General features: G+C 41.3%; 2 protein-coding genes and 1 pseudogene across 11 annotated transcripts in view; 2 read left to right on the forward strand and 1 right to left on the reverse strand.

Moving 5' to 3' along the window:
* Window positions 1-3,693: 3,693 nt before the first annotated feature.
* Window positions 3,694-108,549, forward strand: fnip1 (folliculin interacting protein 1). 4 transcript variants are annotated; one of them, XM_080201416.1, is made up of 18 exons: window positions 3,694-3,834; window positions 51,105-51,225; window positions 58,123-58,263; window positions 60,303-60,403; window positions 62,205-62,279; window positions 66,145-66,233; window positions 69,236-69,325; window positions 74,357-74,428; window positions 75,407-75,542; window positions 76,821-77,022; window positions 79,496-79,578; window positions 82,358-82,504; window positions 88,965-89,134; window positions 92,433-93,765; window positions 100,553-100,721; window positions 101,261-101,461; window positions 103,883-103,998; window positions 105,911-108,549. In XM_080201416.1, the coding sequence occupies exons 1-18, from the start codon at window positions 3,749-3,751 to the stop codon at window positions 105,987-105,989; spliced, it is 3,411 nt and encodes a 1,136-aa protein (XP_080057542.1). In that variant the 5' UTR covers window positions 3,694-3,748; the 3' UTR covers window positions 105,990-108,549. The 4 variants fall into 4 exon arrangements, with proteins under 4 accessions (XP_080057542.1, XP_080057545.1, XP_080057543.1 ...); XM_080201417.1 differs by lacking the exon at window positions 3,694-3,834 and adding an exon at window positions 22,913-22,980; XM_080201418.1 differs by lacking the exon at window positions 3,694-3,834 and adding an exon at window positions 32,601-32,984.
* Window positions 108,550-132,403: 23,854 nt separating this feature from the next.
* LOC145351783 (rap guanine nucleotide exchange factor 6-like) overlaps window positions 132,404-288,358 on the forward strand; it is a 360,268-nt gene continuing 204,313 nt past the window's right edge. For all 7 annotated transcript variants that reach the window (XM_080201415.1, XM_080201409.1, XM_080201411.1 and 4 more), the window contains exons 1-5: window positions 132,404-132,860; window positions 224,270-224,340; window positions 227,955-228,011; window positions 229,970-230,053; window positions 274,811-274,886. In XM_080201415.1, the coding sequence (XP_080057541.1) occupies window positions 132,792-132,860; window positions 224,270-224,340; window positions 227,955-228,011; window positions 229,970-230,053; window positions 274,811-274,886 (357 nt within the window). In that variant the 5' untranslated portion in view covers window positions 132,404-132,791. The remainder of the gene's footprint in view (window positions 132,861-224,269; window positions 224,341-227,954; window positions 228,012-229,969; window positions 230,054-274,810; window positions 274,887-288,358) is intronic.
* Window positions 198,234-198,374, reverse strand: LOC145352057 (U2 spliceosomal RNA; annotated as a pseudogene).

A 288,358-nucleotide genomic window follows, 5' to 3' on the forward strand; every position in this document is an offset into this window, starting at 1 on the left:
GGCAATGCCCAGGGGGCACCCCCCCCTTTACCCTGACCTTCTGGGGGGCCTCGATGACCTCCCTTCACTCCAGTGCGGGTAAGGCTGCCAGCTCCCCGCAAGTGGGGAGCTTTTGTAAACCCTGCTGGAATGAAACACTCCCGGCAGTGTGGGGGTGGGTGGCAGGGTGGGCCCAGAGATTTCAGACTTGGTTCCACTAATTAGATTTAAATCTTCATCTGCATAATTTATACAGCTCCGTGCTGATTTCTGGCGTGGAGCTGATGGCACTGAAAACTCGGGGACCCCAGTGGGAAGCCCGCTAAACGGCCTCCACTTGAGTGTCCTAGCCCGCTGGGCTGCTAGGAGAATCACCTCCTGATCTTTCTTTGATGTGGTTGGCACATTGGGTGGGGACAAAATTGAATTTGGCTGTTGGAAAGGGTAGTGAAAGCTTGTGGCTGATACTGGTCTGCTTCTCAACATAAGTACTTGTTTCAGCGCTGGCCAAAAAGCATTTCCTCAATAAGGCAGAGTTGGGGAATTGCTACAAGCTCAGGAAAAGGAACAACCTTGAAGGAAATTGTCATTTTGTAACATGATGAAACGTTGAGATGAATTGTGTGCTATACATCAGGAAACACTGAAGAAATAATAGCAACAGTTCAACTTGAAAGGTGTTATCTCCAGCATACATGCAACCTGATAAGTTAGGAACTCTAAGCTAAAGAATGAGACATTTCTAACTAACATTTTTGACGTATACATTAAAAAATACAGTCCTTCCGTGCTACCTTTACCCCTACAGATTTATAACTAAAAAGTTTGCAAAATCTACCTGTTAGCTTTCTGGCCAACTACAGTGCTTTAGTTACTGGAGCAGTGAGCCAGAGACCTGGACTAATGGTCCATCAGTCCAAATGCCACCATGGTAACTCATTTTTAATGGTAACAGGATTTTTAAAAAATTAAATCAACAAATCTGGAATTAAAAACTATTACTAATGCTCACCATGAAATTATTGGACAGTTCAAAAATCCATCTGGTTCACCAAATTCCTTTGGGTAAGGATAGCTGATTTCCTAATCTGGTTTATATGTGACTCCAAACCCACAGCAATGTTGTTGACAGTCCTTTGGCCTCCCCAACCCCAACCTGACCAAAGATAAAGGCAAAGTACTGCGGATGCTGGAAGAATAGAGCTAATATTTCTGAACCTGGATGACTCTTCATCAGAGCCTGACCTGGCCATCCTCCCTGACTTGCATCTTAAGGGAAGTCCCCACACCCGCTGACGGTGATGGCCCATCTTCCGCATATGGAAATTCCCTTTGTTGCTCACCAAGTATATTGTAAATCTGACCATATGTCAGCAGGAATCTTGTCAATTTCTATAGATGAGGCCGTGCCATTAAGATTGGCAAAGTTTCATTGTCCCTGATTTATCCAGGTTGTGTCACTTGCTACTGGGCGTACATGGACCTTTCTTTCCCATCCTGGATTTGAGGCTGTGGCCTGCATTTGCTTCTTTCCTGCTTAAAATTAATGTTTGATTTGTATGTTTAGATACTTTTATTATTAACTTCCTTTTTGTTCAAAAAGATCATAAACCTTGGACCTTGCAGATTTTATCTCAATTGCTCTGACTTTGAGTTTTGATATTAAAGTTTTAAAGTTTGTTTATTAGTGTCACAAGCAGGTTTACATTAACATTGCAATGAAGCTACCGTGAAAATCCCCCAGTCGCCACACTCTGGTGCCTGTTTGGGTACGCTGAGGGAGAATTTAACATGGCAAATGCACCTAACCAGGATTGCAGTTGGGAAATTATTTCCTCCAAAGGGCTTAGATACATCAGTTTCATCGCCCCAACTCATTCTGAGGGGATTTTACTGTTATCAGAGTTCCCTAATGTATAGGTTAATTTCAAACCAGGGAAACATATGATGTTCCCAATAGTCAGTTTCACTTTCTCACCAATTTTAATTCTGCAGCATTTGAGAGAGGGGATTAAGGGTTATGGGGAGAGGGCGGGAAAGTGGAACTGAGCCACGACAGATCAGCCATGATCTTATTGAATGGCGGGGCAGGCTCGAAGGGCCAGATGGCCTACTCCTGCTCCTATTTCTTATGTTCTTATGATATAGATTACATTGGAGAGAAACATGACAGATTTAGATACATAAATCATTACAGGTGGGAGCAAAATCTGTAAAACTAAAAATAGGAATAGGTTTTTAATTTGTTGTTGTGGTGTGAAACTGCTATTGTGTGTTGGCCATTCATTGTATTTTCATTTTTACTGGAAGTAAAAATTATCTGATTTCTGACACAGTTGTCTTGATTTGTAACACAGATTTTTAAAAAAAATTTTATTATTGTCACAAGTAGGCTTACATTAACAATGCAATGAACTTGCTATGAAAATAGGGCCTCAGTTTAAAATCTAACCCATCAGATGCTAGGCTTGATAGAGGGATTTTTTGCATAAATGGGGAGGCATAGTGAGACAGTGCCTCATGGCTGAGTACTGCTGCCTCACAGCACCAGGGGTCCAGCTTCAACTCTGGCCTTGATGCTGTCTGTTTGGAGCTTGCACATTCTCACTGTGTCTGCGTAGGTTTTCTCCAGGTGCTCCAGTTTCCTCCCCAGCCCAAAGATGTGCACATTAGGTGGATTGACTGTGCTAAATTCTCCCTCAGTATCCCAAAATGTGTAGGTTAGGGGTAAATACGTATGGTTCGGTGGATAAGGTGGGGGAGAGGGCCTGGGTTAGAGACTGTCAGAGAGTTGGTACAGACCTGATGGGCCAAATGACCTCCTTCTGCACTATGAGTTTCTATAAAAAGCAAGAGGTAAAGCCAAGCTGATAAGAATTAAACGTTTTCTCATTAGTCAATACAGTAGTAACTAGAGAAGGTAAATTTTAAGATAATCAAAAGAATGAAGAGAATTGGTCGGACCTGAAACAGTGGGGAATGAGCTCAAATGGTAGAGAGCTCGCTTTGCATGTGAGAGGAAGTGGGATTGATGCCTGTGTTCTCCACTTTGATTTTTGGGATTACGGGGATAGGGCCTGGATGGGACTGTGGTCGGTGCCGACTTGATGGGCCGAATGGCCGCCTTCTGCACTCTAGGCATTTTATTCTATAATCTATGAAAACAGTAGTGAACACCCGAATCCAAATTAGCTTTCAAAAGGTCGTGAGTTAAGTGTTTAATTTTTAAAAAACGATCTGGAAAGGTAGTGAAAATAACTGTCAGATCTGGGTGCTATCCTGTATTGTAAAATCCTAGAAGTTGAAATATTTCCCCTGGTTAAATGTTAAAATCGCTGCTGCAACGTTTTTTTCCGATCGTCGTCTCGTTAAGTGAGAAATGAATGTATTTAAAAATTGCATTGTACTCTTTTTGCATGGGTTTTGCAAACGGCAGATTGGAGAAATTGCTGTTTCCTCGTGCACAATAATACACAAGCGAAGAAGTTGAAAAGTATTCACTGCGAGGACAAGGAACAGCAGCTCCCCTTACACACATCGTACACTCCCCTAAACAAAACCAAAACATTGAAAAAAATTCACCAAGCATGTGGTTAGACGAGGAGAAGCAGCCAATAAGTACATTCGGTACAGAGCAGGTCTGTGGACAGAGGGCCAATGAAAGAAACCCTTTGGAGTTTCCCCTGAAGCAGTCTCAGTCATATGACAGCGAAGCTAGATGGGTTGGTGAGTTACAGTCCAATTCTCACACCCAAAGGGAAATTAAAAAATGCCACCAACTTTATTTCAGAAACTCTTCAATAAGCCGAATGGCTTCCTTTCCCCCAAAGGTTCGAAGGTGGACAGTGTTTTCAGGTAGGAATTGCATTTCCCCTGTTATTGAACCCTTTCTCCTCCTCTTGACAGAAGAATTGACACTAAAAGAGTGTCGCTGTCTGAACTGATACAGTGAGTGAGTGTAGCGCGGAGCTAGCTGGATACAATGTACCCAAAATACGGAAGTGTATTTCACGGCTGAATTGATGCAGTCTTTGCATTTCTTGTATTTTTTTTTATTTTTGGAGTTTCGCCCGTGTACAAGCTGTAATGTGTTAATTTAAAGAACTGCTTCACCGCGCCTCTTGTTGTTCCTCGCCTTATTTTCGGGGGGCGGTGGGGGGGGGTGGGGAAAGAAAATGTCTTTTGTACGCGTCGCCCTCAGTGGATCGGTGGACCGACACGTGCTTTTTTTTCATCTTGTGACAATTATTGAGATAAAGACTTGGCTGAAAATCAAAAGTGGAAAAGAAATAAAAAGAAATGTTTTGAATCCCGGGTGGAAACAAAATGAGAGAAAAGACTGGCGTTGGTTTGAGATCAGCCTCTTTTACATTCACAGTGCTGATCATGGTGGGTCCCGTGTGGTTTCGGGGGTGTGATCTGTTGCAGGATTGCTCCTTCTAAAAAATGCACAACTTCCAAACCTTTTACTGTATTGTTTTTCCTGATGATGCCCCGATTCCACGTTAAGGTATATTGTGGCATGTTACTGTCAATTTACTAAACCCCCTGAAAGCAGCATCACATTGCAAGTAGGAGATTAAATGGAGTCGCATGGGCTGCACCACAGTATAAACAATCTTATGGGAGCTCATGTGAATATGGGCAACTGCAATGGATAGCAAACCTGATGTTGCAGTGAAGTGGAAAATTAGCCTTTATTTACGGTGGGAATTTAACAGAAATGTGTATTTAAATGCAGTAGTGGTTCAGATGTAAAATCCAGCAGCGTTTTGTACCTTGTCTTCACTCAGAAGGACCCAGTCATGTGGGGTGGCACAGTGGCCAATACTGCTGCCTCACAGCATCAGGGACCCAAGTTTGATTCCTGGCTTGGGTCTGTGCAGAGTGTGCACGTTCTCCCCGTGTCTGTGTGGGTTTCCTCCCACACTCCAAAGATGTACAGGTTAGATTGATTGGCTGTGGTGAATTGCTCCTTAGTGTCAGGGGGATTAGCAAGGTAAATATGTGGGGTTATGACGATAGGCCTTGGGTAGGGTTGCTATCAGTGCTGCCTCGATGAGCTTAGTGACTGCCTTCTGCACTGGAGGGATTCTATGAAAAGCGAATGTTCACAAAATGAACTGTTAAGTGAGTAAATAGGGCTGGGAATTAATGTAAATGCCATATGCATTTTATTCTCATGATACTATTATGCAGACAAAAAGGGGCTTAGATTAAATCTTCTACCTGTACTGATTTAATAGGTCTCAGTTAATGTGCTGGTTGAAACATTACAATTGGCTTCATTCTCAGTATTTTGTGAGTGATGTTGCCACTCATGAAGACTACCTTGTGACTCCCTGCGTGTATATTCATGTCAGTTTCAAAAAAGTTAATGTTTCATCCCAAATGTACATTGCACTTTGAACATATAATTCTGTTTTCTTTAAATTGTTGAACAATGTGAGAAAAAAATAAGGTTTCTTTTCCTCCCAAGTTTTCCCAAACATTTGTGTTCCTATGTGTTTAACAAATGATGAATGGTGGCAGTTTTGTTCTGATGGAATGTTACCCAAAGATCTGTGTGATTTGTTTCTCATGCAAATGAGTTTTGCCTTTACTGATTCTGTGGTTTTATAAAAGTTATTTGGGATATTCGTCACTTTAAGATATTTTTTCAATCTGTGTACTGATCTCTAGTGTATATGGGAGTTATTAATGCATGGAAATTAGAACGTCTTCCTGTGATTGGGAACCGTGATATTGGAGATTCCAGCGTTGGACTGGGGTAGGCACAGTAAGACGTCTCACAACACCAATTAAAGTACAACGGGTTTATTTGGTAGCACTCACCTGTTGAAGGAGCAGCGCTGCTAAAGCTTGTGCTACCAAATAACCTGCTGGACTTTGACCTGGTGTTGTGAGACTTCTTACTGTGGGAATACAGAGGACATCAGTTTGGAACATAGTCAAACATCAGTTGTATTTTGATTATAATTGTTCTGTCTGAATTTTTCTAACAACCTGTTCCTGTCTCTGCTATCATGAATTGGTTGGAAGGTATGTGAGTAATCCATTTGATTCCTTCCTTCTCATGTGGCAGAAATTTATAAGCCAGTTTGGAAAGACCTCGTGGTGTACCTTTTATGACATAATCAAAGGAAGCAAAAAGCTTCACTAGATTGTGGATCAGTGCTTGTAATTATTTTGCTGTAAATTAACTTTTTTTTCGTTTTTATGAAAAGGCCAGGATCTTTTGTCTAGTCCAAAGGGACTATTAATGTTTTAATACACAAAAGCAAAGTAGCTTGGATGCTTAAAAGTCTGCTTTGTAGGTCGGGCGGCATCTGTGGAGAGAAAAACTGATTTACTGTTAAAGTTGATGACCTTTTATCTGTTCTGAGAAGTCATTGACCAGAAACCTTAACTCAGTAGTATCTGTTGAGAGAGAGATAGAAAAACAGAATTTGGGTCAATTACTTTTTATCAGAACAGAGAAATGGTTATTGACCTGAAACAATAATTTGCTTTCTTCCTCCACAGATGCTGCCTGCCCCACTCAGTATTTTCTGTTTTTACGCTGATACTTGAGAATGTCCATTTTTTAAATTTTATCTTTATCGCTCATTCCTTTTATTTTAATTCTTCTCCACTTCTTCAGCCCCAAAAGCCAAGGCTAAATACAGGCCAGATGATAAAGTTGTACTGAAATCCTTTCCTCTGGAATCTTGCATTGGTGTTGTTGGAGTGGGAGAACAGACCATTGCAGTGTTTTGAATGTTTATATTGAAAAGTATGGGACATGATAGGAAAAACGTATGTTAGAACCATTGTCCTTAACTGCTGTAAGTGGGGCTGGTGTGAACCACACTGTGGCGTTGTTTTGCTGTGAGTTTCTAAATATAGAAATACATTTAATTTTCTCAACGCAGACTGTAAAAGTGTTAAACCTACAATATTGTGATTTGTATTCACTTTTTTTTTGTTGTGTTGATTTATCAGCATGTATGTAGATTCTTATAATTGCAACTCTTTTGGCTAACATTACTGTTTTTCACTATCTGAACATGAGAATTCTTCTTGAATGAGCTGTTTTAATATATAAACAGATTGTATGTCTGTGTATGCTATAAAATTAAAGGTTAGTCTGTTGGTGACAACTAAGTCATTGTCACAAAACCCACCTAGTTCACCAATGTCCTTTAGAGAAAAATTTGCTGTCCTTATCAGGTCTGGCCTACACATGACTCCAGGGTCACAGTAACATGATTGGTTCTTAAAAGTCCTAACCAATTATTCAGTTCTCCTTACGAAGTCTGAAAGGAAACCTCAAGTACTCAAACATTGATGTAGGTACCAGAAACTACAATGAAGCACTGTCAAACCTGCAAAGTCCTCCTTTACCAACATTTTGGCTTGTGCCTAAATTGGAAGAGCTGTCCCAGAAACTAGTAAAGCAACAGCCTTACGTAGTCATACTCACAAAATTATAGCTTGCTGATGGTGAGCCAGATACTACCATGATTATTCTGTCCCACCAGAGGTGGCGCCACAGTAGCATACAGTCAGGAGGTGTTGCCCTGGCAGCTCTCATCATTGACTCTGGACTGCATGAAATCTCATGGCATCAGGTGGAACATGGGTAAGGAAACCTCCTGTTTGTTACCACCTACTTTCAGCTAACAAATCAGTACTCCTCCACATTGAACACCGTTTGCAGGAAGCACTGAGAGTGGAAAGGGTACAGAATGTACGTTGAGCAGGGGATTTCAATGTCCATCACCAAGAGTGACTCAATAGTACCACAGCTAGTCAAGTGCTAGATGTAGGCCAGACCTGCTAGTACACTGGGTCAGCGGAAAGTAGGAAGGGAAATAAAAGGAAGAAACCCACTTGACCTCATCCTCACCACCTACCTGGTGCAGATGCATCTGTCAGTGACAATATCAGAAGGAGCGACCATCACACAGTTCTTGTATGTTCACTCTCATTGAGGATACCCTCCATGTTGTGTGGCACTACCACCATGCTAATTGGTGTGGTACAGTCGCTAACACTGCTGCCTCAGTGTCAGGGACTCCAGTTCAATTCCAGCCTTAAGTGACTGTCTGTGTGTGGATTTGCATGTTCTCCCATGTCAGTGTAGGTTTCCTTCATGTGCTCTAGTTTCTTCCCACATGCCAAAGATGTGTAGGTTACATGGATTTGTAAAAACTGCCCTTTAGTGTCCTAAGCTGTGTAGGTTAGATGGTAAATGCGTGAGATTACAAGGATGGACTGGCGGGGGCACGGATGGATATACTGTCAGATAGTCAGTGCAGACTTGATGGGCTGAGTAGCTGCCTTCTGCACTGTAGGGATTCTATGATGTCAAACTGATTAGTAACTCAAAACTAGGCATCCTTGAGGGCTATCAGCAACAACAAAATTGTACAGCTACATTTGGTAACCTCCTGACTCATATCCTCCACCCTACCATTACCATCGAGACAGAGGAATCGAACCTGGTTCAATGGAGAGTGCAGGAGGACATGTTAGGAACAACACCAGGTGTCAACCTGATGAAGTTACAACACAGGACTACTTTCATGCTGAACAGTGGAAGCAGCATTCAACAGACAGGGTTAAATGATCCCACAGCCAACAGGTAAGACCCACGTTGTTTAGCCCTGCCACATTCAGTCATGAATGGTGGTAGACAATAAGTGGAGGAGGAGGTTACACAAATATTTCTGTCCTCAATGATAGGGGAGCCCATTCCATCAGTTCTAAAGCTAGGGCATTTACAACCACCTTCAGCCAGAGATTGATCCGTTTTGGCCTCCTCAGGAGCGCGGCATCACAGATTTCAGTCTTTAGCCAATACGATTCACTCCACTCAATATCACCGCACACTTAGCTAAGCTGTGAATACAAGTATAACGCTGGTGTCTACCTGGCAATGCAGAAAATAAGTTCTGCCTGCAAAAAAAAGGGAATAGAGATAGCCCAGGAAATTATCGACTGGTGCGTCTAACCTCAGTGGTTGGTAAGTTGATGGAAAAGATCCTGAGAGACAGGATTTATGAACATTTAGAGAAGTATAGTATGATCAAAAGTAGTCAGCACAGCTTTGTCAAAGGCAGATCGTGCCTTACGAGCCTGGTTGAGTTTTTTGAAAATGTGACCAAACACATTGATGAAGGAAGAGCAGTGGATGTGGTTTATATGGACTTCAGCAAGGCGTTCGATAAGGTCCCCCATGCAAGGCTTATTAAGAAAGTGAGGGGGCGTGGGATCCAAGGGGACGTTGTTTTGTGGATCCAGAACTGGCATGCCCACAGAAGGCAGAGTGGTTGTAGATGGTTCTTTTTCTGCGTGGAGGTTGGTCACCAGTGGAGTGCCCCAGGGATCTGTTCTGGGACCCTTGCTGTTTGTGATTTTTTATAAATGACCTGGATGAGGAAGTGCAGGGATGGGTTGGTAAGTTTGCCAATGACACAAAGGTTGGAGGTGTTGTGGATAGTTTGGAGGATGTCAGAAGTTGCAGCCTGACATAGATAGGATCAAGACTGGGCGGAGAAGTGGTAGGTGGACTTCAACCCGGATAAATGTGTAGTGGTACATGTTAGCAGGTTCAACGGGATGAAGGAATATAATATTAAGGGTAAGACTCTTAGCAGTGTGGAAGATCAGAAGGATCTTGGGGTCCAGGTTCATAGGAACTCTCAAATCGGATTCGCAGGTAGAGGATGTGGATAAGAAAACATATAGTATACTGGCCTTCATCAATCAAGGAATTGAGTCAGGAGGTAATGCTGCAGCTGTATAAGACCCTAGTCAGACCCCACTTGGAGTACTGTGCTCAATTCTGGTTGCCCCATTACAGGAAGGATGTGGAAGACATAGAAAGAGTGCAGAGGAGATTTACAAGGATGTTGCCTGGATTGGGTGGCATGCCTTTATGAGGATAGGTTGAGAGATCGGTCTTTTCTCTTTGGAGGGACGAAGGATCAGAGAGGACCTGATAGAGGAGTATAAGATGCTGAGAGGTATTGATCGGGTGGACTCTCAGAGGCTTTTTCCCAGGGCTGAAATAGCTGCCACAAGACGACACAGGTTTAAGGTGCTGGGGAGTAGGTACAGAGGAGATGTCGGGTAAGTTTTTCACTCAGAGGGTGATGGGTGAGTGGAATCGGCTGCCGTTGGTGGTAGTGAAGTCTTTTAAGAGACTTCTGGATGAGTATGTAGGACCTAATAGGATTGACGGTTATAGGTAAGCCCAGTAGGTAGAGATATGATGGGTGCAACTTGTGGGCTGAAGGGCCTGTTTGTGCTGTAGTTTTTCTATGATTCTAATAGGGACAAATCCAACATCTCAAATTATCACTCCATCAGTCTTCTCTCGATCATCAGAAAAGTGCTGGAGAGTGTCACTGACAGTGCTATTGTGTCACTTACTCAGCAATAACCTGATCAACAATGCTCTGTTTAGTTTCCACCAAGACCACTCAGCTCCTGATCTCATTACAGCCTTGATCCAAACGTGGACAAAAGAGCTGAATTCAAGCTGAAGTGAGAGTGACTGCCTTGATATCATGTGGTTATTTGACCAAATGTGGCACTAAGTAACCTTCCCAAGTACTCCACTGCTTGGAGTCATACCTAGCGCAAAGAATCATGATTATTGTTATTGGAGGTCAGTCATCTCAGTTCCAGGACATCGCTGCAGGACCTCCTCATGGTGGTGTTCTAGGCCCAACCATTTTCAGCTGATTCACCAATTACCTTCTCCATCATAAGCTCTGAAATTAGGAGGCACAGTAACTGAAGTAGCCCATTTTCATGTGCTGCAAGACCTGGGCGATATTCAGGCTTGGGCTGACAATTAACAAGTAGCACTTCTGCCACACAAGTGCCAAGTAGTGGCCATCTCCAACAAGAGAGAACCTAACCACCTGCCCTTAAGATTCAAAGGCATTACCATCACTGAATTCCCCCACTATTAGGTAAAAAGCTAAAGTTGCCATAGTCCCAGTCTCCTCAAAGGGGAGAGCTGACTGGTGATTTTACCCTGAGGATCACCATGCTTCAGGTGAGGGGTAAGTTTCAGAAGGCAGGGACTTCATGAAAAGCCTCCGCCAATGCAGGAATTGAACCCACGCTGTTGGCATCGAAAATATAAAAGTAGGGAGGTCTTGCTGCAGCTGTATAGGGCATTGGTGAGGCCGCAGCTGGAGTACTGTGTGCAGTTTTGGGCGCCGCACCTGCGCAAGGATATTTTGGCCCTGGAGGGAGTGCAGAGGAGGTTTACTGGGCTGATACCGGAGTTGAGGGGATTGAGCTATGAGGAGAGGCTGAATAAACTAGGCTTGTACTCGTTAGAGTTTAGAAGAATGAGGGGAGATCTCATTGAGACGTATAAGATGATGAATGGGATGGATAGGATAGAGGTGGAGAGACTCTTCCCGCTCAAAAAAGACAGTAGGACTAGGGGGCACAGCCTCAAGATAAAGGGGAGGCGGTTTAGAACGGAGTTGAGGAGGAACTTCTTCACTCAAAGGGTGGTGAATCTCTGGAATTCTCTGCCCGTTGAAGTGGTGGAGGCTGCCTCGCTAAATATTTTTAAGAAGCGGGTTGATGGGTTCTTGATAAGAGAGGGGATTAAGGGTTATGGGGAGAGGGCGGGAAAGTGGAACTGAGCCACAACAGATCAGCCATGATCTTATTGAATGGCGGGGCAGGCTCAAAGGGCTAGATGGCCTACTCCTGCTCCTATTTCTTATGACAGATCAGCCATGATCTTATTGAATGGCGGGGCAGGCTCGAAGGGCTAGATGGCCTACTCCTGCTCCTATTTCTTATGTTCTTTATGTTCTTATGCATCACAAACCAGCCATCCAGCCAACTAAGCTAATCAGCCTCTCACTCTCATCATCTTGGGGGTGTCACCATTAACCAGAAACTGAACTGGATCAGATATATAAATATTGTGGCCACAGGACAGATCAGAGGCTGGGAATTCTGCAGAGAATAACTCCCTGACACCAAAGCCTGTCCACCATCAAAAAGGCAAGTCAGGAGTGTGATGGAATACTTTCCCATTGCCTGTATGAGTGCAGCTCCAACAACACTCAAAAAGCTCAATACTATCTCAGGCAAAGCAGCCTGCTTGATTGCCACCCCATCCACCATATTCAAAATGCCCTTCCTTTAACACAGACACACAGGGCTGACAATGTACCATCTACAAGATGTACTGCGTCAACTCGCTAAGGCACCTTTCAAAAGCTGCAACTTCTACCACAGACGAAAGCAGTCAATGCTTGGAAATGTCGCTACATGCAAGTTCCTCTCCAAATCATGAACCATCCTTACTTGGAACTGTTTTGCTGTTCTTTTTTCACCATTACTGGTCCACAATATGGGAACTCCATTCCGAACAGCACAATGGGTATTCCTACAACATGTGAACTGCAGCAGTTTGAGAAGGCAGCAAACAACTCCTTATTGTCGTGCACGACTCATGAAAGAAGAATTTAAAATTGCCAAGTAATTGCTCCGTTATATTTTCCTAAAAGATTATATGGCCAATTTCTGTAGTGAATGCACAATGCTTTTTAGCTTCGATTATATATATTTTTAATCTCAGGACTCAAATCTAGAAACTGCCTGTGCTTTACTCTTATTGCTTATGATATCACTTGCACCCTGGGGGAAAATTACAGTTTGATTAATTATTCCCAAATGGCCATGATTGTACATTTTTAGATGGTGATCTAATAAAAGCACGTTAACCATCAGGAATGTTACAGACTTTTTGTTGTTACTTGACTTCCATCTTCAATGACAGTGTGGCTTGGAGTTTCCAGCCCCCTCTTTTCTGGCATGTTTTTCCCCAGATATTGGTGGGACTGGCACATAAAAATCACAGTATTTTAAGCATAAGTTGAATTCTTCACAAATCACGTTTCAGCAATCTATTGTGCCAGTTTAAAAACATTATTCTAGAAACAGGTCTCTCTTCATGAATCTGGCCTTGCCCCCAGAGTGAATTAATGCCAACTGGTAGCTTCAACTAATTGCGCTCATTCAGGGGCCTTTGTGAAGGCTCTGTAGCTGGAACGTTTGTACATGAGAACTACAATGGCTATATTGGTTCATGGCAGATTGTGTTTTGATACTCAGTAAGTGAGTCTGGATGATGGGACAGAGAGTACTGTTAAAAATGGAGATCATAATTTTTAGTGCATATGCTGTTACTACAACATAAATCTAATTGTGACATAAGTAACTCCAGTCATTATTTGTACTCCTTCACAATTTCTGCCCTGCTTTGCCTTGAACTCTTTAAAACAAAAGGGTTTTTTTAGCGCTCTTCATAGTTTATTCCCATTTAAATCACTGGCATCACAAACGACATTGTTGTCTGAGAGGCTGTTACTGGTGATGTTTTTGGAATGGTGGGAGGAGTCGTGTGAAACTTGAGTAAGGATAATCAGTCCCATCGTCAAAGTACCAATTATTAAAGGCTATTTATTAAATTAAATGTCAAATACACATGAACAGGACTATAATGCTCTTAAGACAATTAAGTATATGAATCAGACAATAGTTAATATAAAAAGTGCCCCTTGTTCCAAAATATATCCATGATCCCTAAACTCCTTTGGACTTCCATCTTTCCCAAACAACATCCAAATTGAATGAGTCTGTGTGTCAAATCCAGCTTCTAGCTATCACACAATACATCTGAGGATCAAGGCTGGGAAACATCTGTTCCTGGTCCAGTGAAGATGTTTAAACTGTCTTTACAAAGGTCTCTACTCTGCCTTGGCTGTAAGATTTAGATGTGGGCCTAGTCTCCCGGCTGTTAGTTGTGGACTGGCGCCTCGGTGGCTCGAGTTTAAATTGGCCTGCTTGCTTCTGAGGTTGCTGGCAATTATACCATTTTCCTCTTTGTTTATTATGTGTATTGGGCTGTCTGTATCTCTCAATTTCCTTGATTCTAAAAATTGGCATGTGTATGCCTTCACTGATCTCATTAGTCTCAGTAAGCTGTTTTACACCTGGTTTTGTCAAGATGCCTGCTGATCTTGTTACTTGGAAAAATGACATCTTTTGAATGCTGGCTGCTGCTGTTGCTAGGCAGATTTCTACCTGTTGCTGAGCCGATTGCATCTTATCATGCCTTGTGGAATTCTGCTGTTACTGGGCAGATCCATGACAATAGTGATGTCCAACTTGCTGGATTATGCTGTCAGACCTGCTGAGTTTTTCCAGCATTATCTGTTTTTGGCACTGTTATTAATGCTGTTTTCATCACTGCTACCACTTGTGGCAGTGTGATTTGTGCTGAAAGATGAGGAATGCAAAATTTCATTCAAGCTGGGAAAGGTGCTGGTTTAAGTTAGTTTCAAGCTTACTGGCAATTGTGTGGGGGGAAAAAATGCAAATTGAGACATATAGCTTAACTGGCTAACTAAAGATGATTGATTCCTTTGCAAATATGAAGTCCTTTGTTAACTTTTAAGACAACTTAGTAATTCTAGTATAATGATTTAGTCATCCTGTTTAGCTTAGGATTTGAAATGATTGGAGGTAACTGCTTGGTTCCTCACTGGACTCATGCAGATTCTCGATCATTCAACCCACATTTTTGAATGTTTAATTAGGAAAAACACCCCAAATATTTCAATTAGTACAGTGTGTTTTAATAGCTAGAGATTGCTGCACCTTTTAACCCTTGATGTTACATTGGGCATGCCATTTCTGAACTGCCAGTGTTCTTGCTGTGCTGTGTTCACATGAATTCTTCAACACAGACCACTAGAGGATCAGGACATACAATGATCCAACTTAATGGCATTTGCGACCAAATGCGCTATTCCAGCAAATTCCATGTCATGATCTCTCATCAGCTGTTAGTTTGACTGGTATTATTGCTGTGACCTTAACAGTGTGACCATTTGGCCCCTTAGGTCTGTTTGGCCATTCAGTGCAACAATGGCTGATCTTCTGTCTCAACTCCACTTCCCCACCTGCGCCCCACATCTACTGATTCCCTGAGTGATTAAAACTCTATCTCAACCTTAAATATATTTAATGATGCAGGACACAAACTTCTGCTGTGTCTCCTGGTTGTATTGGCAGAAAAGGGCAACTTGCCATCTTGAGAAACCAAGTATGGATTTTTCTTCACGTGGTAATTGAGGTTCTCATTTTTGTCATGCAACTAGAATTATTTTCCCCTTTCTGCTGCTGACTCATGCTGGGATATGTAGTGTAATGTAGCCAGGGTTTGCTGATGATACAGAGGAGGGAAAGTAAGATGTGGGAGGATGATTAAGAACAGAGAGGCAGAATGTTATGTAGACAAGTGCAAGTTGTTCACTTTAGTAGGAAAAGTAGAATATTTATAAATTGTCAGAGACCCGAAAAATGTTTGTAGTCAGATCTGTGTTCTTGTACACGTCCAGAAAATTAACGTGCAGGGTCAGCAAGCAGTTATGAAAGCAAATGGTACATCAGCCTTACTTTGAGTAAATAAGTCTCACTGCAATTATGAGACCACACATAGTACCAATTGCAGTTTCGGGCTCCTTATCTATGGTTATATTTGCCAATGGGAAGTGCAATGAAAAGTTAACTGGGCTAGTTCCTGAGATGTGGGGATTGTGCAGAACCTCTCTCCAGTATACCCTAGAGTTTGACAGGCAGGATATTTCTGCTTCCTGAAAGTTTTTCAAATTTGAGGTCTCAGTGCCAGAATAAGAGATCAGTTATTGAGAACTGAGATGAAACATTTCGTCTTTTAGTGGATTGTGAATCTTTGCATTTTTCTATCCAGAGGTGCTCAGACTTTGGGTATATTCACGATAGAGAGTGGTGGATTTTTGGTTACTAGGGGAATCTGGTTGAGGTGGATAATTTATAAGCAAAGGAGCAGAAATAGCCTACTCCTGCCCCTGTTCCTTATGCACATTTTGCAAATATGGAAGAGATAATAGTGTAGGATGTTTTCTCCAGCTCCAGTGCTAGTACAATGTGATTTATTTTTATATATGCCCACAGTTCTCTACATCTGAATTCCCCACCTCAATGATGTTGTTAGTTGGAACCCAACAGTCTGTCAATCTTTGATGCAAAAAGTAACCCTCAAATTACAATAACTTACTAACTACATCACGACTTAGAGACCTTTGATCACTTGCCCAAACAGGTGCATGGAGCAGACCAATCTCAGGAGTGAAAAATAGATTTTATTTCTCCAACAAGGAAAATGCAATCAGCATTGCATCCAGTTGGCATTTCTTGCCTAATATAACTGACCTTGTTATAACAACCCTTCCTTCTCTCTGAAAAAGAGAACGTTGCTGTAGAGGAATAGCCTGACCTTTACGGGACATAGTCTCCAGAATTATATTTGGATAGAAACAAGAAGGAATTAATACATCCAACAGACTTGCTCTGTAAACCAGTAACCATGAATTTTCAGTTGTGCTGTTCCAAATTCGGTTTCTGTAGCAGTAAGTGCTCTATATTCATAGACCAAAAAAGCACAATGTGTTCAAACTGAGAACAGGATAACCTTGTCTTGCGATGACTGGACCATTGTTCTGCATCATGAATTTTTAGTAGCAAAGCATTGGTCACGCTAACATCTTTCGGCATTTGTTACAGCGTATTGTCACTACAGGGAACCAGGTTTGTGGTGTGACCAGTGTTTCCATTATTACATTGAATGTGCTTCACAGACACCGGCCACTCAGCCCAACTATTCTGTTGAAGCTTATGAGTCTGCTCCCATTCAGAGAAGTATTTATGTGACAAATGGTGATGCTGTTTAAATCATTCTGAAAAGGAAATCTGGAGAAGAGAACACGCTCTGAAACCGGAAAATCCCACCCGACGTCAACTGACCTTTCCATACCCCACCCCTCACCACCTCCGATACCCATGGTGAGCAGGCTGGTAAAATTTACCCCTGTGTTTCCTAAATCTTTGTACCCTGTTGAACAATTCATTTTCAAGACAAATTATTGGATCACTTTGCATTCCACGATCTCTTTCAATTATTGTAAAATGTGAAGTTTTAAATGTGCTTTTTAAAACTTTTTGAAGTTTAATCGTCACTAATGAAATGGGGGAGAAAGGTAACGATTATTAAGTTTACTGCGGTTACCGATGAGAGAGTTGGAGACAAATGGAAGCTGATTAAACTAATCAAATGCTTGCTAAAATACCTGGTGCTCGTGATGATATCGCTTCTGAATAATTCACCACCTATCAGTGATCAAGAATCACAAATAAGAGAATGAAGAGATCTGCAATTAATGATTTTGTGATGTTCCATTAGCTTGGAAGCACTTTGCACTGCCTCTTTTGTTCTACAAGTAATTCAATGAAGGTACACTTGACTAATCCCTGAAATAGCAGGATTACATTATGTAGAAAGATTGAGGAAATTGGACCTCCATTCTTTAAAGTTTCAAAGAATGAGAAGTGATTTCATTGAAACCTGGAAAGGCCCTGACAGCATACATGCAGACAGGATGTTTCCCTTCTGCTTGGTGACTCTAGAACTGAGGACACAGCCTTAATAATAAGGGATAGGATATTTAAAACTGAGATGAGGAGGAATCTCTTCACTCAAAGTGGTGAGTCTTTGGAATTTCCTACTGCAGAGGGCTGTGGCAACGCAATCATTTTGCATTTACAAGATTGAAATCAGTAGATTTCTGGATGCTAATGATATCAAGGGACATGGAAATATCATAGGGAAGATGGTATTGAAGTAGGTAATCAGTCATGATCTAATTAAATGATGGAACATGCTCAATGAGCCTACTCCTATCCCTTTATTCCCTTGCATTCTCTCCCCTCCACCTCCCGACATACTTCAAATCTGTTGTCAAACTGCCAACTATAAATTTCCACACTGACTCTCAAAGAGAAATGTGCATCTTCCATACTACATGCCAATTTCCTCAACTGATCCTACAGCCAGTACCTGAGGTGCTCGGTACTGTTTCTACTAAAAAAAAGACAATAAACCACACGTTATTCCAAATAATCATTATCTTTTATACCATTTAATACTTTTGACCCTCCTTAAATACTGAAGGCAAAACCAGCAGTGTTGGTGTGCTTCAGATCAGCGATACTCAAGTGACTGGAATTAGAAGGGTTTGGATATGAGGGTTGAAGGGCTGGAGGGGATTACAGAGATAACAAGGGTCTGTCCATGGTAACATTTGAAAACACATTTCAGAATTTATTGAGGCATTGCTTCACTGGGAACCACTACATCAGGGAGCACAGGAGTTAAAGAAAGAGTTGCTCTTAAATAAATTTAATTGTAGCAAGATATCCTGAAGTGCTTTACAGCCAAGCGAAGTATTGTTGAAGTGCAGTAGCTGGTGTAATGTAGGAAATACAGTGAACGCCTACAAACAACAATCTGAAATGAGCAGATAATCTGTGTTAATGATTGAGGGATAAATATTGACCAGTATGCTTGGGATAACGCCTCTGCCTCCTTTAAAATGGTGTCGTGAGATTTTCTGTGTTCAGTTGAGAGCAGACAAGACTTTGGTTTAATGTTTTATTTGAAAGAATTAAACTATGGCACTCAGCCTGACACTTCAGTGCAGTGCTATATTTTGTGAGATGTGAACCCACAAATTTCTGACTCAAAGGCAAGAGTGATAGCAATTGAGCCATAGCTGATGGGGTGAATGAGGCTTGGTATGAGTAAGAATGAGGACGGCAGCGTTTTGAATCATCTAGAATATCCCGAGGTTAAAACCTTGGACGTTGCCCAATCAGTTGATTAGAATTGCCAAGTCTGGAATGACAAAGACGTGGATGAGGATTTCAGCAGCCGATGAGTTGAAGCAGGGTTAGAATCAGCTGATGTTACCATGTGGAAATAGGCAGCGTTAGTGCAGGCCAGAATCTCACCTCGGAATTAACTATGGCACCAAGGTTACAAACGGTCTCCTTCAAATTCAGACAGTTTCCGGGGAAAAGGGAGCAAATTTGTCTTTCCGATATATAGGTGGAGGAAATTTCTGAAATTGGGAAATCGAAGTGCGGACTTTGTTACAGCAGCTCACGTGAGTCTAATGGTATCAACGTTTTCCACGTGCTTGTCAGCCAATCTGGGGCAGACAGACATGCTAACTAACGTCTGCCGGCCAGCCAAAAGGTAGCTTTAGAATTATTTTAATTTTCCCTTATCTTGAACATCAATCTTTTATTTCCATTCAAATGTGTTAGACTGTCGTGCAAACTGCAATAAGGGTAGCTGTTGCCTTTTTTTTGAATGGAACTAACGCATTTTATGATTGTTTTTCTACTGTAAGGTTTCATATCTCATTATCTTCAGGATTATGCTTGTGTCAAATTACTTCTAAAATTTGAAACTTTGTGTTCAATTTCATCCTTTTTTAAATCCATACTAAATTTTGTTATATTTATAAATATATTCATTAGAGTGGAAGACGGTTGTTGACATTTAGCAGTCCCTTCCAAATTAATTGAATTCTGTTGTTAAGTGTTAATGTTTGCAGTTATACTAAACATTCTTTTCTCTTGTTAATTCTGGCATGCTAAAAGGTAGCAATTAGTTGCTTGCAGTGCTGCAGCAGCTTTACAGAAAAGCTGAAGAAGTGATGAAGCAACTTGCCTTTTCCTCTTAATATCACGAGAATAAGTTTCTTTCCTGCTTTAATTACCAAATCAAACATTGCTGTAAGTGCTGGGTTAACTGTCTTCCTGTCAGAGTCACATGCATTGTCACAAGTTTTAAGCAGCATGACTAAGGCAGAGTTGAGGCACTCCCCTTAGCCTTCTGCAAATGAGAAAGCAGGCACCAGTAGTTGTTAGTGCGTAGTTTATAGGGAAGCACTTTAAAACTTGGGAGTTACCTCTTACTTTTGCTCCTTTGTCTCTTTTCCCAAAAATGTGACTCATGGTCTGCAGCTCTGACCGCTGGCAACTCTCTGGTGCATTCCTGAAGAAAATATTTTTCATGCGTAAGCTTGGTCTGTGGCTGACTATTGGTGACATTACAGTCATAGTTGTAATTCAGTTTGCTCTAATAAACCACCAGCTGTGTGTAAGCTTGAACAGTGGTGTATTACAGCTTGGGGTCAATTAGTCTTTCCCTGTCCTTCATTATATAAGCTAAGAAAATCTGTTTATGCCAGTGGAGATTATCTTTATGCTGCTCAGGAACAAAACTGCCGCACTTGACAACATTTGCCCCTGCTTCTAGTTACTTACAACTGGAGGTCTCTGTAGATAGATGTCGGGGGGATGCAATGTCCCATCATCACTGAAATACCTGGTCTAATCTTGACAGTAAAACTCAAGCGAACCTATCCACATGCAACTACTAACAACAAAAGTGCTCAATAGTAATCGGGAGTATAAAGCCAGAAACATGTTTCTCTTTCCTAGCTGTGGGCATGCTAAGACTGTTTGTGACATTGGTCCCATTTTTATGGCTGGGTCTGGGTAGCTTAGCTCAGCACAACACATGCTGGCACCATCCTGACCTACATCACTCAGTGTTGTGTCACATGTTTCACGGACCCATTGAACCACTGGGTTGTTGGCTCTTTCTAAATATACTATATATGCTTCAGCATGTCATTGTCTTACAAGAGCCAGTGGGGGCTCGGGACAAAGCAACAATTTTAAAGCCTACCTTCTGTGAAATAGATGAGTGCAGTGAACGTTTCTTTTTTTAAAAGACATGATTTGATGTATCAGAAGGAAGTCACCAGTAAAAGGTGTATCCAAAACTCATCCCTGAACTTTATCTAAATCCAGCAGTAGTAGTAGTAGGCAATTCGAGCCTGCTCCACCATTCATTATGATCACAGCTGATCATCCAACACAGTAACCTGTTCCAGCTTTTCCCCCCATATCTTTTGATCCCCTCAGACCCAAGAGCTATATCTAACTCTTTCTTGAAAAATACAATGTTTTAGTCTCAGCTGCTTTCTTTGGTAGAGAATTCCACAGCCTCACCACTCTCTGGATAAGGAAGTTTTCCCTCATCTCAGTCCTTAATGGTTGAGAATGAAGCCTGGATCTGGGCACCCCAACATCAGAAATATAATCCTTCTTGCATCTATTTAGACTAGTCCTTTGGAATTTTATATGTTTCTGTGAGCTCCATAGCAAGAAGTTTTCTATCCATCTCAGCACACTACCTACAATCCCCATGTACTTCAATTTTACACACTAATCTCCTGTGGGACCTTGCTGAAAATCCAAATATAACACATCCACTGGCTCCCCCTAGTCAACTTCACCAGTTACACCCTTGAAGAGTTCCAGTAGATTTGTCAAGTGTGATTTCGCTTTTGTAAATCCATGCTGACTTGTTCCGATCCACTGTTCTCTAAGTGCTCTGCTTTTAAATCTTGGACTTGAATGTTTTCTCCACTGCTGGCATCAGGCTGACTGGACTATCGTTCCCTTTTTCTCACTCTACCTCCCTTTTTAAATAGTGGGGTTACATTAGCTACCTTCCAATCTATAGGAACTGTTCCAGAATCTATAGAAACTGAGAAGATGAACACCAATATATCCACTTTTTCTAGGGCCACTTCCATAAATACTCTTTGGTGTACATTATCAGGTCCTGGGAATTTATCAGCCTTCAATCCCAATTTCCCCAACACCATTTCTCTACTAATACAGGTCAGGTTGATTGGCCATGCTAAATTGCCACTTAGTGTCAAGGGGACTAGCAAGGTAAATACGTGGGGCTATAGGGATAGGGGCTGGGCAAGATTATTGTTGGTGCAGACTTGATGCACCAATTGGCCTCCTGCACTGTAGGGATTCTACAGATTTCCTTCAGTTTCTCCCTCTCTCTCAATTCTGTGTTCCGCAACATTTCTGATATGTTATTTGCGACCTCCTTTGTGAAGACAGAGCCAAAGTATGTATTTAGTTGGTCAGACGTTTCTTTGTCCCTCGTTATAAATTCCCCTGTAAGGGACCTACATTTGTCTTCAATCTTTTTCTCTTCGCAAACCTATAGGACATTTTACAGTCAGTTTTACATTCTGCACAAGCTTACTTTCGTACTCTGTTTTTCCCCTTAATCAGTCCCTTTGTCCTGTGCAACCTTGTGTGATTGATCTGTCTTAGAGGGAAAACAATTCCTAAACATTTTGTATCCCTCTACAGGATAACTAAATTTGCTTACTGACTAAAAATATACAGACTTTTATTACCCTGCTGAGCGTTCGGTGAAGAAACTGGGATATTCTCAGTGGGGAGAGAAGAAAATCAGGACAGGGCTGGGAGGATGGGGGTGAGAGTCATAATTCGATAATTGGGAGGCATAAGGTATGGCGGCTTGATGTCAGACCACATGTTCAACTCTTGGACGTAAAGGTGTCAGGTGAAGGGACCATGCTGCTGAGAAAACCTAGGCATTATCCTGGTTTCGCAGGAAAGAGCTGCTGAAACATTTTGGACATGTAGTTTCAATGCTAATCATTTTCGAGAGCAAGCATTGCAGTTGATTAGATCTTGAAGGTATATGGCATTTCAAAATTCAGTAAAGGGGAAGGAAATGGGTTGTGTTTCCATACCTCATTTCTGTGCACCCATTCCACAAACCACTTGCACTAGATTTGATGTTTGACTGGGCAGTGCCGTTAGTCTCCGCATACCTAGACTTGGGGAAGAAGCCACTGTTCCCACTTTGTTTCTCTCCCGTCAACTCTTCTTTTACTCTTTCATCAGATGTGAGCATCGTTGGCATATCTTTGTGCGGGTGGTATTGATCTACCTGTTTGAACTGCTGTGGTTCTTCTGATGTAGGTGCACCCACAGGCTTGTCAGGGAAGGGAGTTCTAAGTTGTTGGCCTGGTGACTCTGAAGGAATGGCGATTATCGCTTCAAGTCAGGCTGGTGTGTGATCCTGCAAGTGGTGGCGTTCTGCATCTGCTGCCCTTGTCCTTCTAGGTACAGGTTGTGAAAGATGCTGCCACAGGATGCTTGGTAAGTTTTTGCAATGCATCTTTTAGATAATGTGCATTGATGCCACTTTGTGCTGGTTGTAGTGGTGGTGAATGTCCACGGTAAGTAGGGTACCAGTCAAGTGGGCTGCTTTCTCTGGATGCTGTCACGTTTCTCGAGATGAAGCTGTACTGATTCCATCACACTCCAAATTGTGCCTCCTAGATGGTGGACAGGCTTTGGGGAGTCGAGGTGAGTTACTCTCTGCAGAATTCCCTGTGTCTGACCTACTCTTGTAGCCATAGTATTTATATGCTTGGCCCAGTTACAGTTCTGGTCAGTAGTAACTCATGATGTGGAGATGCTGGCGTTGGACTGGGTAAGCATAGTAAGAAGTCTCTCAGCACCAGGTTAAAGTCCAACAGATTTATTTAGTTGCAAAAGCCACTCGCTTTCAGAGCGCTGGTCCTTTGTCAGGTAAGTGGGAGTTCTGTTTACAAACAGGGCATATAAAAACACAAAAACTCAATTTACAAAATAATGGTTGGAATGCGAGCCTTTACAGGTAATCAAGTCTTAAAGGTACAGACAATGTGATTGGAGAGAGGGTTAAGCACAGGTGCTTAAGTACTTGCATTCCAACCATTATTTTGTAAATTGAGTTTGTCTTTATATGCCCTGTTTGTGAACAGAACTCCCACTTAACTGACAAAGGAATAGCACTCTGAAAGCTAGTGGCTTTTGCTACCAAATAAACCTGTTGGACTTTAGCCTGGTGCTGTGAGACTTCTTACAGTAGTAACTACCAGGAAATTGATGCAGCCAATGACTTGTGCATTACAGGTTTGTGGCACTAACCCGATTGAAACACTTGTTTACTTGCTGTTGTCCTTGGGTCGTAATATCAATTGACTTTTTTTTTAAATTCTGTGCATCTGTTTTGAGTTATAGGCAACTATTTTCAGCAGTTGTGCATCCAGTCGTATCAAAAAGTTAGTTAAACAAGATCTTCATTTTTTGTGCCTCTGAAATTGAGATCCAGTGAAAAGTTGGGTCTCTCTCTCTTTCTCTCTTTCTTTCTTTCTCTCTCTCTCATCTCTCTCCACTCTACCTCTCTCTCTCTCTTTCTCTTTCTGTCTCTCTCTTTCCCCCGTCTCAGTTTGAAGAAAGTCAAAATTCAAATTAATTGCAAATTTTCCAATGTTTAAGAATAAGTACCCATTAATTGACCTCAAAATTTGTGGTGATGGGTTTTAGATTTATGTAACTGAAACATTTGTGACATTCAAGATTGCCAAAATGTGAAATTAACTAAACTTCTGAGTATTGATGAAAAAAATAGATTTTGTCAAAGTTTTCCTCCTTGCACTCTTCAGTACAAAACAGAAAGCTTTGATTAAATTTCAGCAATACTCGCATTATCAAATGAGCTTTGATTTGATTATTATTGTCACATGTATTAACATAGTGAAAAGTATTGTTTCCTGCACGCTATACAGACAAAGCATACCGTTCATAGAGAAGGAAACGAGAGACTGCAGAATGTAATGTGACAGTCATAGCTAGGGTGTGGAGAAAGATCAGCTTAATGCAAAGTAAGCCCATTCAGCTATATCCCATTGTATCCCTTTATCTGAATGGAAATGTTATCAGAGGGATGACCAGGCACTAATACAAAAGGGAAATAGACAGGATCTCTTGGGTATTCATTTTCATTTCTAGCCGATCCTGAATGTTTGTTACACCATAGGATACCAGGAGTGATAACTGTTACCATGGTTTTGCTAGTCTTGTATCTTGCCAGTTCTTTGTGACACATCCATATCTTTTTTGGGATTATTGATGACACACACTGATCACATTAGTTTGTTTGTTTCAAATGCCTTCCAATGAATTATCTTAATTGCACTGAAGCAAGTTTTTCAACATTACATCTTGGGGTCCATCTTTGGTGAAAACTGGAGTAATTAAATCATACACAGAGAATGTCTACGCTGAAGCAACAATGTTATATCAATCTTGTATATTTCGTCCAATGACATCAGTTCTAATATCCTTCACTCCAACTTTGACATCAGGTAACCACCAAGTCTCTCCCATATTGGGGAAATGTAAATATTAAGCTCATACTTGATATTTCTTTGTGGACGCAATTACTGCATTCCTGCCAGTGCCTATGTTCCCTTTAAAGATAAAAGAAAAGAATATTATTTGTTCTCTTGCATCAGTTCTACTTCACAGAGTAATCTGAACAGCCACTATAATTAGAATTAATTGGAAATGTGGAATGTACTATAGTGCCATGAACATTTGGGCTACAGGGTGGCACAGTGGTTAGCACTGCTGCCTCACAGTGCCAAAGAACTGGGTTTGATTCCTGGCTTGGGTTACTGTTTATCTGGAGTTTGCACATTCTCCCCATGTCTGCATGGGTTTCCTTCAGGTGCTCTGGTTTCCTCCCACAGTCAAAAGATGTGCGGGTTGTGTGGATTGGCCATGCTAATATTGCCCCTTTTCTGTCAAGGGGACTGGCAAGGGTAGATGCACGGGGTTGTGGGGATAGGGCCTGGGTGGGATTGTGGTCAATGCAGGCTCGATAGGCCAAATGGCCTCCTTCTGCACTGTAGGAATTCAATAACTCTATTTTTCATTGCTGCAGAAGTTCTCAGCACACCACAATATTCTGTTTTATTGTGATTATTATCTCAATGTTGCCTTTTTTCTGTTGACATTGGAATTATGGATTCCTGGGCTGAATTTCCTTGAGGATTTCACGTGGTACCATAAAACACAAGAGTGAAACTAGCCTGTGTTCCCACCATAAAGTCAAGATTAGATTAGAGCTGTGATGTTGATCCGGAACATTGTAATGTTTACAGTTCCGATTTTATGCCATTATATTTGTGCTATGTGATCACAGTCATGCAATTGAATTAACAATGTATTGTCAATACTATACCACAAAAAATTCCATGGTGCAAGTTACCAGTAGTTTACTAACACTGAGGTGTGCCTTTTTTCTTCGTATTTAATTTCTAGTGTATTATTTGTTGAAATCAAAAATTAAAAACAAATAATTCAAACAAATAATTTAGGACAGGTCTCTTAACTCCTTCATGGGCTTAAAGATGCACTGTCTTAGATGTTTTTCTATCATTCCTTGGGACCTGGGTGTTGCTGGCAAATTTGACATTCGTTTCATAGCTCCAGTTTCTGCAGAAGCTGCAGTTTATGTGGTAAAGGTACTGTTTGGTAAGGAGTTTCAGGATATTGGCAGAGTGACAATATCTTCCTTGAATGAGACTCTGGATGTAACTCTGAATTTCCAGTAGTGCAAATTCTACCTTCTATTTCATTCACATCAAACTCAAGCATTTATTAATTATTTAACATTGGTTACATATCGCCAATCTTTCAACGAAACTGCTCTTGTTTAGGTTTTGTGAAAATGGCTGCCTTCATGTGAAATACCTTCTATCCATTATTTTTACAGCCTTAACTTACCTCAGCTAAAAAGACTTTGTGTCTCTTTCAAAATAGCAAATAAAAATGTCCCTGTACATTGGTGTTCATTCTTAGCATTATGTGCATCATTTGCCCAGTGTAACTTCAAGGCCTCCATAGGTAATCTAATACAGGGTATGCTGGTATGAATCTTGGATTTTGCACCAGTATAATAAGTCTCTTCTGAAAGTGTCTCCAAGCTGGCAGGTCATGGAGCTAATGGAGACTTCTTAAACCCATGCTGTTACTTTTTTTTTAAAGCAATTGAATAGACAAGGTGATATTTAATGGAGGGAACGTGGCGGAGAGCCGATGACAGCCCGGGTTGCCTCGTTCAGAAAAGCCTGCCAAAGTGCCAATCAGGCGTATACTGGGCAGTGGCATTCCTTCCCAAGGATAAAGGACCCTGCAAGTGAAGTCTTGTCTCCCTAGAGCTGCCTGCCAGTTAGAGACTGGCAGCTCTTCGTTGCTTGGCAATGCCACTGGGGAGGTGGTGAGTACTGCTGATATTACACTGCCTGATGAGCCCAGGCACAGGTGCATGTTAGTGGTTGGAGGGTGATTGGCAGTAAGGGTAGGGGGTTTGTTCTCAGTGGTCCTCCCCCTTCCCAATGCGAGGTTAGGACTGAGGGACCCTATCCAGGAGTGCAGCTTTACGGACTTCCAGCATGGTGTTACCTGCCATGTGACCCTTCAGTGGGCATTAGTTCGATTTAATTGGGGCAGGAGCAGGAAGGTGGCAAGGACCTCTCCCATCTGATTAAATGCCTCACCACCACTGAATTTGCCAGTGAAAGGCATTAAATTCCACCCACAAGTGTCTCAAGTCAGTCTGGTGTGAATAAAAATAATTTTGCTGCGGTACTAATGTGTACTCGCTCACATTGTTGGTGTGGGTGAAGAGACTCATTATATTGGAGCAAAATCCAAATCATTGCTGTCTGCTTCTCAATGGGAATATTTAGTGATTCGTATCCACAAAGCTGTAGCATCAAGCGATTTGAGCCAACACTTAAATGGAGTTGAAGAAAACGGTGTGCCGCAATACTTGTGGGGTTGTTATTTTGCTCAACCACTTCCTCGCTTCCATGTTAGATGTGGGGGAGTTGCCACTCGAACTGTACTACGTTTCTGGCAGCTCGTGATCCAGTTGTTCAAATCCAGTTTGATTACGTCAAAAATGAGATTTTGTCATTTGGATTATTTAAATTGATCAGTAGGTTTTGTTTAACTGATCCACAACCCTGTAATGACAGTGAAACTGTAGGTAGCCTCTGCACGTCCATCTGCACTGGCCATGTATTTTTGTGGCCTGTTGGCACCATGTGGCTGATTACGGAGTTGTTTGGGCCTTTTTGTAAGGGGAAAGAAAATGGAATATAGGGGAAAAAAAGCTCAAAAATAATTCGTATTGCATAAGAACATAAGAAGTAGGAGCAGGAGTAGGCCATCTAGCCCTTCGAGCCTGCCCCGCCATTCAATAAGATCATGGCTGATCTGTCGTGGCTCAGTTCCACATTCCCGCCCTCTCCCCATAACCCTTAATCCCCTCTCTTATCAAAAACCCATCAACCCGCGTCTTAAAAATATTTAGCGAGGCAGCCTCCACCACCTCAACGGGCAGAGAATTCCAGAGATTCACCACCCTTTGAGTGAAGAAGTTCCTCCTCAACTCTGTTCTAAACCGCCCCCCCTTTATCTTGAGGCTGTGCCCCCTAGTCCTACTGTCCATTCAGAGCGGGAAGAGTCTCTCTACCTCTATCCTATCCACCCCATTCATCATCTTATATGTCTCAATGAGATCTCCCCTCATTCTTCTAAACTCTAACGAGTACAAGCCTAGTTTATTCAGCCTCTCCTCATAGCTCAACCCCCTCAACTCCGGCATCAGCCTAGTAAATCTCCTCTGCACTCCCTCCAAGGCCAAAATATCCTTGCGTAAGTACGGTGACCAAAACTGCACACAGTACTCCAGCTGCGGCCTCACCAATGCCCTATACAGCCACAGCAAGACCTCCCTACTTTTATATTCAATCCCCCTCGCTATGAAGGCCAGCATCCCATTAGCCTTCCTGACCACCTGCTGCACCTGCAGGATGGGTTTTTGCCACTCATGCACAAGGACCCTGAGGTCCCTCTGCACCGTCGCCTGCTGCAGTTTTTTGCCACATAAGTAATAGTCCTTCCTACCATTATTCCTACCAAAGTGGACCACCTCGCACTTGCCAACATTAAATTCCATTTGCCAGTTCCTGGCCCATTCGCCCAGCCTATCTAGATCCTTCTGCAGACTCTCCACACCCTCCGCGCAATTTGCTGTTCCACCAATCTTGGCGTCATCAGCAAATTTCGACACCCTACACTCGGTTCCCTCCTCCAGATCGTCTATATAAATGGTAAATAGCTGAGGCCCCAGCACCGACCCCTGGGGCACTCCACTAGTCACCAACCGCCAATCCGAATAGCACCCATTAACCCCCACTCTCTGCCTCCTATTTGACAACCAATCCTCTATCCACGCTAACACCCTACCCCCAACTCTATGCCCCCTTACCTTCTGCAATAAATTGCGTTGCATGTTAGGTTTTACACAACCCGTGCTTGTACTTTAGTGATTCCGTGTCTAACTTTTATGGTGGAGGTAATAAGAAGAAAAATTACAACACGGGAGTTAATAAATAAAACCAATAGTTATGCAGGCAGTATGGATTAAAATCAAATGACTTTGAGATGCAAAAGACGTGTGAATCTTTGAACGAAAAGGAGACTGTTGCCATTATGGAAAAAATGTTATTTCACAGAAGCCACTTTTCAACAACTAAATTCAAGTGTTTTAAAATAAAAATGTATTTGTTTTTAAATACATCCTCTTTCGTGGTTGCTGCTTTGCAAGTTTCAATGGCAGCCCCGTATCTCTTTGAATATGAGATCTCAAAGGTGCGCAACTCTGTTCGTGGCTAATGTTTCAATAAGGTATTTTTACCTTGAGGCAGAGTACAGGCATAGCACAGCAAGGGTAGGAAACTGTTCAAAGCATTACTGCTAACACCATGAGTACAGTGTGTGGGTGTGTGTACTTTATTTCTATAATATGTAGTACTCGGTGGCAGTTTGTCCACCTGCCAACCAGATCAATGCCTTTGCAACATCCACAGGTGAACACTCCCAATGTTAAGTACTTCCCACTTCCCACTCCCTCACCACTGGCTTCTTCACTCCTCTATTATCTTTTAAATAGGAGGTGGTCAGAGTAAAGTGAATAAATAGATGGTGTGCTGTGCCATAAAATAATTTGTATACATTAGTTCTTGACGTCCATTCAACTTCCCAAGGTGATAATTCATTACTTTTTGAGTTAAAGAATGAATATGTACCTTAGCAGAGAATATTTAAAACGTTTTGCAAAGATATTCTATTTGACTGATTTTTAACCCTTGTGGTGTTGTATCATGTTGAAAGGCAGTCCACAGAAAATGAAAGAAGACCTCACCCGGGCTGTAAACATGTACACCTTTATCTTGGTCAAAAGTTCAGGACTTGTATCCTTGTTTTTTACCCACAGCTGGTTTCTATCTTGTGACATTGAGTCACATCACATGAGTTGAGTCACATGAGGTGGATAGACACAACACACCTTAATTACAATGCTGTTTGGAATGCACTTTGCAAAAAGCTTTCTTTGCAGCAGGCATCTCACTGCAACCTAACATAAATTTCAGCAAATGCAAATTAATTAAAACGTATTGCAAAACTTTCCAAGTAGATTTCAGTTTTTTTAAATATTTGTTAAATCAGCGTATGCATTAGCCAATCATTTTGTGCACTTTTATAACCAAAAATAACAAGTGTGTAGTACTTTAAAAACAAATATCTGGTCTGATGGCTTTGATAAATTACTTCATTCACTGTCCATCTGTAAATTGAGATCTAGACCCTCGCACAAAAATGCTTTCAGCATTTTGATTCTTTCAACAGGAAAACAATTCAGAAATCTTAGGTTGAAATGAATTGTCTTATCTTGAGAGGACAGGAGAAAGGCTGACGTTGGTGTTTGCAAAAGAGTAGAGGTTTTCTGTAGTCAGTGTTGCTTTTTCATTCTCTGCTTGAGCAATGACTAATGGAACTGGCCAGACGTGATGGTAAATGTGGGGATATTTTATCAGTGGTAAAATAGAGTGCAGGCTGTTGCATAGCACCACAAAATAGCGAGTTCCATTTCTCCAACTCCACTCAATGGCAATAGCAGAATTCTAACAGCATCTCCAGAAGTTATAAAGTGTGGGCTCTTCATTGGAGACAAATTCACATATATTTGTGTGAAATATTGAAGCAATGAGCAAACTGCTGGGTTAAGAGGTTGAAGCCCATATTTCCCAATGTAGTAGTAACTTGTTTGACTCAATGCAATGTCTTCTTTCTGGATGGGAAGCCAGAGTTGAAATGGATGATGTGCACCAGATTGTTGAACTTTCTTCTTAGTGGCCACTCAAAAGCAACATAAGTTACAGGCTGCCTATAATCCTTGTATAGGAGATGTGGGGCCTGGCACAACAACTGACACTTACCTCAGTAGGAAAGAAGGGAGAAGCCACAGTAATTATAATTTTTGGGCTAGGTAGATGACTCATTGTTTTAAACCTCCAATGAAGGTCACATGCTTTTATATTACTTACCTGTAATCTACACACTACACAGAGAAAGGAGGCACTTTAGAAGTCTGCTAATGCAGTTTTTAGAGTGAAGATAGAGAAATTGTCATCTAATTTTTTTGGTGCTGCGCAACAACTTCTCCTTGTTTCACTGCAGAACAATTTTTAAGGTTAGAAGCAAAAATATAGCAATTAACTCACCCTTAAAGACCACATTAAACAGTTGTATAATTTGGGTTTACTTAATCCCTTGGTGGACTTCTCCTCCTTTAAGACAATCTATTAAAGCTACCTCCTTTGACAGATTTTTTTTTTAGTCATTTGTCTTAATATCGTGTAAATGGCTGTCGACCTTTTCCTAATGCTCCCATGAAACATGTTAGGATGCTTTACAACAGTAATTGCAAGGGTTTGCTGTTAAGAGAGCAAATGCATCATAAACCATCCTAATGTAAATGATTAAAGCACCTTCAGGTTGTCTGTGCACTTGAAAGAGAAGTGCTGAAGTGACTGAGGGATCCGGCATGAAGTCGTACGACACCACTCTAGTTGTAAGTCAACAGGAAACAGTATACACACACTGACACTGACTCCATGTCAGCACTCCTGTGCCATCAATTGTGTTGTGACCATTGTGGCTACACTTCATTTGCTCGAATGTCATTGGAGATCAGGCACTCCAACATCTGAACCTGCTTGTGCAGCATGACTTCTTTAACCTAGATTACGTAATTAAAGAATTCTGCTGCAAAAATCATGATGACCTAATTTGTTCTGTTATGGACTATGGAGTGCATTTTTCCCTGTGTCTTTTTAAACGTGCTGTGCATTTTAACTGCGAGTATATTTTGTGTCAGTCTCCTCATTTTTTAATCATGCTGCCAGTTTGGAGAGGACAACTTGGGCCATTTAGTGGAGTTGTCTGTAGGAAGGAGGAGAACTTTAACCAGCGAAAGAAAACTTCTGTTTTTTTACTCACTCAAATAAATATTAAGCAAATTATGTGCTGAAAAGCTTGCCACTAAAATCATACAAATGTCTGCTTAATAATTAATTTGACAAAACAGGAAAGTATTATCTTGAAATATTAGTTTAAATTGATGTTTATTTTGTTTTTATATTTGTTGTGAAAGGAGAAAAAACTCAGTACCAGCCAGTATGGCATAGGATTGTTTGGTAATCTGCTTCTTATTTATTGTATTGTGTTAGACAAAGGACATTGAACAAGTGCCGTTGTGTTCAGCTGGGTGAATGTACAAGGTTTTTGTTACTGAGTGAAATGATGGAAAGTGGAGGGTTTGATTGGAAGAGTACAGGCTCTGGGGAGTTTGCTAATGCAGAGATTGGTTGGCAGGCTTCTGTGTAGACCCAGGTGGTACACTGAGTCGAGTCACATGATTGCTTTTCGTGCCCGTTTTCTTTCAGTCAATAGAAGCTGCCTATCACTGCTGTAGATTGAAGGCATCCTGATGCATCAAGGAATGTGCTGGGGAGAGAAGGAAAAGAGGAGAGAGGTGGGGGAGGTGCTCTTTACTGCTGCTAATAACTCGGCACTGCCTGACCGTTTGGGAACTAGAGTCCACTGCCGTAAGCTACATTTATGAGGAGTTCTATTCAGCAAACGAGCAATGCTTTTGAATTAAAGGGATTTGAACTAAATGACATCTGCTGTAACCAGTCTCCGAGAATGTGAACAGTTATAAGCTCCTGTGCAGTTAGTGTTTGAACATGGAATTACCTTTGACAGGGTGCTGTTCATATCTGTGTCTGTGTCACCTGACAGCCTTGTGCTTCAGGATGAGCCTAATACAGAGCTATTATTAGGAAGGGTTAGCTAGCAAAGAAACCTTTCTGTGGATTCGCCGGGGTTACCAACAGGACGATGTCACCCAGGTAATTTATGTTTTCAAATAAAATAATTAATTCAGAACTTCTGTGTCAAATATTTTCTCCTTGGTTTGCTAGAGCTTCTCGAGTAATTTGTTTTTAAAAAAAAATTTTCTTGTTGGAGCCAAAATTGTTGATGAAAGCTTCAGTTGTGCTGAGTCTACACTTTTGAAAATATCTCTTTGAAATCCTCCCTTCTTGGAAAGGGAAATCAGATTGACACTTTAAGCTGAATAAACAGCAGTAAAAGATATTGCTGTATACACTCCATTTACTGAAATTGTGTTTTAACCTGTATGAGCTGTAAGTAAATGGGAAATGCTTCTAGTTCTCAGGAGATTTGTTGTCAGGTTTGCATAATGTAGATTTTGAGGGGGTTGGCGGGGAGGGGAAGAGTTTGCATCTAAGGCAAAATAGGTATATCTCGTGCCAGGTTGATGAGAAGCTATCAACTCTTTTGGAAAAGGGTCCTAAGAGGATTAATGGTTCAGGGAGTTGTGCATAGCAAACACTGCCTTTCTGCTTTCACCATGAGCTAATTCTCACAAGATATATTTTAAATTTTCTAAACTGGCTTGTAGATTTGATGCCATTTATTTGAAGTTTCTGTACAAAATGGTGGTTGTGATAGTATTTGGTTTGCTGGATCTCATCTGGTGCTACTGGAATGGAAATATTTCACATGTATCTTTAGACTTATCAAAATGAAGGATATCAATACTGAGAAATAGATTTTGTTTCCACCTTTGGATCCAGCATGAGCCACTTTTATGGAATGCTGGCCAGACCAGCACTCATTGCCCATCCCCTGTTGCCCTTGAAAAGGTGGTGATGAGCTGCTGCCTTGAACCACTGCAGTCCCTGAGGTGTAGGTATGCCCACAGTACTGTTAGGGAGGAAATTCCCATATTTTGATCCAGCGACAGTGAAGGATGGTGAGTGACTTGGAGGGAAACTGCCAAATGATGGACTTCCCAGACATGTGCTGCTCATCCTTCCAGGTGGTGATGGTCATGAAGATGCTATCTAGGGACAGCAGTTCCCGTAGTGCATCTTGTAGATCATACACATGGCTGCCATTGTTTGGTGGTGGAGGGACTGAATATTACTAGACGGAGTAGCAATCAAGCAGATTATTTTCTCCAGGATAGTGTCAAGCTGCTTGAGTGTTGTTGGAGCTGCACTCATCCAGGCAAATGGAGATTATTCCATTATACTCCTGACATTTGCCTTTGCTGATGGTGGGCAGGTTTTGTGGGGACTGGAGGTGAGTGATTCTCTGCAAGCTTTCCTAGCCTTTGACCTGTTCTGGTAGCCACAGTATTTATATTGCTGGTCCAGTTCAGTTTTGGGTCAATGGTAACCCCCTGAATGTTGATAGCGAGGGATTCAGCAATGGTAATGTCAAGGGGTGATGGTTAGATCTACCCTAGTTCAAGATGGTTGTTGCCTGGGACTTGGGTGGTGTGAATGTTACTTGCCAGCTCAAGTCTGAATATTGTCCAGATCTTGCTGCACGTGGACAGGAGCTGCGTCAGCATCTGAGGGCTCATAAACCATGCTGAACATTGTGTGGTCATCTGCAAACATCTCCACTTCTGACCTTATGATGGAAGGAAGGGTATTGATGAAGCAGATGAAGCAGTTGGGATTGAGGAGCACCTGCAGTGATGTCCTGGAGCTGAGACAATTGTCCTCCAATCACCATAACCAGCTTCCTTTGTGCCGGGTATGATTCCTGCCAGTGGAGAGCTCTCCCCTTGATTCCTATTGACTGAGTTTTGCTAGGGCACCTTGACGTCACGTCTATCATACCATCCATCATGTAGTCAAAGAACGGCAAATTATGTCTTGTTTTGTTGCAGTATACCCTAAAGTTGTTACCAAACTGAATTTGGTGCCACTATAGGCAGAGTAGCACAAATAAAGTGAGATATTTTACCTCTCTAACATGCCCAGTGTGGCATGCTAGTTGAGAGAGAATTTTTAACCTACTGATAGCTGAAGTGTGCCATGTATGAGCTGGTGATTCCTGCCTATGTTGAAACTACTCATAATCCAAAATTGGTATTGTAAGACTATGTCAGGACGCAGTGCTGTAATGTGAAAGCAGTTAAAAATACCTCCGTTCTACCCCAGTCTAAAAAGAGAGTCTCTTTCAGTGTGATGTCTTCCTCCTTCCTGTACCAGCCATCTTAATGGCGCCTTTTGGCCAACCGTTTTGTTTTGCATTATATCAGTGTATTCAGATGAACAGCACAATCTATTGCATTGTCCAAACTCATTGGAGACTTGCAGCAGGATGATGGGGAAAGCGTCTTCCAATTGCTCTTAGATTTATATCAGCATCGGCTCTAGAATAGTGGGAGATGAGAAACAAGCTGTCTGAATCCTCCCTACCACACAGTCCCCAATTTTAATCTTTAAGAAGCAGTAGGATGTTGCAGTTGGTTCTGAATGGAAAAATGCAAGCAACTTTTGTAAGGGATGAAGTATATGAGTGGGCAGGAAAGGCTATAAATGCTAACGATAAAAGTAGTGTTCTGTGCTGCATGAATCTTGAGCTTTGTGCAATGCCAGCATCGACTGAATTCATTTAATACAATATGCTTGCTTATTCCCTTCAGCTTTCCTGAACATGTAACCCCCTGCATCTGTTTCAATCCGTAGTTGATAAGTATATTCCTAAAAAGATTTGCTTGGTTCTGCTAGAAATACACATTTTAATAAACACTTTTATCACATCTCTGCAATGTTTTAAAATGCTCCACACAATTGTATATTCTCTCTATTTTTTTCATGAGATGTGGGTGTCATGAGCAAGATCAGCATTTGCTACCCATCCACGATTGTCAGTTAAGAGTGCATTGCACTAGCATCACATGTAGGCCAGGTCGGGTAAGGATGGCAGATCTCCTTCCTTAAAGAGGTGGCACAGTGGTTAGCACCGTTGCCTCGCCAGGGACCCGGGAATAGGGCCGAGGTGGGATTGTGGTCAGTGTAGACTTGATGGGCCGAATGGCGTCCCTCCACATTGTAGGGATTCTATGATTAAAGGGCTGTAGTGAACCAGGTGGGTTTTTACAACAATGGATGATAGCCATCACTGACTCTAGCTATATATTCCAGATTTATTAATTGAATTTAAAATCCACCAGTTGCCACGGTGAGATTTGAACTCGTATCCCCAGAGCACGTTTCCTGAGCCTTTGGATTACTACTCCAGTGATATTGTCACTATGCCACCATCTCTCCCTAATTATGGTTGCACTCAGTAATTGTGGAACAAGCTTGTTCAGGGCGCTACACCCCAAATTCACTCTTTTGAAATGTTGTTTTCTCCTTTTGCCTTCCTGGGCCTATACTAACTGTTACTGCAGTTCCTCAATGGTTCGTACATAGCACAGAGATTATCACTGAAATGCTAGTGTAGTCAAAATGGTGAACTAGAAATATGCAAGTGTCTTGCAACACTTTTTAATGAATGCAACGTAACAGTGATTGTCATGAAAGGCTTCTGAAATATTCTAGGAGTTTGTTTCCAAAACGCTTGCTGTATCTTGGTGCCTATTTGGAAAGGAAATATATTTTCCTCCTCTGTGTTAGTGCAGTACTATTACTGAGGATAAAGTGATTTTTAAAAAGTTGTTATCATGATGGTGATCTTCCTAACCCACTCTTTCCCCTTTTGTCTCAACACTTCGAGTATGAGCAGGCTTTCGGAGATATAGGTCTTCTCTCTGTTTGGCAATGAGAGATCTCTCACATGGCCTATTAAAGTGATCTCATAACTGGTCATGTGAAGGGCGAAAGTACAAAGTGGCTTAGTTTTACTTTTACCTCCAAATCAGATACCGTACCATGTCAAGGAGCCAGAATTTAGAGTATTACTATCTCAAAATGATCCTCCTCAGCACAAGCTGGTATTCTCCTTCAGAACCCTTTTCATTTCCATATACTATGTTTTTGACCGTGAAAGCAGTATGATGATGTGTTAAGCAAATTTGGGAATAAAGCCTAAACTACTATATAATGAATGAGGAGCAGGAGAAAAGTAGAGGCAGATCCACCTGCAGCCAAATGTAGGAGGGCCAAATACTTACTGTACTCCATAAATTCTGCACCTATTGAGGAATATAGATGATGGCCTGGCTAAATGGATACGCTGTTGCATCGGCTTTTTTTTATTTCCCACTTACAATTCTTCCAGGCATTAGTTCAGGGGCCATCCAGCACAAATAGTCCATATCTTCCTGCCCTTCCCCTTAGATCCAACTCTGTGGTTGCTGGACACGTATTTCAAAATCCGCATATGTATTGTTTGCAAAAAGTTGCATTATTGTGCTATGGCCAAATGCTTAAAAATTGTGAATAAAATATCTTTTGTGTTGTATGCCAGTTGGAATGGTGTGCAGCCACCAGTTATAACGAGGGAAATGCCTCATCTGAGTTGGACTGATCATCTGCAAGGATGTTCCAGTGCCCTTGAACGTATGTTTACCAAGGCAGTTAACTCAATATATCAGGGTAGTGATGCACGATGTACAGCGTCAACAGTGTCTAAAACTTAAGCTGTAAATAAATGAAGTGCAACAAGTGAAAATCTCCATGTTCAACTTGATAGAATATTTAATAGGAAATATCTAAATCCATGCAGTTTATATATCAGCTGATTTTAAAAATTCCACAACATACTTTTTACTTTAATTGTATTGTCTCTTGCTTCCACTAGCCTAATAATCTCTTTAAAGCACAACCAACGTGAGTTTATACTACCTGAACCAGTAGGGCTCCCCAAGCCTCCAGTGGTGCAGTTGTGATTCAGTTTCTAATTGCCAAAGAGCGGCACTCCTCAATTTATTGATGATTTTTCCTTTTTCTGTCCTCCTTCTCAGCCTATCACATTGTGAACGATTGGTTTTTACATGTACATAGGTGACACCCAACTCCACCTCACCCACACCTCTCATGACGACTTGGCTGTTGCTAAATCATCAGTCTGCTCTTTTAAGGTAATTTATTACTGTCACAAGTAGACTTTGCAATGGAGTTACTGTAAAAATCCCCTAGATGCCATGCATTCACGGTTCAGGTACACTGGCCATGCTAAACTCTCCCTCGATGCACCTAACCAGCACATCTTTCAGACTGTGGGAGGAAACCAGAGCACCCTGAGAATTGAACCCGAGTCCCTGATGCTCTGAGGCAGCAGTGGTAACCACTGTGCCGCCGTGATGCCCACAGTACTGATATTCAGTACTGGATGAGCAGAAATTTCCTCTGATTAATTATTGGGATGAATGAAATCATTGGGCAGGATTCTGGGGCTGTTCATGCAGGTGGGATTCTCTGCTGCTGCTTTAATGAATAGAGATTTGGTTGAGTGCCAGATTCCCAGTCCTCGCTGGCAGTGGCTGCAGGGCATGAATGGCCGGAGAATTCTATCCATTGTTTACAGTCCAATCTTCAAACTCTCATCCCTGTCTGAATCTGAACTAAACTGTTTGCAACCTTGGAATCATATTTGATCCTACAATAATCTTCCAAACTATAGCTAGGACAGTCTGTTTCTATCTCTATAACATCACATGACTTCATCCTTGCCTCAGCTCATCTGTTGCTGAAACCCTCATGCCTTTGTCACCTCCAGACTTAATTTCCGTTGCCCTGTAGCCTACTCGCTGTGAACTTGAAGTCATCCAAGACTCCGCTGTCTCTGTCCTCACATTTCCCAACATTGCCCTATTTTAACATTAAAGCGACTCCAGATGCTAACAAAAAAATGAGACAGTAGTAAGGCAGCATAATGACTTTCAATAAACAATTATTAAAGTTTTTACAGACCCAGGTATAATATATAACCATGAAAATCAGTGATGTGGCTCTTGATTTTCTACCATTTTTGTCTTAAATAATATTGACATGTATGCAGACGTTGCCAATTACTGGAATACAATTTTACAGATTGTAGAAATCTGAGGGGATTAGATGCTGCTAGGTTAGTTTCTCTCTTAGTTGATGAGCTATTAATACTAATGATGTAAATTCTCACATGAACCACCAGTTGAGCAAAATATCAGAGACAGTGGCAATCCACACATGTCTGCATACAAGTCAACATTTTTTTTAAATCAAGAACTGTGAAAGTCAGGAATGCTGACTTCTGTGGTAGAATCTAAACTGATCTGTTAGGATGCAGAAAGTGACCAGTTGGCTTGCTGTGTCTGCACTGGGTCTCCAAATGAGCATTATGACTTGATGTTATTTTCCTGCCTTTCTCCATACCCCTGAACATTGTTTCTACTCAAATAATCATCCAGTGACTTCTTGAATGCCTCAGTTGAACTCCCTCCACCACATTTCCAGGCAGTGCATTCCAGAATTAACCACTCGCTGTGTGAAAAAGTTTTTTTTTAAGATCACATTTTCTTTTGTTAATCAGTTTAAATCTGTACCCTCTCATTCTCTATTCATTTACAGGAGAATGTCTAATCTGTCCACCACCACCTCCCCACCCCCGCATGATTTTAAACATATCTATCAAATCTCCTGTTAGCCACCTTCTCTCCCAACCTCTGTAATCTATCCTCATGACTGAAGTTTCACATCCCTGGAACCAATCCTGTAAACCTCTTCTGCATTCTCTCTGATGTATTCACGTTCTTCCTGTGGTGTAGCACCCAAAACTCTACACAGTACACCAGCTAAGGTCTAATTAATGTCTCATATGAATTCAGCATAACCTCTTGGTTCTTGTATTCTGTGCTGCTATTAATAAAGCCCAGGATACTGTATGCTTTATTAACTGCTCTCTCCACCTGCCTATCTTCAATGATGTATCACATATATACCCCGGTCCCTCTGCTTCTGAACACCCTTAACAATAGGCATTCAATATAGTGCCACACAATAAACGTGCAAAAAAAAGCTTGTAACTCATGACGTAAAAGAGACAGTTGCAACATGGATACAAAATTGGTGGAATAATAGGACACAGTATTGGTCAATAGATTTTTTTGGGCTGGAGGAAGGTTTATAGTGGAGTGGTTCTTCCAACCAAAATGCATCAGGTCACACTCATTGAAATTCGTCTGCCACCATTCCAGCGACCTTTCCATGTCCTTTTTAAAGTTCTACAATGTCTTCTTTGCTGTTTACGATATTTCCAAGTTTCACATCATCTGAAAGTTTTGAAATTGTCCCCTGCACACCATGATCTAGATCATGAATATATATCAGGAAAGGTAAGGGTCCCAGTACCAACTCCTGGGGAACTGTTCTATAAACCTTCCTCCGGCCCAAAAAATACCTGTTGACCATTACTCTGTGTCCTATTATTCAGCCAATTTTGTTTCCATGTTGCTACTGTCTCTTTTATGTCACGAATTACAAGTTTTCTTAAAAAGTCTGTCGTGTGGCACTGTATTGAATGCCTTTTGAAAGTCCATGTACACCACATCAACAGCACGAGCCTGATTGACCTTTCCTGTCATCTCTTCAAAATGCTGCAGCAAATTAGTTAAATGTGATTTTCCCCTCTGTAAACCCACACTGGCTCTTTCTAATTCTTTCCATGTGACAGCTAACTCTATCTCGAATAATTGTTTCTGCACCACTGAAGTTAAATTGACCAGCTCAGGCAAAAGCCTTCCCTTCTCTGCTGTAAACTTCTGAAGCTATTTTTAGATTGCATGGAAAATAGAGAGATTGATAGAAATAGGCTTTTGGGTTCCTTATGTAAAAGTACCTCATTCAAAATAAGTGTGCAGCTAATTTCCCTGTGAAGCTTTCAGCAGCCAAAAGTCATGGGACATGGTGCAAGGGAACAGCCAATCAGAGCACTGAAAAATAGTCACATTGTTGAACTGTTGGGTGAAATGAATTCACTGTCGGAACAATGGCGGTACGGTGGCACAGTGGTTAGCACTGCTGCTTCACAGCTCCAGGGATCAATTCCTAGTTTGGTCTCTGTGCAAAGTTTGCACGTTCTCCCCATGTCTGCGTGTGTTTCATCCGGGTGCTCCAGTTTTCCTGCCACGTTCCAAAGATGTGTAGGTTAGGTTGATTGGCCATGTTAAACTGCCCCTTAGTGGCCCTGGATGTGTAGGTTTGAGGGATTAGCAGGGTAAATATGTGGGGTGATGCAGGTAGGGCTGGGTGGGGTTGTTGTCGTTGCAGACTTTGGGCTGAATGGCCTCCTTCTGCACTGTCAGGTTTCTGGTTTCTATGAACACATTTGGAGCTACCATCTTATTTATCCCATTTTACCCATCGTTCCTGTGTTCACCGATCTACACTGGTGCCCTGTAAAGCAGTGCCTCTTCAATTCTGATCCTTGATTTCATGGCTTCAAGCTTCCAATCTCTCTGATCTCTTCTCGCCCCATAAACCCTGAGGTCAGAATTCTGGCTTTTTAAGGATGCCTGATTATAATTGCTCCACCATTGGCTGTTCCTTCGATTGTCTGGATCCTGGATCCTATTGCCTGGATCTCGAATTCCCAACTTAAACCCCCTGACTTTCTTCTTTTCCTCCTTTTTAAAAGCTAACTGAAAGCCTTCCCCTTTCATCAAACTTTTGGTCAAATATCTCCTTGTGTGACTTGATGCCTAATTGTGCCTTTATAAGCTTCCTGTGATGCTTTGAGGTGTTTTATTTGGTTTAAAGTGCTATATCAAGGCACGTTGCTATGGCTGTTTTTAAAAATCTATTTAGAAGGAATGTCTGTAGCACGTGGACCGAATGTGTTTCCTTTTCTTTAAGAAAGCAGTTTCTAATACACGGAGTGACAAAGTGTGGGAGCGGCAAAGTTGTGTGTGCCTTGCATCAATCCAATTTGCAAAATTATCAGTGTTTTATTGAAAAATATTTTGCCTTATCGTTGTGGGGGAATGGGAATGTACAGTCACTTGGACTCTGGGCATAGGTCATTGTTTTGTGGTAGAGATAATTGTACATGTAACCAAGTTAAAACTTTTGATTTGGCAATTCCTGTGAATGATTTCTTGGCAAAAGGACAAAATGCTTCCCTAATGAACAGGGGACAGAAGCAGTTCACCAGAATTAATGAATCAGTCTGATTTTTTTCCCCACACTGCACTTTCATTTTCTATTGGAAAATGTTGACAAAGAGGATGTGATGTAAATCATATGTTTCTTTCCTCTCGCTGAAAAAGCAAGAAAATTGAAGGAATTACTCATCTGTGTCACAGTAATGATTATGAAAATGTATTGATAAAATCATAAGAACAGGTGAAGAAACTTCCCTCTTGGGAATCATACACTGCAGGCTGAAGGAAGCAAGTTATTGAAAGTAGCTTGTTGCTGAGATTCAGTGGGTGCCACTCTTGCTTCGGAGTCTGAAAGTTGAGAGATCAAATCCCAGTCCAGGACTTGAGCACAAAAGTCAAGGCTCCAGTGCACTATTCTGGGAGTGAGGCACCTCCAGAGGTGCTGATGGGCTGTTAAACCAAAGCCCCTTTCTGCCCTTTTATGTAAATGTAAAACAACGCATAGCACTGTTTTGAAAAAAAATTAAGGGCGTTGCCCCCAGTGTGCCAGGCAATATTTCCTCAATCAATCTCACACACAAAGAAACAGATCATTTGGTTGTTATCACATTGCTCTTTGTGGAGCTTGTTCTGTGCAAATTGGCTACCACATTTCAGGACTGCCTGCTCTTCCAAAGTTTTTCATTGGCTGTAAAATGCTTTCAGAAGTCCAGTGGTCATAATTTCCAAGAAAGCACTAAAATAACAGATTTACAGTTGACTCTTTCCAAAAGTAGTACTTGCTAGGAAGGATTTTTTTTTTAATTTTTATTTTGTGGCAAGTTGTGTTTGGTCAAAGCTGTGAGAAACACAGCTCCCAGTTAAACAATTTAGTCAAGTCAAGTTCTGAAGGAGCAAGATTTTATTTGTCGTTCTTGCAAGACCGGGTGTCTAGTCAAAATAGGCACACCTTACATAGATTTGCAGCACATTTTATACTGTTTTTCAAACATTGTGATGGCTTGTATTGTGTTATTCCCCCTTATTTGGCTGTTAACCTTGTTAACTTTAAACACTGTAAATGGCTTGTATTGTGTCATTCCTTCAATTAACACTCTCTCAACTCCCATTTTGCGCTTAATCTCATCACTGCGGTTATCTGTTTCGTGTAACCTAGTTAACTGTCATGTGCCTCCCCCTTTCTGTATGCTGCTGAACTCGTCCATCACTGCTGATTGTACTGTTAGCTCTTGCAGCCTTAAAAATTACACTACTTCTCACAATCCCCCCTTTTCTTTTTACTGTCTGTAATTTTTCACTAGCATCCCTTTTTCCAGGTTTAGTCCAGATATGCGCGAGTAGGTTGTTCCAGTTTGGCTAACATACTATTCACTTGCTCGTCCCAATCTTATATAATTTATCCAATCTACGTTCTTATTTATTGTTACCCACCAAAACAAGGATTCAAACCCAGCTGTAATCTGATTTCGAGCTTTAAATTCATCTGGAACTCCCCGAGGCACTCCTATGGGATCTAGATATATCTTTTCATCAAAAGAAATTCCTATCACTGATCTCTTGTTTTTCCTGATCCTTTTGATTTTTCAAATGCCAGGGTAAATGGTATAGCCAATTGGACAATTGCACATGTACCTTTCCACTGAGGGGGTAGAGTTGGCCTCAGTACCCTTCCTCCACAATACCACCATATATCTGCTCTGGGGATTTTCAGTGATGAATAGTTCCCTCCCATTCCGTTCTCTGTAATGCTCCTGACCTCTGAGCGTGATTCTAACTCCCCCATATTATGAGTTAACTCTGCCCTTTGTCGGTTCACACATGAAGTGTGATTCACAACGGCAGTGAGAAACTGAGGGGGAGTTTTTAAGTTCTTTGCTTCCACAGGAGGGAACATCAGGGATAGGAATGTGCAGTTCGGGTTGCCCCATGCTTCCTTTTCTTGATACAGGGCTAACATGCACTCCATACCTCTTCTGTCGCGTTTCCATCCCAGAGGGAAGGGTACTATTTGGGCCACTGGCTTCCCAGACGCACAGGCATAGCAATTGCTTTTATTTAAGCTTTTTACAGTGTATTTGACCCATTCTACCCAGGCATTAGTCTCCTCATACCCAGTCTCTATTTCAAGGATTTGTTTTAGGTTGTTTACTTCGACCACTCTTACTGCCCTTGGGTCGTTTTGGGGAACCTTATCATTCTAGTCAGGTGTTTTCAAATTTTTATCTACATAGATTCGGAAACAACATTTCAATTTGCTATCTTTTCCTCCCTCCTTTACCCTAATTCCAAATACTGCCTGGTGCAATTGTTGGTCCCTGGTCCAGTTACCTGTAAAGAAGGGCCCACCAGCTATGGAGTACCGGGAGAGGTTCTTAGGATCTAAGACTGGACCGCTTATTATTTTTTTTTTCAGTCCATTTGGTCCCTATAAGATTGTATTCCTTATCTAGGCATTCTGATCTTGGCTGCATATGTTTCTGATGAAGGGATATTATGGAAGGGAGTTTACCCCAAGGATACTTTCCGTCGGCATAAAATTGTAAGGATTCTACCGAATATTTTCGCTGGCTCACCAGATCCCCACATATTACCAAAGAACACAGGTCTGTCTCTACTACCTGTGTTGTAGTGAGATCCAGAACCGTAACTGAGCTCATAGTGTTTCCCTTGTCCTCTTCTAACTTATCTGAATTATATCCCATACTTGTAAGTACTCTCTTGGACAAGAGGAAGGAAAGCATTATCCAGGTTACCCCTTCCATTCTATCCCTTTCTCGTTACCTTTTAGGAGAGAACTTAATTCAAAACAGTTCCTTTCCCGCGCTCACGACGCAACTAAAAATTGATTATTTAGAGTCTTTTAAATTTCAGCTTCAAAGGTTCTTCAGTCGGTTTGACCATCCACGTGTTGGAATTATCTGGAGGTTTTACCAGTCCCTTGATTATAGTATGATGTGTCCACCCCTTTTCAGCAGTCCTGATTACTGTCTCAGTTGTTAGGAGTGCTTGATATGGTTCCTCCCATTCCGGTTGCAGCTTAGTTTCTTTCCATGACTTTACCAGGACCCGATCTCCTGGTTGAATTGTATGTACCGTGAAGTCGAGGGCTGGAGTCTGCGACAATAATCCTTGTTTCCTAAGGGAAGATATTGAGGAGGACAGGCCCAGTATATATTTCTTTACAAATTGATCATTCATTTCAGGAACCGGTAACTCCCCGACTGCCCCCATATAAGGTAGTCCAAATAGCATTTCATAGGGGGATAAACCCAAATCCTTTCGAGGAGCTGTACAAATACGCAAAAGTGCTTTTGGTAAGCACTTAGTCCAAGGGAGTTTCGTTTCTATTATCAGCTTAGATCCTCTGTCCACTTTAAAACATTAGGTTCTTCTTCTAAAAGTTTCAAATATAGTTGTTTAGTTTTCTGTGCGTACCCTTTGATCCACAATCTACAGTATCCTACTAATCCCAAGAACCTCCTAAGTTCCTTTTTAGTCCATAGTATATTTAGATCTAGGATTCCTTGTATTCTTTCTGGATCTATTCTTCTCCTTCCCTCACTGATTAGGTGTCCAAGGTATTTAACTTCCTTCTCTACGTACTGCAGCTTTTTCTTTGGCACCCTGAATCCCTGTTGTCCCAGATAATTCAATAAGCTATTTGTGGCTTCTATTACCTTTTCCTTTCCTCCTCCTGTTACTAGTAGGTCATCTACATATTGTAGTAACGTGATTTCATCAGGCTTTTTAAATCTTTCTAACACCTGCTCTAAGACTTGACCGAAAAGATTTGGGGACTCTGTGAACCCCTGTGGGAGCACTGTCCACCTAAACTGCTGTTTCCGTCCTGTGATAGGATTTTCCCACTCAAAAGCAAATAAGTCTCGACTTTCTTCCACCAGTGGGCATGTCCAAAATGCATCTTTTAGGTCCACTACACTGAACCATCCGTGATCAGGAGGAATCTTGCTTAATAGAATATAAGGATTAGGGACAATGGGGTGTCGCATCGTCACTATCTGGTTCAGGGCCCTTAGGTCCTGTACCAGGCGGTACGTTCCCTCAGGCTTCTTTACAGGCAATATAGGGGTATTATAAGGGGACATGCAGGGTTCTAACAGTCCATCTCTAACCAATCCTTCAATTACTGGCTGTAATCCTTTTTTTCCTTGCAAAGGTATAGGGTATTGCTTAACACACACCGTCTCTCCTTTTTTTTTTAAATTTATTTGCAGAGGAGGAGCGTCTAATCCCCCTCGGTTTCCTTCCCCTGCCCAGACTATCGGGTCTATTTGCTGTTCCTGTCCATCTGTTAATACTGCCATGGTTACTGTTAATTGGTTCTTTTCCACTCCAATTGCCAAACCCAATTTAATTATTAAGTCTCTGCCTAATAAATTACTGCCAACTTCTGGTATGTATAAGAGTTGACCCTCTATCCGCTCAGTCTGGTATTTAAGCATAATCGGTTCAAACATGGGGACTGTAAAACCTTCCCCTTTTACCCCGATACCATTAATTTCTTATCGATTAACTTTATTCCTCTCGGTATAAAATTCAGAGAGGATCTAGTGGCCCCCGTATCCACCAGAAACACCGCATCTTCTTGTTGGGGACCCACCTGCAGATTTATCAAGGATTCCCGGTGGATCCCCGGGGGTAGGAACCCCTGACCTCCCTAGTCTTCATCCATACTCATGAGAGGGACTACCCTCTCTTTTTGTAATTCAGGGCACAGTCTTCTAAAATGTCCAACCATTCCACAGTGATAACACCCCTTTTGTTGGGTTCCTTATGTTACCCCACCTTTTAGTGCCCCACCTTTTCTACTTCCTCGTCCCTTCCTTTCAACATACTGATACCCTCGTGTCTTTCCCTCAGTTATTGGTTCCACCCTCTTCCTCACAATCTCATCTACGGCCGCTACCATTATCTTTGCCTTCTGTTTCTCTGTCTCATCTCAGTCAGCTCCTCTTTTTTTTTCCTTTTCTATAAAGATTGGATTCAATCCACGGGGCATTAGGGAAATAAGGGCCTGCATCCTAATTGGTTGTGGGTTTAGGGTTGCTTCTTTTGCTATTTCATTGGCTAGCCTGTCCACGGGCATCTCCTTGATCCTTTGGAATATTAAATGTCCCAAATATAACACCTGTGCTTATCGTCTACTATAAAGAAAAACTTATCCTGTGAGTTCAAGTTCAAAGCTATATCTAATACTATAAATACTTCCTGGGACAATGATAATACCAAAATTTGGCCTTTGAACTCCAGGACTGGAGTTTTCCCAGTGACACTAGGATCTGATGTCTTTCCCTGGTGTGAAGTATTTAAATTGGTCAATGGATTATTCACTGTTCCTCTCCTCGTTACCGGAGCAAGGTTAAAGACCTTCTCCTCAGTATTAAAGTCACCCCCAGGCGCTGTGAGTTTCATGGTCATACTGCCGGGGTAGGGAGGTGATGTCCCCCTGCAGTAGTCTTCTAACACTTGGTTTTGTTTCTCCAGTTCCCTTACTCTGAATTCTAATTCCTTAATCTTTTTTATCCCCACTCCACTTCTTAGTGGAAGTGACTACTTGTTCAATTAGTCCAGCTAACTGATGTATTAACAATACTGCTATTTTCTTTGTTTGGTTTCTCTTTTCTAACTCTCTAATCTGTGATTCTGACGTTTTAATTTTCTCCTTGTCGTCAGCCCAATATTTTTTTACCCAAGACTGAGATGTGTTCAATTAATCTGGTTTAAACCTGTTCAATTAATTCGAACTAAGAGAATTCCAATTTTCTTAGTTCTGTCCTTTTTTTTCAATCATTTCCATTGTTGATCTAGTGGGTGAAATGGATCCCACCCCTAGGTCGCTCTTATCACAGTCCGGTGATACCTATCAGGGGTGATCAGTCCCCTCCGTACCACCGCTTACACTCGTGAGCTTACACCTTTAAGCTCACACTATTAAGCCGGCTTTCTTTCTTACTCACGTCTGAACATCACACCCCAGGCATCCTTCTCTAGCCTTTACACCCACTTCAAACTCCTGAGCTTTGCGTAGGGGGCTACCCCTCTTAACAACTGGTCTAGGGCTAGGTGTAAAGACAGATGCCTCCTTGTCTGTACGTGCTCAGCTCAGACCTCTCACACACACTCACACTTTTTCATCACAGATGAGCACCTACTGTACTTTGATTCACTCCCTTAAATTTGGTAATCTGTTCCGGAGCTCCAGTTGTGGCCATTCAACCGGACCCGTAAACAGATCCCAGGTTTCAGCACCAATCCTTGTAGGTAAAGATACCTCTGAGACTAATTGTGAGTCAAAGTACAGCAGTTTTATTAACTAAAGCCTGATTCAGAAAATCCAAAATAAGATTTATTTTTATCACCATTAAATATCCTCACTAAATCAAGACCCTTGCACCTTCTTACAATTCTGGTACAATAAAACAAAACATCACTTGGAGCACAGATGCACGAAGAAATACTGAAAGCATTCTAATGTGCAATCTATATGTTTAATTATTTCTACAGCTCTGCCTTTGTAACCAACACAGGCAAGTACAAAATCAAATCTACTATGTGCCTGAATGGTTATCTCTCCTCACAACTTTAAAATGCAATATAATGCCACCTTTCCCACTTGGCAGAATTCAAATCTCTGTCCGATCCCTACATAATTTAGTAAACTTAAAAACTTAAAGCAATTCACTTTGGCTATATCTATTACATCACATGAGGGTCTCAATTACACAGTTACACCCTCTCTCTCTCTCTCTCTGTACCATACAGAGTCAGCCTGCTTGTCTCTTTTTAACCCTTTACTGATGGGAGCTCACTGGCCTCTAATAAATTTGACCATGTTTGATTCGGGTGCCTCATGTCGTGACAAATCCCTTTCTCTCTCAAACAGTCATATAGTCATGCACAATTCCAAATACATAACCACTATTAGCGTTCTCCCCGCACCTCAGTAAAAGCCCATGTCAGGGTTCCCAGTTCCACTGACATACTTCTCTCTACCTCTTTCTGCTCAGACCAATTGTAGGTCCGTCCCATTCATGCTGATCCATCTATATACTTCGTGACCCATCCACAAACTCCAGTGCCCCTAGGGGCACCTCCCTTATTCGACTTTCCTCTGCTCCCTCATCACATAACCTCCCCCGCAGCCCCTAAATTAACATTATCCAGCAACTTGCATGATCAATTCCTTCCTGGGACGCCGGCTGCTTCTGTCTCACATATTTATTAAGAATCTGACAAACCCAATCCTCAACCGAACCGTACTTTGGCCAGAAGACGGACGGACTCCTGATTGGTTCCTTCACCCAAACAAAACACAATATTTCATCATTGTCGTCTTGTTTTTATCCCTAGTACTAGTGCCCAAACCTTCCAACATCCTTCCCAACGGACTTTCTGGAGGGATGTTCCCTGGGGCCCCACCCTTCTTCCAACATCCGTCCCAAAGGACTTTCTGGAGGGATGTTCCCTGGGGCCCCACCCTTTCTCCGCGGATTCCCAGCACCTTTCCCGGGGGACTTTGTCCTACTACCCCCACTTCCCATGGTTTACCTACCACGACCCGGTCGCCAAGGCAATACTTAAAAGTCACTTTTCTTACCTTGGTCCGCAGCGTTGCCCGACCACATGACGGTGCCTATCGTTTCCCACTTACTCGTTCAGAACAACTTTCCTAGGATTCTCAACAGTCAGTGGCAGAGAAGTCCACCGATGAACACCTGGGACCATTCAATTTGGAATGGGACGCGTCTTCCCAGTTGTCACCGGCAACCTCCCTACCAGGGATGTTAGGATCCCGGACGAGCCCCCAATTGTGAGAAACACAGCTCCCAGTTAAACAATTTAGTCAAGTCAAGTTCTGAAGGAGCAAGATTTTATTTGTCGTTCTTGCAAGACCGGGTGTCTAGTCAAAATAGGCACACCTTACATAGATTTGCAGCACATTTTATACTGTTTTTCAAACATTGTGATGGCTTGTATTGTGTTATTCCCCCTTATTTGGCTGTTAACCTTGTTAACTTTAAACACTGTAAATGGCTTGTATTGTGTCATTCCTTCAATTAACACTCTCTCAACTCCCATTTTGCGCTTAATCTCATCACTGCGGTTATCTGTTTCGTGTAACCTAGTTAACTGTCATGTGCCTCCCCCTTTCTGTATGCTGCTGAACTCGTCCATCACTGCTGATTGTACTGTTAGCTCTTGCAGCCTTAAAAATTACACTACTTCTCACAAAGCCAACATGCAGTCCAGTGGAAGTTAATTTGCAGTTTATGGAAAGACCGGTTTACTCCTTTTTGTTTGTATTTAATGAATTAAAGTTTGGAGGAGAGACCAGGTCTTTTCTATATACATAAGTGAAAATACGTATATTGCTGAATATTCAGATTTGAAATTCATTTTGCATGTTTATATGTAACATAATATTTATTTGTAAAGCACATGAAAGTTTGACACTTTAGTAGCTTCAGCTTAGCTGAAAACTGATCACTGATGATGATTTTAAAAAATGGAAATTTGCTATATGTAACTGTAAGGTTTTATGAAAATTTTTGATTTTTTTAAAAGTATTTCTCAATGAATTTTGAGGAATATAAAAGAGAGAAAAAACCCCTTTTAGTACAAACTCCCTTTCATATTTTTGAGGGCAATGTTCCCTGTATGTTGGGAATTCTGGTGTACCCCTCATGTACCAAAAAATACACCAGTTGTCGGTGTGCTGCAAAGTGGCAGACAGGGCTAGAGGAAGAAAGTGCTTGGGTAGGAAAGCTAGTCATTTGATTGTGTGGAATAAATATTGCAAACTTCTTAAATGAATTTCTATGCCGTATATAATGAAAGACAATCTAATTAGTATCTGTGAAGGCTTGTGTCAGAACGTTTCTGATTATCATCTCTTCTCAAACATCGCCCCCTCATCGTAGTTTGATTTTTAGTGGGGAGTCTTGAGATACGCTCGTAGAGTACAGAAAAACTGGATGCAAATTAAGGCAAAGAGCTCAGTGACTGCACGGGGAAGTTATGAATGGGTTGTGAATGCAACTTGTTGCTTTTACCTAGAATAATTGTGCACTCTTGTCACCATTTTTCTTTCAAGCTGGCCAGCTCCAGAGTTCAATCCCAGCCAGATAAGACTTATTGTCTATCAAGATTGTGAGCGACGAGGAAGAAATGTTCTGTTTGACTCTAATGCAGCAAAGAAAAATGAAGAAGCTTCAGTAAGTCATAAATTATTTTTTTCTTTCCCAAATCCATTTCTTTAAGTCTGACCTGTGCCAGTTTGAAAAATTAACTCTACGTTATTTCAATTTGGTTTAAAAGATAGGAGAGGGAGAAGAGAGTGATATGTGGTCCTGCATTTTTGAAAATTATGTCTGAATTCTTCTGGGCAACAGAAACTAAACTTGATACAATGTCAAATGTTGTATGGGCCATATCCCAGCAACGGCTGACACTTAACTCTGCTCTGTAGTTGTGTGTTTTTAATAGAACACTTGAACTCGAAAGACGCTTAGAAAAGAATGAAATCTCTGTTGCATCACAGTGCCATGCAATGAAACCACACATGGGCTGGAGTTGCCTGATCCAACCGGCAGCGCAGCTCTGCCTGTGGGTTCCCCACTGGTGTGGGGTGACGTCCATGGGAATTCCCATTGACGGTGATGGGACTTCAGAATTTCGCCACTAGCAAACAACGCGCCACCTCCCGCCAGAAGGAAGCATGCAGCTGGGAGCTGGAGAATCTCACTCATGACTTTTATTAATGGCTATGTGGTGTCCAGGCGTTCTGTTGCACCAAAGGAGTCCAAAACATTCATAAAGTCCTTGCCTTATGCATTGTTAATGCTTACTTCTGATCACACTTGGAAGAGAATTTGACATCGTTGTGGAGAAGACTATTGGCTCAGGAATCTATATTCCTTTTGGGGTAAGTTGCTGACATTGAGGTTGGAGTGAAAACTGAGAAGAAACATAATTTATGAATTGATATCACTTAGGAAGATAATCCTGATGTGTAGGCTCTTGCAGAAGCTTCCAATTTGTGCACCTATTAGATTCATCCTTACCTCCACCATCGGAGTCCAGTGCCCTGAATCAGGATCCATTTTGTGGCCGTATGCAACCCTCCTCCTCAAATCAACTCTTTAAAATAAAAATTTTACTACGTTTCTTAGCAAACAGTGGATCAATACACAAGCAGTTCTATAGATGTTGAAAGTCAGAAATAAAAGCAGAAAATGCTGGACCATACACCACAGGTCTGCCAGAATCTGCGTAGAGAGAAATAAGGGTCAACGTTTAAGGTTGATGAGCCAATAGGTGTTTTGGGGAGTCCTAAGCACGAGAGGAATTTATATAAAGAGTAATTTCAGATATATCTGGAAATTCTCATCTCCAATGTTGTACAGATTCATAATTAAAAGTTTTTATAGAGTTGATTCACTGCATTAAATAAAGTGAAGATGTCACACTTTTCATTAATCAGATCGGAATCTTGTGTGTTGATCCATTGTTTACTAAGGCAAGCAGTAAAATTGGAATTTTTGGAAGTGTTGATGTGGGGAGGGGAAATTGCAAAGGTTCAACAGTTTGGTAATGTCTCAAACCTGTTTATCTGGAAGCTTAGTTCCACATTTTTTATTTCTCTGCGTTTGTGCTTGTGTGGTTTCATCACATGACACTGCACTGCAAGAGCGATTCCGTTCTGATCTGTGTCTTTCTAATTCACGAGTTCTTAAGTCACATGACTATCATTAAACTACATTTACTCGTATTTGGAAGCGTAGTCATGAAAATGATCTGGAAACTTGCAACATAAGTATGGATATAGTTGCATGTTTGTTGGAAAGTATGGTTTCATTGCATGCTGGAGTTTGCCTTGGTGCAGACAAGTGTTTTGTCTTGAGTTGCCATCTCCCTTATCCCGTCGTCTCTTCTTAAAGGGAATCATTTAGGGTGTGGCAAGTAGTTAGTATTACTATATATAAATGTGCGTAATGTGTATAGAAATTGAAAAATAAGACCTTACATTCCAAAGTCAAAAGACCTCTGTTATGCAGTAAATTTATAAATTAAAAAGGTACTGTTGAATTTCCCAGGTTTCATATGGAGAGCTGAGATTTAATATTTGGGTCAAACAGGTTAGAAGGCAAAAGGATAGCTAGATTTTTAAAAATTATTTCCTGGGACATGGGCGTCGCTGGTTGGCCAGCATTTATTGCCCATCCCTAGTTGCCCTTTAACTGAGTGACTTGCTAGTGCCCTCATTTCAGAGGGCAGTTGAGAGTGAACCACATGGTTCTGGAGTCATATATAGGCCAGACCAGGCAAGGACAGCAGATTTCCTTCCCTAGAGGGCATTAGTGAACTAGATGCATTTTTCCAACAATTGAAAATGGCTTCATGGTCATCAGTAGATTCTTTGTATTGATATTTTTTATTGAATTCAAATTTTGCCACAGTGGGATTCGAACCTGGGTCCTCAGAATATTAGCTGAATTTCTGGATTAATAGCCTAGCGACAATGACACTAGGCCACCGCTGAGGGATATAACCTTAAAAGCAAGATTTCGGTGAAGAAAAATTAGGAAGCACTTATGCAATTTGTGGAACTCTTTCCCAAAATGAATAGGATGCCAGTTCGATTAATTTAAAATATTAAGTTTGATGGCCAAGAATGTCAAGGAATATGGCACCCAGGCAGGCAAATGGCTTTATAATGCACTTGGGGTGAGGTGTAAGCTCTGGAGTTATGATTTTATGTATGGTATATTATCTTAATTTATGCTGAGCCAGTGGGAGTTCCAATCTCTACTCAATGCAGAGGGGCAACAGATCTTGCATTGTTGTAGGTGCCTGTCCCAATATGTTCTCAGCTATGTGAAGAGCAGTTAACCAGATATGTGATGCAGTCTGTGATGAGTATAGTGGGGTTTCTTTCTTACCATGAATGCAAGCAGTAGTTCTCAAGTCTGTTGGTTAGATCCCTTTCTGCTCAAGTGTTCAGGATGTGCTGAATTCTTTGAGGCAGTGAATGGTAACACTTCAGGGCCAGTAATAGCTCAATATTTGGCTTTACTTTTGATCTTGCCTTTTCATCATGGGTTGCTAGTAATTTACATGCCGCTAAACCTTTTTGGCATGTTAGTTTTAGTATGTTTGCCAACCAAAGTTCTACAAGTGCTTTCAGCATCTTGGTAAACACAGGCATTTTAATTACCAATTTTGATGCGTCTTGTGACTTTTTTTGCCGTGGCTACTTCCTCAGACACCATAAATAGGATTTTTAGATTGGAATGCACTTTAGACATTACTGGAGCTGCTGTTCTGAGGCTATTGTGTAAAACTGAATGTTGACGAGAGGGTCTAACTGCAAGTGGGACGGGTATGGGGACCCGGAAGGTATCAATGGAGGAACCTCTCAGCTTTTCCACTTGTCCAACAGATCCGAGGTTCTTGTGCGAAGGGGAGCAGTGACTGCAGGGTGGATGAGCATGCCACACTGGTGCAGGGCATCCTGAACACTTTTTAAGTTCATGTGAAGGGAGATTTGGAAAGTTAAAGAGAAAGGTAATAGTTCAGGGTAGTAAAATGGCTAATGGTAACCAGGGTCTGACAGGAAGAGTACACCAGCAAATATGGCCCATGTAGGGAAAAATGAGGTGGATGGTTCAGGTAGATTTAGAAATCCAAAGATGTCAGTTGGGGCAATAGAGTTTGTATATTGACATGGGTAAAGTCAAGCTGAGTGAGCCAGGAAAGATTGAGCATTTAATAGAGCATCAAAGAATAAGGCCTATGTGGAGTGGATTATAATTCCTGCACTTTTTTGGAGTTATTCTGGATTGGGCATACTCCTCGGATGATCACTCTTATTTAAGGTTGAGAAAGCAGTCTGAAGAATAGATGTAACTCTCCCTGGAGAAAAGGAACAAGCAGAGAATATTACTACCCTCCAGGTAGCTTTTTTACAAGTATAAGCCAGGTTATAATAACCTGGATTAGAGTCCAGGAATGTCTTTCCCATCGTATACCTCTCTGCCGAGGAATGTACATGAGATGAATTCTTGAGTTTGAAAATGAAAGACCATATGAGACAATAAAGAACTGAACATGCAATTCCCTTTTGATGACAAATCAATTACAACACTGATAGTTCAAGGAAACTTCTATTAGATAAGATATTAAATAACGTTAGATATTTGAGATGTCCATCCATATATAAAAGATTATTCACCTTAAATCCCAGAATAGACAGCTAAAGAGTCTAGCGAGATATCCCGATCCCAATTAGGGGGAAAACAATTGTTGTTACACGACAATAGCTAATATATTTACCTTGAGAGATGCTGGAGTGAACCCAACAAATCTGTTGTGACATTCCGATATTTACATCATAAAAGAGCTGAACCAGCAGGAGGCATATTGAACACATGCTGGGCATCATCCTCTGAGCAAACACAATTTTTAAGAGATGCTGATGATGGTAACTTCCTTACTACACAAGTTTCTCCAAAGATTAGAACTAATTTTTCCATATTTAGTTGACAGTTGATTTAGTGGCATCCTGAAAATGTAAAGATATCTAATATTAGGTTGCCATTTATCTATGACGAATTGAGGTGATGTGTCTTTATCAGTGGCTTATAATGTATGACAAATCATGGATACATCATTCGCATTTGTTTGGAACTGTCTTTCTTAAAGGATATTCTGTATCCTATGCCACAGGATGTTTGTGTCCTTGACTGTATAGTTATGCCAAGGCATGTTTATTAACTTTAAATTTAACATAAAAATTGACGATTTTTATTCCCTGTTTTATATGATCATTCACTTGATCCATAAAAATCAATCTTTTTAATCTTTATAACTCCCTATTACAGCTATCATGGGAATGAGGAAATGGCAGAGATCTATTTTTTCTGTCTTTACAGTAAAAAAACACATGTTTTGCACTAGAAACGGAGGGTTGCCTTGGGGCTAAAGAGAGAATATCAGCTGAGAAAAAGTACTGGAGAAATTTGAGGGACTAAATTCTGACAAATATCGAGGACCCGATGGCCTACGTCCAAGGGTTCTAAAAGAGATGGCTACAGAAATAGTGTATGTGTTGGCAATGATTTTCCAAAATTCTACGGATGCTGGGATGATTGCAGTAGATTGGAAGTTAGCAGATGTAAAAGAATGAGGGGAGAGCAAAGTGAGAATTATTGCTCGATTCACCTGATACTAGTCATTGGAAACGCTAGCACCTATCATTAAGGAAATCGTAACAATATATTTAGAAAAATATAGCATAGTTAGAACAAGTTAACATGGGTTTTCAAAAGGGCAGTTGTGTTTGATAAATTTCATTTTTTGACTAGTAGGGTAGACAAAGGGGAACCAGTAGATGTGGCATACTTGAATTTCTGAAAAGCATTCAGTAAGGTGCCATGCAACAGGTCAATACACAAGATAAGGGCTCATGGAGTTGGTAGTAACATGAGTAGAGAATTGGTCAATGGACATAAAGGAGGCAATGGGGATAAATGACCAACTTTCAAGTCGGCAGACTGCACTTCACTCATCACAACATGGATCAATGCTGGGACCTCAGCTATTTACAATCTACAGCAATGAGTTGGACAATGAGGCAATATTGTATCTTAAGTCCACTGATGCAAAACTAGGTGGTTATGCAAGCTGTGAGGAGGACACCAACTGTAAAGAAATATAGGTTAGGTCTTAATTCGTTTCTAGGATCTGGGCATCACTGGGGTAGGCCGACATTTATTGTCCATCCATAGTTGCCCTTGAGAAGGTGATGGTGAGTGGCCTTGGTCAGTGGACCACAAGGTAGCAGATGGAATATAGTATGGAAAATGTGTTGTTTATTTGTTGGTGGAATAGAAATGCAGAATATATTTTAAAATATTTTCAACTTTCACACCTTTTATTGATGTTCAGAGGAACCTAGGTGTACTTGTATGTGCAGCAAGCAGTTAGTAAACAGCCTTTAACGTGAAGTGATTGGAATGCCAGAAAAATCTCGGTTCGGTTGTTCCAGGCTTCAGTGAGACCACCATATTTTAGAAGAAGTTTAGAAGAATGAGAGGTGATCTAATTGAAACATTTAAGATTATGAAGGGACTTGACCAGGTGTATACTGGGACATCGTTTTTCTCTGGTTGTGGATTTAGAACAAGGGGTCACAGTTTCAAGAGAAGAAGCTGATCGTTTAGGACTGAGATGACAATAAATTTCTTCATTCAAATGATTGTGAATCTTTGGAATTTTTTACCCCAGTTCTGTATGTGTCATCATTGAATACATTTATGGCTGTGATCAGCAGATTTTTGATGTTTCAGAAGGGTGGAAAATGTGGAATTGAAGCCCAAGACCAGACTTGATCATCGTGAATGGTGGGGCAGTATCACTGGGGTCCATAGAATCCCTACAGTGCAGAAAGAGGCTATTCAGCCCGTTGAGCCTACACCGACAATAATCCCACCTAGGCCCTATCCCCAGTGCCCCACATATTTACCCTGCTAGTCGCCCTGACACAAAAGGACAATTTAGCATGGCCAATCCACCTAACCTGCACATCTTTGGACTTTGGGAAGAAACCAGTGTACCTGGAGGAAACCCACGCAGACACTGGAAGAATATGCAAATGCCATACAGTCACCCAATGCCAGAATTGAACCTGGGGCCCTGGTTCTGTGAGGCAGCATTGCCAACCACTGTGCTGCCCTGGGGTGTATGGTCTACTCATATCTATATTTATCTAATGTTATTTTATAATACCGCTTATAGGCATTTGTACCATTGACATTCTGAATCTTCTTTGAATTATGGAGCAGAGAAGTGTATTGTTTAGCCCATTGTGTATGCTGTTTTCAAACAGCAATCCAGCAGGTCCCTCTTTCCTACTCTTTTCATATATTCCTGTGGTGTTTTCTCCCAAGTTGTTTTGTAAAACCGTTCCTCATGTGACCTCTGGTTCTTTTACCAATCACCCTTTAATCTGTGCCCACATGGCTTGATATTTTCCTTTCCTTTTCCCCATTGGCTGTTTTTAAATGATTTAGCAGAACAGCGCTGACTCTTAAAAATTTTCCTACTTGCAGAAGGTTTGCAACGATAGCCAAATGAAGAGTCTTGAGAAATACTGTCATGTAAAGTGCAGTACGTGCACCAGCTCTTCAGACAGTCTCTCTTCCTCATCATCTTCAGCTCCTAATACTAAAGATCAATCGTCTAAATGCCAGGTAAGGCCTGAATATGTGAACTTTAACCCCCCACATTTGAAGTTTCTTAAATTCTTTGAAAACTGCAAACACAAAAATTCTGTTGGGAGATAATTTCGTTCATTCAATTCATTCTTTTAGACCTGTTTTTAGGAAGGAGGCTAAGAAGTGTTTTCATAATGAGGCTTATACTGCAGTTGAAGGGGTAGAGATGATATATGATGGCCAGGTCATCTAACCATCATATTGGAAATAAAGCTGTTCAATTGTGTCTTTTATGAACTGTTTCTAAAAAAAAACCTTAATACAGCTTTACCCCATCATGCATGTCTGGAGCGAAGGTATTTTAGGCTGTATGATTCGAGAGTATGAGTAAATAATTTTGAGCCTTTTCCTAGCACTATGGGCAAACAACATTATCAATTGTGGTTTACTGACCAGCCACCAACATTGAATAAAAAGAATACTTGCTGATACCCTTCCAGCCCTTAACAATGTCATTTTAATGTACTAACTTGCTAAAGTTTTCTTTAGCTCTGACATCCAGACTTAAAACTTGAGTGCTGTTCTGTCTCTGCCAATGCTGTCAGAGCTTCTAAGATTTTCCAACATTTTCTGCGTCTGCAGTATTTTGTTTTTAATCTTAGTTTTCTTTTTTTTTGTTTCAAACCAGCAGAAACTTGCATGAATGAGACATTTCAGTGAGATATCTGATTAATATTTCAAATTAGTATAACAACTAGCTGCTTTAATCTGTTTTAACGTAAAACCAGATAAAATGGGATTCGGTGTTTACAGAATTATATATTTTAAAAAATACAGGTTAGACAATATGCAGATAAAACAAGTAAATAGTTGTATTGACCTTAGTTTGGAGTTGAGGCATATCATTAGAGCTGTATTGTATGATCATGTTCAATGTCAAAAATGCCACATCAAAACTAACACCCTGCATCCCAGTTGGAACAATAAAGTGCACAATGTTTGAAGCCTGTCTTTGTGCTCCTTTGTATTAAATTGAAGTGTGTTCAATATGCACAATGGAAATCTAACTTTTTACATTTGACAAATCCTTCCATGCTCTGCTGCCATAATAGAAAGACAGGCCTCTACATTAAACCTCCCATAACATGAACTTGAAATTTAAAAACTATGAACAAGTTCCTTAGAAAAACATGTACACACCTGCTGTAGTCTGTGCATATCAAGATCAGCTCAGCTGATTGCTCAGATCAAGCTACTTCCAACCACAGTAAATAAAGATTGCTTTGCTAATTAAAAATACCTACACACGCTGAATAGTGTGAAAACACAAGGTGGTAGTGGCTGTTGTAATACAGTGCTCAATGTTGCAGAGTTTCATGAGACAAGTATATAAATGCATCCTTTTTTAAATCTGTTTCATAAGGAAATGGAAAGATTTGGGCAGGAAAAGAAATTATGAATATCTTCCCTTGGCATTCTGGTTAAGCACCAAGATTATTGACCTGTCAATATTTATTGAATTATGTACTGTAATCCCTACAAGTAAGACTAATCCCTCTGATCCACATTGTGACTTGTATCCATTTATTTCCACTGGGTGAGCTTTTCTCCATCAGCGGCAATCTACACAAGTTAATGTGTCTTACCTTTGATTGCAAAAAATATTAACTCGATTTGAATGAAAGGTTAGGTTTTACAATAATGTATGAGCCAACAGTCTGCCAAAATGTAATATTTAGGCAATATTACAATGGACGTGGTGCTCAGTAATTCAACTTTGAGTTAATGGTTGAATAATTATTACAGATTTCTCCCCTTGCTCTGGTATTGTGCTGTACGTAGTTTTTTTTTAAAAAGCAGGAACAGGCAAAAAAGCGAGTCACAAGTTATACTATCCTATTAAAATGTACTTTACAGTTTCTCAGAATGAGACTCCGGTGGTGCATTGTTCTGATTTTTAGAACACTTGTGTATTTTATAATATACACACACCTAAAATAATCTCAAACTAATGGTCTGCTTTTAAGACATATTTAGATGTCATTGTGTTCATTTTTGATAACTTGCCTTTCTAGAATTCACGACCGTCCTCAGATGCCAACATGCTTGGCGAAATGATGTTTGGCTCTGTGGCAATGAGCTACAAAGGTTCCACATTAAAGATCCACCAGATACGGTGAGAGGACTTTGCGTTCTAACAAATTGTTAAATGTTTGTTACATAACCAGTACACACTGTCAGTTTCCAAAGCTCTTTAAAGTTGGAAGCAAAAATTGAAAATCCTGGCTGGATTTACTAGGTAAAATTAGCCCAGCCAAAATTTAAAGTTTTTGTTTGATGTTCACAGCTAACTCCAATTTATGACATTGTTTCCAGCTTATTTAGCTGGCTCCATAAAGGAGTTCTATCTTGCACCGCATTGACCTTTAGTTCGTAAATGCTACAAAAGATGATTTGTGTATTCTAGCCAGTGTGTCTCAATCAATCCTTGTTACTGAGCCTCAGATTGGCTGATTAGAAATTGTATACTGATTGATTTTCCTCCACCCCTGTGTCACCATGAGTGGCAACAGTGAAAACTGGCCCACAGCATTGTATCTATTATTTCACGTGATATATGGAATGTCCCCATGCCCTTTTAAGGATAGGAAAGCTGGTGAAAACGCCAGAACCTTGAATTCCTGTTGGCAGCTCAAGTGCAGCAAAGCTCCTGTCAAAATTCCTGTTGGGGCAGCATGGTGGCACAATGGTTAGCAAATGCTGTCTTGCAGGGACCCGGTTCAATTCCAACCTCAGCTGACTGTCTCTGTGGAGGTTGCGCATTCTCCTCAGGTCTGCGTGGAAACCTCCCACAGTCCGAAGATGTGCAGTTTAGGTTGATTGCTAAATTGCCCCTTAGCGTCAGGGGGATTAGCAGCACAAATACATGGGATTAAGGCGACAGAGCCTGGGTGGGATTGTTGTCAGTGCAGGTTCAATGGGCTGAATGGCCTCCTTCTGCACTGCAGGGATTCTATGATTCTGTATCTGTGTGCAAAGGCCTAGAACGCATCCAAAATTGGAAGGACTTGGTTAGTGCTTAGCTAAGTTGAGCACGTTGTACCTGCAAGAATGCTTAAATGGAACTTGCACCAAGAGGTCAATTGGAATGTCAGAGTGATGCCATTCACTCTGACGGTGAGAAGAGGAGACCTGGAAAGGACCCAATAAGAAATGTTGCCTTTGTCATATTCTCTCAATTGAACAAGGTGGCTGTGGGGAAAAGGTGTTCTTTGGGAAAAAGACCTTTCTTCCCTGACACAGATTTGGAATAGTTTAAGATTTTCAACTGACTTGAGGGCAAATGCATGGGTGGAATTATTGCCTGAGAGCTCACCCAGACACATCCCCTATGTCAAGAACAGGGATTATGGGAGTGAAATTCTATCCACTAGAATTTTGAGGGGGTTATAAACTGAATAGAAACCTAGTAGATTTAATCAAAAATGTTTGACCGTCCTCTTTTCACCCCCCCCTTCCACCCCACTGTGGATGAGGGGAAGCAGGAGGGGGTGGAAACGACACTTTACTTGCCCACCTGAAAGCCAAAAATATTGAGGTCTCCCGGGTTTTGCTTTCCATCTATTAGAGTTAGGATTTGAGGTCCTTAAGTAGAATTAACCTTCCATGTAAACGCGTGACTCTTCTCAGAATTGTGCATAGTAGTGCACATTGCTTTCTAACATTTCAATCTCAGTGTAAAACTAAACCCTGTTAAGGTCTTGTATATACAGTAGCCTCCACTCTCCATTTAGTGGTCCAAGGAAATAAACTGTCTGAGGTCTTCATGGGGACCAAGTCTGCTGTCTGTGTATGTGATATAAAATGTACTGCCTTCCACATTTTAAGGAATTTTTCACCTTCTGTTTAGTTGAAAATTATTTTTGATTTTTCAGTGAGTTATTTTTCCAAATAATCTCACTGATTTTTCTCTTCAGGTCTCCTCCACAACTAATGCTTAGCAAGGTTTTCACAGCTCGTACTGGAGGTAGTGTCACTGGAAGTCTCAATACGTGGGTATCATTTCTATTGGATAATCTCTTTTTTTTCAATAAATTTTATCAGTCCAGTGTCAAGATTTAAACTTTTTTTTAAAAAAATCCATTGAAAAATGTGAAGGAAAAATCAAGACTAGAAATTTGTAATAACTGCAAGTGGTGGTAATACATTGTGCGTCTTTCAGATCTTAATGTAAAGTCAGTTAATATTTTGAATGAGTATTGGCGAAAGATTTCACCAGCAACATTACCAAGACTCATTTTCAGACACTGACTGATCTGCTAAGCATTTCTAGCAATTGACTTTTGTCCAAGGAAGAAATGAACTTTAAAACGAAGACTTGAATGTCAGACCTTCAGCATTATTGTGAGCTATCCGTTTGGTGACATAACATATGTTTTAAAAGTTGCTCTACGGATTTTTTTCTCTCTTTACCTCCCACCTACTTTTTTTCATGAGCGCAAGTACAATACTTATCGTACAAAAGTTATGCTTGCTAGCGCGTAACAATGACATGCAAAAATATCAGGTATGAGAAATTGAACCTGCATCCTACTATTTGATGTAACGTTTTACGATGATCATCATTCCCTCTAGAAATGACTGAACTGTAACTTGCTGCTTAAAGACCTTTGGATCTGCTTTACTTTGGGCATGCACAAATGCTATTAATATGCTCTGCATCCTGAAATATCCCAACCTTGCAGAAGTTCTGCAAAAGATAAATGATCTGATTTATTTTTAACTTATGATTTAATAACCGTCACACTATAATAGCTGGAATCAAAGTACAATTGCTACCTGTTCAAGTTAATTTTGTTTTTCAGTAGTGCAGATTAATCATTGCAAACTATTTAAAGCTTACTAAAGTGTGAGCAGCAGTCTATACACAAACAGCCAGGATGCTGACTAAACTATGCTGGTGCCTCATTGCTCTATCCTAATGTTATTTGAATGTTATTGTGTTGTGCTATTGCGTTACTCAACATTGCACCTGTTTTAAATGGTATTTATACATAGTTTCTCCATTATTTGCAACCCACATGTAGTGTTCTCAACCTGAAATCGATCTCCAGTCCTGACATTTTTATCCATTTATTTTTGATTGTAGAAACAATGATTGGAATTTTCTCCACATAAACCAGATCTTGACTTCATCCTGTTCAGTGGTACACCTTCAGGTCTGATCTTCCCAGAGATGATTGATTTTAAGGAGGCACTTCTGGAAGCCTATCCAATTGGGGGTGGGAGGCAGCAACTGATATAGGAAGGTCAGTCAGGGGAGCCAAGAAGAAGAGCAGCTGGCAGCCCCACTAAGAATAGCATGTGCTGCTCAGATGAGGGAGAGGGTTCTGCAAGAAAGAGGCACATTATGTTGCACCTGATAGACAGGCACAGTCCGAACACCCAGAACCATCAGTTGGATCCATCTGCAGGGAAACATTGCCAATTGGAAACATTTGTCTGTGGAGGTGTTGAAGGAAATCTGCGCTTGCCTTTAATGATCAAGCTATGCAAGCACTCCATAGCGCTCTGACATCCCACCGTTCTTTCACCTCCCCGAGGAGACGAGGTGCAGAGTGGGGGTCCGAGTGAGAAACTGCCAGGTGCCACGCACACGTGCTCGTTCGCGTTCTTGTTTCCTCCCCCACCCCTCATCCCCATCCTCCGCACATCCCACCTTAACTGCCGGGTGGGTTGCCATCGAGGCAGCAGCATGCTCCTGGGACAAGTAGCCCGGGTTGGGAAAACATTAGGAAGCCAGCCCAATACACGTGATCGTGATTTTCCCAGTCGCACCATCCTTTAAATCTGTCTCAAAGAGACTGGTGAAATTCCCTCTCAGTATAATGCAATTTTGCTCAGAGGATTCATCTGACTTTTTGCAAGACATGGTGTCATGTCATGGTTGATATTACTTTTTTCGATACAAATTACACAAAAAAAACTCAATTATTTTCATTGTGACAATTTGATCTGAAATGATTAACTTCAGTGACAACATTCCAACATTATTCCCACTTCAATAAGCCTGCAAGCCAGTGCTCTTAATGTATCAAATCAGCTGAAAGGATGGTAGAGGCAGGAAACTCAACACTTAAGATGCCATAACATTATAAAGCTACAGACCAAGTGTAAGAAAATGGAATTAGAATAGATAGGTGTTTGATGGCTGGTGCAGACACAATGGGCCAGAGGGCCTCTTTCTGTAATGTAAAACTCTGACATGAATTTTGATTAGATACTTCCAGTTGGTTTCTCCTTCACCTCCCTCTCCAGAGAGGAGCCTCAATCTAAAGCCTTTTACTTGTTGAATGAATAAATCTCACTATTCTTGTTTTGTTTTATTGTTTAGTTTTACCCAATGAGATTGGCTGCAAGTTAGCATGTTCAAGCAGCTAGTGAATTCCACTGGACATAAACTAGTCAAAATCTAGGCAATCTCTTTTTAAATGATACATTGTCCCCTTAGTTAACTTCTGCAAATAGAGTTCTTCCACCATTTTAAATAGCTACTTGATTTGTATTTTGATTTTTGCACATTGTTTAACGTTTCTGTTCATTCAGCCTATAACATTAGCATAATAAAATTATTTAATGTTTCATTGAGACAAATGCACATATTATTGTAGTACAGCAAGGTAGCACCATGTTGATGCCAGTAATGAAACGCAGTCAACATCTGAAAAGGAAAAACAGACTAATTAATGAACAAGAAAATCTGAGCAACCAGTACTCTTGTCTTAAATGTAGATCATTAACATTCTCTTTATGACTTATCCGTTATTCATATTGCACGTTTAATGTGAAGACTTGAGTCATTTCAGCAAATGCGTAGATTCCCTTTTTGAACTTGCCCTTTTCATGCAGATTCTTACATAAAGAGGAGAGGGGAGTAATTCAGGCAGTAAAAAGGGCTGCAGTTTCTATACTGGATTTTGGAGTAGATTCCAGATAACACCCCTAAGTATGATATTACCACGCTTAATGTGTTTCTTGTAATAGTGAGTCTAAATTCTTACCTCCGAGGGTGAGATTTTTATCGACTGAATGGTCCACAACCAGATCAGCTATGATCTTATCAAATGGCTGAACAGGCTCCAGGGGTAGAGTGGCCTACTCCTAACTTGTATTTGTTCATAGGGTGGCATGGTGGAACAGTGGTTAGCACTCCAGTCTCTCAGCGCCAGGTTCAATTCTGCCCTAAGATGATTGTCTATGTGGAGTTTGCACTTTTTTTCCCCGTGTTTATGTGGGTTTCCTCCGGGGGCTCCGGTTTCCTCCGGGGGCTCCAGTTTCCTCCCACATTCCAAAGATGTGCGGGTTATGTTAATTGGCCATTCTAAATTGACCCTAGTGTCAGGGGATTAGCAGGATAAATATATTGGGTTACGGGAATAGTTCCTGGGTGGGATTGTGGTTGGTGCAGACTCAATGGGCCAAATGGCCACCTTCTGCACTGTAGGGATTCTGTGTTTCATGCTTGTTGCGACATTGATGAACAAAGACCATGATTTATAAGTTTACGACATACTCTAACGTCTCGTGTTCCTTGTTAGAAGCAGTAATGTTGTGTAGGAATTTTCCTTTATTTCATAGATGGCACATTATGATAAAGTTAAAGGGAAAGATGCAACCATACTGCTTCCTCCCATATCGACTGTAGGCAACAACTTCAAAGCAAAATTTAAGAAAAATTGAAACGTTATAGTGCCATTTCCCTTTAGCCTTTAAGTGAGGAACAATTCAGAAGGATGTTACTTTTTCAACTGAGCAGTATGGAACAATACATGAACATCATTTTGTGCTTAATTTCAGGTAACTTTGTTGATGTCCTTTGGTGAAAATTCATGTGTGCACTTTTAATTTTTTTTTAAGGTTGCAAGACAGCCTGGAATTTATTAATCAGGACCCTACTGCATCAAAACCTTACTCAGATCAAAATGTTTTGATGAACAGTCTTATAGGTATGTTCCATTATGACTTGGTTTTGACGTATGTAAATTTTGACATTCAGAACTTTTCACTTGAGGGTGTCAAGATTACAGTTGTAACTAATAATGCTCTTTAATTGGGGACCTCAACTAGGCAGTTGGCAACCAGTAAGCTTGTACAATACTACTATATGAGGCGGCATGATGGCACAGTGATTAGCACTGCTGCCTCATGGTGCCAGGGACTCGGGTTCGATTCCTGGCTTGGGTCGCTGTCTGTGTAGAGTTTGCACATTCTCCCCATGTCTGTGTGGGTTTCCTCTGGGTGCTCTGGTTTCCTCCCACAGCCTGAAAGATGTGCTGGTTAGGTGCATTGACTGGAATTGGCACTGGAGTGTGGTGACTAGGGCATTTTCATAGTAACTTAATTGCGGTGTAAATGTAAGCCTTACTTGTGACCAATAAATAAACTTGCTTTTAATTTTGGGGCCGGAGAATCACGGGGAGAGGGTAGAAACCCTAGTGTGTTTAGTCGAATGGGGGAGTGGGGAGGTATGAGGTGGTCCGGAGATCAGATGCTCCTTTAAAAATGGTGCCCGGGTCTCCAAGGAGCTTGCCTTACTGAAAGCTTTATGCCCGTATTTCAAAAATACTGAAATATGGGACCGAGAATCTCCTAAGGCTCTAAAAATGTTTGTAAGTGCGTGTGAAATGCACCAGCCCTCCGAGTGGGAATCTCACAAGTCTTCCCACTGGGAGAAACACTTGGAAATTCTTTAGGAGAATTCCATTATATTGGCACGTTTTGATGGCACACATAGCTGTTGAGAGCATTCTGAAGCTTGCTGTTGAAGGCTGCTATTGGGTGATATGACCTGGATGATAGAAGTCTGTGCCAATGATCTATTTAAGGACAGAATGACCATCAGCTATTCCAAATTCTGCTTCTTTAACTGATGGAATTACTGTTTAGTCAGTCATATATGAAGCACTTTGAGATTCTGCTTGTTAATCTGCTCCAAAATAGTTCTTGATGGCTATTATCTGCTTTGCAGGTGCTGAATCCCATTCTTTTCTATTTAATGACTGGTATCCATTACAGCCTCCTGGGAGTGTGCAAGTGGATGGGCTCATTTGCTCTAAAATGACTTGCATTATAATAGTAGAATAGAATCAGTTCAATCTAATACCTGAACCAGACAGGTCCTTAATGTTCCTGGGGACTGTTGACTGACCAGACAATTTACTATTAGAATTTGGTGAGGTGGATCTGTCACTGGATGTAAACCTTCCCCCTCAGATAAGGTTAGAGGTCAGTGCCCTACTGGTACAAACTTTATTACTTGTGTTGTAAGTTAATCCTAGCTTGGCTATGGCTTTATTCTGGTAAACTGTATAGTTTTAGTTTGTTAACCTCTTAACAACATCTCTATACAAAAAGAGAGTGAGGACAGAGATGTCCGTAGACCTTAGCTGCTGCCAACCCACACTTAAATTTAGTGGCTCACTATGATGAAGTCTTTAGTTTTCCTGTGAGGGTTTGCTTAGCCCTCTGCTTCTTTTAGAGATGAGGTTTGTCAATCTGAGATATTGCACATTTATTTGTAACTGACTGTTGTGTGAGTAGTGTACGTGTTACAAATAGCCAGTACAGACAAGGTGAACTGCATAGGAAGTTGTGTGCGGAAAGTTTCTGAGATTCAATGTCAGGCTGCCTGTGTATCTGATTTTTCAAAAGAGAACCTTTTTTTTGCCCCTCCATCAGCGTTATGGTTAGCATGATAGATAAATTACATTCTCCAGGCCTTTGTGTCACTCTGAACCTGCCACGGGTACTTGAGAGAAAATAGCCCAAGGATGAATGCCCCTTTGATTTCCTATTTCTCCATATCCATGTTGGAGTGAGCAGGGTTAAGAAGACAAGTGTGCAAGCTTTCAGATTAACTGATGTCAGTGTCATGCATTTGTCCTTCAGGGTGTTGTGACACCTTGACGTTGAAATTTAATATGAAATGAGAACAGGTACTAATTTAATTTTTAAAAATTGAAGGGCAGAGTACAAACTAGGATCTAGATAAATGCAATCAATGGTGTGTGTATTTTCTCATGTTGTAGCTGGAGGTATTGAAGATGTGAAAATGCATTATTCCACATGGATTCAATTATACTTGGAGCAGTAACTTGAATATTGCTTTTGTTTTTGTCACCGTGTTTTAAACTTTTCATTCCAAATTTCTGGTTGATGACAGTACTCCATTATTATTAGAAATACCATGAAAAGACTGGAAAACTTTTGAGTTACGAGTAATACAGGTTATTATGAAAAACAGCTTTGGTTTTATATGCCAGCTTTTAGTCAGGTGCATAGATTTCTAGCTTGATCTGCCTGAACTTTTGTGATTTGCATTTTTCCCAAGCTGATGTGTGGCGGGGAGAACAATGTAGCTTCCAGTCAGAACTAAATGACATGACTTCCAACCTTGTGGGCAGAGATGGGGAGGGGCTATTCTTGTACTTCATATTTTTGTTTGCAATTTTATATTCAATGGAAACAATCCTTCCTAATTCCCAAGCCATAATGAAATACATTTTTCCTTGTAACCATTGATTCTGTTTTCAGCATAAAATTATGATGCATCTCTTTCTCATAATATTTGTCTTTAGTCCATGTTTTTAAAGGAACCTCAAAATCTGTACATTTTTATTCGAACCTGGTGAATTTTAATTCTCCAATATTAATTTTTCTGACGCGGATGGGTATTCTGTTTAGATACGAATGAAAGTTCATTCGTTTTAGGCCTATTTCCTTTTCAAACCAGTAATTTGAAAGGCACAGGGAAGTGAGGGGAGGAAGTGAGTGAGTGCGAAAGTAAATTTTGACGCAGGTACAATTCTATTCTGATGTCCTTTTAACTCTTTGTTTGATTTTTTTGTTTTAAATCCGTGTGGTCTTCTAACTTCTTATGTTTGATGGCTTTACTAATCTCATGTTTGTTGTTTTTTGTTTCTATTTTTGTTACAATTTTGCTCCATAGGTTTGTCGCAGCTTTGCAGCCCTAGGCGGGCACCTGGTGTTTCTGAGCCAGCACCGCTCCGTCTGATCCGGAGCGCTTCTTTCTTTGCAGGTTTGCATAGTGTCTCTAGGTTCGGGACTCTGTCAGGATGCATTAGCTGAGCATGCACGCTACCTTCAGCTGTGGAAATGAGGTTCCTACTTTTTGCAAGTTGACAAAACAAAAATGTTTGGCAGGTTCCAAAAAAAAGGGCAGTTCATCATCCATTGATTATTCCCAAAAGGTGATGGTAGGAGTCAGGATGCTAAGAGCTTATTAATTGCCCTGGAGTTGTATTGATTCTGTGGAATAAAAATATCTATTTGACTGCATCTCCCTCCTCTTCCTACCACACTGGGCCTCCTGAGTCTCCCCCTCCCCTTCCATCTCTGTATCCCAGCCCACGTTGTTTCACGCTAAGTCCCCCAGCCACCAGCACACTCCATTTCTGCACGGAACCATTATTCTGTCCACATTTAGCTATCAACCCATTCATGATTATAAACACCTTTTTCCAGTCTCCTGTACAGAGTTTTTCCTCAAGAAAACCCTCCGACCTGATCTAATTATCCGGAAAGCTATAAGTCAGTATTCTCTGATCTTATTTGACCTGCCGCCAAAACTTCACCCACTGCAGTGGGACTAGAGGGGTCCAGCCATAATCTCTGTTCTAGTACTGTTGTCTTTACTTTGAGCTTTCTCCATGATTCTGTCTGCAGTATGGAGACCAGAACTATGTCTGACCTGACTTGGGTCCTGCATAAACTTAACACATCTTCACTGTTTTAAGTTCTATGTCCTGAGAAGTAAATGCCAATGCTGATTTATTGTTTTTAGTTACTTTGACCTGCGATGCTACTTTCAATGAGTTGTTCACCTCGATTCTTTGCTGTTCTACCCCATTCAATTTATCAAAGGTATAAATGATACATCCTGGTAGGAGACACAGAAATAAAATCTCATATTTATTTGTTAATTTTGTAAACTGTTCAGCCTGCAAGTTTTCCAATGTCCTCTTGTATTATGCTGCATTCTTCCTCAGTGTTGGTTATACACCCAGTTTGGTGTCATCTAATTGATACAACCTGAATTTTAATAGGCTGGCGGCTAATTCCATAATTCTTGTCCCTTTATCTTTCCTTTGACACAGCTCAGTACTCCTTGTACAATCCTCGTTGTGAAGCAGCTTAAGACCTGGCAAAGCACTAATGCTGATTGACATGAGACTGAGATTCCCAGCTGGTGATAATCTTGGTGTTTGGAGGTCTAACGTGGCACCATATGAGACTGCAGACATCCTCCTAACTGCCTTGTGATTTGATGGGTTTTGTGCAAACCTCATTTCCACATGCATGAAATGGGTCGTAGAAATAATTGTAAGATGCCTGCAGGAAATATTTGCATGTGCTGGTTATTCTTTCTCATTCAAATCCAATGTTTGGAAACAAATACAGACTTGATTGTAAATATTATTCAAGTGTTTATCTATTTGTAAAGTCTTTCATTCACCAGATCTCAAATGTCAGGAAAGTTGACATTTCTTCAGGGTGATTGCTAGAATTTTCAGAATATTTCAAATAATTATCTGGTGGTTTTATAGACACACTACTCTTCTTGAGGCTGTGCTTTTCCTGACACTGAGTAATGGCAGGCTGCTTCATGGCATCTTGAACAGCAAGCCTTGGCCCAACTCATTCTGACTTCAAGGTTTTTTTAGGGCAAGTTATTGTGCAAGAGGGTGTGTTGTACTGATCAGTTCATGCCATCAGCAATGAGCAGGTTGCTAATCTTTTGTTTGAACGAGAAAAGAGCACAATGAGCGACCATGGAGACTGGAATTTAATTATGTCTTAGCCTTGTGGCAGTTGACCATTGTCATCCAAGATATGTTTCGCGTTCAAAGTTGTGACTTTGAGACTAACTCATTATCTTTGGGGGTAATATCTCATAATTTCTGCTTTTGAAATAAAAAAAGCCATGTAGGTGGCTAATGAGATTAAGTTAAATTTGGCTAGTTATCTTTAAAGGCTGAACAGTCTTCTGCCACAAACTGCCTTGAGTTTGCACATGAAGCCACTTGGACGAAACTCCCATGGAACTATGCACCCATTAAGAATCTGTACCTTAAAGGCAAGAAAGTTGGAAGAAAAATTGGTAGTGATAGAAAAAATACAGGGCAGGAGACTGATCGGTGTTGCTGCACTCCTTTTTCAAGCACAAATGCATAGTTCTCTTAACTTACTGGGAAAGGAAGAACCAAGGGCAGGCTGCTGCAATTGGAAAATTCAAAGTGCGATTGATAAAAATTTGATGTGGAGATGCCAGCGTTGGACTGGGGTGGGCACAGTAAGAAGTCTTACAACATCAGGTTAAAGTCCGACAGCTTTATTTGGTGATATGAGCTTTCAGAGCGCTGCTTCTTCATCAAGTGAGTTCTCAGCACTCCCAAAACTCGTGATACCAAATAAACCTGTTGGACTTTAACCTAGTATTAAGAGGCTGCTTATGAATAAAAATTGCGCCTCTGTTTAGAACCTAGTAGAATTGTTTACTGTTCTTGATTACCATGGATATCAGCATTGCAGTGCACAGTGCTCTTTATGGCAATAAAACTGCTTTGATCCTGCCAGAGTAATAGATTTTGCAGCGAGATTAGATATTTAGCAGAAGTTGGGGATAAACTTTCCCATGGTGTTTTAAGTAGCGATGTCAGAAGCCTTGGGTACTCGCTTTGTCGTAATAATATTAGGCTCAAAAGAGGAGAGAAATATTTTAAACACAAGATATTTAAGCTGGAAAAATGACAATTCAATTTCATATTCATAATCCAAGTATTTGAATATGTAATTACAAAATATAGTTAGATGGAAATAATTATTCAACTTGACCTTTTGGATGTCACACATTTGTTGCTGACGTCCTAATCTGTTCACATGATTTGCCCAGTGCTCTTTGGGGTTACCTTTTAGCATGTTCAGAGTAACTCGCTGTTTGAAATCAAACTTCCTGTTCCTCCCCAACCTCGGTGGTGAACATTTTTTTTCTCTGACCACCATCTTCCTTTAGTGACGTATCTGAAATCTCACATATAGCACATTACTATTGACCCAAGGAAAAACAGTATTCATTTGATACTGCAGTGCAAGCAAATCATTTGTTTTTCTTTAATTGTCACATATATTTAGTTTGGATGTAGAAAGCACATTTGAAAGACTTCTGCCTAATTACAAATTAGGTTTAAATCTTTGATCCTGTGGTTCATTTTCAAAAGAAAATGCAGTTGCTGTGTTTATGTATATTACACAATGCAGTGAAGGATTTTTTTTTTGAAGATCCTGCCACCAGTTATCAGATTGTGTCTGTGTGTGTTGGATGTATATAGGTCAATGGAATCTTTCTATCTATGTATTGTGATGGATGGGGAGCAAATCCATTAAGGATGGGCTAGCTTCAGATGATGCGGTTTTACTGATGGCTGAAGAGACCAAGCTGTGGGACAGGTTCTCCCAGAAGTGCACATGTGAAGCAGTTATCAAATTGTTCTCTTCGATGTTGATGCCTGTTGCTGGCACATGCCAGCCCACACTCCTGTCATAATTTTCCTCCGTTATCAACTAGTGTATCCCAGGTACAAAAATCCATATTTAGAACTTTCATCTCACTTTGGCCAACATCCTTGAAGCAATATTTTGGGCGTTCTACGTGCCATCTGGCTCTAACTACCTCAGAAAATGCATCATTATGCAACCATCTTCCATCCTGCAAAAGTGCTTGAACCAGCGAAGTCCCCTGTGCTTGATGAGTGTGAACGTTTTTGGGAGATTTGCCTTTTGTGCAGCATTTGTGATTTTTCTCCTTCCAGAATGCATTACAAACTGCGATGATGGAAGTTATTGAGCTTCCTTTTTACACATCTGTAAATTGTCCATTTTTCATAACCATACAGCAAGGTACTGAGAACAGGCCTCATAAACCCACAGTTTGGTCCTCGGAGTGCGCCTAATGTTATTTTATGCATGCTTCGTGAGTCGGCCAAAGGCTGCTTTTCCGAGGTGTGTTTTTTTTTCTTCTTGCATGGGATGTGGATATCACTGGCAAAGCAACCATTTGTTGCCCATCCTTAATTGCCTTTGATCTAAGTGGCTTGTTTGGTCATTTAAGAGGGCATTCAAGAGCCAACCACATTACTGTTGCATGTAGGCCAGACCAAGAAAGAATGCTAGTGAACCAGATGGGTTTCTATATTAATCAACAATGGTTGGCATGTTCACTGTTCCTGGGATTATATTCCAGATTTATGAATTGACTTAAACTAACCTATGCCCCTTAGGACATTAGCATTTCTAGTCCAGTACATTAAGATTGTCACCATTTATTCCCGTATTTTAGCCATAAGCAAGCTAGCTAACTTGTCTTTGGGTAGAATAGGGGAAGCAAAAATGTTTCTTGCCTTCAATTAATGAGTAGAAAACACAAGTTAATTTGTTGCAATTATTTGGCAGAAGGCTAGGTATTCGGAGTTGTTTTCTGCTGTGGGAGATTTTGGGCTGAATTTTACACGTCCGCCGGGGTTCGAATGATCCGGCCCCAAGGCCAACGGAGAATGCAGTTCTCCAAGCCTCAGCTGCCCTGAATCAGGCAGGCGTGCCAATAAAATTTGGGCCTTTAATTGTTAATTAATGTGGGGAATCCAGCAGAGAAGATCGTACTTCAACCTTGGAATTAGCACAATTCATCATTGAATTTTCTTTTATGCTTTACAAATTGCTTGCAACCAAAAGCATAATTGGTCTGTTAATTTGCAAAATGACATTATATCAACTCTATCATCGCAAATCATCAAAAAAACTGATCTTGATTCAGTGCAACTCTTGTTTTGATTCTGGTGGTGGTATGTTAGTAATATAAATTCTGTTGTTGGCTAATAAATTGCATGTTCACGCACATGTTCCTTTGTAATGAAACCAGCATGTATGCTGCTTTGCACCATGTGATTGTCTGATAGTTAGTGGCTTATCCTGTTCCACAAGTTGATTTTACTTGCATCATGATGTGGCTAACCTGTTTAGAGAGCAAATTCTCACACATTCCTCATATTTATAGTTCACAGCACCCCAATGGACATGCCCAGTCGAGGAATCAATGAAGACAGAGACAGCGGAATAACACGATCTGGTGAGAATTGAATGCATTGCTTCAACTTGCGCTTGTTAACCTGAAGCAAGGGTGTATGGTTTTTGTAATTGCTTTCACATAACTCCTCGTTACATTGAAATCTCTCAAAGCACTTGTCACAATTTAATTTTTGTAAGGAAAATATAAATTCTAGTAAATATACTTTGAGCAACTGTTACTAAAAACGTCCCATGAGTACGATGCATTCTGTTGAACACATGAGTTCCAGACATCATCATCCTTACTTCCCGACATGGGAAATCTGTGGTCCTAATTTATCCTAACTATAATCTAGCAGAAATTAGCTTTAATGGTTCCCTATAAAATGCAGAAAGCTTTTTGAGTCTCCATGTATTTGGCTCAAATGTTATCTTTTTAAAAATTCTACACAATTTTTAATTCCTTTGATATAGTATCAAGGCTGCAAATGTATGCCTATCCCATATAGAGTCCGTTAAAATATAATTTGATGTTTCCAAGCCTTTAATATTAAACTGTGTAACTAGGTCATTTCCTTGGGCAAATAACCCATCTTCAACCAAACAAAACTAATCACCAGTGTCTGCCAATGCTGCAGTGAATGGGCTATCAGAGGATAAGTGTGCCTTGTGTTATCCGGAATCTGCTCACAAATGCCCTAATAAACTGTCAAAATCCTTGTGCAAAAATAAAGCTCAGCATTTCAGACTGTGTAGGACAATGTGACTGTTCTAAATCTGCTGGGATTTTTTTGTAATAAGATCAATTGTAAGTAAATTTGTAATTTTGAAGCAAGCATCATTACTGCATTGGTTACGTTTTTGAATTCTTGTCTCTAAGATGGCAATGGAACGTTCTTTTTGGAGTAACTGTAAACGTGAATAGTGATTAGTTTTGCAGGCAGTATCACAATGAACTAGAAAGGACCAGAGCTGCCTTTTTAATTAAGTTACATTAGCAATTGTCAGATAAATCACAAATCTCTTCTGATGTCTACAGCCTCCTTGAGCAGCCTGCTTATCACTCCATTCCCTTCACCAAGCTCCTCACTTCCAAATAGTTGTGCAAGCAGTTATCATCGACGTTGGCGCCGCAGTCAGAATACTAGTCTTGAAAATGGAGTTTTCCCCAGATGGTAAGTCTAAAAAAAAAGTCTTCTTGCATTTTATGTATGCCGGTACTGAGTGACATTTTCACACAATTCTACGTCTTGCCCTGTCCACCATCCAATACGCTGAAACTTATAAACCATCACCATATCATATTGGCCATGATAAATTGCCCCTTAGTGGCAGGGGGATTAGCAGGGTAAATGCGTGGGATTGTGGGGATGGGGCCTCGGTGGGATTGTTGTCAGTACAGGCTTGATGGGCCAAATGGTGGCCTCCTGCACCGTAGGGATTCTATGATATCACACTGATTTATCTCTAATGGAAACAATATATTTTCACCCCATGCTACAGCATAGGTTCTTTGAGAGTTTCTCCTCTCGTTCTCTGCCTGATGAATACTTTGTTTCAACTTTAGTCACTTCATTGGAGGCTGTGGGGGGAAGAGAAATTGGGAAGTACAGCTGACAGGTGTGGTTCAACCAGTTTGAATCTCGCCACACACAGATTGTAAAGTGATCATTTAATGACTCTCGAGGTGATAGCCTGACATGTAAAGAATCTGCTGTTGCAGCTGTCTGAGGACAAGTAAATTAAAAATTGGAGACCTCAAGTCCTTTCCCCTGCTCTAATAGGTGCCTTTTGATTTTTTTTTTCTTTTAAATTTTAAATTGAATTTTGAATATTCAGATGTGGGTCAGGGTTTTGTATTTCTCAGCTTGTGATCTTTCTCCCGATCAGTAAACGCATCAAAGCTGAAAACTCCGGGTCGTTGTGTTTACAAATTAAAACACTGTGTAGGATTGTACTACTGATCAGTCTGCAGGTCACAGAGCTTCATTCTGTGACACTTGGTGGGGAGTGGGAGGTTATTTAGAGAAATCTCCCTCACCCTATGGTTTCTGCTTTTCCCTTTTCCCTACTCTGTCACATTCTGTACACCACCCCTGATCAAAGCAACTGACCATCGACAGAATTGCTGATTTTTTTGTTTTGTTTTTGGGGGCCAGATGTTATGGACTCTGCTTGCATATCTTCTGCATTTTCCTGTGCTTCTCTGCACATCGGCTAACGTGTGATTCCGTGAAGCAGAAAAGCTAAGATTTTAACTAGAATAGCACTAAGACAGTGCCAGCTGCTATCCTAAAGCAGTTTTGCTGCCTTTTGCCACAAAAGATTTTGCAAAATTAAGTTATTTTACGTAGCCGTGTTTCACCTTGAGCTGTTGATGTTCAGTGAAGCTTTTCTGCACATGTTACTTCAAATGTTTGTTCGAATGCTCACTGAGCTCTCTGGATTTTCAGGTCCGTTGAGGAGAGCTTTAATATGTCCGATGAAAGCTGCAGTTCAAACCCCTCCATCGTTCGAAAAAAGAAGATTGCTATTGGCATCATATTTTCGCTGTCACAAGATGAGGAAGAGAATACCAAGTTTCACGAGTTCTTCTTTGCTCATTTTCCTCTCTTTGAGAGTCATGTGAACAGGCTGAAATTCGCTATCGAGCAGGTACTCGCGCTTCCTCCTTCTGCTAATCGGGAAGTGATGCTGTATGGTTTCGTCTGAGTCATTTGCTGACTGCCCCTGGCTGGTTCTGTTTGCCTCCGTAATGGATAATGTGCTGGGAATTTTTTTTAAGCATGTATCTCCTGTGAAAAAGAGAACCTTTGTTGTTATTAGGAAAAAAAATCTCCAGTATAAAATGTGTAGCATGGTACTGAAGCTGTGTTCTAGTGAAAGTAATTTCTTTCCATAGTTCTATCAAGTGTTAAGTCCCTAGTGAAATAAAGATGGTGTGGGTAGGGAGAGTAGGTTATAAATCACCGTTTGCACTGTTCCCCACTTCTAGATCTGCCTTTATAGTGTATTACACCCCAATTGAGAACAATCAGACAATATGTTCCTAATGCCTTAGCTGTTCTCGCTCTGAAATGGCTGCTTTACAGTTTATTTATTGGTGTCACAAGTAAGCTTAATGAAATTACTGTGAAAATCCCCTTGTCGCTAAGCTCTGCCACCTGGCCTGTTCAGGTACGCTAAGGGAGAATTTTAGCACGGCCAATCTATCTAACCAGCACATCTTTCGCACTGTGGGAGAAAACTACAGCGCCCGGAGGAAACCCATCCAGGCACTGGGTGAACATGCAGATTCTGCAAGACAGTGATCCAAGCCAGGAATCGAACCCAGGTCCCTGGCGTTGTGAAATAACTCTGCTAACCACTGTAACACTGTGCCACCCTATGCCAGAACAGGTGAGCAGTCTGATTGGAACAAGAAGTATGAATATCTCTGCCAGAAGCAGCTGAATTCAACTCACTGTGTAAAGAATCTTGGACATGTACTTGCCTACTCCATTCCAACATGAGCTTTACTGATTTTATTACACCCTTAGTCAGCCAGCTGTTACCACATACAGAGACTTATCACCATTGTCAGCTACTAATAAATCTACAATGGTCAAGTTTCTGTTTTGCACACATACTCCCAGTCGAGGCACCCTTTTTTTTTACCCATGTCTGTACATCTTAGGCCTGGGTTGGCAGAACTGAAATCTTAAGGATTCCCAAGTGTGTACAGGGATAGTGCAGAATTTTAATCAGCTAAAATTATACTTGCCATTCTAACATAGAACTGAAAAGCTTCCTGCCAGACAAGACAACTGCCTATTTGGGGTAATGTGAGTGTGACCCTAATCTTCAGTAAGAGGTTTACTTCACCTGGTTCCCATTTACCAGACTGACTCATCATATCAAGCATGCCTTGGTGGACAATTAATTTGCTGGTTCAAAATGGAATTACAATTTTGTAGCCAGTTTCTAATTACCATTAGCAGACGTATCACCTCTGAGCCAATGTAACTCAAAGACACAAATTTTATGCCCCACTTTCCTCCCAGAGGATTGCCGCTGATTACTCATTAGAAAACTCACTCTTTGGGTTTGAAACCTTGCTGAAGGAGCAGCAAAAATTCAAGCTCTTCCAGAACAACATGGAGAAACGTGGCACAAACACACTGTCACTTTACTCCTGGACCTGGCTTGAGCCCAGTAACCCCATCCTGTTGAATTTTTTTTACACCATATGGAGTTGTGTAACTCCAGTGGCAGCTGACTGTATACCTCTGAGACTGTCGTTGTATTTATTAAGCCCAGAGTACTCTCTTACCTGCCTTCGAGCAGCTACCTAGGTACAAATGTCTTTGGCAAAGAGCTACACTTGCCATGCCCCTCTCCATGGTACTTGAAAGGCCAGAGGCCTTTGCTTCTCAACTGCTTTCATGTCTTTGTCCTGGATCTTTTTGTACAAGGCAGAGAGAGCTCTTGCATTTCACACCAAAGAATTCTGAACACTAGGGACGGACTGTTTGGACTTGTCTCTTGCATCAAAAATTTGCCTTGCATTAGAGAAGGGCACACAGATCAAGATGTCCTTTGTCACTTCTCAATATGTTCCTGGAGTATACAGGCTGAAGTGGTGAACTCACACTTTAAATCCACCATCAATAAAATATTATCTACCAAAGTTAGCGCCACAAGTTTCACGGAAATGGCTGGAACATATTCCCCAGTCATCTTAATAATGCATTCCAACATGTTGCTGAAAGCTTTGAACAAGCGATTGTTGAGTGTTGCTCCACTTCAAGGAAGAACAGTTCCATAGTGCTTTACCATGTCTCAAACATCCTAAGAAGCTTCGCCAGTAATGAACTAAGTGTAGTCACTTTTGTTACTTAACACCTTATTCTTTCATACACCTTAGATCTGGTTAAAATACAAAACTTGGGGATGTATTCCTTTGCCCTTTAGCTTCTCAGGAGTTGTGGAAATCCCTACGTAGAAAATCAATAAAGACCATGTAAAGTAAGATTTGCTCATCCCTAATAATCACAATTAAGGCTATAACCTTCCCTATGTATTTTGAACAGGAATTTTAGCATGTTTGGGTACACCTACTGAACACACTTTGTATTCTTCCTTTTAGGCAATGAAAATGAAAACTAGAATTTCTGAGACAAATCGTGTTCTGGGCAACAGTAGAATCATAGAGGCTTTAAATGAATTCAGGTGAATATTTTGATACTTTTATATACAGTGGAAATATGTCTTTTAAGTCACTTTGTTTAAGAAAGCTTTGCAGATTTTTGGGATCACGTTGTAATTGGCTGTAAAATGACTGGTAATGCTAAAAATTTTTGATTCTTGATTGCCCTCTTCTTTGACCTCTTGACTTCTTATTTTTTGTAAATTGCATGTCTGCTTACTTTAGTCATCTAATGGCAATATACCAGTATGACACACCATGATAATTCATCAAATCAATGTTTTATTTTAGCATGTAGCCAAAACAATCACAGCAGTGCTGAAATATTCCACGTAAGAATGCTTACATTGAAGGTGTAATAGTTCACACCTAGCATGCATAGCAACCCTACATGCAGAAGGAGGCCATTTGGCCCATCGAGTCTGCACCGAACACAATCCCTCCCAGGCCCTATTCTCATAATCCCATATATTTACCCTGCTAATCGCCTTGACACTAGGGTTAATTTAGCATGGCCAATCAACTTAACTTGCACATCTTTGGACTGTGGGAGGAAACCGGAGCACCTGGAGGAAACTCATGCAGACATGGGGAGAATGTGCAAATTCCACACAAACAGTGAGCTGAGGCCAGAACTGAACCCGGATCCCTGGCACTGAGGCAGCAGTGCTAACCACTGTGCCACCACTGTGTTTATCTGCTAAAACAAAAACTGTTATATAGATAAAATGCACACTGTAAATTGTGAAAGACATGATGACGAATTCTGATGTTTTGCCTCGTGGATGCTGGTAAACTGAATCCAATAACGAAATTGCTCAAGCATAATGTTGCTTTTCCCGTGAAGAATTTCTGGGCTATAAAACAGTCGTGTTTTGTTTATTTAAAGTTAATGTCCCCTCTTACACTTTGCATTCTGTACCCCTTTAACAATTTCTTGGATTGCATCTGATTTGCCATCCAGGTCAGCTACTGCCAGGTTTTGTAACTGTCATTTTGTAGTTGCTGATTACATGTCAGGGACCCAGGTTCAATTCCAGCTTCTGGTCACTGTCAGTATGGAGTTTGCACATTCTCTGCATGGGTTTCCTCCCACACTCCAAAGGTTAGCCGTGCTAAATTGCCCCTTAGTGTCAGGAGGATTAGCAGGATAAATATATGGGGTTATGGGGATAAGGCCTGGCTGGGATTGTTGTCAGTGCAGACTGGGTGGGCTGAATAGCCTTCTTCTGCACTGTAGGGATTCTATGATAGAAGCTAAATCAAGTTGGATTTAATGGCTACAGACCAACTATGAACGCAGTCCTTGGGATTTAAAAAAAACATCTTCAGGAAAAATGATCATGACATAGCCATTAGCAGCTTCTGAAGAATTCCTCAGAGGATTCATCATGCATGGACCTTCAATGGAATGTCCTTAAACAGCATTGAATGAGGTACTTAAAAATAAAGTTTATTTATTTGTCACAAGTAAGGCTTATGTTAATACTGCAATGAAGGTACTGTGAAATCCAAGTAGTTGCCACACTCTGGTGCCTGTTCAGGTCAATGCACTTCTTTCAGACTGTGGAAGGAAACCGGAATACCCAGAGGAGACCCATGCAGACACGGGGAGAATGTGCAGACTCTGCACTGACAGTGGCCAGGGCTAGGAATTGAACCCAGGTCTCTGGTGCTGTGAGGCAGCAGTGCTAACCACTGTGATTGAGGGTTCTCAGGGTTTTGTCCTTCAGTCAGAGGTTACCTTACCACTGTCACAGCCTACTGAGGTCCCACATGTCTGTTATTACCTTGACTATAAATAGCATGACCAGGAATGAATTGCTGCAATTCTTTACAAGTGCCCACAAGCTTTTTTAACTGGAAAGATTTCTTGTGAGACCTGCATGAGCTGCATTTAGAAGAAAAAAATAATATCTGGGTCTTTTGTTCAGAGGCAGTACCTTGTCATTGGGACAGGCTACTGTAGCAAAAGAGATTTACAGTTAAGTGGCAGATCCTTTCACTTCCTTTAATGCTGTTATGTTATTATGTTTGTCAACGGGAGAAATTTATTATGTGTTTTTCATTTTGAAACAGCTTAAGAGAATTGCAGCAGCTGTGCTGACTTTTTTTTTTCCAGAATATTGTTTTTTGGATAAAAGACTTAAAATGCTTGAGAACCATGTTTCCATTCTACCCGTCACATGTCTGCTGGCCCAGGGCCAGTGGAATTTGATAACTGTCAGGGGAACATATATCAGTTGCAGCTTATATCAGGGACTGTTTTAAGAATAGCAGGTTGTACGCTGCTTGCTATGAAATATGATCAGCTTTCTAAGCACAACAGATACTTCTAATATATTGTATACTTGGGTAATATTAGAAGATATGGTGCAGTAACAGCTCATGTTAACTGACTCCAGGGGTGTTCCACCCTGGAACAAGCTGCCAAAGGAAACAATCAGAGGGCCATCAATAATCACCAAGGCCTATCTTTAGATCATTTTTCATTTTAAAAAAAATTCTGTAATTGGCACGACCATCTCGTGCCTGGTATAGCCAATCATTTAAATGTTGATGGGATGTGATTATTGGTTTGTGATGCCGATTAAAGCAAACGGGTGTGAAGAAGCCTATTTTCCTTTTTATCTTTGTTTTCAGACCGATGGCTAATACGAGGAAACGTAACACGTATTGTTTCATTGACACGCAATTTCTGTATTTTTCAAAGAAAAATTGTTGTGCTTGGTTTCCAAAAAAACTTGACTTTTTTCCCTTTTCCTTCCTTCCTTTCCCCCCCCCCCCCCTTCTCGAAATTAGGACTGTGATATATAATCTTTACACGATGCCAAGGATTGCAGAGCCAGTCTGGTTAACCATGATGTCTGGAACACCTGAGAAAAACCTGCTTTGCCAGCAGTTCATGAAGGAATTTGCTTTACTGATGGACCAAACATCAAAGAACCAGTTGAGTACTTGAGACTGTTCACAAGCTGGGAAGGAGATGAGTAAAACATGTCCTGGTGAAGCCCTATCAGTTTGAAACATTTCTCCACAGATAGATGCCAGTTGATCCGCTGCGTATTTCCAAAAGTTTTATTTAGAGTTATTTTATGTAATGTTTGCAAAAAAAAAGCAATTGACATCATTAATCCATCAGCTGCTTCAATATTTTTGATGTGGGTATGCCAGCGTTGGACTGGCGTAAACACAGTAAAAAGTCTGACAACACCAGGTTTTAGTCCAACCGATTTATTTGATAATAGACTCACAAGCTTTCGGGTTAGTCCCTTCGTCAGGTGAATGGAGAGTTCTGGCCTCAGACAGAGCATATAAAGCACAGACAGTTTAGAGATTACTGATTAGAATGCGAATCCTTACACCTAACCTGCTGTTCAAGACCTGAAGTGGCTGACAATGTGAGTGGAAGGAGCACTGATCACAGGTTACAGAGATGTGTATTGTCTCCAGACAGTACAGTAAGTGAGGTTTTGCAAACCCAGGCAAGTCACGGGCTTTATAGATAGTGCGACATGAACCCAAGATCCCTGTTGAGACCGTCCTCATGTGTGCGGAACTTGGCTATCAGTCTCTGTTCAGCGACTCTGCGCTGTCATGTGTCGTGAAGGCCGCCCTGTTCCCTTCCTGTTGGCGAACACTTCAGTGGTCACGAGCATTCAGCCTCTGACCTTCGGGTAAGCATTCTCCAAGGCGGCCTTCACGACACACGACAGCGCAGAGTCGCTGAACAGAGACTGATAGCCAAGTTCCGCACACATGAGGACGGTCTCAACAGGGATCTTGGGTTCATGTCGCACTATCTGTAACCCCCGTGACTTGCCTGGATTTGCAAAACCTCACTTACTGTACTGTCTGGAGACAATATACATCTCTGTAACCTGTGATCAGTGCTCCTTCCACTCACATTATCAGCCACTTCAGGTCTTGAACAGCAGGTTCGGCGTAAGGATTCGCATTCTAATCAGTAAACTCTAAACAGTCTGTGCTTTATATGCTCTGTCTGAGGCCAGAACTCTCCATTCACCTGACGAAGGGACTAACCCGAAAGCTTGTGAGTCTATTATCAAATAAATCGGTTGGACTAAAACCTGGTGTTGTCAATATTTTTGGTCAGATTTTATTTCTCTCTCCTGACTTTTGCTTTGCCTCATTATTTATTTGCTTGGAGGAACCTTCAATTTTGCTTTTAAAGCAACCAATGCTTTATCAGTATGCACAAAACAATAGTGGGCAGAAACCCTACTGCACTTCATTATAAAATGGTGCAGTCATGGAGGAAGCACAAAGTGGGGGCCAGATAATTCTCAGCAGGCAAAGAGGCTGCAGTCCAATGCCCCTTGTGCACCATCCAGTGGTGAAGTGTAGAATTGCACTTACAAAGGCCCAAGAGTTAATCACTTGCCTATTTCCCCTTTTCGACCAAAGGATAAAGCAGGAAAATTCATGAGAGAGAAAGTAAAAATCTTAACTGTTCTCTCTTTAGCTCAAAAGAGAAGATTCTTGTTTTGTTGCCAACACAACCCCCATGGGTATTTTGCCTTTTATATACCTGACGAGAGTTAGAAGCATCCTTGCGCTTGTCTCCTTTTCTGGCTGCAAGGAGGCAAAAGAGAAGAAAAACAAACATTTTAATTTTCACTTGCTCACCCCTTGCTATGAAAGTGCCCTGGATTCCTCAGAGCCAGCTAGGTTTGCAGACTCATCACAGGGTTCACAAGAATAATTCCAGGGGTGAGGAACTTCAGTTCTGAAGATAGACTTAAAAATTGGGACTGTTACACTTGGACAAAAGAAAGCTGAGAGGAGACTTGATAGAGGTACTCATGAGAAGGAGCGGGCAAGATTTCAAATAATAGATAAAAGAAGCGAAAGTGACGCGAGGGATAGCTTCTTCACATGGCAAGTGGTTAAGGTCTAGAATGCAATGCCTGGGATTGTGGTAGAGGCAGATTCAACTGAAGCATTCTGAAGGAAATCGAACCATTTTCTGGAAAGGTGGAATGTGCAAGGTTGCAGGGAGAAGAGGGAAAATGGCACTGAGTGAATAGCTTGTTTGGAGAATCAGCGCAGATATGATGCAGAATGGACTCCTGTGCTAACAATTCTGAGATATGTAAGGATTAATTTGAATCTTCTGGTGTTTATTATCGATGCCCAGAAGTACAGTTCTGTAATAAACATGAATGATTATTCTCTTTGCTTCATTGTGTTATGTATCAACTGATTTTTGCTAACTTGATGATGACCGCAATTCCCCTCTCCTCTCTCGTCTACCCACCCTGTCCCCCTTGCCATCTTTTGGGTTAAAAGAGAGGAAGAACTTGATTTCCAGCACCTGGAAAGGTGACCTCTTTTCAAGATAGAGGCTTCCAACAACCCAGAAAGAAGTCTTCCTTCTTGTTGGTGAGCACACGGACTTCTTCATGTGGGAGTGACTCCTTGGAGAGTTGGTTTTCAAACTAGAGTGCGTGACAGGATCCCAGGTGGTCCATAAAGTCTTCAGATTGATGTTTGTCTGGGTGAACATTACATGCTGATAATTCAAATATTTTGTTTCTGTAATTGGTGATTTAGTGTCACTATGCAAGAATTAAAATTTCTTCCTTGATCTGTCAATTTAATTTGCACAGCTGACCCTGTTTTTGCAGATATTTGAGCAGAAAGTTGACTTCATTTGTGTGACGTGGGTGTTGCTGTCAAGGCCACTGTTTTCTATCCATCCCTAATTGCCCTTGAGAAGGTGGTAATGAGTGCCCTTCTTCAACTGCTGCTGTTTATGTAGTGAAGGTGCTCTCATATTTCTGTTTAGGAAGGTAGTTCCAGGATTTTGACCCATAACTCAGGTACAGGAATACATTTCCAATTCATAATGGTCTGCCAGAATCACCAGGGAGGTGATTCAGTGCACTTGGTCCTTGCTAGAGGTCACATGTGGAAGTTGCTATTAAAGAAGCCTTGGAGTGTTGCTGCATTGCATCTTGAAGATAGTAAACACAGCAGCCAAACTGTTGTTGGTAGCATGTGGATCAGTCAGACAGATAGCTTTGTCCTGAATGTTAAGCTTCTTGTATAAGTGCAGCTTTGAAAACAGGCAGGTGAAGAGCATTCCATCACACTCCTGACTTGTACATTGCAAATGGTGGAAAGGCTTTCGGAGTCAGGAGATGTGTCTCTCGTGACCCATTAGCTGCAGAATTTTATGTGGCTGGCACAGTTATGTTTCTGATCCACAGTGACTAAGAATGATGTGGGATTCTACAAATGCTGTTGCATATTGAGGGATGATTGTTAAACTCTTTGTTCTTTGCGATGGTCATTGACAGACCTTGTGTGGCATAAATCTTTGTGATTTTTGAGCCCATGCCCAGGTGTTGTTCAGATCTTGCTGGTCACAGACTGTTTCAATCCCTCAGAAGTTGATTAGCAGGAACACTACAATCACCACCAAATGTTCCCATGCCTGGCCTTATGTTGAAGGAAAGATCGTTGACAAAGCAGCTGAAGATGGTTGTGCCTCGGACACTACCTTGAGGAACTTGTGCAAGTAACAATGTCTAGGGCTTGAGATGATTAGACTCGAACAACCAGAACTATTTCCTGTTGCGCTAGATATGAATTCAGCTAATGGAGAGCTTTCTCCCAATTCTCACTGATTTCAATTTTGCTATGATGCCTTGATGCCCCACTTGATGCTCCCTGATGTCGCAGGCAGTTGCTTTCACCACACCCCTGAAATTAAATGATCTTGTCTACGTTTGGACCAAGACTGTAATTGAATCAGGAGCCAAGTGGTCCATTGGAACCAAAACCTGAGCATTGGTGAGTTCAGTGTTGCTTGATAATACTGTTGGCAGTCCTTTCCATCACTCTGTCGGTGATAAGTTTTTAAAGTTTATTTATTAGTGTCACAAGTAGGTTGACATTAACACCGCAATGAAATGACTGTGCAAATCCCCTAGTTGCCACTCTAGCACCTGTTTAGATACACTGAAGGAGAATTTCGCATGGCCAGTGCACCTAACCAGCACGTCTTTCAAATTATGGGAGGAAACCCACGCAGGCACGGAGAACGTACAGGCGCCACACAGACAGTGACTCGACCTGGGTCCATCCAGAAAGTTTACTCGACTAATTCCTGGAATTAAAGGCACATCATACGAAGAAAGAGGGAACAGATTGGGCCTACCTCCATTGGAGTTTAGGAGAATGAAAAGTGGTCTTACTGAAACATACAAAATCCTGAGGGGGCTTGATAGGGTAGATAACTGGAGGATCTTTCCACTAGGCGGGGAGACTAGAACTAAGCTACACAACTTAAGAATAAGAAGTCTCCCTTTTAAGGCAGAGATGAGGGTAAATTCTTTCTCTGAGGATCGTTAGTTCCTTCCCAGGAAGCACTGGGAGCTGAATTAATTTGAGGCTATTTTGGATAGATTTTTGATAGACAAGGAAGTTGAAAGTTGTGGGGAATAGTCAGGAAAGTCGAGTTGAGATCCACAGCTGGATCAGCCATGATTTTATTGAATGGCAAGCAAGTTCAAAGGGCCAAATGACTTCCTTTTACTCCGAAGTCCAATGTTCTTTCAATCCTATGTACTGATGGAATAACGATTAGTTAGATTGAATTTCTTCTGCTTTTTGTGTACAGGACATACCTTGTCAATTTGCCACTTTGCCAGGAAGATTCCAGTGTTGTAATTGTGCCTGAACAGCTTGGCCTGAGGCACAACCAGCTCTGAAACGTACTTTCAACACTGACATTGGGATGTTGTCGGGACCAATATCCTTTAATGTAACTATGTGCCTTTGGCCATTTCTTGATATCACCTGAAGTGAAGCAAATTGCCTGGATTTAAGTCAAAAGGCCTCCTCTGTGCTTTAAATGAGTCAATGTAAATTGCTCTGACTGGTATCTGTGATGCTGGGGGCCTTGGGTTCGCCAAGGTGGGCCACCATTTGACAGTGGCTGAAGATGCTTTGTCTTTTCATTCATGTACTCTGGATTCTTCTACCATTTGAGGATGGGGGTGTTAATGGAGATAATGACTCCTGTTGTTTGTTTCAGTTATCCCATCACTATTCATGATTAGGTGTGACATGACTGCAGATCTTTGATTTGATCTGCTAGTTGTGGGTTGCTTAGCTCTGTCTAGAGGCATGCTGCTTCTGCTGTTTACATGCATGTCCTGTATTGTGTCTTCATTAGGTTGGCAGCTCATGTTTAAATATGCTTGCTGCTGCTTCTAGCATACTTGTCTATGGTCCTCATTGAACAAGGCGATGATCCCCTGGCTTGCTGGTGATGAAAGAATGAAGGGCGTTCCAGACCATGTGGTGACAGATTATGGTTGAATACAATTCTGCTGATGCCATCTCATGGATGCCCAGTTTTGATTTGCTCAGTGTGTTCTGCGTTTATCTCAGCACAACGGAATACGTTGTCACAAAGCGCAATGGAAGGTATCCTGAATGTGAATACGGGACCTTATCTCCATAAGGACCCTGCTGAGGTCATTCCTAACAATGCTGTCATGGACAGATGCAGCTGTGGCTGAGGCCAAGGAGGTACTTCCCTCTTGATGTTCTCACTGTCACAGGCCAAGTCTGGCAGATGCATCCTTTGAGTCAAGCAACTAAGTCAATAATGGTGCACTAGGCCACCCCTCTCCTCGCCCAGAACACTGTGATTTTGTCACCTTCAGTGCTTCCTCCAAGTGGTATTCAACATGAAGGAGCATTGATTTTATTTGCTGTGAGATTGCAATAGGTGTTAATTATTAGGGTATCTCCTTGCAAATTTTGCGTGATGCCATGAGACTTCATGAGGCCTGGAGTCAGTGGTAAGGAATATCAGAGCCACTCGCTCCAGACTGCATAACATTGTGCCACTGCCACTTCTAGTGAATCTTACCAGTGAAACAGGACATACGCAGGGATGTTCTGAAAGTGTCCATGGTGTTGATTGAAAGGTGTGATTCTGAAAGTGTGGCTGTCAGACTGATTAATCTATTGGGCAGCTTTCCTAATGCTGGCACAGATCTGTGGATGACATTGATGAAGCTGGGTGTGGCCTTGTCTTGTCTGAATCCGTTGCCTTGGTTGAGACAGGTGGTCCACCTTTTTTTATTATAGTTTTCTTGTAGTAGTTTGACCTGAGTGGCTTGCTCAACAGCGTGCAAGTAATTATAGGTGATCTTGAGACCGTAGTGCCCTTGAGTAAAATGGGGAACTTGGTGAATTGGGGTTTGAACTTCCTGTCTCCTGCTGATGTAATGCCATCATTTGTTCCTCAGGTGTGCCATACCTCCTTGCTCCAAGACAAAAAATGTACTGACCCCACTTTGAAGTAGAATTGATGAATGTGATTTGTCCGAATTGCTCAAATGTTTATCTTGTCTTTAACCAGGTTTCTGCCAGCCCTCATTACTGCTGTCCTCACGAATCATCTTGCCTGGGTCCCAACAGTAATGCCCAATGGTCAGCCACCTATTAAGATTTTCTTGGAAAAACATTCCTCTCGAAGTGTGGATATGCTATCAAAATCAAACCCATATAACCCGCTTTGGGCCCAGTTAGGTAAGTCCTGCTCCATAAAGTATATCTGCAAATGTAGTGTAATTGGGGGATGTGAGTAAATTGGGCTTGAGTTTGCATTTCCACTAGTTAATTCAACATTATAAATACTTAGTTTAATGTAGTGCCTATCACAACTGCAGGATGTTTCAAAGTGCATATACAGTCAATTAAATACTTCTTAAGATGTATTGACTTGACAGTGTAGCTAAGGGGTTGTAATGTGGCAAACAAATGTTGTAACACAATGCAGCCTGGGTGACGTTACTGAGCCAGCGCTAAAGATCAGGGGATTTATGCACAAGTTAAGACCATTTTGTGCTCAGGATCTCTGCAATATTTTCTGTTGGTTCAAGATATTGGCTTCTGCAAAGCTCAGCGCTCAGTCCTCACTAATTACAGTTTAAATCAATAACAAACGTAACAAATCCAACTTTGGTGACAATACAAATTTAGGTTGGACAGTAAGCTGTGAGGAGCACACAGTCTGCAAAGAGACATAGGCAGGTGAAGTGATTGGGCAAGCAAGTGGCGAATGATGTATGATGTGGGGAATTATGAAGTTATCCATTTGATAGGTAGAATGGAAAAGCAAAATTTTTTTTAAAAACGTTTAGTAGGAGGCAATAAATATTGTTACACAGGCATTTAGGTGTCCTAGTACACACATCACAGAAATATAAACATGCAAGTACAGGAAACAATTCTGAAGGTAAATGCAATGTTAGTTAGGCTTTAATGGAGAGGGGTTGGAATATGACCATAAAGAATTCTTAACATTTATCTTGGATTTGGTGAGACCCTCTGACAATACTGTTTTGATCTCCTTACCTAAAGAATGATATACTTGCCTTGGAGGTGGTTCAGCAAAGCTTCACTATGATTCTTGAGGGGGGGTTGTTGTTGTTTGAGGATAGAGCAAGTAGAATGGATTTATGTTCTCTGGAATTTAGAAGGATGTGAGCTAATCTCTTTAAATTCTTAGAAGGCTTGACTGGAAGGAGCTTCTTGGGTGCAGAGAAGCTCTTCCCTGTGGCTGGAGACTCTTGTAATCATGGGGTAAGAGGTTTAGGAGAGAGGACATTCTCTCCAAGCTACACAGCAATGCAGTAGCCTGTGAGTTCCCACATAAACTACGAACAAGTCATCCCCTTGTAAGTTAAAACTCAAAATTATTTAAACTACCCATGCGCTTAAACAAATTGGTCATAGGCTAAAAATATTAGAGGTTAGACATGAAATAAAAACAGAAAATGCTACTTAAACCTGAGGCTTGGCAGCATCTGTGGACAGCAAAACAGTTAAAGTTTGAATCCATATGACCCTTCTACAGAACAGAGTTGGACATAATTATCCATATAAGACTAGGATGGGAAATGCCTTTGCTGAGGATTGTGAGTCATTGGAATTCTCTACCCCAGAGGTCTCTGCTCAGTTTTTTAGTAGATTCAAGAATTAAATTGTTAAGATTGATGGTGTGAAGGAAAATGTGGAAATGAAAATAGGATGGGGAAGAGAAGTTGAGCTCAAAGATCAGCCAAGATCTTGCTGAACTGAGTTGTGAAGCAAACACGAAGGGTCCTACATCCTCTACCATCTCCTATTTCTAACAATATTAACGTAATTCACCCAAATCAGGCCTTGTTTATAAAACTGCAACAACTCCAGCTGAAATTGTGAGATTCTGTGAATTACGTTGACTCAAAGTTTCTTCAAATTGACTCCATTTTCTGAGATATGTTGACAGTAAAGAGCACATTTTAAAAGCTTTTCCAAATAAATAGCATATTTAATGTACTAAGAAACTGATTATATAATGAAACAATTAAATGGTTCAATAATTAAATTGTTTTCAGTGATTTTTTTTAATCAGCTTGCTCACTGGTGGAGGACTGGACACACTATTAACAATGTTTATTTTTGAGTGAGATTATTTCCAGTTATATTAATAAAACTGCACCAGTTTACTGCCTTATTATTTTAATTGAAAGACAAGGGTTTTGTTCTATTGCACAGGTCTGTGCAAAGTTTGATGGTTATGATTATGAAAATGTATTTTCACAAGAAGTTGAAATGTGCTGTCTAACCAGTGCAGTTCTGGGCAGATTTTGGCTGCCGTTTTCTGATTTACAATAAAAGTGGAAACTCTAAACCATTATCTTTTTTAAAGAATGAATAGTCAAATATAAAATTGGAAACATGAGTTGTTAATACCCCAATGTGGCTACTTCTCCATTTCTATGATCTGTGTGGCTGCTTCACTTTTTTCTTCACACCTCATGATGAAAGGATTTTCAATTTTATTGAATAGTTCTCATCATCCAGCCATTATCAAGGATGTCATGGAACATAAAATGCCTTTACTTAATTTAACAATACTGAAATTAGATTATGAGCTAGTAAATAATATTTAATGTGCATCTTTAATTGCTAAAATTTATTGATGTAATGCCTCTGACTTAATTGTGAAGCCCTTGCCATCGAAAGAAGATTCTGGTTGTATCTCATTGCATGTTAACTACTTAATTAGCCCATTATTTATATAATTCTAGTTTTGATCATTGACCATAAAATTAAGTTGTATACATATGGATAATATTTTGCAATTGGTCTCAGTCCTGGTTTGAATTAATTGTTGTATATGCGTTATGTTATACACGAGAGTTGCCCTCAGTAGAAACTAACTGGAGTTTTGTTTTTTTTTAAAGCCTTTTTTTCCTTTGATGTACCAGTGTTTCTTTGAATTGTGACCTAAATACACAAATGAACCTTACAAAGATATTTTAACAGTATTGAAGAGGGAATAATTGCTACGAGCATAAACTTCCATCCACTCCTGGGACTTGGATGCAAATAGGTCAGGTTGGGATGAAATTTCTGCTCGTGGTAAACCCCTGTCAAATAGGATTGATAAATCTTGTGCTTCATAACCTTGCATTCATAGAGCAAAAGTGTCCATAATTTGGCACTTAATTATTCAATCTGTTGGAGTTCTACTTGACTGGAGACTATAAGGAGAAAAGGAAAATTCATAGTGGTGTAATGGGGATATTTGAATACAGGTTGGAAGAGGAAAATTGGATTATTGAAAAGCAAAGCAAATTTTACCTCGCATCTGGCTCACAGTAAACCTAAGGGCCCTGTGCTTGAAGTGGAAAAATAAAGCTTAGTTTTCAGACATTGAAATTTATTTATCCCAAATAAAACATCTGCTCCATTACTTGTCTCCCCCGCCCACTCTTCCAAAATAACTTCTTGTCAAAAATGTCCTTCTGATTTTAATTATTTATTTTTCTGATAGTTGATCTACATGGTGCTATAGGATCTCCAGTAAGATTAGCCCGGACAGTGGTAATTGGTAAACGACAGGAATTGGTTCAGCGACTCCTTCATTTCCTCACGTACTTCATCCGGTGCTCTGAGCTGCAGGAAACCCAGCTGGTGGTGGAAGGCGATGGTGAAGCTGAAGTGAATGAATCAGTAATGACCACATCCCTGGAGAAAGGAGAGGTGGAAGAGTCGGAATATGTTGTGGTTACGCTGCACAGGAATAAAAGTTCATTCTTTCCAACCATATTGCAAAATCAGAACTCCTTCTCGCGGGACAGTGCTGCAAGTGTCTGTCGGAGTGAGAAGTGTCCACTTCACCCAGCTAAAGACCAGAATGATGTCACCAGGCAAGAAGAATTCATGCGATGTCACAGGAAGTTTTGGAAAACCAACAGCAGTCTGAGTAGTTATAGCACAAACCTTGCAGCTCTCAGCGGAGAAGATACCATCAGGCAGTACAAGGAAAGCACAAGCTGCCTTCAGAAAGCTAAGACTGAAACAGTGCTGTCTGTCAAATCTGCTATTGTAGAGCCGGTGATCGAGAAACTGCCTCCTGATAAACAGCTGTCTGCTTCTGTACCCTGTAGTGCAAATCATCTCCATAACAACAGTCTGAATGCAATGCAAAAAGTCACTTTTCAGATTGGCTTCTCACTGTCGCCTGACTCTGATACAGAAGCCAAGAGAAATGAGGTCCAGGAGGCACTACAGAAAGGTATTGAGGAGCTGAAAAGAACACAAACAGACGAGGCTCTGCCTATAACTCTGGACCAAAGCAAAACTAATAGGATAGAGGATCCATTATCCAATACACACAGTTATAAATGGAAGTCTACACATGAAGGAAGCATGAGCCTTTTTGATGAGTATTTTACTGAGGATAATTTAATAGAAACAAAGACTATCGATGATCTTCCTAAAGAAGATCAGCAAAACGTTGGGCAACCAGTTATTTCAAAAATAGGACCTAGCGTTCAGGATAATGAACAGCAACGTGACTTGAGTGTGAACAATTGCATGTGCACTTGTAAGGTGTATGGAATGGATTTAGATTCACATATACTCAGTTCTGCTGAGCAGGACTGTAGAGACAAGGTCTCTATTGATGACCCCTGTGGGGAAGTAGACCGTCTTCAGAAAAAAGCACCTTTTGGAGTTGAATGGGACATCCCCCGAAACGAGAGCTCAGACAGTGCTTTGGGTGACAGTGAGAACGAAGATGCAACTCACGAGTTGTCCAGACATAGTTACTACAGCACAGAGCAGGATGACTGGCCGGAACAGATGGAGCTACCTTTCCCAGGGTAAGGACACAATATTTCTGTTACGTTTAGTAAGAAAATCTTGCAGTAAATTTAGGGATACATGTTTTGTGGCATGTGGGCAATATAGAGCCGTGTAGACAAATCAGATTTGTCGATCTTTAACTTCAGCTTGGTTTGCCTCGAAGAGAATTTGGAATCAGCAAAGATGCTGGAGGGGATAATTAGCCAGGGATCCTGCTCCTGACTGCCGTTCAGTAACTCCCCTGCTGGAATGTGCACATCTTCTCCACTTTTCAGCATAAAAATGATGGCAGGTGCCAGTGAATGAATCGTGGTATAAATTGCACTGTCTGTGGCTTTTGTTTCATCAGATGTCAGAAACAGGTGAGGTGCAGTCATAGAACAGCTGTGGATGAGTTGAAATACAGAAAAGGATCACTTATTATCAGTGTTAAGCAACATTAAAAACTGAAATGCTACAGCTGCTGGAAAGCTAAGATAAAAACAGAAATGGTGGAAATATGCAGCAGGTCTAGCAGTATCTGTGGAGAGAGAAACATTAATGTTTCAGGTATGTGACCTTTTGGAACTGCTGCCAGTTCAAATGGAAGATCACAGACCTGTAACTTTGTTTCTCCCCACAAATACTGCCGTGTGTGCTAAGTAACACAGTATTGTAGAACGACATCAGCTTATACTTCAATTTTTTTTTGCCTTGAAGTAGAGGCAAATGTACAAACATCCTGTACAGATTTCAAGAGTTGAACACAAGTAATTTTGGTACTTCGAACTATATTCTGCACAACGGGCAGCACGGAGGTTAGCAATGCCGCTTCACAGTGCCAGGGACCCAGGTTCAATTCTGGCCTTTGGTCACTGTCTGTGTAGAGTCTGCACATTCTCCCCGTGTCTGGGTGGGTTCTTCCCTGGTGTTTCCTCCCACAGTCCAAAGACGTGCAGGTTAGGTTGATTGGCTATGCTAAAAATTGCCCCTTAGTGTTGGGACTAGCAGGATAACTACATGGAGTTATGGAGATATGACTGGTGGGATTGTTGTCAATACAGATTCGATGGGCGAATACCCTCCTTGCGCAGTAGGGATTCTAATACAGAAATTTGACATATTCTGTTTGTAGTTTTCCCTTTCCATTTCCAAGTGCTAGTTCCCACCACCAACTCAGATCTTTGCAATTTTATTGAAGTCATGTAATTTGGACAAATGATTCTGGGATTTATTTTGCTGCACTTTAATGGTGAAAAACTTATTCTCTGTGATTCTGAAGTATGAGACATGTAGTGTGCTCTAATTATAGGAAACTCTTAAGTACAGAACTTGGTTTACTTTCTGAAAACAAATGTTTATTGGATATCTCATTGCTCAAAATTCCAGGTGTATCATTTAATATTGGCACAGTGTTCCCCACTACGCTAACTAATTTAGGGACAGAGGAAATGGGAGCAGGAGGAAGCCATTTGACCCCTTGAGCCTGCTCGTAACATTCAGCTAGATCATGGCTAATCCTCTAGCTCAATGCCGTTTTCCCTGTGGTGCAAATCATCTGGATATTAAACACATCAAGAGATACGGAATAGTGTGCCATTTTTCCCACACTATTCTGTCCATATCCCTTGATGTGTTTAATATCCAGAAATGTATCAACCTCGACCTTGAACATTCACAATGACTGAGCTTCCACAGCCCTCTGGAGTAAAGAATTCTAAAAATTCACTACCCTACAGTTGAAGAAATTTCTCCTCAGTTCAGTCTAAGATGGCCTAACCTTTTAGAGTGAGACTGTGTCCTCTGGTCCTAGACTCTTCCCTGGCCAGGGGATACAACCCACTGCTCCTACCCTGTCAAACCCTGTAAGAATTTTGTTTGTTTCGGTGAGATTCCTTCTCATTCTTTAAAACTCTAGAGAGTATAGACCAAACGCTGGAAAATCTCAGCAGGTCTGGCAGCATCTGTAAGGAGAGAAAAGAGCTGACGTTTCGAGTCCAGATGATCCTTTGTCAAAGCTTAAGATTTTCCAGCGTTTTTCTCTTTTTGGTTTCAGATTCCAGCATCCACAGTAATTTGCTTTTATCTTGAGATTATAGGCCCAGTCTGCTCAATTTCCTCATAAGATAATTCCACTGTCCCAGGATCAGCCTGGTGAGTCTTCGTTGCATTGCCTCTAAGACCAAAATTGTATACAATGCTCCAAGGCTCTATACAATTACAACAAGACTTATTTATCCCTGTACTTAAATCCTCTTGAAACTGATCACAAGAGGCAGAGTCGTTCCATATCTTTATTTTTCCTCCTTCACCATTTTGCCCATTTGCTACCCAATTGTTCCCTCCTTTGTTGCTGTGTCCTCTTCCTTACCTTCCTGCCCAGTGTCTGGATTACCCCCTGGCACTGCCTTGCCTGCTTTCCAGAGCCGCCCACTCAGTCTCTGGATTCACTACCGTGATTTTCCTCCTTCCTCTGGCGCCTCCTCCCAGTTTCTTCCTCACCTTGGCTCTAGGGCCAGCTGCACTCCTGAGCACTGGGGGTTGGGATGGTGACGGTGGTCCTGGCCCTTCAGGTGCTGCCAGTTGATTCTGAAGGAGCCTGAGACACCAGTACCCACCGCCTGGTTCACCTGCAAGTTGATCCATAGCACGTTGTAGTTGGCAGCTGACAGTGCCATCTTGATACTGGTCAGCGAGAGGCCACTGCCCCCACAATGTGGCATGGCATGATGGGTACTCCCACTGCCTGCTGCACCTTAAGTGGCAGCAGCAGGTTCCTTCGTGTTCCTGCCACCAGAGGGGTCTTCAAACAGATTGCCCCAGGGACATTTGCGGCAGCACCTTTCCCTCATCTCCCCTCCACCACCGCCGCCTGTGCTTCTTGCCGCAGGGGCCTATTGCATATTTTTACAGCAGAAGTAGATAGATTTCTGCCTAACAAAGAAGTCAAAAGTTTTAGGGATAAGGATGTGGTGTTGAGGCATAATCAGATCAGCCCTGATCTTATTGAATGGTGGAGCAGGCTTGAGGGACCGAATGGTCTATACTTTCTAATTCATTTGTTCATACTAAGGTCAGCAAACCATTTGCCTTCACAATTGCTTTCTGTATATACAGATTAGCTTTCAATGACTCATGAACAGGGACACCGGGTCCCTTTGGACATCAATACTTCCCACCGTCCCATCATTTAAGAAACACAATGTATTTTCGTTTTCTCTTCTAAAATGGATAATTTACTTTTTTCCATATTATTTTCCACCTGCAACATTCTTGCCCACTCCCATTGTGTGCCTAAATGCCCTGGAAGCCTTTGCATGCTCCTCGTAACTCCCATTCCCGTGTTGTCTTAATGTCATCAGCCAAGTTAGAAATATTACATTCGATCCTCAAATTAAATCATTGATATTGATTATGTACTGCTGGAGTCCAAGCAATGATCCTTAGCCCACTAGTGACAACCTGACAATGGCTTTTATTTCCACTCTGTTTTCTGTTTATTAACCAAATGTCAATCTATGCTAGTACATTACCCCCAATCTCATGTGCTTTACTTTTGGATCTTTTCAAAAGCCTTCTGAAAATCCAAGTACACCTACCCACTGGGATTCCCCCTTACCTATTCTGATTGTTACAGTCTCAGAAAATTCCCAACAGGTTTGTCAAGCACGATTTCCCTCTCATTGATCCACGTTTATGAAAATATGGCTGCATGGTGACACAGTGGTTAGCACTGCTGACTCTCAGTGCCAGGGTCCCGGGTTTGAATCCTGGCTTGGGTCACTGTCTGTATGGAGTCTGAACATTCTCCCTGTGTCTGCATGGGTTTCCTCCGGATGCTCTGGTTTCCCCCCACAGTCCAAAGATGTGCAGGTTAGGTGGAGTAGTTATGCTAAATTGCCCCTTAGTGTCAGGGGGGCTAGCTGGGGTAAACATTTGGCATTATGGGGTTAGGGGCTGGGTTGATTGTAGTCGGTGCAGACTCAGTTGGCTGAATAGCCTCCTTCTGCACTGTAGGATTCTATGATTGACTCTACTATTATTTTCAATGAGCCTAGTTATCACATCCTTCATAGTAGATCATTGCATTTCCCTACTACTGATGTCAGGCTAACATGACTGGAGCTCCCTCTTAAAAGTGGTGTTATGTTTGCTGCCTTCCAATCTCTAGAGCCATTCCAGAACCTTTGGAACTTCGTGAGATGGCCACCAATTTATCTGCTATCCCTACAGCCACCTGTTTCAACACTCTGAAATGTGATTCATGAGGCCCAGGAATTTATTAATTTTTAGTCCCATTAATTGCCCCATTCATTTCTCCAGTACTATTTTACTAATACTGATTTCTTTCAGGTTATCATTCTCATTAGTCCCTTGGTTCTCTTGTATTTTGGGGATTTTTTTTGTGTCTTCCTCAGTGAAGACGGACACAAAGTATTTGTTCCATTCCTCTATCATTTCCTTGTTACCCATTTCTAAGTCTCCTGTCTCTGCCTGTAATAGTCAATATTTGTCTTCCGAATCTTTTCCTTTTTACTTAATTATAGAATTTTTACAGTTTTGTTTTATGTTCTCACTATTTTACTTTCATTTCTGTTTTCCCTTGATCAGTTTCATGATCTTCCTTTGCTGAGTTCTAAAATAATCCCAAACTTCTTGCTACTTTTTTGGGCAACTTCATAAGATTCTTCCTTCGATCTAATCTAATACTAGCCATAATTTGATCTCTTTTCCTGTTGGATATTTGTGCCTCAAAGGATATTTGTTGTAAACTGTGTATTGATTGTTAAATGCTATCATTGTCTGTCTACTGTCATACCTTTTAATGTTGTTTCCTAATCCATCACAGCCAATTTACCCCCTGTATCTTCATAGTATCTTTTTTAGATTTAAGACTTGGTTTTGGATTGATCAACATCAGTGTAAAGTTCTGTCATGTTATGGTCACCGTTCCATAAAAGCTCATTTACAACTTGATTATTGTATGATATTAAATGTAAAATAGTTATTCTGAGCAAGGAAATGCACAATGAATGGTAGATGCCAGGAAGTAAAGAGGACCAAAGGGACCTTGGGATGCGTGTTCATAAATCCCTGAAGGCAACAGGACAGATAGATATAGTGGTTAAAAAAAGGCATATGGGATACTTGCCTTTATTAGCCGAGGCACAGAATATAAGAAAAGGAATGGAGTTCTATAAAACGCTTGTTAGACCACTGCTAGAGGACTGTGTGCAGTTCAGGATGCCATGCTATGGGAAGGATGTGATTGCACTGGAGGGGATGCAAAGGAAATTCAGCAGGATGTTGCCAGGGTTGGTGCATTTCAGCTATGAAGAGAGAATGGCTAGGCTGGCATTGTTCTCCGTAGAGCAGCGAAGGCTGAGGGGGACCTGATTGAGGTGTATAAAATTATGAAGGATATAAGTAGGGTAGATAGGAGGAAACATTCCCCCTTTGGTAGAGGTGGAACTCACTGCCTGAAAGGGTGGTAGAGGTGGGTATCCTTGCAATATTAAAAAGCATTTAGATGAGCACTATCACATAAAAGACTGATCCAGTGCTGGAAAATGGGATTAGAATAGATAGGAACATGATGGCTGCCCAGACACAATGGGCCAAAGGACCTCTTTCTTTGCTGTATGACTGAATTCCAAAACCTGGAGTTCAGGTTTCCACAGCTGATGACATGTCCTGCACATATCGTCATCCAGGCCACAGAAAGCATCCACAACCTTTCACGTGATACAAGGTGTGCATTCCACACAGCTCAGCTGTCCTGCCATGCCTTAGCCTTAGACTATTTATTATAAGTTGGAGACTAAAAAGTAGAATTGCTCATCGCTAGCTACTCATAAATCAGCTCCTTCCCATGCCAATGTCACTTTTTATTGCTGATATCATTTTTCAAACTCTGCATGTGCTCCACTGCCACAGGCCACTTTTCATGACTCCCCCAACTTTCCCTCCACCACTCTCCAAATGAGGTCTCTCTCTGCTGCTTTTTATGCCTCACCTAGCTCTTGCTCCATCCTGCTGCCCTCCAAGGTGCAATAAGTAGAAAATATCACCAGTCATTCACCTACCTGCTCCCTTCTCATGTCACGTTTTTATTTTAGTGCATGGATTCTGAGTGGTTCCAGGTTGCTTTCGTTGTTTCTTGAAGTATGTTTAAAATTCTAATAGGTGGTGACAGTGCGTTATGCTGCCAATGTTTTACACACAGTTTCTCTGAATTAGATTGTGTGCCAAACAGAAGATTACACAAAAAGAGGAACTTAATTTGGGGGAGACAAATGTCAGTTCATTAACTGTGGAATTATCCCCTTAACTGTGAAGCGGTTGTCTGACTTTATCTTGTTTCAAAGTTATCTTGCATCAATTATGGGGAGACTGTAGAAATTTCCTTAAAAAACTGGATAAAACTTAATTTGTGATACGTGACACAGTCCGAATCTCTGTGTAAGGATAAGTACATATTAAGTATACCAGAATGTCCAAGTAGAGTGTACAGATACTTGCTGGGGCTGAAAACAAACTATCTTGCTCAGATGGATTGGGCTTTTCCAATTACTTGATTATTAATTGCCAGAGAAGATGGCCAATGTGAGTTGACCTGGTTGCAAATTTTATATATCCCAGAGTTGAAATTTTTACCGCTTTTCCTTGCTCAACTGGAAAAGTGGCGCTTCCCGCCAATGACAATGTGATTCTTTCACATTTGGTCTTAACTGGTCAAAAAGAATCAGACAAGTAAAAGCTTTGGAAAGCTGCAAAATGTTCTAATGTAGTTAAATATAATGTCATTTTCTTTCTCTCTCATAGGTCAAATGTAGTTGAAATAAGCTGCAATAAACCCAGTATGGCAAATTTTGGGAGATCCCTTTTTGGTGGTTATTGCCCTCATTACGTGTCTGACTTTGTTCTGCATGGAACGGGCAGTGACGAGAAGTTGAAGCAGTGCTTGGCATCAGACTTAACGCACGCTGTACAAGTAGGTCACTCATTTTATAATTTGACTCAGTTCATTTCATGAAGTTCATTGCAATTCAGCTACTATGCAAAAGTTAGGCCACTAAGTCAACTGCAGCACACTGTACAATAATAAACTCTCGTGACCATTGACAATTTCTTGGGGGTTGTTTTGGGATTATTTTGAACCTCAGCTTCTATGTTCTCAGTAACTGGAATCAAATCCCATTTTACTCAGGTATTAAGGATATCTCTTGTCCATTATATTTGTCAAACACCTTGACGTTGGCAGTTTATTGATGAAAAAGCTTGATGGAAGAAGTTGTTATTTATTAGAAGAACATTGGAAAATAAAAATATTAGTTTATTTAGGATTTTTTTTAACCTTTTCACACCACCTGCTCTATATGGCTGAGAGCAGGTAATATGTTCCCTAGCCTAGGCCATTGCAGGTCTGCAAGACCGGATTATGGTATTTATTTTAAAAATACAAGACGTTTGATATTTAATACTCCAAATTAGAAGATATATTAACTAACTTGTCACATTCTTTCTGTTCAGCATTCAGTGTTGGATGAACCAATAGCAGAAGCTGTCTGCATTATCGCGGACTTGGATAAGTGGACAGTGCAAGTTGCAAGTAGCCAGAGGCGTGCTACAGACAACAACAAACTTGGCAAAGAAGTACTTGTGTCCAGCCTAGTATCTAACTTGCTTCATTCCACTCAGCAGCTCTACAAGCTAAACCTCTCACCAAACTTTGTGAGTATAATATTGATATGATATGGGGTGGGGCCACTAACTGGAATTCTTCAGACAAACTGTTGCTGATGATTCCTGAAAATAAAACCAATGTGATTGTAAAAAGCTCTGCCTAGTTCCACTTTCCATTGTACATAAGTATTTTGGAAATGTTTAGTTTTAACATTTTGGTTCCTATAATCTGTTCAAGAATATTAAAATGTTGAATTTTCACCTATATCTTAAAGTCCAGTTTATTCCACTTACAACTGTTCGAGATTGCCACTGCTGGACTAACATCAATGCTGCTATTGATCTGGTTTATATCTACAACGGCCCACAAAATCTGGATGGCCATTTATTTCCATGATGAACATTTCAAAAACCAGTTGGTGATCTGTAAATTAAAGAGCACTGACATAAAAGCCTGCCTGGCAGTCTACCACTAAAAACTGATGTGAGCATCTAGTGGTACTCTTTCTTGGCAATTATGTCTTCCTGTTGCTGCAGGATGACACAAGTGAACTGAAGCAACCTCATACTCCTCTTCTGCATCCTCTATCCTTGCCTTTTGATATTAAATGTGCGAGTTAGAAAGCGTAGCAGTTTCCAAGTGGGAGAGCACGGTTGTAGGGTCACATGAGAGAGGGAGCATGAGGGGCTGCTTATGTGAGGGAGGGGGTGCAGGGTTGTGTGTTGCGAGAAGCAGAAATAATTCAGTGAAGAAAGGTGGGAGGTTATGGATGCTGGAAGGAGAAATAAGGAAGAGGAGCATCTATTCAAAGATACTAAAGCATGTAGAGGAACCAAGATCCAACATGCAAATATACAAGATATTTTAGATTTTGTAAATAGGACTGCAATGCACAAAAACAAGAAGCTACAGTGGAAATTTGTTCGGAAGAATTTCTAAGCCACAGCTAGAGTATTTTGATCAGTTTTGTCTGTCACTTTATTGAGAATACAGTGTAAATTCATCAGAATTGTAGCAGATGGAGCTGTAGGGGAAATTTGATTTATTGGGATTATTTCCCCTGACTGAGAATGCTGAAACTACATGTGTTCAATAAATGCGCAAGTTATGACTAAAAGTCTATTTCCTCTGATTCAGGAGTCAATGAGGAGTCACAAGTTTAAGATTGATGTTGCAAGTACAGGAGGAGATTGAGAAATGTCCTTGTATAGAGGAGTGTGGAATGCTTATAATGGGGTTCAGGTGAAGCCATTGCATTTTTTTTAGGTGAATTATAGATAAGCATTTAAAGCTGAGTAAGTTACACTATTACAGAGAGTTAAGGTGTTGAGATTGAATTGCTTCAACGAAGAGTTGAGCCAAATGCCTCCCTCTACCTAAAAGACCCCCCTCCCCCTGCCACCAAATGCCTCCCTCTAGTGTTGTAAATTTCAATTTGAAAAATAGCCCCACTAATGATCTGGCCAAAGTGTGAAAACTTTCTGCGGTGAAGACAGGGATGATTGTGTGCAGAGAAAATTTGCTGAAAAAGGTTGCAGAACAGTTCCAGTGAAGGATAAAATAGCCAAGGATGAGTAAGTGTCACAAGATAAAAGAAGAAAGGACTTTTATTGAAGTAAATGTGGAGGTGTAGAAAGGAGGTGGTAAGCAATGCAGCTCTTAAAAGGAACAATTTTGAAGTGAATGAATTGTTTTTAAAAAATGGAAAAGATCCTGGAAAGTGTAGGAATTGACCTAGACAGGACCAGTGGGTGAGTGTCACACCCCAACAGGATTATGTGCAAATATAGTGTAACAAGTAGTCAGCATCTATGGTGAATATAAAATAGTTGCCGTGTGAGATCCAGCTCGAGTTAAAATTCATTAATGTTGTGTTCTAGATGTGGAGGGGTTCTACTTGCAGGAAAGCAAGCATTTTGCAAGATAATACTGAGTTGGAGAAACAGAACAACATGTAAAGACTCAGTACAGAGGAGCTTTGAGAAATTGATTCTAGAGTTCCCTTTACACTATCCTTTTTTTTTACAACTAATCGTACCAGTAACCCTTTTGCCTTAAGAACATAAGAAATAGGAGCAGGAGTAGGCCAACTAGCCCTTCGAGCCTGCCCCGCCATTCAATAAGATCATGGCTGATCTGTCGTGGCTCAGTTCACTGTCATCCCCAAGTAAGATGAACTTTAAATACTGTGTTGCAACACTAGGAACGGAATTGAAAATGTTGCTCATTTTACATTGCATGTAGTCTCAATTGATGGAAAATTATTTTGTTCCATTACATTTGCTTTGAATTGGAATCTAGATAGAAAGAGAGGCTCACCCCTCAGTTACCGTGTATTTCCGTATGGCAGAAGATGGAATACCAATTTACCTTTACAGTTAATGGTGCAGATGATGACATTACCTTGGATAGTTTCTGATACACAATATACTGAACTGATTTTCCTCTTTAAAATTTCTCTCATTTAGTGTATAATGCACCTTGAAGACCGACTCCAGGAGCTGTATTTCAAAAGCAAGATGTTGTCAGAATATCTTAAGGGCCAAATGAGAGTACATGTCAAGGAACTGGGCATGGTATTGGGGTAAGGAGTTCTAATCTGAGTACTGTCAGAATCAATCCTCGAAGATAATAAATAGCTTGATTGTAACATTGTGGTATGCACTTGGTTGAAGTGCTGTTACAGAATTTTGAAATATGGTTTCACACCTACAAAGAGGTACCCAGTTCCTAATTCCAGATATGCTGTCATTGGTTAGTGAGTAATGGTGGTATCATCACTTCAGCTCACTTTTATACTTGCCTCATGATGAGAGCAAAGGCCAAAGAGCAAGTCATCTACCTGACAGACCAATCAATGAGTGTTGGTGCATCTTTTAGTGACACGAGAAAATGAGAAATAAATCAAACCCAATGAAAAGAGTCTATAAATGAATCTAACTCCAAATGATTCAAACTTAGCAACAAAACACAAAGTGAATTTGTTAATGTGTGTTGAATTTGGTTACATAGCTGAGCCATATAAGCCCCCAGGATTGGTCCCTGACCTCTGCTCATTTAGCAGTCTTGGTTTGAAGGATGTCAAAGGTGTTACAAGTGGCATCATTGCCCTTGATTAGGAAGGGACAACCTGGGCTAACCTGCCCTGTGTATTCAAGATGTCAGCAGAGTAAAGGAATCTGCCTCCTTGTGGTGTTTCCTCCAAATAATGTACCAACATCGCTATTGAGGATCATGAGTAATTGGAACTTTGAGATTCAGGGAGTGGTTGTGGCGACCAACACCTGTTCAGTTGTACCACAACAAGATCACAACAATGTGTAGATAGAGAGATTGGGATGGATGAAGTTGCACATATGCTTCATTTATATATCCCATTCGGTTTATTGAGGAACATCTTTTTCCCTTTTGTTTTTGAAGGCTTCAATTCATGCTGGGGTCTGACAATACGGTGCCATAATCTTCCTGGTACCTTAATTCAAGTCAACCTATCCCATCACACTCAAACCTGATTCTTAACTGTACTTTTGTATTCATAGATGCACTTTCCAGCAGGCAATGTTAGGTAAAGATTTCACCTCTGCTGCTACCTGGCAAAGACTGAATTGGAGGAAAGAGCAACAGTGTTTTAAATGACATTATTCCACCTTCTGTGCATTTTTTTTGTGATCTAGTCAGCTCTTTGGGATGTTCTTTTATCTGCTTAAAACTATCAAGTTTATTTTGCAAACTACTTGGAAACTTTTGTTTCTCTTGTATTTTCTCTGCTTCCATCAATGAAAGTGTGCAATTCTATGGCACTGACTGTCCAACAGTATCTTGCTAAAATTATGACTATTTGTATTTGAATCTTGAGCTGGTACTTCAAGTCCATTCAGCTGTAGATAGCTATTATCTCAATGGATGTGTGACTATATATTGTCCAACCTTAATTGCTGAGCATACTAAGTCTATCGTGTGGTGTGTTGAACTGGTCAGTGGTGGCAGATTTACATTCTCATACGATATCAGTGAGTGTTAGTTTATGTTATGACCCAGAAGCTTTTACAGTAATTTTCTGGTGTTAACTGATAAATTCGGCAGATTTATTGACAACTTACAGAAGTTAAGGCTGACTTTTTTTAACCCTCCCTAATCCACGCTGAGGTTCATTTTAGATATCCCTTTGACTGGGCTGAGATAAGCCCGACTCACTGCAGATTGGAAATTGAACATGACACCATTCTGTGTTCAGCAAATAGACTTCCAAAGCAGGTCATCTCTCAAAAACTGATTTCTATAAAATATTAGACCCAACATTATTATGAATGCAAACATGTTCAGTAAGGAAAAACTTTCCAGCTGCCACTTGTTATAGCTTTTCTTTTTGAACCAAAATGTGCCTGTCAGTAAAAGTTTAACTAGACAATAGATAAGTAGAGGTGTGCTGATGCCATGTCTGCTTTGCTTTATGGAACTCTAATTTGAAACCACTACTTCTGTTTCTCCTACCTTAGGATTGAATCCAGTGATCTGCCCTTGCTGGCAGCTGTAGCAAGCACTCATTCACCGTATGTGGCCCAGATACTGCTTTGAATTGCTCAATTGCCAAGTCATGTTAAACAGTTGCAAGGGAAATGACTGCACAAACTGGAAGACAGCACCAAATTCTCTACATTCTCCAAGTTTTGTAATTCTTGTCTTAAGCGACAAAGCGTCTGTGTTTTAGCTGCATGGAAATGCTACACACAAAATCACAATGGTGGGGTAGGGGCGGGGAGAAGAGACTCTGTTTAGGAGTCGCCTTTCTCAACACTTGTACTGTCCGCAGTCAAACCAACAATAGAGAATTTTGGATCAGGAGACCAAAAGGGAATATGAAACGTTCTTTTTCAGAGTACGAGTGTTTGAACAACCGCAATTTGAAACCAAGAGCATGAAATTGCTGTTTTGTCTTCTGATTGATCTAGAACCATGACCTTGTACATTTGGAAACTTTTTGACTTCAGGGAAGTCAGACTAACCTCTCCTGTTCTTATTGAACCTGAACATATATTTACGTGTTTTTATTTTTTTGTACTCTTACGGATAGAGTATTTGGAAAGAAATGTTTTGTACTTTTACTTTTGCAAAAACCCTATTAAGAATAAACTTCAAAAATGTCTGTTTTAATGTTTTAGGAAATACATTGATATAACTGACAGTTAAACAATGCTAATCATTGCCTTTTGATTGGTAAAATAATTATCTATGATTGCTGTTGCTACCATTTAAGCATTGAAGCAATGGATATATGGGGGGGTATAGCCAATTAAAATCATATAGGAAAGCATCAGTTGCGATGCCATGCATTCATTTGTTTCATCAGTAAAAATTCTTCTGTCAACAGATCTGACCCCCAACCTAACATTCAAAAAAGTTTTTATTGGGGATGGGAAATCAATTCAAAAACTGTACTACCTCAGTTAATACTGTACCAAGGGCTTAATTCTGCTCTCAGTTCTGTTTCTTAAATTCCAACTTGGCTTAATTTTGTTCTTTGGTCTTTGTTTCTCTGATTTTCTGCGTAGTATTCAGCTGAAGGTGCTAAGCTAATTGCATTCTCGGACATTGGAGCCACAATGAGTGGGACTAATGATGGAGAAAACATTTAGGGGTGGTTGGGGTGGGAATTCTGCTTACATGGTGAGAATAGGGCATTGATCTTGTAACATGTGATTCAGGGTGTGGATTGTTGAATATGTGCCTGGCTTAGGATATTGTGATGAGACAATCTAATAACTTTTATTCTGATGCCCACATTTAGTACATAATCAATATCAAAGACACAAAATAGTTTAAAATAGTTTTTACTTTTTCATGTCCCCAGTTTTGATAGCACTGGTTTCACAACCTAATGCTTACCTAGTTGAGGCCGGGATGGGGAGTTGGGATATAATTTGGTAGGCTGCAACGGCTATTTTGAAGTTCTGTTGTCCGCCAATGCTACAAGTAAAATCTTTCAGGATCAAAGGGGGAAAGGTTGGAGTCAGGGGATAAAATTTGGACAATGAACCAAAGTAAATGTAATCTAGAAAAATTAATCCTCCATCTCTGAAAATTAAAATCATTGACAGATTTATGAATACTTTTTGATAAAGAATTTCAGTTATGTTTTTGTTGGTGTGCACACTCTGTCCTGGCCTGGCAGGGAATGAATTAGTTTTGTTTTCCCTCCATCTCCCTGCAATATGCACGGTAACCTGCGTATCCCAGTTGTAAGCATTTTGAGAGGAGAGAAAGCGTAATGTTTTTTGCGGCGTTGTCAGAAGCATGGTTTTCAATCACCATCTTGCTGTCTCAGTTAGGGAATAATATGTAGAATGGTGGGAGAAGGTGTTGGGGGGTGGAGGATGGCAGGGAGAGAAGAAAGTAAAGATGAATTAAAAATGAGTGGCTTGGTTTCACTGTTGCTGAAGTACAGTAGTAATTATCTTTAATCTACTGCTTGCAGTTTATTCTGACGTGTATTCGAGCCAGCTACAGTATGAATTGATTTTGTGCTCATTACTTCAATCACAGGCTTAATTATGGGGAATATAAGATAAGAGGCACCAGCTATCATTAAAAACCTGATTTGAATTTATTTTGGTTGAGGTAATGATGTACAAGTTGCAAGGTACAGTTTTTTTTAAGAAAACCTTGAAACTGAGTGTTTACTTTAATAAGGGATATTTGGATTTTTTTAGGAGTGATGTTAATGTTCTCTTTTACTGTAATCCAAGACAGTACTCTTGTATAAACACAAAACTTCTCTTGCACTTTTTCATTTCATGCATCATGGTTTTAAAGTCTTAAGGGAGATTTTGTGTAACTTTTCAAAGTAACTTTATTTACAATTTAATTTCTAAATAATTGCAACAATGAATCCTGAGCTTAAGAGCATTGTACACCGGAATATATCATTGTATTTAATATGTTGTCAATTGTAATGTCTTTTACAGTATTTTTTAATTTATTTGACTCAAATGGAAGTTACTGGCTGAATAGTACAAGACTTCCAGACATTCTGTAAATACTTTCCCTAAGTGTGCACTATATAATATTTCCCATTTGTTACTTTTTTGAGAATTCTTTTCTGCAATAAATGTGTAAAGAAAATAAACTGTCTCATCGTTTGGCCTAATGTCAGTTAAACAATTTATTGTATTATCTCAAATACAATATTACAAAAATTATTATTCATGGGAGGCTCAGATGAATATTGAACTTTTTTCAGAGGTGAGTAACTTAACTGTTGAAAAGAATATTCCATTCTCTCCAGTGGCAGTGTTGAGCACTCCAATTTAAGAATAACATTTTCAGAGATCAGCTTTTTTCCCCAGTTCCTTTGAAGTTCACTGAAATGCAGGAACTTGATTTGAATAAGGCATAGTTTTTCATAACTTTTAAGAACCAGCTATACAAATTATCAGGGCTCCATAGGGTTTGTAGCACTTTGCAGGAAAAATGCATGCCATTCCTTGTGGACGAAGGTGACATTTCACTCACTGCACCACCGATCAACAGTGGCAGCAGTTTACCGTCTACGAGACGCATTGCGGGAGCTCACCAAGACTCCTTAGACAGCACCTTCCAAACCCACGACTGCAACCATCTAGAAGGACATGGGCAGATTATGCATGGAATGCCACCACCTAAAGTTCCTCCTCCCAACTCGCTCAACATCCTGACTTGCAAACATATTGCCATTCGATCCCTGCCACTGGGTCTAAATCCTGGAACTCCCTCCAGAGACTGCAGCAGTTCAAGAAGGCAGCTCATCACCACTTTCTCAAGGGCAACAAACAAAGCCAGCGATGCCTGCATCCTGCAAATGAATTTTATAAAACTCTTATTTCTCACTCCACCCATGCAAACTTGTCAACGTTAAGGTAATGTTCATCTTGTTATATTTCTGATACTGATTAATACTTACCTAAATATATGGAGCATTTTGTTCTTTATAAAGCAACATCAAAATAGATCACACTTTATAACAAAACTGAAATAATAATGAATTAGGTTTGCAAACCTGCCTATTTTTACTCATTGGGAAAATGAAATTAATCATTTGAGTGCAGAATTTTGGTCAACCCTTGTCCTCTGAATTTGCACTTACTACAAATTAAGTTGAAAACTAACTTTGGAGTTTTTTTAGCTGACAATCTGGGCCAGATTTAAACTTCATGTAAGCATTAAGTGTACTGTACATCCTCTTTCGAAGTAGCTGATTAAAACAGTTGATTCTACCTTGGACATTCTCTTTGGCACAATGCTATCAGTTAGTCCTGTAAACTGAGTGAGCAGCTTAAATTCAGGAGTATGCCAAAGTGCCTAATATCTAATGATCCAATTTGGTAACCCACAATGTAACAATTAAAACCTGCTCTTTTATGCTTCTATAGTCTTACAAAGACTTAGTAAGATGTGAACAGATACAAGCCATTTGTTTATCTTACAAACGGCAAGTGATTTCTTTTTGGTGCAGCAATTGTAAAGAAAGGTCTCCTGATTCAATTACTTACAAAATTCTGAAATTAAGGAGATTAATAAATAGTCCACACTGTCCCTATCCATTGGCATAACTTGATGCTGCTTAATCTTCTAACCTTAGCATTGAGCTTCATAATTGAGTTTGCCCGTGCTAGGCTATGCTTCTTTCTCAGACCAGATTCATTGGCAGAATGCCTCAGCTAATGAAAAGATCCTTCTGAACATTCCTCAAATCAATAGTCTTGCTAGTAAAAGTTTCTATAATGTATTTCCCCTGCTGCCCCCTAAAAAGGGAATTTGAGTTTAAATAAAGCACCAGCCATTCGAAGTGAATAGAGGTTTTCCTGGGATGAGCTGATTAAATTTCATTGCTTCAGTTTGCAATCATTTGTGAGCTGTGAGCTGTGACCTGGTACAAACTGGCTCATGTCATTGACCACCTGATAAAGACTGCATTACTTTTAAAATCTGTCCAAATTCATTTTTGCTGTAAAACACATTTAAACCCGACTCCTTCCCAAATCCTTTCCACAAAAGACAAAGATCAAATACAACTTCATTTAAAACTGTTCTTCTCCAGGTGCCATGTTTTACAACACAAGTGACTATGGTTCACTACGTTTCAGTCATTGATAACAGCCCATCTTGATGGTGTTCTCAAATATTATACCTGTCCTGCTCCTTAAATTGAGAATGTATTTCCTCATTTATCAGTCACTGCCAGGAGTTATGGTTTCTCTCTCCTAAGTATGTGTACAAAGAATTGTAGTTGTTTCTTGGTGATCATCTCCAGACGTTCTTGTGTGCCTGCTTACCTGAAAACTTCCTCCTTAGTTGTATGTGTTTTCGAAGTAACTCTTGTGCTTTGTGCTTTGTCTCAGAAACCACATCCCTGATGCCTTTTATTTATCTTGTATAGTCTTGCTTGTATTCCAATTTTAGCTTCCAGATAATAACATGACCAGGCTTAATAAAGAACAAAGAATAGTACAGTACAGGAACAGGCCCTTTGGCCCACCAAGTCTGCACTGACACATATGTCTCTCTCATCTAACATTTTCTTGCCTCTACGTGATCCAAATCCCTCTATTCCTGTCCTTTTATGTATCTATCCAAATGCTTCATGAACGTTGTTTTAGAATCTGTTTCCACCACCTCCTTCAGCAGTGTGTTCCAGGCATTCACCACTCTGTGAAAAACTTGACTCTTACATCTCTTTTAAACATTTCCCCCTCTCACTTTCAACCTACGCCCCCAAGTAATTCACCCTTTGATCCTGGGAATCCAGAATCTGACTCTCCACTCTATCCGAGCCTTTTATAATCTTGTAAACCTCTCCCCTCATTCTCTGACGCTCCATTGAAAACAATCCAAGTTTATTCAACCTTTCTTCATAATCTATATCCTCCAAACCAGGCAACATACTGGTAAATTTCTTCTGCACCCTTTCCAATGCATCAACATCTTCCTGGTAGTATGGCGACCGGAATTGTACACACTACTCCAAATGCGGCCTAACCAAAGTCTTATATACCTGCAACATGAATTTCCAATTCCTTTACTCAATGCTCTGACTGATGAAGGCCAGCATACCATACACCTTCTTGTCCACCTGAACTGATACCTTCAGGGAACTATGGATCTGCATACTAAGATCCCTCTGCATGGCTAATATTCCTAAGGGCTCTACCATTTACTGTACACTTTCCTTCTGCATGAGACCTTCCAAATCACATCACCTCACATTGCCTGGGTTAAATTCCATCTGCCATCTTTGAGCCCAGGTCTCCAGCTGATCTGTATCCTCTGACCATTCTCCTCACTATCTGCTACTCCCCCAATTTTAATAATCTGAGCTGTTTTTATTTCTAAAAGATCTGAAATTTTCTGAAGGCTTACTTTGAAAGTGTTATAGGCTTCTTGATATCTTGATCATTTTTCCCCTTCATCTAGTAATAGGGTACCCAGATACTTGTTTAATTTCTTTCAATTCCACTTACTTTGGATTTAGGTGTGAGCCTTTTATTTGATACTATGCATTCTCTCTCACTGCAATTTTAATGATCAATATTTGATACTATTTGTTACAACTGTGTCTAGGAGTCTTAACTTTTCCTCCATTTAAGTACGTGGTTCATAGGTAATTTGAAGTCTGGAAAATTTTAACTAGAAAGTAGGATAAATGCAACCAAAACAGCTTGTAGACTATTATACTTAAAAGGTTGGATCCACGTTGACTTGACAGCTAAAAAGGTAAGATCCTAAAACAACAGGTGGGCTGACTTTGCTGCAGTATTGGAGACAAGGGCCTCCATTTTCCCATTTTGTTTTCCAAGTGCGGTGTCCAGCAGTTCCAGTGCTGCTGCTGCTGCTGCTGGTCGGATTGGCATGAAGTCCAGAAGTAAAAGGCTACCTTCCTGATGAATAAGGCTGCACCGTGCTTCAGCCATTGAATACTCGATGCTTTGATCTGTGGAGTCCAGATGTAGAGGTAAGTCCTGTACCTGCATGGTGGCTCCAAGAAGCACCCCGATGTTTTGGTATGTGGATTATTCCTTGTTCCAGTCCTATCCCAGCACCCCGCCACAACTTTTTAATTTCAATGCCACTTCATGCTCTTGTCAGGAACTGAAAAAATTGTAACAACTTTCACTTCCAATTTTCACTCCTCTGTTACCTTCACGTGGTCCACCTCTGACACTTACCTTTCCTTCCTTTACCTTTCTGCCTTTTCTGGTGGTAGACTGTCCACTAGTATCTATCACAAGCCCACCGACTCCCACAGGTACCTCGACTACAGCTGTTCACATCCCATGTCCTGTAAGAATCCATAGCATTCTCTATCAGTGGCAGACCCCAGCGAGAGCCTCATGGTGGATTGATCTGTATTTTTTTTTGTTCTTCCACCTTTGTCATATCTGTTCTGATGATACCTCTATCCAAACTAGCACTGCTGATATATCTTGCTTTATTGTAGTTTTCCACCCACTGTTGTTGACAGGGCTTTCAATTGTATCTGACCCATCTGTACCACTGCTCTCACTGCTTCACCCCTCTCTGAGAACCAGGATAGGGTCCCGTTTGTCCTCACTTTTCACCCACCAGTCTCCACACTCAAAAGATTATTCTTTGGCATTTCCACCAACTCCACCACCACCACCAAATATATCCTCTCCTCAATGCCCCATCAGCATTCTGCAGGGACCGTTCCCTCCAGGATACATTAGCCCACTCCTCTTCCATATCCAACACCTTGCCCCCTTCCCATTGCATCTTCCCATCAACCACAGGAGGTGCAACACCTGCCCCTTTACCTCCTCGCTGCTCACCATCCAAGTGCCACTCATTTACCTGGAGCCTCACGATTTACAGATAGAAGTGTTACCTGTTATTCTCCAATCTCCACCACTAATATGGGATCCTGTCATTTTGGTGACAACACCCTGCCCCAAGCTCATCACTTATGTACATGCCCACATGGACCTTTAGCCCTCCAATCTGGAGGCTGTGCACACTGTTACGTACAAAGCCCAGGAGCATATGCAGCCTGCACACCAATTTTTTATTTTCCTGGGCAGCGCACAGCCCTCCCTGCAGCTGGGATACACCATTCTCCCAATTATTGGGGTGGCACAGTGATTATCACTGCTGCCTCATAGTGCCAGAGATCCAGATTTGATTCCTGGTTTGGGTCGCTGTCTATGCGGAGTCTGCACATTCTTTCTGTGTCTGCCTGGGTTTCCTTCGGGTGATGTGGAGATGCTGGCATTGGACTGAGGTAAACACAGTAAGAAGTCTCACAACACCAGGTTAAAGTCCAGCAGGTTTATTTGGTAGCAAATGGATCAGAACTCCCCACTCACCTGACAAAGGGGCAGAGCCCTGAAAGCTAGTACCAAATAAACCTGTTGGACTTTAACCTGGTGTTGTAAGACTACTTATTGTATTTTCTCCGGGTGTTCAGATTTTCTCCCACATTCCAATAAATATGCTGGTTAGGCACAATGGCCATGCTAAATTCTCGCTCAGTGTACCTGAACAGGCAGCAGAGTGTGGTCACTAGGGGATTTTCATAGCAACTTCATTGCATAAGTAAGCCTACTTGTAACAGTAATAAACTTTAAGATTTCTCTTGCTGCATGCCCACTACTCTTCCACACCATCGCCCATCTCTGGCTTCAGACTGAGGTCCACATTTCCCTAGACTGCCTATCATCTGTGACTCATTTCCATTTCACATGAGGAATGTTTGCATATTCTGACTCCGTTCTGCCAACTCCTGAACTAAAATGGGAACCTTGACATAGTCCTCTTTGGAAACAGGAACTTCGGACAACAGTAACCCTCGCAAACCACAACCGGCCCAACTTCTGAGTGTTGGTTTGAATCATCCCTATCAAGCCTCCACCCCATATTTTGGCATTTGTATTCATACCCTTCCATGACCCCCTTGTTATCAGTGTTTCACATTGGGATCCAGCTCCCAGACCTCTCATTTCTCTTTGCCTTTCATTGCTCGTCATCTTTATCCACTTCCTTGCCCTTCTGCCATCATATGTTCTCATCTGGCACTCTCTTCTCCACACCATCACCACCACCACCGCCGCCCCCCCCCCCTCACTGTTGAACGTTGAAGTGGAAGCTGCATAGGTCCAATAGCACATTGCAGCGTATGGCACCAGGAACGGAAGAGTCCCGCACTCCCCAATCCTGAGCATGGTACTGATCTGTGTCAGTGAAATCGGAGGTGCTTCCATCAAGACCAGCTCAACGTGGAGCTGGAGGCCAGGAACCAGTCAACACTGTGGCAAGTCGACTGCATATGTTGTACAACGGAGGTCTGCCTTGGAAACTATTTGTGACTCTTTCGGGCGGGTTTGAGGCTGACATGATTTCCTGCTGAAAAGATTGGAAGGTGTGGGGAGATTCCAGTGAGCAGCTGTTCTAATGAGCATTCATGATATGCAAATTAATGCAAATAGAATTCACACCACCAGGTAGCAGGAAAACTGACTCACCATTAACCTGCTACTGTGAGAATTTCAAATCGCTTTTATGCTGGCAGGTTTCAGACCTTTTGGCTCCAACTAGATTTTCTGCTCCCACCCATCACAGGCAGGATGGGAGAATTCCACCCAAGGTGGGTGCATTGCTTTTAAAGAAATGCAACCTAAGAGTATTGTTTTTGGAAGACAAAGCTACAATTAAAAGCATTTAGTAAGCCCTGGGAAGGTTTTGCAATCCTAGTTATAACTGGATGGGAAGATTCCAGAATGGAACGCTGACTCAGAAGACCATAACTTCGGAAAAATGTGCACACTAGAGGGAGCTGGAGAAGCTCATTGCTGTCTGCTGTGTGTTGCTCTGTTCACCCCTAATGTAAATCCATCTCTATCCACTAATTATATCACCCAAAATACCGACCAAGCTTTGAGATAGATACGTAATGAGCCAAAGTATGAGACAGAAGGGAGATGAATCAAAAATGCTTCGTGACACATGCCCAAAGTAGTGGAGTTGAGGCCATGATCCTGCCTTTAGATGCTGAAAAGACATTTGACTGAGTATTATGAGTGTACCTATTTCAGAATGTAGACCACCTGGGGTTTGGACAGATCACTTATTCAAATCCATGGGCTTAGGTTAGTGTGAATGATTATATTTCTGAAACCTTTGGGCTAGAGAGGGGGTAAGACAGGTTTAAAGTTTATTTATTAGTGTCACAAATAGGCTTAACATTGCAATGAAGTTACTGTGAAAATCCCCCAGAATTGCCCTCTGTACCACTGCCTCCCCGCCCCCCCCCCCCCCCCCCCCACCCCACTTTCCGTTTGCTATATATATATATATATATATATATCTATATAGAAGCCTTAATACTGGTGAGATACAAAATGGACAGAAGGCTGTGGAAACCAGATCATTAAGTATATTTAAGACCGGGATAAATAGGTTCTTGATTGGTAAAGGGATCAAAGGTTACAGGGGAAAAAACAGGAGAATGGGGTCGAGAAATCCATCAGCCATGATTGAATTACAATACTTTGTTAGTAAGTTGATTTGGTGCAATAAATCATTGTGATTGATTAAATTTGTGTTTTGGTGTTGTTACTTGTCCACACGCTTACCAGTGATGTCATGCTTCTGACACAGGTCAACAAAGGGTATAGAGTTAGATAGGAAATTAAAGGTCACAATCAGATCAGCCATGACCTTATTGCAGGCTCAAGTGTCTAAGCGGCTGGAGTCACATGTAGGTCAAACCAGGTAAGGATGGCAGATTTCTTTCCCTAAAGAACATTAGTGAACCAGACAGATTTTTCTGACAAACTACACTAGTTCATGGTCGTCATTGGATGCTTAATTCCAGATATTTTTTATTGAAATCAAATTCAACCATCTGCCATGGCAGGGATCCCCAGAACACTAGCTGTTTGTGGATTAACAGTCTAGTGACAATACCACTAGGCCATCGCTTCACCGGAGTAATACATGGCCTGGTGAGAAAAGGTAAATAAAAGCAAACTGTTTTCTGACATGTTTGACTGAGCAGTGAAACACTATTAATTTTCCACCAGCACACTACACTACACTATTCATTTTGATGAACCAGCATCAGTGGATGTTATATTATAAACGTAATTGTAAGAATATTGGATCCACAGATCTAGCCTAAAGCTATAGGAAGGTCTAACAGCGTTTGTTCCAATAACTAGTTTTGCAATATCTCTAAAATCGGTCAAACGTCTTTTATCCAAAACCCTCGGGACCAATTGCATTTCAGTATTCAGATATTTTCAGTTTTTAGATGTGACATAGGCTAACGTAATGCAAATAAGCCTGGTGGCTAAGTCTAGACTAGCTATAATGTAAAGACAATAGGTTGTTTCTACATTCACCAACTTTCTCACACCCAGCTTCTTACCTGTTACACTTATTGTGTATTAACCAACAAATTAACTCCAAACTCACTCCTTGAGCCATTTGCAACACCTGATGTAAACAAACATCTTGCCCAGTGGGAACCAATCAGCATGCCACCAGAACTAAGTGGCCAGTCAGACAACTATGGGTCGCTACTATGTGTTTTATGGCAATAAGTAAGGTAGAGCCAAATGATGACTGCATTAATTAAATCTGGCTAAATGCGCTAAAACTCAAGGTAAGGTAAGAACACGTGACTGTAAACAGTACAAACGACTAGATTTCCCATGCCAAATGTTGGGTCTGGTCAGTGAGGTTCATGTCAACTTGGGTCAAGACTTTCAAGACAAAAAGATGGTGAGGTTTAGGTTGGTTCACAGTTGGGTCCATTTAAAAAAGTTATGTTTTTGGACGTGTTTGGGTTCAAGGTAAAGATAACAATACTAAATAAAGGTTCATTAACCTAAATATGAATTCTGTTATGTATGCATATTGATGTTAGGCAGCTGTACTAAGCTCTGCATTAATATATTTATGTATTCACCGGAAGTGACATTGTAGGTCATTAGCACAGGAAACTGCAGAGTTCCAAGCAGCCATGTAATGAACACCACCCTGTAAATAAAGTTCTGTTATTTTTAACCCTCTGTGCTTCCTAGCATCAATTCTCCAATGGGGAGGGGGAGGGGAATAATAATTGATGTTGAGGAAGTCAGGAACATTCAACCTCAAGTGCTACTGTAAATAGCTTTTCCTCTGATATTTCCAGAACGTTGAAGGTTGAATCATTGCTAAAGGCCATTATAATCTTTGCCTCTGAATCAGTACAATAAGGAAAATATATGATTTCTTTGAAATGTTTGTGGAATTTGTAAGGTTTTAAAGAATCTATGACACAAAAGTTTGCATCAGTTGTACTGGGAACATTTGTACTTTTCTTGGAATAATAAGAAATACTGGCCTAGCAACCCTTGACCTGCAACCAGTAGCTACAGGAAAGATGTTAAGGTATGGATGCTATGTGGCCAGACGTAAAAGAGAGTTGCAAGCAGAGGATGCTCACAGATTTGGCCCTCCAACACCTCCTCAGTCAGATACAAGACTGAATGTGGCTATGACAAGTTGGCCATGGTACAGAATCAACTGCACAACCCAACAGTTACCATTAGAGTCCCTACAGTGCAGAAGGAAGCCATTCAGCCCAACAAGTCTGCACCGACTCATCAAAACAGCATTTTACCCTCACTCTATTCCCACCCATATGCTATGGCTAATCCATCTAACATGCACATCTTTAGAATGTGGGAGGAAACTGGAGCACTTGGGAGCGGTGGGATATGTGATTGTGGACACCGTCAGAAACTATGTACACAACTATGTCACACCCTACAGATATTGGAACCAGCTCTGACCAGTAACAGTCATCCGGCCTATGGTGCAGGCCCACTATACCAGAGGCCCATGGAGCAAACCCTGTACCCACAGAACACATTGATGGAGTACCCCAGGTCTTCCTCATCGAGGACACCAGCCAGTGAAAGACTGTCACATCACCAATTAGCAGAACTACACGTACAGGGCACCTGAGAAAACTGAACCAAGTTCCAGGACTATATAACTATGTAGCCTAGAATTGGCTTTTGAATTTCATCTTTCTACAACAAACAAGGGAAGGAGAAAAGGAGACACAATGAGCACCAGCTGCAGTTATTTAACCCATGCCTCACTATATATGCATATATGTTGGTTTAGCTCAGCTGAATGAAAAGCTGGTTAGTGATTAGAAGCAGTGGAAACAGCACAGGTTTAATTCCCATATCAGCTGAAGTTACCCATTAAGGCCCACCTTCTCAACCTTACTGTTGGCTGAGATGTTGTGATCCTCAGGTAAAATCTTCACCAGCCAACTTCCCCTCCCCTCAAAGGGGAAAGTGGCTTATGGTCATCTAGGACTACGGTGACTTTATCTTTAAATAGTTGTGTATTGTTAGCCTGTTTAACTTGTATGTTGTGATATGGTACGTACATAGTTTCCGATTGCACACACTGCTATATCCCATGCCAGTGGGTGTTCCAACTAAATGGGGAAAATGTTGACTAAGTGGTCACATGATGACACGGCTATCAAAGAGGTCACCTGTCGGGAGCGTGGGAGATATCCCTGGGAGCGCAGGCAGAGTACAAGCATGAAATAGCTGCTAAGCTAGTGAATAAACTACTTTTCATTATAAGTCCTTGTTGTCAGAGATTCAGAAACCCAACACACTTACAATTATGAAGTCTAAATTGGTCCTTAACTAATGTCCATACATGTATTCTTTCCAACATTGGTCATTGCTGAGCAATGGATGAGTTTCTCTTTTTAATCTTTCCAACATGTTTGCTGTATGAATTGCTAAAGTTCAATATATTGTTTATAGACTGTTATTAAGTTGAATTTGAGCTGGGTTACACCCACCAGCTGACAAATCAGAAAACCAGATGTATATGAAACATTTTAAAACTATTTGCTCTTGATGAGACCACATCTGGAGTATGGATTGCAATTTTTGGCCTCCTGATTTCAGAAAGGATATTCAATTATTGGAAGGGGTACAGGAACAGGCTATATGGATTTATACTAGAATATATTAGGGTGGCATGATGGCACAGTGGTTAGCACTGCTGCCTCACAGCTCCAGGGACCTGTGTTCGATTCCTGGCTTGGGTCAGTGTGTCTGTGGAGTTTGCACATTCTCCCCATGTTAGTGAGAGGTTTCCTCTGGGTGCTCTGGTTTCCTCCCATGTCCAAAGGTGTGCGGGTTAGGTTGATTGGCCATGCTAAATTGCCCCTTAGTGCCCCGGGATGTGTAGGTTAGATGGGTTAGTGAGTTAAATATGTGGGGTTATGGGGATGATGCCTGGGTGGATTTGTTGTTGGTGCAAACTTGATGGGTCGAATGGCCTCCTTCTGCACTGTAGTGATTCTATAAGGAAATACCTAAAAGGATAGATTGATTATCCTGAGTCTATGAGTAAACCAGAAAGGTAAGTATTTAAAATCATTAACGATTTGGATAAATTAGACCCAGATAAGCTATCCTGCTGTGTACAATGGGCCATATTTAGAGATAATGAACAGCATAAGAAAATGGGAAATTGAGCAGGAGCATCTTTTACTAAAAGTGTAGTAAGCATATGGAATAGATTACTGATACAGGTGGTAGGATAAGAAATTTCTGAGTGTCAGAAAGGAATGAGATACTAGATGAAAATGCATTTGAAGCCCAGGATCAGCCATGATCATATTGAATCGTGTGTCATGGTTCTGCCTGGCAACATCAGGAGCCAGAATTCAAAGGGAACAATGAAATGTGGCCTTTTCCAATAATGAGATTAGCAGACAGAATCAGGTGTAAATAGCTATCATCAGGAAATGCCTTACCTATGACTAAGAGATCAATTGGGGTATACAGATGCTAATTTCAAGAGTCATCGAATGTGAGACACTGGCAGCCCAAGTACACAAAGGGACAATGACAGAGGAACCAGGGTATAATTGCCAGCACCTGCCGAAGCAGGCAGGCTTGTTTAACATCTCACAGCCAGTATTCAGTTTAGCATCTCACAGCCAGGTTTTTGATCCTGCGCTTGATTGAAGTCAATGAGGTTACACTGAGGTTTCATTTGAAGCATTTTTTTAAAAATGGCATCTCTGTCTTTGGCTAAGATGCAAATGAGATCAAGCATGGGAGGGGGTGCAGTTTGGATCATGTAGATCGAGCCCAGGACAGGAAATGGGGAGCCGTTCCTGTCAGCTTGGATCTGTAATGTCTCTCTGGTAGAGACTTTGGATTTTGATTGGATACAACTTTTTAAAAAATCTAACAGCCAGGAAGGCATTAACATCTAAGAACTGGAAAGACCAGCTTTACAGCTTAGAGTCTGACAGGTCATTGTAACATCTGTGAAGTCTTCCAACTAAGGCACTGCATCAACCTTTGCAAAGGCAGTTTCAATATCTTCGCTGGACCAGTTTCCCAGACTTGATTGTCCACCTTGTATTGTGTGGTAACTATAAGCTGGATTTGATTTATAGATTTGTTGAATTTGGATGTTGTTTGGAAATGGGAAGGTATTAAGGATTTGATTTGATTTGATTTATTACTGTCACATGTATTAGCATACAGTGAAAAGCATTGTTGCTTGCGCTGTAGAGACAAAGCATACCATTCATAGAGAAGGAAATGAGAGAGTACAGAATGTCGTGTTACAGTCATAGCTAGAAAAAGATCAGCTTAATGAAAGATAAGTCCATTCAAAAGTCTGATGGCAGCAGGGAAGAAGCTGTCCTTGTGTTGGGTGGTACATGACTTCAAACTTTTATATCTTTCTCCTGTCAGAAGAAAGTGGAAGAGAAAATGTCTGGGCTGCGTGGGGTCCTTAATTATGCTGGCTGCTTTGCCGAGACAGCAGGCAGGGGAATTAAGGGTTATGGGGAGAAAGCGGGAAAGTGGAGCTGATTCACTTCAGATCAGCCATGATCTTATTGAATTGTGGGGCAGGCTCGAAGGGCGAGATGGCCTACTCCTGCTCCTATTTCTTATGTTCTATCTTCTTATGTAAGTGTAGACAGAGACAATGGATGAGAGGCTGGTTTGCATGATGGACTGGGCTACATTCATGACCTTTTGTAGTTTCTTGCGGTCTTGGGCACAGCAGGAGCCACACCAAGCTATGATACAACCAGAAAGAATGTTTTTCTATGGACATCTGTAAAAGTTGGTGAGAGTTGTAGCTGACATGCCAAATTTTCTTAGTCTTCTGAGAAAGTAGAGGCGTTAGTGGGCTTTCTTAACTATAGTGTCAGCATGGGGAGACCAGGTCAGGTTGTTGGTGATCTGGACATCTAAAAACTTGAAGCTCACGACCCTTTCTACTTTGTCCTCGTTGGTACAGACAGGAGCACGTTCTCCTTTTTCTGAAGATGACAATCTCCTTCATTTTGTTCAGGGATTTTAGATATATTGCTCTTTAAACTGTTGGTTTAGTATTTCATTCAATGAATTGTCTTAGAGTGTCATAGTCCTAGTCATGTGTGGTTGTCTTTTTTTAGTTTAATAAACAGTCTTTGGTAACTATTACCCGATGACTGGGCTGGTTTATTCTCACTGGGGGTTTCACAACCATTCCAAAAAAAAACTATACACCACCACGATCCAGTGTCTCAGGTTGGAGCGCCCTCGCAGATAATATCCACATAGTTCGTGACAGGTGGAGCAGACTTGATGGGCTGTGTTGTCTACTCCAGATCCTGTTTCTTATGATGTATCAAGGTAGCATTTGACTGGATATGGCATCAAGGAGCCCCAGTAAAATTGAAGCAGGGAGAAGACTGCCTGCTGGCTAGAGTTTTAATTAGCACAAAGGAAGATGATTCTGCTTCTAGGAGGCCTGCCATCTCAGTCCAGGATGTCATTGCTGGAGTTCATCAGGCCAATATCCTACATCCATTATCTTCAGCTGCTTCACTGTTGACCTACGTACACCATAAAATCTGAATTAAAAATGTTGATGATAATTGCACAGTCCCATTCATACTCCTTAGAAACTGAAGCAGTCAGTGCCTAGCTACAGCAAGACTTGGACAATATTCAGGCTTAGACTAATAAGTGGTAACTTAATATTAATTCTACGCATGTGTCAGGCCATGACTATCTCCAGCAAGAACAAATCTAACCATCACCCCTTGACTTTCAATGGCATTACCATTATTGAATTTCCAATGACCATGGGGGTTACATTGATCAGAAATTTAACTGCTCCAACCATTGAAAATCTACATCTACGGAGCAGGTCAGTGACTGGCAATGCTGCAATGAGTAACTCACCTGTTACTCCCCAAAATGTACCCACCATCTACATGACACAGGTGAGTAATTACACTTGCTTGGATTAGTGCGGCTCCAACAACACTCAAGAAGCTCAACACAATCCAGGACAAAGCAATCTGTTTGATTGACACATAAGAACACAAGAACATAAGAAATAGGAGCAGGAATAGGCCATCTAGCCCTTCAAGCCTGCCCGCCATTCAATAAGATCATGGCTGATCTGAAGTGGCTCAGTTCCACTTTCCCGCTTTCTTCCCATAACCCTTAATCCCCTTGCCTACCAAAAACCTATCTAACTGCGTCTTAAATATATTTAGCGAGGTAGCCTCCACCACTTCAACGGGCAGAGAATTCCAGAGATTCACCACCCTTGGAGTGAAGAAGTTCCTCCTCAACTCTGTTCTAAACTGCCCCCCCCCCCCCCTTATCTTGAGGCTATGCCCTCTAGTCCTGCTGTCCTTTCTGAGCGGGAAGAACCTCTCCACCTCTACCCTATCCATCCCTTTCATCATCTTATACATCTCAATAAGATGCCCCCCTCATCCTTCTAAACCCATCCACCAACTTGACCAATGGTACATAGTGGCTGCACAGTGTATAACAGTTACAAGATGCACTGCAGTAACATGCCAAGGCTCTTTCAACACCACCTTCTAAACCTATGATCTCTGCCACCTAGAAAATAAAGGACAGCAGGAATCTGGGAATACCACCACTCACAAGTTTCCCTCCAAGTCACATAGTATGTCTTTCTTCATTGTCACTGGGTCTAAATTCCGGACAGATGTCAGATTGATATAATAAAGGAGAAACCGAAGCCAAAAATAGAAAATTCAGAGGTAAAATGAAAAAAGTAAGAGAATCAAAGATAGATTGTGAGAAGAGACTGACAGCCAACTTAAAAAAGGAATAAAAATCTCTTCTATTGGCACATAAAAGGGCAAGAAAAGGAGGGGTGGGTTGTTTAGGGATCAAAATAGCAATTTATGTGTGGGTGCAAATGGCATGGCTGAGGTATCAAATGAATATTTTGCATTTGTCTTTACCAAGGATGAAGATGCTGCCAACATCATTATGAAATGCTTACTGTTGACACACTGGATGGGTTAAAAATTGATAAAGAGGAGGTATTAGAAAAGCTGTCAGTATGTAAATTTGTTAAATCACCAAGACTGGATCAGACGCATCTAAGAATGCCAGGGAAAATAAGGATGGAAATTGTGGAAACACTGGCAATAATCTTCCAATCCTCCCCTGATACAGGGGTGGTCACAGTAAAAAGTCTGACAACACCAGGTTTAAGTCCAACTGATTTATTTGATAGTACGCTCACTAGCTTTTGGGTTAGCCCCTTCATCAGGTGACGAAGGGGCTGACAAAGGTTATTCACCTGACGAAGGGGCTAACCGGAAAGCTAGTGAGTGTACTATCAAGTAAATTGGTTGGACTTAAAGCTGGTGTTTTCAGACTTTTTACTGTGTTTACCCCAGGCCAACGCCGGCACATCCACATCATGACTACCATCGACAGGGGTGGTGCCAGAGGACTAGAAATTCGCAAATGTTACATACACTTTTGTTCAAAAGAAGGTTAAATCTGCCAATTAAAGGCCAGTTAGTTTCATCTCAGTGGTGGGAAAGCTTGTTGAAACAATAATCCAAGACAAAGTTAAGAATCACTTGGCAAATTTAGACTCAAAGTAAAACGAGCATGGACTTGTTAAAGGTAAGTCATGTATAGCTAACTTGATTGAGTTTTGTAGTGAGTTTATAGTTGGGTTAATGTGAGAGATGTGGTTGATGTGGTGTATATGGTCTTAAAGTTTATTTATTAGTTACCAAGTAGGCTTACATTAGCACTGCAATGAAGTTATTGTGAAAATCCCTAGTCACTACATTCCAGTGTCTGTTTGGGTACACTCAAGGAGAATTTAGTATGGTCAGTTCACCTGACCTGTACATCTTTGGACTGTGGGAAGTAACAGGAGCACCCAGAGGAAACCCACACAGACACGGGGAGAATGTGCAAACTCCACACAGACAGTGACCCAAGCCGGGAATCGAACCCAAATCCTTGGCGCTGTGAGGCAGCAGTGCTAACCACTGTGTTACCACGCCGCCCTTTAGAAGGTTTTTGATGAATTGCCACATCACAGACTTCTCAACAAAGTTGAAGCCCGTGGAATAGAAAGGACCCTGGTGGCATAAATTCAAAGTTGATTAAATGGCAGGAAACAGCATGATTGGTTATTCATCGGACTGGGCTTGTATACCAAGGTCAATATTGTTCCTGCTGCTTTTCTTGATCAACACTGATCTGGGTATTCAGAACAAATCTCAAAATTTGCAGATGGCATAGAACTTGGAAAGATTGTAAACTTTGACCAATCAGAGTCAAGTTGTCTGGTTTAAATTTGAAACACTACTTGGCAATTCATTGTCAGTCATCACCAACTGAGGCATTTTCCCATGGCAACACCTCTACCAATCTGACTCACCTTGCCAACCAATCAGCATCATCTTCTCATATAGCATAAAGTTGTTGTTTCCCCTGACATTGGTATTCTTGCGATTGTCCAGATGATTGCAAGACAAAATGCTTTGATAAAATGTCTTTTTTTCAGCAAAACCTGTCTTTGTTTCCTCCTATTCTCTACAGAACTCATTCTGGTGCCTCTTTCTGAATGGCCACCTCGTGTATAAATCTACACTTAACAAAATCATTGGAGCCTGTGACCAGCGGTGTTCTTCAGGGATCAGTGTTGGGTCCACTGTTATTTATTATTTATATTAATGATTTGGATGAGAATTTAGGAGTCATGGTTAGTAAGTTTGCAGATGACACCAAGATTTGTGGCATAGTGGACAGTGAAGAAGGTTATCTAGGCTTGCAATGGGATCTTGATCAATTGAGCCAGTGGTCCGACGAATGGCAGATGGAGTTTAATTTGGAGGTGATGCATTTTGATTGATCAAATTGGAGCAGGACCTACTCAGTTAATGGTAGGGCATTGGAGAGAGTTATAGAACAATGAGATTTAGGAGTACAGATTCATAGTTCCTTGAAAGTGGAGTCACAGGTGGGCAGGGTGGTGAAAAAGGCATTCAGCATGCTTGGTTTCATTGGTCAGAACATTGGATATAGGAATTGGGATGTCTTGTTGAAATTGTACAAGTCATTAGTAAGGCCACACTTGGAATACTGTGTACAGTTCTAGTTGCCCCGTAATAGAAAGGATATTATTAAACTAGAAAGAGCACAGATAAGATTTACTAGGACGCTACCAAACTTGATGGTTTGAGTTATAAAACAGAGACTGGATAGACTGGGACATTTTTCTCTGGAGCATAGGAGGCTTAGGGGTGGATGGACAAGTTGGGCCAAAGGGCCTGTTTCCATGCTGTAAATTAAATCACTATTCATGGGATGTGTGTCACTGGCATGATCAGTCAGTGTTTGCTACCCAGTGTTTGCCTAATTGGTCTTGAGAAAGTTCTGGTACAAATGTTGGTTGATTGTTCATCTTTATGGACATTGCAGTCAATCTACATCCCTTCCTTACCTGACTCTATAGGTATATACATTCCAAAGATGGTACCGAATTGTGACCACAATTGTGAAGCTTGGCCATCATTTTCCACTTCCTAGTCCTTATATATGATCCCTTAAACTGAGGTTAGCTAACATATGATGAATCTGGGTCTTTCTGATTTTTGTGGCAGATTTACCTAACAAATCAATTGAAAGGAACTACAAATATCCTGTTTTGACAAAACAAGAAATGTACATTGCCTTTTCATCTCAGGCACCAATGTTCAATAAATATACAATAAATGGCAGAACCATCAGGAGTATAAACACACAGGGATCTAGGTGTGCAAGTCCACAGATCCTTAAAGGTGGCAACACAAGTGGAAAAGATGGTGAAGAAGGCATATGGTATGCTTGCCTTTATTGGACAGGGCATAGAGTATAAAAGTTGGCATAGCATGTTGCAGTTGTATAGAACATTGGTTAGGCCACATTTAGAATACTGCAGCCAATTCTGGTTGCTACACTACCAGAAGGATGTGGAGGCTTTGGAAAGAGTGCAGAAAAGGTTTACCAGGATGTTGCCTGGTTTGGAGGGTCTTAGCTATGAAGTGAGATTGAGTAAACTAAGGTTGTTCTCCCTGGAAAGACAAAGGTTGAGGGGCGACCTACTAGAAGTTTATAAAATTACGAAGGGCATAGATAGGGTGAACAGTTGGAAGCTTTTTACCAGGTCGGAAATGACAAACACAAGGGGTCATAAGTTCAAGGTAAGGGGCGCAAGGTTCAATACAGGTATGCGGGGGACATATTTTATATAGAGGGGCCTGGAATGCACTACGAAGCCAGATTTTTGAGGCAGACACGCCAGGATCATTTTGGACTTATCTAGATAGCCACATGAACAGACTGGGAACAGAGGGATACAAACAGATGGTCTAGTAGGAACTCATGATCGGTGCAGGCTTGGAGGGCGAAGGGCCTGTTCCTGTGATGTATTGTTCTTTGTTCAAATTTAGCCAAGATAGTTGATGCAAAAATCCATTTTGCTTGATTTCCAGCACCCACAGTACTTCTGCTTTTGAAGCAATATTTAGAAAGTTTACGCCTTTTAAAATAGTCTGCTTTTCTATTTTTATTCCCAAACTGAATAATCTCACATTTTATCACGTTATATTCCATCTTCTACCTTTTTTTACCCATTACCTAACCTGTCTGTATCTCCATTGAGCCTTTGTGCCTTCTTCACAGCACGTAGCTTTACATTGTCAACAAACTTGGATACATTACGCATGTAGTTTACAGAGTGAAACATTACAGGTATACATCTCCTAATTCTACTATGCTCCAATATAGGTGTCTGTTTATATTTACTCAAGGAACCATCCAATCAATCCACCTGTACATACTTATACAACAATTTAGGTGTCTGTGGTCTATCGTTCACAGGATTATTTTTGTAAATGTATAGCCAAACACTTCCTGGGGTTGATGCTTCAACTAATCGTTGGTTCCTGCCTATTAATCAATCCTCCATCCATTCTAATATACTGCCCCCAACTTCATGAGCTCATATTCTGTGCATTATCTTGTTGTGTGGTACCTTATTGAAGGAAGTATCTACATCTATTGGCTTATCATTATCAACCCTACGAGATACTTCCTCAAAGAAAAACTGTCAAACATGATTTCCCTTTCCTAAAACTAGGTTGACTTTGTCTGTATTAGTTTTCTAAGTACATGGTTACAAATCCTTTAAAATAGATTACAACATTTTCCTGATGATCGATGCCAGGTGAAATGGTTCATATTCCCCTAATTTCTCTTGTCCTGTTTTGAAAATCGGTGTTCCATTACATTTTCAGTGACAAACCACTGAAAATCTGGAAAAGTGACATTCATACTATTTTCCACGGATCCCAGAGCTCTTCTGGTGAAGTTACAATAAACAATTGGGGTCATGCACGTGGAAATTCACCCTAAATATAGACAGAACAATTCTGGGAGAAACCTATTCTCTCCTTCATATAGATCATGAGATAGATTGTCATAAATTAGCTCTTTGCATAATCAGTAGGTGCATTCCAGTCTGCTCTGCCCTCATTGACCATTGCTCACTCTTCCTCACAGTAATGTTAATAACAAAACAACAGAAAAAGGAAGTTCAAATGAAATACATTCATAGGATAAAGTGAATATTTCACTTTGAAACATTTTCTCATGGCTTGAGGCTCCAGCAATAAGTTGCAACTCAGTCATAATTCCTAATTCCTGTAAGAATTACAGAAAACTGCACTATGTAAATTAAGTCAATGGATGATGGTTTACAGTAAATATACTGGAGGCTGACAGTGACCATAAAGAGTTGCAACACGAGTTAACTTAAATCATTGTTGGAAACATCTATTTATACAATAGATGTGTACTATTTTAAATAATGGTTGCAGAATTGTCAGTTAGTACATAATTATACTTGGTCTGCCACTGAGGTGTACGTGCTACTTATGCTTTAAAGACTCATCTTCTGAAGGCTGCAGTTAAATATTTAAATTGGCATATCCTAGTTAAAATTCAACTTTGAGTTGCAAAATTGAAAATAATGCCACTACATTACACACCTTGCTCAGATTTACTTTCTAACCTTATCTAAAACAATATTTATGTTTAAAAATCTTTAAAATGGATACAGCAGAGTCAGCATCATCAAAATAAATGCTTGTAGCTTTTTTTTAAAGGGTAACCTCTCATTCTAAGTTCTCAGAAGTCTAAAACAATCTTTATTTTTAAAAAGCTTTAAGAGGAATACAGCAGTGTCAGTATCAATGAAATAAAAGCTTGTAACTTTTTTAAAGGGTATTCTCATTCTGAGTACTCAGAAATTGTTCTGCACCCCCTCCCTGGAATTATTTCCTCTTTTGCCATAAATTGACTTACTTGGTACTAAATCTTTCATATGAATCTGAGGGGTCCTTCAGATACACTGCGCTGTATTATAGTCCTGAAGGCCAGTTTGTGAAGGAAGAAACCATCTAGTATTTACTTGAAGTAGGTTTATTTGCAGAGTGAAACATTACAGGTATACATCTCCTAATTCCACTATGCTCCAATGTAGGTGTCTGTTTATATTTACTCAAGGAACCATCCAATCAATCCACCTGTACACACTTATACAACAATGTAGGTGTCCGTGGTCTATAATTCACGGGACTATTTTTGTAAATGTATAGCCAAACACTTTCTGGGGTCGATGCTTCAACTTGCTGCATCACCGCACTGGTAACCACACAGAAAACACAAACGCTCAAAAGAGATTTTATTTCTAGTGACACTTTTCAAATTAACTCAAGATAAGCGGGGGGGACAGTTTAGATCAGAGTTGAGGAGGAACTTCTTCACCCAAAGAGTGGTGAATCTCTGGAATTCTCTGCCCGTTGAAGTGGTGGAGGCTACTTTGCTAAATATATTTAAGTCACGGGTAGATAGGTTTTTGATGGACAGGGGTATTAAGGGTTATGGGAGAAAGTGGGAAAGTGGAGCTGATCCACTTCAGATCAGCCATGATCTTATTGAATGGCGGGGCAGGCTCGAAGGGCTAGATGGCCTACTCCTGCTCCTATTTCTTATGTTCTTAAAAAAAGTTGCATCTGAACACTTAAATTCAAAGAGCCCTTCTGAAACAAGTTGCTGGTTAGATTTGGCATAGGAGCAATGTGCTGCCAGAAGATGAGGTTTGAATGTATGGCATGACTTGGGTTTCACCCATATTGTAGAACATTCATTCATTTAAATACCTTTCCCAGAGTTAAGTTAATGTGCAGGGTGGACAGGGCAAGCCCTTAATTCATCTCCTCGCCTGCTCCAAAAACCAAATTCAAATTGAAGGTAATTCACGGTTCTCATAAAAGACAGTAAGAAGTCTCACAACACCAGATTAAAGTCCAACAGGTTTATTTGGTAGCAAAAGCCACTAGCTTTCAGGCCTCTGACTCTTCATCAGGTGAGTGGAGAGTTCCGATCACAAGCCAGTGGCTTTTGCTATCAAATAAACCCGTTGGACTTCAACCTGGTGTTGTGAGACTTCTTACTGTGTTTACCCCAATCCAATGCCAGCATCTCCACATCATGACTTCCATCTCATAAAAGAGGCATTACTAGATCTATGCTGACAAGAAAAACAGACATTTTACTCCATTCTTAAAAGTTACAAAGCCAATGCTCAGTGTGGGCTAGGCAGGCCTGGAATCCATCCTTGCTTGTTGTTAGAGCTGCATTCAAGGTCTCCTCAAAAAAGACAAACAAGATCCAAGCTGACCAGATAAGGCATTACATCACAACTTGGGCTCGATTGAGCCAACATTACACCTAATCTAAGGCAAGATACTGCAGATGCTGGAACCTAAACCAAAAATAGAAAATGCTGAGGAAACTCAGCAGGTTTGGCAGCATTTGTGGAGAGAGAATAGATCCAATGTTGAGTCCAGATGACCCTTTGTCACATCTCATCTCATGCTTGATCTAAGCCAAAAACTTGAATTAAAAAGTGGGGCTAGGTGGTTAGCACTGCTGCCTCACAACACCTGGGATCTGGGTTCAGTTCTGGCCTTAGGCAACTGTCTGTGTGGAATTTGCATGTTTTCCCCATGTCTGCATAGGGTTTCCTCCCACAGTCTAAAGATGTACAGATAAAAGCAAAATACTGCAGATGCTGGAATCTGAAACAAAATTGGAAAATCTCAGCAGGTCTGGACAGCATGAGACCATAAGACATTGGACCAGAATTAGGCCATTTAGCCCAGTGAGTCTGTTCCCCAATTCAATCTTGGCTGATGTTTTTCTCATCCCCGTTCTCCTGTCTTTGCCCCATAACCCCGACCCTCTTATTAATCAAGAACCTATCTATCTCTATCTTAAAGACACTCAATGACCTGGCCTTCACAGCCTATTGCGACAAAGAGTTACACAGATTCACCATTCTCTGGCTGAGGAAATTCCTCAGGAAGTTTCTATAAAATCCCCGCATCCTTCTGAACTCCAACAAGCGTCTGTGGAAAGAGAATAGAGCCAACTTTTCAAGTCTGGATGACCTTTTGTCAAAGCCTGCGTTAGGTTGACTGGCAATGCTAAATTGCCCCTTAGTATCAGGGGGACTAACAGGGTAAACATGTGGAGTTACAGCCTAGGTTGGATTGTTGTCAGTGCAGGCTCGATGGGCCAAATGGCCACTTGCGCCACTGTAGGGATTTTATAATTCTATTCTATGAAAGCATGTCTATGGAATTTGAGCACTTCCAGTGCAGTAGCAGGACTAATGAGTGGGCAGCCCAATGGTTTAGCACTGCGGCCTCACAGCTCAAGCCCTGGTCTGGGGTCGCTGCCTGCGCGGAGTTTGCACATTCTCCCCATGTTTCTGTCTGCAGTCTGAAAAACGCATTGGCTATGCTAAATTCTCCCTCAGTGTACCCGAACTGGCGCCGGAGTGCGGCAACTAGGAGATTTTCACAGTGGGTTTTCCTCCTTAGTATGGTGGTGGGGGGGGGGGGGTGGGTGGAACTAGCAGGATAAATACGTGAGGGTTACTGCCTGGGTGGGGATTGCTGTCCAAATGCGGGCCCGATGGGCCTCTCCTTGCACCGTAGGGGTTCTATTCTATTCTGTTTTTCATTGCAACGTTAAGGCGAGCCGACTTGTGACACTCACAATTAGACTATCTGTGCTTTCAAACAGCTCTCGCGAGAGGCGTTTGCCCTTTCTAGGTTGCTGGCGCTGCACTAAAAGTCAGAGCGCCGTGGGGCATATTGCACTGAAGGGGAAGACAGAGAGAGAGAGAGACGCAGCTGGAAACTTTCAACCATGCTTGCAAACAGGCAGCCGGGGGGAGAGTTAAGTGTCTGGGTGAAGTTGCTGCTGCTACCGCCTCTTGCAGTTTGATTGACGGTCGGCCCCCGGAGCGCGCGCGGCTCCCATTGCCTGAGCCTGTGTGTGTGTGAAGTTGGCAGTTGGCGTTTGAGAGACAAACTCATGGAGGAAGAGTCATGAAAACAAACTCCCCCCTTTTTAACCCCCTTACTGTTCCTCCCTCCCTCCTTTCTCAACTCGGATCGGGCAGATATTTTTGAACATGTAAAAGGTGTGTTTTTTTAAAAAAAGTAACAAAGTGGAGAGGGGGGGGCTAGGAGGAGGAGTTTAAACTTTGAGCCAAAAGAAATCGTTTTATTTTGAGATCCCATGAGGGGGAATTTTTCGAAGGGGAAAAGAGGTGATTTTTTTTTACATTTTGTTAGTTTTTGGAGGTGGAAAGATGGGCTGGATGGGGTTTGCAGCTTTTTCCCCCCTTTCTTCCCTCGACACAAAGTGTTTGATTTTCGAGTGACTTCTCACTTGGTAGGAGACCTGGAGGATATTTAATAACGATTTTACCTTCGAAGCGGCTCTAGGCGTGCGGCCGGATTTCTGGATTTTTCTTTTTATAAAAAAAAACTGGGATATTTGTTGCTTTTGCTGAGGGGGGAAAGAGTCTCTACAACTCACCCACCCACCCCGCGCCCGAGGACAAATAATGACTTCCTACGTGGACCAGCTTTTCAAACAAGTCTTGATGAAAAACCCTTCGGAAAGAAGCCAGCAGGTAATTTCTGTTTATTGTTTGTGGGTGTAAGTTTACTTTTCTTTCGGGTTGAAACATCCTTTAGCTGCTAGACCGAGAGCTTCAGGCAGCACACGCTGCCCGTTTAAAGGCAGTGTCACTCCGCCTTTTAGTTCAATGTGCCGACGAAAAATCCCTTTTCCTTCTCCGATTTGGGCAGAGTGGAGATTTCGCCCTCGAAGCTTGTTCTCCACACACGCACCCTGTTCACAACCCCCCCCCCCCCTTTCATTGTGAATCGACCATTGAGTGCGTTCACTTGCTTTTGTTGAGGAAAATGCTACAGTGCCACTGTCTGCAAAATATAAAGTTCATTTATTAGTATCACAGGTAGGCTTACATTAATTAACACTGCAGTGAAGTCACTGTGAAAATCTCCTTGTCGCCACACTCTGGCGTCTGTTCAGATACACCGAGAGAGAATATAGCCCCAGCCAGCACGTCTCCCAGACTGTGGGAGGAAACCGGAGCACCCAGAGAAAAACCCATGCAGTCGTGGGGAGAACGTGCGGACTCCGCACGAACAGTGACTCAAGCTGGGAATCGAATCCAGGTCCCTCGCGCAGTGCTAACCACTGTGTCACTGTAATAGTCACTATGTCCAAACAAAAAAGTTAGTCAAACTCTGGAAGTTTTAAGAAGTATGTATTTTCGTTTCCTTGCGCAGTGTGCTGAATTCAGGAGCTCCACTGTGAAAACCAAAAAGTTACACGTTAGACATTGGGCATATGTAAGGGGTGGGGTGGTTGGTGGTGTTGGGAGTTTATTTTGTTAAACACAGTAGAAATTTTCGGGATAATGCTTTCATCCATAATACCCATTATGTTTTATCTGAATTACTTGCAAGAACATACATTGTCTTGTGCTGATGTAGGTGGGGAAGATGGTTACTTCTGTGTTGATTGTACAGAGGTTCTTTTAAAATATTGATTTGTCGCTCTGCTAAGTACGTGTGTGTTATGCTGATAGTCCAGTGTTCCTGTGTGAAATTAATATTTCAAGGGCTAAATCTTTGGTGAGCAATTAGTATAATATTGGTGATAAATACACACTACAGCAGGTTTTTTTTGTGGGACGTGGGCACCACTGGGTGACCAGCATTTATTGCCATCCCTAGTTGTCCTTGGACTGTGTGTCTTGCGCAGCCATTTCAGAGGGCAGTTGAGAATCAACTCTATTGCTGTGGGTCTGGAGCCACATGTAGGCCAGACTCTAAGAATGGCAGATTTTCTTCCCTTAACTAATTAGTGAACCAGATGGATTTTTCTGACAATCGATAATGATTTCATGGTCATTAGTAAATTCTTAATCCACACTTTTTTATTGAATTCAAATTCCACCATCTGCCATGGCGGGTATCCCCAGAACATTAGCCGAGTTTCTGGATTAATAGTCTGATAATATCATGAGGCCATCACCTCCCCTGATGCTTTGATGAATATGGTTAACTTCTCTGTAATTATTTTAAGATTCAATCCTAGAATTGAATCATAATGACTCAAGATTGTGGTACAGAATAGGCAGAAACTGCACCACAAATTGATCACATTGCAATTCATAATGCTATAAATGTCTTGTGTGCATTTTGGTTTCCTTATTTAAGGAAGAATGTAAATGGAGGTGGTTCAGAGGAGATTTACTAAATTGATATCTGAAATAAGTAGGCTGCTTTTTGAGGACGGGTTGGAGAGGCTGGGCTTGTTTCCAGAAGAATTTAGAAGAGTGTGTGGTGAGTTGTTTGAAGTATAAATCCTGAACATTATTGACAAGGTGTTAAAAGCATGTTAACTCTTGTGGGTGAGTCCGGAACTAGAGGGCACTTTTAAAATTATAAAACTCACTTGATAAAGGAGCAGCACTCAAAGTTTGTGATTTCAAATAAACCTGTTGGACTTTAACCTGGTGTCGTCTGACCCCTTGTAAAATTATAGGATAGAAATGAGGAGGAATCTTTTCGCTTGAGGATTGTGCAATTTTGGAACCTTGCTTCAGAAGGCGGTAGAAGCAGGTTCACTGAATGTAAGGTGGAGGTAGATATCTAGACTTTTGTTAGGCAAGGGAATCAAAGGTTATTGGAGATAGATGGAGAATGTGGAACTCAACACAGACAGATCAGCCATGATCTGTTTGAATGATATAGCAAACTCAAGGGGCGGGGGTGGTCCTACTTCATGTGTTTGTACGTATGTAAGTGTTGGCACAATAGGCTGAGTGGCTTCCTTCCCTGTATCATTCTAAGATGTTATCCTCTGTTGCAACATCCTCATACATGGTACAAAGGCTTCTGAGAGTAAAGCTGCTCTGCATTATCAAAATGATAATGCTGTTATCACTAACATTTGTGTGAAATTTTAAAATATTATGCCCACCTAATCACAATACCTAGCAATAAAAATTACATCATTTGCTCCTCTAACAGGCTATGTCTGGTGGGAGCATTTTGAACTATAAAGCAAGAGGGTGAAATACTGGTGCTGGGAGTAACTTGGAGGTTTTGATTTAAAAGTAAGCATGTTCAACAAATTCAAAGCAATTGTGCCTTGCAGACTTTTTTTGGTTTCTAACACATTGGCATCATGAGCCTAAGTGACCATTGCAGTATGGGCTAATTTCTAACAAACTGCTGAGCAGGCGTAAGTGAGATCAGGCTGAATGCAACATGAACAATCTAATGCTATGGAATTGAATTGGAAAGGATCCTGGTACCAATCTTGTGTGTTTTCACTTTGGTAATAAATGCTGACTAGTGTCTTGTAACTCACCCATCAATGTGTTAGAAACTTTTATTTGACAATAAGTAAAGTGCTAAAACAATAACATTGCACAACTCTTGTGGGAAGTTAACTAATTGATTTGACAGATGAGTTGCTAGAAGACACCATGTGGGTTGGTTTGTTTCTTTTTCTCCCTTCATCCTCTTTCCTGGTTTCTTTCTCATCTTTATAACTTTGAGGTGTGCTGATTCTAACCAGGCACCACCTCATCAAGCAGGAATAAATCAGACTGGTCCTTGTGTTGAGATCAAGACGTAGCTGTATTTTGCAGGCTAAAGAATACTATGGTTTTGTGTGTGTGGCTTGAAAATATAAGATCGGGTGAAATAATTGGTAATATTATGTTAACAAGATTTATAGAATGTTTGAATTTCATGTATGTTAATACTGAATCCTCAGAAATTATTAAATATTTTCTCATTTAACTCTAATAACAATTACGGCTTTTATTTCAGGGAGAAAAAAATTTCTTCCTTTGCTTCTTCTCCTGAAGGTAGTAACTTGTGCTGGGTTGTTTTTCAACATGTGTAGGCTATTCACTCATGTAGGCATCACATTTGAGCTGTTCCTGTGTCTCCTTTGACATGCATGTCTCCTTTAAGTTTTTTTTAACAGACGTAATGATAAAATATGAGTTGATGCCAGTTAAGCAAAATAACATTGCCAGGATTTGCATTGAGCCTCCAGTTTGTTCAGGTTACATGTTATAATTGAAGAAGATGGATGTGTTGCAGGTTCCATTTTCCTGTTGTCATCCAAATGCTTTGCATGTCATTCCATAATATAAATTTCCATGGAGCAACATTGCCTGAATACTCTTGGTATCCTTTCTTCTGGTAAGCAGTCAAAACTATATTTGTGCAAATGAACACGATTAGAGTGGATGTCAGCTTTTGCTCACTCGTAGTAACACCCCTTTCTTTGAATCTGAACGTTATGGGTTTGCCCTATAGAGCTGAAACACCAGTAAAATGCTGAAGGGTATTGCACAGAGATATTTTGGAATTTAGACAGAGATTCTGTCTGTCTCCTTGGGTGGTCATAAAAGATCTGTGGGATGATTTTTTAGAAGTGTTGGGGTTCTCCTGGTGCCTCACAGGATTGACTCCTCAATGAAATTGCTAAAAAAATGATTCTGTTGCTGTGAGCAAATTGGTTGCCAAGTTTCCCACATTACATCAGTGGCTATACTTCAAAAAGTGCATAATTGTGTATAAAGTGCTTTGAAAGGTACTAGAAGTCAACAGATAAGTCTATAAACATCAATGCAAGTTTGTTTGTTTTATTTAATCTGATTCTGTTTTCAAATAAATTCCATAACATTTGCTGCTGGTCTTTCTTTAGAATTGCACACCAAGGAATGTTTAGGCATGGTGCAGATGCAAAATTGACCACTAGTGTATTGATGTCAGTACAAAAAGGCATTTTTGTGAGATAATTTGACATCAGGAAGAGGCTCATGCTGAATATTTAAGAACATTGTGATGCTGCCAATGCAGTATTTGCACCAACCTTTTGCAACTGCAGATGAGACCAAGGGATCAATGGATAACTGGCTAAAACGATGACAACCCATGAATGCTGGAAACTCGCGTTACACACAACCATTGTGGAAATTCTGATTACTATATGAAATTAGATGCTGATCTTTTGGGTGCCATTGTGGCAAACGCTGTAATAGAGTGACCAGTCTTCATTTTTAATAGTTATGTGGTGACTGCTGCGAACTGTTTTAAACAATTTTAATTGAGTAGAAGTGCCACTGGCAATCTAATTCCTCCCCCTGCAGAATACATTAGCATATTGATGGGCCAGATTTGCTGCTGGTCAAAGCTGTGATAAAAGGCAGCAGTATCCAAGTTTAAGTTTATTTATTAGTGTCATAAGTAGATATACATTAACACTGCAATGAATTTACGATGAAAATCCCTTAGTTGCCACACTCGGACGCCTGTTCAGGTACGCTGAGGGAGAATTTAGTATGGCCAATGCATCTAACTGCCACTTCTTTTGGATTGTGGGAGGAAACTGGAGCATCTGGCGAAAATCCATTGAGACACGGGGAGAATGCACAGACTCTGCACGGACAGTGACCCAAGCTGGAATCGAATCTGAACACTGTGCCATTGTGCTGGCACAACCTGTTGGACTTTAACCTGGTGTTGTGAGACTTCTTACTGTGTTTACCCCAGTCCAACGCCGGCATCTCCAGACCATCATGCTGTCCCATACATCAGTGCAAACTGTATATTGTTGAAGAGAACTTGTTTTGTTGAACAATATTTTTCACGATTATTTGATATGAATCGGCCAGGCTTGTCATTATGCCATTAGCAAAACAGTTTTAAGTAAATATCTATAAGCAGGCTTTAAATCTGACTGATTAGGAAGCAGCTGTTCTAACTATTGTAAAATGGATGTGCTAATGTGTTTTTAAAAATATTTGTGTAAATATTATGAAATGATCTATGTCACTGGCAGTACATTCACAGAATATTACACATATCATTCATGCTACTGTGCAACCATTTTTCAATGTATTGTTGGACTTATGTTGCCTCGGTGACCTTTTTTAAACTTATAAAAATCAGTATATTTATTTGTGCTCTCTTTGGCATTTATGCATACTTATTGCTGACTAAACTGGATTAACTTCCTTTGTCCGTGTGCATTTACTGGGTATCCTCAGAGGTTGTAATATGCACATTTTTAGATTAGATTAATTAATGTATTTTGGAGACAGAAAGAAAAACCATCCTAGTACTATGATAGCAAGCACAGAATTGGTGTTGGTTCCTCTGGTTTATTAAATGAGTAATTTGCCAGTACTTAAATGAGAGACTGAGACCAGAATCAGTGGCAGTTTGGTCTTATGATAGTTGCAGAATCATCCTTGTGAATGCTTTTTCTTGAAGTATTTGTCAAACTCCAAGGACATGTTTGTCTTTTTAAAGTAAATAGAACACTTTGGATCACTAATTTTAGTGAGAAGTTAATTGTGCTGAGTCTCCTATAACATCTACTATATTATCAAATATTGTTTCATAAAAAAACATGGAAAATATTGTACCCCAGTTTTATCTGTTCTGTTCCGTCCTCCTGTGAAGGCAGTGAATTGTGCTTAGCAGATGGTTCTGTGGGTGCGTGACCTCGCCCAAACAATTATTTATTCTCTGTATAAGCTGAGATAAAAGAAAATTCACATTGCTGAATCATTCTGCATCATTGCTTTCCTTCATTATTGTAAAGTTAAACCGCTGATTTATTTCTTTTGCATTCGGTGGAAGTCCAGCTAGGCTTTCTGGCATCAATAATCTAGGGGAGGGCGATGTTTTTTTTTTCTCATCGCAACCTGCAAATTTTCTGGCGAGTTAGGTTGAACATAACATAAGAACATAAGAAATAGGAGCAGGAGTAGGCTATCTAGCCCTTCGAGCCTGCCCCGCCATTCAACCAGATCATGGCTGATCTGTCATGGCTCAGTTCCACATTCCTGCCCTCTCCCCATAACCCTTAATCCCCTCTCTTATCAAAAACCCATCAACCCGCGTCTTAAAAATATTTAGCGAGGTAGCCTCCACCACTTCAACGGGCAGAGAATTCCAGAGATTCACCACCCTTTGAGTGAAGAAGTTCCTCCTCAACTCTGTTCTAAACCGCCCCCCCTTTATCTTGAGGCTGTGCCCCCTAGTCCTACTATCCTTTCTGAGCGGGAAGAGTCTCTCCACCTCTATCCTATCCATCCCATTCATCATCTTATATGTCTCAATGAGATCTCCCCTCATTCTTCTAAACTCTAACGAGTACAAGCCTAGTTTATTCAGCCTCTCCTCATAGCTCAACCCCCTCAACTCCGGCATCAGCCTAGTAAACCTCCTCTGCACTCCCTCCAAGGCCAAAATATCCTTGAGAGATGCACATATCAGCCATTTCGCAGGTTCCCCGTGAATGTTTATGACCCATGCGGATCTCCCAACTGGAAAAAAATGGCACCACTAGGACTGCGCCAAAAACCAGTGTGTTGCTGATTTGGATTATTTTCCATACCATAGCATACCATTATTGGGGTTGACGTAGCAATCTCCGCCCATATTTGCATCTCCCACCTCTTTGGCATGATATCACTTTGGCGCAAATCAGAATGGGTATGTAAGAGTCTCAACCTGGCATGGCAGTCTTGAACTGGCGTGAGGAAGTAAGTGCTGCTAGTGGAGCGTGGGGAATGTTTCAGGCAGGCCCTGGAGATGCCAGGTGGCTTCTCCCTGCTGTCTTCAGCTGCTGGCCCATGAACCAATGATATCTGGGGTGGGGGGTGTGGAGGAGCTTATTTCTTAGAGCTCTCTGGGTGAGGTTCCAAGGAGTCCTGCTCAGCCCCTGCCCGGCCATGGGGTGTGGTCAGGGACTTGACTGAGTGCTGGTGCTCCATGTGGGGGAGGAGTGCACCGTGTACTGACTGAGGCCTAACCAGATGAATTGGCTGAGGTGCAGAGGTTCGGACGTGGACTGCATGGAATCTGCTGTCACTGGGCACGCATCTGGTGCTGATTTGCAGTCTGCTCCTGCCCTGTGACATGGCACAACAGACAGCACATACCCGTAATGGATGCTGCAGTTGCACACATAGCAATGGCTCAAGGGTGCGCATTTCCCATGGCTGCACGCTGACCTGCATAATCTGTACCAGCATTTGTCATGATGGGAATCGCTCGCAACCCTAATTGGGTCATGCATGACACCATGGACTGTGTGAGATTGCCAGCACCCACAGGTGGGGGTACTGGCCTAAGTGAGGGATTGGGGTGGTGCTGACTCTATGCAGCCAATGATAATTCATCATTCTATGGTCTTTCCAAACCCTTGTTCTGCAGATGGATATCGGTTTGCTTGATTTGGAGCTGGCCATGTTGTTGGCAGCAGGGGCAGAGGAGGAGGCGACCCAGGAGATGGGCGTGGAGAGACCACCGCAGGATTAGCCACTAATAGTCCCTTGGGAAGGAGGGCAGGGGGCTGCCGCTGAGGGCCAGAGGTGGGTGAGCAGGCTCCCGAGAGGGTGATCTGAAGGCGAAGGGTGCCGAGGCCAAGGAGGTACAGGCCCTGCAACTCATTTGAGGCTCTCTTGGAGGAGATGTGCCATTTCTGGTCATGGTTCTCCAAGACCATGGTGCGATACGTTTGTGAGGTGCACGCACTCCTGGCATCTTGGGAGGTGCAGCATCCACTCCCTGTTGATCTGAAGGTTACAGCTGCCCTAAATATTTATGCCTCTGGCTCATTTCAGGCACCCAGTGGTGACTTAGTTGGAATCTCCCAGTTATCCGTGCACAGATTGTGCAGCAGGTCACCAATGCCCTGTAATCTTGGCTTCACTTCTATTGCTTGGATTCTCAACACCCAGGGAGCAGTGGATGGGACGCATTGCCTTGCGGGCTCCACGTGCAGGACTGCAGCAATTTGTGAACAGGAAGGGGTCCCAATCCCTGAATGCCCAAATTGTCTGTGATCATCAAATGAGGATCATGCAAGTCAGTGCACGTCAGGGAGTGTCCACGACAGCTTTGTGCTCAGGCAGTCGAACATCTCTGGGGTCTTTGAAGACCAGCCCAAACTCCCGGGATGACTATTGGGTGACAAAGGATACCAGCTAAGGTCATGGCCGATGACGCCAGTGCGGAGGCCTGAGAGCTCATGCAGCCACCCGGTCCATCGTATAGCAATGCTTCGGCCAGCTTAAGGTGCGGTTCCGCTGCTTGGACTGCTCTAGGGGAGCCCTTCAGTATGATCCTGTGCGTGCTTCACACATCGTTGTTTGCTGCACTCTGCACAACATTGCCCAGAAGCGGGGAGACCAGCGGGAGCAGGAGGAAGAGCAGCAAAGGAGCGAGATGGACATCCTGCCAAATGAAGAGCCAGAAGAAAGAGGGCAGGCAGCGAAGGCAGGTATCCAGCAGGGAAGGGCAGTGAGGGAAGCCTTGTTTGCAGCCTGCTTCACCTAGCTGGCGCTGTGCAACAAGGGGCCTGCAACCATCACACCCCAGGAGCAAGTGCAGTGGCTATTTTCCTTTCAAACTGACCTGGGCCCCCAAACCACCACATCATCCTTTCATAGCCTCTGTCATCCCACCACCCTATCCCCCAGAAACTTCTAAACATGTCTGGGCTGGCAGTGGTCGCGAGTCTTGGTTGAAGGATGATGATGACTCGCTGTTGTGCACACTGGGATCCTGCTCTTGGTGCCACTCAAGTCTGATTCCTACCTGTATTCCGATGGCACATTGCCACCCTGGCCCATGTAGCTGTAAGGTTTGAGGGGACTTTTTTTTGGCCAATGGGGGGTGGGGGGAGGCATTTTGACCAAGGGTCTGGTGGGGGGAAGATAGGGCAAGCACTCTGTATCATGTGAGTGAGTCTCGCAAGGCACAACAGACAACACATTTATGCATGGGAATGGGGACCACTCTGCCCTGTGGGGTGGGGGGAGAAGAGGAATCAGAGGCACATTAGTCACAGCTGTGAGGTGCAATTTAACAGTTTATTGTGTTCTTAACATTATTCACTAATAAACCCTGACCACTGAAGACCTTCACCTGTGCCCTCTTACTGAACTACAGCTTTCTTTCTTTGTGTGATCTACTGCTTCTTCTAGGTGCTGCCCAAGAATGCACATTGGAGGTGTCCAGCTGTGATGCACGCCCTATTGTCTATGATGCCCTTGGCGGATGTGCCCTAGGTGGCTGGCACCTGGAGGGCCCTGGGTGACTTGCGGATGGCATTGTTTCGGTGTCACCCTGTTCATCTTGCTGGTCCTGAAATGCTCTGGTGTGAGGAAGGGGGGGAAATCGGAAGGTCTCCGGATGTTCGATGTCCTGGGTGGAAGGCCCTGGCATAGGCTCAAGCCCTCTCTCCTCCCCTGGGGTGCCCAAAGGCCCTGGGGACACTCCATGGGATGCTAGGATAGCTAAACTGAGCTCCAGAAGCTCTGGCATCACCTGGCTCTGCCAATCCTGGAGGCCCAGATGTGTGTGCCCTTTGATCTGTGATCCCTCTGAGGCTGGGCCAAACTCTAGAGCCCCTCTGCAGAGCAGTCTGTGAGCGAGTCAGGCTCTAGAGCCCCTCAGCAGTAGCCCCCTGAGCCTGGGCTAAGCTGTCGAGGCTCACAGCCACAGCCTGCTGTATCTGCAGAATGCCAGCGGGAGTCCCAGCCATGGCCAGCAGTGTCTCCCACATGCCCCCGACACCCATAGACATCGAATGCTGTGCCTTCTGGGATGCCAGAAACACCGTTGCCCGTGGGCCATAGTGTCTCCAGAATGGCCTGAACCCTGTCACTCATGAAGACAGGCCTCTGAGCCGGACTTTTCCAATGTGGATACCAGCCCAGTGTTGGGCTCGTTGGCATGCTGCGTCAGCACTGCCACCTGCACTTGTTGGACTCCCCTAAACAGCCTTGCAGTCGCAGCATGGTTGCTGACAGCCCTTCCACAACTCCCCAGGTTTCCTGATGCTGAATCGTGGCCTCTGGCAGACCTTCGTGTGCCCGCCTCCACCTGATGTGCATCAGTGTCCGTGATGTGCTCACCAGTTTGTGACCCAGAAGCCTCAACACTAAAAGTGCCCACCATGGTGATCACCTTTGTCTTGCTGGGTTGTGTGGTACATGCTGGTGCCCCTTCAGTAGTGCTGCCCTTGGAGGATTCCGTGGTGTCCTCCGACGTGTCGGCCAGGGGTTTGTGGGCACTTTTCTCCAGAGCAGCGGGGGCGGTGGCAACACCCGAAGGGCCAGGTTCCTCTGGGTCCAGAACCGTAATAAAGAATACGTGTTAGAGGAAGAGAGGCAAAACATTCTATATAGCATTGCACTTACATCAATATTGAAGTGTATGTTGCGCAATGCATGCTTGTGTCTTGGGTGTTTTGCTGGCAGTTTTGGGGAAAGCGGTCACCACTCAAGGGTGCTGTTTGAGGGATGAGGGAAAGGGATTAGATTCTGCTCCTGGGGAAAGGTAACTTATTGCATGCCTTTCAGGTGTCTAAATAGGGTTTGAGATCCATGTCAAGCGTGTGCAGTGTTCCAAAAGGGATGTTAACTCACCCTTGCTGCTTGTAGAAGGTCATTTTTTTTTTGCGACATTGCTTGCTAGAGTGCGGTGTCAGGCTCCTGGCACTCACTACTTCTGCTACCTCCTCCCACAATGCTGTGGATACACCCCTTGGGTGAAGGCCCTGGCAGAAGAAGATCCGCTTACACCTCTCCTCCACAGCATCTGGCGGTGCTCTTGGTCGGCCTCTGTAAATCTGGGTGCAGGTTTGTGCGCAGATATCTTTGTGACATGACTGACTGTGTCCATTCTTGCAGCTTACATACATCTCTGGCTTATTAGGTGAGGCATTATTTTGTAAATTGAGTTTGTGTCTTTACATGCTCGCTTTGTGAATAGAACTTTCACTCACCTGATGAAGGGGCAGCGCTCCAAAAGCTAGTGGCTTTTGCTATCAAATAAATGTGTTGGACTTTAACCTGGTGTTGTGAGACTTCTTACTGTTATTAGGGGAGGGACAGTAAGAACTCTCACAACACCAGGTTAAAGTCCAACAGGTTTATTTGGCAGCACAAGCCACAAGCTTTCGCAGCACTGCCCCTTTATCAAGTGAGTATGAGTTGTGTTCACAAACAGGGCACATAAACACACACTCAGTTTGCAAGATAATGGTTGGAATGTGAGTTTTACAGGTAATCAAGCCTTAGAGACAGAGAATGTGAGTGGAGGGAGGGTTAAGCACTATGAGGATGTGTCTAGGGCAGTGGATAGAGGAGAGCCGGTGGATGTGGTCTTTCTTGATTTTCAGAAGGCGTTTGACAAGGTGCCTCACAAGAGGTTATTGCAGAAGGTCAGGGGACATGGAGTTGGGGGTAGGGTGTTAGCGTGGATAGAGGATTGGTTGTCAAATAGGAGGCAGAGAGTGGGGGTCAATGGGTGCTATTCAGATTGACGGTTGGTGACTAGTGGAGTGCCTCAGGGGTCAGTGCTGGGGCCTCAGCTATTTACCATTTATATAGATGATCTGGAGGAGGGAACCGAGTGTATGGTGTCGAAATTTGCTGATGACACCAAGATTGGTGGAACGGCAAATTGCGCGGAGGGTGTGGAGAGTCTGCAGAAGGATCTGGATAGGCTGGGCGAATGGGCCAGGAACCGGCAAATGGAATTTAATGTTGGCAAGTGCAAGGTGGTCCACTTTGGTAGGAATAATGGTAGGAAGGATTATTACTTACGTGGAGAAAAACTGCAGCAGGCGACGGTGCAGAGGGACCTCGGGGTCCTTGTGCATGAGTCGCAAAAACCCAGCTTGCAGGTGCAGCAGGTGGTCAGGAAGGCGAATGGGATGCTGGCCTTCATAGCGAGGGGGATTGAATATAAAAGTAGGGAGGTCTTGCTGCGGCTGTATAGGGCATTGGTGAGGCCGCAGCTGGAGTACTGTGTGCAGTTTTGGGCGCCGTACTTGCGCAAGGATAATTTGGCCTTGGAGGGAGTGCAGAGAGGTTTACTAGGCTGATGTCGGAGTTGAGGGGATTGAGCTATGAGGAGAGGCTGAATAAACTAGGCTTGTACTCGTTAGAGTTTAGAAGAATGAGGGGAGATCTCATTGAGACGTATAAGATGATGAATGGGATGGATAGGATAGAGGTGGAGAGACTCTTCCCGCTCAGAAGGGACAGTAGGACTATGGGGCACAGCCTCAAGATAAAGGGGGGGCGGTTTAGAACGCAGTTGAGGAAGAACTTCTTCACTCAAAGGGTGGTGAATCTCTGGAATTCTCTGCCCGTTGAAGTGGTGGAGTCTACCTCGCTAAATATTTTTAAGACGCGTGTTGATGGGTTTTTGAGAAGCGAGGGGATTAAGGGTTATGGGGAGAGGGCGGGAATGTGGAACTGAGCCACGACAGATCAGCCATGATCTTGTTGAATGGCGGGGCAGGCTCGAGGGGCCAGATGGCCTACTCCTGCTCCTATTTCTTATGTTCTTATGTTCTAAGCACGGGTTAAAGAGTAAAATTGTCTCCCAGTTTTTCACCTGATGAATTCCTCTGCGTCCGCTGAGAGACTGATGCGATCTATTTTAGTGGTGACATCCCCACATTATTAGGGGAGTGCAAGTGCAATGAGTGTGGCCAGTCAAGGGCCAGTTGGCAACAAATACTTGTGAGCAGTTTTGAAGGCTGCATTCAGTTGAGTGTTAGACACCCCTTGGGGCACTGGCTGTCATTCAATAGACTGCTTTCTCCCAGGACGTGCAATACTTAGGGCTCCTAATTAATAGGCTACTGTGTCCAATGTGGGTGCAGTACTCGAGACTTCCATTCAAGAGACGGGGTGTGCATGTCAGCACAATGCAAGTTCTCTGCATGGCAGTAGTGAGGACAGTATGCTCCAGAATGGAGGGATACCTGCATTATCAGGATCCATGGGGTTGAGCATGTAGTCGTGTCTGTGTGTGGGGGGAGTCTGGGGAGGGGAAGGCAGCAATGTCTTTTGGGGATGGATGACAGTGACCTGGATGCTGGGAGGTCTTTTCAGCGATTTCCCAGAAATGTGCGCATTTGCGGGTTCCTGCTTATTCTGCTGATTTCAAGCTTTTTGGCATGAATAGGCGTCGCCCCCTTAGCTTTTAATGATATTCACGATTGTGCACTGCAGAGGTCACAGAGTGGAGGGATTTGGGTTTGAAGTTGCACTGAAAAAATATTCGTGATCTAGACCAGTTTTCTCGCCAATTCAGCACTTTTGGGAGAAGCGCCACCTAAGATTCTGAGATGTCAGCATTTACCTTGTCACCTGCAATTGGCAAATGATATTGAACAAGATCTCCTCCTTAGGGTTAGCTTTAAAAAATTGTATTGTGAAATGATTACAGGACTTTAGTTTTGTGTTTACCAAAGACAGGTTATTTCCCATTTGACCTACTTCTGTGATGAATGGTATTTGGATTCCCTCCCTGAATTTCATCTAAGCTACTTATGGTTCTGTTATTGATAGCTTGAGTGATTTAAAACTTAAATGCTTAGTTATATTTCTTTTCAAACTGGTGCCATGAATTGTTTATGAACTGAGGGAGCCAAAGTCTTTTACATTTTTATTTTCAAATCCTATTCTTGAAGCTCTATATTTATTCATTCATTCCCTTTCTCTTTTTGCAAAAGCATCTAGCCCGCCTTATTGTTGCTACCTTCTTCAAAAGTTTTAACCTATTTGCTCGGTATTAATCTGGCCATTGGAAAGTTTTTCCTTTAAACCTTGCTGTTTTTAGTTCTGTCAAGGCACCTTGGTGGTCAAGTGTCCAATTTAAGGCACCTTAAGTGGTCAAATTCTACCTTGATGTTTTTATGTTTGATTTGAAGAATGCATTTACCTTGAATGTGAATTTACATGAATTAATTTTGTGAAATTCGGCTTGCTTGCATGTAAGTTTGTGTTTTATACTGCTGTTCTTATGCATTCTTGTGTTAGCAGTATTTTGATTATAAAGTTACAAGTGATTAAACAGACTGATTTGTGTTGATCTTGAAATGTGAAACTTCAGTCTTGCTAATTGAGCAGATTCCAATATTTTACTAATTACTTGTCTAATACGTTTCAAATGGGACACCTTTGCATAATATAAGGAACCACTGTTTCTCTTTATAATTCATATCACATATCCTATTAGCAGCCTTTAATGTGGATTTCAAGAAAAGTTAATTGAATTGCCATTTTGGTAGCTTAATTAAAAGATGAATGGCATTATTAATTTTATTGTCTACTTTTGTCTTTTTTACATCTATATTTCTATAAAGATTATATATCCTGTTCTATCTTTGCGATGTGCCACAACAATTGGAGTGGATTTCACTTTCAACTGATTTGATTAGTTTAGATGGCCAAGTAAAGTCAGCAAAACTCACCTTCCCAAACTTTCCAAAACCTGCACTAATGTGTGGTTACAGAATTTGGCAGTGCATTAGATCTTAAGTATGCTATTATGAGCAGTGTTAACCTGTTTCTTTCACCTCTGGTGGTCCCATGATAGAATTGTTTGTCGAACCACATTGCAAATAGCTACATGAATCTGTTGCTTTCTGGGCATGAAGTAATTTAATTCTAAAAAGGTGCCTCCCTATTACTTACTTATTTATTAAACCAAAATAGTCTAAGTTCTCATATCTCAGGAAACTAGAATGGAGCTATTGGTGAAATCATTAAACTTGATGGTTAGTGGAAGATTACCATGAACACTTGTGATTATATGATAAATCTCTCTAGCTTGCTTGTTTTATGTCTTTTGACAAAATCTAGCTGAATTAAACAACGCTTATTGTTTAATCAAAAAGTGATTACTGAACAAAAGTAGATGAGAAAAACAATGAAATGAAAAAACTCTGAACAATGCACAGACATGAACATCACTACCCAATACATTTAAATCTCTTTCTCTCCACAGATGCTGCCTGACCTCCTGATTATTCACAATTTTGGGTTGCATGTATTTTCTGTTTTTGTTTTCCAGCATCTGCATCAGCGTATCATTTTAGTTGATCAGTTGTAATTCAAATGCGCTTGAACTGTTATCGTATCTTTCCACTTATGGAAACATAACATTGTCCACAAATTTCACCTAAGTTCATACCAGGTAGAAAAGCACAAGTTAGAATATTAAGAATGTAAGAAGTGTTCAGATATTCAGAGCTGCAGTAAAGTCCTATCTTTTGCAACTTCCTTGCTTGCGTTTTCACTTACCCGCGCTTTGTACTTCCGTACACCGCATTGGCCATCATGTGAGCGCTGTTCACTTATCCACATTTGAAATATCTGAACCTTTGCATTGGTTCTTTGATGGATGCACCCTTTGAGCGCACCTTGAGTGTGTGATTGGTTAATTCACTATGGGAGAGTAGAAATCGACTGGCTATTATGTGATTAATAGTAAGACTATGGAATATATGATGTGGCATATAATACAGGCTGGTATGATAGATGCTGCTTTACCAAATGTGAGCGGCTTTGTAATCTTTGGCTCATGTCATCTTCTTGGCTGGCTTCTACAAATTGTAGAGGGTGGGGGGGGGAAGCGTGGGATTTTGCAGGGTTTATTTTGTCCTTGTTGGAGCTCATTTGTTTTTTTAACCACGATTTTTAAGTAGCTTGCAAATAAAATTGCCAATGTCGGAAATTGGAAACAAAAATGGGAAATATATGTGCAGGTCTAACCGTTTCAGTGGAGAGAAATAAAGGTTATAGTGAAATCTCGTTGCTGCCCTTGCATGACTAGAACTTACCTAAGTCCCTTCAAAAACACGTTCCTCCTTTTGCAATTTTGCTGTTTGTAAGATGTGTGGGAACATAACCCCCACAAATGGTGTGACTCTTAATAGTATTTAAATTTTGTCCTCCTGGATTAATAACCTCTTAATCCATTTGGTACGTTTGCACTCTGTCTCAGGCAATATTATCCTTCACATAATCCTGCTTGTATTTACTATCTTCTTCAGTGATCACTTGCTAACGAGTATGATTGTCCACCCAAGAAACTGCATTCCTGGTCATGGGTTCTTTGGATGCCTTGCATGGCTGATGAACTCGAATATAGAGCCCATCTTTGAAAACACACTTGGCAGGCGTTTCTGGGAGATCAGTTCAGTGCTCGGACACTAAATCACTGGTAGTCCTTTCTTCTATGTAGGGAGTAAACTGGTTTTGCATTCCTGAATTTTGCATGAAATCAGGTAGAAGAAATTTTAACTTCATAATGGTAGATCAACAATGCACTTATACCACCACCAACCAACTAAAAATACAGAGATTAGCCACCAGATAGCAAGCCTGCAGCATCTCAGAATAAGACGTTGTTCAGTTTCTAATCTTTTGGTGCCTGCTTTGTATTCCCCAACAGCTATGTTTGTCAGTGTATATGTATTTATACTGAACAGTGATGGGACAAATTTTGTTGCCTCTTCATCCACAATAAATTTAAATTTCCCCTTTTTTTCCTTCTTCTTCCTCCTCCCCTTGCTCCAAAACTTCTTTCATTAACCATGAACTTCCTACTGCTGACTAGAAATGAATTGCTTCTTAGCTGCTGACTGTTAGCTGTATGCATTGTGCTTAGAGACAACTATTGCCGACACTTCTATTCTTTTATTCCTCTCTTCCTAACTGCAGGAAGATCCTTGTACTGACCACTAGAACATGTGCTGGCCCACGTTTTCCTCATTTTATTGAATGCTTTGTACATCATAATGCTTGTGAATTGTAGAGTGGTAAAGTCAATGGGCCGTTGTTGCTGGATAGCTGTTATGTTGCTGCTGACAAGTTATTACTAGTCTGGAGGGAATTTGCCTGTCTGTGTTCTTACCTGCCAAAATATAGTCAAGATGTGTAGGGTAGCTTACACTAGGAAAATATTCATATTTAATAATATAAAGAATTAATGGTAATGTACCCAGAACATTAAAATTCTTTTCTTGCTGAATAACTGTGGTCTGTGATTTGAAATCAGCCTTGCAAATTTTAAGATTTGAAAATAATTCAACATATTTAATTATGTGCATCAAATGAGTATCCCATGAGCTGCTTCTGATGCAAAATAGGTTTAGTTATTATTGGATTGTTTGTTTTTGTAGTTTCTTCTCCCCTTTATGGGAGTGAGAATTTGAATAATAGTTATTATAGTCAAAAAAAGTAGTTTTGATCAGCTTTCTTGGTTTATGTTCTTTTAAAGAGTAAAACTGGGATTGCAATTGAATCAAATTCTTGCTTTGGCTTCCAGAGATGTCTACCAGCTGATGACTTGAATTCACAGTACTCTTTCTCTCAGTTTAATCATGTTTGTCATCATGCCTTGTGATTCCAACAAATCTTACAAAGTATAAAATGAATGCAGATTTAAAATTCACCTTGAGGTTTGTGCCTGCCAGTTTGATTTGTTGAACTGCAGTTGCAGAGAGCATTTGTGGAAGCTTCGAGTCTTTGCATTGTCATGGAGTGACTTGCGTGGGGCTCCTATTGGAGGATTGGTTTGGAAAGATAGTGTTAGAAAATTCACAGACTTTGTCCTTATGAACCTGAAAAAAAGGATGAAAATTCAATTCCGTGACCTGAGGCTGAGACGTTCGTGTGACTGGGTTTTCTGTTTGAGAAGAAAATAGTGGTACAGTTAGAAAAGGAGAACCGGAAGGCTGAATCTGGGAGCAGCTACGCAAGGTTTCATCATACTGTTCCTGTTATTTTTAAATAAATTGGAAATATTAAGTATCACTGCCAGTTCAAATATAAGTGATACTGATGGATTAAGTCATCAAGACTGATGGGAGCTGAAGAAGTTCTGAAAATAATACAGCATTTTATGAAGATTGGGCCCATGGACCCTCGGTTGAATGGGAGCTGTTGTCTGAGGTGAATCAGTGGCTATTCCTTGAAGAAAAGTAGCTTGAATTCAGCCTGAGAAAGACCAGAATTATGAAGGACTTTATAGTTGAAATTAGTGCCATATATGCAGAGTGGATTGCCTAGTAAATCTGAGAGACCTTGTATCTGCCCTTGAATGTGTAATTTATATTGACCATGATAATTTGAGATTAATTTTTGTTGAGTTTCATTTGACAGTCAAAATAAAAGTTATTAGAAAGGTGAAATTTTTTCCATTTTATCTTTGGGGTTGTTCGGCAAATTGATCTCCATTGGGATCACGTTTTACTTTGTTTTTTGGTAACAAGAAGCTTATCCCTGGTTTTTAAAATGTAACTTTTGAAAGTATTTGATATTCCCATTTTATTTGTGTTCTGTTTCCAACCATCAAATTATTCAGCAAGTTTTAAAAAGGTGTGAAAGTGATTCTGTGGCAGAGATGAGACGATGAATGACTGATCAAAAAGGTACATTTAAAAATAGGTATTTCAAATGTGCATATTTGTTTTTAAATATTCAGCACAGGTGAATTTGCGTTATCCCTACACATAAAAGAACAAAATTAATCCGTTTTCCTGTTGCTTTGCTGCTAGTGGCTTTTGAAATGTTAACAGCAGCGTTTTATTTTTAATTGCAGCACATTTATCTAACATAAAAGGCTATTGCAGAAGTTTTTTTTTAAAGATTTTTATTTCTGTTTGGTATTGAAGTGCAATGCCTAACGTTGATGATAAATCAACTAAAACTGTTCTGTATGCACTGTTTTGTGCAATGGGATGTGAGAAGGTCCTGACTATTATTAAATCTGACACAACCACTATCAGTGTTTTTACTTTTTTTAAATAGGAACTTGCTGATGATAACGATGATTTGCTCTTTTTTTTGTACACGTCTCAAAAATTTATGAATGGTATAGTGATACCTCTGCCTCTGATTCCTGATTCCCAGCATGATGATAGAGAGATTTTTCATGTTAAATAAAAATGACATCCAAAATTGACCTGAAGTTGGTGGTTTATAAAACTGTCGTGGGAGTGTTCCATAGAAAATCCCAGTTGTTAAATAATTGGTTCCAAATGCAAAAGTCTTTGGTTTTTTTGTTACAATTGTCGCATGATTGGTGTTTCCTGCAGTGATCTGACTTGAGTTATCGCACTGAATTACTTGAAGCATCGATCACAGGAATGCATATTAAATATGGTTGCTTGTTGCCAAATTATATGCTTTGTGGTTTACTATATGTTAGCCCACATAACATTAACCATGGAGCCAGCTTCGTTATGAGTCAGTTACCTGCAAGTTTATTAACAATGTATACAGATATCACATTTCAAACTTGCTGATACTACAGTTACATATAGATAGTGTTGACTGGCTTGCTAACAGACCAACCATCAACTAATGAAATGAACAGACCAACTTCCACCGAATACAAGGTACAGAGCGGAAGATTAGAGCGTCACATGTTGTGATGTCATCTAGCTGAGCTAAAAGGAATAAAGGCAGTATTTGGACACCAGACAGAATTGGTTCCCAAAAACTATGTTGCAAGTTGAAATGTCGTAAGTCAGAACTGATTTTCCTAAAAAAAAACTATTTATAAGTGGGGTTGGTTCATGAACCCAGGCTTGAAATCACTCATGGGACACCAAACGGTGTTAAATGCTGTCAGCTCTTGCCCTGTCACTGCTGAGACGACGATTGATGGCCTGCATGCCTTAGTACAAGCTTCTCAGTTGGTGTGGGATATATAACGATACTGGCAGTTGTCTGTTAAACTTTGGATGTCTATGAGTCTTGACTGTGTGCAAATACAACAGAAGCATGAAAATGCATTAAAATTGTGACAGTTGTGAAAAAGAGATTACAAAATAAAGCGCTCATTGACAACCTAATAAAGAAAGTTCACCTATCCCGCTGCACGGATCAGTAGCGCAGATCGTCTGCGTGCATGTACATTTGCAGCATCATAAAAGTTGAAACGGTGTGTCAATTCATAAACGTTGTAAATGCAGTTCATCGTAACTCAAACTTATTGTAAAGTCGAGATCAACTTGTATCTTTCAGAGATTTGCACAATAATACAATGCAGTACAACCTCCCCCCATTACAGGAATGCACATTAGGAAAAACACTTAATTTCCAGTGATCTTTCCATATTATTTTGTACACGTGTGATCAGAAAGCCTAATCTCAAACATCACCAACCAAAGGGTTGATGTTGGACTCAAATATGGCAAATTATGGGGTCATTTTCAGGATTCTCCTTCTGGTAATTTTATTTTCTGACCCTGTACAAAGAAAAATTACTGAGACGCTAGGAGAAATATTAGAATTTTTTTAAAAATGAGGATATATTTATTGTGGAATTTATGGATTTATACACATCAGGCTGTTGCCTCTCCCTGATGCTGCAACCGATGAATGATTATTGAATGAGTTTATTGAAGTAGAGTTGATGGGTTGGACTGAGATCCTGTTATTATTGCTATGTTTGCCCCTAAGTAACATAGTGTAATGTTATTTGATCTCATGTAGCATTCTTTTTGACAAAATTAAAAAAAAATTCCCCTTAGAACTTCTACTCTTCAATTATTTGTCTGTCTCTCTCACTGTCTTATTCCAGCTCTGTGTTCCTCATTTTCTACCATCTCTTTCTTACAAAATAATAGTTAATTGTATGTTTGTGCAACATAAATATGCTGTTCACTTATTTACAAAATGCAGAAGTATTTTGTATTCGCGTGGAAGAATGAGGGGAGATTTGATAGAGGTGTATAAGATTTTGATGGGTATAGATAGAGTGAATGCAAACAGGCTTTTTCCACTGAGGCTAGAGGAGGAAAAAACCAGAGGGCATGGGTTAAGGGTGAAAGGAGAAAAGTTTAAAGGGAATATTAGGCCGGGGGGGAGGATTCTTCATGCAGAGAGTGGTGCGAGTGTGGAATGAGCTGCCGGGTAAAGTGGTAAATGCGGGGTCACTTTTGACATTTAAGAAAAACTTGGACAGGTTCATGGATGAGAGGGGTGTGGAGGGATATGGTCCAAATGCAGGTCAGTGGGAGTAGGCAAAAAATGGTTTGGCACAGACAAGAAGGGCCAAAAGGCCTGTTTCTGAGCTGTAACTTTCTATGATTCTAAAACGCAAATGCAGGGTATTAAATAATGTAGAATGCATAACTGACATACCTAGCATTTAAGTTGTGCTGTTTTTACAGCAAGTTTAACAAGCGTATTTTGGTTTCCATCATTTATGTGCTTTGCATTATAAAGATTGGACCAAAGAGGATGGCTAAGATTTCAGAAGTAGTGGCTCATGATAGGAAGGAGAGGCATGGAGTAGAAAACAAGGCACAACTATTCTGTTGGTATTTTCTTTGTAGACCATGGGCAATGGTTTTTCCCCCCCCACCCACCAAGAAATGAGATTCATTCATTTCTTGTGTAATGGGATTGATGATGTAACAAATAAAAATTAAAAAGCAGGAACAAACACTTCTCCCAATTGGAAGTAAATAGTCCACACCATAGAGAAATGTCTATTTTATGTTTGGTTCATTTAAAACGTGTTTTAATTCATAATCAGCAAATATGAAACGTATGAAATTGTTGCAGATAATGAGGTTGTTAAAAATAAGATGTGTTTAATTTTTTTATATCAGAGGAATAGAAACAGACAGTTTGCACCCTGGTATCTGTTCTGCCATTCAATTAGATTGTGGTTGATCAGTACCTCAACTCTTTTTTGATCTGCCTTTGATCCCTATCGTTCATTTGTCAATAATTGGGCATCAAGATTGCCAAATTCCCCGACCTAGCCTATGGTTGGGATTCTTCAGTCCCACCGCACTGAATGGAGTTTTGGTTGAGTTCCAAATTCTCCTTTTTCTCGGGCAGCGGTGGCTTGGAGATCTAGATTGGAGAATCTCGCTAGTATCTTTTGGAGGAGAGAATTCCATATTTTTATGACTTTGGAAAACGTACTTCATGATTTTGCTCCTAAATGGCCTGACTCTACTTTTAGCACGGTGGGTTTTGGATTCCTTTGCAAGAGGAAATAGTTTCGCTGTATATATTCTAGTGAGTCCTTTTAACATAATGATATGTGACTCTACTATTTTCACGTGAGCCATGGAGTTGAAGCTACGGAAATGGTAGTGCAGCTGTGGAAGGCTGGATATCTTCTGTCAGTGTTTCTCACACTGTTGCGATAACATGTTTGGGTTCTACTTGTGGCACACATAGCATGCGCAGAGATTTAATATGAGGTTCAAACTATGTGCATTTTGGCACTCTTCTATGGTGATCTTATTCTTCGTCTCACATGATTTATGAATATGGTAGACAACATTCAGTCATCTCTTGCCAAGCTGCCTTAGGGGTACAGATGGTGTTTCGTTAACCCTGGATTTAGCTATGCTTCTCTAATGCATCTCTTGCAGCAGTGCAAAACTGTTATCATTGGTTCAGCCCTTTAGCAACCTTCTGTAGATGACCTTCAAAGCAACCAGCGAAAACCAATAAAAATGTTTCCGCCTTCTGGGAGTTGTTACTCTCTGGATTCCTCTCCATTCATTATACTTGTGGGAAGAATACTTGGTGCCATTTCAGATTATTTAAATGAGGTGATTTCACGGAACCTAGAGAGATTAGTGCATCTATCTATTTACATAAAGAATTGCAGATGCTCTAGAATCTTGGCTGCATTCTTACCAAAATTGCCAAATTGACCTTTGCTACTATTATCCATCAGTTCTTATTATCATGAGATATTTTGTTGAGCAGTAATGCAAATTTATCTATCTGCAGGGGCAATGAACTGATGAAGCAAGTTTTGTGAATTTAGCTGAAATGACCTAGCTGAAAAAATGTGGGCAGTAAACAGGATGTGTTAGTGCAAAAAGGTTAGAAAAAATTGCATTTAACTAGAACATGCACTTCCTGGCTCCTGCTGCAATATTTTCAGCTGTTGCTGTGTTGTTTTTCATAGAAAGAAGTTGACGTCTCTTGATATGCTTGACATGCATATGCCTGCCCTGTAATACAAATCAATAATAGTAGTGTATAGTATTGTGTAGTCAGGCCATCCCAAAAATCTACCCAATCATTTTAATATTCAGTGTATTCACTGTTTTCTAGAAAACATGGCAGTAAACTTGCGCAGTAATTTCCCACATGCAGCAAATTGAAGAAGTGATGAGCTCAATTTTACTGGTGCTGTTAATTTGAAGGATAACTTGTCGGCCAGAATTCCGGAAGAAAACCTTACTCTTGGAATATTGCTGGGGGGATGTGGCATAGTGATAATGTTACTAGACTAGTAAGCTAGAGGCCTTCACTAATGCTCTGGGGACACTATTTTGAATCCCACCACAGTAGCTGGTGGTGGTGTGGGGGCTGGTGGAAAGTGGGGGGGAAGAGAGAATTGGGAGAACTGTCCCACGGACTAGCCAAGCCACAGCTTGACATAGTCATATTCACTGAATTAAATCTTGCACCTGACTCCTCTATTATCATTCCTGAGTATATCTCCACAAAGACTGTGTAGTGGCCATTTCCACCAATATTGTCAGATAGTTGCATCTGCAGAACAAAGTCTCGTCTTCACACAAATGATTATCTTCATCATGTTTTGTGGCACTATTGTTATGCTAAATGGGCTAGATTCAGAACAAATAAAGCTGTTCAACATTGGGCATCCGTGAGGCATGGGCCGTCAACAGGAGTAGATTTATATTCAGCAACAATCTGCAACCTGATAGATGCTTGCTCAGACACGATGGTTCAAAGGGCTTTGTTTATGTGCTGTATGACTCAGTGACTCATCACTCCATCATCAAGCCAGGGGATCAACCATCTTCAATGAAGTGCAGGAATACATGCTGGGAAGCAGCACCAGGGATGCCTAAAAAAAAAGGTGCCAACCTGGTGAAGTTATAATACAAGATTATGTGTATGCCACAAATGGGAGCAGCATGTATTATGAGGACAGCTAATTGATTACACAATCAGCAGATCAGATCAAAGCTTTGCGGTCCTGCCAAATTCAGTCATGAATGGTGGTGCACAATTAAGAGGAAACTCCGTATGTTGAATGTTGGGGAGATTAGCACATTGGTGAAAAAAGACCAGGCTGAATTACTTGCAGGCAGAGTGCTGTGTCCAGCAGTACAGATATCAGTATTGTGCCATCAATAAATAGCTGAAGGCACTGGATACTGCAAAGACTCTGAGTGGTGATAACATTTCAGCAGTAATACTGAAGCCACACTGCCAGCCGAGCAGTTCAAGCTGCTAGAGAACTGGCATCTACTGATAATGTTGAAAATTACTTGGGCATGTCCTGTCCATAAAAAGCAGGATAAATCAAATCCAGGTATTTACGGTCCCATCAGTCTAATTACCGTCATCAGTGATGGCAGTGGACTAACACAGCAATAACTTGTTTGCTGTTGCATGGTTTTGATTCTGCCAGGACCAGTCTGTTCCAGATTTCATTGAAGTCTTCATGCCAAACATGGACAAAAGAGCTGAACTAAGAGGTGAAGTGAGACTGACTTTATACTAAAACAGCATTTGACCTGTGTGACATCAAGGAGCCCTGGCAAAATTGAAGTCAGTTAGGCCCACCTGATCAGAAATCCCAAGGTACACAATGAAGTCAGACTAGACTCCAACAATTTGCTACTTTGGCATTAATGTGAGGCTATGGTATTTCACCCCAGGCATGATTCCACTGACACATTGATCATAGAACATTACAGTGCAGTACAGGCCCTTTGGCCCTCGATGTTGCGTCGACCTGTGAAACCAATCTAAAGCCCATCTAACCCACACTGTACCAATATCATTCATAGCTTTATCCAATGACCATTTAAATGCTCTTAATGTTGGGAAGCTTTCATCAAAACAAACCTACTCACACAGTTTAACTATAACAAATGAACTAGATTAACTTTTAACACTTGAGCAATACTTAAACAAGACAAGATACATTTCTTAACTGCTAACCTCTCACAGTGAGCTTAATTCAAGCACTATTCCTCTTACAGATTTAGACTATCTCTTTAAAATTAGTCAACAAAACACAGGCTGACTTGCCCATCTCAGAGTCCTAGATCTCTCAAAAAGGCCTTTTCACAGAGAGAGAGCCTTAGCTTCCTTCTGGCAGTCCAGGCTGCGAACTTGTACTTTGAAATGAAATGAACAGTATTTCTTCCCTGCAAGCTTAGCCTCTCCTATTAAACACAGGACTCTGTCTCCATCAATCATCCTAATTAGAATTCCACTCTGAAACCCTGGGGAAATCTAAGTAAACATGTATGCATTAGCTTAGTTTGAAACAAGCACCCAAGTACTTATCCTGTTTTTCCAGTTACCAATTTAAATGCCTTCTTAGTCAAATTGGCATCTTACAAAACAGATCTGAATTTTAAACATACGCCTTACAAGAAACATGGTAATGCATACATTTCTTAAAAGCACAGTATAATCACAGTGGGAATTGGGACAAATGCCTCCACAGGTTGATTTTTCTCTCCATCAAAATGTTAGAAGGGGAGGTTTTTGCTGATGACAGCAATCTGTCAGTACTTGCTCATCTCATACTGAAATTGCTTGTGTCCATATGCAGCAAGACTGGGATAATATACAGATTGGGCTGATAAGTGACAAGTAACGTGAATACCAGGGAATGATCACCTCCAGCAAGAGGGAACCTGGTTATCTGTCATCCCTTGAGATTCAGTGGTATCATCATTGCTGAATTCCCTCCCATCAACATTCTTGGGGCTACTATTGGCCAGAAGCCTAACAGGACCAACCATATATACAGTGGCGGGAAGAACAGTCAGAGGCTGGAAATGCTGAGAGAGTAATATTCTAATTCCTTCAAGCCTGCCCACTGTCTACAAGGTATGCATCCAAGAGTGATGAAATACTGCCTGGACGAGTCAAGAAGCTTTACACCATTCAGGATAAAACAGCCCACTTGATTGGCACCCATCCATTACCTTAATGTTCACTTGCTCCATTACCATAAATGTTCACTCCCTCCCAATGCACAGTAGCAGCAGTGTGTACCATCTACGAGATGCACTTTAGCAACTCACCAAGCCTCCTGCAACGGCACCTTCCAAGCACACATGTCTACTACATAGTAAGACAAGGATAACAAACATATTGGAACATAATCACCTACAAGTTCTTCTCCAAGCCACACCCCATCTTGAGTTGGAACTATATCAGTGTTCTTTCAGTGTCAGTGGGTCAAAAATGTAAAACTCTTAACTGCACTGTGTGAGTATCTGCAAAGATTAATGCAGGAACCTCATCACTAGGGCGGCATGGTAGCACAGTGGTTAGCACTGCTGCTTCACAGCTCCAGGGTCCTGGGTTCAATTTCCTCTGGGGTCACTGTCTGTGTGGAGTTTGCACATTCTCCTCGTGTCTGCGTGGGTTTCTTCCAGGTACTCCGGTTTCCTCCCACAGTCCAAAGATGTGCGGGTTAGGTTGATTGGCCATCTAAGAAATTGCCCCTTAGTGTCCAGGGGTGCATTGGTTAGAGGGATTAGTGGGTATAATATGTAGGGATATGGGGGTAGGGCCTGGGTGGGATTGTGTTCGGTGCAGACTCGGGCCAAAGGGCCTCTTTCTGCACTGTAGGATTCTATGATTCACTGCCTTTCCAAGGGCAGTTAGGGGTTGGCAACAAAAACTGGCTTTGTCAGTGATGGCCACGTTCCAAGAAAAAGTAAAAATTCTTTACAGGTTGTTAGCCCTGTAGCTGCCAGGTGTTAGCTTAGTTCCCTAACTCTTTTAAAAACAAAATACTCGTGTATTGGGTTCAGACAGTCTACCAGCCACTGTGGCCAGAACCTCTCCTGATTTAGTGGCATGTTTCTGCATGTAAGAGGAAATTTTAGACAACTTTTTATATGCATGTGTTGGTTCAGATGCCATTTGGGTTTTTTCAGGTAGTCTGGTGCGATTGCAGTAAGGAATGCAGTGGGTAATGTTCTATCTAAAGCAGGAATGTGAACCAACCCTTTTCACTTGTTTTCTTATGTTCAAATTTATTTCTCTTTAGCAGGCCTTTTTTTTTGGAGAACTTATTAGGCATTCTAAATGAGGGATAGCTGCTTAAAGTTTGAGTCAGCTTTGATTTGCATTTGTTAATACCCAGCAGAAGCTTGTCGTTATTGCAATATGTGTCATCTGAGTAATGAACTGCCTCATGAATCATCCCAATTTCCTGACAATCATTCTAGTCTCAGTAGAGGATGTTAGTGTTGACTTACTTTTTTCTGGTGTAGTGAAAAGCATATATAATTATGTTGCACAGATCATATTCCATGAAGTATTGCAGCATTAGATTGGCTACTGTCTTTTCATTATTTCTTCCAGTTTAAATGTGTGTAAATATACAATTTTAAATGCCTTTTTGAAGCTGTAGTTTCCTAATTTCACCATTTGGAAGACTGCTAGGTTTAATGAGGCTTGTTATGAGCACCAAGATTTTTGTGCCCTATCATGAGGATGAAGATTGTCTTGTGCCAGACAATTAATATCCTAACCATGTCAGAGGTTGTGGGTTTTAACAGAATGAAAAGATATGGTTTAAATCTAGTGCAAGCCAATACACAACAGATTTTATTGAAGAGCTATTCTTTGCTTTGCACAGAACACAAAACTGAAAATACAATAGCAGCCTGAGAGCACATCCTAATGACATCATGGTGTGATCAGCTTTTAAAGTAACCTGCAACCTTTCTAAATATATTACACCGCTCCCCCTTTACTTCTGTGGACATGTCAACAAATTATTATATATATATATAGATTCAATAGTACTCTGGTAGTTTAAGAACTCTGCCATACAGACTTGGAGGAATGATTGCTTGGATTTCCCACAATAGACACTCATCTTGGATGGTGACGCGTGGGTTCAAATCAGGATGCAGATAGTGCATTCTAGCTATCACTCCTTTCAATACCATATCAATTCACCTTCCTCATCACAAGATCATTTCTGGTATGCCTCTGAAGTTGAGAAGCTATCACTAGCAAATGATTTACCAGTGCAAAATAAAAAAAATTAGCCAAACGAGTTGGTGGTATCTGCTCAATAGATAATGGTAAGTGTGATAATTCATTAGCATTAACATTCGAATTGACATTCACTAGCATGATATCTAGTGTGCAGATAAGATCTGTGACTGTTTGCAATCGCTGAACAGCTAACGACAGCCTAAAAATAATTGTTTTGATGATCAGTCAATAATATGTAAAGACGACCATATAACTAATGACGAAACCTTTATATTATAAAATTATACTTTAAGCTGCTTTTTCTAGCTGAGCATAGTTAGATTCAGCACTAGTCAGCAGTACGTGAAGCAAAAGTTATTGTTTGTTCTTATCCAGGTACATAATATGGGAAACTATTGTCCCTGCTCCATAAAATGAAGGATCGCAAGCAAGCAGTAATGATAGCTTTGGATGAAAACAAACCAAAACTTTTAATTTCTGCAAAGAATCTTTGACATCCTTGTACCTTTCTCACATTTCATTGCCCAATTTCATGACTGTTTCACACACATTTGCCATAATAATTTAATAGTCCTAGAAAGGACCTTAATGTGGTGCTTCTAAAATAGTGTCCCTCTTTTTAGGTGGTTTATGTAGGCCTTTATTATCAATACATGACCCAAAAACTGGACTGACGTCTGGAAAAAGACACACTTCTTTCTTGATACACAGACCATGTGGTTGAAAACTTTCCAATGTTGTTTCTAAATAATTCAAATGCTCTTGATCACTGGATCCTGTATTTAGAATGTCATCCAGGTAACACTGTACATCAGAGAGACCACTTAAAATTTGATCATTCGATCTTTGGAATTGGGCTGGTGCAAATATTCTAAAAGACAATCTTTCATAACAGAGAAGGTCTTCGTGAGTAATGATAAGCAATGGTTGAGATTCAGGAGCTACATTCATTGGTACATGTCTTGAAAGATCAATCTTGCTGAATTTCAAGTCAGCTGCAAACAAATCTTCAATTAAAGGGACCAAAACAGAAAATGCTGGAAAAACTTAGCAGATCTGACAGGATCTATGGAGAGAGAATAGAGTCAACGTTTCAAGTCTGGATGACCCTACGTTAGAGCTAAAGACTAAAGAAAATAGGATGAGATTTATACCATGAGGTTGGCGGGGGGGGGGGGGGTGGTGGTGGTGTTTGCTGGACAAAAGGAATGTAAATGGTACTAATAAGGACTATATATTTGATTACATAAATAGTACAACTCTGTAACAAATAAAAACAATACATATTTGAAATAAAAATATACATACATGTAAATTAAGTAGTTGTATGTGTTTAAAAATCACTGAATTATAGCTTTTTAAAATGTATTTTTAATTATTTATGATGAAGTGGTGCTGGTAAGTGTGGTACAGATTTGATTTTAAACTAGAAAATGGATATATTTTATATATAAAGGTCTACAATATGTATATAAAATGAATATTGGGCCATGCTGTAGTTGAAATGTTTGTGGTTAAGTCCACTCCCCCTCTCCCCAGTGGGATAATTGCATATGTAATGATTTGTAATGTTGCATGTAAGATTGTAGTTACTGTAAAGAACCCTTGTACTCCCCAGCCTAGAAAGAGGAAGATTAGTTTTATACTTGCTCCAGATTTACTATCCCTTTGTGCTCTTGTCTGAGGTTTTGACACGCACAAGTAAGGACAGCATTAGGCTTGGCAGTAGTATGCCCCCTTTGATTACACTCGTGCATGAAGAAATGGCATTTGGACGTAATGTTATCAGATAATGTCCTGTTGGAGCCACGTGTTCATTTATCGAATTGTACAGGAATTCACACTAACACATTTAGCTCTTGATTCATTTTATCATTGTATATTTTGAAATGCTGTGATGAGTTTTCTTTTCTGGTGGAAGCTAAGGTTTTGGCATTGCAATGTGGTTCCATGATACAACTGCAGGGAAGTTTATATGTATTCTGAAATTTATTGTTTTCTTGACAGTAAACAACACTTGATCTGTGAATAAATCCAGAGCCTGAATCTTCATTGTTGAGTTCAGTCATGCATGTGCTTGCTAAATTAAAAGTATATGTATATTTTAAAATTTGCTGATGGTTTCTGAATGGCATTGGAAATAGGTGGGGAGCAATGCATTTACCTTTTCAGCTGAGATGGTATGTAGTCCAGAATGACATGGAAAACAGGGAAGCATTTCTTACTAAAATAGTCTTTTTGAGAGATGTGTGCCTTGTAGACAACAGACAGCTTTTAAAATAATTTCTGCTGGTTAGTTTTGGAGTATTCCATCATACACTAATGAAGTGATTAGATGCAGTAATTCAGCCAGTTAACCTTAGGCTCCCCAACATTTGAATTCATTTGTAAAATGAAGCAATTCAAGCGCTTCAAGTTTTTTTCCTTCTCTTGGCAATCTCAATCCAAGAGTGTTGGGCTGTTCAGAATTGGTGCTGTTTTGTTATAATTGGATGCTGGGAGATGTGCAAGAACAAACATGGCTAACCTAAACTTTAAAATTATATTCATCCTCTGTAATTAATCCATGTTTTCACCCTTTTGAAGAACAAAGAAAATTACAGCACAGGAACAGGCCCTTTGGCCTTCCGAGCCTGCACCAACCATGCTGCCTGACTTAACTAAAACCCCCTACCCTTCCAGGGACCATACCCTTCTAATCCTATCGTTTTCGAATATTTGTCCAGACGGCCCTTAACTCACTATTGTATCTGCTTCCACTACTACCCCTGGCAGAGAGTTTCAGGCACCCACCACCCTCTGTTTAAAAAAAAACTTGCCTCATACATCTCCTTTAAACCTCGTCCCTCGCAAGATTTCCTTTGATTTATTTTTCAAAATATAAAGCCCTCACAGTAGGGTTGTCACAGGTAAGTATTTCATTTTCAGTGCTACTGTGCCACTGATCAGATACTATTGATTTAGCTTCCAAAGCTCATTTGTAGGTGGAAAACATAAAAAAGCCTGTACTGGGTGAGGGAAATGTGGGAGGGTTTGAACAAATGTTTGTTGGAAGAAAGTTTGAATTGAAAGCATTTGGGAGAATTGAGTAGGTAGATAATGCTGATATATGTCGATTTGAAGCAGGGATTGTGTTGCCCTGGAACAAGTCCTGTCTTGTGAATGTACTGCTGCTGCTATTGTGCTACTTGTATAGTTGCTAGATTTGCCAGAATTTAACTGCAGGATAATGTCAATAGAATGTTCATTTGCAATTTTATTTATGGTCAAAACAACCTGCTTAAAATACTTTAAATAAACACTTGATGCTTAGCAACAAGTTCCTAGTTCTGTTGTGAATTGCTGGGTACTTGAGTTCCAACGTCAAGCAAAGGAGATAAATTGTACAGTGGGGACATTAGCAAGTTATTAAGCTGCATTATAAATATGTACTGGGGTTACTTGGCAGACAGGAGTAGGAACCCTGCTGATGACCACCTTCCACCACCAAAAAACCCATAGTGCACTGAGGCTAATTCTAGTATCCTAACCAGACACAGTCTAGAGATCAAACATAGTCTGTATTCATCTGTGTCACTTAATTCCATACTGGTTGACACATTTACCAACTGAGCCAAAGGTCAGGTGGGTGAGTAGTGGATTTGTTGTTTGACATGATCTGAGAGCAAAGGGCTGCTGGATGTTCAGTTCTATTTTCCACATGCTGTGCTTTTCCTAATCTGCAGGGTGGGGAGGTTTACAATCTGTTTTAAATTATTTTTTGGCAAGAACTGCCATAGTTTCACTCCTGCCAACCTATTTTTAGATTCAACAAAATAATGCTTGGATTAGTATAAAAATGTCAGTTCCTGTTGTCTGTAATCAGAAGAATTTTGAGTGCAAAGCTCATTTTTGCTGGCTGTATGAAATAAAAAATAATAGCATCCAAGAATGTTGTAACTGAGCTTTGTGGGCTTTCTGATTCACCGTTACACTTGACTGCATTGTACATCAGTTTATGTAGGAGAGAGCAGGAGATGAGGATCATATGAAAAATACTAAAGGAATTTAAAAAGTTTTTGAAACAGTGCTTACACAGTGGATATAATCTTAAGGGCTTTGTTGAGTCAAGTCCACTTAATGAACAGATTGATATTTTGAAAATAAAAATGTTATTTTTCAATTTATTTACAGTGGATGAGAAAACTGTCTTTTATATCAAATGGTTTAGTAATATATAATTAATTGTGCTGATGTGTATCTATACATTTAACCTTGATCTTAAATCTCTGAGAGGAGATTAACTTGATGCTCTTACTCAAACAGTTTTGGGCCAGAGAAACAGTATAATATTTGGTAGGTACTGAATTATTTTCAGGAATTGCGCAGCTTAATGCTGCACTAGAAGAGCAATCCAAAGTTGCTTTTGCTATTTTACTTTAAATGTTGGCTGTCCTGTTTGCTTATTTGTATCCTTTGCTACCATTCAATCTGATTTTTATATTTTTTTGGCATAATTTACTATGTGGCGTAAGTAGTCTCACAACTCCAGGTTAATAAAGTCCAACAGGTTTATTTGGTAGCATGAGCTTTTGGAGCGCTGCCCCATTATCAGGTGAGTGTGGAATTTGTTTCACAAACAGGGCAAAAATAGACACAAACTTAATTACAAGATAATGGTTGGAATGCGAGTCTTAACAGGTAATCGAGTCTTTACAGGTGCAGACAGCGTGAGTGGAGAGAGCACAGGTTAAAGAGGTGTGAATTGTCTCCAGCCAGGACAGTTAGTGAGATTTTGCAAGTCCAGGCAAGTCGTGGAGGTTACAGACAATATGACATGAACCCAAGATCCCGATTGAGGCCGTCCTCGTGAATGGTACTTGGCTATCAGTTTCTGTTCAGCGATTCTGTTACATAAGAACATAAGAACATAAGAAATAGGAGCAGGAGTAGGCCATCTAGCCCTTCGAGCCTGCCCCGCCATTCAATAAGATCATGGCTGATCTGTTGTGGCTCAGTTCCACTTTCCTGCCCTCTCCCCATAACCCTTAATCCCCTCTCTTATCAAGAACCCATCAACCCGCTTCTTAAAAATATTTAGCGAGGCAGCCTCCACCACTTCAACGGGCAGAGAATTCCAGAGATTCACCACCCTTTGAGTGAAGAAGTTCCTCCTCAACTCCGTTCTAAACCGCCTCCCCTTTATCTTGAGGCTGTGCCCCCTAGTCCTACTGTCTTTTTTGAGCGGGAAGAGTCTCTCCACCTCTATCCTATCCATCCCATTCATCATCTTATACGTCTCAATGAGATCTCCCCTCATTCTTCTAAACTCTAACGAGTACAAGCCTAGTTTATTCAGCCTCTCCTCATAGCTCAATCCCCTCAACTCCGGTATCAGCCTAGTAAACCTCCTCTGCACTCCCTCCAGGGCCAAAATATCCTTGCGCAGGTGCGGCGCCCAAAACTGCACACAGTACTCCAGCTGCGGCCTCACCAATGCCCTATACAGCTGCAGCAAGACCTCCCTACTTTTATATTCAATCCCCCTCGCTATGAAGGCCAGCATCCCATTCGCCTTCCTGACCACCTGCTGCACCTGCAAGCTGGGTTTTTGCGACTCATGCACAAGGACCCCGAGGTCCCTCTGCACCGTCGCCTGCTGCAGTTTTTCGCCACGTAAATAATAGTCCTTCCTACCATTCTTCCTACCAAAGTGGACCACCTCACACTTGCCAACATTAAATTCCATTTGCCATTTCCTGGCCCATTCGCCCAGCCTATCTAGATCCTTCTGCAGACTCTCCACACCCTCCGCACAATTTGCCTTTCCCCCAATCTTGGTGTCATCAGCAAATTTCGACACCCTGCACTCGGTTCCCTCCTCCAGATCATCTATATAAATGGTAAATAGCTGAGGCCCCAGCACCGACCCCTGGGGCACCCCACTAGTCACCAACCGCCAATCCGAATAGCACCCATTGACCCCCACTCTCTGCCTCCTATTTGACAACCAATCCTCTATCCACGCTAACACCCTACCCCCAACTCCATGTCCCCTGACCTTCTGCAATAACCTCTTGTGAGGTACCTTGTCAAACGCCTTCTGAAAATCCAGAAAGACCACATCCACCGGCTCTCCTCTATCCACTGCCCTAGACACATCCTCATAGAACTCCAGTAAATTTGTCAGACACGACTTCCCTTTAATGAAACCGTGTTGCGTCCGCCCTATCAAGCAATTCCCTTCAAGATGCCTCGCAATTTCCTCCTTAATGACGGATTCTAACATTTTACCTACCACAGATGTTAAACTAACCGGCCTATAATTCCCCGCCTTTTGCCTGGCACCCTTCTTAAACAACAGCGTAACATTAGCCGTTTTCCAATCTTCCGGCACTTCCCCGGAATCCAGCAACGTCTGGAAAATAACCACCAAGGCATCCACTATCACCTCCGCCATTTCTTTCAGAACCCTCGGATGCATTCCATCCGGTCCTGGGGACTTGTCCACAATCAGCCCCTCCAGTCTGTCGAGCACCACCTCTCTAGTAACAGTAATGTCATTAAGACCCTCCATTCCTACCACCTTTCCATCGCTAACACCCGGGTGTCGTGAAAGCCGCCTTGGAGAACGCCTACCCGAAGATCAGAGGCTGACTGCTGAAGTATTCCCTGACAGGAAGGGAGCACTCCTGCCTGGTGATTGTCTAGTGGTGTCTATTCATCCATTGTCGTAGCGTCTGCATGGTCTCCTCAATGTACCATGCCTTGGGATGTCCTCTCCTGCAGCATATCAGGTAGATAATGTCGGCCAAGTCTCAAAAGTATGTAACATGTACCTAGTGGATGGTGTTCTCATGTAAGATGATGGCATCCGTGTCAATCCGGCATGTCTTGCAGAGGTTGCTGTGGCAGGATTGTATAGTGTTGTGATGACTGTTCTCCTGAAGGCTGGGTAGTTTGCGTACAATGGTCTGTTTGAGGTTGTGTAGTTGTTTGAAGGCAGGTATTGGGGGTGTGGGGATGGCCTTGGTGAGATGTTTGCCTTCATTGATGACATGTTGAAGGCTCCAAGAAGATGTCTTCACCTTCAACAACCAGTTCTTCATCCAGACACATGGAACAGCCATGAGGACCAAATTCGTACCTCAGTATGCCAACATTGTCATGCACAGGTTCGAACACAGGACCTTCACCCTACGCTATACATTAGATACATTGATGACATTTTCTTCCTTTTGGACTCATTGCAAACAATCACCTGAAACAACTACCTGATGACATCAACAAGCTCCATCCCACCATCAGACTTACCGTGGAGTACTCTCCAGAATCGGTTGCATTCTTGGACACATGCATCTCCATCAAGGATGGTCACTTCAGCACTTCACTGTACCACAAGCCCACGGATAACCTCATGACACTCCACTTCTCCACCTTCCACCCTAAACACATTAAAGATGCCATCCCTTACAGACAGGCCCTCCGTATACACAGGATTCGCTCAAATGAGGAGGATCACAACAGACACCTAGAGAGGCTAAAAGATGCCCTTGTAAGAACAGGATAGAGTGCTCAACTCATCGATCGACAGTTCTGACGTGCGTGAAAAACCATATTGACTTCCACAGAAGACAAACATGGGACACGGCGGACAAAATACCCTTTGTTGTCTGGAGTGGAGAAGCGACGACATCTTCATTTGTTTAAAATGAAAATATAGGTGCCAGTGATGCAAAGTAATGTTGATGTGCATTGTTGTCTTTACATAACACAATCCAAAAGTATTTGTGGAATTGAGAGTCTGTGAACCTGTTGTGTACGAGGCTTCTTAAGTGCTTGAAAAGCTATTATCATGTTGTTAGGGTGCATGAACAATACTTAGCACTTGCTATCTGGGAGGTATGAGCTTTTTTTTGCAAGTACATTTCATTCTTTTAGTAGCTTTTTTAGTCTTTAACACTGTTATTAACACTTCCTTCGTCTTGAGTCCATGACACCTTTGTTAAATCTCTGCTGAGCTCACACTTGTCCCTGACCTTTTATTTCGCTACACCTGCTCCATCCCTGCTATTCAACAGTAAATCCATCACTTTTCTACCTTCAGCGCTAAAGAATCATATGGACTTGAAATGTTAACTGTTTCTCACTCCACAGATGCTGCTAGACCTGCTGAGTTTTTTCAGCATTTTCTGTTTTTCCTTAGGATAAAGCTACTTAGATTTAGTATTGTGTAATGAAGTTAACTAGTAATGCCAAAGTAAAATATCCACTAGGAAATATTGATCATAGTACCTTTGAATTCCATGTTAAGTGAAAGTGAAATACTTCAATCACAAATAAAAATTTTTAAACTTAAAGCCAATTGCATAGGTATGAGGAGCGACCTACGGTTGATTGGGCAAATAGACCAATAGATATGGAGATATTAAGTGTGCAGCACCTAAAGTAACAATTCAGAATGTTGAAAAAATGTGGCTCACTCAGGAAATTAAGTATAGTATTAGATTAAAAGAGGCATATAATATTGCAAGTCCAAAGATTGGGAAAGATTTAGAACCTGATGTGGAGATGCTGGCTTTGCACCGGGGTAAGCACAGTAAGAAATCTCACAACATTTGAGTCACCTGAAGGAATCGCACTCGGAAAGCTTGTGCTGCCACATAAACCTGATGGTCTTTAATCTGGTGTTGTAAGACTTCTTACAATGTTTTAGAAACCGGCAAATGGTCACCAAAAGTTCATAAAAAGGGAAAAAAAAGAGTAAACTTAGCCAGAAATGTTAAAAATGATTGTAAGTATATAAAAGGAAGACAGTCACTAAAATGAACATTGGTCCCTTAGCATGCAGAATCAGAAAAAAATATTTGGGGAAAGAGAAAATGACAGAGGCAAGTATTTTGTCTGTTTTCAGCAGAAATAGAAGGTAACCTAGAGGCTAAGAAAAGTAAGGAACTTGATATCCGCTGAGAAAAGTTATTGGAGAAACTTAAGGTGCTAGAATCTGACAAATCTCCGGAACCTGATGGCTTGCACCGTAACATTCTAAAAGAGATAGTCGCAGAGATGTTGAATGCAGTAGGTGTGATTTCCCAAAATTGTTTCGATTCAGGAACAGTTACACTAGATTGAATGTTGGCAAATGTTACATTGCTTTTCAAGGAATGAGGGAGAGAGGAAACCTCAAACCAAAAGCTAGTTAACCGAACATTGGTTCGTGGCAAAATGCTTAAATTGTTTTGCAGTTTAATGCATGAAGAAAAGCATAGTATGATTAAAATAAATGATAATGAGTCGATAAGGTGCCACACAAAAAGTGAGATAAAGTTATTTGCTTTGATCATTAAGAATTGAAAGGCAGAATTATTTTTAGAAGATGTGAAACTTGTAAGACTCAACCTCAAAGAGGTTGTGCTTGCACATGTAGAAAGTTAATATACAAGCAATTTGGAATGTAAATAGCACGTTTTACTGGTATGATATAATCGGGATTACGGAGACATTACTGCAGAATCATCAGGTTAGCAAAGAGTGAACTGCAACCATTGTTTGTTCCTGAGTGGCACAAAAACAAAATTGGAAAGGTGTTTAAATCATGGTTTACAAGGGAAGTTAGAGATCGTATTTGATCAAAGGAAGAAACACACAAAATGGCCAGAAAAAAAACAACAGACCTGAAGATTGGGAGCAGTTTAGAATTCAACAAAGGCAGGCCAAGGGATTGATTAAGAAAGCGAAAATAAAATATAAAAGTAAGCTTGTGCGGAACAAAAAAAAAGAGAGGCAATCTGACTGAAACCTAGGATGGACACTGAGAGATCAGTCTCGGGATAATTTAGGATTGAGGTGAGGAGAAATTGCTACGTTCAAAGGGTTGTGTGACTTTGGAATTTTCTACCCCAAATCATAGATCATAGAAACTCTACAGTGCAGAAAGAGGCCATTTGGTTCATTGGTCTGCGCCAACAACAATCCCACCCAGGCCCTATCCCCGTAAACCACATATTTACCCCGCTAATCCTATGCATCCCAGGACACTAAGGGGCAATTTAGCATGGCCAATGCACCTAACCCACACATCTTTGGACTGAGAGGAAACCACAGCACCTAGAGAACCCATGCAGACGTGGGAAGAACTGTTGTGCATATTCCATCATTGAACACTTAAGCCAAAAATCTGCTTATCCCATTCTTATCAGGATTTGAGGATATGGGGAGTGAGCAGGAAAGTGGTGTTAAAGCCCAAGATCAGCCATGATCGTATTGGATGGTGGAGCAGAATTGATGGGCCATATAGTCTAATTCCTATTTTTTGTGTAGTATTTTGGATACTTCACTCGGGGACAAAATCCATAAGACATAGAAACAGAATTAGGCCATTTGACCCATTGAGTCTGCTCTGCCATTCACTCATGGCTGATAAGTTTGCCAACCCCGTTCTCCTGCTTTTTCCACCTTTTTACCTTTGATCTCTTTGCCAATCAAGAACCTATTTATCTCTGTCTTAAATACACTCAAGAACCTGGCCTCGCAGCCTTCTGTGGCAGTGAATTCCTTTGATTCACCACCCTCTGGCTGAAGAAATTCCTCTTCATCTCCGATTTAAAGAGTCCCTTTACTCTGAGGGTGTGCCCGCGGATCCTAGTCTTTCCTACTAATGGAAACGTCTTCCCCACGTCCACGCTATCCAGGCCTTTCATTATTTGGTAAGTCTTAATGAGATCCACAATATCCTCTGTTCCTTCATCTAGATGACTGACATATAAAGTGAAAAGTTGTCCCAACATTGACCCCCATGAAGCTCCATTTATCACTGGCTGCTTTCCTGAAAAGAATCCTTTTATCCCCATTCTCTGCCTCTCTATTAGTCAACCAATCATCTATCCATGTTTTACCTTGCTTCAAACACCATGGGCTCTTACCTTACTCAGCAGCCTCCTGGCCATAGGGTTGCTTCATTTGAATTTTATTCCCTCTGTCAGGTCAAAAGCCACCAAATATCAATCAGTGCAGTCACCTGCAGGATCAATTTTACTTTACTGCTGATGTTTACATTGTGTGCTTCTGGTGTAGCCAGTGCAAAGCTGCTGCATTGTTTTTATTACATCCCTTAATTCGCCAATAGCAAGCAGCATTGTTAATCCTTGTTCCTACCTCCTGCGTAATCTCGAACTAATGTAGTGATCTGCATGCAGTGTGATTTGAATTCTTGCTGTGCCTGTTTAATTTCTAAATCTTTGCCAAGAATTGCCCTATGAGATGTCTGAGGAAGCAATCTGTCGCCAGGTCATTGACCATGAAATTGCATAAGAACCTTCATTCAAGACTTGTCCTTAGACTTTTTCTTCCTTTCATTTATACAAGTGATCACTCTCTAATTTGCCATGTTGCTAGGCAAGGGTTAGACAATTCCAAGTGTAAGTTTGTAGATTTGAAACTTTATGCAAGTGCTAAACTTCCGTAAAGTTTGAATGGTATCAGCTGCTTGTTTAAATTAGTTGCAAAGAAGAAAAGATGAATTTTAATGAGCATGAGATGAAAAACGTTTAAAAATTACATTTATAGGAGTAAAGTGTTGCAGATTTGTAAATTTTGTTTATGTAAATGTATGAATGGAACGTGCCTGAATCTTGATATTTAGCCAGTTCAGAGGTTCATAAAGCTTGGCATGATGTAGTGATTGTTTTCAGTAATTGCTTTGCAAAATTATTTTGAGAAATTAATTTTGATTTCTAATTTTTTTGTATCTATTTTTGCATGATATGCTTTCTCTGGTTGGGAGTTTGTTAGTTTACTTGCAAACTTTGGCAAGACAGCCTAGTGTCAGATGCTAGAACAGCTTGAAGTGATTAACCCTCTAATCTCATGTCACCTTCTGCATTTCTGCGTTACAATTGTGCTATTTGCAAGGATGGGTAAGTGATGGAGGGTGCTAACCTTCAATAACGTAAAATCTCACAAGAACAACCTAGTATTCGGATTGCATTACATTTGAGTTTGTACTTCTGTATAAAAAAAAGAATATCTGGTAGTTGCTTGGTGTGAAATGTTTAATTTTGAAGGCTGTGTGTATGTAGATGATATTTGCAACTCTATGTCTGAGAAATTATTGTAAATTTTACTCTCTGCATTGTTTAGGTTGAAAAGTGTAGCAACTTAACTTGTGTTTTCAACAAAACTTTAAATTTAACCGGAGTGAATTGAAAAAAAAGGTTTAAAGTTTAAAAGTTTAACGTTTATTTATTAGTCACAAGTAAGGCTTATATTAACACTGCAAAGAAGTTACTATGAAATTCTCCTTGTCGCCACACTCTGGTGCCCATTCGGATCAATGCACCTAACCAGCCCACCTTTCAGACTGTGGGAGGAAACCGCAGCACCCGGAGGAACCTATGCAGACACAGGGAGAACATGCAAACTCCACACAGACAGTGGCCCAAGCCAGGAATCAGACCCAGGTCCGGATGCTGTGAGGCAGCAGTGCTAACCACTGTGCCGCCATGCCGCCCATGCCAGTGGATAGTTGTTCTAGCAAATTCTGTTGTAATTATGTTGTGCTGTAAATGGAGAGCATGGGATACAAATTTTACTGATCTCAAGACTTAAGATGATAGACTTTTTTTCACCCCAGACTATGTGAAGAAGGGTCAGATTGAAGAAATTCATGCTGTATTGGTGAGAGCTTTTAAAGAATTCAGTGAGTAAGGAAACATGATTGAGGAATCTCTGTGGGTGCGATAAGTGTCAATCTGTGTTGCTGTAGCTATAGAAATAGGTCAAGAAAATGGATCTGGCTTGGGATGTCTATGTTGTGGAATTAGACAGGCATGTGGATCTTTGCTTGATTGATGTTCAGCAAAAAGAGTAGGTAGTTTGATAATTTGCAGATGCTTTCCTCAGATAACTGGGTGGATTATGTAGAGAGTTGGGGGAATAAACAAGCTTAATATGTTGTGAAATAAAATAAAGTTGATTTAAATTACATGGAGAAGGGATGCCAGGACCTTATACAGCAGGAATGTAGGTTGAACTTATTTTCAGGCTGCCGTCTTGCTTCTATTTTTTTTGGTATTTCCAGTGCAGAAAAGTTACTTTCCCTCTCATTACAAGGAACTTGTTGAGTGGAATTCTCCAACCCTCTTTACGGTATAGGAAACCATCAATGTGTTTTTACTTTTGGCAGAGAACTATTCCCATTTTTAAGGCTTGGATCAAATGAAGTATGCTTTTTGCGGGCATATGGAAATAATCAGCTTCAAGGCTGAGACAGAACTTTTATTCTGCCTGAAGGCAGTGCACTGAGTGAATGGCATTGCTTTACTTCACATCTGGAACCAGAGTTCTGACTGAAAATGGCATTCCTTTGTCTCTAGAAGTGGAAGCCGCAGATTAGATTTTTAAAAAGAAGTTTGATACCAAAGTAGGGAGAGTATACCAAATATTGTTTTTTTTCATTCAGTATCTAATGCATAAAGTGAAGTAAAAGTTCATGTTGACAGTGATTAAAATTACCTTGCTTGTCATCTGTTTTGGGGTCTTTCTTTCTTTCGAGTATCATCATAATGGCACCACATGATCTCTCTTTTCCTATGGAAAGTAATTGTGACCCTAGCTTATGCCTTAGTTTCTTCTTTTTGGTAGTTTTAAGACACTCGTTTGTCCAACATGTTAGGGTTTTGGATTATTTAATTCTCTTCTTTGGAAAATGTTTGTTTCATTTAGTTTGTGTTTAAAAACACTGCACTTTTTTTTGCATCGCTTATTGCGAGTTACAGCACATGGTGAAAGGCATCTGTTTTTTAATGATCTTCCAGACGGTATGCCCATAGAAAATAAACCAGAGGTGGAATAAGTTGAAGCCTTTCTTTCACGTAACCACATGTTTAGGCATGTACAGAACTTCATGAAAAACACTTGCCTATTTGGAAGAGTTCAACTTTACAACACTCACTAATGGTCTAACCACCTTCTTCGCACTTTCCCCTGAATAATACAATGTCCCCTGTTTAGGATGTGTTCTAATATTATATTTTCTTTAGCATGGTTTCTTTCCTCTGCTCGGCCTCCCTTTATGCTCTCCATCACCACACTGTTTTGCTACTTGCTGTCAAGGCATGAGAACAAGGAGGTGCTGAATGGGAAATTGGTGGTTAGTTAGGTTGGTGGGGTGGTGTCAAGTGGGTAGTCAGGGGGTCAGTGGAATAGTTGCCCAGGAATTACAACTGGTTTTAATCCTAACTTCTCCTGGGTAACTATTCTGGTAAGTGAGTTGGAACATCCAGAGTCTCTGACATGACTTGTTTTGGTGGGTTCCAATTGCAGGGGAATTAAAGTCCAAACCTCCCAAGCAGTTTCCAGAAAGCAACTGTGTTGGGACTTCCAGGGGATTCCCGGTGCATGGAAAGTACTGTAGAACTGAAAAGAACTTCCACATCAAAGGTATTATTTTGAGGATGAGGATGTGCGTGGACATAGACAGTCATGAGTCAGCATCCTGAGCTTTACCTGTGCTGTGGCATTAGTCCAGCTTGTATGTACTCAAAGTCAGATTTGGTTTAAAAAAAATCTTCCTGTGATATACAAGTTGTAGACATTGCACAGATGCTTCGGTTACTCTGGCTTTGTGCCACACTTAATAAGGGTTTTGAAATTCGTGGATCACTGTTTGCCATATTGTGCCCAGCTGTATTATGACTGAAGAATCATTGTTGTGTCGACAACAGGCTAGAGTTATTCATGATGCTTTCAGTTGGCAAAGGCAGTTGAATCATTCAGAAGGTTTACTGTTTGATTCCTAGTATCTAGAGAACTGATCTCACCTGGGTTGGGAGTAAAGGTGCTCCAATTGACCTCAGGCCAGCACACCTGGGCTTAAGATCCCTAAAAAAGTTCAGTTTCATATCATCAGTATTCAGTGGACTTTGGAAGGTTTACACATGGACATTGCACAAGGATAGGCTAGCTTAGTTCATAATGAATAGCCTGCTAACTGTTTAGGTCTCAAGTAAAGAACTTGGCCTAAGTATGCATAAGGCACATGTTGCACAGCTGTGAACTGTGAAGTATCAGCTGGAAGGAGTAGAAACCCTCAACATAGCAGTGCAAGTTTTCTTGATTAATGTGCAGACATGTTACACATTTGGGTTATTGTTTGCACCTCAAAAAAGTGTTTGCAGCCTATACTTTTTGGACGTCTTAGATTTTTTTTTATTTCTGTATTTCATCTAAATGGGCTAATATTTGTTCTACTCTAGGACCTCTCTAGTGCCCAATTATCCAGCTTCTAAGAGGTACCAAGAAGCTGATTCATATTCTATCTGCTCGACAATTTATTTTCCTTGACACTTATGATTTTTCCTTTTCTCAACTGGGAGAGGTCTTGCACATCATTGCTTTTCTATGCCTTTTTTAAATTCTCTTGAACATAATGACTAATGCTAGACTCTGTGGATACCTATTGTTTTCTACTTTTTAAACAGACATTTTCATTTGTGAGCTTTATAGTTGCCAATCATTGAACTACTTGTTTATGAGTGACATTGGGATGGCATAGTGGTTAGCACTGCTGCCTCACGGCGCTAGGGATCCGGGTTCAATTCTAGCCTCGGGTCACTATCTGTGTGGAGTTTGCACGTTCTCCCCTTGTCTGTGCATCTTTCCTCTGGATGCTCTGGTTTCCTCCCGCAGTCCAAACTTGTGTGAGTTAGTTTGATTGGCCATGTTAAATTGACCCAAGTCTAAAGACGATGAGCATTGTAAATATGTGGGATTACAGGAAAAGGGCCTGGATGGGATTGTGGTTGGTGCGGATTCAATTGGCCGAATGCCGCCTCCTGCGCTGTAGGGATTCTATGATGACAGTAAAGAAAACAAGCCTGACCTTAATGGCACTGAGATAAATTATAGCACGTTTTAAAAAGAAATTTGCAGGACTATTGGGAAAGAGCCTGGGAGTGAGACCAATTGGATAGATTTGTTTCAAAGAGCCAGCACAGGTGTGATGGATTAATTGACCTCTTGCTGTGATCTGTGATGTATGATGTAATAATTACTGTCATATTGCCTGGAGTTGAACCTGGGATCATCTAGATCTGTATTGCTTATGTTAGGACCAAGTTCAGAGATGTGAATGAATTTCTCTTTTCCTCTCCCAGGGTTGTGTCAGCTAGGTAAAACCTCACTCTATTTTTATGAAATATCCGTGTGTATCATTATGGCTAATTTATAAAATTTTAAAAACTGTGCAAAGATTTCAAAGTGACTGAAACAGTGACTCAAACAAAAGGAACTTGCGTCCGGAATAAAGGTCACTTTGTAATCTCTGAATAGATGTTAATAACCCCTGTAATTGCAGGGATCAAATCCAAAGGAATTTTACCAAGGCCATATACATTTCTGAGGCCAGTTTGGGCCAATGCAGCTGACTAGTCTGTGAGGACAAAGGACCCTGAAACTCTTTTGAAATCCTTAATGGCTGAAATGTTACCAATCTCAAGAATCCAGACTAAGGAATGTACAACCTTCACCCAAGTCAAAGTGGAGAAATGGGAGTCATATCACATGACATGACTCCACCCCCTGGTTGGGAGAACCAGTTATCCTGTCTTGTGGAGCTGCAAAGCAGACTACCTTCTATATAAAAGCAAATTACTGTGGATGCTGAAATCTGAAACCAAAAGAGAAAATGCTAGAAAACCTCAGCAGGTCTGGCAGTATCTGTAAGTCATGATGTAGAGATGCCGGCGTTCGACTGGGGTGACCACAGTAAGAAGTCTCACAACACCAGGTTAAAGTCCAACCAGTTTATTTGATAGTAATCCCACAGGCTTTCAGAAACAGTGTTCCTTCGTCAGGCGCATGGAAGGTTCTGATCAGAGAAGGTCATATAAAGTCACACACATTTTACAGAATATTGATGAGAATGCAAGTCTTTACAGCTAACCTGCTATTCAAGTCTTAAAGATGCAGACAATGTGAGTGGAGATAGCATCTTGTCTGCTTTCTTGCACCTTTGTAAAAGATGAGGACGGCCTCAACCGGGATCTTGGGTTCATGTCGCATTATCTGTAACCCCCATGACTTGCCTGGGCTTGTAAAATCTCACACTGTCCTATCTGGAGGCAATACACATCTCTTTAACCTATGCTAATGCTATCTCCACTCACATTGTCTGCCTCTTTAAGACTTGAATAGCAGGTTAGCTGCAAAGACTTGCATTCTAATCTGTATTCTGTAAACTGTGTGTGACTTTATATGCCCTTTTCTGATCAGAACCTTCCACGTACCAGACGAAGGAGCGCCATTTCCGAAAGCTTGTGGGATTACTGTCAAGATTGTTGTGTTGTGAGACTTCTTACAGCATCTGTAAGGAGAGAAAAGTTTTGAGTCCAGATGCCCCTTTGTCAAAGCCAGGTCTGCAGAGATTTTCCAGCATCTTTTTGGTTGTCATCTCCATCTAGCAAGTGGAAGCGTTACCAGAGCCTTGTCCAGGTTTAAATGGCTGGTCCCCCATTTACATTTCATCTGGAACTTGTGTACCAACACCTGCAAGATTAACACTTTTCTATGTGTCCATCGTCATCTCTATTAGAAAATAGATTATCCAGCATTAATTTCATCCTCTTGTGAATGATTTTAATTCTGGACTTGTGTGAAACATTATTTCTTATTTTCTCTATGGTCTTTGTTCTGTTTCCCTTTCTCCACTCTTATTATATGAATGTACTACGGACTATGTAGTGACACCCCTGCCATCCAGATTTGAGTGAATGAAAGCAAAATAACCCTATTTTTCCCTATCTCGAGTTTGCTGTGGGGTTATTCATAGAAATTGGATTACACCAAAGCTGAGTGTTTGGAAAAAATTACAGCACCACTGCAAACTAAAAGTCAAAGCACCTTTGCTTACAGATGGATGGTGAAAGGAGAAATCAGGGCTGTTTAAATTAATTCCCCTCCTCATATATTGGTTAGTTATAACACAGTTTAAATTTAAAAAAAAACTTGTGCTCTGATTTTTGTGATTTAGTGACTATGTAAAGCTTTAGGAAGAACTAAACCAGCCAGATCTCTTGCGTTAACAAGAGAGGAATAAGTTTTATTGTTTAAAACCTTACTTGTTAAAACTGTAAGACTTGGTAATAAGACATCCCAAATCCTTAACAGGCATACATATGTACATACACAAGCATGCACAACAGAATATGTTACAGGGTAGAAGAGGTGGAATTGATGAGTTAAATGCCCATAAGGAAATGTACATTCTGACATTGCTTTAGTAGTCTTGAGATTCCAAGAGTGTTGCGGTCAATTGTTTTTCTAGAGACAGTCTCTTTTAAGCTGTATTTTGTCCTTTCCAAAGTGAAAGCTATGACAGTTGAAGCTCCTTTGATTAAAATTCTCCAAGTGACATATTCCAAATGTAAATGAAATTGGATCCGAAGGTGCGAACAGTAGAGGGAGAGATGATTTACATTTTGTGGCGTTTCTTCTGCATATTACTTCCTGCAGACTTTTTCTTTCTGTAACAAAGAACTTTATAATTATAGCCTTTCATACTTGGGATTTGGACTACGTGACAGCTGGCTATCCACACAAAATGAAGGGCAATCCATATTTGTGAAGGAGTTGCTTCCATTGGCGAAGTTATCAAGATTCCTTCAAAATAGATAAGGTGTCCTATGCATTCTCCTTGCACAATGAGGTTTGTTAGTCATTCTTCGAACTTGGCAGTTTCTGGAACCATGATGTCTAGTGGCTTCTTGTCCCTGTTTTTTTCAGGGAGTTCAGACATCGGCAGGTGTGAAGTCCATCAGACAAACAGCTTGGACATGTCACCAAGTAACCTGCTTTCACAGTCTGCTAGAAACGCGGCCAATTTGTAGGTCTCATGACTTCAGCAACCATTTTAAAACCGCGTCTTTGCAGTCTACAACAATGCAAGACGTTATGCCTGCCGATAAAACTGACAATTACTTGTTCACATTGTGCACAACACTTGGTTTTTATTGAATTGTAGATTTATGAACTGAACTCTTGAGGGTCATAACAGAGTAGAGTTAATTGCCAATTGTCTTGGCAGGCTTGAAAGAGAAGATAATTTTTACTGTGATGTGTATGTGAAAGTTTGGATTTGATTTTTTGTTAGTAAAGTTCTGTTTGTATGTTTCACAATGCTAGGTTTTTCCATGTACTGTACTGATTGGGTGTGTAGTAGTAATCTGATGCAAATTTTCTGTGGTGGATGAAAATGAAATGTGCACTATTCCATTATTTTCTATATGCATTGCTCTTTTTTCCTTTTTGGTCCCCATCATCATTTCTGAACAAGAGTTTGAGCTTAGAAACTGCAAGGGGAATTATGCTGAGTGAACTTGGTTCCTGTGTTGTGTAGGCAGAATTAATTTGTCACACTGCTTACAAATTTGAGTACAGAACCAGGCCTTTCCTCTCAGCCAGTTCATGTAGTGTTGTCTTAATTCTATATGCCTACTTGTTCCCATTTCCCTTTTCCCCTTTCCCTGTCTCCTGCAGTGCCAGCACTAAACTTCTTAATCTTGGCTTAGTCTTTGCTACAGTGACTTACAGTAATAAGTGATGCTGTATTTTTGATAAGACAATTCAATACTCTGATCTCAAAATTTTTAAAAAATCCCATAAGCTACCTGTAGAAGAGCAGGTCAGTTCTCCAATGATCTGGACAATATTTTCCCTCAACCAATGTAGCTTAGAAAAATACATGATCAAATAGTTTATCTTGTCACTTGCAGAAACTAACTATGCTCAAATTAGTGTTCATCTACCTGATGACTCCATATCAGCAGCACTTCATTGGTTGTAAAGCACTTGGGAACTGTGATTATAAGATGGGCATTTTTAAAAAATGCAATTTTTTTTTCACCAAACACAATCAATTCTCAAAAGGAAAGCAATTATTTGTATCCTACAGTTAAAAAAGCCACATATCTCCAAATAATTACAATTGTTGTATCTCTACTGTCAAATTAAAGGTTTAAAGTTTATTTAATAGCCACAAGTAGGCTTACATTGACACTGCAATGGAGTTGCTTTGAAAATCCCCTAGTTGCCACACTCTGATGCCTGTTTGGGTAAACTGAGGGAGAGTTTAGCATGGCCAATGCACCTAACCACCACACCTTTCAGACTGTGGGAGGAAAGCCACACAGACACTGGGAGAATGTGCAGACTTCACACACAATCACCCAAGCCGGGAATCGAACCCAGGTCCCTGGCACTGTGAGGCAGCAGTACCACCATGTTGCCCATTAAATTCAGATGGTGGCTATGGATAGGTTGAGGCTTTCTCCCCTCATTGCTCTCTCCTGTCTTGTTATTGATTCCATTGTTGCCTCTGGGACCTTGCTGTGTTCAAATTGGCTACTGAACTTGCCTACATTAAAGTAGTGACCGCACTTCAAAAGTGCTTCACTTTTTGAAACAATTTGCAGTTATGTGAAGTGATGTGTCTTTTTTTAACGCGCACCACATTCTGTAAATTCAAATCTCTGGGGAAGAAAAATTTTATGCTGTAAAGATAAAAGGCTACTTTACTAATAGGAGAGCATCCGACAGCAAACAGTTGTGGAAATTGTTTTCCATCCGTGCCAACTTTGGCTTGGCCCAATGGCAGATGGCATGTACCTTTACTGTTGCCTGGCAACAGATTGACACATACTCTGCTCAATATTGCAAACCAAAATGTTGACTCGGCTATTTTCTCAGGAAATTGAAAATATCTTTTTTTTTCATGAGTTATGGCCGATGCTGAAAAGCCATATTTATTGTCCGTTCCAAATGCGCTTTTCGAAGTACAGTTGTCCTTGAGGTGCTTTGGATAAAGAATTCTAATATTTTGGTCTAGCGATGATGAAGGAATAGAATTGTACACAGTGATGTACACCAGGATCAGCTTGGTGTTTGATTTGGAGGTTATGATTTTCCTGTGATGTTGTTGCTCTGCTTTGGTCTTGTGACATTTTGAGACTGAAGTGTTGCTGAACTAACTGGTGAATTACTGCTGTAAATCTTGTGGTTGCAATATATTTTGCGTAGAATATCCCATTGGCAGAGGGTCGGAAATCAAACCCAGTGGTACAGGTGGCAGTCAATTGCTCTATCGTGAATGGTGGTGAGCTTCTGAAGTGCTATTGTGATGCACCCATGCTGTCAAGTTGTACTCCTAACTTGTGATGAATATTATTCCTGTGTGGCCTGAGTATCTATTTTCCATTTTTGTTCTATCACACAGAATGTACAGCACAAGCAAGTCAGCCCACTGACTCCATGATGGCTTTTATGCTACAACTGTGCATCCTTCCACTTTGAATATTATCTACAAGCCCTCTTTTCCCTATCTCTCATTTGCTTGTACGACTTCCTCTTAAATGCATCTCTACTATTCACATTGACTTCTCTTGATACCAACTTTACATTTGTGCCACTCTGTCCTAATGACAGTCACCCCACTTGCTTGACTGTCAAATTCTGTACATTTGGACAAGCTTGCAATCAACTTTTAAGAAGTTTGATTTGATTTTTTAAATTTACTTTATAAGTAGAACACCAATTGTTCGTTTGTTCTTGATGAAGATTGTAACAGTATGAAATGTTATATGATGTCATATATCTGCAAATTTGAAATGATCCAAATTTCTGCTGCTCATGTTCAAACTCGTATCAAGACCCTTTGACCCATCCAACACACCTGTGTTTTACTGACCTACGTTGTTTCCAGTTGAGCAACATCTTGATTTTAAAGTCCCACTCTTGTTTTTAAATTCTCCAAGGCCTTATCATTTGCTGTCCCTCCACAAGTGCTACAAACTTTCAACCTGCACTCATCTAATTCTGACCTTTTGAGAGCTTCTGATTTTCATTGGTCAGCCATAGCTAGCTGTGCTTTCAGCTACCAAGTCTACACACTGAAATTCCCTCCCTAATCCTCTCCATGCCTCTACTTTATTTTCCTTCGTCAAGATGCTCCTTTAAAACCTACCTCTTTGGCTAAGCTTTGGTCATTTTTCATAAGCCCTACTATCTCCTTTTATATATCCCAGTGTTGAAATTTGGTATGCTAATACTCATGTGAAAAACCTTGAGATGTCTTAACACATTAAAGGCGCCACATAAATGCAAACATTTTTGGTCATGGCCATTGAAATGCCTTGCGATGTCTTAACACATTAAAGGTGCCACATAAAGTTGGCTAAGGCTACTGGGGAGACTTTAAACTAGAAAGGTTGGGGGAGGGAATTGAGATGAGGTGACTGGGAGTGAGGACGTTAGCTCACAAATAGAGAAGGATTGTAGACAGTGTAAGAGGGAGGATAGACGGGTGATGGAGAAGGGGAGCGCTCAGACGGAAGGTTTGAGATGTGTCTATTTTAACGCCAGGAGTGTAGTGAATAAAGTGGATGAGCTTAGAGGGCGGATCGCTGCTTGGAATTGTGATGTGGTGGCCATTACAGAGACTTGGATGTCTCAGGGACAAGACTGGATGCTTCAGGTGTCGGGTTTCAGATGTTTCAGGAGGGACAGAGAGGGAGGCAAAAGAGGTGGGGGAGTGGCACTGTTGATCAGGGATAGTGTCACGGCTGTAGAGAAGGTGGGCGCCGTGGAGGGATTGTCTATAGAGTCTCTGTGGGTGGAACTTCGGAACATGAAGGGTCGATAACTTTATTGGGTGTTTTCTATAGGCCACCCAATAGGGATGTTGAGGAGCAGATAGGGAAACAGATCCTGGAAAGATGTAGTAATAACAGAGTTGTCGTGATGGGAGACTTTAACTCCCCAAACATCGATTGGAATTTTCCTAGGGTAAGGGGTTTGGATGGGGAGGAGTTTATTAGGTGTGTTCACGAGGGTTTCCTGTACACAGTATGTGGATAAGCCTACGAGAGGAGAGGCTATACTCGATCTGGTATTGGCTAATGAACTTGGACAGGTGTCGGATCTCTCAGTGGGAGAGTATTTTGGGGATAGTGATCATAACTCTATCTCCTTTACATTAGCATTGGAAAGAGATAGGATCAGACAAGCTTGGAAAGTGTTTATCTGGAGTAAGGGGAAATATGAAGCCATCAGGCAGGAAACTTGACGAGTAAATTGGAAGGAGGTATTCTCGGGGGAAAAGTATCGAAGTAAGGTGGCAGATTTTCAAGGAATGTTTGTCTGGAGTTCTGCACGACAACGTTCCGATGAGACAGGGAGGTTTTGGTAGGTTACAGGAACCGTGTTGCACAAAAGTTGTAACGAGTCTAGTCAAAAAGAAAAGAAAAGCACACAATAGGTTCAGAGAGCTAGGCGATGTTAGGGATCTAGAGGAGTATGCGGCTTGTAGGAAGGAACTTAAGAAGGAAATTAGGAGAGCCAGAAGGGGTCATGAGAAAGCCTTGGCAGGTAAGGTTAAGGAGAACCCTAAGGCGTTCTATAAATATGTGAAGAGTAAAAGGATGAAATGTGAAGGTGGGAAAGTTTGTACAGAACCGGTAGAAATAGCAGAGGTGCTTAATGAATACTTTGGTATTCACAGTGGAAAAAGATCTGGGTGGTTGTACTGCAGGCTTGCGGCGGACTGAAAAGATTGAGTGTGTGAACATTAAGAAAGAGGATGTGGTGGAACTTTTGAATACCATCAAGGTAGATAAGTCGCTGGGACCAGATGGGATCTACCCCAGGTTGCTGTGGGAGGCGAGGGAAGAGATTGCAGAGCCTCTGGCGATGATCTTTGCGTCATCGATGGAGGCAGCAGAGGTTCTGGAGGATTGCGGATGTGGTTCCTATATTCAAGAAAGGGAACAGGGACAGCCCAGGAAATTACTGACCGGTGAGTCTAACCTCAGTGGTTGGTAAGTTGATGGAGAAGATCCTGAGGGACAGGATTTATGAACATTTAGAGAAGTTTAGTATGCTCAAAAGTAGTCAGCGTGGCTTTGTCAAAGGCAGATTGTGCTTTGCGAGCCTGGTTGAGTTCTTTGAAAATGTGACTAAACACATTGACGAAGGAAGAGCAGTAGATGTAGTTTATATGAACTTCAGCAAGGCATTCGATAAGGTCCCCCATGCAAGACTTCTTGAGAAAGTGAGAGGGCATTGGATCCAAGGGGCTGTTGCCTTGTGGATCCAGAACTGGCTTGCCTGCAGAAGGCAGTGAGTGGTTGTAGATGGGTCTTTTTCTGCATGGAGGTCGGTCACCAGTGGAGTGCCCCAGGGATCAGTTCTGGGACCCTTGCTGTTTGTCATTTTCATAAATGACCTGGATGAGGAAGTGGAGGGAAGAGTTGGTAAGTTTGCCGACGACATGAAGGTTGGTGGTATTGTGGATGTTTTGGAGGGAAGTCAGAAGTTGCAGCGTGACGTAGATAGGATGCAAGACTGGGCGGAGAAGTGGCAGATGGACTTCAATCCAGATAAATGTGTAGTGGTACATTTTGGCAGGTCAAATGGGATGAAGGAGTATAATATCAAGGGTAAGCCTCTGAGCAGTGTAGAGGATCAGAAGGACCTTGGGGTCCGGGTCCGTAGGACTCTTAAATCGGCTTTGCAGGTAGAGGATGTGGTTAAGAAGACGTATGGTGTACTGGCCTTCATCAATCGAGGGATTGAGTTTAGGAGTCGGGAGACAATGCTGCAACTTCATAAGACCCTTGTCAGACCCCACTTGGTGTACTGTGTTCAGTTCTGGTCACCTTATTACAGGAGGGATGTGGAAGCTATTGAAAAGGGGCGGAGGAGATCTACAAGGATGTTGCCTGGATTGGGAGGCATGCTTTATGAGGATAGGTTGAAGGAGCTCCGTCTTTTCTTGGAGAGACGAAGGATGAGAGGTGACCTGGTAGCGGCGTATAAGTTGTTGAGAGGTATTGATCGGATGGATTCTCAGTGGCTTTTTCCCAGGGCTGAAATGGTTGCTACGCGAGGACACAGGTTTAAGGTGCTGGGGAATAGGTGCAGAGGAGATGTGAGGGGTATGTTTGTCACTCAGAGGGTGGTGGATGAGTGGAATCATGGGTGAGAGGTCCTTCTGATCCTCTACACTGCTAAGAGTCTTACCCTTGATATTATCCTCCTTCATCCCATTTGACCTGCCAGAATGGACCACTACACATTTATCTGGGTTGAAGTCCATTTGCCACTTCTCCGCCCAGTCTTACACCCTATCTATGTCACTCTGCAACTTCTGACTTCCCTCCAAACCATCCACAACACCACCAGCCTTCGTGTCGTCAGCAAACTTACCAACCCATCCCTCCACGTTCTCATCCAGGTCATTATGAAAATTACAAACAGTAAGAACTGATCCCTGGGGCACTCCACTGGTGACCAACCTCCATGCAGAAAATGACCCACCTACAACCACTCTCTGCCTCCTGCGGGCAAGCCAGTTCTGGATCTATAAGGCAACAGCCCCTTGGATCCGATGCCCTCTCACTTTCTCAAGAAATCTTGCATGGGGGACCTTACGGAATGCCTGCCACCAGTGGTGGTGGAGGCAAATTCGATCGGGTCTTTTAAGAGACTTCTGGATGAGTACATGGGACTTAATAGGATTGAGGGTTATAGGTAAGCCTAGTAGGTAGCGATATGATCGGCGCAGTTTGTGGGCTGAAGGGCCTGTTCGTGCTGTAGTTTTTCTACGTTCTAAATGCAAACAGTTTTGGTTATGGCCATTCTAATGGGCATTGTAATATAGGTGATTTGTACTGAGCTGCTGCTTAGTACCAGTGGTTTAAATAGTTGATTTATCAGTTGCTCAGCCTGTCCACAGATGTTCTGTTCAACATTTTATTTCTTAAATGGGTGTTTTTGTAAAATTTAATTCCTTTCGTCCCAAATGCTGTTGACTGCTATTGGCATTTTGAACAGTAGATCCATTGTTTATTGTTAACAGACATAGAATTAATTGCTCCATTAAGGTTATTTTCCACATTTCTGTTTCTCTGGGGAGCAAGAAGAAGGTTTTTTTTCATCTTTAGATTGGCTTGATGCTTGTTAATCTTGTATCTGTTTCCTCTTTTTGTAATCATGGTGCAATTTAAATAATTTGCTTTCATCTACATTATAGCTGCCTGTCTGAACTTGATCAGCATTAACTTGGCAGTTTTGCCCATCAAGTCTACAAGAATTGTTGGGGTAGGAAATCAAATTGTCAGACTGGTGCAACAAAGGAACACTAATACAAAAGCTAATACAAAACTCTGGATGCTGAAAATCTGAAATAAGAACGAAACATGCCGAAAAACCTCAGATGCTGTATAACCTACTGATTCTTTTTTCCCAGCTTTTTTTGTTCTTGAAGCTATGTTAATTGGTTCAGTCAAGATTTCTGCCAAATATAGGCAGTAGAATTGCAGTACTAATTTTAACAGTGTTGTAATTCGTTCCACCATGGATCAGTTAGTAAATGCATTACTTAGACTCTTGAGCGTGATCTGAAAGATCCATCAAGTTAAATATCCTAGAGGCAGAATTAGACATTACAGTAGTTCCTTGCAGCTATTGGGTAAAAAATGAAACACTATTTCTGTGTCTCTGTAACCTATTTTTACTTTATTCATGTGTTCACATGGTAGAAATGAACCAGCTAAGTTTGCTGCTGTCCAGTGAGTCTGGTGATTTCAGGTGATTGAATTGATTAGAACTCACAATGTAATGTATTTTTTAATGAAATGCACATCACGTTACTAGCACATTATTTGATGATGAAGATTTCACTTTTTTCCTATAATTATTATTGTTGACCTTTGCTTGAGATTGCCCAACACACTGTCATGTTCTTGATCCTTTTCTTGCACTTAGTATATGCTTGGAATGGGACTTGAACTCAGAAGCTGGGATACAACCCTTTGTGCTACCAGATCTCCCCACACAGTATAGTATATGGTAATACCATTACAGAAGCTGTATAATATATAGCTTTAAATCTGAGCATAACAAACTATGTTGATGTGAACGATATGTTGGTTGAGGTACATGAGGATACAGAAATAGAAGATGGAATAGTAGATGAAGGCATTCAGGTAATTATTCCCAATATCGATTCCCGAAGGAATAAAAAGCCACAGGAAAAATAGTCCAACCATGGCTATCACGAGAAGGTAAAGATGATATTGCTTGAAATGGTATTGCTTGAATGATGGTAATTTCTTATAATGTTGCCAAAATGTGGTAAGCCTGAGATTGGGAGGATTTCAAAATTTGGTAGAGGATAACCACAAAATTGATAAAGAACATATGGCAGTAAACTGACCAGAGATATAAAAAACGATTCTAAAGGTTTCTACAGGTATATAAAAGAAAAAAATTAGGGATTGGTTGAAGGACAGAGCAGGAATAAAAGGGTCATTTTAGGTTGGTAGACTGCAAATCAGTCTTCAGCCAAACCTATTTAAAAACAATATTAATGATTTAGCTGATGGGTGAGAGGGACATCTGGATAGAAATTGTCCCATTGGGAAGACAACATTGGTTCGTGAAAGGCAGGTCATGTTTAACTTATTTAGTGGAGTTCTTTAAGAACATTATGAGCACGGTGGACAACAGGGAACCACTGGATGTGGTGTATCTGGATTCCCAGAAGGCATTTGACAAGGTGCCACACAAAAGGCTGTTGCATAAGATAAAGGTGCACGTTGATACAGGTGATGTATTAGCATGGATAGTGGATTGGTTAACTAACAAAACACAAAGTCTGGGGATAAATAAGTATTTCTCTAGTTGGCAATCGGTGTTGGGACTGCAATTGTTCACAATTTACATAGATGATTTGGAGTTGGGGACCAAGTGTAGTAAATCATAGTTTTGTAAAAGACACTAAGATGAGTGGTAGAACAAGTGTGCAGAGGACACTGAATGTCTGCAAAGGGATATAGATTAAGTGAGTGGGCAAGAGTCTGGCAGATGGAGTACAATGTTAGTAAATGTGAGGTCATCATTTTAGTAGGAATAACAGCAAAATGTACTATAATTTAAATGGCAAGAAATTGCAGCATGCTGCCGTGCAGAGGTACATGGGTGTCCTTGTGCATAAATTGCAAAAAGTTGATTTGCAGATGTAGCAGGGAATTAAGAAGTCAAATGGAATGTTGTCCTTCATTGCTAGAGGGATGAAGTTTAAAAACAGGCAGGTTATATTGCAGCTGTTTAAGGTGCTGGTGTGAGGCTTCACTTGGAGTACTGTCCAGTTTTGGTTTCCTTACTTGAGAAAGGGTACACTGGCACTGCAGAGGAAATTCGCTAGGTTGATTCTGGAGAGGACTTGTGAGGAGAGACTGAGTAGACTGAGACAATACTCATTAGAATTTAGAAGAATGAGGGGGGAACCTTACAGAAACATCTAAAATTATGAAAGGAGTAGATTGTTTTCACCGCGGGTGAAACCAGAACTAGGGGGCCGAGCCTCAAAATAAGGGGGAGCAGATTTAGGACTTAGTTGAGGAGGAACTTCTTCACTCAAAGGATTGTATATCTGTGAAATTCCATGCCCAGAGAAGCAGTTAGGCTACATTATTGAATGTTTTTAAGGCAAAGATAAATTTTTGAACAGTAGATGAATTAAGTGCTATGGTGAGCGGGTGGGTATGCGGAGGAGAATCCACAAAAAGACCAGCCATGATCTTATTGAATGGCGGAGCAGGCTTGAGGGGCCAGATGGCCTACTCCTGCTCCCAGTTCTTATTCCCAATGTAATGTATCCATGTATGCTGATGATATGAACCTAGTTGGGAACATAAGCTGCAAGGAAGACATAAAGTAGTTTCCTACGTAGACAGATTAAATGAGTGGTCAAGAACTTGGCAGCTGGAGCATAAAGTGGAGTATGAAGTTACCAATTAATTTGGGAAAAATAGAAAAGCAGACAAGTTTAAAAAAAATGACTGGGAAATATTGGCATTCAGAAGGATTTGTGTTTCTTTGTTCTCTATTCACCAAGTTAGCATGCAGGTACATCAAACAATTAGGAAAGCAAGTAGCATGTTGGAGTTTATTTTAAAACCTCCTTAGATCTCCAGAGCTTCTCTCAAACCCACTTCGCTTCAAATCTGCTCCCTGCAGCTAGGTCTTTAATTTGGAGCCTCTTGCCCTGTGCCTTTCTTTCAATTTTACTTTTTGGGAACCATTTCAAATCCCTTTCACTGGGACTTCTTTCTGGAACCTCTTTCCAATCCCTGTGTTTCTCCCTGTTTGGGAACTCTCCATGTCCCTCTCCCCATGTCCTACTTCTGAGAGCATCTTCCTTGCTAATGATGTGCAGTGGTTTGGGTCACCTGACCTGTTTTTCACACTGCTGTTCTTCTGCACAGGGACAGTTTTGGGCCAGAAGATAAGAACATAAGAACATAAGAAATAGGAGCAGGAGTAGGCCATCTGGCCCTTCGAGCCTGCCCCGCCATTCAATAAGATCATGGCTGATCTGTCGTGGCTCAGTTCCACATTCCCGCCCTCTCCCCATAACCCTTAATCCCCTCTCTTATCAAAAACCCATCAACCCGCGTCTTAAAAATATTTAGCGAGGAAGCCTCCACCACTTCAACGGGCAGAGAATTCCAGAGATTCACCACCCTTTGAGTGAAGAAGTTTTTCCTCAACTCCGTTCTAAACCGCCCCCCCTTTATCTTGAGGCTGTGCCCCCTAGTCCTACTGTCCTTTCTGAGCGGGAAGAGTCTCTCCACCTCTATCTTATCCATCCCATTCATCATCTTATACGTCTCAGTGAGATCTCCCCTCATTCTTCTAAACTGTGACGAGTACAAGCCTAGTTTATTCAGCCTCTCCTCATAGCTCAACCCCCTCAACTCCGGCATCAGCCTAGTAAACCTTCTCTGCACTCCCGCCAAGGCCAAAATATCCTTGCGTAAGTACGGCGCCCAAAACTGCACACAGTACTCCAGCTGCGGCCTCACCAATACCCTATACAGCTGCAGCAAGACCTCCCTACTTTTATATTCAATCCCCCTCACTATGAAGGCCAGCGTTCCATTCGCCTTCCTGACCACCTGCTGCACCTGCAACTGGGTTTTTGCGACTCATGCACAAGGACCCCGAGGTCCCTCTGCACCGTCGCCTGCTGCAGTTTTTCTCCACGTAAGTAATAATCCTTCCTACCGTGGAAGTGGACCACCTCGCACTTGCCAACATTAAATTCCATTTGCCAGTTCCTGGCCCATTTGCCCAGCCTATCTAGATCCTTCTGCAGACTCTCCACACCCTCCGCGCAATTTGCCGTTCCACCAATCTTGGTGTTATCAGCAAATTTCGACACCATACACTCGGTTCCCTCCTCCAGATCATCTATATAAATGGTAAATAGCTGAGGCCCCAGCACCGACCCCTGGGGCACTCCACTAGTCACCAACCGCCAATCCAAATAGCACCCATTGACCCCCACTCTCTGCCTCCTATTTGACAACCAGTCCTCTGTCCACGCTAAAGTAAACTAATTGTGCGTGTGCCGTCATCTTTCATTTTGGACGAAAAGCCCAAGGCCTTTTGGGAATTGGAGTTCCAGATTTCCAATGTTGAATTAGTTTCCAAATAGCAGGAACATGCAATTGAGGTCAACCATGATCATCCTGAATGGTGGAGCAGTCTTTTGAAAAGTAGTGTGGGGTTTCTCAAACTCCTATTCCTTATGTCCTAGAATAAGATCATTTTGGGACTGTTATTCTGTTGAATACGTTTTGACACCTGATAACTTAGTTTAAGTATGGAAGGTAGTTTTAATGCCAACAAAATAGTTTTTTTAAAAAAAACCTGATACATATAGATAAGAAGATCTTTTAGTTTATTTCTGAGAGCTCGTGTCTCATGAAACAATTGGATTTTGTTCTTCATCCAGCACCAAAATAAGTAACAAAAACAGAAAATGCTTGAAAAGCTCAGCAGGTTTGACAGCATCTGTGGAAAAAGAATAGAGCCAATGTTTCGAGTCAGGATGAGCCTTCGTCAGAGCTGCTGAATTTGATTCAAATACTGTATTTTGCCTTAGAAGAATGCTGCCAGGCACTTCTCGGAGGCACAAAAATGGAAGTAGAATCAGAGCTACCAGGAGAGTTACCAAAAAATGTTGTTCAAAGGTGGGCTCTAATGAGGCCTCTAAACAAGGAGAGCAAAGAAGTTTCAGATTGGATTGCCAGCATTTGGGGTCTGAACAACATTGGTAGGTGGGAGGAGAAAGCAGGAAATGAATGAGACAGGGGTCAGTGCAAATTTTCTGGAGTTTGTTGTAGGGCCAGAAGAGATCATAGAGATGGGCAGGGGTGAGGCCTTATTGGGTTTAAACACCAGGAGGTGAGTTATAATATTTGAGGTGTTGAGGGAACATGAGTTGCTGCATGTCAGTAGGGGACAAGGATTATAGGTGAGTGACTTGGTGCATGATCCAATTATGAATAGTAGAGTTTAGTTGAGTTGGTATTGAGGAGGATGGAGGATTTCAAACAATCTTATTCAGTTTGGGATTACATTCATGCAGAAGGATAGAGTTAGTTGCGTGGGTATAGAATTTTTGAGGATCAAAGTTAATGGCGTCAGTCTATCCTTTGTTTAACTGAAAGCATTTACTGTTTGAAGGAAAAAACATTTTTGACAAAACAGTGGAAATTGGGCAAGTTTGAAGTCTTGAATAAGAAGAGGTGAAATGCACGAACATGGATTAGAGGGAATGAACTGAAGTGAGCAATGGACATGCTTGACTATGGAGAAATGAGAAATTACATGAGAAACTACACAGGCCCTCACCCCAAATCCCTTCAAACAAAACGGGCAGTAGTTAAGTTTCTTAAATTTTGTACAAAAGTAAAACTAAGTTAAATTGTTTTTAGTTCTTTAAATATCTGAGTTTTGTTCAAAGTGGGATTCGTAGAATTGAAAGTGTTTTAGAAATGTCCTGACGTGAAAATAATTTCAAAATTTGGGAAGGGAAACTAGTCTGACAACTGAGCTTTGGTAATTTTATACATTTCTCGTGACTGTACAGCTGACGTTGTAGTATTTATCTTCACTTCTGTATTTACAGCACTAGATCCCTGCTTGTTCAGAGTATTCAGAGATTTTGTTTTATTTCAAATGCATTTATGGCGGTATGGGGAGAGAGCGGAGGCAGGGAGAGGTGGTAGATTAGTGGAGGAGTAACACCAGCTTTGAGAGTTGGGTCACACAGAATGTATGCAGAAAAACATGCTATGTTAGGACAATAAAAGATAAATCCTGAGTGCATTTTTAGATTAATATATTTGAAATAGATTATTTTTGGTGCATGACTTGCATGAGAAACTATACATTCCCTCATCCAGAGTCTGTTCAAACAAAACTCATTTTCATGTGCTTATTTTTAACAATCATCATGAAATGACGGTGAGCAATGCCTGATTTTACTGATTTTACTTTTGGGTTAAGAGTACACTCTTGTGGATTATTTTACTAATGAAAAATGGCACAGCCACTTTTATGCTTCCTACCACTTTTTTTTCCACAGTGACATTATGCACATGTGATGCAATAATATCTTCTTTGGCATAACTGATGTTATACTAGTGCCCATCTGTGGATATTTTCAGCAGGTAGTGTCCTTTGAAGTGTGTTGTTCTCTTTGTTGAACTGAGTCAAAGATGTTTGAAAGTAGCCTTGGGTTGTTGAACTATTGGAACTGTTGCCAAAGGGAGTGGCTGAAGCAAAGTCAAACAAATCTTTGAGCAAAGCAAAATACAGAGCTATAAAGAGAGCATGGGCCATTGGGCATAGTTTGGATTGCTCTGGAAATGGGCCGACTGGCCTCTATGTGCTTAAATATACGTAATTTGTGATTATTCTTTTTGTATCTGTTTTCATCTTCCATGTGAGGTCCTTGTGTTAGCACTTGGGGAATCATGGGTGCACTTATTATCTCTTTGTAGTGGCTTTTCTAGTGAACTCTGCTGTACAGAGTTACCAAACACGTACCCTGCCTAATGTTTGCATTAATATTCTCAAATATCAACTGCCAGCTTACAGTGGCTCAGAAAGGAAGAAATTATTTTCTGTAGCCATTTTTAGAATTTATGGACAGATTTTCTTAGATACTTCCCCCACCTTCCCGCATGCCTGTCTTTTAAAAGATTCAGAAACTTGTGAAAAAATGCAGCAGATTTAGAAATTTCTGTAAGTAACAATTTAGCAGTAAATCTAATGGGCAGAATTCAGTGCAACGCACTCAAACTGAAGTTTTGTGGGGAAAAGGCCTTTGAATTGGTGGAGGGAAGCAAGTGGGAAGGATCGCCAAGTAGGGAAATTAAGGTGGTTTAAAAGGCTGGCGGGGAAGTGGCGAAAGTGCATGAATGTAGCAAGAACTTAATTGAGATAGTTAAGGCTGTTGAAGTTAATTTGCTTGCTGGTGAACAAGATTAAACGTGCCTTTGGCAATTAAGCAAAAGGTGAGCGGGGTCATGGACCATCAGGTCCCCAACAGGTGAAAATTAGTGGTGTTGAACTGGGGCGGTGCAAGAGCAGCCACTCAGCTGTCTTTCTCAGAAGGATGGAGGAAGTTTGTAATGGAATGAGGGGCACAATTCTGAATGGGGAGGGCCTGCCTGATGTAACAGTCTAAGTGGCACAGCTCAGAATATGGGTCAGCAAGCTGTGACTTTTTTTCTGACAACTAAAACTCAGATCAACACAACCCCTTTAACATTGGAACCTGGGTTGTGAAATATATGATAACAGAAAAATGATCCATCAGTAGTAGAACTTTAATTTGTGTAATATAAACACTCATTTTATTATGAGCAATCTTACAGTACCCTGGAATGGGATAAGGACAATGGTGTTTTATCAATGATCAGTTGAACTCAGCCTTCGTGATTTTGTTTAATGAAGATAAGAATATTGCACATATGAGCAGAGCAGCTGAAGGCAAGATCTGTAGGCACCTAAGGCAATGTTATCATTGAGATTAGCAAACAGGTTGGTCCTCAGCACGTAATTGGACTGGCCACACATATCACTTTCCCTAATTGGCTGGCTCCATTGATTGTGGTTGGCTGGCTTCTTCCCACCCACTTGAGTATCCTGCTGGCATCTGGGTCAGCTGGCAGAAGCCTATTCTCTTGGACTAAAATCACTTCAGTATTGCTAGAAAGGGGTACTTAATACACAGCAAGCCATAAATGTATAAAGAACGTAATAGCACAGTGAATTTTCAACAGTGCACAGTACAATTGGACTGCAAATCTGTATTTAGCCTTTGACACTCTTGATTACCTGTTAGTGTTGGGCTATTGTCATTCCACCTATCTACTCACTGCCTGCACACCTCGCTGCACTTCACCTGATGAAGAAGCAGTGCTCCGAAAGCTTGTTATTGCAGATAAACCTGTTGGACTATAACCTGGTGTTGTGTGACCTCTTGTCTTTGTAGATGAAATCTAATTCTCTTACAGACATCATTTGTTCATCTAAGCTTCACCTTCCTTAAACTGTAACCTGTGTAAAATTTCACCTCCTGTTTTCCATATTAACACACACTTAACCCGTGCTGACCTACACTCCCTATCCAAATGCATTGATTTCAAATATTATGGTTCAAATTCAAAATGGGTGGCACGGTAGCATAGTGGTTAGCACTGCTGCTTCACAGCGCCAGGCGCCTGGGTTCGATTCCTGGCTTGGGTCACTGTCTGTGTGGAGTTTGCACGTTCTCCCCATGTCTGCATGGGTTTCCTCCGGGTGTTCCGGTTTTTTCCCACATTCTGAAAGTCGTGCTGGTTAGATGCGTTGACCTGAACAAACGCTGGACTGTGGTGACTCAGGGAATTTCATAATAACTTCATTATAGTGTTAATGTGAGCTTTAAATGTGACTAATAAATAAACTTTTAAGTTAGAAACTCCGGAGTGTTTAATGAAGCCCAGCTGAATCATAAGTTTTGCATTTTGAATTTGACTAGGATAAGCATGAAGTGTTTCACTAGGGAGCTTTTATCAAACAAAGTTTCTTTAAGAATATAGTTAGCATGTTTAGTAAGAAAGTTAGCAAGAACTTTTATCAATTACAAACACGAAACAAACAGTCATGATAATGTATAACCCTTAATGAATACATGTAAGATGTCCCAATCAAAAACAAAACTTCCCATAGACAAAAGACCCTTTTCACAGGTTTAACATAGCGCAGACTAATGCTCACACGGTATTGGAATCAAGGCTTTTAGTTGAATTCTGGGATCAAATGCTGTTGAGACTCAGAACACTTTGAAAACAAGAGTATGGAGTATAATGTTGGCAAGTGTGAGGTTATCTACTTTGGAAAGAATAATAGTAAAATGGACTATTATTTAAATGGTGAAAAATTATAACATGCTACCGTGCAGAGGGACCTGAGAGTCCTTGTGCATGAATTGCAAAAACTCAATTTGCAGGTGCAGCAGGTGATCAAGAAGGCAAATGGAATGTTGGCCTTTGTCGCGAGGGGGATGGAGTATAAAAGCAGGGAGATCTTGCTGCAATTGTACAAGGTACTGGTGAGGCCGCAACTCGAGTACTATGTGCAATTTTGGTCCTCTTATTTGCGAAAGGATATATTGACCTTGGAGGGAGTACAGAGAAGGTTCACCAGGTTGATATTGGAGATGAGGGGGTTAGCTTATGAGAAGCGATTGAGTAGATTGGCCTTGTACTCATTGGAGTTTAAAAGGCTGAGGGGGGAGTCTTATAGAGGTATATAAGATAATGAAGGGGCTAGACAGGGTAGAGGCAGCGAGATTATTTCCACTTAGAAAGGAAACAAGCGCAAGAGGGCATAGCCTCAAAATAAGGGGGAGTCAATTTAGAACAGAGTTGAGGAGGAACTTCTTCTCTCAGAGGGTAGTGAATCTTTGGAATTCTGTGTCCATTGAAGCAGTGGAGGCTACTTCGTTAAATGTGTTTAAGTCACAGGTAGATAGATTTCTGATCAATAAGGGAATTAAGGGTTATGGGGAGCAGACCGGTAAGTGGAACTGAGCCACTATTAGATCAGTCATGATCTTATTGAATGGCGGGGCAGGCTCGAGGGGCTAGATAGCCTACTCTGCTCTGTTTCTTATATTCTTAACAGCTTCCTAAAACACCAGAGAGACTTTGGACAGCCCCCAACAACAGATTTTCACCCTTTAGGAAAACAAGTTCTTGTTCTCAGCTAACCAACAGAATTTTCAAAACAATGGAGAGAGGGAAAACGCTTCTTTTTAGTTTGTTGTCCCTTCTAAAACTAAAACCTCAAACCTATAGCTCCAAATGGAAACTGAAAATGAAATCCGTGTCACCTGAGCTGCCCACAGAATTTCTTTCCTTCCTCCTAACAATGACATCACCCAAGGCTGTGAGCATAATTTAAGAAAAAAAACTCATCATCTTCATATCTCTGTGCCTTTGCTCAACCTAGTACTTTAACCTCCTCCACTACAGAGACAGAGCAATCAACGGTCTCAGATGTGTTTTTTTATTCTTCTGTTTTTCTTTTGTTTACTTTATTCCAATCCAATCAGGTCAAATTAAAGCCAACTCAGAGTCCCAACAAGTTGGGACATTCCCGATCCAAGCTGACAAAGAACAACCCAGCACGGGAAACAGGCCCTTCGGCCCAACGAGCCCGTGCCGCCGCATCACCCTACACCTATTCTACCCTGCATGTCTACAAATGGAACCCCTAACTTAGCCAGATTCAGGGGAGAATAGTGTCAATTTAGTAAAACCAATCAGCCTAAGAGCACATCTTTGGGGTGTGGGAGGAAACCGGAGCGCCCGGAGGAAACCCACGCAACCACAGGGAGAATGCGCAAACTCCCACAGACGCAGGCCCAAATCCATGTATCTACACAGCTAGCAGTGCTAGTCACCAAGCTGTTGCGGTGCCCGTCTACCGGTCCAGGATCAAGCACACACACCGACACGAAGTACTAGGCCACTCCCGGAACTTCCAAGAGCAGCCCACGCACGACCCACCATGTGCATGCCCCTCGTTTGACACGAGGTGGACCTCCACCTGCGGAATAAAACAAGACAGGGCTCTCACCACCTGTCTTGGGCTTGATCTACATGATCCAAGCTGATTGGAGTAGGTGTAGCTCCTCCCCCAAGGCTTGATCTAATGTGCATCTTAGCCAAAAGGCCGAGATGCCACTTTAAAAAATTGCTTCAAGTGAAGCTGAAACGTAACCTAATGACTTCAATCAAGTGCAGCATGTCGATACTACACTTGATCTTAGCCAAAAGGCCGAGAAGCGTAGGATAGTAAATTCAACTTTTACCATGATATATAATTACCACCACTGCTTTAGCACACCCTAGTATCAAATCTGAAACCGTCTTGGCCTGCCTGACTTCATGCTGCACCCGTCACCACATGTTGTCATTCTTTGAATCAAGAGAACAGTAATTAAGGTAATACTCAGTGATTGCAGTGGGGAAGGCGGGAGCATTTTACGGTTAAATAACTCTATTTTGGAATTTTATCTACCTTTTTAATCCAAGGTTAGTGCTAAATGTTAATCAATTATTAAACATAGTTTCCATGAAAAGCGTAACAGGAATGCAAAATGTAACCAATTAGAATCTAAATATGCTGAACCAGTTGCAACATTCATAACTTGGGAATATTCTGTTCTTGTTCTCTTTGGTGATAGAAAACTGAAATTGGATTGATGGAATACTGAGTTCCTAACATAGCATGAGCTATAATGAGATTTTCTGTGTAGTCAGGGGTGCAGATATAAAATATTAAAATATACTTGTTCTAAAAATGGTTGCATTATAGGAAGTGAGCACAAAAAATGAAATTAACTGCTTAAATCCTTCCCAGTGCTTACTGGAAAAGTAGAATCATAGAATCCTAGAGTGCAGAAGGAGGCCATTCATGCCATCGAGACTGCACTGACCACAATCCCTCACAGCCCTATTCTCTCATAACCCCAATGCATTCATCCTAGCAAGTTCCCCTGACACGGGCAATTTAGCATGGCCAATCCACATAACTCGCACATCTTTGGACTTTAGTAGCTCTCACAATTTCTTAATATGCCGTATAAAATGAATATACATTTTTAAATAATAATTTCATCAATATGAAATAAGTTTGGGCATTTTTTAAATTGTGTTGTTCTCACAGTCTAAAAATGCTGTAATTCAACATTACATTGTCTACATCAGAGAGGCTTGAGAACAGCCTCTGTGGGAAATAGAAAAATGTCAGATTGGTGCAGTATGAGGGTCCTGGTCCAAAGTTCAGAGTATAAAGGAAGCTGCATTCTACATCTATCCATGTTACTCTCTGAACTGGAATTCCTTGGTATTGATACTGGGAATGCAGGATTAATCAGTCCCTGCATTAATGTTCCTCACTATAAACAGTGACAAAAAAAAGTAACTGCTTTGGAGCTAATGTATTAATTCTATTTCAAGTTTTCGTAACTTAACCATAACTCCTAATACTTCTGCTGCTGCCTGTTGGAAATGTTTTATTCCTTTTCCCAAGATGATGAACAAAATATTGGCTGTGAATTTGCAGTCACATATCTTATGTGCTTTCAATTTGGAATAATACTTAGGAGGCTGTTGGTTTTGTTATGGAAACAGTATAGCTATAATATAGAGGGAGTTAGGTTTAGAGTGAGATTCTGTAGGTCATCAGCATCAATAGAAATGTATTCCATCAGAATTTCATGTTGACATATCCATCATTTTACCATTACCATCAGTGGAGTGGGGGAGTATGCCAGGGACAGCAGCAGGTGTATTTGAAAATGAGGTAATGCTACAATACAGCACTATAAGAAAAATGAACAGCAAATGCAGCATGCTTTAATTTCAGAGCCAAACAATCCCAAATGCAAATGATCAGGTCAGAATTTGTAATCATGAAAGTTGTTTAATTGTTCACAGCCAAGTGCGAGAGAGTGGCTTTATGAAGAGGAGGGAGAAAACAGGATACTACAGTTTTACATCAGTTGTGACAGAATTACTGGAGTATGTAATCAGAGACAAGAGAAAGGAGGCATTTGGACAAGAATGAGATCAGAGATTCAGCATGTATTTGTGAAGGATATGTAATGTTTGACTAATCTTGCTTAATTTTTTGAGGAAACCACTGGCATAATGGATATGTGTATTATCAGTATGGACTTCCAGAAGGAACTTTGCTGAATGAGTGTAAGGACAGTTGATATTCTCTAACTAACTGGATGTGATCAGCAGTCTTCTCCAAAGATTTTGTATTGAGGCTCAGTGTTTTATGATACAAGTTAATAATTTGAAAAAGGAATGGAGTCTATAGATTAAACTAATTTCAGAGGCATTGAGTTGCATAGACAGAAATAGAGCCAATTGGCAGACTGAGTAGGCAAACCTGGCGTTTGGAATTATGTTTGAGGATCTGAGAAAGACAAATTAGAATATATTTTAATTGTTAGATACAAAGGTTCTGGGAAAGTGAAAGGATTTGAGTGTTCTTGTACATTAATCACTTAAAACTCATTCACTGTTAATAACTACAAAATGTAGTCTTGACCTTTGATGGCAATGCAGCCCAGATACAACTGAATGGTATAAGCCTTAAAGGTCTCGATTATGAGGACAGTTTGCATAAACTTGGATGAAAGTCACAACTTGAAACATTCATTCTGTTTCCGCAGATGTTTCCAGGTCAACTGAACATAGCAAGCATTTTCTGCTTGTTTTCCTGATTTTTAACATCCGCAGTACCTTGACTTGTGACTTTGGGTGTTTAAGGTTGAAGTATGATCTATTCAAAATCTTTTAAAATTATGAAATGGTTTGATAGGATAGGTATAAAGAAATTACTTCCCTTGGTGGGGGCATCCAGGCAATGGGATTTTTAAAAATTAGAACGACATTTAGAACCGACGTCCAGAAGAACTTATCATAAGAAGGTAATGGAAAATTGGAATTCTGTCCCCAACAGATTGCGTGATGGATCAGTTACATTTTTAAGAAACACGGAGCCAAGATGAGTAAGTGGAGTTGAGTTATATAGTAGTTGTGATCTAATTGAATGGTTTAAAAAAAAGCTTGAGATACTGAAGGGCCTTGTTGGGATAGACTGATCTTGATAAATCCAGTTAATTGAATTTTGTTGCACACACTGGAACTCTGCAGGTTGTTACCACTAGGTTGTGCTATAAACATTAACAACTCATCTTCAGTTTTGAACCATTTAATATGAGAAAATTATTTTTGTACAATTTTATTGTAGTAGAATAAATGGTATTAAATTGATGTACTTGGTGTAAAGAAAGGACATTTATATTTGTTATCTGAAATGCAGCATAAACATGGCTGAATGTATTGCTCATCTTGAGTTACTCTGAGAAGGTGGTGGGTTGTTTTGAACTGTTGAAATCCTGGAAGTAATGGTGTTAGGTCAGAGATTCCAGAATATTAGCCTAATGATGGTGAAGAATCCTCTACATGCCCGGTCAAGATAGATGTTCTTTGACTTGGAGTGGAATTTGGAAGTGATGACTGTGCTTGTTCTTGCTGGTAGTTATTTTATTGAACTAAATATCCCTATGAATACCTGTAAAATCAAATTTAAGACACACCACATATAGGATGTTTTGAATATAAATAGAAGCATAAATGGTTAATTCGTGCTCATTAAAATTCCTCCTCATTGGACGAAACACTGAAACAGTAAATGGTGAAATAGATGTGGTTTGTTGGTACATGATATGGGAATTCTTTGGGAGCACGTCTGCTGTTCCAAAGCTTTAGTGTCATGATCTGTTTTCAATTCATTTTTTGGAAATACAGTTTCTAAAACAAACCCAGCAGTGACTGTTTTAAAGACTAATAATGTTGCCACAAACTTGGAGTATCTTGTTTTTCCAACTTCAACCTTTACATACAGTACAACAGTGACTACATTTCAAGAGTACTTAATTTTGGCGTCTTGTACATCCCCAATTAATGCTCCTTCATTAATGGTGGTGCCTTTGGTTGCTTAGGTCCCAAGGTCTGGCATTCCCTTCTGATACTTTTCCGACCCTCTCTCTTGCTTTCCTGCTTTAAGACAGTCCAACTCTGTGGACAAGCTTCTGGTCATCTGATGTAATACCTCTATGTAGCTCAATGTCATATTTTGTTTTATAATGTTCCTGTGAAGTGTCTTGGATCTTTATGTTAAGGATGCTGGCAAGTTGTTGCAAAGTGCTTTGGGTTGTCCAGAAGTTGTATGAGGTGTAATGTAAGTGCAGGTCTTTTCTCCATGAACCACTTGGTACTAAAATTACTCCCTTGGAAGTTTTTGTCAGAAAATTCTATAAATGTCTTTAGTACAGAAATTAAATACTGCTACATAACAATTTCTGAGCCTCCAACTTCTATGTTTTTCTTATAATTGACGGCAGATTATAGGCTGTTGAATGGAATTCTCACCCCTTTTGTGAGGACAAATAGCAAGAAAAAAATCCAGTAGTGCAAGTTAAAGGGGACATAATACAGTATAATTTCATGCAATGCTTTAGTCACGTGGTGGGCCATGCACCCCTTGCATGCTTAATGTCGCTTCATATGAATGTGTATGAGAGTTCAACAGTCCAGTTTCTGGTAGGAAGGGTAGTGAGAAAAAAAACTTTGCATCAGAGACCTAGGAAATGGAAAGGGAAAAGATAAAAAGAGACTTTTCTGCACTCTGCTTCCTCAATTCTGTTTTTCCAAAGACTCCTTGATTTAATACATGAGTCCAATTGCTCATGTAAGCAATAATACAATACAATAATAAAACAATAATACAAAACCTAAGATCCAAAGGTGAGCCCAGCTTCACATAATCTAAAGATAACAAACTTTATTATTCACTGTTGAGACTACATGCAATGAATCATAAGGATTAAATTGTTGTAAACAAAGGGTAAGATGTTGAGTTGCTCAACCATAAGAGTCAGGAGGGAATTAGCTTTAATTCCTGGTCACGTATAGATTCAGAATCCTTGAGTTTAAAAGGTAATCGGCTCTATGTGCCTCCAACTGGGGTGGCTGGGTGGGGGAATGATGACGTGTTGTGTTTGCCTAAAACAGAACAGGAGATACAACATAGGTTGAAATAGCATAAGGGAATGGTCTTTGATTTGATACACAGATGCAATTGCTCATAAAAGTACAAGCATATCAAACAATCAACTAGATACCATAATGCAAACTCATTTTAGTTTTATGATTTTTACAAGTCTAACCAGTCAAAAAAATCAAAGTACCAAAGGTGAGCCTGGCTTCACATCTGAAGATAACAAACTTCAGTTGATATCAAAATAATTATATTCATTGTTTATTCAACTTTGAGATTACGTGTAATGGCTCATAGGGATTAAACTGCTATAAACAAAGCATTTAAGCAAGTATTCCAATACTAAATTTTACCTTTGTTACATGTTATGGCTGTTCTAACTGTTGGAAATAATACATTCTTAATTTGGTTCAATGGAAGGATTAATACAAGCTTTTCTAGATAAAGTCAATGTGAATCATAAATTTAATACTGTCCTGAACATCTTGTACATAATCAAACTTATACATTGAGTGAACATCTTTCCTTGCTTGATTATGCTATGTAACAAAACAGAAATGTATAATTTTACTTACGAAAGAACAGGAAACAGTGTGTGGATTGAAATAACATATGGGAGTGGTAGGATGGCCACTTCAGAACATAGTATTTCCAGCTCCTATTTCCAGACTGATTCATTCTCACTATGGGAGTGTTTGGTTGTGGATTGGTCTTCTGTCTCTATGGAGGTCACAGCCTTTAATTTACTAATTAATTTACTAAAAGGTATCTTTGCAATTATACATCAAACACTGTGGAGTTAATTAAGTGATATAAAAAAAACAAAAGTATGTAGTTTCTTTGGGGAGGAGGGGGTGACGTCTCAATACCTGGTATGTGGAGTTGAAGTGCAGAGCAGCCATGATCTAATTGGATAATGAAATGGCCTTGAGGAAGTAAATAAGCTCCTGTTCCTTTACGCCTGTAACTTTTGCTGAAAAATGAACATTCCGTCAACTTGCTTTCTAAACTTGCAGTAAAATAGCTGTTATGTGGGCGAGATACTGGAATTCTGCCAGTGCCTGCCATGCATGAGGTCAATCCTTCCGAAAGAGGTTCAAAGAAAAATCTGGGAGATTTCATATTCTGTGTGTCATTTATTGCTTTTAGCTCAAATTGTTTATTTTAAAAAGGAAGCTGTTAACTTAGAACAGTTAAGTTGGTCTGAAAGGATTTTTTCCCCTTCTGTAAACACAAATAACTATTTGCAGTTATTTGTTAAGTGATGGGAGGAGGAAATTCCATTGTTGTCTGACTGATTTTAATCGTGTTTTGGCTCCAAAAATAAAGAACATAATTATGTGATTAATACCTTGCTGCATTCAATTTTCAGTACAGTGTACTTGCTTGAAGGATCATTTAACTTTTTTTTATCAGAACTGCCTTCTCAATACTGATGTCGCCGAATATTGTTCTCATAGCCTGATATAAAATGTTCTATTTTCAGTGCAAATTTTGGGCTTGTTTTTCTTCCTGATTTGAACCCTTCAACACTTGTCACTTAGTAACTATCATAAAGTGCTTCCAGATAATGTTTTGTCTGCATTTTATATAAGCAAGCTGTACATTTGTGCTGAACATTGTGCATCAAGCACGTTCTGGGCAAATGCATCACAGGTGAGAGACAGCATCAACTCTCCACAAACTGCATCAAGTACTGCTTCGTGAAGTATAACATCTTGATTATTCGTTGATGGGCTCCCTGCAGTTATGAACCATAACTCTTGGATCATCTGAGACCTTATTGCAGTAAAGTAACGTTTCCATAAATTCACTGCGTGGGATTGGCAATTTAATACCAAATTGCAGCATATGTTTTTGTCCTGAATCTTTAAGATGTTTTGCCAAATTTTATTTCACTTAGGACCAAAAACAAATGTAATATTTTATCCCATCGGTTTGGGAAACATGCCCAACCTTCATTGGGCATGAAGAGAAGCACTGTAGAAGGGAGTGGCAAGATGGCCACTCACAGCACTTCAGAGTATTTCCTGCTCCTGAGCAAGACTCCATTAGTTTTGATATTGTTCATATAATGTGCTGACCTAAATTGGACATACAATTGATAAAGATTTAATATACTTTCCTTTCCTGTGGTGACATCTTCTGTTTTTTTTTTATTCCTTGTGGGACAGTTATACCCAAAGCATAAGGCTGAGATATTTTAAACATGAAATGTCTTATAACGTGTTGGCATATGGCGTATGGTCTGTGGAGCTGAGTGGCTATTGTGGGTGTGATCCATTCACATTCCACCAAGTGGTAGTCAGTTGGCCTTTGAGCAGGAGCATAATAGAGGATTAATGTTTGCAGTACTGTTTTCAATTGAAGTCAGTGATGAGGGAAACCAAGGAAGGAGACCACTATTCAAAAAAGTTTTTCCTTCATTCCAATCCAGCTATTTAAACTGTCAAGCTATTTAAACTGTTTTTTCTTTGACTTCTATCCCACATGCCAGGATACTATGAACAACATAGTAGCAAAACCTCAAGTTCAATCCCTGAAATGTGAAATTAGACATCAATAGCATCATCATTTCTGTCCAATTAAAGTTGGTCTCATTGGACTTGGGAGGGAAAAGTAAAATCATATTATTATGATCATTATCCAGTGACCAGTTGTGCAATGTGTTTTATGTGGACATTGGGTGAGGACACAAATAGTTGTCCGATCCCCATTTTTTAAAAACGTTCAGACTTGAAAATGAAGGGTTAGAACTTGAAGGCAAAATGCACCTGACTTTTGAGAGAGCAGAAGTGAAAATTTGAATCAGCCAAAAGAGATTTTAACTTTACATCCTATATGTTTTTGATGAAAACTACATTACAGTTAAATAGAAGTGATCAAACCTCATCCTGTTTTGATGGTTCTCCTTTCTCAGTTATTGGAAGGCTGGTGGTTTCCCTTGCTTGGGTTTAACTACTTTTTAATGTGAAGTTTAAATTATAACAATTCTTCAGTTTATTTATGTTCAGTCAGGCTTTAGCCAGACGAGAAATAAATTAAACTAACCATTGACACCAATTATTTCAAAATTTGATATCTTACAAGTAGATTAGATCTAGACTAGACATTTAAAGCCTGTTTCTACATTTTTTTTTGTTTAGTCAAGATATTGGTTCCTGTTTTCAGGTGAATAGTTCAAGGTGTCATGTGCTTTCACGATAATATTTTAATAACCTTTTTATTTTCTAAATGTGCCATTAATTAATTTCCTTCACCATCCTTTCTGCTTTCATACTGGGCCTATTGTTGCAAGTTGGGGGCTATTAATGTGTTTTGTGATCTGGCTCTTTGTTTGGTTTAATCAAATCTCATTAACCGCCATGTTTTTTCCCTAATTATTTCAAAAGAAGCCACCTAAACTGGTGGTCTGTCAGCTTCCCAAGCAATAGCAACAGATTTATCTCCAGAGTCCTAAAAAATATCATCAAGTTACACAGTTATAGCTTAAAAATACTCACTGATACTAAAACTTAGAACTTAGTACCAAGAAGGTGAAGATGTAATTTAACTACTGGCTCTACCTCTCCTTCTGGTAACTATCTAAGATTAAACTGAACTGTTTGCAACCTTGGTAACAAGTAGAGTGAGTAAATAGGAATGTTGTAGTAGCGAAAAACATGTTTGACCTTGAAGGAAGGTTCTGGCTACATTCCTTTGCCATCACTAAGATTGCCTATTTCCATCTCCGTAACTTTGCTCTGCTTTAGCTCATCTGCTGAAATCCTTATTTATGACTCTGTTACCTTTAGCCTCAACTATTTCAATGGATCTTCCACTTTTGACAGTCTGTAAACTGGAAGTCACCCAAAACTCTGCTAGTATCTGATGGTAGTCATGATGTGGGTATGCCGGCGTTGGACTGGCGTAAACACAGTAAAAAGTCTGACAACACCAGGTTTTAGTCCAACTGATTTATTTGATAGTAAACGCACAAGCTTTCGGGGTTAGTCCCTTCGTCAGGTGAATGGAGAGTTCTGGCCTCAGACAGAGCATATAAAGCACAGACTGTTTAGAGATTACTGATTAGAATGCGAATCCTTACACCTAACCTGCTGTTCAAGACCTGAAGTGGCTGACAATGTGAGTGGAAGGAGCACTGATCACAGGTTACAGAGATGTGTATTGTCTCCAGACAGTACAGTAAGTGAGGTTTTGCAAACCCAGGCAAGTCACGGGGGTTACAGATAGTGCGACATGAACCCAAGATCCCTGTTGAGACCGTCCTCATGTGTGCGGAACTTGGCTATCAGTCTCTGTTCAGCGACTCTGCGCTGTCGTGTGTCGTGAAGGCCGCCTTGGAGAATGCTTACCCGAAGGTCAGAGGCTGAATGCCCATGACCACTGAAGTGTTCGCCAACAGGAAGGGAACAGTCTTGCCTGGTGATTGTCGAGCGATGTTCATTCATCCGTTGTCGTAGCGTCTGCATGGTCTCCCCAATGTACCATGCTTCGGGACATCCTTTCTTGCAACGTATCAGGTAGACAATGTTGGCCGAGTTGCAAGAGTATTTACCATGTACCTGGTGGATGGAATTCTCACGTGTGATGATGGTATCCATGTCGATGATCCGGCATGTCTTGCAGAGGTTGCTGTGGCAGGGTTGTGTGGTATTGTGGTCACTGTTCTCCTGAAGGCTGGGTAGTTTGCTGCGAACAATGGTCTGTTTGAGGTTGTGTGGTTGTCTGAAGGCAAGAAGTGGGGGTGTGGGGATAGCCCTGGCGAGATGTTCGTCTTCATCAATGATATGTTGAAGACTCCGGAGAAGATGTCGTAGCTTCTCCGCTCCGGGGAAGTACTGGACGACGAAGGGTACTCTGTCCACTGTGTCCCGTGTTTGCCTTCTGAGGAGATCGGTGCGGATTGTGGCGCATCGGAACTGCCGATCTATGAGTCGAGCACCATATCCTGTTCTTATGAGGGCATCTTTCAGGGTCTGGAGGTGTCTGTCACGATCCTCCTCATCTGAGCAAATCTTGTGTATACGGAGGGCTTGTCCATAGGAAATGGCTTCTTTAACATGTTTAGGGTGGAAACTGGAGAAGTGGAACATTGTGAGATTGTCTGTGGGCTTGCGGTACAGTGAGGTGCTGAGGTGACCAGACTTAATGGAGATGCGTGTGTCCAAGAATGCAACTGATTCTGGGGAATAGTCCATGGTGAGTTTGATGGTAGGGTGCAATTTGTTGATGCGCCACAGCAAAAAACTGCACCGATCTCCTCAGAAGGCAAACACGGGACACAGTGGACAGAGTACCCTTCGTCGTCCAGTACTTCCCCGGAGCGGAGAAGCTACGACATCTTCTCCGGAGTCTTCAACATATCATTGATGAAGACGAACATCTCGCCAGGGCTATCCCCACACCCCCACTTCTTGCCTTCAGACAACCACACAACCTCAAACAGACCATTGTTCGCAGCAAACTACCCAGCCTTCAGGAGAACAGTGACCACAATACCACACAACCCTGCCACAGCAACCTCTGCAAGACATGCCGGATCATCGACATGGATACCATCATCACACGTGAGAATTCCATCCACCAGGTACATGGTAAATACTCTTGCAACTCGGCCAACATTGTCTACCTGATACGTTGCAAGAAAGGATGTCCCGAAGCATGGTACATTGGGGAGACCATGCAGACGCTACGACAACGGATGAATGAACATCGCTCGACAATCACCAGGCAAGACTGTTCCCTTCCTGTTGGCGAACACTTCAGTGGTCATGGGCATTCAGCCTCTGACCTTCGGGTAAGCATTCTCCAAGGCGGCCTTCACAACACACGACAGCGCAGAGTCGCTGAACAGAGACTGATAGCCAAGTTCCGCACACATGAGGACGGTCTCAACAGGGATCTTGGGTTCATGTCGCACTATCTGTAACCCCCGTGACTTGCCTGGGTTTGCAAAACCTCACTTACTGTACTGTCTGGAGACAATACACATCTCTGTAACCTGTGATCAGTGCTCCTTCCACTCACATTGTCAGTCACTTCAGGTCTTGAACAGCAGGTTAGGTGTAAGGATTCGCATTCTAATCAGTAATCTCTAAACAGTCTGTGCTTTATATGCTCTGTCTGAGGCCAGAACTCTCCATTCACCTGACGAAGAGGCTGTCCCCTCGAAAGCTTGTGAGAATATTATCAAATAAATAGGTTGGACTAAAACCTGGTGTTGTCAGACTTTTTACTGTGTTTACGCCAGTCCAACGCCGGCATACCCACATCTTGGTTTTCAGGTACAGGTATCATACTTGTTTTCAAATCTCTGGAGGTTCTCATCCCTTCTTATTTCTGCAATCACTGTATGTATTACTCTAACTCTGGCCTCTTCAGTATTTCCGATTCTAATTGCTGGACCTTCAGTTGTCTAGGCCCTTAGCTCTGGAATTCCCCACTTATTCCTTTCTCCAACTTTACCTCTCTTTTCTCCTTTAAGGTATTGTTCAGATTTGAACTTTAAGCAAGCTTTTGGCCACCTACCTGAGCATCATCACATGCTACATGGTGTCTAACTTTGCTTTATAACACATCTGTGAAGTGCCTTGTGATGTTTTATCATGTTTAATATGCTGTATAAATAATTGATTGACATTGGAACAATTGGAGCAATGGATTTAGAGTGAAATAAAAGCAAAATATTGCAGGTGCTGGGTATCTGAAATAAGTAAAAAGTCTGACAACACCAGGTTTTAGTCCAACCTATTTATTTGATAATATACTCACAAGCTTTCGGGGTTAGCCCCTTCGTCAGGTGAATGGAGAGTTCTGGCCTCAGACAGAGCATATAAAGCACAGACAGTTTAGAGATTACTGATTAGAATGCGAATCCTTACACCTAACCTGCTGTTCAAGACCAGAACTCTCCATTCACCTGACGAAGGGGCTAACCCCGAAAGCTTGTGAGTATATTATCAAATAAATAGGTTGGACTAAAACCTGGTGTTGTCAGACTTTATACTGTGTTTACGCCAGTCCAACGCCGGCATACCCACATCATATCTGAAATAAGAACAAAGTGCTGGAAAAATTCAGCAAGTATGCCAGCATCTATAGACATAGCAATGGAGTTAACATTTCAAATCCAATGTGGATCTCTATCATTGTATCCTAGTTAATATCAGGTGCTTTTCTTATCCTTAATGGTGCTTCACTTAATCACCAACTTTCTCCTGTTGGGAGTGGTGTGGCTGGTAAATCCTATAATGGAACAGTGGATGAATTCATGTGCAGTATAGTATGGATTTTGTAGTGCAGGAGCTGTTACTCCAGAATCTATTTAATAAGTAATTTCAGGTTCAAGGCGGCCCAGTGAATTTAAAAAGAATGTGAAGGAACAGGGAGCTTTGCGGCCCAGCAAGCTTAAAAAGTGCACAAAGAGAAAAAGTAGGTGGTAGACATGGTGAATTTTTAAGGCAAATGGATTGGTCTGTGGCTACAAAATAAATGAACACACAATAAAGATATTAGGGCAAGTGACATGTTGAGGTGCGGAGTCGATGAGCACCAGTGTGTTCTGAGGCAACCACTGTGGCTTGAGGAACTTTGGCTTGGAATAGGTGAACTGAAGTATAGACACTGTGATTCACCAGGCAGATGGGCATAGGGTTATCTGATTTGGTCAGTGATTAGGGACAGGGGATTATAACTGTGAATACGGCAGAAGGTAGAAATGAAGGAGCGTCAGTCCTTGAAATTGTTCAATGTTCTTGTAGCTTATATGGATGAGAGCAGGGGTGGCAGGTGGATGAACGAACTGATCATAGCACCGGAAGGCATTCCAGTAGAGTGAGTAAATAGGAATGTTGTGGTAGTGAAAAACAGCAAAGTCAGAGTGATAGGTGCAATTCTCTGCAGCAGACTCTGAGCCCAGAAGGCCATGTTCTCTGTTGCCCAGGGTTCAGGACATCTTGACTTGCGGATAGCTATGAACGTAGTCAGATGATACAGCAGGATATAGATAGGCTGGAAAATTGGGCGGAGAAATGGCAGATGGAATTTAATCCAGATAAATGCGAGGTGATGCATTTTGGAAGAACTAATGTAGGGGGGAGCTATGCATTAAATGGCAGGGCCATCAAGAGTATAGAAACACAGAGGGACCTAGGTGTGCAAGTCCACAAATCCCTGAAGGTGGCAGCACAGGCGGAGAAGGTGGTGAAGAAGGCATATGGTATGCTTGCCTTTATAGGACCGGGTATTGAGTATAAAAGCTGGAGTCTGATGTTGCAGCTGTATAGAACGCTGGTTAGGCCACATTTGGAGTACTGCGTCCAGTTCTGGTCGCCGCACTACCAGAAGGACGTGGAGGCTTTAGAGAGAGTGCAGAGAAGGTTTACCAGGATGTTGCCTGGTATGGAGGGTCTTAGCTATGAGGAGAGATTGGATAGACTGAGGTCTTTCTCCCTGGAAAGATGGAGAATGAGGGGAGACCTAATAGAGGTGTACAAAATTCTGAAGGGTATAGATAGGGTGAATAGTGGGAAGCTTTTTCCCAGGTCGGAGGTGATGATTACGAGGGGTCATAGGCTCAAGGTGAGAGGGGCGAAGTATAACTCCAATATCAGGGGGACGTTTTTTACGCAGAGGGTGGTGGGGGCCTGGAATGCGCTGCCAAGTAGGGTGGTGGAGGCAGACACGCTGGCATTGTTTAAGAATTGCCTCGATAGACACATGAGCAGCCTGGGAATGGGGGGATACAAATGAATGGTCTAGTTGGACCAATGTGTGGCACGGGCTTGGAGGGGCGGAGGGCCGAAGGGCCTGTTTCCTGTGCTGTACTGTTCTTTGTTCTTTGCCTGGGACTGAAAAGAAAGCAGAGGAGGGGGAAGGATCTAATGTGTGGTCCACGTAGGCACCAGTAGTTTAGATATTACCTGAGGCACATACAAATTGATGTGGAATTAATAAGGTTAGAGAAATGACTGTGCGGCTCAAAAACTGGTGTGAGAGAAAAAAGTTTTTATTTATGGGATACTGGGGAAAGGGAGAGCTAGAATGTCTTATTATTATGAGGAAGATGCCGTGGCTTCAAGGGGATTTGGACGGACTTTGTGAGTAGGCAAGAACAAAATAGATGAAATATATATATGAAACGTGAGGTTATCCATTTTGGTCAGAGTACTTCTTAAACACAGTGATTAGAAATGTAGATATATAAAAAGGACGTGGGTATCCTAGTTAATAAGTAACTGAAAGCTAACACGCAGGTGTCAGCAAGGAACTTGGAAAGCTTATGGTATGTTAACACAAGAGGGTTTCAGTACAGGAGTAGCAAAGTGTTGCTTCAATTATACATGACTTTGGTACACTGCACCTGGAGTACTTAGTGCAGTTTTAGTCTCCTTACTTTAGGAAAGATATTATTGCCATAGAGGAGGTGCAATGAAGGTTCATCAGACTTGTTTCCAGGATAGTGGGACTGTCCTATGAAGAGGGTTATGGGGGAACACACAGGAAAGTGAAGTTGAAGACATAATCAGATCAGCCATAATCTCAATGAATGGCAGAACAGATTTGTAGGACTGAATGACCACCTCCTGCTCCTAAATTTCCACCCAGTTCTCCCTTTCCCCAGTGCCCAATAAATCAAAACTAATTTCTACCAAGCTAGTTTTTGAGGCAACCAGTCATTTCTCTAATCTTATTAATTTCACATCAGTTTGAATGTGCCTCTGGTAATATCTAAGTTTTAGGTTCCTAACTGGAACCAGTATGCTCCTGTAAGTGGTTTAAAAAGAACCTCCAACTTTAATGGATAAAATTTCAAATTCTGCAATAGTTTAAATCTATGTTGGTCAAAATGTTGCACTCTTTCATTTTGGAAAATGTACTCAGTCTTTGCGTATAGATTAGTGCCTAAAAGCATGTTAGCGTCAAAGTGTACGGAATGTCAGCAGTGATACAGAAGACGTGCTTCTGCTTGTGCACCCTTGAAATATATTTTAAGGATGTTCGAGGATATTTCATGCTTGCAGGAAATAATCTACAGTAACCTAGTCAATGGTTAGTATCTCTTTATGATAAATCAAGGCTTACGATTTATCATGATGTCAGTAGTTTCTTTTTGTGAGACAGAAACCACACCCAGACGTACAGTCATCAATTTTACAGTGCACAGGGGCACTTGGTTCAGTGTGTATATGCTGCTGCAAAACATTATCTACAGTGCTGTCTACTTGGTTCCCTATCTCTACATTTTGCCATTACTATTACTTTATTTTTCAAATATTATTCCAACTCCAATGTTCTGGTTTTCTGAGGTGGCTGTAGTTTATTTTGCCCGTGCAATTAATTGGCAGATGTTTTTATTTTGGGCTTGCAACTGTGCAAAAGATGGTTTAGCTTTCTGAAATTTTGTTTTACATTTTATTTTAATTTATGTAATTTGTTTTTGGTGCTGAGGTGGCACACGTCCTAGATTGTCATCACTACTAGCTTTGAAAGTTCTGAAAGCATTTGATTTCAAATGAGCACCAATCTTAGCTTCAACTTGTACTGAGTGGATGAGGATCTGCTATATTATGCAGTGAATCAAGGAAGTGGCTTCTCAAGCCAAAAAGGAAATTAGGAGAGCCAGAAAGGGTCATGAGAAGGCCTTGGCGGGTAAGATTAAAGAGAACCGCAAGACGTTCCACAAATATGTGAAGAGTAAAAGGATGAGATGTGAAGGGATAGGACCTATAAAAGGTGAATGGAGAAAAATCTGTGTGGAACCGGTAGAAATGGCAGAGGTGCTTAATGAATACTTTGCCTCGGTATTCACGATGGAAAATGATCTGGCAGGTTTGCAGCGAACTGAAAAGATTGAGTATGTGGACGTTAAGAAAGAGGATGTGTTGGAACTTCTAAATTGCATCAAGATAGATAAGTCGCCGGGACCAGATGGGATGTACCTCAGGTTATTGTGGGAGGTGAGGGAAGAGATTGCAGAGCCTCTGGCGATGATCTTTGTGTTGCCGATGGAGACGGTAGAGGTTCCGGAGGATTGGAGGATTGTGGATGTGGTTCCTATTTTCAAGAAAGGGAACAGGGACAGCCCAGGAAATTACTGACTGGTGAGTTTGATCTCAGTGGTTGGTAAGTTGATGGAGAGGGTACTGAGGGACAGGATTTATGAACATTTAGAGAAGTTTAGTATGATCAAAAGTAGTCAGTACGGCTTTGTCAAGGTCGTGCCTTACGAGCCTGGTTGAGTTCTTTGAAAATGTGACTAAACACATTGACGAAGGAAGAGCGGTGGATGTGGTTTATGTGGACTTCAGCAACGTGTTTGATAAGGTCCCCTGTGCAAGACTACTTGAAAAAGTGAGATGGCATGGGATCCAAGGGGCTGTTGCCTTGTGGATCCAGAACTGGCTTGCCCGCAGAAGGCAGAGGGTGGTTGTTGATGAGTCTTTTTCTGCAAGGAGGTCAGTCACCAGTGGAGTGCCCCAGGGATCTGTTCTAGAACCTTGCTGTTTGTCATTTTCATAAATGACCTGGATGAGTTGGTAAGTTTGCCGACGACATGAAGGTTGGTGGTATTCTGGATAGTCTGGAGGGATGTCAGAAGTTGCAGCGAGATGTAGATAGGGTGAAAGACTGGGCGGACAAGTGGCAGATGGACTTCAACCCGGATAAATGTGTAATTGTCCATTTTGGCAGGTGTAATGGGATGAAGGAGTATCATGTCAAGGGTAGGACTCTTAACAGTGTAGAGGATCAGACGGACCTTGGGGTCCGGGTCCATAGGACTCTCAAATCGGCCTTGCAGGTGGAGGATGTGGTCAAGAAGGTGTATGGTGTACTAGCCTTCATTAATCGAGGGATTGAGTTTAGGAGTTGTGAGATAATGCTGCAACTTTATAAGACCCTTGTCAGACCCCCCTTGGAGTACTGTGCACAGTTCTGGTCCCCTCACTACAAGAAGGATATGGAAGCTACTGAAAGGGTGCAGAGGAGATTTACAAGGATGTTGCCTGGATTGGGTGGCATGTCTTATGAGGATAGGTTGAGGGAGCTCGGTCTTTTCTCCCTGGAGAGATGAAGGATGAGAGGCGACCTGATAGAGGTTTATAAGATGTTGAGAGGTATAGATAGGGTGGATTCTCGGAGGCTATTTCCCAGGGCTGAAATGGTCGCTACGAGAGGACACAGGTTTAAGATGCTGGGGAGTAGGTACAGAGGAGATGTCAGGGGTAAGTTTTTCACTTGAGTGAGTGGAATTGGCTGCCGTCGGTGGTGGTGGAGGTGAACTCGTTGGGGTCTTTTAAGAGACTTCTGGATGACTACATGGAATTTAATGGGATTGAGGGTTATAGATAGGTCTGGTAGGTGGGCTGAATTGCCTGTTTGTGCTGTAGTGTTCTATGTTCTAAGCTGTTGATCCTGATGTGGTTCTGTGCCTGTGTGTGTTGGTGTTGTTTGAAGAAAGTTGAAGCTGTATCTGTAAATGTAAGACTAATGTAGTGGAGGAAGGTGATTCTATGCCTCCACCTCGTTCTTTCATCCAGAAATATCTGACACTCCCTTCCATCATGGTATCCAATAGCCCCTTAAATAATTCTTGGACTTTTGCCTCCATTTCATTCTCCTTTATGTTATTGGCTACTTATCCTTTTTGAAGAGCTTCCTGTCATTAATTCTCAATTTGCAATTTGCTGAATTGAGTTTAATTTGAAATAGCATTGCAGATTGGCCATTTTTCTGGAAAATCTCAGCAGGTCTGACAGCATCTGTGGGGAGAGAATAAAGCCCGCATTTTGAGTCTAAGTGACCCTTTGCCCCTTGTTTCAGATTCCAGCATCTGCAGTATTTAGCTTTTATATTAATTTGCTGTTTTTCAATACTATTTGCTAACTTACTTACCTCAAAGCTGATCTCTCAGTTTCTTTCTTTCAAGGTTATAAAAGTTTATTCGGTCTTCCTCCACGACTCAGTTCTCCACTGCTTGGTATCAGTCTTCTGGCTGTCCTCTTGAGCTCTTCGCGAGGGTTGAGTATCTTCTTTATGCCATGACAATAAGAACTGTACACAGCACTCAAAGTGTGGTACTGCTGGAGCACTATACAGAAGCATGACTTAATTCAGCTATGTATTCTACTGTATAGTTCAACATTGTATTTACTTTGTTGATAGTTGCCCCATAGTGATTGGACTGTGAAAAGAAAATCTCAGCCTAGTAGGATTGCAGGCTGATGAGAAAAAAAGTGACCGAAGAAAGAGAAACTTGGCATGGAAATTTATCAATGATCCACAAGTAGCTGTTCAATAAGATAAACAATTTGCAGCAGGTTTCAGCAGGATGTAGATAGGTTGGAGACTTTGGTGGAGAAATGGTCGCTGGAATTTAATCCAGACAATGTGAGGTGATGCATTTTGGAAGGTCTAATGCACAAGGGAAGTATACAGTAAATGGCAGAACCTTTAGAAGCATTAACAGGCAGAGGAATCTAGGCGTACAGGCCCATGGTTTCCAGAAAGTGACAACACAAGTGGGTAAGGTGGTCAAGAAGGCATATGGCATGTTTGCCTTCATCGGTCAGGACATAGAGTATAAAAATTGGCAAGTCATGTTGCAGCTGTATCGAATTTTAGTTAGGTCGCATTTGGAATATCGTATACAGTTCTGGTTGCCATATCACCAGAAGGATGTGGAGACTTTGGTGAAGATACAGAAAAGATTTACTAGAATGTTGCCTGTTTTAGGGTATTAGCTATGAGGGGAGATTGGGCAAACTTAGTTTGTTTTCACTTGAAAATCAGAGGCTGAGGGGAAACCTGAGAGTTTACAAAATTAAGATGCATGAATAGAATGGATAGCTAAAGTCTTTTACTCAGGGTAGAAATGTCAATTATTAGGAGCCATAAGTTTAGGGTAAAAGGAGAAAAGTTTGAAGGAGATGTGAGAGGCAGGTTTTTTTACACATACGGTGGTAAGTGCCTGGAATGCATTCCCAGAAGAGGTGATAGAAGCAGATACAATAGCAATGTTTATTAGAGCGCTTGACAGATGACATGAATAGTAAGGGGATAGAGGGACCGTGGTGAGACAAAAAATCTCTGGTTAAGAAAGGTGTCACGTATTGGTGCAGGCTTGGTGGGCTGAAGGGCCTGTTCCTGTGCTGTACTCTTCTTTGTTCTTTGTACTGGTTTTGGTAATATTTGCAGCTTTTTCCAACAATTGAATGGAGAAATTACCAATGGAAGCAAAATGAAACAGCATTCTACTGGAAGTCTGTTGCAAACTTCTTTTTGTTTTTGTTTTGATTCATTTCCATGATTTTCTTTTTTGTTCATCCTCAAATCTTTTGTAAGTTACACACCAAATTCTGAGCAGCTGTGACCAAAAACAAAATACCTGTGTTCAGTAAGTGACTACACCTCCCTCATTGAATTTGGAGATATTTATTGTGTCAGGGCAGATCCTATCCATTTGTAATTTCCTCAGTGCATAATTAGTCTCTCAGTGCTTTTGAATTTTGTCTGGTTGTGAACAAATGACATATTTTGAGTTTTGTAAAGGAGGGAAACTAGAGAATTAATAGTCGATTAGTCTAATGCCGTATGTAAAAAGTAAGACCAAGACACCCATGAATTTGCCACATACTGAGTGTGTTCAGCATTTTGTTCATGCATAAGACTTGATTTTCCGTTTAGAAGTATGTTCCTTAAAGAATGGAACAGCTGTCCAGAAGTATTTGGCAGCCAGTAATCTGTTTCTTAACACTTGGTGTCTTGGACATGTCCATTTGGGATTGCTGAATGTCCCTTTGAGTTTCCTGTTTGATTTGATTTGATTTATTATTGTCACATGTATTAACATACAGTGAAAAGTATTGTTTCTTGCGTGCTATGCAGACAAAGCATACCATTCATAGAGAAGGAAATGAGATACTGCACAATGCAGTGTTGCAGTCATAGCTAGGGTGTAGAGAAAGATCAACATAATGTGAGGTAGGTCTATTCAAAAGCCTGACAGCAGCAGGGAAGAAGCTGTTCTTGAGTCAGTTGGTACGTGACCTCAGACTTTTGTACTTTTTTCCTGGTGGAAGAGAGAATGGGGTGCGTGGGGTTCTTAATTCTGCTGGCTGCTTTGCCGAGGCAATGGGGAGTGTAGACAGAGTCAGTGGATGGGAGGCTGGTTTGCATGGTGGATTGGGCTAATGTTTTGTGATGGGATTTAAACATTAGGATGAAAATTTTTAGGAGGATTGGGAGCCAATGTTAGTGAGGGTGGGACGTCTGTAGGATTATGAGTAGGAGACAAGCTAAACTAAGTTTCAGTCCTTGCCTCTGTGTGTTGGTAGGCCACAATGTCTACCCAAGAGAGGTGATCTGCAGTGCAGAGGCTTCCAAGTTTCACTTACAGGATGTCCCTTACAAAGTTTCTACTGACCATCTTGATATCATTTGCTCTGAAACAGTTGTCCATGGAAGCATTTTCACAGACCTCAAACAAAAAGAGATGGAACAATAAGCTCCAAATTGGAGGTGACAGCTCAGTGTCATATTATTTCCATCTGAACCAGCTGAAGATATGTGGGTAGACGTTCAAAAGTTTTGATTGCTTTTCTTTGGAAAGTGAATAAGAATTGTTTTGAACAGAATTTAAATAAGTATGTTCATACTTCGTATACATCTTTAGGGTAATTAGACTCATTGAGCCAACTGGTGTTTGCTATTATGAAGAGGGTTGTAATTAGTGCCCCAGTTTTGACCCAGTTTGCAAAGCAGTAACAAGGCAGATGTATTGTTAAATTAGCAAAAATCAATTTACTGTTGTGCCTGAAATAGACAGGGACCTCATTATACAACTTCACTTCAATTAATTAATGATATTAGGATCCCAAAGCACTTTTAGTTGATTAGCTCACCAATATGCTGAGGAAAGCCATGCTGAATTAGCTTCGCAAACTTACTGACATGACTGAAAGCAATATTTAAAGAAACACTTGGCTGCAGGCACATTTGCCATAAGGAATCTGTTGTACGTTTTAGAACATTTCCAAGTAGCTTAGAACTTGGAATTATTGTTGCTTAATTCTTTGATGGACAAACTATCAGAGGAAGAGAATCAGTAGAAATTTTTTCACCATGATAAGTAGTAGGTGGGTGCTTTGGAACTGACTGGATGAGGGGTGCTTCTTGTAAAAGACTTTATGTAGCCTACATGGCCTATAAGAGTAAGTTTCTTGGATTATGTGAGGAGCATGCTATCAGGATGCTGCACTTCACCTTGTTGATTATATGCAATCTTTTTCAGATAGACCTGTTGTATGTTGGATTAGGGGGTCACCACTTGTACCTCCCATTTGTCAGTGGCCAACTTTTTGCCAGAGCAAACCAGTGCATTATGTTCTCCATTCTAAAGCCTGAATGCGAGAACTCTTGGAACTTCCCTTGTGTATAGAGCATAAAAAAAAACTTTCTTTTAGCTATTGGGCACAAGAAGATGAACAAGCAATTTAACTTGAACACGATGGAGTTCCATTACTTCAGTGTAAAACCAATATGTGACCAATACAGAAAAATAACGCATATTTATGTCAGGTTTGCTTGCAGCCGCTTGCATCACTTTATCCATCTCTTACTTTTGCACCTATCCAGAATGTCTGCTGGGGTCAAGGAAATAACCTCTGTATATATGAACCATAGAATCCCTACAGTGCAGAAAGAGGCCATTCAGCCCATCAAGTCTGCACCAACCACAATCCCACCCTGATCCTATTCCTGTAACCCACATATTTACCCCACTAATCCCCTAACAGTAGGGTCAATTTAGCATGGCCAAGCAACCTAACCCACACATAATTGGATTGTGGGAGGAAACCAGAGCACCCGGAGGAAACCCATAAAGACACGGAGAGAATGTGCAAACTCCATGCAGACTGTGACCCAAGGCCAGAATTGTATCTGCGTCCCTGGCGTTGAGAGGCAGGAGTACTAACCACTGTGCCACAATGCTACCCCAAATGCAAATACTTATGGCATCCAATTTAAGTTCTCCAAATCTGAATAATGCAGGTGCATTCATAGCTACCTTGCCCTTCAGAAGTCTGACTGTAATCTGTGTGTGGTTCCATAGCAAACAAACTCAGTTGGAAATAATACGTCATGTAAATAAGTTTTCTCTATTTCTGTTTCTTTTTCTCTTGCATGTCTTCACTTAATACTTATATCATGCAAGATAGCGGAGTTCAAGCTAGGAGCTGTCTCAAGATTGTTTGTGCATGTATTTGATGAAGGCAATATCTGACCACTTGTTGCTGCAGTTGACACTCCACTGCAAATGCACAGCTGCATATCCATCATGTTGTTCTAACCTTAAATAAATTCATTAAACTGGACAGAATGTAGAACATAGAACATTACAGCGCAGAACAGGCCCTTCGGCCCACGATGTTACACCGACCAATTAAGAAAGCAACGACCCTCTAACCTAAACCAATCCCTTTCCATCCATAAACCTATCCACGGATCTCTTAAACGCCCCCAAACTAGGCACATCTACAACTGCAGCAGGCAGGGCATTCCAATCCCTCACCACCCTCTGGGTAAAGAACCTACCTCTGACATCTGTCCTATATCTACCACCCCTTAATTTAAAGCTATGCCCCCTCGTGCTAGCTTTCTCCATCCGAGGAAAAAGGCTATCACTGTCCACCCTATCTAAACTTCTAATCATCTTATATGTTTCAATAAGGTCCCCTCTTAGCCGCCTTCTTTCTAACGAAAACAACCCCAAATCCCTCAGTCTCTCCTCATAGGACCTTCCCTCCATACCAGGCAACATCCTGGTAAACCTCTGCACCCTCTCCAATGCCTCCACATCCTTCCTATAATGTGGGGACCAGAACTGCACACAATACTCCAAGTGCGGACGCACCAGAGTTTTGTACAGTTGCAACATGATGTTGCGGCTCCTAAATTCAATCCCCCTACCAATAAATGCCAAGACACCGTATGCCTTCCTAACTACCTTATCTACTTGATTCCCAACTTTCAGGGATCTATGTACACATACACCTAGATCCCTCTGTTCATCAACACTATTCATCTGTTATTCCTGCCAAAGTGAATTACCTCACACTTTTCCGCATTAAACTCCATCTGCCACCTCTCGGCCCAGCTCTGCAACTTGTCCAAGTCTCTCTGTAACCTATGACACCCCTCTTCACTATCTACCACTCCTCCGACTTTGGTGTCATCAGCAAATTTACTGATCCACCCAACTATACCCTCATCCAGATCATTTATAAAAATTACAAACAGCAGTGGCCCCAAAACAGATCCCTGAGGCACACCACTTGTAACCGAACTCCATGACGAATACTTTCCATCAACCACCGCCCTCTGTCTCCTATCTGCTAGCCAATTCCTGATCCAATTAACTAAATCACCCCCAATCCCATACATCTGCATTTTCTGCAGAAGCCTTCCATGGTGAACCTTATCAAACGCCTTACTAAAGTCCATATATACCATGGCAACTGCCTTACCTCCATCCACCTCTTTTTGGTCGCTTTCTCAAAAGACTCAATAAGGTTAGTAAGGCACGACCTACCCTTCACAAAACCGTGCTGACTATCTCCAATCAATACATTACTCTCTAAATAACTATAAATCCTATCCCTAATAATTTTTTCTAAAACTTTGCCCACAACAGAAGTAAGACTCACCGGTCTGTAATTCCCGGGGAAGTCTCTGTTCCCCTTCTTAAACAATGGGACAACATTCGCTATCCTCCAATCCTCTGGCACTATACCTGTGACCAATGACGACCTGAAGATCAGAGCCAGAGGCTCTGCAATCGCCTCTCTTGCCTCCCAGAGAATCCTAGGGTAAATCCCGTCCAGCCCAGGGGACTTATCTATTTTCAAACCCTCAAGAATGTCTAGCACATCCTCCTTATCAACTGCAATACTATCCAGTTTACAACCCTGTAACCCAGTGTTCTCCACAGCTACATTTACGTCTCCCTGCATGAATACCGAAGAGAAATATTGGTTCAATGCCTCTCCAATCTCTTCCGGTTCCACACATAACTTCCCACTGCTGTCTCTAACTGGCCCTAATCTTGCCCTAACCAATCTTCTGTTCTTAACATATTGATAGAACGCCTTAGGATTCTCCTTAATCCTATCAGCCAAAGTCTTCTCGTGTCCTCTTTTAGCTCTTCTTAACTCACTCTTTAACTCCCTCCTAGCCAATCTAAAGCTTTCCAGTGCACTACCTGAGCCCTCAAGTCTCATCCTGACATAAGCCTCCTTTTTCCTTTTAACCAGCGAGACAACTTTTTTAGTGCACCACGGTTCCCTTGCTCGACCATTACCTCCTTGCCTGACAGGGACATACATATCAAGGACTCGCAGTAGCTGCTCCTTGAAAAAACTCCACATTTGGGACGTTCCCAGCCCCTGTAGTCTCCTAGTCCAACCTATGCCTCCTAATTCTCTCCTAATAGCCTCATAATTACCCTTCCTTCAGCTGAAACTACTGTCCTGAGGTTCCAGTCTATCCCTTTCCATCACTAAGGTGAATGTAACCGAATTGTGGTCACTATCACCAAAATGCACACCAACTTCCAAGTCTAACACCTGGTCTGGCTCATTTCCCAGCACCAAATCCAATATAGCCTCACCTGTAGTTGGTCTATCTACATACTGAGTCAAAAAACCTTCCTGCACGCTTTGTGCAAAAACTGACCCCTCTAATGAGCTAGAGCTATAGCTATTCCAATCAATATTAGTAAAGTTAAAGTCCCCCATAACAATTACCCTATTACTTTCACTCCTGTCCAGGATTGTCTCCGCAATCCTTTCCTCAATCTCTCTAGAACTTTTAGGAGGTGTATAAAAGACTCTCAACAGGGTGACCTCTCCTCTCCTATTTCTAATCTCAGCCCATACTACCTCAACAGACAAGTCCTCATCAAACTACTTCTCTGACACTGTGATACAATCCTTGACTAATAATGCTACCCCTCCCCCCCTTCTACCTCCTTCTCTACTCCGACTGAAGCATTTGAACCCCGGAACCTGCAACAACCATTCCTGACCCTGCTCTATCCATGTCTCTGAAATGGCCGCAACATCAAAGTTCCAGGTACCGATCCACGCTGCAAGTTCATCCACCTTATTGCGAATACTCCTCGCATTAAAGTATACACATTTCAAACCGTGCTCTGCTCCACCCGCACGATGCCGTGCATTGCACTCCCCATCTATGCCCCCCTCACTTTCATCCCTGCTACTCAGGATCCCACCCCCCCCCCCCCCCCCCCCCCCGAAACAGTTTAAACCCCCCTGCATAGCCTTAGCAAATTTTCCCCCCAAGATATTGGTTCCCCTCTGATTCAGGTGTAGACCAACACTCTTGTAGAGGTCCCACCTTCCCCAGAATGAGCCCCAATTGCTCAAGAACCTGAACCCCTCCCTCCTGCACCATCCCCTCAGCCACGAGTTCAAACTTTCCCTCTCTCTGTTCCGCTCTAAACTATCCCGTGGCACAGGCAAGAGTCCCGAGATAACCACTCTGTCTGACTTGGCCTTAAGTTTCCACCCCAACTCCATAAATTTCTGCTTAATATCCCCTTCCCTTATCCTCCCTATGTCATGCGTCCCCACATGAACTATGACTTGGGGCTGACTCCCCTCTCCCCTAAGAGTCCTAAACACCCTCTCTGAAACATCCCGGACCCCCGCCCCGGGAGGCAACACACCAGCCCTGAGTCCCTACCATTACTGCTGACTCTCCTATCTGTCCCCCTAACTATGGAGTCCCCAATCACCAGGCCCAATCTTTTACTTCCCCTATCCACCTGAGCCTTCACAACAGGCTCACCTCCAGAGACCTGCTCCCTTTGGCTATCTCCAGTTGTTCTATGTTCCAGAGCTATGTAACCAGACCTTCTGGTAATTAAGTAAATCTTAATTACACAGTAAATCTTGTATAATTTCTGTTTTGTACTTCAATATGTATGTCCTGCACTAAATTCCTTGAATGTTTGGAAAATGTGCTTGCTATTTCATTTGTATTTGATCTGAATATGCTTTTTCTTTTTTGAACAGGATTTAGAAATTATATACTCACACCTCCATGGCATGGATGTACTATCTAATTTGAGAGAGCACCAGCTCAGGTAAGTGCAGTACGAGAGACTGGCAGATATAGGGTTAATGTGGAACTGAGTACAGTACTGCTCATCCACTGATGTAAGAAAGCAAGTGACTCGCACCTCTGGGTCACACCACCTACTGGATGCAGCCGTGTGCATAATTAAGTAATGAAGATAGCTCCTAGTTTGAACCTTTTACTGTGTATATGTACATAGTTATTGTAGTTAATAAATTAATATAGCTAACATATTTAAGACTACAAAGACTTCATTAAATCTTTCTGAATGGTATCCAATACCCTACAACATGATGGCAACTGTTGTAAAAAAAAACCCAGAAACTGAAAAGTTGAAACAGAATTTCAAAAGCTGGAAAATTTAATGGATCAACGTTCTGACTTGACTGAAAGCACCTGAAGTGAAGAGACAGAGGGAGATCACCTGAGGGAAGCTCCATTGCAAAATTGGAAGTGGAGCACAGAAGAAAAACATCCAGTTTGAATACACAGGAATTGCAGAGTCAAAGTACTCAGTAAGGATGAGCTAAGTTCCTGGTCAGATGTTTCTGAAAGCAACATGACCAGTCAGACTTCCAAGTTGGCATCTGACAAGGGGAAGAGGTGGGAATAATTAATTCTGAAGATTCCACTTTAAAGACCAACAAAGAAAAGGATTCCCGTTTTTGCAGCCCTACAACCTTGCCCTAAAACGGAGAAGTCAGCCAGTCAATCCAAGCAGCTATTGTTTAAAAATCTTTCAGGGCTGAGTGTGAGAGCCATTGTAGCAAGAGCCTGCCAAAACGGCAAGTGTGGTAAACTACTTTTGTCTTCAAACTAACAACAGGGGCATCTTGAATTTTGGCAACAACTTGAAGCTGAACCTACAGATTAAAAATTTTTAACCACGGATCAAGAATTCAACTTGGGCCGAGCCTAAAAGAAAATTGGGCATCCTGGAGAAGTGAATTCTTAAACTACCAGAATACAACAGGCCTTTAAAAGCCCTTTATATAAGGGTTTGATGAACTTGATGGTGAAGTAATGTTAGTACACTGCATTGATGAATCCTCAGCCAGCTTCGATGAATTGTTAAAAGCCTTTGTTCAATATTTTAATCTCAAATTCTGGAGTGTACTGAGTTTGAAAAGGCAGCGTAGAAATCCCCTAGTAAAGCGCCAAGAGTAAACCACACAAGGGCTTCAGACAGACATGGAGCTTTCCAGAAGTCTTAAAAAAAACTCATTTTGGAAATTCTGAATTGCAGCAACAGATGATGGTGTGGGTTGAGCAGCTGGCAGTGAATAAAGAAAAGCTATCTGATGAAACCCAAAAAAGGAAAATGAAAGAAGGTTGAAAATCTGAATTTGAAGATTTGAACTCCATTCAAGCTGAGTATGCATCTTTGAAAATGCATGAGACGTTAAGTTCGTCAGGGATCAGTCTAGTGTTGGACGGAGCCATGTGCACAAGTAATCATGGAGAGCTTGAACCCTTTACTTTATATGTACATGATTCTTGTAACTAATACATATGTACAGTTAACCTGTTAAGACTATGGAGACTTCATTAAGACCCTAAAAACAGTAAACATGATGATGAAGCATGGAAACACAGAAAACGTGAGCAGGAGGCGGCCATTTAGCCTTTTGCACCTGCTCTGCCATTCGTTATGTTCATAGCTGATCGTCCAATTCAGTGGCTTGATCTCACCTTCCCCTCCATATCCTTTGATCCCCTTTGCCTCAAGTGCTATATCTAACTGCTTCTTACATGATACAGTGAAATAAAATGACACATTTTCTGTGAAGAGTTATTTGTATTTAGTGTTTTTAGTGTTCCGCTTCTTGGTTTATTGAATTAGTAAATGTTAATCTCTCACTTGATATGACCTATTGGGACCTGTTCGGGCCATAGCTGGTTGGTATGTTTGGGAACTAAGGTCTGAAAGAAGTAACAGTGTTAGGTAGGAATAAGGCCCTGTTAATAAAGATAGGCAGCCGGTGAAGGTTGTGAAGGATAGGGACAATAGGAGAGCTGATCTTGGTGTGGGTGAGTAAATTGGACAGATATTAGTTATAAAACATGTCATGGAGGCAAGGAAAATACTAATGTGATTTGAGGATAAGGGAAGTGCAAGTGGGCATTGTTGTAGAGCTGGTGATTGAAGAAATCTGGGCTTTGGTGAAAATGGAAGGAAAGGCCCAAGGCTTGTTGGCATTTGTAAAAAGATCAGATAGCATTGGCAGTGTGAGCCCTATAACAGGCTGGTGATTGAAGTCTAGATCTATCTGGCCTTTATTTGTAAATTTGCTATTGAAAGGGTACAGAGGAGATTTACAAGGATGTTGCCTGGACTGGGAGGCATGCCTTATGAAGTTAGGTTGAGGGAACTGGGTCTCTTTTCCCTGGAGAGACGTAGGTTGAGAGGCGACCTGATAGAGGTTTATAAAATGTTGAGAGGAATAGATAGGGTGGATTCTCAGAGGCTATTTCCCCGGGTTGAAATGGTCGCTACGAGAGGACACAGGTTTAAGGTGCGGGGAGGAAAGTACAGAAGTGATGTTAGGGGTAAGTTTTTCACTCAGAGGGTGGTGAGTGAATGGAATCGACTGCCGTCAGTGGTGGTGGAGGCGAACTCGCTGGGGTCTTTTAAAAGACTTCTGGATGAGTATATGGGGTTTTATGGGATTGGGGGTTATAGATAGGTGTTGATGTGATCGGCGCAACTCGTGGGCCGAAGGGCCTGTTTGTGCTGTAGTGTTCTATGTTCTATGTTCTATGTGCTATCACGTGTCAAATCCAGGAATTTTAGTTTTTGTGCTCATTATGTTTATTCTGTAAAACAAAATAATTCTTGTATTTACCAATTTAGTATGCCTGTGACACCATAAATAGATTTTTTTTTCCATTCCCACTATGTATTGAGAAAATGAGGGACTGGTTGTCAGACGTTTGCTCATTGCATTCAGCAACAGCTGCTCAGAGGGATTGAATAACCAGGTTATTTTCTTTCTTTGGTCTTGCTCCACTAAAATCTCATCAACAACAAACATAAACCCATGGCTTGTCACTGTTAAACATTCATTGTGTATTATTCATCCGTTCGCATCTCCACCCTCAAGTTTCGTTATTATCCAAGAAAATTTGTAGTAGTGGGGATTCATTTTGCAGAAATTGATGGTGTCAAATTTTTTAGTAGAACTTCAATTGAAAGCCTTATTATGGAAGAGCCTAAAGGGTTTTTATCTAAAAAGAAATCCCAATTGGGAGGATTTCAGTGATGTTGGTCAGACATTATGTTTTGGGGGAAAAGGAGTGGAGAATCCAAAAGCAATCTATATTCAAATAGGAATCTATTTCAATGCCCTTTTGATACTCGTCCATCACCTTTGATTATTAATTTTGAAGTATAGAAATGAGTTGCAATAAAGCAAATCAAATAGAATTGTATTAAGTAATTTTTGGAGGGTGTTCTGTTGTTGACCTTGGATTGAATTTGAAATCATTTGCCAAGCCAATACTGCTGTTAAAAATTAGTTTTGCTGACTCAGAATGTGAAGGTTGAAAAATGATCAGATAGTTGCAATGTTTACATCACTTATATTCTAAGAGCTTTGCTATATGAATACTGTCTTTCAGATTGATGTGCACAACAGTACGTTATGAAAAGCACGATGCCAATGAAGTCTTGTTCTAGTGAGTACTCAGAGCTCAATGTTGAAAAGTTAAAATATTATGCAAAACTTTGAAACTGCAGCAAGATTCCTTTGCTGATGTTCCTACAGAATGTTCACAGTGATAGTTTGTCAAGGTTCTCTTGCATGTTACAATATAAGAACATAAGAAATAGGAGCAGGAGTAGGCCATGTAGCCCTTCGAGCCTGCCCCGCCATTCAATAAAATCATGGCTGATCTGAAGTGGATCGGTTCCACTTATCCGCCTGCTCCCCATAACCCTTAATTCCCTTATCGATCAGAAATCTGTCTACCCGTGACTTAAACATATTCAACGAGGTAGCCTCCACCACTTCAATGGGCAGAGAATTCCAGAGATTCACCACCCTCTGAGAGAAGAAGTTCCTCCTCAACTCTATTCTAAACTGCACCCCCCTCTTATTTTGAGGCTGTGCCCTCTAGTTCTGGTTTCCTTTCTAAGTGGAAAGAATCTCTCTTCCTCTATCCTACCTAGCCCCTTCATTATCTTGTCTCTATAAGATCCCCCCGCAGCCTTCTAAACTCCAACGAGTACAGGCCCAGTCTATTCAATCTCTCCTCATAAGCTAATCCCCTCATCTCTGGTATCAGCCTGGTGAACCTTCTCTGTACTCCTTGCAAGGCCAGTATATCTTTTTGCAAATAAGGGGACCAAAACTGCACACAGTACTCCAGTTGCGGCCTCACCGGTGCCTTGTATAGTTGCAGCAAGAACTCCCTGCTTTTATATTCTATCCCCCTCGCAATAAAGGCCAATGTTCCAATTGCCGCCTTGATCACCTGCAGACTGGGTTTTTGCGATTTGTGCACAAGGACCCCCAGGTCCCTCAGCAGCATGCTGCAACTTTTCACCTTTTCAATATTTTTGCTTGTCTTTGAAGTGACCTTCAATAGATTTGTTTCTACTATGTAAGCACTACTGACTTAATTGATAGTCCTCTGATATGGAACCACCAGTGTTTTAAGGCGGAAAATGCTTTTTACGTAAGGTAAAACCCGCAAGCAGATAGGGGAATGATTTGTGAAAGATTTTTTCTGTTAGTGAAATCTTTTTTGTTTGATCTTGAAGCAAGATTGGATAGAAAAGAGTATCTGCAAGACGAGTCTCAGTTTGTTGGTCTCTGTGCAGCGCTATAGAATCCACTGATCTTGGGAGTTGTCAGTAATGTAACAATTCAGTATCAGCTGATTCCTGCTTCACATTTATTTATCCAGTCCTGAATTAATACACAATCATATTTTCGGATTGTTATGAAGGACTGCAGGGGTACTGCTTTGCATCACTGCTCTGGGAATAGGCGTTGACCACCCAAATATTCTAACCAGTTTACTGCGTGTATCTTCAGGCTTTTAGGTCTGATATGGTGAGTTTTTCACATGATAAAAGGAGAAAAACTGATTTTTAGCCGAGTAGTTGGAGAGAAAATTACAATTCGTTTTTCTTTGAGCATCGAGAAATATAACTTCATGGAGTATTTTTTAATGAAGTAAAATAAGTTGTCATAATATACAAAATTTGCAGGCTATGCTGAGTATTATATTTACCCAAAGAACTGACCTGTTTTCGCAAAGTAGTATTAGCTATAAGAGCAATCTGTAATACGCATTAACTGGGATCTGTTTGTTATTTAAAGCTAGTGGGAGCAACAGACAATCATGTGGAATGCGTGTGGCAGAGCAGTTGCAATCTCATTCCTGTGGAGAATGGTTCGTACTGCTGGGAACCATATTGGCCTTTCTCTAGTGTCCCTATAGAATTTTGGCTTCTAGATGAACTCTTCAGATTCAGTTCCAAATCAATAACCCTTAAAGTAACCTAACAGTGCAATTTTAAGTATTTGAATCATACTTTCATCTTGCATACTTGAATCTTGCTGTTGATATTTTACATAATTATGAGTACATTTTTCCTTAAATAGTTTTCTCTCTTTCTGTTTTAGTCCTGATAGTGTTGCAACTTGCTGGTATATCCTACTTTCAGGATGTGTATTTATCAAAGAGTCGATGTTTCTGCCACGTTGCAGGTAATTCATGCACTTCTTTCATTTGGATAATAAATACTGTGTTAAGACTTTAAGGGACTTGAATATTGTGGAGAACAAATCCATACCCAGGATTTTGGAAAGTCCCACTGAAATCTTTTAAAAAGGAACAAAAGGGGGACCATTTTTACCTGCAGAGTGATGTGTCATTGGATTGCATTCCCAACTGCTGTTCCATTCTACATTCAGTCCAACTTCCATTGCCATTTTAAAATTTCCTTTTCCTTCAACTAATCCTTTGAAAACTCCACTGAAGTTGTGTCCCTTAGTGGAAGAATAGAGCACATTCCAAACTGTTGCTCTCCTCCTTGGGTGCTATGATATTTAAGTGAAGAAATAGGCAATTCAGTGCCTCAAATCCGTTCCACCATTCAATTCAATAAATGAATGATGTGGGTCTCTTATCCAGTGTTGATGCATACATCTTAATACTCTATCCTAAAAAGGAATCTGCTGTTCTCCATCCTGAAAATTTAACATGTCCTGGGAGCTACCATTGACCAGGAACTTTATTGTAACAACTGCGTAAATATAAGAGCAGGCCAGAGGCTGAGATTTCTGCAACAAGTAATTCATTTCCTGACTTCCCAAAATTTCTGTGCCATCTACAAGGCACAAATCAGGAGTTTGATGGAATACTCTACCCTTGCCCGAATGAGTGGCACTCTAACAACATTTGTAAATTCATGTCTGTGAAAACCCATGATTACTATCCTGTCTACCATCATTAACATTCATTCCATTCACAACTTACGCACTGTGATTGCAGTGTGTACGATCTCCAAGATGCACTGTTGCAACTTGCCATAGATTTTTAAACAACAGCTCCTGAACCTACAGCCTCTATCACCTGGAAGACCAGTATTAGACAGTGCTTGGAACACCACCATCTGCAAGTTCCCCTGCAAATTTCGCACTTTCCTTTAGCGGCATTGTTTGAATCCTGGAACAAAAATGTATGGAGCTTTATTGGCCACCTGACACATTTTCATAATTTTATATGGTCAACAGATTGTTTGCTTTTACAACTGAAGCCTATGCCATAATTCATAATATCAGTACAGACAGTATACAGTAGTCAAGTGAAAAGTATTTCTTAACATTGAGAAAAAACAGTGACTACTGACTGCTGGTAAGTGCTAAATGAAACTAAGAGGAGCCATTAAAAAAAACTACAGTGATCAGCCATAAGTGTTTTATAATATTGTGTGTGCAATTCAGTGGTATCAACATCTATAATTGTACAGTTATGCTGTAGCTGTAAGGTGGCACTGTGATCAGATCCATGGACTGCAAACTTTGGAACTTGCCCTATTCAGCTCATGTTTAAGGTAGCATTGATAGGATTCTTTGCTATTACAGACTGAGGTCATGTAAACTGTTTCTTCCAGACAAACAGACAGTAGCAGCTTACCAGCAGCAGACGACCATATTTAAAGCAGCATTAAGAGATGCATTTTACAGAGTAATAACATGTTCTCTGCAAGACTTTTTTAAAGAAAGTTCCAGTATTGCTGTGGCTGAATAGACAGCAAAAACACCACATACTTTTAACACTTCAATTTTTTAGCATGATACCCAACATAACCATTTGTCTAAGGATATATTCTCAAGGCAAAACGAAGGCAGTACAGTTAGAAATAATCTCTTGAAGGCCCCTTGATTTAAAAATATATCCTGAATGGCGTTTAATAAGTGTACAGAGTCACAGGCTAGTGATGTTTTGAGGTGCAGATATTTTTATTATTGAGAAGGAAAAGTTCTTGCTCATCTTCATAAGCATTTGAAGTGTGCTAAGGAAAGAATTAAAGAGGGGATGATCTCTATTAATTATTTTTACTTGGTGTGGCACTCTCAGATTAGGAAATTGGGGCCTGAAGCCTTTGATTCTCCATTCATTAAAACTAAACATATGTACAGAAAATTACAGGACATGTGGAATCAGCCCCTAAATGTGGGAGTCTAAACAGAGGGAAGTGATTTGTTCCTTTTTCAAAAAAGGGAAATGAGATTGAAAGTCGCATCAAAGTATAAAAATGGGGGAGGGTAATAGGAAGCAATGAGAGAACCAGGGGCATGTTCCTAGTGGACAAAGGATTAAGAAACTTAGTTGGAATCTCTTGGATGAGAAAGGTCATGATCTGTTGGTGGAACAAAGATGTATTATCTGAATTTGATTTTAATTTTTGAACAATGTTTACAGTATTTCTCACTCTGCAACAAGGTTTCAATAATTCCCTTTTTATGAAATAAATGAATAAAGAAGACTCTATTTAACATGTCTCAAATTAGAAATGGTATAAAGTTTACAGCAGCATGTTACAATGTGGATGATTACTATAATTATTTTTTCCATACTGTCAAAAACTTGGGCTGAATTATATTTACTATTTTCTCCTGAAACAATGGCTGCAATTTTCTTGCTGCAATATTCTGGCTGCATCACGACTGGTGCAGAATACTTTGGAGCGAAGTGGGGCTGGAGAATTGCGGGTGAGTGGCTTAGTGTATTCTGTGCCAGCATGATACCTCATTGATATCTTCCCACCCACCGCTCCTAGATGTAAGTGGGACTTTTTAAATGATTATTTAAATATGCTGAATCCATTTGAGGCAGGAACATCCCTGCTCCCAAAATTTTCTGACCCCCGGGTCTGGTGGGAGCCTGGTGACAGTCGTTACTAATCTCCATGTCACCATGCCCCAGAGGTGGGTGAGTGGTTCGGAGGCTGTTGAAGCCAGGGATGTGGCTGGGTATTGCCTGTTGGGGGCGGGGTGGGGACGAGGTGGTGGTGGTGGTGGGGGTGGGGGGTGGTGGGTGGTGGGTGTGTGGAGCTGGGTCGCGGGTGGGGTGGGAGTCTACAAAGTACCTCTCCAACTCCTCTTAGGCAATTGAAAGCAATGGAAAGTCCAAGTTGACTCTTGGGGCGGGATTGTCTGCACTCTCACCCCAAAAATCAGAAAATGCCACCCAAAGTCAACATAGTCCAACCTCCACTCGCTATGATTCCCATGATGGGTGGGACGGGAAAATTCCTCCCTTCGTTTTTTGCATGAGATGATCTCCTCGGCTAGAAACAGGCCCAGCTTTTTCTCAAAGGTATACAGTGAATTGACATTCGCCACACAATCACAAACCAGTTCAAAAAATACCAGTAGCCTCATTGAAAAGAACTGCTAAACGTGCAATCATGTTTTGAAGCATAAAAGGCCTAGTCCTCCTAAATTATCAATTTTAAATAATTTGCCCACAGCAACAGAATCTAGTCCTTTTCATTATTTTACAAATTCCAGTCAAAGTGCTCTGAGTGTAAGTTTCTTTACAACGTACAGACACAACTCAGGGTGACAAAAGATGTTTTAAACCAGGAATAAATTTGATTTGATTTATTATTGTCACATTTTTAGCATACAGCAAGAAGTATTGTTTCTTGCACACTGTACAGACAAAGCATACCGTATATAGAGAAGGAAAGATGAGAGTGCAGAGTGTAGTGTTATGGTCATAGCTAGGTTGTATAGAACAATCAACTTAATGCGAGATAGGTCCATTCGGAATTCTGATGGCAGCAGGGAAGAAGCTGTTTTTGAGTGGGTTGATTCGTGATCTCAGACTTTTGTGTCTTTTTCAAAAGAACAAACAAAGAACAACCCAGCACGGGAAACAGGCCCTTCGGCCCAACGAGCCCGCGCCGCCGCATCCTCCTACACCTACTCTCCCCTGCGTGTCTGCGAGTGGAACCCCTAACTTAGCCAGATTCAGGGGAGAATAGTGTCAATTTGGTAAACCAGTCAGCCTAAGAGCACATCTTTGGGGTGTGGGAGGAAACCGGAGCGCCCGGAGGAAACCCACGCAACCACAGGGAGAATGCGCAAACTCCCACAGACACAGGCCCAAATCCATGTATCTGCACAGCTAGCAGTGCTAGTCACTGAGCTGTTGCGGCGCCCGTCTACTGGTCCAGGATCAAGCACACACACCGACACGAAGTACTAGGCCACTCCCGGAACCTCCAAGAGCAGCCCACGCACGACCCACCGTGTGCATGCCCCTCGTTTGACAACAAGGTGGACCTCCACCTGTGGAATAAAAAGACAAAACCGTTAACATACAAGTATGCATTTCCGGTGTCTCCCGAGGCTCTGACCCTATTTAATACCCCCTACTATAACCCTCCATCCTTGTTTCGCTCATGATCTATCTATCTAAGTAAACCTTAAACGAGTCCAACGTTCCTGCCTCCACCACCCTACTCGGTAGCACGTTCCATACCCCCACGATCCTCTGCGTGAAGAACCTTCCTCTCAAATCCAAATTATACTTCTCCCCCCTCACCCTTAGATCATGACCTCTCGTAATCCTGATGGAAGAAGGTGGAAGAGAGAATGTCCAAGGTGCGTGGGGTCCTTGATTATGCTGGCTGCTTTTCCGAGGCAGTGGGCAGTGTGGACAGTGTCAATGGATGGGAGGTTGGTTTGAGTGATGGACTGGGCTTCATTCACAACCCTTTGTGGTTACTTGTGATCTTGGACAGAGCAGAAACCATACCAAGCTGTGGTATAACCAGAAAGAATACTTTCTATAGTGCATTTGCAGTAGTGTAGACGTGGTCTGACGAGATCTTTGTGTAGGGGAAGTACAGCTGCTAGGCCCTTGTATTCTAGTTATCTATCCAGTTATGTTATATAAATATCAATATTCCATTCACTGTCTTAATGACTTACTGTATCTGTTTATGACATTTTAATGATCTGCATACCTTTGGCTGAGTGAGTTGTTTAGGGTTTTCCTGGTCTGCACAAGTTACTACAGCATACCCAAAAATTTACCAAATGGATTTTCAAAATAAATAATTCACTGGACAATGTAATTTTTCTATGAAAACCTGTTTGTGAAAAGATATTCTGTATGTTTCTCTATTTTGGGGCCACATTGGTAATTTACAGTATCTCTGAATCTGAATTGTTTTTGTGAAGCTGTCCTATCACAGCAATGAGGCAGAGGCAGATCAAGTTTCCTGAAATATATTGGATTGTTGAGAAGAAGTATTGTTTCTTTCAAGGTGTACTTTAATATTAGTAGGACAGTTGTTCACACTGACAGATGATCATGTAATTGATTTCCTGATTTTGATGAAGCCATTGACTGAAATCAGAAATGGGTTGAATGGTGACTGTGCTTCCACAAATATTGAATACCTGAGAAGCTCTCTAGCACATCCTGGTAGTTGGCCACACCTTTTGCATTGAGAAAAGAAGTAGGTTTTTGCCTCTTCCTGTGGCTGGATAATGCTTTGCATGTGATGGGAAGGGGATAAGCTAAGAAATTGAAACAAAAAAAGGAAGTGCGACATGAGAAATTGAATTAAAAGTGCTTCTTTTGTGTACTTCCTACTTCAATTTTCTTGCAGATTCGCACATTTAAAATGCAGCTTTGAGTAAATGCAGAACTCCTTTTTTTGTAGCTTTTGGTTTGCTACAGACTTGCTACATGAGCAGATGGAAGTCTTACAAAAGAGGAATGCAAGATTCTGGGGGCCTAAGTTTCACAGTTGAAACTTATTTGGAATGTTTTGGTGAGAAAAGGATTAAAAGCCATTTTCCAAAGCTTCAATGTAAAGTTCAGACCAGTAAAAAAAAAATTGGAGTAACAGCTTCTGTACTCTGGCTGTGCTTTGCTACAACGTTTGGCAATTGCACCTTCTGCTGCCTAGGCTCCACGCTCAGGAGTTTTCTCCTTAAATGTTCTGCCTCCCCATTCCCCCTTGTTCTCTTAACACTTGTGCATCTTTTAGCAATCGCCCCTATTATTTTTGAGATCCATCTTCTTTCTCTAGTGCCTCTTGGGAAACATCCCTAGATGTTTCATATGATATATGACTGATCTATTTTATTTTTGTCACATGTATTAGTATACAGTGAAAAGTTTTGTTTCTTGCATGTTATACAGATAAAGCAAATCATACGTAGAGGAGGAGAGGGTGCAGAATGCATTGTTACAGTTGCAGCTAGGGTGTAGAGAAAAATCAACTTAATATAAGGTAGGTCCATTCAAAAGTCTGATGGCAGCAGGGAAGAAGCTGTTCTTGAGTCAGTATGATCTCAGACTTTTGTATCTTTTTCCCAATGGAAGAAGGTGGAAGGGAGCACATTCGGGGTGCGGGGGCTCCTTGATTATTCTGGCTGCTTTTCGGAGGCAGCGGGAAGTGGAGACAGAGTCAGTTGATGGGACTGGGCTTCATTCATGACCCTTTGTAGTTTCTTGGGGCCTTAGACAGAGTAGGAGTCATACTAAGCTGTGATATAACCAGGAAGGATGTTTTCTCTGGTGTATCTATAAAAGTTAGTGAGAGTTGCAGAGGGCATGCCAGATTTCCTTACCCTTCTGAGAAAATAGAGGCATTGGTGGGCTTTCTTAACTATAGTGTTGGTGTGGAGGAATCAGGATAGACTGTTGGTGATCTCGACACATAGAAACTTGAAACTCTTGATTATTTCAACTTCATCCTCATTGATGTAAACAGGTTCAATTTATTGACGAAAAAGATGGAAATCCATGGAAACTTAGATTCTTATCAAAAAGACACAGGCTATGAGCACAAGCAGGAAACAGTTTCTCAGCAAGCCCTCTTATACCAGCTATCTGTATTCTTCAGCTATCTTCCCCAAGACCTTTGAGGGACCTGTGAGCATCTTTGCTCCCAAGATTGAGATTCATCGGTTTTACTGCTCATCTCCTTCCCCTGTCCAACAAAACTTCCCCCAAATCACCCTTCTGTTCTAGTCCTAATCCTGAGTTCTCTCGTTTTTCTCCTGCTTACTCTTGTGTTCCCTCTGGGTTCGTAACATTCAATAGACCCACTTCTACTTCTCTTAACCCGACTCTGACTGAACTGCCAGAGAGGGTCCACCCCAGGATACTGAGAGAGAGAAGAAATTGCTGAGGCCTTGGCCAAAGTCTTCATATCCTCTTCAGCCGTGGGCAAGGTACCAGAGGATTGGTTAGTAATTAACATTGTTCCTCTGTTTAAGAAGGGCAGAAGAGACAATCTAGGAAATTACAGGCTTGTGACCTGATAGAGGTTTACAAGATTATGACAGGCTTGGATAGAGTGGATCATTAGAATTTTTCCCAAGGTCGAAGGGTCAATTACTCAGGGGCATAGGGGCATAAGTAGGAAGTACACAAAAGTGAGAGGGGGAAGTTTAAAAGAGATATAAGGGGCAAGTTTTTCTCTCACATGGTGCTGAATGCCTGGAATATGCTGGCAATGGAAGCATATTCTATAACAACATTCAGAAGGCATCTGGATATATACATGAATAGGCAGGGAATAGTGGGATGTCAACCACGAAGAGGCAAGAAAATATTAGACTACAGAGACATCTGCATTGGCATGGACTTGGTGGGCCTAAGGGCCTGTCCCTGTGCTATACTATTTTTTGTTCTACTTAACCCTGCTCCACTATCATTTCCCCATTACCATGCCTTTCTTTCTTTTCAGACAACAATATCTTGATCGAACATGCCACCAGCACCCTCTCAGGAAGTTTTCTTCAGACTCTAACCGCCCTGTGGGTGAAAAAACTTCCTTGCATCACTCATACTCACATTGTTCGTTATTTTGAATCTGTGCTCTCTACAGTTCTTTCTTGAGGGAACAGTTTCTCACTATTTACCCTGTCCATATCTCTCAGAATACCTCTGTTAAGTCTCCTTTCAGCCTTTTTTATATTCAGAGATAGATGCAAATGATTTGCCAGAAATTCTAAGGAATCAAGGGTCTAGTGAGAAGGAGGAATTAAAAGAGATTAGTATGACTAGAAAAATAGCGTTGAAGATAACAGTAGGACCGGAACCTGAGGAATCTCCAGGACCTGACAATCTGTATCCTAGGCATTGAAGGAGGTGGCCATGGAAATAGTGCATGTACTGGTTGTTATCTTCCAAAATTCTGTGGTTACTGGAACAGTCCTGGCAAGTTTTAAAAAAAAACAAAATGGAGAGAAAATGGGGAATACAGACTTAACATCAGTAGTAGAGAAAATGCTAGTTTTGTTATAAAAGACACGATAACAGGAACTTAGAAAGTATCAAGAGGATGAGACAAAATCAACATGAATTTATGAAAGAGCAATCATGTTTGACAAACCTGGAATTTTTTGAGGATGTAAGTAGTAGAATAGATGAGAATTTGCAGTCTTATAGAAGATCTTGGGGGCGATTTTCAAAGGAGACATCAGCAGAGGCTGTTTAGTGGGTTCCCCGCTGGGCGCCATGGCCTCTGTGTGTCTCTGGGGCCAGGATTTCCAGAGTTGTCAGCTCTACACTGTTTTAGATATTAAAATCAGAACTTCCATCCCATTAGCAGGCCTGGGATAAAGTCTCTGGGCCCGCTAGTCTCTTTGCCACCCATCCACCAGTAGTGGTTCGTTCCAGTGGGGTTTTCGACAGAGGAGCTGGCGGCCTGGCCTAGAGTTAAGGGAGGCCATGGAGGCCCCCCTCTGCCCACTCCAAGCAGGTGGGGGTACGTGAGGGTGCTCCCTGGGCATTGCCAGCTGGGCATCTTGGCACTGCTCACCTGGCATTGGGCAGTGCCTGTTGTGGGGTTGGGCCTATGGGGCGTGATTGGGGATGGATGATCCTGCGGCAGAGGGAGGGAAAGGGCTGGCCATCGGGGTGTGGGTGGGGGGGTGAGGTCAACAAAGGGAGGGCTGCAGGACTGGCCAGCAATCGGGAGACCAGCAGTGAGGGATCACGGTACATGCACCTTGCTCCACTCTGACAGATCGGTGCATGCCCACTGGCCTCTTCAGTGGGAGTAGGCCCTGCCCCCTGATTTTCAGTGTGAATCTCACTGAGGCATTCTGTGGTGCACTGAATATGGGAGATACATTTTGAAAATCCTGTTTAAAAAAACCAGCAGGAGTTACTCCAGTTTTTACACAAATTGGCACTTGAATTTTTTGGGAGAATTCTGATCCTTATGTCAGCTGCCAGTCTCTTTTCATGCTCTGTCTTCGCTTTTCCTAGTTTTTTTTACTTTTCCTCTGATCCTGGTACTTCGATATTCACCCAGTTTCTCTATTGCATTTCCTACCTGACATCTATGATATGTGCACATCTTCCTTTTCATCCTCATTTCTTTTTTCCTCACCCAGGGTGCTCAAGATTTATTTGTCCTACTTTTCTCCTTCAAGGGAATATACCTTGACATTGCCTAAAGTACTATCTCTTTGAAGATAGTCCTTTGTTCAGGCATTGTCACTTCTGTCAATGTTTGATCCCAACTCCGTTGGCTCAGATGCATTCTCATCCCATTGAAGTAGGCTTTCCCCAATTAATTTTCCCTGCTTTGAATTGTTCCTTGCCCTTTTCATGGCCACCTTGGTCACTGTGCCTAAAACGCTCTCCGCTTGGGCCAACCTATTCTCCCGAACCAGGTTCATCTATGCCTGACATCGTGTTGGACTGGCACCATACCGCTGCAGAAAAGTATCTGGAACAAACCTGAGGAGCTCTCAGCCCTCTTTCCCTTTGCAATATTCCTAACTCAGCCTATATTTGGATAATTAAAGTTCCCCATTATAATTACTCTCTAATTCTTGCACTGCTGTATAATTTCTTTGCAAGTTTGTTTGTCTACGTCCTTTCCTGTAGTGTCCTGTTACATCCAGTTTTGAATAATGGTAGAGGAAGAGGCTCCACAAATACTCCTATCCTCAATGATGGAGGAGCCCAGCACGTCAGTGCAAAAGATAAGGGGAAAGTATTCCCAGCAATCTACAGCCAGAAGTGCTAAGTGGATGACCCATCTAGGTCTCCTCCACTAATCCCCAGCATCTCAGATGCCAGTCTCCAGTCACTTTGATTCACTCCATATGATATCAAGAAACAGTTGGAGGCACTGGATACTGCAAAGGCAATGGGCCCTGATAACAACATTCTGGCAATAGTGCTGAAGACTTGTGCTCCTTAAGTTGCTGTTGCCCTAGCCAAGCTCTTCCAGAGCAGTTACAACATTGGCATCTGCCTAATAATGTGGAAAATTGTCCTGTACACAAAAAAGCAAGACAAATCCAACTTGGCCAATTACCACCCAGTCTACATTCGATCATCAGTCCGGTGTTGGAAGGGGACATCAACAGTGCTATCAAGCAGCACCTGCTCAGCAGTAACCTGCTTAGTGATGCCCAATTTGTGTTTCTCCAGGCTCACTCAGCTCCTGACCTCGTTACAGCCTTGGTTCAAACATGGACAAAAAAGCTGAATTCCGGAGGCGAGGTGAGAGTGACAGCCTTTAACATCAAGGCTGCATTTAACTGAGTGTGGCATCAAGGAGCCCTAGCAAAACAGGGATCATTGGATATTGAGGGCAAACTTTCTGCTGAGTGGAGTCATACCTGGCTCAGAGGAAGATGGTTGTGGTTGTCAGTCATCTCAGCTCTGGGGCAGAGTTGCTCAGGGCAGTGCCCTAGACTCATCCATCTTCACGTGTTTTATCAATGACATTCCCTCTGTCATAAATTCAGAAATGGGCATGTTTGCTGATGATTGCACAATGTTCAGCACCATTCGCAGCTTCTGAGATACTGAAGCAGTCCATGTTCAAATGCAGCAAGATCTGGATGATATCCAGGCTTCGGCTGACAAGTGGCAAGTTACATTTGTGCCACACAAATGCCAGGCAATGACCATCACCATAAGAGACCTTCTAATCACTGGCCCATGACATTCAACGGTGTACTCATCACTGAATCCCCCACTGCCAACATCCTTGGGGTTACCATTTACCAGAAACTTAACTCAATTCGCCATATAAACACAGTGGCTACAAGAGCAGGTCAGAGGCTAGGAATACTGCGGCGAGTAACTCCCCTCCCCAGAACCTCTCCAACATCTACAAGGTACAAGTCAGGAGTATGATGGAATGCTTGCCTGGAAGGATGCAGCTCCAACAACACTTGAAGCTTGATACCACCCAGGACAAAGCAGCCTGTTTGATTTGTACCACATCCACAAATATCTGCTCCCTCCACCACCGACGGTCAGTAGCAGCAGTGTGTGCTGTCGACATGATGTACTGCAGCAATTCATCCATGATCCTTATTGAGCACCTTATAAACCCACAACCGTTTCCATCTAGAAGGACAAGGGCAACAGATACATGGGAACACCACCACCTGCAAGTTCCCCTCCAAGCCATTCACCATCCTGACTTGGAAATATTTTGTTGTTCCTTTGCAGTCGCTGGGTCAAATCCTGGAATTCCCTCCCTAATGGCAGTGCGGGCCAACCCACAGCACGTGGACTGCAGTGATTCAAGAATGCAACTTACCACCACCACCTTAAGGGCAATTGGGATGGCTAATAAATGCAGGCCAGCCAGTGACACCAGTGCCCCGTGAATGAATGAATAAAAATTTCCACTAGTTGGTAGTGTATATACTACACCAATCAAATTTGTTGCATGTTTTTCATTGTTTACCTCTGGCCAGAGAGAATCTGTCTCTCTGGAACAACCACTCCAGTACTGTAATACCATCTTTATTAAAGCCATTCTTTCTCAACACCCCCACTACTCCATCTTTTGTTCCTTTCATGTAACTCTGAAATGCCTTGTACCCAGGAATATTTAACGTCTAGCCCTGCCCTTCTTTGAGCAAGGTCTCCTTTAAAACAGTTATATCTTAATTCCATTCTGCAGCATTTTTAAAGAAATCAATGACAAGACTAACTGTGTAGATCATATGTTAACTTACCTCAAATTCTAGGCAGCAATTTAAATTTGTTCATCAATTTTCTGTTGTCGGTGAGATTAAACTTCAGGTTTGTGCGCACGCGTGGACAAATGCACGTGCGGACGGGGTGTTATTGGCTATCTTGTGTTGGCAGGGCACACAATGTTTCAGGAATTCTTCAACGATGTCCTTTTTCTTCGTGTATCTTCATGATATCATCTCAAGATGTGTTACAGATGTATACTAGTATACTGACAATATTGGACTCTTTTCGTCTGTTACCACTTAACCCCTACCTTATCCAGAACTTCAATGAAAGTAATCTACTTGGAATACAAGTTTCATCAAATTGAAATTGGATATAAATCGTCTCCGGCTGTTCGCATCCCACTGCCACTTTAAGCGAGGATGGAGAGTTAGGCAATCAGCCAAATCTCCATTCACTTCAGTGGGACCAGACAATCCCTCTGGCATGAATGGCCAGAGATTTACAGCCTGTGTGTTTTACTTCACATTAAAATTCAAAGTAAACAGCTACCCAACATTTTTTTCAAAAATGAATATTTTAGTTATTAATATGTTGAGGCATTAATGTTTGACAGAAGTTTTATCTCCATGATAATAAATTGGTAATTTTGTTTCTACTACAGTCAGATGAACTGAGTAAAAGTCAATTGTTTCCTCAATAAACGAGGGAAAGTATTTCGAAGTTGAGTGTGCCACTTTGCCTCCAGCTTCTAACAAGCCTGTTGAAATGGAACGTGTAATTTAAGGTGATTTATAGCTCCAAAATCGCCAATATTGTACTTCCTTTAGGCATCCCACCATTCTAAACTTCTCAGTTGTACAGTTAGCAGTAAACTTAAAGTAACATGAATTTTTGCATTACTACGTTAGCTCGCACTGTAAAATTTGAGGTTCCGTTTTTCATTCTCTCTCAAATGTTTGCGGGGGTGGTGGGGGGGAAGACGTGTATAGGCTGGTCCAGGTAAAGCCAACAGATTTCCTTCCCTGAACCAGTTGGGTTTTTGTGGCAATCTGGGCACTTCCACTGTTGTTATCTTTTAAAACAAAAATTGGATAAAAGTGAATTCAAATTCTTAAATGGCTATGGTGGCATTTAGACACTCATTCTCAGAATTATTTATGTTGGTTGGGTGAGGAAAGAACCAGCTTTGTACAAATGTTTTGTTCTGCGCAGACATGAAAAGCATTTATTGAAAATGGTTTCCATGCTGAGATAATACAGTGTGTCTTACTCAGGAATGTGACATTGGAAGTATCAACTGCAGAAGTTATCAACAATACAGTAATCACAGCAGAAGTTTTTGCAAATTGTGATTGCCTACTTCTTTGTTAAACAAATTCAGAAAATTATTCAAAAATGAGACTAGTTGGCACCAGCTAGTATTTGTCGACTAGACAACACGTTTGGCTATTTTGGTTAATGAGTGGAAATTGTAGCGGCCAAGTATGCGATGATACGGAAGCTAATTTATTTTGGGAAATGTTGGTTTACGTTTGTAGGTAAAGCAGCAGTTTAAGACTGACCGTACAGTATTTCCACAGGCTGGACTGTAATACTTGAGTAATTAATATCATGGTAATTACTTCATTTTGAATTAAATACAGTATAGATATCAGCAACAATGGGAATATAAGTTACAAGCTTTGTGCGAAGGATACACGTTTCATTTTATTTTGATTAGCAACAAATGTGGATGGTATGACTTAAAAAGATCAGAAAATTGTACTTGCAGTAAATTAATTTTGTAATAATTGCTTCACACCCCCATTGCTGAGTTTTGCCAAGAGATATTGTGCATAAATTAACTATTTTAGTTAATGTTCAATGTAATCATTCAAAAGTGTAGCAGTATCATGGTCAATACAAAAAGTACATGTTTTATAAAATGTTACAGTTTAACAGAATAGATTTTATTTTCAAAATAATTACGTATGTCACGTATCATTCAAGTTGTCTTGAGTTGAACTTTGTGTGTGTTCATGCAGTTGGACCTCTGTTGGTTCAATGATTCCAGGCTTATGGAGCTTTGAGTTTTACTTTACAACTGTTATTAATTTTTGGGCTCTGGCCGATCTGCTGAGGTTGGACCTTTATTGGTTATGTTAATTGCTAGTACCATTGTGAAACGGCAGGGGTTGTGTGAGGAGGGGGTTGGTGCTTTTTTAAGATTTAATGTTTTGGCTGAAAAATGTCATGCATCTAATTTTTTTGCCATGGTCTAGGCATAGTTGGAAAAGAAGGGCTGGAGGGGAGTGTGGCATCCTGCTTTGGAAAATTTAAATCATAGTCACAGCACATTTGTCTTCTACAGTATATTGATATGCTGCAGCTGCCAGATAGCAGTTGAAGGCTTAAACTGGTATGCAGGCAGAATTGTCGACTTCGGAGCAATTTGACCATTTTTTTCAAACAACTGAGGCTGTGAGGTCATTTTCGGCAGGAAATGCACATGCCTTGCTCCTGGTGAGCAGACAGCCAATTTCAATGCTGCCTTTCACATTTGGAGAATGGAAGGGAAAAAGCTGTAAAAGAGGAAGCTTGAGTCTGGAGCAGAAATGTTGAGAGACAAACCATGTTTCTGACCTAAAGCAAGTTGCTTGCCGTAAAACAATTTTCACTGGTTTTGAAGTGGAACTTTTATTTTGCAGTTTTTATGCAAAGCAAGGTTTTTTGGAAGTTTGTTAGCAAACATATCAGAATCATGCAGAGTGGTTGGAGTTGGACTGGAACAGAAATATCTGATCACTCTCAGCCACAGTACACAACAGCTACAACACAACGTTGGTAATGTGCTTTGTCTATGCTACATGACAGGAAGTTGTTTTCAAGAGGATGATACTTCAATTAATGGATTTCAAATAAGGTTGACATAAACTAGAAAATATCCGGTAAGATATACAGTAACTGGTATGTTTTGATTTTTTTCTCCTAAAATTGTGTTCATTTGCAGGGAAAGCTTTGGTTGCAGTTTGGGATTTTATTTTAGTGATTCCTTCAATAAATCATTGTAAGTCTACATTTGTTGTGAACGCTGGTGATGTGATTGAGAAGAAGAATTTTGTAAAAATACATAAACCAAGCGCATTGTTTTAATGGGCCTACGTAGGTCAGAAACCCTTCAAATGATTAACTGAAGTGTAGCAAGATTGTTATTGATTGTGTCAATAAATTAAGTAAGTAGATTAGCTCTATTGCAATTGCTGTATTTCTTTCTGAAGCCAATACAAATTGTAGGAAGTTGTGTGAGTGCTACAGAAATTGCACTAAAAGCAGTAATTTGGAACTTGCTTAAGATTCACAGTTCACATAAAGTTTAAGCAGTTTTCAGCAATTCAGACTTTTATCCATCAGAATGTTCAGTTTTAGTTGCAGCAGATTTAGTTAACCGATGAACATTGCTTAAGAGGATGTGGTGAAATTGGTCTAAGCCAACAACGTTAAACGAGTTTGTAGTGTACTGGCAGCTCATTGTTCGATGTGCCAGTATTTACTTTTCATTGATATGCTTTGGGAACTAGTGCCAAAGATTCTTAATTTCAGCACAATAAAAGCAGATTTCTTATGAGCACTTTGACACAGACTAATTTTCCCTCCGCACCTTTGAAATAGTGTGAAATATTAACACTTGAATAAGTAAAGGAAACACTATAAATGTTTGATGTATTATTACAAAAGGACATTGATCATGAGAGAGAACAATGAACTTTACAATAAACCCCAGGTACTGGTATTTTTGTGAAGCAATAAGAACCGTGAATAACCTAGGAGCTATTTCATTCCATTGTTCTGTGAACAGGATTTCTATCATTCCTCTGGTTAATTATAATGAAAGAGTACAGTAGCTTTAAGGTAGTACTTGTCCACTGTTTTCATGTTTTACCTGAAATTTTAGCTAACACAGTTTAAAGATTCATTAAAGCTAATATCTATTGCCATTTGTGGGAGAGAATTCCAAACTTTTAATTAAAAGTTAATCCTGAGTTCACTCCTAAAAGGCCTGCCAAGTTTTAGGCTCTACCCCCTGGTCCTAGACTCTTTAACCAGTTGAAATAGTTACTCCTTATCTTCGTTATCATCTCTCCTTAATTTTGTTAAATTCACCCCTTAGCTGTCTAAATTCCAGGGAATACAGCACTTGTCATTTGTGTAATCTTTCCTAAATTCAGATATAATTCTGTTAAAGCTATGCTGTGCTATCAGTACATCCTTCAAAATGTCTGGTGTTCAGAATTGCTTATAGTGCTCCAAGTGCTGTCTAACCATAGCTGTAGTGTAACTCCTGCCCCCTTGCATTATTTTTGCATTTTAGTCCCCTAAACATAAAGGGCAGCATTCCAGTAGATTTTTTGATTGTTTACTGTACTTGTTCCTGGTATGTAAATTATCTGTGTACATGGAATCCCTACAGTGCAGTAAGAGGCCATTTGGGCACATTGAGCCTGCACAGACAACAATCCCACCCAGGTCTTATTGCCGTAACCCCACGTATTTACCTTGCTAATTTCCTTAACACGAAGGGGCAATTTTGCATGGCTAATCAACCTAACTCGCACATCTTTGGACTGTGGGAGGAAATGGGAGTACCCGCGGGAAACCCATGTGGAGAACATGCAAACCCTACACAAAAAGTCACCCGAAGCTATAGTTGAACCTGGGTCTCTGGCACAGCGTGAACCTCTATACCACCTTGCCATTTTTCCCTGAATTCCCTTTAACCTCCACAGTTTCTAGCTTTCCACCATTTATTAAGTATTCTGGTCTGTCCTTTCTTATATCCAAAATTGATGACCTTACTCTTTCCTGTATTAAGCAATCTCTTTGTAATAGTTTTGTTCTTTTGCTGAAGCTATTGGTGTCCCTTTATCTTGTCCCATTTACACTGCTATATTATCTATTCTTGTGTTATCAGCAAATTTCTATTCCATCATCCAAGTTGTTAATACATACAGTGAGTAATTGAGGCTCCGATTTGGATTCTGGTGGTTGCATCTTGCCAATTAGAGTACCTATCCATTACTTCTACTCTATCTCCTCCCAGTTTTCTAACGTAGGTATTTGCCTTTATTTTCATATTTCAGCTGTAGTGAGCAGTCTCTCATTAGAATTTTTTAACAGATGCCTTCAGTAACATCTATAGATATTTCTTTGTCCATTACACTTACACATCCAAAAAACGTAATCAAATTCATAATGCATGATCTATCCTTTATAAATCCATGCTTGCTCTTACTGATCAGAAAATTTTCAAAATATAATGTCTCTTTATCCTTATTAATCAACTAATAATTGCCTAACAATAGCCGCCAAGCTAACTGGTTTGTTACTCTCTGGCTTCCCTTCTCACCCTAACCCAGTAGGGTGACGTATGCAATTTTTCAATTTAAAGCTAAGGTTCTTGATTTAAGAGAACTTTGGCAGATTTTATTTAAGTAATTGCAATATTCTCAGCTACTGCTTTTTAAAATCTGGAATGGAAACATCTGATCCTGAGAATTTGTCATTTTTAGTGAAGTTATTTTTATCATTACTTTTATTTTGCTAATTTTAATATGTTCCTGATTTTGTGCAAGTTTCCTTTGGGATGTCCAGAACATGATCCTCCTTCCTCTGCTGTAAATACTGACACAAAATAATTACCAGTATATCCACCATTCCCTTATTTTCAATGGCAATATCACTTACCAATTGTCAAGGGGCCCCACATTACCCCCCCACGACTACCCTCTTGTCCCTAATGTAATTTTAAAAAAGGTTGTTTTTGATATCCTTGCACATCTCTTTCCAGACTCCTATTTTATAACACTTACCTTTTTCATCCTTTGTATCTTTGCCATTCGACAAGAATGTGTTTCCTCTTTAAGTTTTATGTTGCCGCACACTGCTAAAGTCATTTATGGCTTTTTGTTTCTCTCAAGTAGAGCTCTTGCCATTTAGGGTTGTATATTGATTCTGTATCACATTTCTTTACGAAAATGTCCCATTGATCATTTGTCATTCTACCCATTAATAAATTTGCTCATTTTTACCATGGACAGTCTGTCTCTTTGGGTTGAAATCATCCGTAACTAAAATCTAAAATCCTACTTGCTGTTTTGCGTTTTCCTCTTCCAAACACCACATTGAGTGTGATCAGTCTGGCTGCTGTTCATTATTAAATCTGATATTGTTCTTCCCTTGCTGATTTTGGGCCATATTGGCTGGAATTCTCCATGCTGGCGGAATTTTCTGGTCCTGCTGGCAGGGTATCCCCTGCCATGGGTTTCCCTGTAGGGTGGGGTGGCTTAAATGAGAATTCCCATTACTACAGCAGAACCAGCAGATCCTGCCACTAAGAAAATCCCTGAGAGGAAACCAGAGAAACTTGCCCGTTGTGGCAGAAAATTAAAGAAATCAGCTCCCTTTCTGCTGAGAACAGACACAGCTGTGTTGTACGCTTAATTGAATAGCTTGCCACTATAAGCCATCTCGGCTTACACCTGTAAACTGGCTTCTTGGGTGAGTTGCCATGTTGTTGACCATGAATGGGACATGTTCCAGCATGAGACATTGAAAAGCAGGACTGGGGAAATTTAGGATTGTGCAAATGGTCTGACCAGAACTTGATAGGGAAGCAGATAATTGGGTCAGGAAAACTTGAAAATCTTTTTCTTCCCTTATTCAGTGAACCTGCTGACTGGAATGTTGTATCTTTTTCAAACAGTTCAAAATCTTTACATTTGTTTTGGATTTCTATGTAACTCAGGCCATTCAATCTCTCTCTTTCAATCATTCAATTAAGTTATGGCTGATTCATTTTTTAACACCATTTAGCTGCTTATGATCTGCTTGATAACCTGACCACAAAAGAGTCTGGTCAGTTCCGGTTGACCCAATGCACCTTCTGTGTGAGAGAATTCTATGTTTACACTGCAGATTGTCTGTGCAAGTGATTTCATTCCTGAAACGAAATGAGGGTAACCAAAGATCAAAAAAGATCAAGGGACTTGAAATAATTAATATCAGCAATAAAAACTACTGGAGAACTTGAGGGAATGAAAGGTGACCAATCCACAGGACCTGATGGCCTACATACTAAGGTTCTAAAAACCATAGTTTTCCAAAATATCCTAAATTCTACAACAGTCATAGAATCATTGAAAAACTACAGCACAAACAGGCCCTTTGGCCCACAAGTTGCGCCGATCTTATCTCTACCTACTAGGCTTACCTATAACCTCAATCCTATTAAGTCCCATGTACGCATCCAGAAGTCTCTTAAAAGACCGTCCACCCCCACCAATGGCAGTCGATTCCACTCACCCACCACCCTCTGAGTGAAAAACTTACCCCTGACATCTCCTCTGTACCTACTTCCCAGCACCTTAAACCTGTGTCCTCTTGTGGCAGCCATTTCAGCCCTGGGGAAAAGCCTCTGAGAGTCCACCTGATCAACACCTCTCATCATCTTATACACGTCTAGTCCTAGTGCATTGGAAGTTAACCAATTCTTGGATTTCCACAAAGCATTAAATAAGGTGTGACAGAAAAGGTTAATACTCAAGATTAAGGCTTGAGCAGTTGGGGGTATTACTGTAGATGAAAAATTAGTTGACTGAAGGCAGAGATCAGGGATAAATTATGAATTTTCGCATTGGCAGGCTGTAACTGGTAGGGTGCCACAAGGATCAGTGTTGGGGGCTTTAGCTATTTGCAGTCAGTGTTGATATTTGGAGAAGTTAAATGGCACATAAAGTTAAACTACAGGTCCCTGCAAGCATTTAGAAAGGCAAATGGCATGTTGGCGTTCTGGTCTTTGTTGCATGGAGACTGGAGAACGAGAGTAAAGAAGTATTGCTACATTTGGCTTTGGTGAGTACACACTATACTATGCGTGGTGTTGGTCTCCATATTTAAGGAAGGATATACTTGCACTGAGGAGGCATAGCTAAGGTTCATTCAGTTGGTTTCTGGGATGCGGCAGTTATTCTGGTGTAAATTGCGTACTCTGTATTGTGTATTTTTGTAATTTTTTTGCAGCGGCGTTGTGGATGATCAATCATTGATCTTCCATTGAATATATTTAATTCTGAGGTCGACTGTCTTAAGTGATATGGGGACCCGGTAGGAAAGTGAAGCTCAGGCAGAAGATGGATGGCAGAACAGTTTCAAGGAGCTGTATGGTCTGCTTCTGCCTGTGTTTCCTATGTATTTATGTTCTTGACTCTAATCTTTCTCGGTTTCCCAAACATAGGAAATGACTTCTCTGAATCCACTCTTAAGAAATCCCTGTATTTAAAAAATTTCAGTTAGAACACCTCTCTAAACCGTCTACACTTAAGGGAACTGAAGCCAAGGATTTGCAACTTGATTTCCCAATTTAACACTTAAAATCCTTTTATCATTCTTGTTAATCTCCACCATGCCCTTCAAAGCCAGTATGTAGTCATCAAGTTATGATGTGTGAAACAGATGGGCTCTGACCAAGATTCATAACCACACAGTATAATTTTTTTCTTTGGGTCCTAAATTCCTTGAGATAAGGGCCAACATTTAACTAACCTTTTGATTAATTTTTGAACTAGCTTTTAATGAGCTGTGTAACTTGATAGCCAAATTCAGGTCCCTCATAAGAACATAAGAACATAAGAAATAGGAGCAGGAGTAGGCCATCCAGCCCTTCGAGCCTGCCCTGCCATTCAATAAGATCATGGCTGATCTGTCGCTGCTCAGTTCCACTTTCCCGCCCTCTCCCCATAGCCCTTAATCCCCTCTCCTATCTCTCATCTTCCTGATTTGTCTGTCTTGGATCCAATTTGGATGATCTGCTGTTTACCCACATTGAACAATGCCTGCCAGGGTGAGTTTGTTCACTCAATTAATCTGTGACTTTGAAATTTTCTGTTCCCATCTACACAATGGAATCTGCCTCCTAATTTAGTGACATCTGTAAACCAGTATATGCAACTCATTGTTCCGATATGTATTGGAAAGCTGAGGCTGCAGTACAAATCTCTGTGAAACTGGTACATTCACCAGAAGATACTTCCTTTATCATTGTCTTTTACTTCCTTATCACTTACTAACCTGTGTCACAGGATAAATTTTAATTCCACACATTCTGTTTTGCTAATAATCCAGTTGCTTTAGTATTTAATTATAATATTTTTGTAGTTTTAATATGATTTTTATTTAAACTTTTCATTCTGAGAGACCCCATCTCAGATATCTTAGAAACTGAAATACATTTTAAAATATGTTTTTGACAGTTGAAATGATGGATGAAATCCTGTCTATTTGAATCATCCCTGGGCTGCAGGCAGGCACATGTCAACTCACTTCTTTATTTTCCAGCAATGTACTTTTAAGCCGAATACGGGATTTGCCGTCTAATCCACCAATGTGACATTTCAATTTCTCACACCAATCATCCGAGTTGGATTTCAAATTTAGAACTAGCATGCAGAGGTTTGTGCTGTTGTTGTAGTTGCACTGGGCACTGCTAAACAAGGCAGTAACCCATCAGTGTGAAAATATCTTAAACCACATAAAGAAAATGAAGGATAGCCATTTTTGTGTAGAAAGGGGAAAGAAAATCTGAGAATGAATTGTGCAGTGGTAGAGCACCATCTAGTGATTGACTATTGAAGAATTGTTGGCAGAGGCTCGACATTTGCTCTCAGTGATGGCTGTATTTGCTGACCCACCCTAATCATGAATAGTCTTGACAAATGGCTTTAATTTTATGTATGTTTCAGCAATTTCTGCAATATCTGTCAGTTAACCTCAATGTGATTTTTAATATGAGAGGCAATCCAAACATAATTTATATAGCATGGTTTCTTTAACATTTAATTTTGAGGATACTTAGCCACTACCTTGATCTTCATCTATTCTTTCTAACAATCTTCACACCAATGTATGCATTGATAATAATTTCCTCTATAACCAGAAGTCTTTATGTTTATAACCTTTAATTCATGCAGATGGTAGATGACTATCAGGTGTTGGAATAATGCAGTTCAATTTATGCTACCTATTCGTTGCTGCCAGTGGGCTCAAAAATCTTTGTTGTTTTCGCAGTTCATTTTATTTCTAAACACCCTCTGTCATGGACTTCTGTGTTGAATCCTGTAAGCCATGAACTAGATTCTATATTCCCCATTCACATCTTCCGTAACATTTGTTGCTCCTTATAAACTCTTAATGATTCTGCTTACAGGGTAAGCTGCATTTATTTTGCTTAGTGTGCTGATGCATCAAAATTGTGGTTTCCTCAGAATCGTTTGCCTATTGAATAGGCTGTAAATGCCAAGCAAAGATACTTGGTTTGAAATGACTGATTCTGAACAGTGCAGTGATATAGTATGTTGGAAAATAAACACACAATGTGAATGAGTATGGAGACGTAAACCAACTGTTTAAAGTGCTACTCGCAGCTGATTAGCACCCCATTATAAGCCTTTACTATATTGGTCAGTTTCAATGAATGTGCAGTAATATTTCTATAACAACTTGCAAGTATATAGTGCATTTAACATGGTAAAACATTGCAAGGTGCTCTGGCTGTCTTGTTGGATCTTCAGAACTTCAACTGGGCCCTTTTTGGTCATCATGTTTCTCCTGAGCTCTCTCAACTTTAAAATCTGCCAGCTGCTTGGAGCCTCTTTCCCTGCTCCTCTTTTTAATTGGGACCTCTTTCTACCCCTTTTCTTGTATCTCGCCTGTGACTCTTTTGGGACCTCTCCCTGTCCGCTCTCTCCCCTTTTGGAGCATCTTCCTGGGACACATGTCTGCAGTGGTGCTCTGCGCCTGGTGACGAGACGTCTTTCAGGATTGGGACTTCTGGACGAGGTAGTTGTCTTTCCAACACTTTGGACTGTTAAATAAACTGCTACAGCTAATTAAACTTTTTAGTATTTGTGAACATTTGCTGTGTTTAAAAAAATTCTACTTATGATCTAATAAATTGTCTGGACTCTGCAACTTATGCCCATGTGTTTCACTGCTTGAAATTCTTTTAACCTCTTTTAAACAGAAAATATATTAATTAACCAGCAGATGGTGCTATGTTATCCATTGTAGCTCTTTGTCCACAACATGAAAATTCAACAGCTCCAATGATTACTTTAAAATAAATGATTTTATTGGATTTGCATGTATGTATATACATGGCAACATAGAACTTTAAAATGAACATTTGATAATGTGTAAGGTTTAAAAATTCAATTACATATAATCTAAATAATCCATGTCTATGGCTCAATTATATACACCAATTTTCCTTTGATTAATTCTCTGTGGCGTATATTCCTTTCTATGTTTTTTCTAGATGTTCTGTTGTTGAACAGTATGGATAGCTTCATAATTCTGTGTGTTTTCTTATGGTTGGATCTTGCAGTGATATGGTCATGATCAGATATATGGATATGATAGTATTATGCTTTGAGAAATCCAATGTATGCTTAGCTCTGTTTGCTTTATTAATGCAAAGACTTTGTTTTAAGATATTTCTGCCTGTGTAATTAAATTTAAATACTAAACTTTTAAAGCTAACTTGACCACATTTTAAAACTCAGCAGGCATGCTGGGATTAGCTAGAAAAATTGACTACATTCTTTGAAATTACGCTGCAAGCAGAAACAGGCCTTTTCATACACTGCAAGCAGAAACAGGCCTTTTCATAAGCTTAAACAGAATCTACAAGTTGTTTTGATAGTCAGAGACATCATGTACCAAATAATTAACATTTAGTCACAGATCTATGTTATTAGTTCAATGCACAGTCTGTTTTGTGTTCTTTGACCAGGACAGCGCTGGCTTTTGCCAATATCTCTATCTTTCTCTCCATTCATTCTTTCTGTAATGTGTTAATTTTAAGACTGTTCAGTAAAAGAAATTCAAAGTATCAGTGCTGTCTCCATCTATTCTGAGAAATGAATGGACCCTACATGCTTCATATTCCATCCAGTTTTTTAAAAAATAGATCAAATGTGTTTTTCAAAGTAAATTAGATTTCCTTTGCACTGAAACCTGGGTCATCCTGTGCATGCTGGACTGCTGAGAATACCCAGATCAAAGAAATAACCCCAATCACAGAATCCTGACTTTGAAGATTACATAAGATGCCACCATGTTTAGTTATTTCTTCCAAGAGGCAAACTATTCCCTACCAGTGGACCAATACATTTAAGCTAAAACTACTTAGTTACATTTAACTACGTAAAGCAGGGAATCTTGATGAAGAGCCTGAAGGACACAGGAGTCACATTGCTTTTGCCATCTGCAGTCATGTGGAGCTGCACATTTTGGGTGTTAGTTAAATAATTGATTGCTGCTGGGACTGAGGGGGATGGGGGGTAATCCCTATTAAGGAGAGCTGCATGCCCGCAGACAATCAGATGATCTGGGAGCGATGTGGGAGTAGAGGTTGGTGAGAGCAGGTGGTTCTGTTGATACCTCGGGGAGGGGGGGATGGGGGAACATGACCTGCTAGCGGGCTGCTGGATGGTCCATCCGCCATTTGTCAATGCCAGAGCTGCCAAGAAGAGTCCTTTATTTGGCCTTTCTGTGGTTCACTTTGCCTTTGGTGGGAGGGTCATTCATCACCTTTCCCCACCAATAGTAAGGCAGCTAGAAGATGGTGGATACTCCCCTGGTAAACTCACTGATACTAAACTCTGTGCGTAAAGAGTTCATGTAACATTCTGGAACATATTCCTTACAGCATCCCTGGAGCTCCAATTATCACGGATGTTGGACTGCAGCCAATTCAATTCACTTCACATCACATGAGAAAATTGGTAAATGGATTGAACTCTTCACTTGCCTGGATGAGTGGAGCTGCAATAACTCTCCAAAGATTTGTAACATCTAAAGCAGAACAGTCCACATAATTCAGTTTATCCTTCAGTCTAAACATTGACTCCTTTTTCGGCCATTGTACTATGGTTGTAACATGTGCTATCTACAGGTGCCCTCCTGCATCTAATAAACCTGCAGCCTCCACCATTTTGTAAAACCAGGGCAGCGTATGCTTCAGAAAATGATTATTTCCAAATTCCTCTCCAAGTCGTACCCTCTTGCCCTGATCAAAATCCTGGAACCTTCTAAATGTCATTATCTGACTACTTCCACCAACGGATGGCAGTAGACCCAGGGAGAAGCCCAACCTTTTACTTTTTCAGGCCAACCTGGCTGGAATGGACAGTAATTACGATCTTGCAGTTGACACATTCCAAGAATATACTTTTTAAAAGAAACCTGTTAACTAATCTGGGAAGAGACTAAAAGTATATCTGCTGGAATGAGTGGGCCAATTAGGCATGTTCCCTTTTCCCTTGATCCGTGCTTTCATATGACACTTTCATATGATTGCCAGGAAAAAAGATGTGAAGGTTTTTGTCTTGTAAGCACAGAAGAGACAATGTCAAATTTCAAACAGAACAATTTATGCTAAGAGAAAAGGGAGGTGGGTGCTGATTGGCAAGTTGACATTGATTTGCCAAGATGTTGCAATGGAAAGACCAATATGAACTCTTGGCTCTTTATACTTCTAGGTAATTCAGAAATAGGCTTGAATGTTTTCCTTTTGTTTGCAAAGAACAAACCCCTATGTATGAATGTATGTTGCTTCTAGCAAGTGTAAATGAGCCACGCTTTTTACAAGTTCAAATGTTATCTGAAAAATTTGAACAACATATTAAGCAACCTTTCCACTCTGCCATAATGCAGTGGTGATGTGAGTGGTATTTTCCACTAATAGGAGGCTGCAGTCAGTCCAAAAAGGCATTCTGCCTACTACACAATTGAGCAATGTTGTGGATGAGTTTCAGTGCCCTTGCGCTGCCAGATACATAGGCCATACATCCCCGTGATTAGCTGATCAAATCAAACAACATATTATTCTGGTTGTTCACAATTGTCAGAATGCAGACCATGCTCAACCAGCTCACACTTGCAAAATCCACAACAAAACATTTACTGATTGTGATTTGTTTCTGCAATTGGCAGCACTTGCTAAACGATCCCGAGTGAGCGAACAGCTACATTATCAACCACTTTTAGATCAGTCAAGCTCGTTTCTGCTGACTAGAAGCAATGTGCATTTATATACAGGGACCCATACTAAGGAAAAGAAATATGCTCAAGCCTTGTCCATTCCTTTGAATTACTTGGAAACATGGAGAGCCTATAATTTGCCATTAGCTGAGCAGTTGCCATGTAGAAAGTAATCAGAGTTAACTTACCAATCAATCGGTACCTTTTTTGTTTGTAGTATAAATTATTGTGATCTTTTGACGTTTGCTAAATCTTGTGTTTATCCTGATAAGTGCAAGACAAAGCTTTGGTAACATGTTTTTATTTTCAGCAATATTCAAGTTCTGTTCTACCCAGTGATAAGATACTTTCCAGAATTATTTAGTCATGTGTCATTCCAGTGGCAAAATAGGTGGCATTAACAGTTTGGAAGGCAGTGTTCAGTAATTTCCATTATATGCCACACATCAAGCAGGAATGTGAAAAGTGGGATACGATGAAATATTGGTAAGAATGAAGGAAACAAACTTTCCAAAATGAGTAGCTTCAGAAAATCAGTAAGAAGGATAATAAAATAAGTGAGGTTGCAGCTTTTAAGTCAATGAGTATGAAATGGCAGTATATTCAACAATACTTTAAAAAATCAAAATATCAGGATTATTTGTTGTTTGTTAGTGCATGGCTTGAAAAGGAGTCACAAATGATCACTATCTTCATTGTAAATGTCATTAGAAAAGATATGCACTTGCTGGATGATAAATTGCCAGAGATTCATTGCGCTGATTGTCTGCCTTTGGCTGCTTTTAAAATGTAACCTGGGCGAAATGCTTCAAAAAAATTGCAGTATTGTAACATAAGGAAATATTGAACTGGCTAAAAGAGACAGTCAATTTCAATCCACCAACAATGGGGTCAACATTAGATTATTCTTTTACTGCACACACTTTTGTCCAAGACAAAATAAAAGACCATTTAGTGGGTGGATGAGGGAGGAAAATAGTGCCTTATCTGTTTTGGTCATGAAAGGCATGTTGGTGAGATCTAATGTGCATGGATGTTTCCACAGTTTTGAAGTAGGAATAATTATCCATTGTGCCGTTTTTAAGATGTTAAATGAGTTCAATAATGCAAAATAGGCTGATGGCCTGTTTTAGACCACCGAAGTCAATGGAAGAGAAAATTGCAGAGAACAAACTCCTGTGAATGAATGTATGTTGCTTCTAGCAAGTGTAAATGAGCCATGTTTTTTACAAATTCAAATGTTATCTGAAAAATTAAACAACATATTAAACAAGCCTTTTCACTCTGCTATTATGCAGTGGTGATGTGAGTAGCATTTTCCACTAATAGGAGGCTGCAGTCAGTCCAAAAAAGCATTCTGCCTACTACACAATTGAGCAATGTTGTGGATGGGTTTTAGTGCCTTTTGCACTGCCAGGAACATAGGCCATACATCCCAGTGATTAGCTGATCAAATCAAACAACAAGTTATTCTGGTTGTTCACAATTGTCAGAGTGCAGACCATGCTCAGTGCAGTGTAATGTGGGCCGCTGTCAGCTCATTTTGTGTGACCAGATTTATTCCTGGTGATTTCTCAATTGTACGATTGGGTTTCTTCCCCTGCACTATTATTCATAGAAACTTGTTCATTTTATGGGTGGCACAATGGTTAGCATTGCTGCTTCACAGCGCCAGAGACCCGGATCAATTCCAGCCTTGGATGACTGTGTGCGGAGTTTGCACATTCTCCCCGTGTCTACATGTGTTTCTGCCGGATGCTTCCGTTTCCTCCCATGGTCCAAAGATGTGTAGATTGGTCATGGGCCTTGGTAAGATGCTCTGTCAGAGGGTCGGTGCTGGCTCGATGGGTTGAATGACCTCTTGCACTGTAGAGATTCTGTGAACCTTTAGTTGAGAGAATTTATATTAAAATAGTTTTGATGGCATATTGTGTGAAATGAAAACTCCATCTCAAGGTATAATTTACATTGATCAATTTGAACCATTTCAAAAATATGAACCAGATTTTTCTGTCTTATAAGTCGGGATGGTATTAGAACAGCACAGCATAAAAAGAGGCAACGCACTCAGTCATGTCAGATACACTTCTTTTGTATTGCATTTGACATTGTGTTAATTCATTTATGACATTATGCATTATGGTGGGATCTATTTGTATTGTGACTTTAACCTTAGCTATAGAGCACATGAATCCAATAAAGTAGTGTAATGGCGAGCATTTCAGATTCAGTTCCAGATTACCTGGAATTGAAGTTACACTTGTAGAAAATAAGTTAACTAATTCTTCAGTTTTAGAAAAGGTGACAAAACATTATTTATCCCAACATTATACTAATGTTTTAATGAAGGTTTAGCCTTTGAAGGACTGATTTCACACAGCAAATCTGAAAGGTGAAAATAACAGTGAACAGAAATTGTTTTGTTACAAACGCCTGTATTGGCCTCATGGAATGTTTGTACAGGTGTTTGTCCAAGATTATGTGGCTATATTTTTTTACAGTATGTTCAGTGACAAAGATGTGTTAAAATGGTGCACTTAAAGTGGAAGTGCTGCAATGCTACATTTTTGTCAAGAGTTATGTCTTCAATTCTCCACTCACCATTCAGGGACAATTAGACAAACCAGACCTTCACTTTCTGAAGAAAATCAGTGTCTGGGCAAAATACACAGCCTACAGATTGCTTTTTCTGTTGCTATTGAGTAGATTGTAGGTGTTGCCATAGTGACGGTGCATAGATAAGCTGCTATATATACTGGGTGGTGGAAGGTAGCAGTAGAGTTTGACATGGGAAATATTATGAAATCTACTAAACAGTTTATATTTGGAAAATATTCTAGCCTGTTGAGCCTAATAATTTTGTTTTCTTAATCTGATTTTTGCAAGTATAATCTTTTTTCCTGTACTTTAGCTCACGTAAATTTATTATGAAGTTTGAGCTTCCACTCTTTAGTGCCAAGCTGTGGTGAATAAGACATAATGAACATGGAAGCTGGCTAATTTTGGGGTTACAATAAGTTAAGCAGAGTAGATTTGAAATCTGTCAATCGGACCAGTGCAGACTGATATTTCAGTAAAGAACAGGTGAGTTTGATAGTTTAGAAAGTACAATTTTATAATCCCCATTTGTAAAACAAGTGCTTGTTTCTTGCACATTCGTTATCATTAAGCAATGATGTTTGAACCAGATTGATATTAACACCACTGGATTAAAATACTTTTCTTCATCCTAGTTTAAAAGTTCTAACAATGATGGAGAAAACTGCAAGATGATTAGCATTCTCTGAAACAGCATATTTACTCATACGATCATCAAGGAAATATACTGATGTATTTTCCTGTCTTCCACTGTTTTTTTTTAATTAATCCACCTTATCTGAGGAAAGTGGCTTAAGGTGAAACCAAACTTGAGGGTGAGTTGAAATGGCATGATTACTGAAATCAACTTTGGCTCAATTGAACATAGAACATAGAACACTACAGCACAAACAGGCCCTTCGGCCCACGAGTTGCGCCGATCACATCAACACTTACCAATCTATAGACCTATCTATAACCCCCAATCCCATTAAACCCCATATACTCATCCAGAAGTCTTTTAAAAGACCCCAGCGAGTTCGCCTCCACCACCACTGACGGCAGTCGATTCCATTCACTCACCACCCTTTGAGTGAAAAACTTACCCCTAACATCACTTCTGTACTTTCCTCCCCGCACCTTAAATCTGTGTCCTCTCGTAGCGACCATTTCAACCCGGGGAAATAGCCTCTGAGAATCCACCCTATCTATTCCTCTCAACATTTTATAAACTTCTATCAGGTCGCCTCTCAACCTTCGTCTCTCCAGGGAAAAGAGTCCCAGCTCCCTCAACCTAACTTCATAAGGCATGCCTCCCAGTCCAGGCAACATCCTTGTAAATCTCCTCTGTACCCTTTCAATAGCTTCTACGTCTTTCCTATAGTGAGGCGACCAGAACTGCGCACAGTACTCCAAATGAGGCCTGACAAGGGTCTTATAAAGTTGCAGCATTACCTCCCGACTCCTAAACTCAATCCCTCGATTAATGAAGGCCAGTACACCATACGCCTTCTTGACCGCATCCTCCACCTGCGAGGCCGATTTAAGAGTCCTGTGGACCCGGACCCCAAGATCCTTCTGCTCTTCAACACCACTAAGACTCCTGCCCTTGATAGTGTACTCGTTCATCCCGTTGGTTCTGCCAAAATGGACGACTACACATTTATCCGCGTTGAAGTCCATCTGCCACTTCTCCGCCCAGTCCTGCATCCTATTTATGTCCTGCTGCAACTTTTGCCATCCTTCCAGACCATCCACAACACCACCGACCTTCGTGTCATCAGCAAACTTACTTACCCATCCCTCCACTTCCTCATCCAGGTCATTTATGAAAATGACAAACAGCAAGGGTCCTAGAACAGATCCCTGGGGCACTCCACTGGCGACTGACCTCCATGCTGAAAAAGACCCATCCACAACCACTCTCTGCCTTCTGCAGGCAAGCCAGTTCTGGATCCACAAGGCCAAAGGCCCTTGGATCCCATGCCCTCTCACCTTCTCAAGAAGTCTTGCATGGGGGACCTTATCAAACGCCTTGCTGAAGTCCATGTACACCACGTCCACGGCACTTCCTTCGTCAATGTGTTCACTCACATTATCGAAGAACTCAACTAGGCTCATAAGGCACGACCTGCCCTTGACAAATCCATGCTGACTATTCCTGATCATGTCAAACCTCTCCAAATGCTCGTAAATCTTGTCCCTCAGAAGCCTTTCCATCAGCTTACCAACCACTGAGGTTAGACTCACCGGTCGGTAATTTCCCGGGCTATCTCTGTTCCCTTTCTTGAAAATAGGAACTACATCCGCAATCCTCCAATCTTCCGGAACCTCTCCCGTCTCCATTGACGACGCAAAGATCATCGCCAGGGGCTCTGCAATCACTTCCCTCGCCTCCCACAGTATCCTGGGGTACATCCCATCTGGTCCCGGCGACTTATCTATCTTGATAGAATTCAAAAGTTCTAACACATCCTCCTCCTTAATATCCACATACTCAATCTTTTCCATCTGCTGCAAATCCGTAGCAAAATCTCCCAGATCAGCTTCCACTGTGAATACTGAGGCAAAGTACTCATTAAGCACCTCTGCCATTTCTTCTGGCTCCACACAGACCTTTCCCCCTTCACCTTTTATAGGTCCTGTCCCTTCTCTTCTCATCCTTTTACCCTTCACATATTTATAGAAGGCCTTGGGATTCTTCTTAATCTTACCCGCCAAGGTCTTCTCATGATCCCTTCTGGCTCTCCTAATTTCCCTTTTAAGCTCCTTTCTACAGTCCTTATACTCCTCAAGATCCTTAACCTCTCCTAGTTCCCTGAACCTTTTGTACACCTTCCTTTTCCTCCTGACTAGGTTCAACACAGCCTTCGTGCACCACGGTTCCTGCGACCTACCAAAACCCCCTTGTCTCATCGGAACGTTGTCGTGCAGAGCTCCAGACAAACATTCCTTGAATATCCGCCACCTTCCTTCGGTACTTTTCCCTAAGAACGCCTCCTTCCAATTTATTTGTCCAAGTAACTTCCTGACTTCTTCGTATCTCCCCTTACTCCAGACAAACACCTTCCTAGCCTGCCTGATCCTATCTCGTTCCAATGCAATTGTGAAGGAGATAGAATTATGGTCACCATTCCCAAGATGCTCTCCTACCGAAAGATCCGTCACCTGCCCTGGTTTATTCGCCAGTACCAGGTCAAGTACAGCCTCTCCCCTCATAGGCTTATCCACATACTGTGTCAGGAAACCTTCCTGAACACACCTGACAAACTCCTCCCCATCCAAACCCCTTACCCTAGGGATATTCCAGTCGATGTTTGGGAAATTGAAGTCTCCCATCACGACAACTCTGTTATTAATACATCTCTCCAGAATCTGTTTCCCTATCTGCACCTCAACTTCCCTGTCACTATTGGGCGGCCTATAGAATACACCCAGCAAAGTTTTCGACCCTTTGCTGTTCGTAACTTCCACCCACAGAGACTCTGTAGATAGTCCCTCCACGGCATCCTCTTTCTCTGCAGCCATGACACTGTCCCTGATCAACAGTGCCACTCCACCACCTCTTCTGCCACCCTCCCTGTCCTTCCTGAAGCATCTGAAACCTGGCACCTGAAGTACCCAGTCCTGTCCCTGAGACATCCAAGTCTCCGTAATGGCCACCACATCACATTCCCAAGCAGCAATCCACGCCCTAAGCTCATCTACCTTATTCACTACACTCCTTACATTAAAATATATACACTTCAGCCCCTCAGTCTGGGCATTTCCCTTCTCCACCCCCTGTCTAACCTCCCTCTCATACTGCCTGCGGTCCTTCCCTACCTGGGAGCTAACCTCCTCCGTCCCAGTCTCCCCATCACAATTCCCTCCCCCCATCCTTTCTAGTTTAAAGTCCCCCCAGTAGCCTTAGCCAGTCTTCCTGCCAAGATATTAGTCCCCCTGGGATTTAAGTGCCACCCGTCCTTACTGTACAGGTCCCACCTACCCCTAAAGAGTGATCTAGGAACCGAAATCCCTGCCCTCTGCACCAGTCCCTCAGCCACGCATTCAGCCTCCACCTCATTTCATTTCTTCCCTCAATTGGTAGCATACTTGGCTCTGAATCACACAAGGTTGAGCGTTCAACTCCCAATATAGTGCTTGAGCACAGAAATCAAGGCTGACAATCCAGTGCCTTACTGTGGGAACATGGCACTGTCAGAGTGCTTGTTCTCAGGTGAGATGTTAAATCAAGGCACGATATGCCCACTTGAGTGGATGTAAAATAACCTCTGGTGCCATTTTGAAGAAGAGCAGGGGAGTTACTGCTATTTTGAAGAAGAGCTGAAGGGGGCGGGGTGGTGGGAATGCTGGTGGGGGGATGGTTTATACTCATTGTTCTGGCCAATATTTATCCCTTGATCAACATCACAAAAAATTGTGGGAGTCTGCTGATCCAAATTAGCTGCAGCATTTCCTATATTATAGCACCAACCACATTTCCAAATAAAAGTACTTAATTGGATTTAAAGCACTTTTGAAACATATGATGATCATGAAAAGTTCCAGATAAATGCATTTTTTTAATAAATGCCTTGGAGTCTCTGCTGCATCAGAGTCAGCAAGAAACTGAAGTGCAAATACTTGCACAATTCGCAGAGGGGTGTAACAATAATAAGTGGATAATTATATTACATGATTTCAACTTTCCCAACATTAATTGGGTTAGCCATCATGTTAAGGGCGTAGTTGGAGTAAAGTTCTTAAAATGTATAAAAGAAAACATCTTAGGTCAGTGTGTAGAGGATCCAGCAAGGGAAGGAGCTGTGCTGGACCTAATTCTGGGGAACGAAGCCGAATAGGCAGTTGATATGTTGGTGAGGGAGCATTTTGGTGAAAGCAACCACAACGTGATTCAATTCAAATTTGTTATGGACAAAGAAATTGCCAAGTTGCAGACAAAGGTTTTGGATTGGGGGAGAGTAGATTTTGACAATATTAGGCAGGATCTGGCCAAGATAGACTGGAACATGTTACTTGTGGAGAAATCTACAGTCGATCAGTGGGGGCTGTCCAAAGATGAAATGGGGAGGTACAGGCTCAACATGGTCCCTCTAGGGTAGGAAGTCATAACAAACCCAGAGAACCATGGATGACCAGAGACATTTAGGATACAATGAAAATGAAAAGAGAGGTTTTTAACAAGTATAAAGGAGTAAGTCTGCGGAGGCATTGGTGGAGTGCAGAAAGTGCAGGATGGAGCTTTAAGAAATCAATTAAGAGAGCTAAAATGGGATATGAGAAAGCTCTGGCTGGTAAAAGTAGGGAAAATCCAACATATTCTATAAGTATATCAATGGAAAGAAGATAACCAGGAAAGAGTAGGATCTATGAGGGACCAAGGAGAAATCTATGGGTGGAGGTACAAGCCATTGGTAGGGTATTAAATGAATATTTCACATCTGTCTTCACTCATGAGAATGAGGAGGTAACTGTGGAACTCAGGAAGAGAGACTGTGAGGCTCTAGAGAAAATTATTATGGGGCATGACAAGGTATTGGCAGGCTTAAAAGTGGACAGATCTCCAGGTCCAGATGAATTGTGTCCCATGCTGTTGTGGGAAGCTCACACCTGTGGTTGGAAAACCACTGGAGAAGATTCTAAAGGAGAGAATCTATCTCCATTTGGAGAGGCGAGATTTGATCTTTGAGTCAGCATGGTTTTGTCAGAGGAGGGCCATGCCTAACAAATTTGATTCAGTTTTTTGATCATGTAACCAATTGTGTGGATGAGAGTGGTATGGTTGATGATGTTTGCATGGATTTCAGCAAAACCTTTGACAAAGTCCCACATGGGAGACTTATTAAGAAGGCTAATGCATTTGGGATACAGGGTGATCTGACCGAGTGGATTCATAATTGGCTTAGTGGTAGGAGACAGAAGGTGGTGACAGCTTTAGTGACTGGAGGCCAGTGATCAGTGCTGGGCTCCCTATTGTTCGTCATCTATATAAATGACATAGATGACGATGTGGGGGGTAGGATCAGTAAGTTTGCTGATGATGTAAAGGTTGGCCAGGTGGTTAATAGTGAGGTTGAGTGTCTTATGTTACAGGAATATACAGACAAAATTGTCAGATGGGTGAATAAGTGGCAGATGGAATTTAACTCTAAAAGTGTGAGGAGATGCACCTTGGAAGGAATAATTTGACAAAGAAGTATACTGTGGAAGGTCTGACACTGGGAAATTCCAAAGAACAAAGAGATGTGTTTGTCCATAGATCTCGGAAAACGGAAAGACAGGTAAGTAGGTGATGAAAAAGGCATGTGGCACACGTGCCTTTATCAATCAGGATGTAGATTACAAAAGCAGAGAGGTCATGATGGAGTTGTATAGAACTTTGGTGAGGCCACAGCTGGAGTATTGTGTGCAGTTCTGGTTGCCGCAGTATAGGAAGGACGTGAACGCGCTGGAGGGGGTGCAGAGGAGATATACCAGGATGCTGCCTGGAATGGAACATTTAAGTTATGAAGAGAGGTTAAATAGGCTTGGATTGTTTTTGTTGGAGCAGAGAAGACTGAGGGAGCAACCTGATTGAGGTATTCAAGATTACAAGGTACATAGACAGGGTTGATAGGGAGCAGCTGTTCCTCTTAGTTGAAAGATCAGTTACGAAGGGATACAAGTTAAAAGTGAGGGTGGGAGGTTTAGGGGGGGATTTTTACCTAGAGGGTGGGATGGTCTGAAATGCACTATCTGGGAGGATGCTGGAGGCAGGGTGCCTGAAGTCCTTTAAGAAGTACCTGGATGAATACTTGGCATACCACAACATTCAAGGCTATGGGCCAAGTGCTGGCAAGTGGGATTAGGTGGACAGGTTAGGGCATTTCATGGATCAGTGCAGACTCAAGGGACCAGAGAGCCTCTTCTGCACTGGAGTATTCTGCGATCAACACTTCCTACTAACAAACACAATCAGCACAATAATGCCTAACAAAAATTAATTGTTGCTAATGGTTTGTAAAACCTGGTTCCATGATGTCTTAATTTTGATATCTTATTTCTATTATTTAAAGTTATGTGCTGGAATTCTGTATTTGTGAAGCGCTGCACGCTTTCTACACAGCAGTGTTTGGGAGCTAAACGTGTTGTTTCCTATAATGTGCTGAGAATTTCAGTGAATTCTCCATGACCTAGAACAATGTTTACCATAACAGGGCACATGGTTTTGTAAGCTTATAGCAGATGGCACTATAACTGAGAGCACTATAATGAGTGTGGATGTAGTATAAAATATACAGAAGCATGTAGGATAACATACATTTTCATATTGAATATAAACATAAGAATGTATTTTACAATATAAAAACAAGCCAAGTGAACCAACTTGACTATTGTCATGTTTAAACTCCTGTAAGATCTTTCGGTCCAAAGGCTCTTGCTGTTGAGATCAACAACTTGGATGCCATTTTCTTAAATGTAAAACACCCCTAATTCATCTCAAAAGTAGTAGTATATATTCACAATGATTTTTTAGCTTAGGAATCTGGTGAACTGGAGTGTCTCAGGTGGTCAGTTGTTCATCAGATGTCCCAGTGCAACTTCAGAATAGCTGACTAAACTACTGTACCAATTGCAGTAACTATGCCCTTGAGGATGGTTTCTTTATGCACCTGACTCTGCCTTGGCATATAAGGTGATACTTTAAATTAAATTTCTGGTTGGGCTATTATTGGGGGGGGAATTGATGGAAGAAGGAAGTGTTTCTTCAGGCGCATGTCAGCAATAGATATGATTATTGTATTACTGCACCTTGGGGCCAGAAGAAAGCCATTCACAATCCCAAGTGAGCAATGTTTAGTTCAGTTTCTGTGGACAAAGTCTGTGTTCTCTTTGTTTCCAACAGTTCAATGTGAACCTTAGTCAAAAGTTCTTCTCTGTAGCCCCATCTGCATACCATCCTGAGACAAACTCTGCCCACAGGATACCACCAGAACTAACTTTACTAATTAAAATGAAAGAAGTAAAAGCATGGTCACACTGACCCAAAACAGTTAATACAATACAACTTTTCACATTTGCACATTTCCCTTGTGTCTGCTTGGGTTTCCTCTGGGTACTCCGGTTTCCTCCCACAATCCAAAGATGTGCAGGTTAGGTGGATTGGCCATGCTAAATTGTCCTTTAGTATCAAGACGATTAGTAAGGTAAATACGTGAGGTTACGGTCATAGGGCCTGGGTGGGATTGTTGTTGGTGCAGGCTCGGTGGGCCGAATGGCCTCCTTTTGCACTTTCGGAATTCAAAATGCAATGATTCTGTAACTTAAATGATGCATGGCCTGCACTCCCTCCATATTTCTTCCCAATTTACTTAATCTAATCCTATAAATGTATCCTTTTATTCTCTGCTCCCTTACATACTAATCCAACTTCCCCTTAAATACATCTATGCTATTACCTCAGTTACTTCATGTGGTAGCAATTTCCACATCCTCACCACTTTCTGGGGAAACAAGTTCCTTATTACATATGTTAGTGACTAGCTTATATTTAGGGCCTCTAGTTTTTAACCCTCAGAAATACTTAATACCATTTATAACCATGATAGAAATGAATCAAATTATTATAGAAAAAGGTGTTTAAATATAATGTTAAAGTAGAATACATCTAGCAAGTTAAGACCATAATTTTTTTGAACTATAGTTTTATTTTGGTCATCAAAACAAACTGGCTTCTGAACAAAAAACTGCCTTCCTGATCCATTTACTGATTGTGAACTGTTTCCATCCAAACTCTTCTCTTTTTATTGTCCATGTTGTCTCCTCCCACATGTAATGCACTTCATTTTCACAGGAATGCATATATGAATACATTTCTAAAATGTGTTTACAATTGCTCTGCTGTAATTATGATGAAATAAGTTCTGGTATTTTTTTCATGTCAAATTGTTTTCTGCACACATCTGAAAACTGAGGCTTTTGAATAGTCTGAAGTGCTGCAGGGCAGAAATACATTTAAAAAAATGAGATCATAAAGATCTGGATTCTTCAGGGTTATCTTCTATAGAGGCTTATCATGTGTTGTTGTGTACCAATGTTCCCTGTTGGATAGTAACCCTATGCCCCTATGCTCACGTTTAGTGGTGTCTATTTGTTGGCAGTTTTTTGTGATTTCCATATGCTGATGCGCACTGCCAGTTTATAGTATTCATGCACCAACATTCCTTTGTTCTTCCATCCATTTACTGACACTATCCTTCAATGCCATTGTGTGTCAGCAGCCTTCGTTGGTAATATGGTCTGTCTCCTAGTACTAGGTTTTGTGCAGTGTCCTTGATATTATAGATCACTGTTGCCAAACTTTATGCTCACCTCCCTCAACACACGCTGCTTGAATCTCTGCAGTTGGATTTCCAAATCGTCTGCAACACAGTAACATCCTTGCTGAAATTATCCGTGTGACTGCAGTTTTTTTTTATTGTCCCTTCACAAGGTGTGGACGTCGCTGGCAAGGCCAGCATTTTTATTGCCCATCTCTAATTGTTCTTGTGAAAGTGCCTTCTTGAACCACTGCTGTCCGTGTGGTGTACCAATGTGGTGTAGGTACATCCACAATGCTGTTTGGGGGAATTCCAGGATTTTGTCCCAGCAACAGTAAAGGTTTGACGACTATAGTCCAAAATTGATGCCTTCTGCACCAAAAAGATTCTATGATTATGTATGACTTGTAGGTGGTAGTGTTCCCATGCATCTGTTGCTCTTGGTCTAAGTGGTAGAAGTTGATGTCGAAGGATACTTGAAGTTGCAGCCTTGCTCTTGTCAATGCTATACACTGTTGCCACTGTGCATCAGGAGTGAAGGGCTTGGATGTTGAGGCTGGTAGATAGGGTGCCAATTAAGCAAGCTACTTTTTTCTGGATGGTGTTGAGCTTCTTGAGTGTTGTTGGAGCTTCATTCATCCAGGTAAGTGGAGATTCTTCCATTCTATCTATGACATGAACCTTGTAGGTAATGGAAAGGCTTTGGGGCATCAGCACTTTCCACAGAATTCCTAGTCTCTGACCCGCTTTTGTAACCACTGTATTTTTATGCATGATCCAGTTCAGTGGCGACCTCAAAGATGATGATGATGTTAGTACAGATTCAGTGATGGTAATGCTGTTGAATGTCAAGGGGGAGATGATTAGCTTCTACCTTGTTGAAGATGGTCATTGCCTGGCATTTTGTGTTGTACGAATGTAACTTGCCCCTTATCAGACCAAGACAATGTTGCCCAGGTCCTGCTGCATATGGGCATGAACTACTTCAGAGCAGTGGCGAATGGTGCTGAACATTGTGCAATCATCAGCGAACATTCCCATTTTTGATCATATGCTGGAGGTAAGGTCATTGATGAAACAGCTGATGATGCTCAGGTCTAGGATACTACATTAAAGAATTCTGGGACCGAGATGATTGACTGCCAACAATTGCAACCACCTTCCTTTTGTGCTTGACATGATTTCAACCAGTGGAGATTTTCCCTGGTTCCCATTGACTCCAATTTTTCTGGGGCTCTGTGAAGCCACACTTGGTCAAATGCTGCCTGATGTCAAGGGAAGTCATCTCATCTCATAAAGCGTTGTTCTACCTTGCCTTCCTCAATCTTTTTATTGCTTTCAGTGTAGCCTTGAAAACAACTAGTTCAGCGGTTAGAATAATAAAAACGAATGAAGAGACTTGAATGTAATAGATCAAAATAACTTCTGATGGGATTCATAAAATGGTTTAAGAAATGAGTGTGAATTGACAGTTGTGATTTGAACATGTAGGCTCTTTGGATGGAAGTTTGTCTTTATCATTCTTCTGAGTGGGAGGGAAAGGTGTGAGGAGAAATGCGTGAAATGGAACAGAGAGTTAAGATTCCTGTCAACTGGTTGAAAAAATAGAAAGACATGTTGGAATCACCAGTTTTCACTACCCTTCATCTTCATCAGAACATTTATTCCAAGAGTAAACTCCACTTCCACCTCCCTGCCACCTCTTCAATATCTTGAGGGTCCCTCTGTGACATCCAGGTCAATTCTTCAATCAGTCCCAATATCCTATCCCCTATCCCACAGCACCTTCCTATGCTAGCACATAAAATGTAACGCTTGTCCTTTACGTCCTCCCTTTATGCTGTGCAGGGTCCCAAACACAATTTCCAGGTGAAAATCAATTTACTTGTACTTTCAATATAGCATACTGTATTTGTTGTTCATGATGTGGTCTCCCTATTCATTGGGGAGACCAGATCTAGATTGGGTGACTGAATCCATAGAATGTATTCTATAGATTCAGTCACCCAATCTAGATTTGGGTGTTTGGTGGAACATTCAGTTTGCAGGCTGCTTAGTGGAAAAACTCCATTCAGTTTGCAGGTGTGGCGCCATGCTTCTGGTTGTCTGTCATTTAATTATCCATGTCCTATTTTTCCTTTACAATTTGTGTCCTCCTAAACTGTTCAGTGAAGCTCAGCATAAGCTCGAGGATCAGCACCTTGTCTTTCTCTCTGGCACACAAGGAAGCCTTTTAGACATTGGTCAGGGTTTTTCAGAGTTTCCCTTCCGTGCATTTGAGGAGCCCTCTGGTTCCCGTTTAAGCCCTGAAGAGGGTTACTTTTTGGACTTTTGAACTCTTCCCACCTGCCTGAAAATTGAAGCTGGGTGGAAAATGGCCCTTAAGTAATCTATAGTAGGTCACTTATGGGCCTCAATTTGGGCAAGAGTGGGTGAGTCACACAAGGCTTGTCCTGTCCTATGGTGAAATTGCGGGAGTTTGGGGCAACTGAGAATCCATTAGGAAGACCATCTGAAAAATTTTATGACCGTCCCTATCCCCACAAACTTTACTAATTCATTTCAACAATGTTGGATCTTCAATTCTGCAATTTATCAGGCAATAGCTGTTGACAATGATCTTATTCTATACTCTCCATGTGATCAAGCTTGGCTTCTTTGGTTTTGATTTCTGATTGTACCACAAGCTCTAACTATATAATGCCTGCAATCTGTATGTCATCTGCTCAAAAGATCTTCCTCTTTAATGTGAGGTACATCACTTGAAACCCAGAATGTATATTGAAGTGAGATTCTCTCTCACCACACCACCAGACTTCGGCATAATGACTATCTTGATGGTTTAACTAATCAATTTAACCTGATGTTTCTTGCTTAACATTACAAAAGAGAGTTTCCTTGGACTATCCCAGATAGTTAGTGCATTACTGACTGGCCTAGTCATCAGTTACTTCCAGCTAACACTGCAGTACTGGAGTAAGACCTAATCTTTTGACCAGCAAGACACAAGTGTGCTAGAGAACTTCTGTCAACAGTGCTTCTGCCATATCTTCCAGATTCAGTAGAAGGATTGTTGAACAAGCGCGAATAGTGGTGACATGGTGGCACAGTGCTTAGCACTGCAGCCCAGCTTGGGTGACTATGTGGAGTTTGCACGTTCTTCCCATGTTTGTGTGGATTTCCTCTGCATGCTCTGGTTTCCTCCCACAATCCAAAGACGTGCTGGTTAGGTACATCGACCAAACAAAATTATCCCTCCAGTGTACCCGAACAGATGCTGGAATGTGGCAACCAGGGGATTTTCGCAGTAACTTCATTGCCGTGTTAATGCAAGCCAACGTGTGACTGTTAAATAAATTTTAACTTGAATGTCCTTGAAACCAGAACCACGTGTATTCATACAAAACTCCTGCATGATCAATTTTGATGGATTGGAATGACCAGTGTTCCAGGGAGGACAGAGAAAATGTTTCAGAGATACTTTAAAGCTGTACTAGAAGCATGGCAGCATCGACATGGATGACTGGGAGCAGCTTGTTACCAATCATTCAAAATGGTGACAACTTGACTATTAAACTCATCTTGCTATTCTCAAATGGGCCTGCCACCCTCTGGAATTCTACTGCCTTGCCTCCACCAATGTGTTTATTCCTGTCCCTTGAACAATGTCAAGAGTGTGAGGGTGCTGTTTGAGAAGGGGTGAATGAGTGGGGATGCTAGACTGGGCTAGTGAAGAAGATGTAGATTGCTGATGGTGGGGCAGATAAACTTTGTCTGGGTTAGTGCTGTGCTGATGTGCTTTGACACTCCAGCTGATTTATTTTGAGTTGTGCTTTTAAGTAAAACAAAGCCTGGGTAAGTATAGCACAAGCCTTTATGATTCTGGTCAGCCGATCCCACTGTCGTAGGGCATCATGGAGCAGTCCAGTCAAGGATAGATAGTATTTAGTGTTTCCTTTGTTGACGCTTCTATGGTAAAAGAAATTCTGTTTGTTTAAAACCATGAAATCTTCTTGCTTTATTCCCTTAGTAACTAGCTGGAGTTTAAAATTCTGTCTAATTTACAATGAAGGTTACTGGTCCCGAAGTATCAATCGGGCAGTGGTCAGCTCTAATCAAGTGTTGTGTCATTGTAACAACACTGAGAGTTACCATAGCATGGCTCCACTGTGTCCTGGCACAAAGCAAGATAGTTGTGGTAGTTGGAGGTTAATCATCTCAGTTCCTGGACATCACTGTAGAGTTCCTCAGGGTAGTTCCTAGGCCCAAACCATTTTCAGCTGCTTCATCAATGATCTTCATTCCATCAGAAGTTCGGAAGTGGGGATCTTCGTTGATGACTATAATGTTCAGCACCATTTGCGACTCCTCAGATACTGAAACAGGCCATGCTCAAATGCAGCAGGACTTGGACAATATCCAGGCCTGGGCTGACAACTGGCAAGTAATATTTGCACCGCACAAATCCCAGTTCATCTCCAATAAGAGAGGATCTTGTCAATCATATTACCATCATTGAATTTGCCACTATCAACACCCGGGTGGCACGGAGGGGTGGGGGTTAGATTATCACTAACTACAAGCTGAACTGGAGTTGTCATATAAATGCTGTGGCTACAAGAACAGGTCAAAAGCTATGACTAGTTCGGCAAGTAACTCGCCTCCTGACTCTCCAAAGCCAAAATCCAATATCTAAAGGCGCAAGTTAAGCGTGCGATGATCTACTCTTCACTTGCCTAGATGATTGCATCTTCAAAAACACTCAAAACTATACAGGACAAAGGAGTTTGTTTGATTGGTACCCTTTCCACTAACATTGAAACCCTCCTCCACCAACGGACAGTGGCAGTAGTATGCACCATCTGCAAGATGCAGGACAGTAAGGTTTTTTAGGCAGCACTGTCCAAATCTATGACACTGGCATGTAGAAGGACAAGGACAGCAAAAACCATTGCTGGGTCAAAATATTGAAATTCTTTCCCTATGAGCAGTGTGGGTGTACCTACACCTCAAAGACTGCAACAGTTGAAGAATGCTGCTGAGCACCATCTCAAAGGCACCGAGAGATGCGTAATAAATGCTGGCCATCGGTAATGCACACATCCCATAAATTATTTAAAAAAAAGACTTTTGAAATTATGTTAGGAAATAGTGATGGTTGGTTAAATATCTTGTATTTGTACTTATGGGTGCTAGGAACAATATGTAGCTTCAAGTTTAATTTGTATGTATTTGTTGGTTTAAAAAGGTGAAACCTGGGGTCTAGCTTCAGTTGAGACATCAGGTCTGGAGCTGTTTGTATTCCTGCCATTTCAATTAGGTTTATAGCCTTTGAAATAGTAAAAGTACGTTTTAAGTTAAAGTTATAGGAAAAGAGCAAGAATCTTGAACAGGCCCTGTTAATCGAAGTTAAGTGTGAGGAGCAAAAGAAGGCTCTATGTTTAAAGTGAGAAAGCTTCAAGCAAAATAGGCCTGTGTGAAGCCAGAGATACTTTGGGCCTGTGTAGCTGTAGTGTTCTATTGGTATGGCTAAATATCTGAGAGCATGTATAGAAGGTGAAGCTTGAATACACGTGACAACCAAGGAAGAAGGAACATCAGAAGGAGAGATCGAAACTCTACAGGTGGACAGTTGTGGAAGGCATCCAAGAGAAAGCGTTATTTGGGAGAAGATTCCCAAGCGAGTACTTTGAGCACTGAGATTGGAAATCCTTGTGTGAAAGACAGAGTTTCAGTAAGACCAGTTGCCTCATAATGTGACAAGCATCTGAAGGAAGTTGATGCATTGTATCTGTTTGGGGTGCTATCTGTCTTAGTTTCAGAATGTGATGTGTCTGACAACAAGTGGCCTGTTGCTTTACTGGACTGTGAACATACTGTTGCTGATTTATAGATGCCTGGTGCACACTTCTTGCCTGCAGCTTCAATTATTTCCCTGGCCTTTGTTTTCAATTTTCTTGCCTAACAGGCCAAATTACTTATGTGCAATCAAGTCTACTTTGTGAGCCTTTTCAGTTGTTTTTAAAAATCCCTGTTTTTCTTTACATGCATTGAGCTCTTTGTCTCTTGCATATCGATTTCCAATGTTTTTTGTGCCTTGCCTTGTATTTAGTTCATTTGTACAAACACGATTGTGTCTAAATTATGTCATTATCTGACTTTGTATCCTTTCAAAAAATGAGGTATATGGGCAGGTGTCTAGAAGGTAAGGAAAAGTAGGAAAAATGAGTGAAAGCATAAAATAAGAGGTCCAGCAAAGAAGAAAATAAATGGATGGAGAGCCCTACTGCTAGGGCAAATTTCCTTTTCTCATCTCTGCAATATACTGTGCTTCTTCACCTGCAAACCTTGATTATTTCCTTCCTTCTTCCTCCCAACTCATTGATTAAGATGGTTGAAAGCTGAAGTTGCATCACAGATCCTGCACCAGTTGCCATATCCTGCCAAATGGAGTATGTTTGCATCTGGTCTTGTACGTGTTAATCAATAACTGCATTACAGTAGTGGCTACATTTCAGAAACACTTCATTGGCTGTAAAGCTCTTTGGAACATATGTCAATACAGGCCTTTGGCCAAGTCAACGGTGAGGTTAGCCTAGTTTAATCAGATGGAAAGTTGCAGCGCAGCTTTATTTTAAAATGCTCCATACAACAATTCAATCTTTCAGTTACAATGTTATCATAAATTGTACTAAGGTTGATACTTGGGTCATGGTTATCAATCAAAAAGTACATGGTTTTGGAGATGGCTAATCTTGACTAAGCCAGACGTTTTAATAATTGGTTTGGAAGGTTAGCAATAAATGTGGGAAACTGTGGTAGAAATCTCAATAATGGGTATATCCCAATGTTGTCAGTGAGGTAAAATGTTGGGCAACTGGAAGAGTGGAGTCTGCCAGTTATTAACTTCAGGATCCCCCAAGCAGCTGAAAAACCATATCATGCTTTGTTAGAAATCTTAACTCTGAGTATGTTCAGAGCAAATGTTGTGGCTGTGGATAGAATTATTTGTATAATTTATAAACCAGTTTCCTTTTCTTTACCCTGTCCCAGTTTCGGCAAACAGACTGCAGGAAGCCTGAGACGAGGCTGTGAATGTACCGTTTTGGAAACTTCAGAAATGATTGTGGTAAGTTTACAAACTTTCATCCACTGACCTCAGACATTCAATTGGCGTATTTTATGTTATATTTAATTAATATCGTGACAATTTGTAGTTCTGCTGTCTTCACAAACGTCAAGCGAAGTTGATGAATAAGCCACTTTATTGAGAAGTCATTGATGGAAAACAAATGCTAAATTCGTAAAATGGAGGAATAAGATGGAAATTACCTATACTTCATAGACCCATTGCTTTGAAAGATTAGTGGGAAACCTTGGTAGCCCTCTCACTAATGGGTATATCCCAATGTTGTCAGTGGGGTAAAATGGCACATTGGGCGAGTCCCTACAGTGCAGAATGAGGCCATTTTGCCCATCAGGCCTGCATCAATAACAATTCCACCCAGACCCTATCCCGTGACCCCACATATTTATTCTACTAATCTCCCTGACACTAAGGGATAATTTCAACCTAACCCACACGTCTTTGACTGTGGGAGGAAACTGGAGCACCCAGAGGAAATCCACGCAGACACGGGGGAACTCTTTCCTAGCGCAAGATCGTCAGGAGATGCCTTTTTAGGTAATTTGCTTAAATGTCTAAAAGCCACTTTGAAAAAGCGACAGAAAGTTAAGTGCATGAAGGGGTAGGGTGGCAAGTGAGTGAGTTTGATGGTAGATAAGTGGGTGAGAAGTAGGGAAGCAGATAAGTGGGTGAGGGAATAGAGTTGGGAATGATAGAGTTGAGAATTGGTAAGGGTAGAGTCAGGGAGGGTAATTGGGAGGTTTACGTAGGGGGGTGGGGCTATTGGTTTGTTGTGGGAAGTGGGACTGAATGGGCTTTTAGGGAGGGCATGTGTATATAGTTACCTTTCTAACCTTTTTCCTGGGTAATCTGTAAGTGCATTGGAAGTGTATCTATCAGAAGTCTCCAAGTCGAACTCAGAGCATTGACAAGTTCTAGGCACAGAGGAATTTTCCTTTGGAAGTCTGTGCCTTTAAGAAATATATATATCATGTTCCTTGTAAGGGGTATGTTTAAAATTCAGCTGTTTTGCAGAGTGGCTTTTTATCTTGGAAAACCAAATTAGTAGCGAGGAGAACAGGCTAAGTATTCCATTTAGACAGAGCCATAATGCACTTGTTCTTACATAGGTTTTTCCTAGGATTTCAAAGTCGAGTTTTGATTAGATTGATTGACAGGAGCAGAGTCGTGAGCTTAATGGGAGGAACGAAATTTGCAAGAAAAGACCAGTTTTATTTTCATTTTAAAAATGCAGGTAGTTGTTGCCTGGGCTGCCAGAAGAAAGCTGTGCCCCCTCCCCCTCCCCCTCCCCCAAAGGCTTTCTGAAGGCTCCAAAGCTTGGTAAGCTAAGGCAAAGCAAGTACACCTGCATTTTGCTAGCTAATTTTAAAGAGGAGTTTAAGTCTATAAGGGAGTTGATTGGAGCTCATAGTGATAGGTTAGCAGTTAAGCATTATCTTGTCGTGTTTACGTATTATTCAAGTGATAAAAGTTAAGCTAATTAATTTCTTATAATTAAACTGTGTTGTTAAATTAAGTTTGCTTTGATAAAAGCTTCCCAGTATGTTTGTAGGATTGTGCCTGAGGTGAAACATTATATCCTCTCACTGCCAAAATCAGAAAATTATTGGGGCCTAGTCTGACTTCATAATATACCTTGAGGTTTCTGATCAATGACAACGAGTCCAAACATCTGGGCAATTCTCATATAGTCCATGCAATGGGTTCTCCAAGGGAGTGCTCAGCAGGTATTAGATACCTCCAAGATACAACCATCCAGATATCGAAAATTCTGGGCATGTTTGTTTTTATATGGTTGGGGTAGAAACCTGCGGCTGAACTTAACTCTTTCCCACTGAAGAAATGTAAAGTTGGTCACTTCTTTTTGAAAATATGGAAAGTCATTTCAAAATATCAAATCATCTAGTTGTCATGGGAAATAAATGACAAAAGTTAAGCAAAGTACTTTAGCATCTTTTGCAATTCAAATTTCAACATACATTTCTTGAGTATGATTACACTCTGAATCAGGGTTTCCTGCATTTCAACAACTTTGATTCCTAGTCTGGTGTTAAGACAAGAGTGAGAGATACAGGTATCCCCCTTTTTAATCAAGCAGTATAACTGGATTACTGGGGCAACAGGGCGGTTAGCTTTGGTGCCTCACAGTGCCAGGGACCAGGTTCAATTCTGGTCCTGGATCACTGTGTGGAGATTGCATGTTTTCCCCATGTCTGCATGAGTTTCCTCTGGGTGCTCCGGCTTCCTCCTCCACAGTTCAAATATGTGCGGCTAATGTTGATTGGCCATGCCAAATTGATCCTAATATCAGGAGGATTAGCAGGAATTTGGGAATAGGGCCTGGGTGGGATTATGGTCGGTAGAGACTCGATGAGTCGAATAGAAACATAAAAGATAGGAGCATGAGGAGGCCATTCGGCTTTTGAATCTGCTCTGCCGTTCATTATGGCTGATCATCCAACTCAATAGCCTAATCCTGCTTTTTCCCCATAACCTTTGATCCCAATCGCCCCAAGTGCTATATCCAGCAGCTTCTTGAATGCATTCAGTGTTTTGGCATCAACCACTTCCTGTGGTAATGAATTCCAGAGGCTCACCACTCTTTAGGTGAAGAAATGTCTCTTCACCTTTGTCCTAAATCGTCTACTCTGAATCCTCAGAATGAGACTCCTAGTCCTGGACACCCCCATCATTGGGAACATTCTTCCTACACCTAACCTGTCCAGTTTTGTTAGAATTTTATAAGTCTCTGTGAGATCCCACCTCATTTGTCTAAACTCCAGTGAAAACAATCTTTACCCAGTCAATCTCTTCTCATACATCAGTCCCACCTTCTTTAGGATCAGCCTGATAAACCTTTGTTGCACTCCCTTGAGAGCAAGAACATCCTTCCTCAGAAAAGGAGACCAAAACTGCACAAGATATTCTAGGTGTGTTCTCACCAAGGCCCTGTATAATTACAACAACACATCCCTGTTCCTGTACTTGAAACTTCTTGCAATGAAGGCCAACATATCATTTGCCTTCTTTACCACCCACTGCACCTGCATGCTTACCTTCAGTGACTGGTGCACAAGGACATCTAGGACCTGTTGTACACTCCCCTCTCCCAATTTACAGCCATTCAGGTAGTAAACTGTCATCTTGTTTTTGCTTCCAAAATGAATAACCCCACACTTATCCAAATCATACTGCATCTGCCATTGATTAGCCCATTCATCCAATCTGTCCAGATCATTCTGAAGGATCTCTGCGTTTTCGTCATAGTTCACCCTCCCACCCAACTTGATATCATCTGCAAACTTTGAGATGTTACATTTTGTTCCCTCACCCAATTATTAATATGTAAACATTGTGAATAGCTGGGGTTCCAGCACCGATCCCTGTGGCACTCCATTAGTTACTGCCTGCCAATTTGAAAAGCACCCATCAATTTCTTCTCTGCCAACCAGTTTTCTATCTGTCTCAATACACTTCCTCCAATCCCATGCGCTTCAATCTTGCATGATAATCTCTTATGCGGGACTTTGTCAAACACTTTTTGAAAGTCTAAACATACATCATTGACTGATTTCCCCCTGCCAACTCCACTAGTTACATCTTCAAAGAATTCTAACAAATTTGGCAAGCATGATTTCCCCTTCATAAATCCATGCTGACTCTGTCTGATCCTGCCACTGCTTTCTAAATGCTGTGCTATAAAGTCATTGATAATGGGTTTGAGAATTTTCCCCACTACTGATGTGGGGAAAATGGCCTCCTTCTGCACTGTAAGGAGTCTATGATTCTATTTCCTGCTTGAGAACAAGCATCCTGAGCCACTGAGCCTATATTGAAAATAGTGACCTTGGAGGAGTAGGAGAAATGCTATCCTTTCAAATGAATCAGGTAGCAATATTTGACTGAGTATTTCTAAGGAAGAAAAAAATGATCAGCCTTTCCCTCCTGACTGGTGTTCTGACAAAAATGTATTTGTGTGAACATAAGGATAGAAAAAGGTGGTTTTTCTTTGCCACTGTCATATTAAAACAAGTCCACTTACATAACCATATGCCATGTTTTAAAGCATATGACTTCCTTAAGGTGCTGAAGATCCGAAAAATGTGAGGATGTTGGGGAAAAAGACAAATTTGACTTTTGATCATCACATCTTTGACTTTGACATTTTCTTTAATATTATTGTTGTCATAGAGTCATACTGTTCTTTTGGAGCTACTGCAATGCTCTTTCTTTACTAGTATGGTGTGACTTGCTTGTCTCAACTTTTGTGAGACCAGTGCCAAGTATGATATTCTACTTCTGTTTTATGCTTCAGTATAGTTGTGTAAGCAAATGCATGCCTCCTATTTTCATTCTTTGAAACTTGTATAAGCCCCATTCTTTCTTTCAGTTTTGTACTGAATCAGAAGTCTGCTTTGTTACATGTCCTGTTATTTCACTTTTAACAGAAGAAAATATCTTAATAATATCGAAGTGAGTAAATCACGATCCATTCTTTAGTAATTTAATGACCCAGCGACTAATTCCTTTAACTCTTGTGTTAAATGTGTTCCTCACATAACTCACTTGATGATATTTTGTTTCTTAATTCTTTAAGGTGATGGATGTTATCTTACATTCTTATGATGGTGATGTGCTATCACAAATTATAAAACTCAAGCCTGGCAGGTCACCCTGTGTGGATACATTTTGCAAAGGATTTGTGATGTATCTGCATTGCAAGAATTGAGCTTGAGCATTTGGAAAGCTTTATCCAAATGCCTTCAGCAGTACTGGAGAAAATAGCAAGGCATCTTGAGAATTGTTTGATAGAGCAGACGCAGCACGGTTTCGTTAAGGGGAAGTCGTGTCTGATGAATTTATTGGAGTTCTATGAGGATGTGTCTAGGGCGGTGGATAGAGGAGAGCCGGTGGATGTGGTATTTCTTGATTTTCAGAAGGCGTTTGATAAGGTGCCTCACAAGAGGTTATTACAGAAGGTCGGGGGCATGGAGTTGGGGTAGGGTGTTAGCGTGGATAGGGGATTGGCTGTCAAATAGGAGGCAGAGAGTGGGGGTCAATGGGTGCTATTCAGATTGGCGGTTGGTGCCCCAGGGGTCAGTGCTGGGGCCTCAGCTATTTACCATTTATAATGATGATCTGGAGGAGGGAACCGAGTGTATGGTGTCGAAATTTGCTGATGACGTCAAGATTGGTAGAACGGCAAATTGTGCGGAGGGTGTGGAGAGTCTGCAGAAGGAACTGGCAAATGGAATTTAATGTTGGCAAGTGTGAAGTTGTCCACTTTGGCAGGAATAATGGTAGGAAGGACTATTACTTACATGGCGAAAAACTGCAGCATGCGACAGTGCAGAGGGACCTTGGGGTCCTTGTGCATGAGTCGCAAAAACCCAGCCTGCAGGTGGTCAGGAAGGCTAATGGGATGCTGGCCTTCATAGCGAGGGGGATTGAATATAAAATTAGGGAGGTCTTGCTGCAACTGTACAGGGCACTGGTGAGGCCGCAGCTGGAGTACTGTGTGCAGTTTTGGTCGCCACACTTACGCAAGGATATTTTGGCCTTGGAGGGAGTGCAGAGGAGATTTACTAGGCTGATACCGGAGTTGAGGGGGTTGAATTATGAGGAGAGGCTGAATAAACTAGGCTTATATTTGTTAGAGTTTAGAAGAATGAGGGGAGATCTCATTGAGACATATAAGATGATGAATGGGATGGATAGGATAGAGGTGGAGAGACTCTTCCCGCTCAGAAAGGAGAGTAGGACTAGAGGGCACAGCCTCAAGATAAAGGGGGGGTGGCTTAGATCAGAGTTGAGGAGGAACTTCTTCACTCAAAGGGTGGTGAATCTCTGGAATTCTCTGCCCGTTGAGGTGGTGGAGGCTTCCTCGCTAAATATATTTAAGATGCGGGTTGATAGGTAGTTGATAGGCAAGGGGATTAAGGGTCATGGGGAGAGGGCAGGAATGTGGAACTGAGATACGACAGATCAGCCATGATCTTATTGAATGGCGGGGCAGGCTCGAGGGGCTGGATGGCCTACTCCTGCTCCTATTTCTTATGTTCTTCTTATGTTCTACTCATTACACCAAATATATTCCAGGCTAAATGTAGAATGAAAATTGATATTTTTAGTTCAGCAGTGCCATGTTTAGTCTGATCTAGTTTGATATTTGGAAAAAATAATTTTCCTGCTCCTTACTTAAAACTTTCAGCCGTAACTCAGATAGAAAATAACATTTTGTAAAAACTGTATGCTTGGGTTCACTATATCCAATAACTTTCTACTAGGATGTCAACAATGGCAGCATTTACTTATTTGGTGCTTTTAATAAAGTAAATGTACCAAGGTGCTCCCTAAGAGTGTCATAAAACAAAAATATGATACTCAGCGATAGATGACCAAATGTTGGTTAGAGGGAAATTTGAAGGAATGCATTAGAATTCCTGCTGATTTCAGCAGTTCTGCAGCCAGTGTGCACTTTTCCTTTGGATGGAAGCCCTTTTTAATTCATTCTTGGGATATGGGCGTCGCTGGCTGGCCAGCATTTATTGCCCATCCTTAGTTGAGAAGGTGAGCCACATTCTTGAATTACTGCAGTCTGTGTTCTGTGGGTTGCTCCATAATGCCGATGGGATGGAATTCCAGGATTTTGACCCAGCGACTGTGAAGGAACAGCAATATATTTCCAAGTCAGGATGGTGAGGGCTTAGAGGGAACCTTGCAGGTGGTGGTTTCCCATTTATCTGCTGCCCTTGTCCTTCTAGATGGAAGTGATTGTGGGTTTGGAAGGTGCTGTCTAAGGATCTTAGATGAATTGCTGCAGTACACCTTGTAGATAGTACACACTGCTGCTACTGAGCATCGGTGGTGGAGGGACTAAATGTTTGTAGATGTGTGCCAATTAAGCAGGCTGCTTTGTCCTGGATGGTGTCAAGCTTCTTGAGCTTGTTGAAGCTGTACCCATCCAGGCAAGTGGGGAGTATTCCATCACATTCCTGATTTGTGCCTTGTAGATGGTGGATGGGCTTTGGGGAGCCAGGAGGTGAGTTATTTGCCGCAGTATTCTGAGCCTCTGACCCGCTCTTGTAGCCACTGCGTTTATATGGCGAGCCCAGTTGAGTTTCCGGTCAGTGATAACCCGAAGGATGTTCACAAGGGGGGATGCAGTGATCGTTACACCATTGATTGTCATGAGGCGGTGGTTAGAGTGTCTTTTTATTGGTGATGGTCATTGCCTGGCAGTTGTGTTACTTGCCACTTGTCAGTCCAAGCCTGGATATTGTCCAGATGTTGCTGCATTTGAACGTGGACTACTTCAGCATTTGAACGTAGACTGCTTCAGCATCCGAGAAGCCTTGAATGGTGCTGACTCAGTGGCGAACATCCCCACTTTTGAATTTATGACAGTGGAAAGCAGCTGAAGATTGTTGGCCCTAGGACACTACCCCGAGGGTCTCTTGCAGAGATGTCCTGGAGCTGAGATGACTGACCGTCCACAACCACAACCTATGTATCAGGTATGATTCCAACCAGTGGAGAGTTTGCCCCCTGGTAGCCATTGATTCCAGTTTTGCCAGGGTTCCTTGATGCCACACTCGGTCAAATGTGACCTTGATGTCAAGGGCTGTTACTCTCATCTCACCTCTGGAATTCAGCACTTTTGTCCACGTTGAATCAAGGCTGTAATAAGGTCAGGAGCTGAGTGACCCTGACGAAACCTAAACTAAGTGTCGCTGAGCAGGCGCTGCTTAATAGCACTGTTGATGACTCCTTCCATCACTTTATTGATGATTGAGAGTAGACTAATTGGCCGGGTTGGATTTGTCCTGCTTTTTGTGGACAGGGCATACCTGGGCAATTTTCCTCATTGTTGGGTAGATGCCAGTGTTGTAACTGTATTGTAAGAGCTTGGCAAGAGGAGCAGCAAGTTCTGGAGCACAAGTCTTCAGTACTGTTGCCGGAATGTTATCAGGGCCCATTGCCTTTGCGGTATCCCAAGACACCCATATACTGTGAATGAATGAAAAAAAGGGCAGGAGAATGGCACGTGGTAATCAATAAGACGTTCTCTTGCCCATTTTTAACCTGAAGCCATGAGACTTCGTGGGGCCCAGAGTTGATGTTAAGGACTCCCAGGGCAACTCCCTCCTGACTGTATACCACTGTGCTGCCACCTCTGCTGGGTCTGTCCTGCTGGCAGGACAGGACACATCCAGAGATAGTAATGATGGTGTCTGGGATGTTATGATTCCGTGAGAATGACTGTCAGGCTTTTGCTGGACTAGCCTGTGAGACAACTTTTCCAATTTTGGCACTAGCCTCTAGATGTTAGTGAGGAGGACTTTGCAGGGTTGACAGGGCTGTTTGTTTTGCCATTGTCTTTTTCGATGCCAGGTGGTCTTTGTTGAGACTTTGTGGCGATTATTGCAATTGAGTCGCTTGCTAGGCCACTTCAGAGGGCAACCACATTGCTGTGGCTCTGGAATCACATGTAGGCCAGATCAGATAAGGATGGCAGATTTCCTTCCCTAAAGGACATTAGGTGAACCAGATAGGTTTTTCTGACCATCAACAATGGTTTCATGGTCATCAGTAGGTTCTTAATTCCAGATCCTACCATGGTGGGATTCGAACCCAGGTCCCCAAGCATTATCTGGGTGCCTAGATTAATAGTTGAGCAAAAATACCACAAGGCCATCGCCTCAGAGAGTGATTGGCCAGCAGCTCTGTAGTTGCAGCAGTGGCCAGGACCAGGACCACAATGAGTCCCCAGATTCCACCTCGGAGTCCAGGATGAGAACATAAGAACATAAGAAATAGGAGCAGGAGTAGGCCATCTAGCCCTTCGAGCCTGACCTGTCATTCAACAAGATCATGGCTGATCTGAAGTGGCTCAGTTCCACTTTCCCGCTTTCTCCCCATAACCCTTAATCCCCTTGCCTACCAAAAACCTATCTACCCGCGTCTTAAATATATTTAGCGTGGTAGCCTCCACCACTTCATTGGGCAGAGAATTCCAGAGATGCACCACCCTTTGAGTGAAGAAGTTCCTCCTCAACTTTGTTCTAAACTGCCCCCCCCCCCTTATCTTGAGGCTGTGCCCTCTAGTCCTGCTGTCCTTTCTGAGCGGGAAGAACCTCTCCACCTCTACCCTATCCATCCCTTTCATCATCTTATATGTCTCAGTGAGATCTCCCCTCATCCTTCTAAACTCTAACAAGTACAAGCCCAGTCTATTCAGCTTCTCCTCATAGCTCAACCCCCTCAACTCCGGCATCAGCCTAGTGAACCTGAGGAAAGTGCAGTTGTCTTATGGTGGGATAGGATGGGGAGATAAGAGGATTGAAGTTCTTGATTGAAAGGCTGGAGGTGGGCTGGTGGAAGGGATGACCTGCGAACGGGCAGGGTGTAGGTTCACCCTCACCCTTGAAGGAAACACCCTCTCCCTCCACCACCTTCCTGCTCAAGGCTCAATTAGTGTTAGCTGCCATGCTTTCCTCAAGCCTCTGAACTCCTCTCAGCAGCCTCAAATTTGAGGCTGGGCCCTAGGCCTCATTTTTTCTCTTTACTTTTCTCTTAGAATGGAGCATCACTGGCAAGGCAAGCATCCCTAATTGCTGTTGAAGTGAGTGGATTACTAGGCATTTTTGTTTAAAGTAATTTGAAATTGTAATAAAGCTACAAGATTCCACAGTTTTAAAGAAGCAAAATAAACTTTCTTGTACAAAGTTAGAAATATTAAATCATTTGCAATATTTATCTTATATTCTAACATTCAAAGTACACATGAGTTGAATATGAATTAACATGCAAACTGTGGTTGAACACATCACGTTGCACATTAAATGGCAGATGTGACCAAGACAATTCCCAAAGATTTCACAGCAACCCACCCAGGTGTCAGTGACTTCTGTAAGTCACAATATCTCGTTCAAAGGCTGTCTCCCTCACCAAATCTCTCTCAAAGGATTTAATCACATCGCATTTTAAGATCTAGGCTGGAATTTTACCAGCCTGCCTGCCATGGGAATCAGAGCAGGCGAGGGGGCGGAGCATGGGAAAGTCCATTGACCAAGAGTAGGATTTTACAGATTTGGGATGAGTGATCCCACCCCTATTTTCTGAACTCCCTCAAGTGCTTTGATTCAGACTGCCTCAACAACTGCACATTTCCAGATGGTTCAGTCTCTTCTGCTGAAACTGTGTTCCGCAGAATTCACAAAGTTGCACTCCTATCTCTAATTACCACTCTTTCACAGACTACTCGCTTCACTCAGCTGACACTGCCTCCAAATTCCACTGACCTCCAGTCTCTGAGCTGCACTGAGCTATAAGTGGCTTCAGGACTTCAGTTCTAACTGCCTGGCACGCCACCAGTTACTTAAAGTTAAAAGTTTATTTATGCGTTACAAGTAAGCCTTGCATTAACACTGCAGTGAAGTTACTGTGAAATTTCCCTCGTCTGGTGCCTGTTCACGTCAATGCACCTAACTAGCATGTCTTTCAGAATATGGGAAGAAACCGGAGCACCCACAGAAAATCCACGCAGACATGGGGAGAATGTGTAAACTCCACACAGCCAGTGACCCAAGCTGGGAATTGAACCCAGTTCCCTGGCGCTGTGAAGCAGCAGTCCTAACCACTGTACTACCGTGCCACCCACTTTCCACTAGCGCTTAGCTCTCCAGTCTTTGCTGAGCCTTAACTGCTTGGAGCTTGCTAGCAGTAGCTCTTTTCAGTATCCTATTCCCTTGTTGCGTGACACTTGCTCTTCTGGCAAATACACAGGTAAACTAGAGAACCTACTTAAACTCCAGCCATCTCCACGACAACTTGGCCTTTCAGGGTTTGCTGAATGATTTAAAACTAATTTAATTTTATATCCCAGAACAAAATATCTCTCTGGACTGCACTTCTTTGCAACCAGTGTAGTTATCATGGTCGGAATTTTATCATCCCGCCCGCCACAGGAATTGGAGCAGGTGAGCGGCAGACAATGGAAAGATCTATTGACTTTGGGTGGGATCTTATAGGTTTGTGATGAGCGAGGCTGTTAAATCCACCCCATGTCTCTAGTGAGCTAAGTAAGCTGTTCTTTGGCTCTTTTAAATGTGATAGTGTCCAAATTGCTTTATTTGCATTTATCCCATTTTCTATAGTTAAACTTTAATCTTCCCAGAAGTAGGCATTACCTTTAAAATATTTAGATGAACCATATACCAGATATCCATCACACATTTCAGAGGGTAGTTAAGAGTCAACCATATTTGTGAGTCTGAAGTTACAGGCAGACCAGGTAAGGATAGCAGACTTCCTTTCCTGAAGGACATTAGAAAACCAGATGGTTTTCAACAGCAAACACTGGTCGTAAAGGGTCTCAATTGTAGTATGTGTGGCAGGCCACCGAGGCCTTGCTCACCTAGCAAAATATTGTGAACAGGTTAGAAAGGGGGCAGGGGTTGTGGAGGCTAAGGGAAGGTTACCCACCCCTCCCCACCTCACCCCCGCTGTCTGTGCATAGAATGATTAAAGGCCATTTGGCTTCTTGTCTCTGTGTGGGCATTCTATAAGAGCTACTCAGTTCATCCCACTCCCTGCCTTTTTTCTCTTCAGATAATAATCTAATTCCCTTTTTTAAAACCATAGCTGACTCTCTCTCGTCAGCCTCTCAGTGCATTCCAACTTATAACCACTGTCTTTTTTAAAAAAAGTTATTTATTGCGTTGCTGTAGCTTTTTTTTGTCAGTCACTTAAATCAGTATTCTCTGGTTCTTGAGCCAGCTGCCAGTTTCTTTCTATTCACTCTGTTCAGGCGCCTCATGATTTTGAACAACTCTTACCAAATCTCTTTTCCATCTTCTCTACTTTTCTGTAGAAAATGACCCCAGCTTCACTGGTCTATCCACATAATAGAAATCTATCATCCAGGGGAGCAAACTTGTGAATCTTTTCCATACCCTGTAATGCCTTCATATCCTTCCTGAATAAGAAGTCTCAGAACATCAGGTTAAAGTCCAACAGTTTATTTGGAATCACAAGCTTTCGGAGCACTGCTCCTTCATCAAGTGAGCAGCGCTCCAAAAGCTCGTGATTTCAAATAAATCTATTGGACTTTAACCTGTTGGTCTAAGACTTCTTACTGTGCCCATCCCAGTTCAATGTTGGCATCTCCACATCATCCTTCCTGAGGTGTGGTGTTCTGTTCAGAATACCATAAAAGTACTGTGTGTCCCATAGAACCCTGTAGTGCAGAAAGAGGCCCTTCAGCCCATCGAGTCTGCACCGAACACAATCCCACCCAGGCCCTACCCCCATATCCCTACATATTATACCTACTAATCCCTCTAACCTACGCACCCCTGGACACTAAGGGGCAATTTCTTAGCATGGCTAATCAATCTAACCCGCACATCTTTGGACTGTGGGAGGAAACTGGAGTACCTGGAGGAAACCCACGCAGACACGAGGAGAATGTGCAAACTCCACACAGACAGTGACCTGAGCCAAGAATCGAATCCAGGACCCTGGAGCTGTGAAGCAGCAGTGCTAACCACTGTGCTACCGTGCCGCCCATGGGACACAATACTCCAGTTGAGGCACACCTGTGTTTCATAAAGGTATATCATCACCACCTTTTGTGCACTATACTTCCATTTAAAAAGCCCAAGATTTCTCATGCCTTTCTAGCCACTTTTTCACCCTATCTTGTCACCTTCAAAGATCTGTGGACATATACCCTCAGTTCCTTCTCTTCTGAACTCACTTTAGAATTGTATCCTTTATATTTCTTCTTGATCTTCCTACCAAACTGCATTACTTCACACTTCCCAACAGTAAGTTTAATCTGTCCACTAGTATCCATTATGCACTGACTCTGTCAGCTACCTTGACTGTAGCTCTTCAGATTCCATATTCTGTGAGGATTCCATTCTATTCTCTCAGTTACTTTGCCTCCATTGTATCCATTCTGATGGTGCCTCTTTCAAAAATGGTGCTGCTGATATATGTTCTGTATTTGTTAATTGTGGGCTCTCAAGCACGTCCAACCCATCTCCCGTGCCATTACTCTCACTTCTTCCCCTCCCTCCCAGAACCAAGATAGGGTTGTCTTATCCTCACTTTTCACCCCACCAGCCATTGCATTCAAAGGATCATCCTCCATCGTTTCCACCAACTCCAGTATGCTGCCACCATCAAACACATCTATCCCTCAGTCTCGCTGTCAGCATTCTGCAGGGATCGTTCCCTCCAGAATACCCTGGCCCACTCCTTCATCACACTTGACCACCTTTCCATGCAATCACAGAAGGTGTGCCACCTGCCTTTTTACATTTTGCCTGTTCAATGTCCAAGGGCCAAAATACACTGTTCAGGTGAAGCAGCACTTCATGTGCATTCCTTCTCCCAATGCGTATACTCAGTGTTCGAGAGACCAAACACAGACTGGGTGACAG

The sequence above is a fragment of the Carcharhinus amblyrhynchos genome, chromosome 13, assembly GCF_965287045.1.
Source record: "Carcharhinus amblyrhynchos chromosome 13, sCarAmb.v2.hapA, whole genome shotgun sequence".
Classification (NCBI taxonomy): domain Eukaryota; kingdom Metazoa; phylum Chordata; class Chondrichthyes; order Carcharhiniformes; family Carcharhinidae; genus Carcharhinus; species Carcharhinus amblyrhynchos.

Bases quoted from the DNA above. Each gene is read 5' to 3' on its own strand.
- fnip1 (XM_080201416.1), top strand. From the start codon at position 3,749: ATGCCACCAACTTTATTTCAGAAACTCTTCAATAAGCCGAATGGCTTC. The intron at 51,226-58,122 runs GTAAGTCATAAA...TCCTACTTGCAG, and splicing joins AGAAAAATGAAGAAGCTTCA to AAGGTTTGCAACGATAGCCA. The intron at 79,579-82,357 runs GTGAATATTTTG...TCTCGAAATTAG, and splicing joins GAGGCTTTAAATGAATTCAG to GACTGTGATATATAATCTTT.